This window comes from Carassius gibelio, chromosome B9, assembly GCF_023724105.1.
Source record: "Carassius gibelio isolate Cgi1373 ecotype wild population from Czech Republic chromosome B9, carGib1.2-hapl.c, whole genome shotgun sequence".
Classification (NCBI taxonomy): domain Eukaryota; kingdom Metazoa; phylum Chordata; class Actinopteri; order Cypriniformes; family Cyprinidae; genus Carassius; species Carassius gibelio.
Window position 1 is genome coordinate 18,721,630 of NC_068404.1, and position 241,246 is coordinate 18,962,875.

The following is a 241,246-nucleotide window of genomic DNA, read 5'->3' on the forward strand; positions in this document are numbered from 1 at the left end:
ACTGTATGAAGAGGATTGTTATATTGACGAGGGTCAAATTGGCAGCCAAACTGAAAGAGTATTGATTACAGCAGAAGCCTAGATTTGATTTTGCTCATAATTTAGTTGAATGTACAGAAAAGCATAAAGTGCTAGCCAGTATTTGTAAGATGTGACTCAAGATTCTAGCTGATATGGAAATAGTAACTCAAGGTATTAACACATTTCTTAGCTGTTTAAACTACACACAGTCAAAATTCTAAATGCTTAGACAGAGTTACGACAATAAGCTCAGTGGTTGAAATGAGGTAAGTGAACTATCAAGGTAATCATATTCATACTGTGTTGTGTCCGCTTGCATGTAAATCTGAGTCCAAACTAGCCATGAAGGCAACGAGCAAGAGTACAGTTACCTGGTTTCTACTTCTGCAGCACTGAGCTGTACACCCCAACTCACAGTTAAATCTTATTGGTTCAAAAACTCACTCCATGTACAGTTTATTATACATGAAATGGTCTCTACTTTCACTCTAAGTATGTATACACAAATGACTTTTACCCGAAAACTTGTTGCATAACACTTAATTAATAAACGATGGTAAGCATTAATAATTACTACAAATCATACGCTATTGTTCAAGCATCTTCTTTTCTTTTTTTCTTAATAATATTTTTATTCAGCAGGGATGCATTAAACTGATCAAAAGTGACAGTAAAAACATCTATAATGTTACAATGGCAATTTTATTTTTATAGCACTATTTACTACAACCAGAGTTGAACAATGTGCTTTACAACAGAATAACTAAAAACTGCAATAACACAATGAAAAATAAAAACAGTAAAACCAAGAACAAGGAGAGAGAAAGAAATGAAAATCATAACATCCAGCAAAAATATGAAAATATAAAGGATGAAGAGTGCTTCAACAAGAATTAAAAGCCTTATTCAACATATAGGTTTTTCATTTAGACTTAAAAATAGCCAAAGATGAAGCCATTCTAATAAAAATGGGCAGATCATTCCAGAGTCTTGGTGCAATTGTAGCAAAAGTGCGATCACCCCTGCACTTTGTCTTGGGGACAAACAAGTCTCTGGTTAGAGTACTGGAGAAATCTGATTGCATTGTGCTTAATCAGTAAATCAGAGGCTATATAATGGAGCCATAACATTTAGGGACTTACAGTATAGACAATAAGTAAAATTTTTAAATCTACTCTGGAACGCGCAGGCAGCCAGTCTTAAGACTGTAAAACCGGAGTAACATGTTTCTGTTTATGAATCCTGGTCAAAAGTCTAGCTGCCGCATTCCGAACCAATTTGGGATAAAGCTTTTTGACTAATCCCAGCATACAGTGAGTTACAGTAATTTAATCTGGAAGTAATAAAAGCATGAATCACTTTCTTAAAGTTTTTAAAAGAAAGAAAAGTCTTCGCTTTAGACAGGAGCTGCAACTGAAAAAAAGGATGATTGAACCACAGAGTTCATCTGACTTCAAACTTCAGATGTTCATCAAAAACCACATACAAATTTTTCACATATTGCTTAAAACGAGATGATAACCCACCAAGGTTCGGGTTGGGAGCAGTCAAGGAATCTGAGGGTTGAAAAACAATAATTTATATTTTTTCCTCACTGAAATAAAAAAAAATGTTTAGCAAAACCCATGCCTTTACATCTGTCAAACAGGCCCGGAGAGCATCCAGTCCATCTGAATTCCTTTTTATAGGATTAACTTGTGTATCTTCAGCATAACAATGGAATGACAGCCCATATTTTCTAAAAATTAAACCAAGTGGAATCATATATAAAGAAAAAAGGATTAGTGGCCAAAATATATCCTTGGGGAACCCCACAGGTTAATACAGCATCACTATGATCTCATATCTTAACTGAAAAAGTTACATAGGTAAGATAAGATTTAAACCACTCCAATGCATTGGCTGTAATACCAGCACTGCATTCCAATCAATTAATAATGACAGCATGATCAACATTATCAAATGTGGCAGTAAGATCTAAAAGAACAAGAACAGCGTAGTTGCCTGAGTCAAATGTTAATAGTATATCAATAAAAAACCTCCAACAATGCAGTCTCAGTAGAGTGATATTTTCTGAAACTAGACTGAAAAACCTCAAATATCAGCTAGAGAAGTTTGCAATTGTTCAAGAACTGTTTTTTGCAGAATTTTTGTAATGAACGACCAATTGGAAATGGGCATAAAATCTGCTAAAACAATAGGATCCATGCCCTGTTTTTAAGCAAAGGATGAACACTTGCATGTTGTAGCAGCTCAGGAATAGTACCAGTTTCTAAGCAGCAATTTATCCAGAGTCAAAAGATATGGACCCACAACATCCAGAACTTGTTTAAGAAAATATGGAGGAATCACATCATTTGAGATAGATAAGATGATCCACTAATTCTATAAAATTGTTTTCAGTAATAGGAGTAAAACTAGGGGGAGTTGAAGGGTCAGACTGAACAGGATTTATCCCCATTTCTAAATCGTATCTTATTAAAAAAAAAAAAAACTTTAGAAAATCATCACATGATAGCAAAGACACTTCTGAAGAAGAGCAAATGAAGGGATTGAAAGTGGAATTGATAATGTCAAAATGAGTTTTTGGCTTATGACAGCTTTGCCTTATTTATAATTTCAGTGAAATACCTTGATTTCGCCATTTTTACAGTTGTCTGGTATTGAGATAATGAGTCTCTTAGCATTTGCAATGAGACCTAGAGTCTGTCCTTTTTCCATTTTCGATCAAATCTAATACAGATTTGCCTAAGAGAGCGAGTAGTATCATCTAACCATGGCTCAGATTCAAAATATCTCTATTTAAAATGTATTATGTTTTAAAAAAAAGTAGTTTCCACAAAGCTATTATGCAGCACAACTTTTTTCAACACTGACATGAATTAGTAATGTTTCTTGTGCAACAAATCAGCATATTAGAATGATTTCTAATTGTGACACTGAAGACTTCAGCTTCCATCACATCACACTCGAATTAAAGGCCGGGCCCAAGTATATCTATGAAACAAGCAATTATAGAAACATGGGCATGGACTATTGAGACTAATCAGACTATTGTAGCAATACCTAAGTAACCATCATCTACACTACTCTGCAGTAGTAACCACACAGCGACACACTTAAAATCACTCAGAGCATCTTAGCAACTACTTGGTCATGATCAGGCAATCACCCACAGCATCCTAACATCATAAAAGCAAGTTCTGCACATGGAAGAACCTTGAAAAAAAAGGCTAAGGCCTAAGGCTAAGGCCTATAAAGCACAAAAGAAGCTAAATGTACTTAAAAGCAAAATATTCAATCATTGTGTATCTGACAAAGAAGGTGTTTATAATGTTTCAAATTCTTTTGTTTCCACTATAAGCCACATTTTATCATTTTATTTTAAATGGAGAATGAAACGGTCCTGACAAACATGAAATTTCCATTATGAGTTATTACTGCCGCTGTTTTGACCACAGTGGATTAGTAGGTAGCAGACTATTTGGGCTTTTAAGCAGAGTTTGAGGACGCTTTGATCAAAAGAAAAAGAAAAAAAACGAAGGATGGCTTACAGCAAGACTGGACCGTTATCTCAGATTATACTGATAGTCAGTGAGAGTCCACACAATAGAGACATAATACACCCATCCCACAATAAACAGAGAAATAAACTAGAGGAACAGCCAGATAAATGGACTAATGCATCATACAGTTTAATTCAGCAACTGGATGTCACATTAATTCCACACACACACACACACAAAGTTTTTGGTGCAATTTTGCTGCAATTTGTTCATGCATAATCTAAAGACAACTCTAACAGTCTTGATTCTTGGATTGACATGAGGGTGAATCATGAAAAATATATAAATATAATAATAATTTTTATTTTCTGGGTGAACTATGCCTTTAAAAGACTCAGTAGTTGGTACAGGCTGAACTGAATGTGTGTACGTTTCTTTGACCCTACAAGTTGTGATGCAGAAACATGCAGGAAAAAAAAATTGTGTGTGTGTGTGTGTGTGTGTGTGTGTGCGTGAGTGTGTAAAAGCTCTTTCATTTAATATTTTTTCGAGGAATGATCTAACAGCGTTATGACAAACTATTCTATAAATAAATGTCATCTGAGAACAGATTGTCTAGTTAAAGTGAATCCTATGAGTCTTCTACACTTATAAAAGAACCAAAAACTAAGCTGCAGCCATGACAGGCATTCATGAATGAAAGGTTATATGCAGCCCTTCACTTGCATCCTTGCTTACAAGTTCTGTAGCGCCACGCGCAGATTCCAGCAGGTTGAGAACCAACCTGTGTTTGCCTCAGTCCTACAGCATCAGCAAACACAAACCTTCATTGCAATCCAAATTTCCAAGTGCAAGACTTTGTCCCTGCCAGGAAAACATTAGCCAACACAAGGCTATCAGAAAGTGCCATCTGCTGGAACAGAAGCCGGCCATTGAAACCACTTTTTTAAACTCTGGAAAAACATTGCCTGTGACTTCTCCCCCCAAAAAAGAAGCAAGATCATCAAGGGAACATTTCATATAAGAAGGTGCTAACTGATATGACTGAGATGTTGAATACAACAGAACTAAACTACAGTGACTACACTTCATGTGGCGCCTGCTGCATGTTGTGATTCTAAAAATACAGTCTGTGTGCAGTAGACTATAACCAGCAGGCCCCGGCTGCTCTCTGCTCTCTTCATTAATGTAATGCAGCTAAGACCGTAATAGCCATGGTAAACTAATCAAAAACCTCATGCTTTGCTACTTCTAATCACTGACAGAGTAAAGAAAATTATGGTTTCATTTCATCTTTAACACGTCACCCTGGACATTACTGCTAGAGAAAGACAATCACAGCTAGCTGTGATTGAACTTCGATCCTAAACTGTATTTTGCAGTAACAGCTTTCATTTGAACAGAGATTTGCCTGATAAATTTGCTCTTTACCTATCTGTGTTACCAATAAAATTTCTGCAGGATTTAATCAAATCAATTCATGTGTGATATTTCACACATTGTTAGGTATTTTCTATCAAAAAGACAAAACATTCTCAAAAGTTGTTAGATAAAAATTAATAAACAATGCTTTTGGAATATACAATGATGTGCTATAGTATTATAATAAAAGCAATCACAGTGTCAAGAATGACAGAGCGTCCATTAAACTACAATGGAAAAATGTGTCATGTCAGCATGGGAAAACTGCTATGATCTACTACGCTGCAGTGTCAACGTCTAGGAAAGAAGGTGTCAACATCAACTTAGGACTCCCACCCGTCCCCTCACGCTCTGCACAGTTTTCCTATGTGTCCGTATTTCTCAACAGCTTTGTTCAATTAAAACTGCGCAAGTGTGCCCTACAGACCGCCTTGTTGTGATTTGTTTTTGGGGAATGTGTGTCGAAACAAACTGAACTGTATCCATCTTGCTGAGAAACAACAGGGTAGCTGTATGTATGTTTTGACTGGAATAAACTGCAAGCTAATGATCTCCTATAATGAGGAGAAAGAGACAAATGACATGAGGTCTTTGCACAGCACATAATCACGTTAGAATAAATGCTGCACACGAAAGCCAGAGAGCAGCATCACTTTAAGTGATGCAGGACTGAGAAGGATGCTGCAGCATCCCTGAAATGAACCAAAAAGCATGTTTCACACACATATGGCCCGAGTAAGACTGTTCAACCTGTCTTATCACTACATACCTGTGGGATTTAGTTGAAAAATAAAAGTTGGGTGTTAAAGCCTTCGGCTGTAATATCTATGATTGCTCTCACCACTAGTGCTCAAGTTATTCTCAGCTTGCCTGCATTCACTGACTTGCTGCACAAATTTGACTGCAGATCAGCACACATAGAGGGGAAGAAGACGCAATGGCTCTTACCACTTGGGTTCTTGTTCTTCTTAAGACTCTTGCCACAAAGACACTGCAGCATATGCGTTCCTTTGCTGAAAATGTTCCAAAGAAACCACATTGATTTGGGCGAGGAGCGATCCAACAGCTTAGACACCCTGATAAAGAACAGATCCCTGCAGTTGCATAATAATAAGAACACAATGGGATGCTCAGATTTCCAGTAGTGTCATAGAAAAATATGTATTACTATCCCAGCGTCTTCATGCAAGAGGTAAAATATTCTTTTAGACCTGGCAAAACAAAGGTATTCTTCTTAGTAATAAAGGTTGGTCGGTCATAAAAATAGATAGGCTACTCTATAAATTGCATGTGCTGCAGAGGGGGAACGTGCAGCCCGTTATAAACTAACGTGAAAGACACGGCGGATCTTTGCGTTCTCTGTTAGTTCATCACTCAAATGAAGGGTGGATGGATGTGCACGGCATCAGAAGCCTGGAGGGGATGCATCCCATTTAAAAGCAGCGATACCTCCGAGCAAAGCGCACATTTCCAGCATCAGCTCAGTGTCTCTCAGGGAAGTCTTCCTAAAACCTGCTGCTGTTGCTGTTGCTGCTTCTGCTGTTGCTGTTGCTGCTGGTCAGTAATATCCATGAGCTTTCATCAATGTGAAAGCACTGCACTGATGCTGAGGATGCGGTTGGAGTGTGGCTTGATGTTTCACCTGTGCATTACTGATCCCGTTGCCTCCCGAAAAGTATCTCTCACGTATTCCTCTTTGCCTTGGATCTGTGTTGGATATAGACGAGAAGGAGGAGGGGCTGAATTGAAAGATTGCCTTTCCATTACGTAAAACACGTGGTTTGGGCTCTGGCATATCACTGACGCTTTCGGCATTTCGGAATAGAGTAGCGTTGGGAAATCCGGTGCATTTTAGTAAATCGGTTCGTTCGAACATTTTACGCTTCATTCTGCTGCACTTGTAGCAGTTAATATTTGCCTATTACCGCTATGTTCTCGATTACTTTATATAAATGAAGTTGTAGTGGTAAGTGAATTTTAATATTTTAAAAAACATGTGTAGCCTAACAGTATGATTCCACCATAATTTAAAACCTGTATGTTTGTTACGCCATATATATTTTCTTCGTGAAAAACTGGTTAACAAATCGAAAAAAAAAATCAGACCTTAGTGTTTCATTCTCAAAAGGATTTACAAATGTTTCGTAAATGGAATCGGTTCCTTTGAACCAGACCTGTTCGTTTGAGCCACTGCTCAAAAGTAGCCTATTTTACATTTTACGTTTTATTCGTTTGCAGGCATAAACCGCTATTGTGTTTTCGATGAAGTACTTTTTTGTAGAATTTAGAAATGTTCTAGGAGGAAAACAGTTCAAGGTGTGGGTATGACGTAGTTTATTGCAGCATCTGGCGGCAAAATTGGTCTAACTATTTGTTATTATTATTAAATTTTTTTAAGTTCTAAAACGTGGTTTTCGTTGAAATGCCACAGATTAAAAATTCAGTGAACATTTCTTACGATTTTTAGTTTAAAAAAGATTTTTATAATCTGAGGAACCATTTTCCAGAACTAGCTATTTGTGCAACTCTTTTTGAGCAATTGAAATTTTTCATGGATGTTTGGATGCTTCTTATGGAACCATTGATTACAATAAAGAACATGTTTGCATGCACCAAAAATCTATTCCAATCTAGCCAACTATTAATAATTTAACATAAACCTTCTATTGGTGATAAATATAGGCATTGCAGCAACACAATGTTCCATTTTATAAAATGTGCCTATTTACCAACAAAATAACATTATAAGGAAAATATTTTTGCACAGAATAAAAATTTGTATTCTAAAGGCATTAAAACCATTTAACAAGATTCATAACCTGCTTAAATAACAGGTTCCTTGTCAATATGATAATGCTGTCTTTTACATAATGGTTTTCCTAGAACAAAACAAAAGAGCAGTGTTCAATTAACAGGATGCTCCACACTTTGATTTACTACATTAATCTACTTTAACGACCTACTTTTGTTCAGCTCGTGACTTGCCACTCTTCTGTGATGTCTAGGTCTACAGGGAAGTGGGCCCCTTTGAGGCGCAGTGTTTCTTGACTAAATTCCCCACAGAAAGTCTGACACAACCCAATCATTCCCACTACAAGACGATCACAAAACCCAAATCTATGAGTCACCGAAGCAAGGGCCATTTCCCTGATTAAAGCAACAACACATTGCTGTAAATCTTTAAAAGGTGAGCAGAGTGTGTCAGATTTAAACACCATAGTGCTCTGTCACTGTTTGAACCATGCATGTCATCTTTGTGACAAGGAGTTTGGTAACAGCACTTTATAAAGACAATATTTTGCCCTGATTTTGCAGATACGTGTCTGCAGAGACTTTAAGGGGTAATGCAGTACTGAGGTTTTCTTCGCTGCTCTTACTGCCAGACCTCGTATTGATCTGTTTCATGTAATGTAAAACATCATTGCACCCAAGGGAAGATCCTCTGACAATTTTGTCAGGCTTCATTATTATACGTCTTTTTGATTATGCAGTACATTTCTCAGGCTGGAAGATTAAGATGAGTTGTTATCAGTGCATTTTACCTTTGCATCAATAATTAAAAAATGAAAAATAAAAATCGCTTAAACTTAGTTTAAAGACTTGCAACATGCAAAAGAGTAAAAATGATTTACTACTCTGTAATACTTTATTCTGATTGGTTAATCTGGGCATATTGTGGCTCACTCTGCATAGGGCTCTTGTTTTACTCATATAATTAAACAATTTAAACTTAAATTAATGAAGCCATCTTTTTATTTATATGCTAAGTAGCCATGTATCAAAAGGGATGATATACAGTCAGCTGTTCATTATCATAAAGACATTCCTTTAAGATCCTGATCACATCGTACATTTTATGATAATGACCATTTGACTGCATTTTATCCCTTACATAATTCATAACCCCATCATTATGAGTTATGTAAGGGATATAATTTTTATACTTTTTTATTTATTTTTTTAACTCCCACAGCTTATATCAAAACTTTCCCCTTCAATGGAAAAGGCTCATGGGCAGCAAATGAAGCTTTAATATGAATTTTATTTGATGAGCACAGTGTCTGCACATCCTCTCAGCCTGTTCATTTGTGCACAACCCTCCAGTCTGTCCTTTCCACGTTTACTAATGACTAGCCACTGGATGACACCACAGTTCAATTCTCTTCAATGAATGTTGCGTATGTCGGGACCCTAGGCGACCGCACATATCGGGCCTGACCTTCCCTGCAAAAGAAACGTGACTGTGCATGTAAAAGCATTTTCATACAAATAATGAAAAAGCTGACCCAGCCATCTATGACAATAAAAAAAAAGTTTGTTGACCATGTTTACAAAATCACCTTTGCTACTAGGTGAAAATTCGATTTTAAGAGTATTTTGTTCATTTTCATACAGGCAAATAAAGTGCAAGTGCCCCCACAGTATGACTAACAGGGCAAGAGTACTGAACCTGCCAAATCCCACACACATATGAAACAGCACCTCTTCAAACAGTCACTTAGAGATGTTTTATCAGAATGACACATGGCATCAGTGCTGGCATAAGCCTGCTTTTACAGTCTTTGGTTTTGATTCTACATTCATTCCAATTTATGTCACTCATGCATGTTAAAAGTCTCTATCTGGACCAGTTCTTCAGATAATGTTTCATGTAGTGAATGAAGAAATGTAACTTAATGAAATCTAACAAGCATTTTACTATCTGATCCACAAACAGTCTAACACAAAACCTTGATTGAATTTGTCACCCATTCAAATGCTAATTCCTGTTCATTTGGCACTCCGTTTGGCCCAGATCACCTCGAAATCAAGGCTGCGTAGCATGAGAGATGAAATATTGTGGGATTATAGAAATATGTGATTTATCCAAAAGTAGCCAAGAGTGAGAGTGTAATACAAGTGAAACATAAAACGTAAAAAAAAAAAAAAAACCTGTCGTTGGTAGAGCCTGAGGCAAGTTAGACCTTTTACTGTCAGAGCTGCTTTAAAAGCAGAGTAGTGATTGAGCCGCAATGGATATGGTGGCCATATTTGTCCATCGTCCTCACCGTCTCTGCGCTGCTGATGCACTTTTTCCCTTTCCATCAGATGACTTGACATATGCAGTTCTTTGACTATGCCTATGGATATTCCCCACAGCAGTACTTTAATGATGCTGTTCTAAATAAGAACTGTTCATGCTCCATGATAATCATCTCTCAGGGAGTGTCCTAACCAGCTCAAACATGTTCCATCACTCAACGTGGAAACCATTCCATATGGACTGCTGAGGTTCGCAGTGTGTACACAGTATTTACTATGATGCATAGACATAAAAATCTATAAGTAAAATCAGTAACATATTGTTCAGATAAATAAATCTGAATTCAAAAGGACAATCTCTGCTATCAAACACACACGATCATTTGATGTCTCTGTATGCAACATGTAATATCCTTATATTATTTTAGCCTAAAATAAAATGTAAAATACTAAATTCTTATTTAATCAGCATAGTTTCAACATATTCAGTATTGTTTTATAATATTAAATATGCATTATTTATTACTTTTTTTTTTCAATTAATAATGTCCATAGCAAACAATTTCCCATTAGTTGTTTCGCATATCGCTTTTTCAATTTCTACACAAATTTGTCATACATGCAATGACATTTCACTTCACTCTAAATTTGTTCACGATAAGTGAAAATCCATAACTTATAACCTATCCATAAATAAATAAAATGTGTACCTATTTGGTTGCTACTAAGTATTCTAAAAATGTGTTCTTTTATTTATTTTCTTTTTTTTAAAGGCCTCTCCTAAGTCTTTATAATATTAAGGTCCCTATATGACTTAAACATATTAACATATATATATATATATATATATATATATATATATATATATATATATATATATATATATATATATATATATATATATATATATATATATATTAAGTTATAGAAATTAAGTTATCATTCATGGTGTCCTCTGCTGCATTATTGATGTGCATATGTTAACAGCTGGCACAGGTGACAGTTTTCAGTTGCACTGTTAATATGAGCACACTTCCTAAACATGTTTCCTCAGCAGCGAGAGATCCTGTCGAGGATGTCGAGGATGTGACCATCACTAGACGTTACCTCTCCTGGGTCTTGTTGCCTTGATCACTTTCCATCACAGTGAGAGAAAAACACAGATCTCACAGGCTCCTGAAGGAGTACGTCTGGTCCTTAATTCTCAGCAGAGACCAGTGTGCTCCCCAGCAAAACAACAGGGAACAATGAGTATTTGTATCTGGCAACGTTGTCAGTTCAAACGTCTTGAGAGTGTGCCACGCTTCCAGCTTCCATGACATTTGTAGAAAACAGACGACAATACTAACACGAAATTAGGAATAAATATCTCTAACATTCATGTACTGTACATGTCTCTTCAGTGCTGGCACAATAGTGTAACAGTACAGGGCAATTTTCTGTTTCACAGTACTGAACAAACAACTACATTGGCCATCATTAAAGGCGTATGTTCCTGCAGCCGATGTTCGTTTGCTTCTTGAAGTTCGCAGAAGGCTAGGAATAGATCATACACCACGCTTGATAATTAGACACCAACAGGTCCAATTGCGCAAGAGGGAATTTTTGCACATGGGCATCATCTTTGGGAAAAGGAGCTTACCAAAGATGCTTTCAGCTAATGATGCCTGGCTTTGCCCGCTCCCTTCTGAGTTTCCCTGGAGCTAATTTACTGGAACTTCACCACCGTTGAGACTTTTTCAGGCTTTCGGTCCCTTTGCACACAGATTCTCAAGACACTGATAAGGAAGGAAAGCAACTTATGTATGTCAAGCAGAAAGAAAAGATCATCTGAAAAGATGATTCATCCTGACTCATCTTACAACAGGCACAAATTATGAGTTTTTAATTATGGCAAGTATAATATTAATCATTAATATTACATTGGAACATTATGATAATGACAGAATGAAGAGAAAGCTTGTTTTTTAAGTCTACCAGTTTAACAGTCTGATGCTAAAAAGCCCATACACCATCCCAGAGCAAATCCAATTCCTTAAATGTCATAGCTCTTGAGATTTAAATAAGCTCTCAGTCATAAATCATTTAAGTATTAACTTAACATTGTTTCAGATTTTCTTCCTGAAATTCCCTATAAGAAACTAAAATAGACACAAATAAGTCAATTGCTGACATATAGTAAGAGTAGCGAGATAAATAATGTGGATCACATAGCTCAGATAATTTGGTACTGGAAACTGAAATCTCTGGCTTTTGATTGATGACTTTGATATCTTGGCAAATCTGAGCACAACTGAGATTTTATAGATTTTATTAAAATAAAGCAGTGGGCAGCCATTTATGTTGCGGCACCCGGGGAGCAGACTTACAAACAGAATGAGCACTATCAGAATTCTGACAGTCTCCTGAGAGTTTCACCATCTTGTAATCCTGCTCGCAGCAGTCTGGACAGCGTCATTACTCACCTAAGCTACAAATTAGACACATAACATGTTATTGCCTGTGTTTAAGTCATGATGCCATAAACTCTGACCTCAGTAGAGAATGAGTGACTAATAATAAAGGAAGTTGTCATATTGTAAAAATACAAAACTAACATGTAGTGAGGCAATTCTGCCAGACATACTTTTTCACAAAGTGTGACAGTTACAGTAGCCCTGTACTGTACACATTTATCAGATAACTAATGTCTGAACTGTGAATTTTATATCAAAACAAAAAGACTGTATTATCAAGCACACAAATAATAGGTCTATGAAACTCTACAGCACTAAAATCCATTTAAATCATTACTCATGCATCTAGACTCCTTTTCAAATGCAAGTTATATTGCGTTCTTCATGCCATCAAATCCTGTAATATAACCACTGTCAATATTATAACAGTTCATAAAACTGCACACATTTCTGAAGAAAAGGCCAAGAGATGACTCACTGCTATCTAAATCAAAAGTCAAGAGAATAATTTGCACTTCCTTAATCATTATATGAACATAATCACTGCAGCTTGAAGTGACAAATGGAGTACAGTTCATGTTTACATGAACCACACCGATACAACAGAAGCATCCAAGTAACTAAGCAACAGTTCTCAGGTGTCACAATATGCGTGTTGCGAGGAAACATAAAATACACAAAACTCTTTTAATTTCAATTATCTAAAGGGGTAAACAGGAGCACACAACACACAGGCATATGTACGCACACACACACACGTTTGTTTTTGTGAAAATTGGGGACATCCCATAGGCGTAATGGTTTTTATACTTTACAAACTGTATATTCTATCGCCCTTCACCTAAACCTAACCCTCACAGGAAACTTTGTGCAGTTTTACTTTCTCAAAAAAACTCATTCTGTATGGTTTATAAGCATTTTAAAAAATGGGGACATGGGTTATGTCTTCCTTAGTCACCCTCTCCTTGTAATACCGGTGTCATACCCATGTCATTATACAAAGTTGTGTCCTGATATGTCACAAAAACAACAGCACACACATACATAGATAAACAATCTCCGACAAACATGAACTCAAAAGACTGGGGTTTTAAACTCCTAGAAACAATTAACAAACCATGGAAGACAGAAACTGGGTCACAGGGGCAAAAACACACTTTAGTCCCTTTCACACTGCGATTCCGGAAAATACACGGGTAATGTGTTCCAGCAATTGTTCCCGGGTCGCTAGATTTTGCACTGCCAGTGATTACCCAGAATATGTACATGCGTTCACACACAACCCGTAAAGGTCCCGTAAAGACACATGACATCAGTGTGTGACATGTAATGTACGAGATAAAAAAACGCTAGGCACGTTATCTTTTTTTTCTTAAGCTGGCGAACGATTTCAGCTTCAGTGTGGAAAGTGAGGAACTAACTGATCTCTGCTTCATTGCAGTTTGCACATATTTGTTTCGTCGTGAACATTGATCTGCCTTCAAAACAACTGGTAAAAGAGTCGTGCAATAACATGCGTCATCACTACAACACACCCTTTACGGCATTAGTTCTGGCTTTTGTTCACACAGTGCTCGTTCCAGGACTGAACCCGGCAATGATACTAGGTCCCCGACCCGGGATCAATCCCAGGATCAATCCCAGGACGTGTTTGCGTTCACACAGAGGGCGACCTGGCAATGTTCCACCAATTTTCCGGGTCGAACGTGGGTTGTGAAAGGGGCTATAGACAAGACCATAGTTCTGACATAATGCCCCCTCCCGAAAGGTGCGTCCTTGCACTGTAGTAACAACAGAGGGGGGCGTGGATGGGAGATGGGGGGAAGTTCTGGTGGAGGATGGATCCATCGGAGGGGGGCGGCAGACAGAGACCACGGAGGGAGGAGCCAGGGAGGAGACAGGAGGAGCTTGGAGCAGGAAGAGCACAGCAGGACACAGGCCTCAGTCATAATGACCGCCCAAGGTGGAGCCAACGGTGGGAGGAGCCATGGAGTAATGGCCGTCGACTCCAGGGGGCCGACCAATATTGGCGGAGCAGGTGGAGGAGGAGCCTGAGGTAGAGACGGAGAGCTGAAGAGCCAGGGCGATGGGGGAGGATCCAGAGGTCCTAGCTGGAACGATGGCACCGGCAACTTATGCGGAAATGTGATTCCGTGAGGCCGCAGTGAAACCAGAGCGACAGAGGACTGAGGTGGAGCTGAGGGGATGAAGGAGCCTGATGGAGCCAGAGGAGTGGAGTAATTTTCGAGGAGCAGGCATTGGAAGGCACTTTCTATGAACATCCACATCACTCTCCCTTGTGGTGGGCACTGTAGCCGGCTCTCGCACCTGGTCTGACGGGTTGGGCAATGGCTCTCTGTCATCGGTGAGCCCAGGCATTCTCTCCGCACATCGAGGAGATAGTGGGCTGGGCTCTGGGTTCGGAGGGGACCTGGCAAGATCCTTCATGGGGCAGATGGATAAGAGGGGACCCGTTTCTTGCCAGCGTCCACTCCACGAATGTGGTGAATTCCTCCCGAGGACCATCTTCGGACGACAACGCTCTGCACTCGGCATTCAGGCTTGCGTCACAGAAAGCACAGAGCGCATCGTCAAGGTAGCTGGTGATGTGAGCTAGCAAAAGGGACTGCCTGGTATGATCTTGAGAGAACGTCCTTCCTGTTCCAGCAGGAGGAGGAGGAATTCGGGGGACAGGAGGGGATCCATAAGGGCAACACAACAGAAAGAAAAAGACTGAGAAAAAAAAACTAAATGGAGAGTAGACAAAGATTCTGTCACAATATGTGTGTTGCGAGAAAACACGGAATGTACAAAACACTTCTTTTAATTTCAATAATCTAACAGGGGACAGACACACACACACAGACACACATACACACACACACTTTGTGACACTGTCTATTCTGGTACAAATAGATCTCAGACTTCCATTACGACAGGCCATACCTCAGGGATCAGTGTTGGGTCCTCTTTTAAGTATTTATATGCTGCCTCTTGGACAGATTATTCAGAAGTATGGTCTGGGCTATCACTGCTATGCAGATGATACCCAGGTTTATATTAGTACTCAATCTGATGTTACACCCGCTTAAAACTTTATCTATCTGTTTATTTGAAATAAAGGCCTGGATAAGATAGAATATTCATAAATTAAACTATTCTAAAAGTAACATTTTATTATTTGGCACTCCAGCTTCTGTTAATAAATGCAATACAGTCAAACTGACAGTGGATGACAGCCTGATCTCCATTTCTGAGCAGGTGTGGAACTTGAGTGTTATTTTTCATGCACAGTTGAGTTTTAATACTCATTTAGCTTTTTATCATCTGGGAAACATTACACACATAAGACCGTTTCTCTCTTTGCCTGATGCTAAGAGGCTTATTCACACCTTTATAATATCTAGGATTGATTATTGCAATTCACTATTTGCAGGTCTACCGGCAAATCTGTTTAAGAGGCTGCAGCATATACATAACTCTGCTGCGTGTGTATTGATGTCATCACATGAACACATTACCCCGTACTTTTTTAACTGGTTTCCAGTACAATCATGTGTTGATTTTAAAGTTCTTGTTTTAACTTAGAAAGCAGTACATGGGCTGGCACCAGAATCTTTTTGTAGCTTGGTTACATCATCCATACCTGCTCGGTCTCTCCACTCTCTTATGTTTTTTTTTCAGCCCCATTATAAACTTAAAATTATAGGAGAAAGGTCAACTCACTGCCTCCTTTGATTAGGAATGCTCCATCTATTAACTGTTTTCAGAGATTAATTAAAAAGTATATTTTAGTGAGGTATTTAAGTTATAATTATCATTATTTTTATTTTTTTCTCTGGATTTGGAGTATTGTTTTATTCTTCTATTTTATTGTTTTGTTTTACCATGTTATAGCACGCTGAGTGTAAGAAAGGCGCACTACAAATAAAATTTATTATTATTTATAATTATTATATAAATTGAATACCAATAAATATTAAAATTAGGGCTATCAAATCGATTCACTGCATCCAAAATAGATATATGTATAATGATATATATGTCTATGCACACACACACACACACACATATATATATATATATATATATATATATAAATACATAAATGTATGTGTGTGTGTTAAGATTATATATTATGATTGTGACAAGAAATAATCTACTTACATTCACCCACATCTTTAGCTGAATGTCAAATGGCAAAGGCAGTGAAAGCTGGGACAATCTCCACTCTCACTGTCCTTGAGATAAAAAAAACAAAAAACATCACATAACATTAGCCTTGACTTGCATATGAGATCTGTGCCACCTCTTAAAAGGTTACACAAGATTAAAAGGTTGCTTAAATTCTGTTGGGATCACACAGTATATTAGACGGTTTACAGCTTTTCCAAGCATGCTCTCCTAAAACAACAGAGCCCTGCAGGACACAGAATATTCATATCGGACAAGGACACTATGTAGGCCATCTTTTAAATGGGTGAGAGTGCCCTCTCAATGGAGCTGCAGGCTTTAACTAGGAAAGAGGCAAGCAGAAGCATTTAGGAAAATAAATGTTCATCAAACTGAATGAATGGGTCCCATTTACAGTAGCTGTCTCTATGAGTATCATTTCATAAATGTAGACCAGCAAAGCTGTACTTTCTTTCTGAATGGCTGCCATGGCAACAACCACATGACTGGCTCAAAACTCAAGCTGAACTCCTATCTCTGTTCATTGTGACTTCTGGTGCAGGTGGATTCAGGCTATAGCAAAGCAAAGAAATGCAACATCAAGTTTACCAACCCATTTTGCCCTGTGTTAATAAATATCTGCAATACAGATGGGACAAAAACTGCTATGAGATGCAGGTACAACAAGGTACAATGGCAAGTGGCTGGTTTAGGATATAGTACAATAGGAATATATTTTAGATTATTCAGTGGTTGGAGTTTCATGGAGTTTCATGTTGATACCATGCTTAGCAGGAAGTGCTTAAGAGCTATACAAATCTTTGGTATGTTTGTTTGGGTTTGGGGTATAATAAAAACTACAGCATAACTACAGTTATCATATGCATAATATTTCCAGGTTAAATCCGCAAAACCAACTATCAACACAACTCCACCAAAAACCTAAAACCATTTTCTTGTCAAGCTGAAGAAACGACAGGTAGGAAAGCTGAACTACCAGCAGATGTCGACATTTCCACCGTTTAATTGTCAAAAATGGAAAGCTTGGGAAACGGATGCATATTCGTCTTCCTAGTAAACAAATTTGAGATTTCATTCTGTCATTACCAGCTTGAACAAGAGTCAAAAGAGAAGATCACATGCTTCTCGACAAAATGCCCCATATAATGCAGACCAGCAGAGAAGCTGACTGTAGAAACTACTATGTAAAGAAAATGTATAATATATACAACAATATAATATTAAATATTCAATGCCTTCTATAATATTTAAACATTTACATCGCACTTTATGGTTTCTGTTTCAGTCTTGGCTCTGAAAAAAAGACTAAAGCATCACTAAAGAGAATGTGTATCCTTCAGCGTGCATACTCTGAGTTTTTCATATTATGTGTTATTAAAGGGATCCTCTCAGCCACCAGTTTAGCAGAGAGATATGGGGAGGCAGAGAATAAGAAAACTGCAAGAAATAAGCATGTAATGTCTACTAGTATGACGGATGAGAGAAAGGAATGTGATGAAATGATAAAATCTGAACACAAAGATACATCACAAGATGACACGTATTTCATGCAAGACATGGTGTAAATCTTAAAGATAAAACCAGATAAAATGTTTTCTATATCTCTAGAAGATTATATTCTTATTTAATTAAGTGGTGCCATATGCTGTGTTACGGTTCAATGGTGAATCATAACCGCTAGTGTCACTTTACGGTTAAGCATGTACAACTCATTTAATCTTTTAGCTCCTGTTTTTCTTGTATTTTATTTTTCATTTACTGCTTTATGTTATTTTTATTTTATTCGGGTTGTATTGTAATTTCGTTTTTATTATTTCCCTCTTATAATAGCCCGTACAAGTTTAAATCTAAATAAAAGCATTAAACCAATTATGTCTGACATACAACCAGATATGACTATCTCATGTCATGTTAAATGTCAAAAATTTTATCAAATAAATATTTTAAAATGACAAGTGCACTTCATTTTATTATTTATTAATTTTATCGATTAGCTATGCCTGACTTTTCGATCATGAGAAGCGCTTTGTATCATAACACTCGTCGAACTCTCTGTGCTCGACTTAGCAGGTCTGATCATCCGAACATCACAAGGGTGGAATTAACTGAACATGTCTTTCGGTTAAATGAATTAACGATTAATGATATCTCTTAAAAACTGACAAAGACATGGTGTAAAAACGGCGCCACAGGTACGTATAACATTTATCTTACACCGTGATGATACATGTATGTTGGTATTAGTTTATCAGACAGCTAGCTTTGCTAACTTTACTGGGGCCTTTAAAGGATGAAACAGGAAATTTGACACTGTTGTCGAAAACTAACATGTGTGTTGAACATATATTTTAAGATAACCACAAGCAAAACTGAATGTGTCTAAATAATAAGCCTAGCAGATTAAATGGATGAGATACTCTCGGATAAATACAGTTTACAATTAAGCATCACTGCTTAAATGTGACATAATCCTAGTTTAGTACTTATCGTATTTGCTCTGGTGCATTCAATTATGTCTTAATATATTCGCTAATGAGCATTTTGCACTAATGTTACGGTCAAATTATTATTTATGTTAGATCTATGCACTTCACACATGATCTGTTATGAATTCGCTAAAAAAAAATAATAATATCGGCGCAGACCTCTTTTCTTCCGTGTTTGTAATAATAATTCACATGTATGGTTAACAGTCGAAAATTAGCTGAACGTGTATACGATTAAAACAAATATAATAAACCACCAGCGTAATGCGAGTTTATGAGTCCTACTATGGCGGAGGCTTGGTTCCTGGATGTTAATGACGTATCAGAATGGTTCGTGAATAGTCTTACCTGATTGGGTGAAAGGCAGACGTCTGTCGGGTGGCCAGTGAACGGAGCCTACGAAGACGAAGGGTTGGCTCATGAATATTAAGTATGTTAGTTGATTGGACGCTCTTAGCGGTAACGTCATTAAGAAGACCTTCGCCATAGTAAAGCTCTCTAGGAATCACATGACATTGAAACTCGTGTTTGTTATGTTTTCATCCCCCGGCCTTTTTTGCCATTCCTCTATCCACATCACTTGGCCACTTACAGCTAGTTAGTAAAGTGCCAGTCCTGTTTCTGAAATGAGTGAATAATAACTAATAATAAATCCTGTAGATATTGGTTATCACTTTCTCACTGACATGTCTACAAACATCTTATCAATCCTAAAAGTTAACTGATATCACAATGAGCAGAAGTTTTTTTGTTATAAAGGGAACTTCTCTTTCACAGTCTGCCTTGTGATATTGTTTTTTGTTGTTCTTCTTTTGTTTTATAATTAGCAAGTATGCCTGATCATGTCTTCATTTGTAGTGTTTTGTAGTGAGGTTCACATTATATAGCTCGCATGACTGACTTCTACATTAACTTCCTGCTTTAGTTACTGACATCAGGGTTTAAGATATTACTGAGACATTATTTATTTAAACATTATTTAGACACTAAGAGTACAAACCGAAGTTTACTTAGTACACAAATATAATCAAACATACATTATTGTATCTGGATTTGGACTGGATTGAGTCTGGTTTGGATTGTCCCTCAGGTGCAGTGACATGGCTGCTGAAGACAAGGCTTCCTCCTCGTCCTCTGCGATGGACTGGAGCTCCGAGCCGCCACTCTCTCCCACCAGTCCGTCCCATCTAACACAGTTCAAACCCCTGACCCCCGAGCAGGACGAGCCGCCCCTGCGCTCCGCCTACAGCTCCTTCGTCAGTCTGTTCCGCTTCAGCAAAGGTGAAACAGATTTTTTTTGTGTCATAATCAACTTCAACATTTGCATCTGCATCTGCATTTCCTTCTTTTTTAAAATGATGAAGTTGGTTTCAAAGGTTCACTGTTTGTTTTCTGCCATCAAACACCGATTCATGAATATCTTCTTCCATTAAACAACCTTTATGCAGTTATGTAAGTGTAGTCCATTTTAATAAGTCGATAGCATTTATTTGGAAATTGGATGCAAAGTACTTTGTATTCCTGATTGACTGTTTGGTTTAGGGCTGCACAATTAATCAAATTTCTAATTGCGATTACAATTATGGATGCCACAACTACATAATCTTTCAAAGCTGCAATTAATCGTGCATAGACAACTTATGTTATTGTGCGTGTTTAAGATGGATTTGTTCTTTCTACATTATCTTAAAGGTTTTTCACATCATTTAAATTTCATGTTTTGTATAACATTATAATACCATTCATATTTTCACTTTTTTATAATTTAAAGAAGAAAGCAATCCAATGTATAGTTGACATTTGAGGCTTAATACTATAGAGAAGCACTAAAAGTTTTTCAGTTAGATTATTTTCAGCTTGTTTATTTTGATATAAAAATAAGGCATGCAGTTGCATCTAACAATGATATAAACATCATTCCATATAAACTGAGATAATCATAATTAATAATCGCAACTACAATTTCAAGCGAATAATCAACAATTATGATTTTTGCCATAAGCCTGCAGCCATAGTTTGGTTGCACATTTAAAGCATAACTTGAATCTGATTTCTGGTAGAAAAGAACAAGGTTACATGAAGTAGCCATTCTAGTTTTAGAGAATGTGCTCTACTGAAAATTCCAGAAAGCCGGTGGTGGGAATTGTATTGAACAGTCAGAGGAGAGAAATAAACAGTCATGTGATTTTGCTCGAAATGTACCAAGAACACAGTGCCCATTCTGTATGCTTTCATGTGGTTCTTTATTTTACTCTCATAGCTTTTTTTTTTCTGTCCCTGTGTATAATACCAACAAAACATTCCCGCTGGAAGCGCTGCTGTACAAGAGTGAAAGTGGACCCTTTAATAAGAAATTATAATGAGACATAAAGCTTTAAGAAAGAATATTTAGGTGCATCCTGTCCACGTGCATAGGAGTTTTACTCAGAACTATACATAGAGCTAAAAGGAATTGATGATCTCTATTAAAGTTATAGTTGAACTGAAGAAATACTCTGACACACCACAACAGAGAAATGTCAGGAATTAAAATGTAATTTCTTTGAATATTATTGATGTATCTAGATGTTTTGATTTACAGTTAATCAGAATGATAATCCATACAATTTTCAATTCATTATAAGTATTTTTTTTATAGTGATCAACTCTCTAATGTGTCCCTTTCATTCCTTTTAGAAAAAACAGGTGCAAACATTGCACCAGCAAAAAAGATTGCTAAACTTGGTAAGTCTAGATTTTGTACAGAAATAAAAGTATAGGGAAAAAAAATTAGGGGAAAAGAAGATTAAAAGAAGAAACGGCAACCCAATGCAAATCACCACAAAATGTGAAATGTTCTACCTTTTGATGGAGACAGAGGTTTTTCTGTTGCTTTTCAATTGTTCAGAGGAAGGACGGCCTCCTTCAGTGACCGAGAAAAGTCAGTCGGCTTCATCATCACCACAGGGGCCACGGCGCAACTGGGCAAGTCCCTCCCATTCTATACATGGCTCCGAACCCCACAGGAAACATTCAGAACTTTTCAGAAGAACATCCACTGCTTCAGGTACAAAAACACAAGATTGCATATATTTGTATAATTGTACACAATTGTCTTTTTTCAGCTGTCCACAGTTTTTCGTCTAGCATTTTCCCCGTAGACAAAAGCATTGTTCTGTATTCCTCAAAGCATTCTCTTGCTAGAGTTAGAAAGGCCAGTCCTATCAGTGGTCTCTTTGATCGATGACTAGTCACGGCAGCGTGCTTCTCTCAGGGTTTATCATTGAAGATAACAGTGATTCGAAGGCTAGACTCTGCCCTCATATAATCCATACAACTCTCAGGAGGGCCACTGGACATTCACTATTACTGAAAATACAGACAACAGTTCAGTAAATCCAGGAAACAGATTTTGTTTGGCTATAAACCTGGAAAATCATGACTATAATTCAAGTGGTGAACAGGTATTGTGAACCATGACTTTTTATTTGGTTTGAAGTTGCAAGATGATTTCAAAATGACTAGAAGCTCAACATTTTGTGAGTGCTGATTGAGTTTTATGATAAAATATTGCATGTGCCGAAATCTTTTAGGCTAAAGTTGTTGTATGTTCCCTTTTTTGTTCACAGTGGACTGGGAAGGTGAGGATTCTTTATTCTATTTCATATGTATGAAGTCCTAAAATGCTTCAATTCATCAACACCGAGCTGAATCTTGTGTGTACACCGCAAAAATAATATATTTTCTTTATCAGTATCTTGTTTTGTTTTAGAAATTAAAATCCTTAAATAAGAAGAAACATTTTTTTTGAGAAACAAGAATACTAAGATTTGATTTCAGAGAATATATCTTTAATTACATTAGGTGTTTTTTCTTAACAAACTGCCAAATAGCTTTGTCTTATTTTAAACAACTCCCACCACTCCCCCCCCCCAAAAAAATTTACGAGATTAACTCGTTTCTCTGAAAACATGAATCTTACACTCATTTATATTTATTTAGTTTTAAGGATGTTTAGATATGCTTATTGGGAAAATGTACAGAAATACTGATAAAGAAAGTGAATTTTGCAGCGTATAGTTTTAATTGAACCACATTTGTTGCATGTGAAAGGATGGCTGCGTCAACGGTTTGAGCTGAACATTTCAGTTATGATCTTTAGTTGTTAGCTTTAGTAATTTCACATGCTTCTATTCATTCATAGTTTAATCGTGAGAATCATAATCCTGAAAATCCTCGCTGGCCTATGGCGGCTGACATAAACAATCATTGACAGGATAAAGAGTGCTGGTGGATATTTGACTGCAGGCTTTGGTTTTGAATGAGCATGTGTGTCATGCATTTTCACCTTCATATTGTACTTTAGAGTAAGTCTAAAAAATTGTTTTGTATTTGACTAGTGTTTTTTTTTTTTTGTTTCTTTGCATTTATAGAGGGTCGACGGAAATCAGAAGCTCCTCTGGGCAGCCACGATCCCCGAACAGCTGTCCAGTTGCGCACAGCCCTCAAGAGACTCAAGGAGATCATGGAAGGGAAAAGCCAGGTATTGATTTCCCGGGAACCAGCTGTATCTGTATTTTTGAGGTTTTTTTAAGATGAATGTCATTGAAAAAAAATTATAATTTTGAGTATTTTATGCATGTTTATAAAGATGACCCTAAGTTTATAGATGAAAAAACCTATCCACATTCTCCAGAATACACCACAGAGTAAAGCAGTGGATTGTAACTGATATTAATCATGTTCCAGGACAGTGATCTGAAACAGTACTGGATGCCGGACAGCCAGTGTAAGGAGTGTTACGACTGCAACGAGAAATTCACAACCTTTCGACGCCGTCACCATTGTCGACTCTGCGGTCAAATCTTCTGCAGCCGATGCTGCAACCAGGAAATTCCTGGCAAGTTCATGGGCTATACGGGTGAGTGTTGTTGTAGTGGTCACTGTGGGGAGCGAGGGTCTCATTCTGACTGCTGGTTTGTGGACGTAGCCTATTTGAAGAGGCGTTCGACAAGAAGATGAGCAGCTATTTGAGATTAAAGAGTAAGACTACCTCTAGCATGCTGCGTGTGTTTGCGGTGGTTTGATATTTTTGGGGTTTTGAATTAAATGGGTTGTAGAGTGGACTAACTGGTTTGATTCTGAAAAAGGTAAGAATTTGGGTCTATGCACTTTGACCTTTCAGGAGGAATCGGTGACTACCTAAAAAGCTAAAAAGAATTATTCAGTACTAATTTTGGAGATATTTTATGCTGTAAACTTATTTGAACTATTCGATCAGTTAGACTACATTCTCTGAGAAACTGTTACTTTGGTTATTCTTATATTCAGGTTGGTTTTGGAGCCCAAACATTTAGCTTTTGACCTTTTCAGGGTACACAAGTTCAAACTGATCTCTGTCAGGGATCTTGGTTGTCCAACTTCTCTAATCTTGTCTCTTCTGGCTTCCCCCCCCCCCCCCCCCCCATACTGCAGGTGATTTACGGGCTTGTACGTACTGTCGTAAGATAGCATTGAGCTACGCTCACTCAGCTGACTCGAGCTCAATCGGAGAAGATCTCAGCGCCCTTTCAGACTCGCCCTGCTCAGTGTGTGTCCTGGAGCCCACCGAACCGCGCACACCTGTGGGGGGCCGCAAAGCCAGCAGGAACATCTTCCTGGAAGAGGACCTGGCCTGGCAAAGGTAAAAACACAGAAAGAATCAGAAATTGGGCAGGACTTAAGGACATATCACTATCTCTTCCATTGTTCCCGCTCACTTTACCTTATCCCTCTGGTGTTTCTCTGCTCTGTTTTAACTCTGCTTTCTTACCATGATCATTGCGCACGCTGTTTAACTCTTTTACTTGAGAATCGTTGAAGGATTAGCCCTTACAGTTCTGATGATTTCAGATTTTTCCTCTGTTCCTCATCTAAAGCATAGAAACTAAATTTGTAGTTAACAAATCAAATGGGAGGTACAAGGAAAAGTGGACAATTTAGATGTTGTTTCTTTGAGGTTTATATCCATTAAAATAGTTTGCTGTAAATCTCATGAATCCTGTCATAAAGATTTTTGGAGTTAAATTTCACCCCCCAAAAATCATATATTTTTTTAAACAAATTGCAAAAAATAACAGAAAGTGTTAAATACTTAATGCATGAAAGTAATGTTACTGTAAAAAAAAACTTACTGTCCTAAAAAGTAATTTTTTGTTTATGCAAAATTTAATTTGGTAACAGTTTATTTTAAGGTGTCCTTGTTAATTAATGGTTAATTATTCATAATTACATGCAGGTAACCATAAGCCAAACCCTGATCCTAACCGTAACATTATACTGTAGTAAGTACATGTAGTTAATTAATTTAACTCTGTACTTAAATGGTTAATTACGCTGTAACAAGCATTTATTTATTTTATTTTTTTTTTTTTTTGAGTAAAATATGATCTGGACATGTTTTCTTGGGATTCACCTGGCTAGCGTCGTGGACTATCAGACAGTATTAAACAGGGTGGACACATATATTGTTTTTTCATATGTTGCAGTCGCATCTCCAAGATGTGTATGATTTTATTGTACTGTAGTCAGTTAACTAATTTCTGAATTATTATTGCCACCAAGCTTTTTAATCATTCTAATTCATTTTTAGCATTCAGGATGGAATTCCCCCCTTGACATACTGAATTACGTAAAACAGTCACAGGATTACTGTAATGCAACTTTAATTCTCTCCACTCAGCTAACTCCTTCTGCTCATGTGTTGTGAGTCTGTCTCAATGTTCATCCTTTCTCCTTTCTCTCTCCATGCATAGAAAAAATTCCATTGGGATGAGGAAGAAGTGAGTTTTAGTGTTACTTTTATTTTGCATGACCTCCCAGTGAAGACATGCTGCTGCTCTTTAAAGGGTTAGTTCACCCAAAAATGAAAATTATGTCATTAATGACCCTCATGTCGTTCCAAACCCGTAAGACCTCCGTTCATCTCCATTCAAAATAACCAAAATTTATTCAGACTTTATTTAGCATTGTCTTCTCTTCCGGGTCTGTTGTGAGTGAGTTCACGGCGCTGATGACGTACGACGCTGCTGACGTGTTTTCTGGTGCACCCAATAAAAAAGATAACACATCAACAGCATCGTACGTCAGCAGCGTCACTGCAGTGTCGTGAACGCACTCACAACAGGAAGAAAATACATTTTTATTTTTGGACCAAAATGTATTTTCGATGCTTCAAATTCTAACTGACACTCTGATGTCACATGGACTACCTTGATTATGTTTTTCTTACTTTCTGGACATGGACAGTATACCATACATACAGCTTCAATGGAGGGACTGAGAGCTCTCAGACTAAATCTAAAATAACTTTACCCGTGTTCCGAAGATAAACGGAGGTTCTACGGGTTTGGAAGGACATGAGGGTCATTAATGACATTATTTTCATTTTTGGGTGAACTAACCCTTTAAGTGTGACTCTGTTTCATGCATAGCTTGAGTGACATTTAATTATGTAGTATTTCAAAGGGAAATGGTTAAGCTGTTGCTGAGGTTTATTTGTGTGTATATGTGTGATTACTCTAGTCATCAGGAATCTCAAAGCAGTGCTCTCAGTTCCAGACTTACAGCAGTCCAGGAGGATATGGGCAAGTCGCCAGCCAGAAAAAGGTGTTTTATTGTTTATTTTAGTCAAAGATATTTTTGTTCATTTCAGCACTTATTTTTATAGACTATAAATACAATATTTTATTTAATGTGTTAAGGTCGGCCAGTGTGACTAACCTGTCCTTGGACCGTTCCGGCTCATCCATGGTTTCTGCTTATGAGAGTTCGGTTAGCCCACAGAACAGCCGAGCCCTATGTAAGACTGACCACAGTGAAGAGGAGAGGAAGATCCTTCTGGTAACAACTGTCTTTTGCAGGTTCCTCCTCAACTTGACTTCACTTTCGAGTTGTTATAATAACCACTGGTTATCTTGTAGGATTCCTCTCAACTTAAAGATCTGTGGAAGAAAATTTGCCATAACAGCACAGGAATGGAGTTCCAGGACCATCGGTACTGGCTGCGCACTTACCCCAACTGCATTGTGGGTAAAGAGCTGGTCAACTGGCTCTTACGAAATGGCACAATTTCAACTAGGTAAGAACCAAAAAATAACCAGTTTTATTTTCGGTTCATTACAACTTCAAGCATGGTCAGATGCTTAATTGTATGCCATTAAATAGTTTTATTTCCTCTTGGTTTTTCCGACACAGAGCTCAGGCCATAGCTATTGGACAGGCTTTGGTAGATGGCCGCTGGCTTGACTGTGTCACTCATCATGATCAGATCTTCCGTGATGAGTATGCCTTATATCGCCCCCTCCAGGTGAGAAGAAGTATTCTGTGGCAGGTTTATATTTGGACAGTTGTTTAACCCTCGATGCGCATCCTTTGGGACATTTTTGTCTTTTTCTTTTATCATTTTGTCTGTTTTACACTGCCCCAGAAAAAAAAAAACAATGCATCAGAATGAATGTTGTTGCTAATAATTGACATTTCCAAGACTAATAATCTGATTATCATTTACTAAGCATTAACTGGGTTTTAAATGGTTAAATTCCTGAAAATGAATGAATCTTTGGTAATTACATTCAGGACTGATGTTGGTAAAACATCTGAAAAAGCAAAAAAAAGAAAAAAAAGATTCTAATTTGGCTTGTGTATTTTGAAGAGAACTATACAAAACCAAACTGATTTAGATCTTATCATCATTTAGTCATCACATAATGTGTTTGTTGTATTTCAGAGCACAGAATTCTCAGAAACCCCTTCTCCAGACAGCGAGAGTGTGAATTCCTTGGAGGGACACTCCGAACCGTCATGGTTTAAAGACATCAAGTTTGACGACAGTGACAATGAGCAGCTAGCTTATGACAATGACTATGTCACACCAAGTAAGGCTCCCATGAATGTTAACATCCTATAGCAGTCAGTGCATCTTTGCCTCACCAACTTGCTGGCCCCCTCCCACAATTTTTCAGATTCGGCCAGCCCCAGCAAAAGAACATCTGTCAGCAGTTTCCACTCTGCAGTGGACAGTGATTCGGCCGCCTCCATCAACATAAACGTGGAGCAGGACAATGTCAATTTCCACATCAAGAAGCAGGCCAAGTACCCACATGTGCCTCCTTACCCAGCCGAGCAAAAAAGTATGGAGCCCCATGACCCGTTCACCCCAGAAACCGACATCCATGCACCAAGTGAGGAGAGGCGGAGAGGCCCATTGGCCATCCTGGTTTGCCTCAGTCTGCTTCAAAAGCAGCACTAACTCACTGGCTCTGTTCCAAACCCTACTGAGCTGCCTCACTCTACATAGGCAGCCACCTAGCTACCTCCAAAGAAACCTCAATGATGACTTATTAAATTATGTACAGAAGTTTACTATCCAGGGTGAAAGAGTAAATTTAAAATGTGCAACAAAAAAAAAGTCTTGATTTACAATTCAAGTTATGAACAAATTAATTGCCCATTAGGGGCCAAGAAATATAAAATAATAAATAAAAAGTTTAACTTGAACTCAGTATAACGTAAGCACAACATTAATTGTATTTATTAATAATTTTAATAAATTTAGCAGAGTCCACACTACAACTATAATGATAAAGGAACAGAGAAATTATGTCGTTGGAATCATTTTCAGAACAAATTTTTCCAGCTGATGAATGATACAAAGATTGACAGCCAATCAGAATCCATCCTTCTATAACAAGCTCGAGAATTGTGTGCTTACAATAAACAGACAATATAATTTGCTGGTGTGGATGCTAATATCGTTATTTTTATAGTTATCGTTCTTGGTGTGAACGGGGCTTAATTCAGATTTAAAAAAAACAATAAAATTAATCTGGGAGATGCATTCTGGTATTGCTTTATGCTACAACAATCCATGTGCCACTGCCTTAGACTGAAGCTAAAATGAGGCATCTTATGAGACAGCCTAACTTTACTGCTTTATATTTGTAGCAGGCTTTGCTTTAGGGCATAGTGTTGATGTCGTTAAATCTTATCTACTCTAGGTAGACAGCTCATTACGGTGTGGAACAGAACCAATGTCATGCTGATCTGAGACTCACCATTCAATACTAGTCTGACCCTCCAAACTATAATTAACAATTGAAGTAACAGCCCTAACTATGCCATATTTCCAGCATGATTGTTTCCTTCCCAGCCTCACGTGGTTTGTCTTCCCAGTACAACTTTTCATATTAATACATTTCCAGTTTGTCATACTCCCTCACAAGCATGGTTTGCTGCTACGTCATGCGTGTCTCACAGTTGCAAAGCAGTGACACTGACTTCCACTTCCTCAAAATTCCCGTTGAATGCATGTACCAGACTGTGGCATGGTTTTATAGCAGCATTTACTCAAATTAAGATTTCTTTTAATTATATGTTAAATCTATATAATTCGGTGTCCTCCAATGTCTACACAAGACTTTTCTGTCTCACATGCACTCTCTCTCTCTTCGTCAGTGGAAGTCCTGCTCTCTGAAGATGGAGGTCAGAATATATCCATCAGTGATGCCTTCATTAAAGGTAATTGTTTCTAGCATCCTTTATTGTAGTCTGATGCAATACTTCAATTCAAAAGATTGGAATTATTACGACATGTATGGTTTTGAAATGTGAAGCTTAAAGTTTAATTAGAATTGTTTTTAATAAATCAAAAACCAAAGGACAGAACGGTCAAAAGAACCTAAAGATGGTAACCAATTATAAAAGAGTATAATGAATAAATAAATCCAAATTTGATCTGTTGAGGAAACCATTTGATCAGAAGGTCTGTCAGAAATTCTCTACAAGCAAATCACACCTATGGGAAGTGCAACAGAAAGCATGGGATGGAACTTCATTCTTATTATTTTCATAAACTGACTGCTTGAGCATAAGGTCTGCAAAGTTATAATTGCTGCATTTTTCAATGAAGAAGAGTGTTAAATAGATAGTAACTTGTTATAATAAATATTTACACTTAAATAATAAATCTTTAAGTGTCTGCTAAATGCATACATGTAAATGTACTTTTTGTAAATTTAATTTGTCTTTGGTGAGTAAAAATACCAGTTTATTTAAAAAATGGTATAGTGTGCATGACCTATTGTCTCACCAATGCTAATGGGGGTTTCCTCTGTAGAGTCTCTGTTTAACCGGAGAGTTGAGGAGAAGGCTAAAGAGATGCTCTTCACACCTCTCGGCTGGCATCACAGCTCTCTGGACCAGCTGCGGGAAGAGAATGGGGAAAAGAAAGCGATGGAACGTTTACTGTAAGATATCAGAGGATTGGTCTTTTTTAAAGCAATAAGATAATGTTTCTATTAATGTACAATTAGGAGCAAAATATTTTTTAAAAGAAGGTGTGGTCGAAAAATGTAATAATGACATGGTATGATTAAAATGCTATAAATATAGTTCAGTGTCTACTTTATGGTCACACAAGCATCACATGATTAATGAGTTTAGGGACTTTTGGAAGCACACATCATGATTAATGCTTCCTCTTCAGGTCTGCTAATCACAGCCACATGATGGCGCTGCTTCAGCAGCTGCTGTACAGCGAATCACTGTCTCTCTCCTGGCGTGACATCATTGTGCCTGTGGTGAGGCAGGTTGTGCAGACGGTGCGACCAGACGTGCGCAGCTGTGATGACGACATGGATATCCGTCAGTTTGTCCACATCAAGAAGGTGAGGAACACACTGGACTCAAAATTGATGAATCTAGTTTGAAATCTAATATTTGCTTTTTCGTAGATTCCTGGAGGAAAGAAGTTTGACTCTGCCGTAGTAAACGGCTTTGTTTGCACAAAGAATATTGCGCACAAAAAGGTATGTGTTGATTGAACATTATGCCAGAGAGAAGGTGATGTAATATATGTACTAACAGTGTCAGGCCTTTCTCAACAGATGAACCCTTACATCAAAAACCCCAAGATCCTTCTCCTCAAATGCTCCATTGAGTATCTATACAGAGAAGAGACCAAGTTCACTTCCATTGACCCAATTGTGTTACAGGTAACGGTCACTAACTCCTACATGATCTCTGTAATTGTGATTTGCAAATTATCTCAGAGAATACACTACAAATATTTGTGGCCATTTGTGCCTTCCAGGAGCATGAGTTTCTTAAGAACTATGTTCAGAGGATTGCTGACGTCCGACCGAACCTGGTGCTGGTGGAGAAGACTGTGTCCCGGATCGCTCAGGACATGCTACTGGAACACGGCATCAGCCTCGTGATTAATGTCAAACCTGTTAGTACCTTCTCCAAGGCGTCTCTTTTCAAAAATATACTCAAACATAGCTGTCCGTTGATAATGCCATAATCAGAGAGGACACGGCAAACAGGCTTTTATGGCTTGTTTTGATCTGGTTTGTGAATGTATTCGTTAATATCTCTTTTTTTTTATCAACACAGCAAGTCCTGGACCGTGTGAGTCGAATGACTCAGGGAGATTTAGTCATTTCAATGGACCAGCTTCTTACAAAACCTCGTCTGGGTACCTGCCACAAGTTTTACCTGCATTCCTTCCAGCTGCCAAATAGTGAGTCTTAATTTCTGTCTTTATTTCTGATTCATGTCAGGTTTGACAACAAATGTTGTTCTTTTAGAGATGCAATTAATCAAAATTGTTTAGTTTTTGTTAATATTGGCTATTTACTTGTGCATGCTCATTTTTCTTTTAAGTTACTTTTGTCATCAACTAATACTCTAAACTGAACGTTAATTGTCGTCTGGCATATTCTTTTGTAATTAGTTTTAACTGGTAATTCTAAAAAGATCTGTAAAATTCACTAAATAATTTTTCTTTGTTTGCAGATGAAATGAAGACCCTTATGTTTTTTGATGGGTGTCCTCCTCAGCTGGGCTGCACTATCAAGCTCCGTGGTGCATCAGAGTATGAGCTGGCACGGGTGAAAGAGATCATCATTTTTATGGTGTGCGTAGCGTACCACTCACAGCTGGAGATCTCTTTCCTCATGGATGAGTTTGCTATGCCTCCTAGCCTGGCTGAGAGTTCCTCTTTCCCATGTCTCCTGGAAAGCACCACTTTGGAGGAAGAGGAAGATAATGATGGTTCCACGCTGGGGGATGACTACCTCACACTTCTTCCAGAAGGAGACTTTGAGCCAGGGCTTCAGGAGATTATCAAAGCCCACAGTAGACAGCCTTCCAACTCAGAATCTTCTCATAAAGATGGAGAAAGCCCCAGAATAAATAAAAACGGTTCAGTTGCTTCCTTCTCTGGAGGAGAGGAAGAGATTATAAAGACCTCCACACCCCTTCCATCCTTCACTTCCAGCCTTCCCCAGCCGGTGTCACCACCTTTCCTCATTTCAGACCTAAAAGAGACGTCACAGGAAGTAATTAAAGCGCCTAGTGAGGAGGAGAAGAACAAAGAGCTGGAGGAGACTCTGGTCCATCGGGACAGCACCAGCTCTGAGAACTCCCTTCCACCAACCCGGCTCTTTAGGGATCCCTTACAGGATGACACAGGCCTGTTTGTGACCGAACATGTAGCTTCTTCAGATGACCGCCTCAAATCCATCTCAGCTTTGTTTAAACAGGAACTAAAAGACATCATCCTCTGCATTTCACCCTTTATTACCTTTCGGGAGCCATACCTGCTCACGGCCACTGGACTGCGTTGTCGTAGCCGGGATTATTTCCCAGAACAGGTTTACCTCTCACCTCTCTTGAATAAGGACTCGAAAGAGCTGGACGGACGCCGCAAGAGGCAGCTGCTGAAAGAGTCTGGCCCTAGTTCTGGCAGCCTGACCAATGGTACGGTGTCGAACCAGCGGACCATTCAGATTTTATCCTGTCACAAACTCACAGGTGCCCGTATAGTAGAGCAGCTAGGCAGTAGTCAGGAGCTGGCACGCATGCTGGCTGACTATCGTGCCCAGGGGGGGCGCATTCGGCAAAGAGAAGGAATGCAGTTCCGTGAAACCCCACCCACAAAGCAGTCAATAAAGTCAGACAGTGAAGAAGATAAAGGGGCAGGACTGAATGAAATGACCTGGGCTAATAAGGTGAGGATTTCTTGTCCGCTAGTATGTTTATTCTGTTACTTTATTCTACGTTCTGATTAGTGAGCCACTTTAAAACCTTGATTTATTTAAATTACTAATTTGTTTGCATTAAACATGGGTTGCGAACATTTAGCTGCTGCTCACTGCTAACCAAATATTTCCTATAAACTGCAGAAAAAGATGATTGGTTTAAAATAGTAAATAAAAATACTTTTTACTACGATTCATTGTTTTTATGTTTCAGATGGACTGTTTAAATCCAGTCAACCATCAGAGGCTCTGTGTGCTGTTCAGTAGCTCTTCAGCACAGTCTAATAATGCCCCAAACCCCTGCGTCAGTCCATGGTAAACTCTCAGCACACTTGCATTGTCTTAATAATTTAAGATGTATTAACAATGTATGACAAAGCATGTTACTTGACTATATTCTCAATATGCAAAAAGGGAGGTCTAGCTTTTTATTGTATCTGCTATGTATTTACAGGATTGTAACAATGGAGTTTTATGGAAAGAATGACTTGACTCTTGGCGTATTTCTAGAGAGATACTGTTTTAGGTAATGTATTAAACCAAGCATCTATTTTTGTTTCTTATGTTGGTCATAGTACCAACATTTCAGTACTCAATTCAAGTGAAATTTCATGATTACTGATAGCGGTTCCGATAGTACTGCAAAAAAAAAGTATTTGCTCTTTTGCTGTTTATTCTGATTTTGTGTTATATGGGTGTGATTCAGACCCTCTTACCAGTGCCCCAGTATGTACTGTGAGACCCCCATGGTTCACCACATCCGGCGCTTTGTGCACGGTAACGGCTGTGTCCAGATTGTTCTGAAAGAGCTGGACTCGCCTGTACCCGGATATCAGCACACAATCCTCAACTACTCTTGGTGCCGTATTTGTAAACAGGTAACACAGTGAACATTTGGATATAAAATATATATATATATATATATATATATATATATATATATATATATATATATATATATATATATATATATATATATATATATATATATATATATATATGTATATGTAAAACGAATGTAAGGTATTTTGTACTATAGTATGATTCACGTGAATTGTTACCGTTCTGTTTCAGGTTACTCCTGTAGTCCCTTTGTCTAATGACTCCTGGTCCATGTCCTTCGCCAAGTATCTAGAGCTCCGATTCTATGGTCACCAGTACACCCGCCGGGCCAATGCAGAGCCTTGCGGCCACTCCATCCATAAAGATTATCACCAGTACTTCTCCTACAACCAGATGGTGGCTTCATTCAGGTGTGCATCTTCACAATATACTGTAGTTTTCTTTATATTCGAATGTGCAGAATACGAGTACCTTAGTACGTTTTTACAAACATTTAATCCAGATGTGTTCATGCTCTTCCGTCATCTGTAGCTACATCCCAGTGAGGCTATTCGAGATCTGTCTGCCTCCTCCAAAAATCATCATCAGGAACCAGGGTCCCTCTAAAGCCAACTTGCAGCAGGACCTCAAAGACTTCTCCCAGAAGTAAGATTCCCTTCTGGACGTCTCTTGCCCAGCCTCATAAACCTCCTCCAGATAACAGCTAAATTAATGAATTTCCATCGTTTGTAGGGTGGCTCAGGTGTACCTGGCCATAGATGACCGTCTCACCTCTCTAAAAACTGACACCTTCAGCAAGACTAGAGAAGAAAAAATGGAGGATATGTTCGCACAGAAAGATGTGGGTTGCTTTGCAGGACTTTCATTCAGAGTATTAACCAATGTCCAGCTGCTTTAATTAAACGTGTTTTTTTTCTTAGATGGAGGAATCAGAGCTTCGCAGCTGGATAGAGAAGCTACAAGTGCGTCTGCAGAACAGCACGATGGACTCGCCACAACAACTACAGACTGTGCTGGAGTCCGTGGTGGTCAAAAAGCAGGGTTTGTGTGAGACCCTGCAGTCCTGGAACAACAGGTGAGGACTGATAGAGACTGAAACTAAAGATCTGCCGTCACAACAGCAGAACTTTTATTTGATCTTGTCTCCAGACTTCAGGACTTGTTCCAGCAAGAAAAAGGCAGGAAACGCTTATCTGTTCCTCCCAGCCCTGGCAGACACAGACAAGCCCCATCAGATGAGACAAAGGTCAGTCATTTATAGTAGTTTGCTCAAGTAAGCCACCTCCTGGACTTTAAATAAAAGCATCTACTTCATACTTTGGATCAATATTATTTTATTTTTGATTGATAGACTAGTGCTTTGGAGTCCTCTCCTCGTAACCCATCCCCTGTGGTTCCAAATGGAGAGAAAGGTGAGTTCATTAGCCCTTTATTCATCTCGAAAAGGTTGCTCTTGATTGTTGCACACAGTCGACTCACAGTCGTTTCTCACAGAGGACCGTCATCTCAACACATTTCCCTCAAGTTCAGGGTCCTCATCATTACTACAGTTACCGTCTCCGACTGAACAAGCTTCAGACGTCATCACGAGCGGACCATCTTTTCCTGATCAGGACTCTGTCAGCATCCCAGACGGTAAACTCGCTTTAGACACTTCCTTGTGTTTGAAATCACACATAATCATCCCACCTGACTTACTCTCTCTTCATCTCTCTTCTTCTTGTACTGTTTAGACATGTTTGATGGACACTTACTTGGTTCCAGTGACAGTCAAGTAAAGGAAAAGTCCACCATGAAAACCATCCTTGCCAACTTGTTACCCGGCAATAGCTACAATCCCATCCCTTTCCCTTTGTAAGGCTGTTATGATATTATGGATACTAAAAAGCAAACTAAAGATGTTCTTTCTCAAGCTGATAAAGGTCTGTTTTTCTGGTATGTTAGCGACCCAGACAAGCACTATTTGATGTATGAGCACGAGAGAGTTCCTATAGCCGTGTGTGAGCGAGAGCCCAGCTCCATCATTGCCTTTGCACTCAGGTACAGCTCCTTTGTATAACTAAAAATTTGATCAGAAAATTATTCATTTTAATATATGTTTATTTATAGTTTTGGAACCGTCATTTCAACAAAATATAAATTTTTGCTAATTAGATTCAGTAAATCAGTCTGATTTCTGCATGTGAATCCAACTTCTCACGATTTAAATAAGACATTATTCTCATCGTCCAGCTGTAAAGAATATAAAACTGCCCTTGATGAGCTTACGAAAACAACAGCAAAGACGGGAGGTGATGACATATCTCAGACCATTAGGTACATCAAACACTCATTTCCCTCATCTGCTTTATTGTTTCTGTGTATATTTGTAAACCAGCAAGCTGATTTCCTCTTTTCTGCCATCTATAGTTCTGGAGAGAGCAGAGTAAAGAGCAGTCCAGCCAAACCTAGTGACATCAGCACGTCACAGCTGAGCCGCAGCAGCATTGATACCGACCCACTCAGTAAAACTAACCCCACTTCACCAAATACTAGCCACTTATACCATTTAGAATTTGTTCTGATATGGGATTTCTAATGAAACTTAATGTTTCTGGGATGTTTCTTTTGCAGAGGAGCCTGAAAGTGGAGACAAACAGAAGAAGCAGACAGGAAACCCACACATCGAGCTTCGTAAGTATCAGCCTCAAACAGCAGATTGAACAATTTTAGGTAGATATTATTGACCCTCTGACATTAAGTAATTGTGCGTTACAGACTAACCAGTAAGTCAGTTGTGCATCTTTTCAAAGTTTTCAAATATATTTGAAAAATAAATGAGCTATTTGATAATAACTACGACTATAAACAATACATTTGGAAATCATACTTACAATGCAGAGTTCTCTGACGCAAATGCCAAGTTCTACTGCCGAATCTACTATGCGGAAGAGTTCCATAAAATGCGGGAAGCGATTATGGAGAGCTCGGAGGATGATTTTGTGCGATCGCTCTCCCGCTGTGTCAACTGGCAAGCTCGTGGTGGGAAGTCCGGTGCTGTTTTCTATGCCACTGAAGGTACGACCGTGCAAAATCCTTTACAAAAAAAAAAATCATTTTCATTAAGGTAGTTGATTTTATTAAGTGAAGACTTCTAGGTTGTTGGATGTATTTCGCTAAACATGCTGTTTCTCTTCAGATGATCGGTTCATTCTAAAACAGATGCCGAGATTAGAGGTCCAGTCCTTCTTAGACTTTGCACCCCACTACTTTACTTACATCACAGGAGCAGTCCAGCAAAAAGTAAGGAAATACATACCTTGTAGGGCTGTCTAAGGCAGCCTTTTTGGCCCGTTTCGGGTTTTTCTCTCTAAACTGTTCTTATATCTGTTTTACAGCGCCCCACAGCACTTGCTAAGATCCTGGGAGTTTTCCGTATCGGCTACAAGAACTCCCAGAACAACACCGAAAAGAAACTGGACCTGTTGGTGATGGAAAACCTCTTCTATGGGCGAAAGATGGCACAGGTACATCTATTGAGACTTTAAATTAGCAGCTTGTTTCAGAAATACTGTTCGGTTTGAGAATTTTGATGCTACATGGACCTGTTTCTTGTGTACGTGTAGGTGTTTGACCTGAAGGGATCCCTGAGAAACAGGAACGTTAAGACTGAACTAGGAAAGGAGAGCTGTGAGGTGCTCCTGGATGAGAACCTCCTGAAACTGGTGCATGACAATCCCCTTTATATTCGCTCACACTGCAAGGCCATTCTGCGTGCCGCCATCCTCAGCGACGCCCACTTCCTGTCCAGCCACCTCATCATTGATTATTCACTGCTGGTGGGCCGTGATGATGCTACAGATGAACTAGTTGTGGGCATCATAGGTGAGAAAATCTTATCCGTTATTTCCAAATCCATATTGGACTTTTCATTTAGTGCTTGTTAAAACTCTTGTGTATTTGAAGATTATATCCGGACTTTCACATGGGATAAAAAGCTGGAGATGGTGGTCAAATCGACTGGGATTCTCGGAGGTCAAGGTACAGTTCTACCTTCCTAAAACATTCACAGCCATCCTATTCTCAGAAGCTGAAAGTCTTACCTCTTGTTTAAACCCATGTCTCATCATCTTTCCGTTCTGACAGGTAAAATGCCCACGGTGGTGTCACCAGAGCTGTATCGATCACGTTTCTGTGAGGCCATGGACAAATATTTCCTCATGGTCCCTGATCACTGGACAGGTCTTGGTCTCAACTGCTGATTTACAACAAGGGAACATAACAGCTTGAAAGGGATATGCTGCTCTCTCATGTACTTTGTAGTGATTTAATGGAAGACCCACTGTAGTGCACCCTCCATTATCTGCAGTGCTGTCTGAAGCTGGGTGAAACTGAACCCCTCTCTTATCTATGCTTCGAGCACAGATTGACCAAAACTGATGTGCCAAGACCCAGTTCCAGAAGATCCACAAAGATCCGCCGAGGAGACCGAAGTGAAATGGCTGAACTTTAAGAACCCTGTAATGCCGTAGTGTTTGTTTATAACCTGTTAACTGTGGATCATGTCAAAGTTTATAAATGTACAGAGATATGTTATTAAAGATTATTAATACTGGTAAAAGTGTCCGTTTTACGATATGTTTAAATTTAGGACATCTGCCTAGTTGCAAAAAACGAATACTAAGACATATCGTTAAGGACTGTTCTTTAGGGGCTTTTGTGAAAACTACGTACTTCTGCATTTTCCACTCATGGATAGTCACTGGGAGTTGAAATCACTGATTTTAGCCGAGCTCTCACACTCATGGTAACGTTCCCTATAGTATAATGAAACATAATACACTTGAAAAAGAATTATATATACCTAATAAACAAGTAATTTGTGATTTATCATGACTAAGACTTTCGCTGTTTAAAAAAAAAAACAGCATTTGCTGGTTATGTGCTGGCAAAGGGGACTGGGATGCTTTGGCCATATAAGCATATTGACCTATGATTGGTCATCATTTGCTTCTTTGGTATACTTTAAATATTTATATATTCACCCTTTAAACTCCAAAAAACTCTTTACCTTAAACTCCAAAAATTCTTAAAGTCGCCTGTGTTTTTTGGACCCAGAAAGACAAGTGATTTGAATTTAATTTATTAAAAGCAAAAAAAAAAAAAAGTAAATGCAAGATTAGTTTCACACAATAATTGGCCTATAATTATTTCCTTCTTATGAGTTCTGAAACAAGGAAACAGGATATTTTCTGAAACCACCTCATCTGACCTTACAGTAGCTGTTTACATTTTCTTTTTGTACATTTACAGTATCAATACGTGAGAGTCATTTAACATAGAACTTTTGATAAGGTCAGGTGGAAAACAGGCCTGCAAATTTCATTTTTGTAATAGCCTAAACTGATTTTCAAATGGATAAGAAAACGGACACAAAACTTTGTTAAAACGTTTTATATAATAGTCATACAATTTTTATAAAAGAGACTTGAGCTGACAAAGAACCTTCAACATTGGAATGAAGGAGGAAACCATAATCTAGATTGTCACACATTTCAAAGCTTTTTTTTTTCTGTTATAATACTGTTTGACTCATTCTTCTGCATCCTTTCACTCACAATCTATCCATCTAATTTATGAAAAGAAACTCACCCATGTGCTTCTGTTATTAGACAGTTGTGTGCAATGTTTGCTCTGGTAATGATGCTAATGTTCATGAGCTGATATGTACGAAGACTGTTTTCTATTGTAAATCACACATTCATAGGCACAAACATTAGGACTTGGTAAAAAAAACACATTGGCTTCCGATTGGCAGGTGTGACCCAGACTTATCTTCACATCTTCAGACTTTCATTACACTCCATACATACAAACATATACTGATGTAATCTAACAAACTCTGAAAATGCAGAACAAGGCACTGGACACGGTGGAGAAACTGGCACATCGTGGACAAAGGCAAACAGACAAATGGTAGTTTACATTTTCATTTTCAATTTGTTTTGGAAAGTTTCTGACCGGCAAGATATTAAAACACCGTCTTCGCTGAAAGCTCTTCATCTTTTGAAGCAAAATAGAAACAAGCAAAGAAACACACTTGCTAACATCCCCCCACCCCCAAAAGCATGTTTAGAAATCTGTTTAAAAAAAGGACTGATAGTCAACCAGTGCAAATTCTTAAAAGATTTTCATAAGGAAAGAAAAAAGAAGACTGGAAAAGTTCATTATAGATTCATTTTTAAATGACTAGTTCACCCCAAACTCACAATTCTGTCATTACTTACTATCTCTCACATTACTTCCTACCGCTGCTGTTGACACAAAAGGAGAAGTCCTTTGAAGCGATATAATACTTTTATGTGAGGAACAGACTAAAATTTAAGTCATTATTCACAATTCTATTCATTTCATTAACAATGATCCAGAACCAACAGCTCACTTAAGGGAAATATTATACAAAGCATTCGTATGATTTCAGAAGTCTCTGAATACAGTATGTAGCTCTTTTGGAGGTATTTCTTTGTCATTTTTAGAGCCTGACAGACACAGTATTGGTGTATGGAAAGAGCCACATCAAGATTCTTCAATAATTGTCCTTTTGTGTCCCACAAAAAACACTGACACGTGTAAACAATGGCAGAATTATAATCTACAGGGTGAACTATTCCTTTAAACACCCATTTACTCCTATACATAAGTGCATACAACTGTAGTACCGTTGTCATCTAAATGTCAATAAATATCAGTACAGGCTTGAGAACATCATAGTTCACATAACATGCTGTGCCCTTTCACTAGAATCTAAAATTCAACCTGAATAGAAGTATTATTTGAACACTGTCTTTATGTCTGAGAAGGAATCAGGTGTCAAAATTATCACTCTCCGAAAGCATCAGATGTAAGTTTAGACCATCAAGGCCTAGAAATGTTGTTATCTCAGTGGATTAAAAATGCTCTTTTTGCAATATAAATCTTAAGAGCTTTCTTTTCACAACTTGTCAAATATAATATGTAAAGTACAACTGGTGTACGATCCGGAAATGGACAACTTGCACTGGATTTTTCATCACATCACACTGGATTTCATGACTAGTCTTAAGACTGAAGTACAAACACTAAACACCTTTTCAAATCTGAAAAGATTTTTAAACGGCTAATAAATCACACACCATTAGACTTTCACGTCATTTCGAACACAACAAGCTTACACGGAAACGTAGGAGACGCATAACAAAACCTCAAGTGTGAGAAGTCAGTCAACATTTGGCAATCGATCATCAATCAACCTGTGTTAAAGTGATTCAAATGGCTTTCGAAAAAATCTCCTGTGCAAACAAGTGTGGGAGAACAAAAGCGTACCATGTGTGCTATATGTCATAATCTCTTAATACAGAGGCTGCACTCCATAATCAGAAATCTGTACAACTTCTGTAAGGTTCATGACAATATGTGCTTTGAAAACTATGTCCGGTGTATCTAGAAGGAGTCGGGGTCAAAATGTCTCTGAATCGGAATCATTTTCAGTGGTCGTGCCCTCACTGGAGGGGCCGGAGGGGTCCCTTGGACTTCGGGGGCCTTGGGGACTCTTGGCCTGGCGGGGCAGAGATTTCAGGAGGGCGCCTGGCGAAGGAGCTCCAGAGCTGCAAGGGGAGCAGAAAGGCATCATGGTAGCCAAAATGAGAGCCAGGCAGTCAGCCACTTGCCTGCTGGGAGCGCAAGCCAGAGCAGGGGTGAGACCTGCGGGGAAAGACAGCCAAAAAGAGACGAGAGAGACAGGAAAGGGGACAAGGAAAGCAGAAAGAGGTAAAAGGAGGGATGGAGCAGTGGAACAAAGGGACAATGATGGGAGAGGCGATGGACAAAAGCGGCATTCCATTAGTGTTCCGCTAGATAGGCAGCCAAACACATGGTCAGAGGCAAAAGGGGACACACATGACATCATCAAAGCTATGGAACACGGCCACTGCTTTTGGCAGACAGATACACAGAGGCACATACACTGGCAATCTATGCGTAAACCAAATAAGCTGAGATTTTAGTTTCAGGAAGACGCACCATTCTCATCTAGCACTTGAACACTGGCCCCACGAGAGAGCAGCTCTTGCACTGTCTGCTTCATCCCGCTGCGAGCGGCCAAATGCAGAGGTCTGAGGAAGTGAACGAGAAACAAGTGAGCATCAGTTGCTTCTTAAATAAGCTGGCAAAGTCAAGGTCATGGGTTTGAATCCCAGGGAATGCATGAACTGATAAAAAAAGTATTCCTTAAATGCAATGCAGTGCAATGCATGTTTGCTTTGGATGAAAGCATCTGCCAAATGCACAAATGTAAATATAATATGTACTATAATGTAATGTGGTGGGGGAACTCACGTTTGCAGCGCTGCGTTTGTAGCGACGAGGGCAGAGTCTGGAAGTTTTCCAAGAATGAGCAATGCACATTCCTCCATTCTCTGGATAGAGAGCAAGCAGAAAGAACTGGAAAATCATTTTTAGGAGACCTCAAGTCATACAGGTTCAAAATGTGGGATTTTTCTATCTGGCACAATTTTATTACTTGATAATTATATGAAGTATTAAAACCCCATGACTACAGTTACACATACAGTAGGTGTCTGCAATACTTAACAAGTGGAATTTTTTTACATTTTTCTGGTTTTGAAAAGGCCAAACTATCTTTTTTTATATATATATTTAAATGTCACTGATGTGAATATATCATTTCTGGGGGGATCAGGAAAGGTCCACATGCTGGGACTCATACTCGGGATGCCTGAAGCACAACAGCGCTATATGTCAGCGCACTGGCATTTTAACAAAATGACAAATTTTGATTATAACAAATTATAAAAATGATTATGAAAGATCACTGCCCCACTGCTGAAACTGAAATTATAGAGACTGATGGCCATGGCACGCAATGGGCTGTACTTACGTTACTGCAGGCTAGATGGAGAGCTGTATTGCCCTTCTGGTCAGTCAGATTGAGGTTCACATTGGCACTAGTGAGTAGAGCTTCTGTTTAAAACACACGCCACATTTTGCATAAGTGGATTCAGTTGAGCTCATTTTCATACTTATACAAATGAACAATGGCATAATTCAAATAAAAAAAAAAATGGGGAATACAAACCTACGACTTCGACTCTTCCTTTCTCTGCTGCCATAATCAGGGCACTGCGCCCTGATTGGTCAACCTCATCCACAGATGCACTATGGGCCAGGAGCAGCTGAACACAGTCTATGTGGCCAGCAAAAGCAGCTGCGTGGAGAGGTGTCCTGATAAAGAGGGGCAGCAGTTCTTTATTTAATAAATTGTTTTACTATTAGCTCTGATTCTAATAATGAACACAAACAACTCATTAGAAACATTTCAATTGTCAGGAATATCTAGCCAAACTAGGAAAAGTTTAAACAATTTCTTTTGAGAAATATATTGTTTAAAATTGTATCGGTGCTACTCTTTTTTGTTATTTAATGCAGTTTAAATAGCTTAAAATGTGTTTTATTTTTTTTTTTCAAAATTTGTAGTTATGAATTTATTATATTCTATTACATCTAATACGGTTTTCTCTCTTCACATATACCAAACTAACCTGCCCTTTGAGTCTTTGCAAGTTGCAATCTTTGATCCCATGGCTTCAAATAAGAGGTTGGCACAGGTCTCATGGTCATTGACCCTGCAGGAAAGAGGAATCAGAGACAGATGAAGCTAAAAGATAAGAAGAAGTGAAAAAAAAAAACGACAGAAAACAATCTCACAACAGACATACACAGCACAATGAAGCGGGGTGAAAGGGTTCCCATCAAAGTGACGAAAATCTCTTTGTTCGAGTAGGACCTCCACACAACCCTCATGACCTACGAGACACACAAGCTACGTTCAGTTTATTGATAAATAAAAGCATCTTTTTAAACTCATAATGGAGACTGTTAAAACCAACCATAGTAGCAGGCCCAGTGTAAGGGTGTGTATCCCTGGTTGTCTCGTAATGGAGGTATCGGGGATTCAGAACATGCAATATTGAGCAATTCACTCAGCCAGGACGCGTGACCCCTCGCTGCAGCCAGGTGGATGGCTGTCCGACCCCTGGAGTCTCCCTGCAGCACAGATGCCTCTAGCTCCACCAGCGACTGAACACATTCCTCCTGTCCACACAAGAGCTGAGAGACAGAAAGAGAGAGCTTTTATAAAAAAAAAAAAAATAAAAAAAAAAAAAATAAAAAAAAAAGTCCTTGTACATGAATATGTTTGACAACATCAGATATCTCACCCCCAGGTGCAGAGCAGTCAGACCATGATGATCAGCCAAGTCCACACTGGCCTCACGCTCCAATAGAAGAGACACAGCATCCACATGACCCCCCATCACTGCCAGCATTAGAGGGGTCCTGCAAACACAAACACACATAGAACAAATACCCATTAAAGCACTCTCAAGTGCAAGGATCTCCTCAACTGTGTTTAGAAAGAAAGAAAGAAAGTTATTAAATGAAATACTCACTGTCCCTGAGAGTCCGCTGTATCTACCAGATCTGCATTATCAGAGTCTTCCAGCAGGAGGCGCACGCATGACGTATGACCATTCATGACTGGAAACAAACTGAGTGTATTAAATACCGCAAAACAAATGCACAGCTGTGTAATTTCCATCACACAGAAGTGTAATACCTGCAAGGTGGATCGGTGTACGTCCCCGGAGAGTATCTTTGCTTCTCGGTGAGGCCCCGTGGTTCAGAAGCGTGAGAGCGCAGTCAGTGTGACCCCGGAGGGCAGCGAGCGCCAGTGGAGTCCGACCCACCTCATCCCCCTGATCCACCTCGCAGTGACCCTCCAGGAGCACTTCTAGAGCCTGTGCATGACCATGGTATGCCTGGAAACAAACATATGTAGACCAGCTGTCTGAAAACACATCACATGTATCATTAAGGTTAGGGCCTGTCTGTAGTAATTAAACCTTCTAAGAGTTTCCAAAAAACATCCAAGCTGTTTTCCTATGCAAAAGTTGGCTTCAGGATGGGTGGTAGCCAAGGTATTGATATATGTGACCCTGGACAAAATCATAAGGGTAAAATAAAAATACCTTCATGAAACATGATCTTTACTTTAATATCCAAATTATTTTTGGCATAAAAGAAAAACAGATACTACAATGTATTGTTGGCTATTGCTACAGATATACCCGTGCTACTTAAGACTTTAGTTTTGTGGTCCAGGGTCACATATTTTTTTGATAAGGTGATATAACGTTTTTATTACACAGCTCTGTGGAATACTTGATGCTGATTGGTCAGTCGTGACATTCCGGATTATAAGATAACTTACAAACTGGTAAAAAAAAAAAATAACTTAATTCTTTTATTGCCATGATTATTTATTTCATGAATTCACACTTGCATATAATAGCTGAAGTATGATAATGCGTATTTGGCGTGCTGTCCGGTGAAGGGCTCCGAGCTTGGGAATGGCCCGAACCTAGAGTACCCCGCCTCCCCGTATAATTGTAAAGTGAACTCGAAGTGAGGAGATGGGGTGGAGCTGGGATGCTGTTAAACCGTTAATGGATAGAGGTAAGTCAGCTGTATTTATACAATGGTGTTGATTAACTTGATTGTGCTCCACCGGTGTTGATTAGGCTAAGTATCTGACGTGCTCCTCCCGAAATTTGTAAATAAAACATCATGTGGTGAAATGTTGTGTAATAAGTGGTTTGACTGCACCGTTTCCCTTAAATGTCCATCTAGTTTGAACTTGCCTCTTGCTCGCAATTGCTGTGTTCTTGGAAGCTTTGCGTTCAAATATTTCAGCTCAAATCAATATTTCATGTCTAATTATTTACTTATGTGGCAAGTAGCCGTGTGATAAGCAGGATAATGTACATCCAGCCAGTTGTTATCTCAGAATAAACCCTGAGAGGGTGATCAGGACACCGACGCGAAGCGGAGATCTACATTATCCTTTACTTAGCATGTTGTTATGTGGCTGTTAGTGTGTGGTTGTACAGGTGTAAATTTGGACTCACGGCCAGATGCAATGGGCTTCTGGTTTGGCTGTTCTCATCATCCTGTTGGTTCTCATCTCTGTCCAAAAGCTGAAATCAGATTTCATCTGAATTACAGCTGTTCACATTAAACTCAATCAAAAGCTATTCTGAGTTAACTGGAACACATTCATTCTTTCACTATAAACATTTACACCGCACCAGCAGGTGGCATACAATAGGTTCAACAGAGTGCAGGCATCAGCAAGCATATCATTTTACAACACATGAATGAAACCACAAACTGGACTAAATTAATTTGCATGTTAGGTTGCCCATTTAAATCTAATATAGTTGTGACAGTAGAGTGCAGATGGAGGTAGTGCAATCACTGAACATATATACGTCTCCTCACCAGTTTCAGACAGTGTCTGTGGCCGTACGCTGCAGCATAATGAACAGCACTGTAGCCCTGTTTATCTTTGAGTGATGGGGCAGCACCATTCTGCAACAGGAACTCAAGACACCTGCACGCACAAAAATAAATATATATTGAAATGATGTATATGCACTACTGTGGAAGTGAAGAGAGGAAAAATACACTTAGGTTGTTCCAGACATGAAATGATGAGGTTACAGACGCACGCAGACACAAACACCCAATGTTATGGCATCAGAGCATTACACATGTGAACAGACACCGAATCGAGGCAGAGAACTCACAGAGCTGCCTCCTTCTCCTTCTCAGCTTGAACTCCGTCACTCTCTGGTTCCAGGACCACACGCCGCCTGCAGAAAACAATAAATCACACACACCTCACAAAAAATATTACAAGCAGAGGCTCTTACTCAACTCTTAACAATTAGTAAAAATTCATTGTAGTATCATTATTTGAATATTTCGGAATCAATATTATATTTTGTAATTAAGGAGTAAATATTTATATAAATCAATAGTTTATTAATAATTAATGTATTATGCAATAACTGTGGTATCCTGATATAAAAAAGATACTGTGGTTACCATCTCATTACTCATTCACAAAATTCTCTATGCTGGTGAATTCTGCAAGTGAATTTAATTAAACTAAGCACGAAGGCGTTTCCCTTTGCCATATCAAGTTGACATCAACCCCCCCTTTTCGCACATAAACAACCCCAATGACAGGAGACTTAAAAATAGCCCGTGGTTGCCATGGTAACACAGATACGTGTTGGTGTAGCTGCTAGTCGTCTCTGGAGATGGGGACCGCACTCGATTTCACCTGCTGCCTGTGTCTACCTCACATTTAATTGGGTTAGACATGCATTTACAACTGTCAATTACCTGGTGTTTGGCCATAACTAGCTCCATTTCTGTACTGGAAACTACTCATGTGGGGATTGTGGAGTTTTTTTCTCCACCGCTAAAAGTACAAACTACGATTAGGGTGAAGGATGGTTTAGATTTATGAGCTGCAGTTTTCCAGTGAAACCCCTTGTAATGTCCTGCTCCAACATAAGTCTATTAGTCTAGTAATGTTTATGTTTGCAAACTGAGCGACAAATCAACTTTCCTATTGAATCCTCTGAATGGAGGAGGAATGGCTGTTTGTGCAAATTAGGGCTTCCCTCGATTAAAGATTTTTCTGGACGACTAGTAATCATTAGTTTAAAGACTATGGTTGACTAATCACATGTTTATTAAAAAACCATTGAAATCATAATAATGAGCCTATCACTGCCTATATAGCCCAATAAGAGCTCAAGTGTACACAAAAAGCTCGCCACTGCACAAAAACAGTAAGGAGGCCGCTTTAACATTTTAATGATTTATTGATAAACTACTGCTATCTTTGTGTTTTGGCTTAAGAGATGAAGTCAGTGATACTGAATCTTCCTCTCCCCAGAAGTGATGTGCCTGTATCCATGTTTCACATGGATTAAATAATCTGTGAATATTTGTTTTCCATTTGAATTGATCATTTGAAAGTAGATTATTTCTCTCTCTATAGATATATTTTTACATCTGTAAGGCAAGTATACGTAGAGATTCGGTTCGTTTTTTTTTTAAGTTCATAAAGACTGCAGACGGCAGAAAGCGCATCCTGCTTACTTTCATTATTTTGCACGCACATAAAAAAAGATATATTTACGGATTCGAAGGATGTAATACTCTTATCTGTATGACCAAAAATGACAGAGTATTTTAAGAGCAAGTAACCGCATTGGCACCTACATCTGTCTTGCAGTAAGTGTTAATGATCTGTGCGTCACAGACTGCGTGACTTTGCCACTTCCTGTGGATTTTTATTTCTGTTACTAAGAGACTAATAAAATATTGGCTGATCAAGCCTCTTCTTGTAGACTAAAGGTTAGTCAACTATTAGGGTGCAGCCCTAGTGTAAATGTTGTATACCTCCGGTCCAGGTCAGAAGCAGCAGCGTAGTGCACAGCAGAGCGCCCCCACTGGTCAGTGGCATTAATGCAGGTACCGCAGGACACCAAAGTCTCCAGGCACTGAAAGTGTCGACTAGCTGCCGCATAGTGGAGAGGGGTCCTGTCATCACCCACAACAAAAGAGAGATGGGGGGAAAAGAATTTGACAAATAATTTAATTAGTACAGTAGGAAAGAAATTCATTTAATGTGTGCAGTGATGACAACAAAATACAAGTTTTCATGAAAGTGTATTTAATTTTTAAAGAGATATAATGAATTTATAATTAATGACAATGAATATAATTTATATTCATAAATTATTGAAATTTTCAAAAAATAAAAACACAATGAAATCTGAATATATGTTTTTTAAATGTTACTATATGGCAAAATTATGATAAAGTTATCCATTGAGCCAGCATTTTAAAAAGCTTAACAATTAAAGGGGTCATATGATGCTTTTTTAAAGATTATTATTTTGAGTATTTGGTTTAACAGAAGATGATGACATGCTTTAATGTTCAAAAAACACATAATTTTTCAAATACTGTACATTATCGTAGGTCCTCTATGCGCCGACTCTCTCAAACGCATAGTTTTCTACATAGTCCCTCCTTCTGATAAGCGCAGTCTGTTCTGATTGGCCAACTGAACCAGTGCATTGTGATTGGCCGAACACCGCAAGCACTCGTCGGAAATGTAACGCCCCTTTCCATAATTGCGAGCGTCAAGTTTCAAAATAGATGTAAAGACAGTTAATAATGTCCTTAGTTTTACCATCAGTTCAAGACCAAAAGGGGAACAGAGTCGCATGACAGACATAGTGATGAAGCTCGTATGTGTTTACAGTACACAAGCCACAGACGGTTAAGACAGCTGACTCAACTGTCTTTCTCAGTCTCTCTCGTGCACACACACGCGATGTGTAAAACTCTGCATTTGAACAGTCCATAGCAAATACTTAAAGGGTTAGTTCACTCAAAAATAAAAATGATGTCATTAATAACACACCCTCGTGTCGTTCCAATCCCGAAAGACCTCCGTTCATCTTCAGAACACAATTCAAGACATTTTAGATTTAGTCAGAGAGCTTTCTGTCCCTCATTTTTGTGTGAACCTGATCTCCCTGATAGGGCTGTTTCAACACTAACAGCATGCGGTTACTGAAACCACGCCTTTTCTTTGCGTGAACATTTGGGCGGCATTACGCATATATTTCCTCTTCCACTTGGCAGAGTCTAAACTTTGATAAAGAATATCTCTTTGGATTTGAGACTTTAGTCTTTGCAAATTTACAGATCTTCTTCATGCACCGAGAGCTTGTAACACTCCAAAGAGAAAGGAACAATTGAAACTCCATCATATGACCCCTTTAAAACATTATTTTGACTTAATGCTTAACAAATCTTTAAAAACACCAAAAAATTTCAAGAAAATTTGGGATTTTAGACAAATTCTCGCACTGCTCCTAAATGGACTGAATAGCACAGATATTTACATTATGTAGAAGTTTTAGAGAATTAGAGAATCCTCTTGTACATGTCTTGTGTTCACCAAACACTCACCTTCCATGTTTGTCCCTGCGGTTATGATCGGCTCCACTGCTGAGCAATAGCTTCACACATTCCACATTACTGACAGAGAGATTGAGAGAAAAACAACTTGCCATGAGCTGGTATGTGGACAGACAACAGGTCCGACAATACTGACATTTGTCTGAACAATGGATAAGGTAGTCATTAGGAAAGGTCCAATCACCTTACTGGTAATAACTCTACATGCATATCACTACAGTGTGTATGCGCACATGAAATGTACACTTTTTAAGTCTGATTTCAGCTAAAAAAAAATTTTTTTTTGATTTTATAGATTTTCTTGCCATTCTGAAATACATTTTTGAAAAGTAAGCAAACACCAGCACATATTTTTCATGCCATCCAACAGGCAAAATCCGAATCCCAAGACAGACAGACTCACCCGCCCGCAGCTGCAGCATGCAGACACGTCCTCCCCAGGTTGTCTGGTGTATCGATCTGGAAGCCTGCAGACAGGACCGAGTCATTACTGAGAGGGCACATTATGCTATACCTCCGTCCTGTAGAGGAATGGAAGTATTGGAAGGAAGTGCATGGAAGAGGAAAGTGCCCCCAGACGCAGACAGCCAGAGTACCAGACCGCAGGAGGGGAAAGAGTGACACGGGGGGGGTCCAAAAAATAGACAGTGCGAGAGGAAGAGAGACATAGAGAAAGGATGTTAGTTCAGGATAAACAAAGACAGTGCACGTAGGATAGATAAGACAAACACACGTCGCTAACACAAATGTGTGCAACCAAGCAGAACAATTCAAAAGTACAGATACAGCATCTACATTCTAATGCAACAAACCAACAATCAAGAGGCAGAGTTAAGAAAGCACACAGATATAAGGGCATGCCAGACCAAAGCAGAGAGACATAAGGAAAATTCATGCTCATCAATTCAGATACAAAAGATCTATAACTCAAAGTTAACCTAATTACAGAAGGAACAGCTGCAAAATATTCCTTCAACATAAACAGCAATGTATTAAATAGTCTAAGTCACATCAGCTTGAGGGATTTTTCATTGTTTAGAATTTTGTCCCCTTCTCATATCAACATAGACAATAACCAAAAATATGTGGACCATACCAAGCTTTTACTGAATATTTCATTTTAAAAACCATGGGCATCAATGGGGAGATTGTTGTAACAGCTTCCAGATTTCTGTGAAATGTTTTTCACTAGATGATGGAACATGGCTGCAGGGATTTCTCCCATTTAGACACAAGAGATTCAGTAAGGTTAGGAACTGTTGATTTACACATGTCATGTCAAAATCACCCGGTGTGGATGTGAAAGCTTTCAAAGGGAAATGGACTTGAGAGCAATAAGAGCTCAAAGTACCGGCGTGCGATTTGTGGTCAAAGAAATTAATTTGAACATTTTCCAACAAACATCATGTCTCTGGAAGTCAGAAAATAATTTAAACATACAGTACCATTAAAAAATTGGGCTCACCATGATTTTTGTATTTAATTAATACTTAATTGACAATAAATTGAGAATTCTATTTATAATATACTACGGAAAGAACTGGAAATAATGAGGAGAAGTGATGAGATCATGACACATCCAGAGACATATTCAATCTTGCATATTCTGCATGAGCGCTGTGTCAGAATGTTTTTGTATTCAGCCCAAAATGATTTGCACCAGGTTTTCAACCTGTAGCTTGATTCAGTGGTGAAGTCGGTACCTGAGGAGAGAAGCTTCCGGCAGCAGTCCGCATGAGCATTTAGAGCGGCCAGATGCAAAGGAAACATGCCGTGTACTCCTCTTCTGCAGAGAAAGAACGAGCATATCAGAAACCACAAGAAATTATGATTTACCAAGATTTTCAACAAAGATTCCAAATAAAGAGTCAAACCTAGTGCAGTCAGCTCCACTCGTGATTAGGGTGTTTATTAAAAGTTCATGGCCATATCGAGCAGCGACATGCAGAGGAGTGTTTCCATCCTTATCGACACAGTCAATCTCTCCACCTGTATCAGGAACACGCTTGTACTCTCAGTCTACATGCAAATCAGTCACAGGCTAACAGTAGGCTTCAAGCAGTCTAAAAACAGCTTTACCGTTTTGGATGAGTGTCTGGGAGCGTGTGAATCGTCCATGGACTGCCGTCAGATGAAGAGGGCTTTTACCATCACGACTCTGAGGAAACATGAGGAAATGTTTAGCAGCAGATTTGCACTGTCTGTCAAGGTTTTGTCCTAGATGGACATACTTGGACATTGACGTCAGCTCCACTGTTGACCAGGAACTCCAGACACAGGGCACCATGAGTGGACGCGGCAGCAAAGTGCAGAGGTGTGAAACCCTTGTTATTCGGCTGACTGACATTAGCACCGTAGTCGATCAGCTCACTGACTACTGCATCTTGTCCATTAAAGCAGGCCACATGCAGCGCTGTGTTCCCAAAGGCATTGGCTTCATCGATCTATGAGTAAAGCATAAGAAATAGTAAGCTCACACTAGATGTTTTTCCCATGCTCACTTCTCTATATGTATCTATTTGCATCCTGGGTACCTCTACAGCAAGGCTGAGCAGGTGTTTCACCACAGCGATCTGACCGTTGGAAGCAGCAGCATGTAGAGGGGTGTATCCTCTCTTGTCTTTGCAGCTGATCTCGGCCCCTTGACTCACCAGTAAACAAACCACTTCTAAGTGACCTGCAGGAGTATGGAGAGAAGCTCATGAAGACAGGAACACAAACAGTTCACCTCAAAATTAAAATTATGTTATCTAACTATGTTAATCTTGTCCATAAAACAAGCTCCAAAAAAATAAGTATTTTAATCTTTATATGAGCAATTTCTTTCAAATCTAATTAAATGTATGCATCATCTTTCATGTCAAATTCTTACATTTAATCAACAAATTGCATTAGAATAATAATATACTATAGGCTGTTACCATTTAAATGTAACCAGTACTAACAAAATCTATTTCTGCACTGCAGAGATGGCGTCTGATTTGGCATTTAGACATTAGTGAATCATTCATTCAAATAATTTGTTCAAGAAAGCTGATTCATTCAAAATGGCATGTGACTGTCTTTATGAATGTTTTTTGCACTTAAATTATTTGTTTAAAACACAGATTCATTCAGTAACAAAACGATAAATATCTCTCTTACTCTCAGGGTGTGTTTATGCAAAGTGACTGCCATACTTGATTATGCCGACTTGTGCATCATCATAATAACATTTACAAAATTCCAGCAGATTATACACATCGTACATCCAAATTAGCATGGACTAATTTGATTTCTGTCTTATTTGGAGCTAGACAGCCCTCAATAACTATTTTTTTGTTTTGAAATGGAAGCAGGGTGAACAACTCCTTTTCAGTTTTTCTAGGATTACTCCCTCACCCATATATGCCGCCCAGTGCAGTGCACGGCAGTCTTTCTTGTCAAAGGCATTGATATTGGCACCCTTGGCCAGGAGAAGGCTAACCATCTGAAGAGAGAAAGTGCAAAGTGAATAACAGTGATAAGAAATGGAGGAGAGAATGCTTGTACCCATCTCAATAGGCAATAAAGCTTGAGTCAATAATGCGTCAGTAATTATAGGTCTCCTGAAGCTCTTATTGTGTGCTTCGTATTTGTGTCACAGTTTATATAATGACTTAACCATTCTGCATTCAGCAAATTTCAAGCTTATGTTGACAATGCAATGCAACAAAACTAAGTCTGTTCAGTGGGCATGTGAATCTGACATGACATGGAGGCAAACATATATTTATTATAGCCACGACTTAATTTAATCTAAAGAATCAAGAATTTGTTCTCTTGTTTTATTAATTTTTTCTCTCATTTTAGTTCAACTGTGGCCAAAATGTACTATTCGCCCTCTGTTTTATTTAAAAGTTCCCTCGTTTTAGTAAATTGTGGCTTTTTTGTTCCCTTGTTTTCATAAAACCAGAGAATGAATTAGGACAATGTGCTCATGATTTATCAAAATGAAGAGGCAAATTAGTAAAACATGGCAACAATTTACTAAAACAAGAAAATGAATTTGTACTGTGTGGCTATGATTAAACTAAACACATTCATAAATATTAGAAATAATTTTTTTATGTCTGGCCACAATACATCAATTTTTCCCCCCTGTCATGTGTGGGGCTCTGTAGTATTGCTATGTGCCAAGCTAAAATTTTTGATTTTAACTTGCAGTACCTCTGTGTGCCCATTAAGGGCAGCATGGTGCAGGGCGGTGCGTCCCCCACGATCCGAAACGTTGACGCTGCTCAGAAGCGGGATGATGACCTCAGCACAGCGCAGAGCCTTGTTGGCAGCAGCGACATGCAACGGAGTCTGCCAGTTCTTATCCCGTGCGTTAACATCGGCAGAATGACGGATCAACACGCGAACAGCCTCCTAGATTTGTATAAAGCAAAAAACTTTACTGTGTACTGCAGGCCAGCTGGGATACGATTGACCAATCGGCATCCAGTGTTGGAAAAATCCCATTATAATCACACAGGAGCTGCTGCATATTATTAGCCTTGTTTTACAGGCATCCTGCTGTGTGACAACATTACGCAACATCTGTCTTACTCAAAAGTGTGTGTGTGTTTAACAACTGATCCTACCTCGCTACGTGATGCCACTGCCCTGTGTAGTGGAGTCAACCACATGTTGTCTTTGGCATTGACTCGTGCCCCTACAAAGAAAAATCAAACAATGAAAACCTCAATAAAACGTAGGACTCTATATGATGTATTTGTAAAGGATTAGTCCACCTAAAAACTAAAATTCTGCAATCATTTACTAAAACCATACTTTACATTCCATAACAGATAAAAAAAAAATGGACTGGGTTTTGAACATGCATTTATTTTGTAGGAGATGCTGTTCTATGGAAGGGAGGTGGGAAGGGAGTGGAGGGAGAGAGAAAGAAAGAAAGCAGCTCTACCTGACATAATGAGGAGCTCCGTGATTTCAGCATCTCCGAGGAAGGCTGCTGCATGAAGGGGAGCTCGCTTCTCAGTGTCCTGAGAGAGAATGAAAAAAAGACAGCTGGAGAGTCAGACACATGGACAGAGAGGATGGAAAGACTGTTCAAAATGAAATCTAATCATGTCTGTTAGCTTGGACCCATCTATATGCTAGTGCACTCAAAGAAAATGGAAATAGGCGGTAGCACTTTCAGCTTAGCTTAGCATAGATCATTGAATCTGATTAGACTATCAGCATCTCACTCAAAAATGACCAAAAGAGTTTCTATATTTTTCTGCAGCAGGCACAGTGATATTACGCAGTGCCTGTACTATTTTCAGGCGCTGTGTAATATCACTGAACCTGCAGCACCCATAATATGGCAGCAAAGTTCCTTGACTATTACGCCAGAATGAGAATATAGTTCCTAGTCATATCAGCCTAGAAAATAGCAACTTTTCAATTTTCCGTTGGTCTTAGTACATAATGTAACTACAGAAGAGTGGAGTTTTAAACAGGTAAAATATAGAAACTCTTGAGTCATTTTTATCTATGCTAACCTAAGCTAAAAGTGCTACAGTCAGACCCGGAGATTGGGTGCATGGATTCGATAATGGTAAAACTCAACTGTTTAACTCTAGGGGAGTTGGAATATTATTATTATTTTTTTTAAGTGTAGGGTTCCTTTAAAAATAAAGTTGATAGTTGATACACATTCAGAATTTAATTTATTCCTGTAATGGCAAAGCTTCAGTGTCTTTAGTGTCCCATGATCCTTTTAGAAATCATTCTAATATGCTGATTTGGTGCTTAAGAAACAGCAATGTTGAAAATTGTGTGATGCTTAATATTTTTCGGGAAACCGTGACAGCAATACATTATTTTCAAAGGATGCTTTGATAAAAGTTTAAAAGAGCAGCATTTATTTGAAATGGATATGTTTTGTAACGTTATAAATGTCTCTGCTGTAACATTTGATCATTTTAATGCATCCTTAATAAATAAAACTATTAATTTAATTCAAGTAAATTCTTACAGATGACAGAAATGGTCCATCTTGAACTTATAGGTGTAGAAACAAAATGTATCCAAAAATCAACAAAATGCTCTACAACAACATAACAAACCATATTTTGACAGCTGTGGCATAAACAAAAGGCTATTGTCTAATAAAAAAAAAAAAGATGAGCCCTTCGATAAGTCTCACCCCAACTTCCTGTTTCAACAGGAAATAGGCTACAGCAACACTAGAAATATATATGTGTCTGTTAGTCCATTTAATGTGGTCTTTAGTACATTACATTATTTTTAAACACCAAAACCTTCAAAAAATTTTCAAGTCCCACTGTGGACTGCAAAGTTTTTGCAGATAATTGGTCACTTCTGAATGCAATATGCTGTCATTGCAAGCGATCCACAACAAAGGAGCATTGAGTCGCTCTTTACAATCACTGATGTAGATGTCAGTGTGTGCTAATGTGCTCACACACTTGCGGTGGTGACATCTCAGCCTGAAATCATGACTTTGACCAGCGGCTCTATAGAAATCATTTGGACAGCAAGCTAATTCTAGCTGGAGCCATTAAGGCAGACACAGTGAGACACGTAGAATAAATAAATATTCTGGATGAAGAATGGCCCTGAAAACTGTTTTGTGTCCTGTTGCCTTTACTGAGACAAATGTATTTACATCTCTGGCTGTTGTCCAAAGGATTATCCAAAAATTGTGCTGCGAGAAACAAAGAGATGAGATATAGTCGTGTGAGTAGAAGAATAAAAGAAACTGATCCATACCAGTGCATTGACATCTTCTGATTTACATATGAGCACACGAATTTCATCGGGGTCTCCATTAAAGATGGCTTGGACGAGGGGTGGCTGTGAAAAACAAGAGATTATTTAAACATGGTTTTAAGGAATAAATGCATGAAGCATCACTGGTACTATTGCTCAAACTTAAATCAACTGTATGTAAGATACAGTCACAATCCTCTATGCACACCTTGGAAATATAATCACCATTGGCTAGTACATTTTTTAGTTTACTTTCCAGACTGATATATTATTTCACACACACACACACACACACACTACAATCAGCTTATCTTTGTAAAATGGCACAGATTCTTAAAACTTAGCTTCTTAGTCAATCAAGCATTATATAATGGTATTATGATAATTAAGAACAATTTAATGATATCACTTTAATGATTAGAACTAAAACTTGGTAACAATGTATTAATGCATATTTTTCATTTTAACTGATGGTGATTCTTAGGATATTGTTAGTCCTTCAGGGTTTCTGTAAATTTTATTTATTATTATTAATAGATAATACAAACTTTACTACCATACTAACAATATACAATGCACTATGGCTTGATGAGCTGCTCGGTTCATGAATATTAATCAAGTTGTCTGTGTTCGGTGGAACTGATTTGCTGAAATCAAAACAGAGATGGTAATAGATCAGCGCCAACCAATGAAATTGCCATTTGCACATTAGCGCCGCCCACTACCGGAGAAACAAGCATATCTTCTGCTTGTTCTAAAAAGATGAATAATTTCAAATGAACTCCATTATTTCGACTGGAGAATACAACAATGTATAAAGTTTACATGTAGCGAAGTGATTCACTCACTCTCTTTGCATGTGTGAGAAACAGTGCTATCAGCAAAGCAAAGTAGAGTCATGTGGCTTCACGCACAGCGTCAAATACAGGTGCCCTGTGCGTCCATTGAGATGAATTGAAAAAGTACAGATCGCTTGATGGAGAGCGAAACTTTGAAGCGCTCAGTCAGTATTCAGCGAGTGAAAAAAAAAAATCTAAATCTAAAATCTAAGAGTTTGTTAGCCAATGGCTGACAATAGACATCATTTAGTTGCCCAGAGTAAAATTTAGTCGCTTATGCAAGTGGTTTACTTGCAATGTAGAGGGTTGAGTTACCTTTAAATATCAGTTTCAATATCATTCTGAAGTTCTAACAAGGTGAGTGGCTTCTGTTACTTTCCCACACTCTTTCTCAAAGGTCTGTTCTGGGAGTAAATTTAGTGAGCTGATATGAAATTATGCAAAAAGGGTGGATTGCATTACAGTAGCAACAAATACTAATGTACAGCTATCGACTTTAATTAAATTAAATTTATGTAATAAAATTTTCATGGACAAAATACAGTAATTTCTATAGAAATTCTTGCAATCGGGTGCAAAAGATTTTGCAGATTTTGCGACAAGTTCCGGTTGTTAAAGTCCCTTCTGTGTGGGCTGTGCTTCATACATTGCTACACTAATGTGACTGCACCTTTAGGGTAACAGATTTGAACAAACCCCAAATGCTAGTACCCACCCAGAACACCCAATAAACCACCCATTAACACACTAGCAACCGCATAGAACACACTCAAAACCACACAGAACACTTTTGCAACCTTACAATAACATGATCCTGGCAACCACCAAAGCACTGTGGTGGAAAATTATGCAAAAGGCAAGTGCCACATTTCCATCAGAAAGTAGACAGAGCTACAAGAACCTAGATTATCCTTGTACTTATTTCATAAACTTTATGTTTTATATCTTTGGAATCATTTTGTCATTCAAATGTTCAGTTCTTGAATCAGTTTCTCAGCACAACCAGACAACTAGGCTGCAAAACCACAGTCTTCTCCATTTCCATGAAATGGCGTCATTACAGGGAGGCCAAATCGAGGCCCAAAGAGCCCCAAGGAAGCTTTTCCCCACACATTGTGGTCATTAACCAATTTTGTTGCTACAGTTAATAGTTGTCATTTTTCTTTTGTAAGTATTTTTCTAGATGTTATGACATGCAAGCAAACAACCAAAACAAAGGTGTTCACTTCCTTCCTGTAGCATGAGGCTGGAAGCATGGCGAAGGCAACCCCTCCCAAAGAAATGTAATTTTCATGTTACTAATAAGTATATATACATCTACATAATCATGAAGGTCTCTAGAATCATCCAAAAGAAACAAATCTTCCAGGAGATCTATAGTTCTTTCTATACTTAGTCAAAAGTCCAAGCCGCAACTCTATTTGCCTGTGGGCAAATGACTGTAAGTACATATCATGGGGAAATGTGGTATACTGTGTTATTAGGTTAATAAATCTAGGTTATTGTATTTGTTTAGTGCTCATTGCTTTCACAATAGCACAACTAAAACATAACTTAACCCTTTAATTGACATCTCTACTGTACAGTACACCTCAATTTAATATAAATCTTGTCAAAAGGAGATGAGACCGTGATCTTTCCACAGCCCTACTGCCCCACTTCTGTGTCTGCTTTTGTCATTGGGGGTTTGGGAATTTCCAGTTTTCAAGTGACAGCAGCAGTTTACTCACTTCAACCAGTCACACAAAGGGAAGAATGGAAAGATACAAAGATAAAACATGGGATTAATTGCTGTAGATTATCTGTTTCTCCCTTTTATGACATTAAGTATTGTAAGGGACAAAATATTGAGGCCCCTTCATCCATTTTGGATGCATTTCCTTCTAATTGGTCAAGAACATTAATTCTTTTTATGACTAGTAACTTATGATTCCATTATAATGTTGAAATTCAGACAATTAATGAGTCTATATTTACATTATTACATGAAATCACCTAATACAATCAGCCATTGAATACTAAGGGTCTAAAAAAATCAAATTTGACATTTAAGGGGTGCATAAAACATATTTGCCCACTGGCAACTATAGTTGCCGAACATTCAAATACAGTTAAAAAAAAAAAAAAACTGGGGAAAATAAATGCAGAACATGTTCACATAGGACACTATTAACATGAATATATGCATGAAACCATTCAGAAAAATGTGGGCACAAATGGGTTAAAGTCATGTTTCCTCTTGTAATGTAATTATTATCTTCAGATCTTGTTTATGCAGTAACTAAAGACTAAACTAATTTTGCCAGCTATTTTCCGAAAATCAAATGCCAAGTTTCATATATTTATATGGCAGCGCATTGAAAACCATGATAATCCGACACATGCGTAGGATTAGAGAAGCATTACAACACAGAGGTGGTTTGAGCCAAACTTGGCTGCATCTAAACTCCCAGTGTCTCTATCTGCACATCTCACTTCCTGTTGCTCTTTTTCACCTTCTCAGAAGCGACACAGAGGAAGCGTGGAAAGCATTTTCACTTCCGCTATACAACAGAACACATGCAGGCAGGCCAACATGCAAATGAACACACATGGTTCAACAGTAAGGACCGAGATTGTAAAGTGAGGGATGGATGTTTAACATTTTACCAGTATATCAGCATACTTTGTAAACCCCATCTGAATTCATAGTTGCAAAAGAGTCCCATTATAGCTTTTTTGTGAAGAAAAATTATGAATAAATTTTTCTGACATTTCAAAATATATTTCTAAGAATAGCTTCTTTCACCATGACTTTCTCTTTAAAATGCACACACACAAACAAACTCTCTGTGTAGAGACAATAGGAGATGTGTTGTTGAGATCTGCTCTATTTTCAGCTGCAGAAACAGGCCATCTCACACCCACTCACTTCAAACTCATTTCATCATCCATAAAAAACGATCTCTGCTGTGCCAATTCGCCACAAGCCATCATTCATTTTTTGTTATTCATTTAAAGTACTCAGCTCTCTAAAAGAACCAAAGGCTGAACAGTTTCATGAATTTTTCTTTTTGTGCATCTCACCATATCATCATATCATTAATCAAACATTACTATCTCAATCGTTTCTTCTATACAGCAAACTTGAAAGAAATTAAGATTATCGTGATATTTTTTTTTGGTCATAATCACCCTACTGGAAATTCATAAAATGTAGCAAATTTGTCAAGACAAATTTATAAGATAAGATTTCAGATTATGAATATGACAACAAGGGATATCAGCCAGGGATCGGCGATCAGTCTCACTTCTTTATGATTTCAAGCCGGTATATTTTGTTACCAGTGGCACAGGCAATAATGTCACGTCAGCTGCACATTTCCGCTCTCTTCTCTCCTTATTTAAAGGTGCAATAGGAGATCTTGGAAAATGCTAACATTAGCCTGATAGCACTGAAAGCAAACGTCCCACCCTCCCTGGAATCGCTGTCCAAAGCGACGCCATCCAATGCTCACAGACCAGAATACCAGAGACAATATAGTAGTACATCTACATCAGTGGTTCCCAATTCCAGTCAATGTTCCGAAGTGAAGTAAACGTATTCTGTTTGGGTGAACAGGGTCATATATATATATTAGTGTCAAAATTTGCTCGTTAACGAAGGCGATAATTTATTTTTTCAGTTTAACGTATTCAAAATATTTTATGTAGGGGCGGGGATAGCCACCCACTCACAACTGCTGCTTCTGTCACTTATTCTCATGATAAGAAGACTGAATTTATTCAGTCGCAGAATGACTGAACAGGAGACGTTTCAGACAAGCGCTCCAATTCAATTTGTGCACGCTTTCTTAGTGCGTATCCTTTCATATCAAACTGCGAAATAAACTATGTGCAAGCAGTGTCGTAATCAGTTAATTCATGGAATTACCTAAAAAGGTGATTAAAGCTGACGTAAACTGTGCATGCATGAAATATATATATATATATATATATATATTATATACAGGATATATTTATATGTATGCACATGTCTATAAAATCAGCCTAGCACTGTCTCACTCGTCTAACACATCCTATTTAACTCATCAGTTTGTGTTTATTTGAGCACTTCTATCAGTAAACGCCACCTGCAAAACACTAAAATAAATATCAAAGAAATAATGCAGTTAAACAAAAAAAATAAGAAAGGTAAATACACCCTCTCTAACGGATGCGAGCGACGCAACGCGACAAAATACTCATTATAGTCAGTGATGCTACACTGGATGCAGCACACAACACGACATGATAAATCCCCGTCCGATCTGTGAGATACTGACACAGAGTTCAAATGTCCTGTATAGACACTAGACAGACGAAACCTGTCGCAACGCGGTTGTGTTGCGTCCGGTTTACTTTTCCGCCACCAGGCAAGCTCAATAACTCCTACTCTGCACACAATCTATTTTTGAAATAGGAATCGTTGCCATATTTCATTTTACCATCTTTTATTTATCGCAGTCTCGTTTGTATTTGGCCAGTTTGGAGAAAGCCTCACCAAACCTGACAAGCCAGCGTTTGCGATCACGAGAACTTGTGCAAACGCTGATGGGAGAAATGAATGCAGATGACTCCAGATCGGTGATGTTGTATTTGCTTTCCCAACAAGATCCATCGCCCCACACTAAATTAATTTGCTGAATGCATAAACTATATTTTTCTGCGCTCAAATCTGCCAATCTAAAGGAAAAGCTGTGATTGAGGTAATTTGATAATTACCATATACTTAGAATTTGCAATTATTACAGTTATATTACACTTATATACAAAACTTTGTATTGAGTTTGTGACGTCACAGCAACCGTCACCGCCCTACTTCTACAAACTATTTTTGTCATTAAACATACCACTGCATAGTTTTTTTTTCAATTATAAAACACTAGACAGAAACTTAGACATCATAAGTGATTTATTTGCGGACTATTATTATTTTGAGCACTAGAAAAATACAATAAGAATAATTTAAGAAAAATAAGAATAAGAAAAAAAAAAGATTTAACTTTGTATGCCAATCACAGAAAATCCTGAGATTGCTAGAAATGCAGCATTTACAATGAATCACAATGCAAATAAGTGCTGATATGCTGATGACCACTTATACAGATGTTAATAACACAAATGTGCAATAGAGTAAATAATCAACTTCTCTATTCATATAGACGTGTTCACTTTGATAGCCATGATCATACAGTAATAGCGAGCTGATTTGACCTCAAACAGATTGTAATAATGCAGATACATTCAGAGACTTTCAACCAGTAGAACAAAAAATGTTTCTGAAGACAATCACCTATTGCACCTTTAAGTAATTCCCGCAGGTTTTGCGCTTACACCAAAGGCGCGTGAACCACCACTGATCTATATTAGTGGAGCGCATAAGCCACCCCGTCTCAATCAGCTAGTGAGCCACAAATACCAAAATGAGTGGCTAACTTCACTAAAACGTTCAAATACATACAAATTTATGATAAAATTCCCATCTTACAGCATCAAGTTAAACACAGTCAGTTTTGGAACGTTAAATAATTGAGAAAGTGAACGTGTGTTGTGTAACAGTCAAGCGGCAACCTCCCGCTCTCTCTCGTGAAGCCCATATGGAAGTGACTAAAACTGTAATTCATCAACTGGCCACTAGAGACTGGCTGCAAGAGGGAGTCAATCCCAAAGACTCCCCATGCTAAAATGCACGACTTTACAGCAGGAAAAAAAAAACTTTTACAGCCTGGTTCGTCAACTTAGCTCATTTTGCCCTTCATGACAACGGTGAACTTAAAATTCTGCATAATTAAGGGCACGGCCACTTGAGTGACCAGCGTCAGCAACCAGCTCCCACCTCTTTGCCCATTTTCAATTATCTGGGAGTGATGTGCGGTGATGCGCTGCCAAGATGGCAACAGCTGCCTCTGCTCCCACTTTTGGCTTCAAAAAAGCTCTTTGGAAACCTATGGGTGACATCACGGACACTACGTCCATGTTTTTATACAGTCTGTGTAGGGCTGGGCGATATATCGAATGCGATGATCACGCGCATTTAGTCAGTAAATCTGGTTCCATGATTACCGCCAAATCGCCATCACCTGCTTTCAAATGGAGCATCATTTAATAGACAGAGTCGTAGATCACTGACAAGCTATGCAATTTCGCCTTCATTATCGCAGATGGATCTCATTCAATAATGAACGCGATATTGTGTAGCTTGTCAGTGAACTACGATCTGTCTATTAAATGCAGCTCCATCTGAAAGCAGGTGATGGCGATTTATCGCTAATCAGGGAACCGGCTTTACTGACAAAATTGGGTCCATGAATAAACTCTTGAAGGGACCGCAGTCCAATATTCCTGCTGCTACATTTTATAACTTTAAGGGTAAGAATTACTTTGTTTTTAATTTTACAATGAAGACTACACAAATTAAATTTGATAAAAAAATTTACATTTGATGACCTTAGTCATTGCTGTAGTATTTCTTATCTTACCTGAAAACTTAGTTTCATAGCTCTCTTTTTTTCTATTGAATTTATTTGTGCTGTTGTTTGCAATTTATTCATTTGCCCTTATTTTATTACTGACTTTTTACTTGTGTTTGTTTTGGGTTTTTTACGTTGAAGAAATTTATATTTTTGTTTGTATGCTGTCAATTATAGCTCTTAGAAAAAAAATTGGAATCTGCAAAAATCTGTAACAGCAGATCAAACTAACAAAAAAAATCGACAATCGGAATTGGCCAGGAAAAATGGAATCGGTGCATCTCTAATGACAACAAAATTTTACCAAATTATTTTAGCATTGTGAAACAGAAGTCTTTTAGAACCGTATTCTTCAGGTGCGAACAAAGCAGCTTTCTGTTGGTCAACCGGAGAATTTGTGTGACAAACTGCCTGGATTCCCCTCGTAAAAATTACCTAACAACTGTAAATTTGGCCACACATTTACAATGTCAACGATATGTCTCAATTCACTTGTTTACTTTTATTTCTCTGAAAATATTTGAGTAGAAACAAGTTCAAGGTGAAACATCTCCTGAGCATATTTTAGGCTATTATACTGTCTTATAGGGGATATCGTATTAAAATTATTTTCAGTAATTAGTTCACCATTGATCCCCCAGGATTCCTTTTCTTGGTGACATATTTATATCAGCAGAATTCACAAAAACAACATTTAGTAGATTAATAGAAAACCAAATGTTTACATTTGCAAGGCAAATATAAAATCTCATGCACAAGATCAGGAATGTAAAATAACACAGAACTGGCACTAAACACTCTCACACGGGCACTGGGCCACTGGGCCATCCTTATCGAGCTCTTTTACGAGAGCATTGAATATATGAGGATACAATGTTGAATTCTCTCAGCTATGAGATATGGCCTCTGTCTTGATCGCATGCACAACCACACAGCTCTTCTCTCACTGGAAAGAGAACACAACAGTCTGTGTTATGGCACCACAAAGCTTGGGGACGAGATTGCTGAGCGCTGGCACAATCAAGGATCTGGACGCAGCTCATCACAAATGAGGACATTCCCCGACCTCCCAGCACGGCTCCATGCCAAAGCCAAATTCTCAAACACTGAAGCCATTGTTGACATGCAGTAGGCTACACGACCTCCTCCCCCCAACTCCCCCCGTCCCCTTGTCTATCACTATGGCCAATAGAAGTGAGCCAAACTTCCTTCTGAGCCAATGAGGGCTGGGGTTTCTTCATTTTTGACAACTGGAGCACTGCAGGCTCTTCTTCAAAACAAAGCAGACCGACTCCTTAAGAATCATGGGTCTAAGATGAGGAACTGCTGATGTCGCACAATACATTAACTGCGAAACTGAAATCTTGGTCCTTGTGACAGCATTTTCCCCCTGATGTTTAAAGTCAGCATGAAATGAAAATTTGCCCATGCATAGGTTTTAGTTTTTTAATGTTGTAAAATGTAATCGATATATAAGAGCTTGATCGTCTGGTGAAACAGCAGACTTCTTTCTGCTGACGTACAACGGACTTCTCCAAACATTTAGTCCACTTAAACATCCTCTTTCTTAAAACTAACTGCAAATTCACTTTCAGATCTCCCTCCCTCCATCCAAACAACAACTGATAGATAGAACCAAAACATTTTTTTTGTTTCTTTTTGTAAATATCCCTCACATGTCCATCACAAAATTGAAGAAAATCTCTGTGGCTAATTCTTACATCATAACTTTAGATAGACCATGCATTCTGCAAATCATCTGATTCAGGGGTTATACTGAGTTTGGTGAACAGCAAGCTCTAAAACACTGTTCTGGAGAAAATCTTAATTAAAGGAATTGAATCTTTGACTTCTGATTTCTGAACAGTTATAAATAAAATAAAATGAAAAGTGTAAAAAACTGACACTGTCATGAAGTGGATAACAGAAGTATCTTGAAATGTCTTCCGTTGACTGATGTGTAAGCCGTAAAACCCTCTATCCTCTATTTCCTCTCTATAGTTTGTGTGCACTGAACTTGTGTCATGTAACCCTCCGAGACTATGAAAAAGCATGAGAGGGGAATGTTGAGATTCAACAACTTCCTGTTCCTTTCCTCTTCGGGGCAAAGTATGGAAATCAAACTGTACACAAGACCAAAATGACCATAAACATTACTGCACTCAGAACACTTAGTGTCACACATTAACTTCTACAAAGTAAATGTCCTGGGATTAATAATGCATGTAAAACTTTTTGGGGCATGGTGTTAAAAACCAAACCAAAAATATTTTCAACTTGTGTCCTGCTTTGTAAAAACAAACAAGACATGCATTTATATTAATGCACTTTTAATGGAAGTCTAAGCGCGAAGACACTGCTTCAGGGTAAACGTTAAAACATAAACTGTTTTTATTGCCACAAGAGTTTACAACAGTATATGCTTGTGATGTTCTGCTTTTATCAAAGTGTCTGCTAAATGAATGAATGTGAAACTTAAGTTAAATATAAATATGTGAAACTTTGAAAGGTATCAAAGTACTATCCAATCTTTCAACTCCTGTCATGACAGAGAAAAATCTGCTCATCTAAATCAGTTCAGTAAATGTAAAAAAATGACTTAAATTAAATATACTTGATTAATATCTTAAGTGCATTTGTTTTCTATTAATAAATTAATTGAAGTACTCTATCAAAGATAAGCGCTGCACACTTCTTTTAAGCCCTCTGGAATCTCTTGCCCTTTCTGCAAATGCATTACTGTACACACATTTTTTGTATGTTATAACAAATTTAGGGACGAGTTGGCATTTTCTGAGGCAATCAGTTGCAACCATTTATGGAGCATCATATTCAGTATTTTGTGCATTCATTAAAAAATCACATTTAATCGTGTGCAACTCGCTCAATTTCATCCAAGCAGCATGCCATCCTTCAAATAAACTGATCATTTTGCAAACAAAAAAGCATGCGTTTAAATAACCGTATGCAATTACCTGGTCGACTAGTTTAAGAACAGCCATGTCATGTGAAACTGCACATCCAAACTCCTGAAAACACTTGGAGGTGAAAATCAATAAAATCCAGAAGTGGTTGTGTGATTTTCTTCACGGAAGAATGATGCTGCACAATGATGTGGCATCAAAAGCTTCCTGCTTTGCTCTTGATGGCACCCTCCAGGGGCCCGGGGTGATGTGACGGCCGTGGCCGGCTCTTCAGGCGCTATCTTCGGTCAGCGGGAGCTGCTGTAGCTGCTGTCTCGCCACCAGCACCCAGGCGCTCTGGGAAAGAGGAAAAGGGGAGGGAGGAAAGGATGCGAGGGCTGTTGTAAACAATCCGCATTTACAGCAGTGGCATCCACAGCGATACCGTTTTCAGATATTATATCCCTCTCGCTTATGTTCTGCGTAATGTATTCATTCGTTATAAGAAAACACAGGAAGTCAGCGTTTTTTGTATGCTTCCCCCTTGCTAATTTCGTGATCCTACTATGGCGAAGGCGTGGCTTATGAATATTAAGTAGGTACCCAACGTTTCAACTGATTGGCTGAAAGGCAGACGCTGTCAGAGTGGGCGCTGTTGTATTGACCAATGAACGATTCCTACTGCGGACTTAGATAAATTATGATATGTGACTGGATGCCTGGAGGAGATTAGGAAGGACCATCATTGCAACCTAATTATTATTCATGAAGTACTGCATCGCCATAGTAGGATTCGTAATTTCGTTTCCCCCTCTATATCTGATGCACAGGATTGTCAGTTCTTCCGAAGAGCCATCATCAGCGCCTCGCTGGTCTGACGCACGAATGAATCATTCTAATCTGTTGTGTTTAATGATTCGGTTTAGTGAACCGAACTGTAAGAGCTAACGTTAACTGATTCGCTAAAATGATTCAGTGCGCTAATCCTCTCTGAGTGATTTCTCATAGAATACAGATATCACATCTTTCATAGATTTTTTTTTACAAATGAAATAATACATTCATTATAATAATGTCAACAATTATTCTCTTTGTAGCTTGGTGAAATGTAAAGATAAATATACTGTATTGGCTGTATACTGCACAGCATGTAACACAACATAATACTTGATGAATAACGTTACTCTTATTATAAAAAAAAATGCCATTCATTAAGATTCGATTCATTTGAAATTCGATTCACTGTCAATGATTAAAACAAGTGTAAATGTCAGGTAGCATTGTACAGTTTATAACGGTCATATTTATTTGGTAAAAGTTCATGCTGAACCCTAGGGTTTACACTTGGAAGATTGCAATTTGCCACTATAATGCGTTTAGCTTTTAAAACTTTTAATTTTTGTTTATTTGTAGCGATTCTATATTTATCTCATTGTCTGTACAGTTAATACATGACAGCTCTACATTCTTAAAGAAATGGAAAACAGGAACTGGTCCACAATGTCCCTGGAAGCAAATATCAATGTTTGTTTGTCCTTTGATGGATGACATCACCTAACAGACTGTGTGTGTGTCTGATAGACACAGAAGCTATATTTAAAAAGGCATGAGAATTTGGGCTGATGGGTCAAAAGGAGACCACGGGAAGTGGCTGTTGTGTATGTACTGTTTACACGAGGACATACTATAAAGTATGTACACAGTTTAATATTTAATGCAAACTTAGAATTTCAAGTCAGTTCAAACACATTCAAGGACATGGTCCAAAACAATTTTCTAGGCAAAAAGATTTAGCTCTTGTACCAAAAAGTATTTTATTTAAACTTTAAAGCCAAGGACAAAGCAAATGTTCAAGAGACTATTTTCAAGATCAGCACAAGCACTGCAGTCCACAATAAAGCAGCCCATTGACTTCATGGAAAATAACAAATATTATCTGAAAGGGTGGATGTAAAAATGATAATGTCTAAAAGTATGGACTTACATTGTTACAGACTGAGAAACCCCAGGACCCTCATGTTTGTGCAAAATCACAAATGACAATCTGCCTTTTACATCTTCTGTTGCGTCTAAGCAAAATGCGGGAAATAAGCAAACAAAATCTCATATAATGAATGCATTTAACCCAAGAACCTTCCTTAGATTGCATTGTAATACAGGTAAAAGCCAGAAATATTCCCTGATTAAAAAGTCTTAGTTCACACTGCAGTCCAATCTGATTTGATTTTCAAATTGCCAGTCATTTTTGCAAATTCTCAAAAGACATTTGAGAGGATTTTAATACTGAAAGTAGATAGAATAAAATCAGGATTAATTTTAGTCGTGCTAAAGCGATAAAAGAAATGACAGTGGGGACCAATGACTTTTAATACACAAATGTTTATTCCGCCAAACTAAGCAACATTATAATAAGAACAGATGAGTGACTGAGCGAGAGAGAGAGAGGGAGGGCTCGACAGATCAGGATACAGGTCTCTAGTTAAAAGATTTACTGAAGATAAATCACATTCCTCAGAAACTCTGCTACTATCTTCACTGTCACTGTGCATGGTGCCACGCCGTAAAAACAGAAGTCTAATCCAAAGACCTAAAAGCATCACGTTTAACAGATTCTTTTTTCGACTTTGTCCTGTTCTTTAATGAGAAATAAGATTTTAAACCACAGAATTTGTGGTGCTGGTTGTAACATAACAAAAACCAAGTCCTATAAACCATGAATTAGACACAGATAGAGGAGAAAAGAGAGAGTGCACAAGGGTAGTTATATTCACAGAAAGTACTCCAGCTCATAGCGAACGTATGAGTTCTTCTCATCATTGTAGACAAGAGGATAATGTGCGATCAGTGCATCCTGGGAGCCGATATAGATGGAGTTGTAAATCTTCCAGTACACATCACGCACTTTGCGAGCTGGATGGAACAAACCCTATTGAGGGAGAAAAAAAAACATTGATCATGTTGACTATTAGATCATTACAAGTCAATGAAATGTAGTGTGCAGATTCCATGCTGGAAGAGTAAATTGTACCTGCAAGCAATACTGCAGCATGCGGCAGGGTCCAATTGCCACCCGCAGACCCTCAAGGGCCCCCATGACAGCTTGGATAACATGAGGGGACGTTTCAAAGACATTTGGCCAGACATAGTTGAGCAAATGATTGAGAGAATCTTCACAGCCAAAGCCATACACTCCCAGAGACATATGCTGCACCACAGCACTGGCTGTCTGTCTGTGTACAAGATCCCTGCAATGGAGAGCAAAGACAGAGTTATAGAGGCCTACAGAAAACAACCTGCATGTTTTAAGAGGTAACTCTCCTGTGAAAAGCAGTAATTCTTCTTCCAGCTTACCTGTCCATCAGAGCATCCTCCAACAAAGGTGTGACGGCATAGATGTAATCTTTGCCCATTTCACCGATGTATTCAAACAGGAAGGACAGAGACTTTAGGACGCCGTTCTGAACGTTAAGTTCAGGAACACGGTACTCGTTCATCAACGCAGGGAGCACGGTGAACGGCGAACACGTCTCGGCCACAATAGCGATGGCTACCGTTGTGCACACACGGTTTTGACGCTCCTGCACCTTCAGATTGTTAAGCAACGTGGCCAGCACATCGTGAGGACTAGAGATTTAAGAACAGAAATAAAAAAAAAATAAAAAATCAACATTTTCCAACCTGACACAGTCTGCATTGCGGAGAAGAATTTTTTGTCTTACCCAATAGCCTTGGCGATGTAGCCGAAAGTATTGACAGTAGCTCTGCGGATGGCCTTCTTGTGGGCTTTCAACAACTCTAGCAATTCAAAACAGATGCGCATCCATTCCCTGGCAGACACATACTCTGCACCCCTGTAAAGGACACGATGATGCGTTTAGAAGGCATTATCAAAATATTTCAAATGTTAATAGCTCGAATTCTGCAGGGCATTGTAGAACTGACCTGTCAGCAATTCTGCCCACTAAATCAATGCAGTTCTCCTGCACCTTCTCATGTCGGTTCTTCAAGATTGGAGTCAACCTTGGAAGTAAGTCTTTGATAGGTGGTGTCATCTTGTGCATACCTGCAAATGGGACATTTAAACAATTATACTCAAAAGAAAAAAAAAAAACATTAGAAATACTAACAGTAATGAATCACTTTGAACAACACTCACCAATAACATTGACAATAGCTTTAAGGGCTCCAAGAATGCTACCCAGCACTTCTGGGTATTCTTCTCCCAGATACTCATACAACACCACACCCAAATGGCCCATAAGCTTTTCCTACATGGAAATATAACAAGATATATATTAGTAAGCAGTATCAGTGTTTTTGTTTAACCAGGCCAAAAATGTACATAATGTGCCCCTAACCTCTTGACATGTCTTCATGACCACCGCTGTGCGAGAAATCAGGTCAGCAGCCTGTTGACGGACTTTGGCGGATTTGTTGTTGAGACGCCACAGCACTGTACCACAGATCTGAGGCAAGTATGGTTTAACTCTCTTACCCAGGGCATTTACCACCGTACCAAAGCCATTTAGCATCACAGAGTCCTGGAGATAGAGCGAGATTATGATGTAAAATGATCATATAACAGCAGCAGGATATTTAATATGCAGCAAAGTCTGTAACGCACCTCAGTGGTCTGTTCCTGGAAGGCGTACAGGATTCCATCAATAAGCTGCTCCTCCAGTTTGTGATCGATGTCAGCGGCACCAAGGTTGCCCATAATTTTCTCAATGGTCTCCATGACCATTTTCCTGTACTGCTCAGCTTCATCCTTCAAGTCATCCACGATACGGGAGATAATCTCAGCGGCCCCTACCTTATTGGCCAGCTCCACTGTAGTGTCCACTAACTGTTATAGAAGTAAAAAGAAAAGTGTGATTAATTGCATATTACTCATGGTTAACGTTACTTCTAATTATCTGATGATCTCAAATACCTGTCTGTAGTTGCGCCTATCCAACGCCATCCTGTGCTGCCAGAAATGTTTGAAGAAGGGGGGCAAAATCTCTGTTTTAATGTAATTGGCTTCCACACCATCTGTGCCACAGCACTGCTTCACCACCTGAAATGTAACAAAAAAAAAAATGTTTAGCCTAAAATGTTTTAGAAAGATTACATTTTTAACTCTTCTGAATAGTTTTTAATGCACCTTCAGGACAATCTTCTTCATTTCCTCATCAGGTGACTGGAATTCTCTAATAAGGATAAGCATCACTTCTCTGGTGTAATAGTTGGCATATTCAGCATCCATAAGAGGAATCAAGTATCCGATGGCTTTCAAGAAGGCAGCAAGACCCTGAGACACAGAAACATTGTTAAAAACAGATTTACTAAAAATCTGAAAATCTTTGGGTTGGAAATCTGAAAGCATAAAGTGCAAATGAAACGACTTTAATGACCAGACACATGCTTACCTTGCCTCGGTGTTGCCGGATACCTTTCCAAAGGGGTTTCAGCACAGAATCAAAGGACTCGATACCGTATGGTGTAGCAGCTTCAGCCAGGGCAGCGATAGCCAGAGCACTAATGGTTCGCACTTTCTGCTGCTCATCCACGAGACCTGAGAAAAAGAAAAAAAAACAACAGTTCGAGACCATCCTATAGAGCAGACAATGAAAAAATACTTTGTGTACAGCCACATATAGAAAGATGGAGACCACAATGTCATACTAACCATGCTCGATAATCTCCACCAAGCTGCGGAGATGTGGCAGGATAGCACAGCCCATGAGAATAGCGATCTGCTGTACGATCTTGATACCCGTGTGACGAGCCTGCCAGGATTTCTTGCTCTTGCAAACAGCCTTGAGGAAAGGCAGGAGAGATGGAATGCCCAGGGCAGACGCTACAACAGCGAAAGCACGAGCTGTGGTGTTTCTCACATACTCATCCATGTTGTCAATATCAGGCCTCATGGTAGAGATCATAGTGGCCAGACCAGCAGCCTGTTAATGACAAAATGCATATTTGATTAAGACCTACAAAATTTAAAGATGAATTAAACAACTGCTGGGATGCTTTTAAAGTACCAAAGATGACATCATCTACACACAACCATCTTACCTTTGCCAAGTTGGAGATGATCTCTCTACCCTCTACTCTAGCATAGTAATCTTCATCAATCAGCAAGGGCTCAATCACCACAAGAATCTTTAAGAACAAACAGGAATGTTAGAATAGATACATGAAAGGTTAATACGTTTTTCCACCCAAGTATTAAAATGAATGCTTACATGCAGTGCAGACTTACCTTGTGGACATATGGTCGAACCAAGTCATCAAGTTTGTAGAGGATACGATCAATGACTTTCACCAAGAGATGACGCTCCTGGTCCTCCAGTGTAGGAGACATCAACAACGGCAGGATCTGGTTAAAGAGGGGTCCGGCACCAAACTCTCTGGCTTTGTCTGTGATTTGACGAAGAGCAGCCTGAAAGGAGAGAGCTAGTTAGAGATCAACCTTGCAAGACAGTGTTACAGTCCATCAAGTGTGAGAGAGGATACCAACCTTCCTCATAGGAGGTGTTCCATTCTTGATCTTGAGGAGCAGCTTCATGATCTTACGCTCCTTCTGTTCTTCTGGACTGAGGGTGGACTCATCAACTTCAACCTGCAAACAAAGTTTGGATATTTGGTCAAATTGAAATCATACTTTTATAACAAATTTTATTATTATAAATAATAATTATTGTTGTTAGTTATATTTATAGAAAATACCATTAATGCTGTTACTATAATAATAATTAACATCTCAAAAACCTTCTGTACAATTTTCCTCCAGTGTTTGTCACAGATCCATGAATGAAATGAAACTAGTATAGCTCTAGATCAGAACACTATAGAGACATGAGTGTGGACTCTTTGGACTCGAGACTGCCAAGCATTCTTTAAATATCCCCCTGGCAATCTAACCATGCCCTAGCAACTATTTAGCAAGATATTGTACAGAAAATATTTTAACATTTATTCCACAAGACAAAAAAAATGCTGAAATTATTAAAATAACCCTACTCAAAAGTTTGGGAACCCTTGGTTCTTAGTACTGTGTTCTGTTACCTGATGATCCTCAACTGTCTTTCTGTTTTGTGATGGTTGTGAATGAGTCCCTTGTTTGTTCTGAACAGTTAAACTGAGCATCGTTCTTCAGAAAAATCTTTAAGGTCCTGCAGATTCTTCAGTTTTCCAGCATCTTTGCATATTTGAACCCTTTCCAGCAGTGACTTTATGATTTTGAGATACATCTTATCACACTGAGGACATTTGAGGGACTCAAACACAACTATTTAAAAAGATTCAAACATTCACTGATGCTCCAGAAGGAAACAAGATGCATTAAGAGCTGAAAACTTTTGAACACAATGAAGATGGCCAAATTTGTCTTATTTTGTTGAAAATTATTTTTTTTCCATTTAGTTCTGCCCTTCGTAAGCAACAGACGATACTTGTATGTTTCCTGGTACACAAATTAAGTACAATTCACCTTGATCTTCAAATTCCAAAAGTTTTCACCCCCCAGCTCTTAATGCATCTTGTTTCCTTCTGGAGCATCAGTGAATGTTTGAATCTTTTTAAATAGTTGTGTTTGAGTCCCTCAAATGTCCTCAGTCTGAAAAGATGCATCTCAAAATCATACAGTCACTGCTGGAAAGGGTTCAAATATGCAAAGATACTGGAAAACTGAAGAATCTGCAGGACCTTAAAGATTTTTCTGAAGAACGCTGCTCAGTTTAACTGTTCAGAACAAACAAGAGACTCATGCACAACCATCACAAAACAGAAAGACAGTCGAGGATCATCAGGTAACAGCACACAGTACTAAGAACCAAGGGTTCCCAAACTTTTGAGTGGGGTTATTTTAATAATTTCAGCATTTTTTTTGTCTTGTGGAATAAATGTTAAAATATTTTATGCACAATATCTTACTCAGGACAGTGCTAAATAAAAAATAACATGCATTTAGTATGATCTCTCTTATTTTTTGAAAATCACTCATATTTTCACAGATTCTCTTTTTTTGTCTTTATTTTGACAGGACAGTAGAGCAATAACAGGAAGTGAAGTGGGAGAGGGGGATAGGATCGGGAAAGGCCAATGAGCCGCAACACTTCTGTATGTCCGCACGCTGTCCACATCAGTGTGATCATCTGGCTTCTCTTTCGGCTCAGAGTGTCAGTAGGCTTATTCTGGCAATGGTCTAGCCATGCCCTAACAATCATTAAGAATATTTCAACAATCATTATTGTAAACTGAATGAGACATGGAGGTGAACTATTTTGACTCAGATTGCCAAGTAGTCTCTATCAACCTGGCAACTGCCTATCCAGACCCTAGCAACCGTACATCAATATATTATAAACAAGCCATATTTCAGCAGCAGAACTTTGTACAGACATGGGAGTTGGCTCTAGTAATCACACAGAAAACCCAAGAATCTGCCTAGTGCCAAGATTTGCAACAGGCAAGCACAACACATTTTCTTTATAAAATGTACAAATCTAATCATAATTAAAATTACTTATTACAAAATATTTTTATAGGCTTTATAATAATTATTAAAATTTTAAATATTTTAGTAAAAGACTCATTTTAAAAGACTAAAAATGTTCTGAAAAGCATGCAGAAAATCGGAGGTTTTCCACAACCCTGGGATTCCTGGTGAACATGGAACTTACCAGCAGTTTATCAAAGTACTGGATGTCATCTGGCTTGAGGAAGGGCAGGTTTCCAGAGGGCTGATCGTTGACTTGTTTCATTGATCTGTCCTCTGTTTGCATGTGGAAGCCAGTCATGCCTCCGATGGGGGTGGGCGTGGCAGCTAACTTACGGGCTGGGGTGCGGATGGGTACATAACCTGCTGGTGGCGGCAGTACCTAGGGAAAATGGCAGATTAAAAAAATTTAGCAATAGGAAAATATAATTAGATTAATGTTCTGACAGAAAGTAATGGTATTCTGTAGAAAACAAAGTTATGTACTTTGTATCCTTCTGGAAACATGGCATCAAGTTCCTCATCCGTCAATGGACGATTCCTCTCGTCAATCTCGCGCTCCCAGCGCCAAGCCTGCAGCTGCTCTGGAGTCATGCTCATCAGGTGACCTGCAAACATTCAAATCTTTACAGCAACTTCTACAAATCACCCAAAAACACATCATCATTTCTAACTACAATAGAAACAACCAAAACCACCAGTCCAGTACCTGGAGTGGGTGTGGCCATATTCATAGCAGGTGTGCCCAGAGGGGTTTTTCCAGGGGTGAGCAGAGGAGTTGAAGAGCCCATCTGACTGACTGGTGTTTCATCCCATCTTGACTTCCTCTTGCTTGCTCCTGGGGTGGGCGTCTCACCCACTGATTCATCTCCTCTGTCTGTACGTGGAGTCTCAGCCCAGCCACTTCCATGACCAGGTGTTTCTGAAACAAACAAAATACAATTATTTAAAATCACTGTGCATTGTTAGTGAATGCACCACAAACTGGACAAAATAGAAGACCTCTCTCTGTCTTTGGTGTCTCATCCCAGCGGTTCTTGCGCACACTGGAAGTGGCCCCTCCGTGGCCAGGAGTGGCATGTCCAGGGGTGTCTCGACCTGGCGTGGCAGCTCCAGCTGGGGTGTGGCTTGGTGTGGGTTCCCACATACGGGTGCTCGGAGTAGCTCCTGGGGTCTCGCTACCTTTGGCACGACCAGGTGTCTCATCCCAGCGACTGTTGGAAGGTGTGTGCCCTGGTGTCTGGGTAAAGAGAAGAACAGGATTAGCCATATTATATTATATATACTTAGCTATATATATATATATATATATATATATATATATATATATATATATATATATATATATATATATATATATATATATATATATATATATATATATATATATATATATATATTTATTTGTGTGTGGCTTTTTTACTTGAAGAAAAAGTAATTGAAATAATCTATTAAAATAATCAGTTGCAGCCCTAAAGCTGTTAAAGAACATTGACTCACTTCAGGACCTCCATCTGCCTGGTCCCAGCTGGAGACTTTTTTGGGTGTGGTGTTGCTGGGGGTATGGTCAGCCGTCTGGTCCCAGCGTCGTTTGCGTTTGGCCGCAGCAGCCTGGGATGCAGCAGAGCCGTTCACTGCTTTCAGCTCTCCAGATTTTGCTTTCTCTAACATCTGCAGCCTGATCTCTCTCTGGAGAAAACACATTGAACATTTTGCTCAGATAGGAACATCTCTTAACTGAACTTTTATTTTATATTTACAAATATTTTAGTTTCACTAAAAACCAAAGTTATTTACCTCCTCTTTGGACAGATGCTGCTCCTTCATAACATCCATGTATGTCCTGACCTGCATCTTGGGGTCCGGCGTTTTGCCCCCTATGCGAAAGAGCACCAACAAAATGCGAGACGGTCAGCCAAGTAAATCTCAAAACCAGCATTTTCACACAAAGCACTAGAGTCAACTGTCCCTGAATAGATGGCCTTAAATGTTTAAATTACTATCCTCTCTTAACACAAAACAACCCTAGACAATAGAAGCTAAGCACTCTTAGTATACAGTCATACATTAAGAACAGGCAGGTACAAAGAGGTTTCTGTTGCTTTTAAGAGGATGTAAGGAGAGGATATAGCCATCACTGATGCAGGGTCCTGGGCTGCGCTCTCCAGAATACGTACACTTTCAGTGCCAAGGGTCCCTCTGCAGTCAGACTTCAACCGGCAGAAAAGAAGCCTAGAAAATTTCTCTTTACCATTAGTAACACTTTGGAAAAGGGTTTGAACTCACACACATAATAGCATACCACCTGTTCTCCTCTTGTAACTCATTAAAAACACAAAAGGAAAAACGTGTTGCAGCCAGAGACACTGAACACTTTGGGGAATTCTAATAAAATCTTTAAAAAATTTATTTAAAATCAGAAACAAATTAATGAAAAAATGCACAAGTGTGCATACTTATGCATCTAATTTAATTTTTTTTTTAAATGCATCTACAATGGACTGGTATGAAAAGTTCAAATGAGAAGGGAGGACATGAAGTTGAGAAGAGAAAAGTGTCCTTGATGAGGCTTTAACAATAACATACAATTTCATAAAAAAAAAAAAAACTGTTTCGTGAAACCATGGTGGATTCCCCTGAAAGACCCTCTGGCCTCACATCAGAGCAAAACTACCAACTACGGTCTTGATTTATCTGTTAAACACGCTGCTTTTTGTTGACCATAACCTACACAGGACGAGTTGCTGCACCCTTAAGAGAGTGCAGACAGGACTGGCATAGCAGTACTGCTGTAGGAGAGAAATTAAGGACAGTTAGTATGGGCCTGTGGAATCTTGGTACACAGATTCTTCAATAGATATATCTCTATTTTATTACAATAAAATAGAAATATATTTACACAACAGTTTTGTAAAGCTTCCTCTGTCTGGGACTACATGCAAGATGTTTGGTCTCATCCAGAATCAATTCCCTCCCATAACCTGACCCCATCTGGTGCAGTTTGAGTGTGTGCAGCCTATTGCAATGTGTTCTGAAGTCCCTAAACCCCTTGCTAATTTGTACCAGTATGAGCACCCACAGGCCATAGGTTTAAAGAAACTAAAATGGCTGGGAAACATTTTATTGGAAGCTAAATTTGGCTTAACTAAGTTTTGTAACAGACTACAACCGATATGCACAGTAATTTGTAAAATATGTCCAGAAGTGGCTCAAGATTAGAGTTCCACTCTTTTTGGAAACATTACTAACTTTGACGCATGATGGGTGTCTAGCCTACATGCCATTGGGCAAATATATAGAGTATCTTATGGAACAAGAAAAAACTGGCAGTAACTGCACAACAAAGTGCACTGCAGCCTCAGGCATTATTGAACTCTATAAAAAGTGTCTGTTTGAGGTGTCTGACTATTGTATTACCTGTTTCACACAAAAAAGTACATTAACCCTTCGAACGAATGCCACCACCCAACCAAATGTCTCCCAAAAACTTTGCTGCCCAACTCATTTAAAACTCTGAATCAAAAATAACTGGTTGTCTGCAAATCTTATTAAAATATGCATGTCTTACTGAGACAGTCGAATCCAGGGAGCAAGTTGTTGGGTGGCGTTCAAAGGGTTAACCAAAAACAAAACTGGTCTGGACCGGAACTTCATGAGAAGAGTAAATACTGATCGGCATGGACAGGTAAAATAAACAGAGGAGAACAGTAGTGTAAAATTTACCATCAGCAAATGGGTCGTGGCGCTCTGGGGAGATGATCATCTTTTGTCTGCGTTTCTTGTACTCGTCCTCACGATCTGAAATCTTCTGTGGTCTGTGTTCAGCAAAGGGATCATACTGCAGGATGGGCAAAAGAATTATAATTGTATGATATTGTACAATCTTTTATCTCTTTCAACAAATGCATCCGGAAATAGTTTTTAGCTTCATTTAAAAAATGTGGAACTTGAAGACGTATTCTCTTAATTACCTGCTCATCTGACTGAGGAATGGAATTGAGTATTGCAACCGGTGCATGATATCCTGGTTTCTTCGGTCCAAGCAGACTTGTGGATGAATCTTCATCATCATCCTTGAAATAAATATAGTTCGGTTCAGAAATCCCTCCACGCAGTACTTACACATGCTGACATAGGCTCTTCTAAAACTTTTTAGAGTATTATGCTATACTTACATCTTCCTGCTCGTTGGCAGCAATTGATGTCACATATCCAGCAAAGCGGCTGTCACTGCCGCCGTAGATCTCCTGGTCATAATATCCAGTGGAATCAAGTCCAACCCCTTGCTCAGCTCCCTCCACCAGGGCAGCTTTCATCCCCTGGATTTCCAGGATCTGAGCCTCAATGTCTAAGAAAACAAAAAAACAACCAGAGATCAGAACACCAAAATACCTATAAACAGATGAACGATAATTCATTTAAGCGTCATAAATTACATTTACACACCCACATAGTGCAGTTACACATATACATGGTTTAGCATACAATTTTGATCCACTAATACAAAAAAAGTGCGAAACCACGTTTGATATAAACGAATACTTCGTTAGAGGAGCGAAAAACGGAACAATTATCAATATAAGTAAGTTTACATAAGCACGTCAAAAAAACTGACAATGTATACAATTCACTCAATTGGATTTTTTTTTACAAAGATAAACAACCTTACACGGGTAAAGATCTGGTCTGTGTTTGTCTGCATGTTTGCAGCGCCATTTTAGTTTCCATACATAATCGTTCAAGCAGCGTATTTTTAACATTCAAAATCTGTGCAATAAAAACAGATCATCTGTCTATAGACGAATACGTATTTATGCAATTAATATTACAAGTAACTCTGCTATAAACCACACGACGAATTTCCAGATAGAATATTAGTTAATTTGTCGTGTGCGCCACGGCCAGGATTTATTCAACGATCAGACACCATATTCTATTTACCACCTCAAACTGGCCTTATTCTGCCTTTTCCCGCTAATTCCACTTTTTAGGACTAGAAAAAAACGTACACACCGACTGCAATGTAGACATAAACTACAAAAACCTATATATTCCTCAATAATCGTTGATAAATGGATTTACCGTCATGTGTTTTGGCGATCTGCGCCATTTTCCTGCTGTTGTGTGAGCCTCAGTACCGGAAGGCCTTTGACTGCACATCCGACTCAGCTGCGCTCACGAGAACGTGCAGGCGCGTTACCTGGGGCACAAACAATGCGCATGCGCAGAACACAACGACTAGATGTCAACACCATAAATTAAACACAATTAAAAAACAAAAAATTGACTACATTTGAACTGGTAAGAGGAATACACATTATATGGGGTGTGCCACGTATATATTGTTGTGGAAAAAAATATATAAAAAAGAGAGTTATTGTTTCTTCAGGTCTAACAGCAACATTACTTGGTTTGTTGCCATTTGTTCTTTTATTATTATATTTCACAACAATATATAAGGGGCAGATATATGCATTTAAAACTAAATAAAGCATTTCCTCTTTTTTTCAAACTTATTAATGCTTTTTCACTGTGTCCTCAAACAAATTTAGCTGTAACCTTTACTAACTGTGCACTGTGGGTCGCGCAGCCTGGGCAACCCAATCTCGCGTCCCGTGACACTTCTGCGCACTTCTTCACACACTTACGTCAGTAGGCTACCTACATGAGGGACAGAAGAACGAACCAATCAGAGACCAAGGAATACAACCTCAGCCAATGAGATCCTACTGCAGGTCTCTGAGAAGGCTGGTCTTCGAGACGGAAAAGAGTTCTTGACGGGAGGAGGCGAGAGAAAGGCGAAGTGAAGATGGCGAGAGGCTCCCGGTGTTTGAGAAGAGCGGTAGTGGAGTGTATCAGAAACCTGCCATCCACAGCCAGTCGAGAAACACCTGGCAGGAATGGAGTGAGGTAATTAACGACGGTTTAATGTTTCGCACTGTACATATGCGCTCATGTGAAGATCGAAGTGGTTAAGTGGAGTAACGTTAACTCGCGAGCTGCTTTCTTTGGTTTGACGGTTAGTTTCGCTCTTACAAGTGGAGCGAATTAAAGTCCAACTTGACAACTTTGTGTCAATAAAGCCTTATTTATCGTCCAACAATGTATTAAAACTTATGACGTGCTCAAATAAATGTGTTTTAAAAACTACGTTAAGGAGGGGCTGTGAGGGAGTCACAGAACTGGTTGCCAGATAGCCTAATAAGTGACAGTGGAAAGTTTCATGTATCATGTAAAGCTGGTGTTTGTTCATATTTATGTTATTTATTTAAACCCAACCAATGCAACCAAATGCTTTTTAAGGGGAAATAACACAATGGTAGGACTTTTTTTTTTTTTTTTTTTTTTGAACAGCTGGTGTTTATACAGATTTATTAATTTAAGGTAACTGCAGAACAAAAGCACTCAAATTATTTTTATTAGGGAAATGCAAAAGACAAATTTCGCACCCATCATGACATTTGCATATAGTACAAATGATTTCATTAGCAATTCTTTCCAAGCACCTTTGCAGGTATGCATTTACAGGAGTCTGCAGCATGTGACATCACAAGCCGAGCTGTGACGTTTGTCACCTGTGGCCAGGGACTTGGTGTACCCCAACCATGTGCTGGGCAGCAGAATGATATAACTGCTTGGCATAAGGCCATGTCAAGTGTCTGATGGCGACTGTTATGTCAACGTTGGCTGTCACAGTTACGCCATGCTTGACAGCTCTTGGCAGCTCTTGTACCAGCAATAATGTGCATGAATTTGGCAGCCACTCTTTCCATTGATGAGATATTGTGCCATTTATAGAAAAAGACCTCATTCCCTTGTGTTTCAGATATGTGTGTGTGATTGATACGACACGCTTCAGACCCATTTTAACGGGATGGGGTGTTAATACTTCCCTTGACTTGCTTGTGGTGGTCAGTGATTATGCTCTGCTTATGATTTGTGTCTTGACAAATGGAGGGCAGGTGAACATGTCATGGGATGTCTATCTTGTATTTCCTTTAACCCTGGTCCTGCCGCATGAATGCACTGCTTCTTAAAGTTTTGCAGTTATTGATGAACTGTTTAAATGAAGAAGTACATGTTCCAGTGCACAACAGCTGGTATTGTGGATTGCTTGTGTGGTCTTAATTTGTATGGCCGGTTGCATCACAGTTGGCTTGTTTAAGCTCCTCCTTTAGCATTTCAAAAGCTTGTCATTCAGAGCTTTTGTAAATTCAATAAAACCAGAGCATAGCAAATAATACGATACAGAAAACCCTTTGTACACACTATTACATATACATTTTGCACAAAGGTGTCATATAGAGTATTATATGTAAATTCCATGCAGCTATGTCTAGGCAACACATACTTCTCATATTCTGTTTACAGTTTAGTAGTTGTAGTTTCTGTTAACTCCGCTGTTATTGACAGCCATCGTTAGCCGATTCAAATCTACAGTTGAGTGTCTCATAAGAATTATAATATAACTTATTAACGATTAGAGATGTGTGACCTGGCGATAGCGATTTTTGCTGATTTCGATATCTTTCTGAAAAATATAATTGCATATATATATATATATATATATATATATATATATATATATATATATATATATATATATATATATATATATATATATATATGCAATTATATTTTTTTAGAAAGTTATCGAAATAAATCTATTATTAAATATATAATATAAGATGCCATTGTTTGGTGAGGTCCAGTTGGGGAGTTACGGAATGGCCTGGCTCAGCAATATCATATTGCGCGCTCATTAATTGCTTATTTACTGAACTGCAACATACCACACTATTCAGTGCCAGTCCCGAAAAACGAATGTGATTGAAAATTGAAAATCGAATGCCAACCCACCAAATGAATATTCGAATAATCAAATATTCTGGTCCAGCCCTAATTGTAGTGTTTCTTATAGCATTCTGTTTTATATAATTTTCTGTTGATGTTGAAATATCATTTTACAGTTTATAACTACGGAGCCCTGCAGATGACATGCAAGAAAAATAAATAAATCGTGTACACAGTTTACTAATTTGTTCCCTCAGTGTACTAAAATGTGCACACGATTACTATTTTGTTCCCTCGATTTGTTAATTTGTTTTTTTCAATGAAGGATTTGTCAGACTGAGTCTCACTGAACTGCCTCAATAAATGGAGTAATTGCACTATATGTTTGTGTGTGGCCCACAAAGGACAAATCCAAAAAAACTTGTAAATTTTCCAGTAGTCTGTTCATTTTTTTATTCTGAAAATACATGTTATTGGCTTTATATTAAGGCCAAATAGTAATTGTCTATGATCCTCTGGATAAAAGGCTTTGTCTTGATTAAGAGTCCTAATCTTGTTAATTGCACAAATCTGTCTGTGAGGCTCATGGGTTCTCTCTGCTCATAGGAGACATCTGCTATCTTAAGACATCCAACAAGCCCACAGGGCCTAAATTATTTCAAGTACAAAAAGTCTCATACAGTTTTTTTATGCTGTTGTTGCTGAATGACATACTTTCACCCTCTTTTTTTCAACAGATATCTGTCTTCATGTGGGATTCTGATGACCCGGGTGCCTCCCCTCTTCAGGGCTGTGTCGGGTCGTGCTGTAGTGGCTCCAACAAGGAGCTTCTTCAACTTCTCGGAGACCTTTAACAAGAGAAAGGAGTACTCTGAAAGACGTATCATTGGGTATGTTTCCAACCTAGTTGGATATATGGTGCATGATCTGTTCCTATTTTTTTTTTTTTTTTTTTTTATTGAGGTCCATGATTACCTTAGCCCCAGTGTCCCTGCAAATGATGTTTATGTAATAGGGCATGGGAATAATATTTGGTGTCAGCTTTCTAGGTCTCTGGGGTTATTGGAGTGTGGATCTGTACCGTTTACACATGTCATCACAAGTTACTTAGGAACAACTTTTGAAGCCTGAAATTTTAGAGCAGAGGGCTCCGTCCAGATCAGATGTCCTGCAGAATTTAGATCCTGCAGTAATACAGCGCCTGAGCTCATACTAAATTAGATGAGCTTGTCTACAGTCTATGAAGTATGCAGGGATTACAATTTTCCATTGCTACGATGGATTTCCTTCAATTGATAGTTTTCACGTGATGTCGCACACTCAAAGGAACGCCCACCTGGAGGGCAAAACAAAGCTTTGCTCCACTGACCGCTAAATAATATTTTACGCAGTTTACATTTAGTAATGTAGTAAAATGCAGATATTTAAATGTGAAATTCAGTAAACCCCTTATTGATGATGTATATTTTATACAGGCAAGCATATGAACCCAGAATATAAACCCAATGTGCAAAGTTTCACGATAAATGGTTTCCCATAGAAAACCATTATAAGGAAAACATTGAACCATTAAGTGGATTGCGTTCATATTCCAACCTCATTTGCTTGCTTAAGTAAACTATGCATCATTAATATAGTGATTACTTAATTTGATCTCTTAATATTACAGTTTTAAATATATTAAGACACTTCAAGTGTTTTTATAATGTTTGTAGCACTGTTTAATGATTGAAATATTGCTGCGGGTGTTTAATATAGATTGGAAATGGCTAACACTTTAATTTTGTTAACATACCTTTGTTTTATTGTAACATGCAGCGCGTTGTTCTTGTTCTGCCGGCACACCAAAAATCATCCTCGCCATGGCTACACCTTCTCAGTGACAACATTGTAATGCCACTCGCATCATTCTCAGTGTGGTTATTAACAAAGAACACAGAGCAGAACTTGAATTTTGATAACTTAATAACAATTCTACTCATTAACGTAACATTTGCACATGCTTTCGAGTCTTGAGAACTCACTCGCGTGCTATCATTTTCTGTGCTCCCACAGATTGTGATGAGGAGAGCTTCAGTTTTTAATAGTTATTAAGGGAGTTTGCAAACCGTTCAATAAACAAGTGCCTGATTTTGCTCCATTTCTTCAACGAGATTAGTTCCAAATATAGTAAAAGCACAGCCGCTTCACTTCTATAAAAGCAAACACAGTTGAGTTTCATTAATTCAATGACAGTGCTTTTTTGAATGAATCTAGTAAGTCAGTGATGCATGATTACCCATTCATAAAGACAGTCACTTGCTTTATTCCTGAACGAATCAGTCATGTGAACGAATCAATTTAATCAATGATTCAGTGATTAAATCAGTGACTTGCTGCCACCTGATGGCGGATCTAGTTTAATTTTTAGCTTATTTCAGTTATTTCAATCATTTAATATTTCTGTATTAAAAGTTGTATATTTAAAACATTAATCTCCACATAAATGTATTAATTTAATTGCACTCATGCCTCATTAAACATCTGAAAATGTTTCTACAAGCCACTTTTGTGTTCTGTGCCACCTCTGTAGGACAAATAATTATTTATTAATACTAATTTCATATGATTGGTAACTTATTTGTCCTATTGTACTTCTTATGATGTTGTTTTAAAAAGAAATTTTAAAAGCTTATAAACATTTTTGAATAAGACAGGGATGAAAATTATGCCATTACAAAGGTAAAAAGAAAATACCCCTGTAAGTCACTTTAAGGAGTCAAATGTCACCTTGTATTAGGAAGGATCATTTTTGATCAGAATTTTTTATAATTGATAAAACGCAAGACGGTGCTCCTATTTTTTATTTATTTATTTATTTTTTTATCAAGAGAACAAGTGCTCCTTAAAATAATAGTAAGCATAGAGCCATGTGCCTAAATAAACCTCCTGCTGCCTTTCATTATACAGTGAAGACTGCCCAGGGCTATTTTACAGTTGAACAGATTATAGTTACACCTAATTGAAAAAATTAAAGTACTGTTAATTTAATTTTTATCTTGTTACTGTTTTTGTTTGTGCCATTGATTGTCATTAATTTACTTGTTCTTATTTCATTATTTACTATTTACTTGTCTTTTTAGTTATAAATATAAATTAAGATAAATTCAATTCTGAGTGCACGTGATTCTTGGGTGTGGAGGGTGCATGGTCCATGGGAAATAGTCCTCTCACCACAGCTGGAAAAAATCCTAGGAAACACTGCATACATTTAATAAAATTAGAAAAGTGCCATTTACTAAGACAAAAAGAAAATGCCCCTGTGAATCACTTTGAGTCAGATGTCACCTCATATTAGGAAGGCTAACTTTTGATCAGAATTTTTTATTATTGATATAGATTTTTTTTTTTTATTGAAGGTGCTCCTTAATTTTTTAGGGTTGCACGATATATATCGGCCGATGATGAATGCACATCTAGTCAGTAAAGCTGGTTATCTAATCAGCGGTAAATTCCATCAGGTGTGTGATTTCATATACTACACAGAGCCATTGTTAACTGACAAGCTGCGCAAATCCACATTCATTATCATGTTCACTATTGACCGATATATATCGTGCACCGCTAAAAAAAAATTTTAATTAGGAGGACAAGGGTCTTTAAGGGCAGGATTGCAACTAGTCATAATTTCCCTTTGTGTCCTCAACATTTACTGCTTCAAGCAAATCTCTTATTGTATTATTTAGAGATTTTGCTAAATCCACTTGTTTTAGCATCCTTGTAAACCTGGAATTGAGTCATTTCTATAAATATTTTCTTATCTGTTATCTTTAACGTGAAGGTCTTTAAAATGCTCCAGAATGAGACTTTGAAATGTAAGAGATGTCGATGTTTACCTCGTTGGACCCTGTGTACACAAAACTGACTGCAAACAAACAGTGTTTGACCTTTCGAGAGTCATTCCCACACTGATAGAGTGTGATATCTGACTGGTTCTCTGAATCAGCCATCACAAATATTTCAGTGACAGCACTAAATCCAATCTCAACTTCAGCAACAACCTTTTTTTGGGGGGGGGGGGGGGGGGGGGGGGGGGGGGGTCACACCTGTACAGTGATGAGATCTATTTTAGGCATCCAGTGAGGTTATGAGCTGCCACGACTCATAACCCTATCTCAGTTAGATCCATATTGAACTCTGCACTCTTCAGACTATGACTGCGGTCTGTGTTGTGGCATAATGACTAAAGCTTAGTGCTGGTAATCAGAAAGTTTAGGAGCTATCACTCTTGTGCTCTTGAGCATTTAACCCTGAATTACTTCTTTGTATTTAGTATACTGTAAGTCACTTTGAGTTAAAGTGTCTGCTAAATGACTACTTGCTTGCATAGGAAAATCCTATCCCCCTAAGAAGTCCACTCCCAAAACAAGAATAAGACAATTTGTTGTTAATGTCATTTGCACACAGGACACCATTGTATTATCCTGGCTAACTGTCTTTTCCTTGGCTCACAGGTACTCAATGCAAGAAATGTATGAGGTTGTGGCCAAAGTAGAAGACTACCTGCTGTTTGTGCCCTGGTGCAAACGCTCAGAAGTTGTATTCAGCCGCTCTGGATTTTGCAAGGCCAAGCTGACTGTGGGCTTCCCTCCTGTGGTAGAAAACTACACTTCGCTCATTACTACAGTTCGCCCGCATTTAGTCAAGGTATATACATCATTTTATTTTCTTAAGTGGATCTATTTTATAGATTATTTGCATACAAACACTTCATAACACTTTTGTTGGCAATACAGTGTATGAGCTTAAAAAGTCATTTTTAACTCCCTTGCTTTTTTGCATCTTCAGGCATCTTGCTCTGATGGAAAACTTTTCAGTCACTTGGAGACGGTGTGGCGCTTCAGCCCTGGTCTTCCTGGCTACCCCCGTACATGCACCCTTGACTTTGCTGTAAGTATTACAAGCACTGTCTGGTTTATCATCCTCAGGTGAAGCTGGAATGAGATGTACTATTAAACTTAAATATCAAATATTAATATTAAGTATATTTAAAGGTGCTTGCCAAGACTAATACTGTTGCTTATATTTGCAGATGTAGTTCAATCAAAAATTAAAGTTTTGTCGTCATATGCTCGCCCAAGCTAAAAGACTTTTGTTCATTTTTAAATGCAAATGATATTTTTAATGATACCTTTGAATTTTGCCCCTCCATTTAAATATGGTAAACAGAAGCTTTTCTCATGTCATGAAAGCAGATATGAACTTAAGAGGTTTGAGTTCCAGTCACTTTCTCTTGTATTTCTGAGAAGTCTTCAAGTCCTTTGATATGAGCCATAAAATTTATGTATTACCAAATTTGATTCAAAGCAGATTTTATTTATTTATTTATTTTTAATTATAATTTTACATATGGAACACTAGCTTTTTAAATCTTAAATTATCTAAATTTCTACCAACTGTTGATTCCAATCTTTTGTCCGTTCCTAGATTTCCTTTGAGTTCCGCTCGCTCCTGCATTCTCAGTTGGCCACAGTTTTCTTTGACGAGGTCGTGAAGCAGATGGTGTCTGCCTTTGAGCGGCGAGCGTCCAAGCTATACGGCCCGGAGACCCAGATCCCACGTGAACTGATGTTCCACGAGGTCCACCACACGTAGTTCATTCCACAGCTTCAGACGGATGGGGAGGGGATTGTTGTTTCAGGGAACTGGGGTTTTTATTGAAAGCGTACATTTAAGAGTATTACAAAGATAGCTGAGAGAGCGGGAGCTCTGTGTGCCTGTATATCGTCAGTGCCTGGTCCAAAAAACCAAACCAAACAGTTTAAAAAAAAAAAAAATTATGCAAAAAAAAAAAAACCTAACCAAATGTGGCTGGATATTTTCATCGATAGCCAGATTGTGCCCACTGAGCCCTGTTCCACTACCTCTGTTAACTTTTTAAAACCTATCAGGATGGCACCATGAGCCGTACATTTTAATAAGAGGACCTTGAGATGGTTTTTAAAACCGCTGCCAAAAACCATAATGGCTTCATGAATGGCACAAAAGACAAAAGGTCATGGGTTTCTTCGAGAGGATGTTATTTTGAGATATTTTATGGAAAGATTGTTATGTTACAGTTTATACGACAGGTGAGTGATGTATTTATTAGAAAGCTTTTAAGTGATCCTTTAAGATTTCAAGAAAGGGATGAGGAGACTCAACTTGAGTGTGCATTCGGCTGCAGCAACAGTCAGTCTTCTGCACGCAACGCACACAAAGTGCTATCAGGGTATCAAGGCTACACACTGGACTCCGGTCTGTTGTATTCTTGCATACCAGCACCAAAAAGGGCATGAAAAATAAACTCTAAGAGGCTCCCTTTCACCACACTGTCTTGTGTTAAACCATTTTGCACAGTTTAGTACTGGCAGTGGTGCTCCAGTTCACTCCTCCGATGATGTAAAGATTAAAGAGGTGTGCAATATGTTTGTATGATGTTTTTACCAGACTGCTCACCCATCTATGATATCCACTGCTTCTAAAAGGGCCCAAACTCTGGGAAACGGAGCTGAACGTAGCTAACCTTTCCCAGAGCTCTCATCAGATTGTAGTGAGGTATCCTTTAAAGATTCCAGTTCATACCCTGCTCGTTTCCACATGCTTACTGCCTTACAGAGAAGGTTTCATGTTATTTATCATTATCTCAAAAACATGTATACGAGTATCTTGTATTTATTTCGGTTATGGGTTAAGCACGTGTACATATCTAGTGTAAGGCCACAGACTAAACTTTAGTGTACAATTGAGCTATAAAAAACAAACAAATTGATAACCTTTTTCTTTCTTTTTTGGGATCTCTTCTTTTTGATTGTTTTAATTGAGGTGTTTTAATGAGCGTGTTGTGGGTGAATATATATCCTGCCTGCATGGTTTATAAACTATTTTTATATGTAAAACCTAGCCTTGTGTCTGTTTGTTTACCCACATCTGGTTCTGACTGGTTTCCATTTTTAAAATAGGCTGATCATGAGAGGGATAATAATAGAAGGCTTCTGAGTAACCTGTGTCTTGACCTCTAGTGGCCAGTGACAGTGATGGCCCTGAGATCCAATTACAACTCTGGCTCTGTTCCAATTAAATATTAGCATTATGCTTAATGTGCAGGAAATACAGTATGCTGCCTACTGCTTTTATTTTTTAAATAGTCAAAATATGTATGCTGCATCCTTGAAAAAATACTAATTAACTTTATTATATTATTTCAAAATTTGAATAGTAATCAACTAAGCAGATAAAAAGTTATTCTGAAAGTAAATGCTCAGAATATCTTCTTAGTTAGCAGCAGCAGATCTGTTAGATACTTTGATGGTGAACAGTCAATATTTTTGTTATTCACTGGTAATTTCAAATGTGAGTGCAGCTTGCAAATCATTGAAGGCTGAACATCTACATTAATGACTTATTAAAAGAGAGAGAGAGTTGTGGTGTTATTCACATAATTGTCAACAAGTCCAACACATAATATGAAATCAGAATGAACCTGTTTCTTAACATGTTCCTGATTCTATCAGTTCGTATGATAAAAGAACACAAGTTTGTGTTTGCAGTAGTCTAAATGTAGTTTGCCTTATTTCTAAGACAATTGCCTTTCAGACGTCACTGAAGCTATCGAGGAGAGTAGTCTGGTATGGAAAGCCCGCTTTTCACAATACAAACAATTCTCAAAAATCGAGGCTTGGCCTTAATCGTGAGTGGCATTTTATGGTGAATTAGGCTATAACACAATTTACATTACATAATTCATTTAGCTGACGCTTGTATCCAAAGCGACTTACAATTGCTATACATGTCACACCAAAGACATATGTCCAACACCACCCCCCAATGATAAGTTTAGTTTATTTATACAAAGATTTTTAATATCAAATCTTTGACAAAGAAGCCACAGATTGGCTAGGACAAAAAACAGGCTAAAACTCATTCCTTTTTGAACATTGAATTTTATTAAATAAAAAATACAGAATTAATAATGACTATATTATACAAAACATTGTTGAATGATCATGGTTGCACATTCATAGAGAATGTAGCTTTAAAAACAAACAAGTAATTCTCAATGAACGGCAGGTTTTTTTAAACACTATTCTGTACCACTACTCAAAAGTTAGATCTTTAGAATAATAATCACACTCATTTCATTTAGTATTTATCTGGGCATACACTTGCATGGCTGTTGTAAAAATGGTTTCACCCATCACTCCACTCAACTTTCCTACCATACTCCAGTCTTTACCAAAAGATGTTCAACCCCCAGATTTTGAAGGGACAGTTCACTCAAAAAGTCAACCAAGAGAGAGAAATCTCCAACATGCTGTTCAGTGCTGTTTTAGACCTCTCTGGCATTCAAAATATAATATATAGTGTTCCACAGGAAAAAAAACTAAGTCATAGAGGTTAAAACACGAAGGTGGGTAAATGAGTAAATTACAGTTTGTTTGTTTTTGGAGAACTATCTCTTTAAGAAAAGAAAACAGGAACACAGAAAAACATCCGTTTAAGCCAATATCAACATCTTTCTATTCCGTGAGAAAAACTAAAGTTACAAAAACAAGGAAAAACAAGTACTTGCTTCGTCACAGCTGTGGAATCCTCAAATGAGGGGTTTATTTTTATATGAAACAATGAACAGCATACAAAAAAAATGACCTGATCAATGAAGTGTAATTGTTTGTTTTAGATACAACTGGTCAAAGTTCCTACTACTTTCTTGTTCATGAAGACAAACTTTAACCTGAACATCAGGCTTTTAAAGCCCCTACAGATGGTCTGATTCAAAACCAGCTATACGCACAATGACATTCATACAACACAACAGCATGACAGTATGCAATGTTAAATGCACTTTCCCATTAGATGTTGCTGAGCACAATGTTATAGAACAAAGGCAGACAGACTCTTCCTGGTAACATTATCAAGAACTTGTCTTTTAAAGTGGTAGGGTGACATCTTCAGCCATGAGTAGAGAGATAAGATTGGACAGCAGTGGAAGGATGGGAGACTGTAAGGTCCATTTCTTTTGCTCCATGATCAGACCACCAGCACTCAATATCGGCAGGTTTTTTTCAAGTCGAAAGGGAGGGGCAAATCATGTCCCCTGCCCACAACCCTTTCACTAAAGTCGGTGCAGATCAGTTTAGAATCCCATGCCTCCCATACCACCCATGCCTCCCATTCCTCCCATTCCTCCAGCCGGCATCTCCTTCTCCTCCTTTGGTATTTCGGTGACAACGGCTTCAGCAGTAGACAGAAGAGATGCAACGCCTGCAGCATCTAGCAGTGCAGTCCTCACGACCTGCAGGGGGAGACAGAGACAATACACTTACTGAACATAAGGAGCGTTGTGTTTTTGATAGGGACACACCAGCCAATAGCTGATTAATTACTGATTAAACCATTTAAATGCTACAAAAGAATTTAGGTAGTACATCATCTATTAGGCATCACAACAAAATATAAAAATATACATAAGACTTTTTTTAAAAGAAATTAATGCTTTTAAGTAATAAGGTGTTGAACGTATCAAAAACTTTTAGAAATGTTGCAAATGATTTCAGTTTCAAAAAATGCTGCTCTTCTGAACTTACTATTCAAAGATATTCTAAAATATTCTTCAAAACCGATCTAAAAAAAATGTTTTAAACAGCATTGCATATAATGTAGGGAAAGTATTTTAATATACATGTCGAGATATTAATTGACAGGAACCACTCTGACATATTACCGATTTAAACTGATGAGTTTTTGAATCACAAATACACACCTTTGTGGGGTCAATAATGCCTCTTTCGACCATGTTGACATATTCTCCATTCATGGCGTCATATCCAATCTCTGGAGCGCTCTGCAAGATCTTCTCCACCACCAGAGAGCCCTCAACTCCAGCATTCTTGGCAATAGTCATTGCAGGAATACGAAGCGCTCTGCGAATTATGTCGATACCTTAAGTTAAAAAAAAAAAAGTCAGTTTGGTGAAGTTAAGAGAGGGTTATTTCTTACAGGACATCTGGAGGATGAGATCTACACTTTAGTCCTTACCGATCTTTTGATCATCATTGGCTGGCTTGATGTTGTCCAGGGCTGGGATGCAGCGCAGCAGTGCACATCCTCCTCCAAGAACTATTCCCTCCTCCACAGCAGCTCGAGTGGCGTTCAGCGCATCAGTGACACGGTCTTTCTTCTCATTCACTTCAACGTCACTTGTTCCTCCAACCTTATAAAAGAGAATGATTTTCTTTATCATGGTGATGGACACATTATACTAACAAATGACAATCCGTTCTTCCTGCTTTCATACCTTAATCACAGCCACTCCATCAGAGAGCTTGGCCAGACGCTCGTTGAGTTTCTCCTTCTCGTAGTCACTGTTGGTGCTCTCCAGCTGTTCTGCGATCTCATTCGCACGCTTCTCAATTGCTGCTGGATCACCACGGCCTTTGAGGAGCATCGTGTCATCCTTGGTCACAATGACCTCGCCGACCCTGCCGAAGTCATGTGCCTGGATGTCCTCAATGGCCAGACCCACAGCCTCATCACCAAACACCTGAAAACACAGAGATCGGGTGTGTCAACAGACTTTATCATGTTATTTATACCTCAAGAGATGATTCATGCAATAATACAATGTTAAAGCATTACATAAATGAGCTATTAATTAAGATGAAGACAAAAGCTTCAGCACATACCGTGCCTCCGGTGGAAATGGCCATATCCTGCAGCTGGTTTTTCCTGTTGTCTCCGAATCCCGGAGCCTTGACTGCAACGACCTGAAGTCCAACCTTTAACCTGTTGGTAAGTTTTAGCATTGACCTTTAACCCAGAATCTTTAAATAACATCCTTTTCTTAAACCTCTAAAGGATCATCATACCTTACAAAAAAAATGGTTTCCATTACAGTTATAACTTTGATATATCTCTTGCAAATGTACTGTAATAATAGCCTAAATAAACAAATAATATTAAGAATAAAAAAAGCCAAATACCCTGAAATCTATTTGGAGATTCCATATTTCTGGAACCAGAAGTTCTAGTTCACATTTATCCATTCCATGCATCTCTTGCAAACTTCTTGTTGTTGTGCGAAGGTGTTTTTAGAGACAAACCTGTTGAGGACCAGTGTGCTGAGTGCCTCTCCATCCACATCTTCAGCAATGATGACCAGAGGCTTGCGATGCTGGTTGGCAAGTTCCAGTGCTGGCACGATGCTCTGTACGCTGGAGATCTTCTTCTCACTCAGAAGCAGGTAAGCATCCTGGAACTCACACTTCTGGCCTGCAAACAGAGAATATATGCTGCTGTCATTCCAGCCTTAAAGGAATGGTACACCCAAAAATGACAATTTTGTCATCATTTACTCTTTTCGTTCAAAACACAAAAGAAGATATTTTGAAGAACTAAACAGTTGCTGGCCCCCATTGACCTCCACAGAAAGCAAAGAAATACTATAGAAGTCAATGGGGGCCATCAAATGTTTGATTACCAAGCTTTATTCAAAAATATCTTCTTTTATGTTCAATATAAGAAATAAACTCATATGGGTTTGTAAATGATGACAAAATGTTCATTTTTGGGTGAACCATCCAATTCATACTGGTACTAACGCATGAACTTCAATTCAAATTACACACCTTTAGCAGTGTTGATGAAGTAAGGAGAAATGTAGCCACGGTCGAACTTCATGCCCTCAATGATCTCAAGCTCATCATGTAGGGTTTTACCATCCTTTAAATAAGAATTACAGCCCAAGTGTGAGGTATTTTAAGGATCAAACCATCAATCCACCTGTACTAAATACTACTTCTACGGAAGTAGCCTACCTTCACTGTAATCACACCCTTACGGCCCACTTTCTTCATAGCATTGGAGATGATGTTACCAACTTCAATGTCTCCATTGGCAGAAATAGTGGCCACCTACACCAAAGAAAGATTGACAGAAACAAAAAGTAAAAAATAAAATAAAATAAAAAAAACGACTATATTTAGTAGCCATTTTTTAGGACACTTCTTACTTGAGCAATCTCTTCTGGTGTTGTGACCGGCTTGGAGAGTTTCTTGAGTTCACTGATGACTTCTTCCACCGCCAGCATGACTCCTCTACGGATCTCCACAGGGTTGGCACCTTTGCTGATGGTGTCAAATCCCTCCTTGGCTACGGCACGGGCCAGAACTGTGGCAGTTGTGGTGCCATCTCCAGCTTCCTCATTTGTGTTGTTGGCCACGTCCTGTACCAGCTTGGCCCCGATGTTCTTATACCTATCCTTCAAATCAATACTTTTGGCAACTGTGACACCATCTTTGGTGACTTTAGGGCTGCCCCAGCTCTGCTCAATGATAACGGTTCGACCCTGGGGTAGAGAGACAAATCTAGTTGTTCGTGCCATTAATGATTACAAATGTGACTTTAAGAGGACTAACATATCTGCTGTACCCTGGCGACTGATTAAACTCAGCATACCTTTGGTCCCATGGTGACAGCCACAGCATCAGCCAGCAGGTCAACACCCTGGAGCATGAGGGCGCGGGCATCTGCTCCAAACTTGACATCTTTGGCATATGCACGGGTCAGGTGTGGGGCCAGCGCCCTGCACACTGGCCTCATCTGTTTCATCACACTGGGTAAACGCAACATTCCTTTGATAAAGAGAGTAGAAGCAGAATGCTTTCGTTTTTTATTTGAATTATTCATGATTCAAGTGATTTTTACATCATTAGAATAAAAAATAAAGATGGTTTTAGGAAACCAATCATTTTAGACCAGGACCCCACTGTCCACAATTTTCAAGGGCTCTTTATACATTCTTATTGTGTGTGTGATTTATTGGACAAGGATTAGTAATAAGATTTTTTTTAACTCAACTTCTACTTGATAAAATATTTTAGAGCTCGGCATGACTACAAAAATTTTATATAAAGTTTTTTTTTTTCATAGTAAATAATTTAAAGACATCTTGAGGCACCCTCGGAATCCCTGGTTGAGGACTGGTTAAGCAAAACGGGTAGCCCCGCCCAAAACCCATGGCATTGGCTGATGTTGTTAGAGAACCGTTTCTGATTGGCTCACAGTGGCCGACCGAACTCTTCTGAGCTTCTTTCTTTTTCGTTTATAGACCGTTGTCACACATTCTCATCTAACGATCACAAGCGTGATTTTTCACAATATTGTATTGACATCTGTCAGGCAATAAAGACATTTAATGCAATATATTCAACCTCCTAAACTCCCATACCCCACTGAAAAAAAAAAATAAGTCTTGTGTTGAGGTCACATGAGAACATATCCGGATGCCAAAAATTTGTATTTGCCCCCAGTGGCCCCCGAAGGCATTATATGAACATTAGCCTGATTCATTTATTCACGTATCTTCATCATAAGTGTTCAAAATACCAAGGCTTTCCATTAAAGCATGCTTTAGAAAATACGAGGATATAATCTGGCATGGTTCATCTGGACAGTTACAACGTTAAAAGCCAGATCATCAAGCATAAAAAGAAGGGAAAGGGTTTTAAAAAGCAAGGATAACGGGTAATAATTACACTAAAATGAAATGTGTTAATGTTTATGTAAAGTACACGCGTCATTCAGAGCCTGCAATGGGTCTCTATGGTCTCTCGTCATTACTCCACGTGCGTTCAGGGCGTCACAAGGTCAAAATCACTCCGCGTCACGACAGAGACGGAAATTATCTCTTTCATGCCCATGCGTTCAAGTTACAAAGTTCCCGGGTTATTCCTTTTGTTTTAGCAAAACTAACCATTGTAGCCCTGACACCAATTAAATATTTAATACATAAAAGGAGTAAAATTCTTAGGCCTAAATAGTACTGAATTTCCTATAGTTAGCATGCAAGCTATAATCACCACTATATTTCAGTTAAGACTGATATTTTTTATGTTGCTAATAAAGTAGTAGTCAATAAAGCAGATATGACACTGATGCATTAGAATTACCAAGCAATGTATGAGATATGCATGATATATTGCTTGCATTTATGCCAGTTATTCTCTTGAGCACCATCAGCATCTGTCATAAAAGTATAAATGTTCTGGAATACGATGGTGTTAAATGACAGCTAATTACACAGTAAACATGCACAATGTTATTTTACAACTCGACAGCACTAACTGACAGCTCTGACATTACAAAATGATGTAACATCTTACATATCTGCTTCTTTGATCTCATTAATCTTTATATTAACGGGCCAGTAAATATCGTTATGCAGTGAAGTATGTTTATAGGTTTAAAAAACGAATATAATGCTATAACTGACTTACTGCAGAGTGATCTGGAAGTGAATGAAGGGATTCGCGTGTCCGTAAGCACAGCAGACTGAATGAAGAGCTGCTGCAGTTACAGCACTGAACTCACGTGTGTTCTTCATCCGGGTAACCTCCCCTCGCCCTGACATCTGAATAATACCAATAACCCGCAATTAACAAACAATATACACGCTTTAAACTCTTAAATACACAGACTCTTTCATTTGCTTTTTGTTTCAATGTCACCCAGCACATTTCGTTCACACTGAAGGAACATATAAATAAAATACATTAAAATAGCCCATTATATTCTTGTTATGCTCGTTCCTGGGTTTCAAATTCGAGAATTTTCGCAGATTGTATTGGAGAAAAAAAGACGTCAAAGGTCAAGATTGTGCAACAAGAAATCCTATTGCATTTTACAAATTTCTTTGATTTTGTTTAAAGTCTTAAATATTATATCATGTATTGACTTGTATAAGACAATAAATTCGTATTTTTGTTGTATAATTATTTATTTAGTATTTACACTAGGTTAATATTATTTATTATTATTTAGGTCCCTATTTACGTAGCTTTTTACTGTATTCATTTTGTTATTTGTAATCAACAATGCCTTTTAAACAGGTAAAAAAAAAAAAAAGTAAACGTCTTTGTGTAACGTTAGTCGATCGAGGAATATTCTAGATTTCGGGACGGGGGGTCAGTAAGGATTAGTGTTTGGCGCATGCGCAGTGCCCTTCCAGACATTTCTTCTTCACGTGGATCGCACTGGTTAAGTGTTCCTGTGTGACTGTCTTGTGCTGCCCTGTCGGACTCGCTTCTCATAAAGATCAACAACATGGTAAGACGCGTAAGATTACTGCTCAAGCTGCACCACTGAATGACTTGTTTATGTAGTTATTTGATTTGTGTGACTGAGATAGCGCAGTGTTTTATAACGCTCCATCAATTTCAGCTGCAAGGTCACGGTTAGGAACGAACTCGTGCTCTGAGTTAATATAATATAATATAATAACACATTGATGCGATGAGAAGCGTTACTTCGTACACAGTGTTTGGAGGAATGGTTTAAAAGGAGTGTTTGGGGATTTCACAGATAACCCGGTTTGCTATCATTAAATCTGAGCAAATCGTTGGTTTACAGACGAGTAATGTTTAAAAGTGTAGCTTAAAACATGTGGTATATTTATTTCACAACATATACTATTTTATTGTGTATGACAGTGTGTAGAATTATAATTTCTCTCCATGCGTATAAATTATTTTTCTTGCAGGTGCCGTCACATCTTGCATGTGAAAGCTCAATATATTTCCATCATCTTAATTTCTTGAATCGGGTTGTCACACTCCTCTTGCTCCAAGATCATTACAACCAATAGCGCGTCAGCACGATATGAACTTCCGGGTCATTTTGAATGGAGGCGAACACGTGCATTTTTATGTGCAGTAACTGAGATTATTTTGTTTTCAGTTCGATTCAAGCATAGAGATGAAATATTGTCTCTAGATGGGTTGACAGTTTATTTTTTCTGTATTAACCTTGTAATAAATTAACATAGCATATTATTTTAAAAATGCTCACGTTCTTAGGTATCAGACAATAACTAAAGACATTTGTGACATGAATTGCTTTTTAATGTATTATGAGGTCAGATGGGAATGCACAACTGATTAATTCTAGGAATTTTCTACATTCCGAACCGTTTGGCCTTGTGGGGTTATCGTGATGACTGTCCTTTCGTCCTTCAGCAGGATAGTAAACATTTACAAAACCTCTAAACTCCTCTCCTCCCCCACATGAATCCTCAACATTGATCCCATCTACCCTCCCTCACACATGTCCTTCTCTCAAGGTCACACACACACACACACACCTGTTCTCAGACAAGCAGCTGCTCTCATCTTTAAACTTTGTGAACAGTTATGGTCAGTGGGTTTTTTTTTAGGTATCCTTTTTATATATGCATTTAGTAGGCTAAAATGTGTACTCTGTATGGCAGATAAACTAAAGATTGAAGTCAACTGGAGTCAAGAACTCACAGTAGTGCTTTTAGGGGAGCATTACTTAAAGGTCTGCTTTTAAAAGGGAATGTAACCATAATAGTTATTGATTGATTAATATTATTTGAACAGCTCTGGGAATAGATATAGAATGTAGCAAAAATTGTAGAGGAAAAGAAAGACTTCTTTTTCTCTCTTCTAGTCTGCAATTCCTCCTAGTGGTACATTTTTGTAGTGTTGCAGAAAACATGCATAGACATAGGTTCTACACTGTACTAAGCATGTCTTTGCCCCAAAGCAGGCTTTCCGGAAATTCCTTCCCATGTTTGACCGTGTGTTGGTGGAGCGGCTAGCTGCAGAGACTGTGACAAAAGGAGGCATCATGATTCCAGAAAAGTCTCAAGCCAAAGTGCTGCAGGCTGCAGTGGTGGCAGTGGGTCCAGGATCCACCAACAAGGTAGCTTTTTTTTTATAAGCTTATATTTTATGTTCTGATCCAAGCGTTTTCTCTACAGTGTGTGAGATGCATGCTGTACCTCAGACTTTAAATGATGTCTGTCTTTTAGGATGGGAAAGTAACACCTGTCTGCGTCAAAGTTGGGGATAAAGTTCTGCTGCCGGAATACGGAGGAACAAAAGTTGTTCTTGATGATAAGGTTAGATCATTGGTCATGATTGGATTATAAGATGATTGATTTTTTTTTTTTTTCGTACGTATTTCTTATTATTAGTTCATACATATCCATGATTTAGACTATTTTAAAGATCTTGGCTTGTTATTATAGACTTTAGTTAGGTCAGACACCATAATTAATTTAAGAGATGAACACAAGGCTGTAAGGGAAAGTCTTTACAATGGCATGCACTGTATAAAGGTCCTAGATTACAACAAATTAAAAAATTTTGGAAATAACTTTTTTTAAGTTAATTTAAACACAGTAATTCTATTCTTCACACCTTTGTTTCATTCCTGTCAGAAAATTATGTTGCTATTCTAAATAAGTTCTATAAAAGAAATGTAACCAAATTATATTTATAATTTGTATAATGGTGACTTGATTATATTTGTATTTCCTTTTGTAGGACTATTTCCTGTTCCGGGATGGAGATATTCTTGGCAAATATGTAGAATGAAGTGGGCTTGTTCAAACATCTGTGTCATCCTGGAGTCCATGGAGAAAGGGGTTGTTCCATGTTTGTTTGTCATTCAATTGTAAATAAGTATGATCAAGTTTTGTTTAAAATAAAGTGATCTTGATGTTTCATCTTGCTTCTTCATGGAACTGTTTGGAAATGAACATGTGAATGTTGAAACATGAATATGCACTGTCTGAATTGTGTGTATTAGGATACACACAGAATTAATTGCAATTACTTTATATTCCATATTCATGAACTGTTTTAATGTTTGGTCAGGTATGAATTCTTGAACTCTAACTTTATAGAAGATTACAATGGAGTCTTATAGTCTTATTTTTATTGTCATTATAAATTAATTAGAGAACTAATTATAGGGTTTGAAAATTAATTTTTTACCATAAAAATGTGTATTCCATGAATCATTTCCTCTGAATTATGAATATGTGCTACAGCTGGTAATCGGAAGGAATAACTAAAATAATAATAGTACAGTGCCTTTTGAAAGTAACCAGACTCCTAGACCTTTTTATCACAGTTATATAAAAAATGTTTTTTTTTAACTGCCATGACATTTTTGTTCATTAAAAATTATTCAAAAAAATTATTTTTCTTTGGCATTATTTAGAATAATCAATAGGTACACATTTACATTATTAATGAATATATGTAAGAAAGAAAGCAAAGAAAATGTGCTACTACACTCTGAGAAGCTTGGTTCACTTGCTATTGCTTGAAGCTTGGCTATTATTTCAATATTAATGGACTCTAGGCTTTATGTTTGTACAAGAAGGTCCTTGAGTCCTTAAAGGGTTAGTTCACCCAAAAATGAAAATTCTGTCATTATTGACTCATGTCGTTCCAAACCCGTAAGACTTCTTTTCATCTTCAGGACACACAGTCATATTTTAGATTTAGCCTGAGAGCTTTCTGTCCCTCCATTGAAAATTTATGTACGGTATACTCTCCATGTTGTCATTTTTTTTATTTTTGGACCAAAATGTATTTTCGATGCTTCAACAAATTCTAACTGACCCTATGATGTCACATGGACTACTTTGATGATGTTTTTATTACCTTCCTGGACATGGACAGTATATCGTGCAGTTTCAATGGAGGGACAGAAAGCTCTTGGACTAAATCTAAAATATTTTAAACTGTGTTCAGAAGATGAGGTCTTACAAGTTTGGAACGACATGAGGGTGAGTTTTTAATGACAGAATTTTCCTTTTTGGGTGAACTAACCCTTTAAGACACATTGTGAAGTATCACATATTTAATGCAATATGCATATTTAATTAACATGTTAATGCAATAGGCCCCAGGTGAAATAACAGTTTAAAATACAGTTAAAAATAAATGTTAAAAAATATTAAACATAAAATAAATACTTTTAAGACATTGTGAAGTTGATAATTGTGAACGTGTTGTCCAGTATTTGCTGGGATCACTGTACCTGAGCTCCTCCTGTAGTAGCTTCTCGTCCAGTGGGGGGGGGGGGGGGCGTGGGGGGGGGGGGGCGCTGTCAATCAGACGGAGCTTCTCCTGTATTAGCGCTTCTCGTCCAGTGGGGGCGCGCTGTCAATCAAACTGAGCTCCTCCTGTAGTAGCGCTTCTCGTCCAGTGGGGGCGCGCTGTCAATCAAACTCTAAATCTGTCGAGATGGTCATGGCGGAGGGCACAGCTGTTCTGAGGAGGAATAGACCGGGCACCAAGGCGAAGGTAAAATCAAAAGCGAATAACACTCGAAATCATTTCACTAACTCAAATCTGTTCGTAGAGTATATTTTAATGTTATATTTAGATAAAAACGATTTGTTCTCGTGTGTATGCGGAAACCGCAGATATACTCAGGAGCTAAGCTAGCAGTTAGCCGAGAAAACGAATGATTCTCAAATGGAGGTTTTTCGTCGAATATCCTGTTCATGATAGTACTTATGTTGTTTTTAAAAGTACTTGAATGTGTACTGAAGTATTGGGCAGGAGGCGTCCGAAATGCCAGGCTTTCACGATTTAGTTGTTTTGGCAAACAGCAGTCAGCTAACGTTAGTAGCCGTCTGGAAGTACCCGGATGAACATCACTGCTGCTGATGCTCAAATACATTAAATTATTATATTTAAAACATAGTTAACATAATATACGCTTATATGTCAGAGTCATACAGCTTTCAGGTATTATACACTGCTGTGTTCAGTCACTAATATATAAAGAAATTGATATAACCAATGGGACATTTTACAATGGGAACAACGTAGAAACTGTAGTTAAGTTGCCTAAATGCTATGACGTATATGTATGTATCACACACGTACTGTCAGTAATTGCTCAACATTGGTTGAACTGTATTGAATAAACAAGTGTTGTTTCTATTAAGGTGTTTATAAAACTGGTTGTTTTATTCATTATTAGGAATTCTACAACTGGTCTGATGAGTCTTTTGAAGAGATGGACAGCACACTGGCAGTGCAACAGGTGACCGCTTTTCTCACTTCATTGAATCACTGAAGATTTTTGAGAGTTGCTCTTTTCCAGACCGAGGCCAAAGACTGTCAAGCTCCAAAAAATTTAAAAATTTAAAAATTGTCAATGTGATTTTTACACCATATTCTAATGCCCTTTAAGTAGTACAGTATCTTTATATGAGGAACAGATTGAAGTTGTGTGCTAAAGTTCATTACATTTTGAAGTCATTGTGTTCATTTCTTTTCTGTGTTTTTATATTGTGAATAAATGGTTGTTTTTGCTGTTCAGTATATTCAGCAGAACATCCGTTCAGACTGTTCCAACATCGAGAAGATTATGGAGCCTCCAGAGGGACAGGATGAGGGGGTGTGGAAATATGAACATCTCCGGTATATTATTAGTCTGAACGTCATCTCAGATTCTTCATTTCAGCTTTCACATCATCTAATGTTGTAATGACATATAGCTTATAGTTTTTGGTCAAAAGATAGGTCCCACATTATATTAAACTATAATGTCTTTAGCTACTATGTACCTGCATAAAGATTTGCGATTTGTGTTAAAGTTGTATTGCAAGATACAGGTTTGTAGCATGGTTAGGTTTTGAGTGTGACAGATAGGGTCTACAGTCTAATTATACATGTAATTACAGAATTTGATATAGTAGATGTAATTGCATGCTTCTTTAATATACAAACAACTTAAAAGCATGTGTGAACACAGTAAGGGGAATATTTATTTAAATGTTAGTACATGGTAGTTAAAGTTGGTCTTCAAAATGTTTATCAGATGGCAGATTCTCTTTGTTGCTGTGTCTTGGGAGTTTTTATTGTATTTGTGTAAATTGTAAATATTCTGTTCTGTATTTACACATAGACAGTTCTGTTTGGAGCTCAATGGCTTAGCAGTTAAACTGCAGGTAATTATCTCTCTTACACTTTATGGCACTGTTACATTACAAATAAATCTTATAGTCTGCACTGCACTATTTAAAAGTAGTAGGTCTCCTTGCCACGTACCAGGTTGTTTGAGATGTCTTTACATTTGTCTGCAGATATTTATTTAGACTGTGTGATGTCTTTGCTCCATAGAATGAGTGTCACCCTGACACGTGTACCCAGATGACTGCCACTGAGCAGTGGATCTTTCTGTGTGCTGCCCATAAGACTCCCAAAGAGGTGAGTGTCTCTGTGACCTTTTGATCCAAGTTCAAAGTTTGCATTTGAAATGAGCTTTGAAGTAAAAACGAAGTTATGCCCATGTGTGAATTTTAGGGCTGCATGATCTCTATATTATGTCTTTGATGAATCAGATAAATAAAATTAAAAAACAGATGTTATCGTTTTTTTCATGTCCAGAATGTGTTTAAATTGATCATCAAATTAGTTGATTGTTTTCATAGATTGTCATTTTAATCTTAGAAGCTAAATAATGGATGATTGTGTCTTATGGTGATTTGTTTGTTTCCGGTGGCTCACAGTGCCCTGCCATTGACTACACAAGGCACACTCTCGATGGAGCTGCGTGTCTTCTCAACAGCAACAAGTATTTTCCCAGCCGGTGAGTTATTGAACATCTGTTAAAGCAGGGGTGTTCAGTGCTCCTTCTGGAGATCTGTTTTAGTTCCAGCACTGCTTAAACACAACCAAATTTGAGTTTTTAATGGACCCCCCCAATCCATTTTTTATTCCTTGTTTAGGGGGTGGGTGATATAACCAGAATGAATAGTAAATAGGCTTTCTTTATTATTATTAATCAAAACCTTATGCAGCTCAAACCTTTCAACCCTTACAGAGTTCCATATCACCGCATGACTTAATTATTCCAGCTACTATAAATAAATACAGCTTTACCTACATATATGCTTTATATCATGAATTTGTAAGATGTTGCGTTTCTAGGATTTTCTAGCTGTAAACAGGTTACTGATGTTTACCGTAACCGCTGCTCCTCTTCGTTTTCTGTATAGCGTCAGCATTAAGGAATCATCTGTGGCCAAACTGGGCTCTGTTTGCCGTCGCATCTATAGGATCTTCTCCCATGCTTACTTTCACCACCGCCAGATTTTTGACAAGTATGAGGTGAGCAAGATCATTTATGTAATTCATAAGCACGTATATTTCATAAAACATAAATCATTTCACAATACACTATTTTACCAAATATTTGTGTGCTGTATTTTTCTGGTTAACGGAGCGGTTGTTAACAGGAATTGCAGCCCATTAAGAAAGGTTCCAATTGGTAATTAATGAGATTTCTGTGAGGGCCGTGTCTAAGTAAGCAGCTCACAGAGTGTTTGGAGTCATTACTTCAAGTGAATGTTAAGCATGATAATGAGCAGTGGTCATGACAAAGCAACTCCTGCAGTGGTCAGTAGGAGGCATCTTTGGACAGTTAGCTAAAAAAAGCACAGTCAAAGCATCAGACAGAAACATTTAATCAAAAGATCATCTCTTTCCCACAGAATGAGACTTTCTTGTGTCACCGCTTCACTCGTTTCGTGATGAAGTACAACCTTATGTCTAAGGACAACCTCATCGTGCCCATCCTGGAAGAGGAAGTCCAGAGTGCCACTGCTGGGGAGAGTGACGCCTGAGCTGTATTTGTGCATTTTGAGCCTCTAGAATCCAGACAGCAGAGGTGTACAACTTTAGTCATTTGACATACGTTACTTTTCCACTCAATAATGCTTCATTTGATCCAAATTTCATCTTTCAGCTGTAACAATCAAAACATTACATCCGCAGCTCCTTGTACATATCTCACTCCATCTCCATTGTAAATTCTGCTCAACCAATAAGAATTTCCTTTCTTTTTCCCCCTCTCCCGACTATAAACCAGTCTGGTGATATTCACCCTGTCTTTTCTCTCATTGTTAAATTATTATATGGGTGGAGGGCTCTTATCCGGCCCACTTTGACCTTTTTTTTTTTTACTAAAATGTATGGTATTTCCATTGTCTGTTGTTAATAAAAGACTTGTACCTAATTTATGCTTATGCATTTAAGCCGTGTTCGACTGCTAAGTGACAACACAAATTTCCACTTTAATACGAGGTAAATGGTAAATACCCATTTAATAAACCATTACAAAAACTGTCTGAAACACGTTCAGATACTACAGTTGGTAAATAATACTGATCAGTTCTGGTATATTAGAATATAATGTTAAATATCTTGGGCTTAGCTTCTAGGATTGAAGAAACATCTTATTCGGTTCAACATATACAGCAGCTTGAAAGACTGTTTAGCTAACAAAAATGTGCTGCTTCTATTCTACCATTCCTCAAAGAGGGATAAACATCGTCAAGGCAACGCAAGATACAATCTGATAAAATACAAAGCTTAACGTGGTTAAATTCTACAAACATTTTAAGGTAGCACAAGCAGCACCACTTCAGCTCAGTTTGAAAAATCCAGCCGTATAAGCTGAGAACTAGTCAGTTTATACCAAACAAAAGAAAGTACCTTGCCCATAGTCCCTTAGGAGTTATTAAACTGAAATGCTGCCACTTAACATGCAAATCGAAATGTTTTACCCTTTATCCTTTTAGATAGTGTGAAGAAACTCCCAGGAGATTAAGATCCAAATCCAGCTTTAGCACCACTTGAACACATGGCAGAGATCAGATAAACCAGACTACAGCGTTTAGTACTGGCTAGTTCTTGGATTCCATTCCGAAGCACTGTATGCTTATGGTGCATATGCATTTCCCTCAAACACTGGCATCCCAAACTAAATGGAGCTTTTCTGATATTTTGACTCCCAGTCCTGGAACATTTCTGCAAGAAAATGTAAACACATCGCAAATCTGCACACCAAGTAAATGTCAGAGTCCTGCAGTGGGACTGTTTGGACACTCAGTTCCTGAGTTCGTCACGTTGAACTGTTGCAGGTGTTAGAACAAACAACTGAACTGTCAGCTGGGATGAAGTAAAAAAAAGGAACAGGAAAAAGAACAGCAAAAAATGAACAGTGAGGAAGGACACTCACAGTGATGAGGAAAAAAATAGTGTAGGAGCTCCACCTTGAGACAAATGTGATGTGAACTGAACATGGTATTGTGCGAGTGCTGCAAAATACTGTTGATGTAAATAAAAGTGAATTTCAGAGTGATTTCAGTTCATGTACAATGAAGAGTAAATAAAACCAAACTCTATGATACCTTATGGCTTGTTAAAAAATAATTTACAACGTGTTAAAAGTGCTATGAGTCTGTTTCTAATACAGGGACACAAATCTCGTGGTCTGGTGATGTGGTCAATTTTATGCCACTTGCCGCTCTCAATCGTCAAAGATTTCTGACAGAACTTGAAAAAGAAATTTCATCTTTGAGTTGGTTCATCACATACAGGTGACTTCTGCAGCCCCATCGTCTGGCTCAAATCCTCCCTCATCTAAATGGGACAGGGCACTGGGATACCCCCCTCCAAACACGGGGAAACCGCCGATTCCCCCGGAACATGGAGACGACAGCTCTGTGTGCGGTTCATCCACACCTCGACTCACAGAGTGACTGCACACCTCTCGTCGTGTAGATCCCTTCAAGAACCAAAATAAAACAACATGCCATAAAATCTCTCAATATTGCAATTTTTTGAAAACTTTAGAGAACAAATGATTCATGTCCTTAATGATTTTGTATTTTTATTCGTATAAAAAAAAAAGTGACTTAGTTAACCAAAAAAAAAAAACACAAAAAAAAAAAAACGTACATTTTTAATAAAGCTAAAATAAAATATAAATATTAGAAACAATCTAAACAAAAAAATAGAAATGTTGCAGCATTATTTCAGTATGGTTTATAAACTAATATAGCTGTTAATGTTTAAATTACATTTTTATATTTTCTGTTTTCGCTTTTAATTTAGACTTTTTATATATATATTTTTTAAGTTTAAAGTTACATTTTAATTAGTTGGTAATTTTAATTAATTTTAATTCATTTTAGTAATTCAAGGTCAACTAAATAAGGAGTATAATATGCAAATTACAATACACTCAAATTGAAACTAATTCAACATACTAATAAATGCAAGAATTGTATATATAATATCAAAATAATACTTTGTGAGTGGTTGTTCAAAATCATTTTAAAATGTTATTAATGCTTTTGTTGAAAAATTTTGTTGAACTATCACTTTAAAAGTTAGTCTTCCTCACAAAAACAATTAAATCCTTTAAAAATGTATTCGACTAAATAAGAAAAGCAACAGATTCACAAATGTAATACTGTAGTTTAAAATGACATTAGCAAACAGCTACCTGACTGTGCTGTGGTACCGTTTGACCCTTGACGGGTCTTTGCAGGAAAACAACCTGCTTGGTGGCGAGATTCCCTTCACTGCAGAAAAAGAAAAGCAGTCAGCTTGGGACACGGTGATGGGGTGTAAATAAACATGATTATATGGCTTGTACTGTGAGGGTCACACCTGTCATGGCGAATAATTGGGGTGGGCAACACACAGGTGAGCAGCCAGCCGAATTCTGCTAGAGTGTGGAGCAGAGGACCATAGTCGGTCTTTACATTTGAACCCTGGGACCCAAACAGGAAATCACAAGACAACTCAAAATTGCACACACTTAACATCCTTCATGTGATAATGTGACACCTTTCAGATATTTCATGCATGCAGTCACACCTCTATAACGGTCCACTGCTCCACTACAATGGTGTCGTTGGCAGGTGGCGCTGTGCTTCTCTCCTCATAGACAAACAGTCCCTCTAGAGACCTGGGCACTGGCTCACCTGTAAAAACACCATTATACTGTAGAAGCAAGTCAATTACAATTCACAGCTAGATTTGTTTTTCTAGATGTGTACATGTGTGTCTGAATGTTAACGTATTCATTCAAATGCATCTTTTATCATTAATACTCTGATCTGAATGTTAAACGTGACTGTTTATAGTACAGGAGACAATTTTAATCCGATTTTTTCTGTATTTTCACCCACTGAACCATAGAGACATCATTTGTAGGTCTCATTTATTCAGTGCTGGAAGTGTGTCAATGACCTACTAAAGATAATGAAACTGAACTACTTGTATGACAGCAAGATACATTAATGAGAGGAAGATTATAGAGCAAACACTGGGAACATTACAGGTCTTTTTGTTTTTTTTTGCAATTAAATTATACATCCTTTATAATATATTCCAGGTAGACAACATACACGTACTATTGTTCAAAAGTTTGGGGTTAGTAAGATTTACAAATAACAATAATACTTCTATTCAGCAAGGATGCATCAAATTGATCAAAAGTGACAGTAAATATATTTGTAGCATTTCTAGTTAAAAAAGAAATTAACTTAATTTATTCTTTTATTTAAAATCTTATGTAATTTTAAATGACCACCAAATAACATAAACAGTATACATATTAAATATACTATATAAGGAAATATATTACATGGGAAGAAAGTGAGTGAGATTATAGGGCTACTTTGTAAACTGTTTTTCATGGTCAAAATGACTAGCTCCAGATGTCTCAAACACACACACACACACACACACACACACACACACACATCTGATTTAGCTCCTATTAGTCTGGTGCGAAACAGGAAGCACGGTCGTGAGGTTAGGGACGTGAGCTCTAAATTTAGTTCTGGTGGGAGACAGGAGAAGGGAAACGTGGCTTTGGTTAAAGACAGAGATATGTGAAGGATGCATAAAAATGAGGATTATAAAGAAGACTTCTGAAAATAAAAAGCTATACTTGGAGGAAAAAAACAACAACAAGATGACAGGGGTTCTGGTTTGTTAAAAAACAATCAGTTAATTCCTTATATTAAAAAAATCATAAATCTTCCTTATGAAGAGCTAAAGAGGGATGTTGACATCTTCCTTTCACAAACAAACATTTCAGCGGAAAAAACAACCAGCTCAGGGAATCAAATTGTGACAATCAAAAATAAGTCCAAGATCTACCTTTAGGTGTGTCCCAGTATACAAAGGAGTCGACCAATGACCAGCCCTTGCGGTAGTAAGCTGCGGTCAATTCCAGCCAATCAGCTTCCAGGGCACTGACGACTTGACCCTTCCTGGACACGCGCATGGACAGCGCACCCTGGTGGTAACAGCAAGCCAGCGAATCCAGCGGGGCACATCCCGGAGCCCAGGAGTGAAACAGCACCAACAACCTCAGGTCTGAAAACGATAGCGAGTCTCACACACGTTTTGTATGACCAATGCAACCTCAATCTTTAGCATTTTTTATTAAAGTCAGACATGCAATGATCATTGCTTCAGACACCATTTTTAATAGGTCAAACTATCAGTCCATCTACAATAACTGATAAGTGTAATTAGTGTAACAAATATTATTAAAAATTACACCGGTCTAGTAATTATTTTACTAATGCATCTCTTTGTAAAACCTTGAGTGGTGTATCGAATTTAAAACTATTAAAATGGTTTAAATTGTTAGACTGCAGACGGTCCATAATGCAATTAGAGGAGCATCTCACCTGGGCTGTAGCTACGGCCCTCTAGATCTGTATCTCCGGGTGGGGTATGAGGCGGGGTGCGAGGTGGGGTGCGGGGCGGGGAACGGCAGCCCCTCCTGGGACTGGGCACCCTACCATTACATCCCCCTCCTCCAGCCTGCTGGAGCACCGACCCCACAAACTGCACGCCACCCCTGGAATAACTGTTCACCTGAGGACAGACACACACACACACACGCACACAACACACCTGGTTAGTGATCTTAAAGCATATTTAAACATTCCATCACAAGGAATAGAAATTAAGGTGGATTTTTAGAGGAGAAAGTCCTCATGAAAACTGGGCATTATACACTAAAAGACTGAGGATCACACACACACACTTGATTTTATATTAAATCCGTCAACTCAAATCTGCAGCAACTAGTGTCAACTTCTCTGTAAATTGGTGGAGTATGCCAGCCTTTACCTAAATTTTCTTTTTGTGAAGCAAATTTATAAACTTAAACATTTAATAAAAAAAAAAAAATCTAAATATAAAAATGCTTGACTCTTAAAAAGGCATGTGGTGGGGACATGAAATTTTGGCAAGACTCCTAAAAACCTGATCTAACAACTAGTGTTCGACCAATATATATAGGATATTTGCCCATTTGAAATCTCGCCATTGGTCGATATGTTTTTCTGTTCGGTCGTTGTGTTTGAGGCGGGACATTTATTTTGACAGTGCTGAGAATGGCAGCACCTACACGCACATCACTCGCATTCTCCCACTTGCTATTTAACAGTTCTGTCTAATACGGATGGAAGTCTGTCAAATAATCAGAACGGTTCAAAAAAAAAAAAAAAAAAAAAAGGCATACAAAAAACTATAATGATTGTTTTTATATTAATATAGTAATAGACTTTTATTTTACATTCAGAATGCCGACGGTAAACGAGTGTTACCTTGGCTTTATTTTGAAAAATAAAATAAAAAATAGGATTCAGGTTACAGTGTTTACTTTATTAATATTTATAATATATTTAAATATTTATTTGTGAAATTTTTTTTCTTAAATATTAAAGTACATAATTATATTGGCTTCATATCAGCCACTCTACGAAGATATCGTCATCAGCTGTAAAAAACAATATTGTCTAACACTACTAACACCACAAGAGATCTGGCAAAAATAATTTAACTTCTTGAACACTGTAAATCAGGGGTGCTCAACCCTGCTCCTGGCGATCGACTGTCCTACAAAGTTTAGCTCCAATCCTAATCAAACACACCTGAAGCAACTAATTAAGGTCTTCAGGCTCACTTGGACAAAATGGACAACAGACAAAAGCATTTGAAATGAAGACACAGACCCGGTCTATGAGCAGTCTCACTGTGTCACTGGTCAGAGATTCTCCGGGCAGTGGCCACTCCTCCACCCGCAACACTGGCAAGCTGTCAATCATTGGCACTGCAGGATTACTGCAACCACACAACACAAACAAACAAATACAGATCGATTAGGAAATGCATTTTAAACTCGCTGCAGGAAAACATTATGCATATTTTATTATTGCTGACATTTGCAATTCTTGACATGTCCTTCATTAGTAGATTATAAAAATGGTGACACGTTTAACCATAAACCAGCATCAATGAAAACTGGTTTCAAACAACACATTTAATGATTTACAATTCATTCAAGTGAGCTTCAGAGATCACGGGACACAAAGATACTTCTATGCTGCCTTCAAGAAATTACCAGATAGAGGCATTTTAGTAGACAGGAAGTCAAGCAAACAATGTGGATATGCCTGGATGCCACTGCCTGAGAGAATTTTTTTTTGAGGTTTCAAAGCCATTGTCTCTGCTTAAAAGGGCATTCAAGCTAATTCTCACTAGAATCAGACATCAATCAGAGTTTTCATAGGAACTGGCACTACACAGCTCAATGTTTTTTTACACTACAACACTATTAACATATTACAACTGTCCCAGACGTTACTTTGAATAATTTACACCTTCATAGACTAGCTTGTCCTGTTCCTCCACTGCTTCTTTGCAGGTTCTCATTGGCTGCTGAAAAACCACACTGTTGTCAGGGGCTTCTTTCAACTTCAATTTAACCCACATCTGTACCCCAGTATGACTTCACACAAGCCCCGCCCACTCCAGCTAGACTGTCTGACCTCCAACTATGATCCATTAAATATTCATGCGGACTCATTAAAAGTTAATTATTTACTTGGAAGGAGCTGGGGTTGGGTTTTTTGGGGTGCAATGGTGAGGTATGGAGTCTTTTTCATGGAGAACATTACCTGGATCGTGGCCGGACCAGAATGGCCCGGTAAAGCAGGCTGCAGGGCAGAGAGCGGGTCCTGCCCACAGAGAGGATGATGGGATGCAGGGCGGCCAGTACATAGCCCTGGGTGTAGTAGGACTGCAGGGCATGAGGCAGCTCGCACAGCGATGACAAATACTGCACCGTAGGCCGACTACCTGTGGAACACAGCACAAATAAAACTCACAATACACTCAGAGGAAACCACCATATTAGCTAAGCTAATATACTTTATACCTTATGAAAATATTCTGAAGCTACAGGTTGTCTTGTAAAACCGTCATTTTGATTGTTTGCAAGACAATAGTGTTTTGGGAACTGAAAATGCATATTTTTGAAAATGGGTTTCAAAGTGCAAGTTTTTGAAAACGCCACCGTTATCATTTCCGTGTAAACACCCAATACAGGAATCTTAGAAAACGGTGATGTCATTCGCGTGCATAGTACATGTTAGGTACGCGCAGGACGTGTTGATTTTAAAGGCAAGCGTTAACAAACATACACAATGGCAGAATACATGGTACTGCTGTTACTGCTCAAGAGTTTGCTAACGCTTCTTCAGTAGGGATGGGAGTAGAGATACATCAATACTAATGTGAGTATTGAAAGTATTAATACTCAAAAATATTGATACTAAAGGTGTTTTTTTAACCATTGATTTTTGTTTAGCAAAATATTAAGGAGTATAAAATGCATTGAATTGGGCGAATAACCTATGTTAGCAAATAATTGTGTAGGATAGAACTATTTTCCTGCACATCTGAACACTCAAATGATACGAGACAGAATCAATAAATCACAGAGATCGTTCACTCACCTCTGACAGTGCATTCAAGCAGGGCTGACATACACAAAAGTATCGGAAGAAAGCAATGATGCTTTTGGGAACAGCAGCCCAGAATAATGCTTATCAGAGGACAGAAAAACATTATATGTTTGAGTATTTTCACAAACTAATTGAAATTGTAGCCTATAGTTTGTGCAATTACATTTAGGTAAATTGAATATTAAAAAGTTCATATTGATCTTGTTCTATTCTGCAATGTTGATATAAAAATCACACACAGTCTGAATAAAAAGGTTGCATTTTATGATCTTAAATCACTGGCAGTCCCTTATGAACATGAAACATGACTTTACTAAAGGGACCGTAGTTCAACATATATATATATATATATATATATATTTAAAGATTTCCCTGGTTACCACTACAGTAAAGAGATTTTAACCATGTGTAAACAACAATGTAACCTAATAAGCTGCAATTAAAAGCATGTTGAATGTTAAAATGCGTTTCAAATAAAAAGTGGATAACATTAACCATTTTACTCTTAGTAATTTAATTAAATTTAATAATTTATCATATTTAGAAGTATTATATCGATATTGACAATACTGAACTTTAAAAGTATTGGCATGTTAAAGCTCATCCCTATTCTTCAGAAAAAGGGTGTATTTATAATAATAATAATAATAATTCTTTACATTTATATAGCGCTTTTCTAGACACTCAAAGCGCTTTACATAGACAGGGGGTATCTCCTCATCCACCACCAGTGTGCAGCATCCACCTGGATGATGCGACGGCAGCCATAGTGCGACAGAACGCCCACCACACACCAGCTTACTGGTGGAGAGGAGACAGAGTGATGAAGCCAATCAGTAGATATGGGGATTGTTAGGAGGCCATGATGGTCAGAGACCAATGGGCGAATTTAGCCAGAATGCCGAGGTCACACCTCTAGTCTTTCCGAAAGACATCCTGGGATTTTTAATGACCACAGAGAGTCAGGACCTCGGTTTAACATCTCATCCGAAGGACGGTGCTTGTTGACAGTATAGTGTCCCCATCACTACACTGGGGCGCTAGGACCCACACAGACCACAGGGTGAGCACCCCCTGCTGGCCTCACTAGCACCTCTTCCAGCAGCAACCTAGTTTTCTCAGGAGGTCTCCCATCCAGGTACTGACCAGGCTCAGCCCTGCTTAGCTTCAGTGGGCAACCGGTCTTGGGCTCCAGGGTGATATGGCTGCCAGCCACAGACTGATCGACTCCATGCCACGCCGCGGAAAAAGGAGCCCCAACTAAGTATTGAGTACTCACAGTAGCTCACTTACCGTAACCTTGACAACTGGTGGCAATGCAAAATTGTTAGTCTGAGTTTATGTGTATGAATGTGTATATGTGGGTTATTGTATATAGGTGGGTTCATTTAGTTGTTTTGTAAATTGTTTTGCTCCAATATAGAATCTAATAGTATGAAGCCAAAGAAATATGATCTCTAACATGTTACATAAACTACCAAAGAAAGGTCTTAAACTTGCCCATATTAATATATGCAGTCTTAGAAATAAAGTGAGTGATTTAACAAATACTACAACCAAATAATGTGCATGTATTGGCAGTATCTGAAACGCATGTAGACTCTACATTCGATGATGCAACTTTAATGATTGATGGATATAGCATTTTTAGGAATGATAGGAATACATATGGAGGAGGAGTTGCTATCTATATTCAACATCATATACCGGTCCAAATGATGCCAGATTTAATGTATTCTGGTATTGAAATAATTTGGTTAAAAGTTAGTCTGAAACATCTTAAGCCATTACTCATAGGATGTGGTTATAAACTTCCTAATGCTAATAGTGAATATTTAGACAAAATATGTGATATGTTAAATCATGCTAATAGTATGAATCTGGAAACTTACTTAATGGGTGACTTCAACATAGATTGGAATTCTTCTGACTGTTCTAATAAAATCTAATTAATGAGCACAGCAATAGCATGTGGATCATCACAGGTAATTAATAAACCGACTAGAATATGTTTGAAAAAGGATGGTACTCGGTCTGTTTCCTGTATTGACCACATGTTTATAAATGGACTTCAAGTTTGCTCAAATTGTGTATCAGTGGCAGTTGGTTTTAGCAACCACAATCTTATTGCAATTGTAAGGAAAACAAAAGTTCCTAAATCGGGTCCAAAAGTAATAATGACTCAGGGAAGTTGTCTTGGGCCGCTTCTCTACACAATCTTTACCAGTGATCTTCCAACTGTTTTAGATAAAGCAAGAATTTCAATGTTTGCTGATGATCACACGGTATATTTAGCAGGAACTGATATTGGTGATTTAAATGCAAAACTACAAAGAGAACTACAGTAAGTGGTGACCTGGATAAGGAATAACAAATTGATTCTCAGTTTATCTAAAACTACTTGTTTTGTGGTTGGAACTCCTTTTTCTTTACTTGCCAAACCGAAGCCTGAACTTAGCATAGAGCAAAATTCAGTTGAGCAAAAAGAAGAGGCTAAATTATTGGGAGTGATGATTGATAGTAGATTGTGTTGGGACAAACATGTTCAGAAACTGTTAACTAAAATGGGCAACACTTTGGCTGTTATTAAAAGATGTGTAAAATATATTACACCACAGATTGTTAAACAAGTACTTTATGCATTGTTTTTTTCACACCTTGATTACTGCTCTGTGGTTTGGTCCAATACTTCAACTAATATAAAAAAAAACTACATGTCTGGCTCTCTCATGAAGGTGTAGATCAAATGTTGACAAAATTCATGAAAGCCTCTCATGGTTTAAAGTAAAAAATATATTGGGGTATTCACTAATGGTATTTTTGTATAATGTTATAACCAACAAAACACCTTTTAAGTAATATTCCAATTTTCTGAGAAACTGAATTTGGGATTTTCCTTAGTTGTCAGCTATAATCATCAAAATTAAAAGAAATAAACAGTTGAAATATAGCAGTCTGTGTGTAATGAATGAATATAACATACAAGTTTCACTTTTTGAATGGAATTAGTGAAATAAGTCAACTTTCTGATGATTTTTTTTTTGTACAGCCATATACAGTCCATTCCACTTAGGATGCAGTCTATGTAGGCAGCAAACAGCAAGGCCGCCCACTAGGTGTTGGAACAGAGCCTATGTTAAGGTTTCTCTAAGCGGCTCTCCGATAGCGTGCTACCGTTTAGTTGACTTCTTTCTCATGTCTGCAGCCTCTGACAGAAGATCACCCTAACGTCTCCCTCCTCTCCCCCAACCCCCAACCCACTTCCTGTGTCCACAAAGAGCTGCTGTTCACAGGGAGGGCTGGCCCCACGCCACACACACTCAGCCTCACAAACACAACATTCCACCACACATACAACACAAACATACTCACACAAACATTCAGTCCTTCGGTTCCCACACTGGGGCAGACCAGTAAACAGAATTTTAGTCTGAGAAAACACACCAATATATTCTCCCTGTAAACGCATTCTCAAATTGTAACAGCTATAAAGGAAAATGAGTTTTCGACTCATCCAAAAAGGAATTGGGAGCTACCTGAAAGTTTCACCATCCCAGCAGTGTCTGTGGCTTTGACAGGCACATATGCATGCCCACCCCATACATCTGAGCTTCAGACAAGCGTCAAAAACACAATAGTCCTCAGAGAAGAGTGGTGGATCTTTCACAGATATGGACCCTGGAAAGCCCTGCAATTTGTCCCAAACCCTTGAACCCCCCCCCCCCCCCCCCCGTTAACTCACACACAGAGGCCTCTGTTCTCCAGAGATACAGAGACTGTATGTGTGTGTGTGTGTGTGTGATGCGGTTTAGGAAAGGAGAACCAAGAATAGATGAATTAAAAGTCTGAAGGTGAAGGCTTCATAGGGAAAATGAGAAACTGACAGACTGGGCTATAATAAAGGGAGAAAAATTTGGTAAAGGAATTTATGGGACATTTTAATGCGAGAGAGAGAGAGAGAGAGCGGGAGTGAGAGCGAGAGAGATGACGCTTATAAAAGATGACATATACATCTTGCTAGTATCTACTGTACAGAATTGTGCGGACTTTAAAGGGATCGATAATGCATCTATGACAGAGGACTGCCCCATCAACTGTTGAATAAAATCATTGTTTTTTTTGCACACAAAAAGTAGTAGAAACCTTGCCATCCATGCAGGTTCAAAAAGCTCGGATTAAAAAAAAAATAATAATATATATATATATATATATATATATATATATATATATATATATAAAATATGAATTCTAAAGATGATCAAAGGTCTTACAAGTTTTTGAACAACATGAGGGTGAAGTAGTCTTTGACAGTATTTTAATTTCTGAGTGAACGAACCCTTAAATAAAAAAAGTGCTTAACTTCCACCAAAAAAATGCAACGCAATAAATTTATGGTCCTAAAAACAGGATTTATTTTCATCATGCAAAATATTGTTCCTTCTCTTTTTTTGTGTGTGCATTTCTGTGAAACAGGAATTTTTTCAAGCTGCAAAATACTGCAAGGTCATAGCAGTTCATTTCAGTCACAAGCAATGAGACAACCTGATGTTGATGATTAGGATGACTGGATTGAGTTCTCGGAGATAAATGCACGTTCATGGGTTGGTTTAAAAGGGGCTATGTATAGATACTAGAAACCATGAGCTGCAGTATATTAACTGGCTGGCAGCAAGATGGCTGGACTTTAAGGAAATGTAGATAAAACTACATAATGTTATAATAGACAACTGAAATGTAAATGTGCACGGTTTTTATTTGATTTAAAAAATTTTACCTGATTCCCAATTATTTAGATTTGTGATTTATAATATTTGTATAGTCTTTACATTTATATTTTAAAATGTAATTAGCGACGAGTTTAATTTTGACATGACAGCATTGATGAAAGTTTCTTAAGGGTCAAGATCATGTTATCTGCATCTCCTGCGCTCCAAGTCCTTTTCATAATAGCGGTCACCACTCAAATTAATGAACGAGACTCAACTTTATTTGTATAGCATGTTTAAAAGACGTATACAGTTATGAAATAATAATTTTATGACAAATATTTCAGTGAGTAAAAGACACTGGCTGTGTCTAGTATGATATTATGGACTACACAACATTATTATATTATCTTTAAAATGAATTTAACAATTATTATTTTAAATAATTGTCCCTGGATCAGTAGGATACTCCAATTGAAGTAGCGGTGGTAGCAGACAGATTCTAAGGATCAGTTCTGGTTAAAAAGATGTGATCTAGCCCTGTTTACATGAAATAAGCCTGCTCCCAAGCAGATTTAAGCTTATGTACCTGTTGCCATGACAGCAACTCTGAGCTTCCAAGAACCAAATGATCCAAGATCACGATAAATCAAAATCAGTCAATTATAGTTGTATTTGTTTTTTTACATTTTAATTTAACATGCTACATATATTAGGAAAATCATTTAGTACTCAAATCCCCTAGCATGCCAGTATGAGATTAACCAAAAAGGAGATTACACCAATATACCACCGCATTGAGCAAGTGGATTTGGTTTTTTTCAGTAGATGAGTATCAGATTGAACTGAATCAAATATTTATAATTCAATGCTCTGACTGTAATGTTGAAGACTAACATTTAAAATAGTTTACCCCCCCCCCCCCCCAAAAAAAAATTTGTCATCCTATACTCGTTTTCATTTCATGTAATGAGTGAGAATAATGATTTTGTTTAAAATAAAAAGTTGATAAAAATGTTGATACGACTTTAGAGATGAAGTCAACATTCTCTCATCAAAACACATACGGACTACCCAAGAGAGCCACACATATGGAGCACACACACACCCCAAACTTTAGACATTCCCAGTACCCAAGTCATGAACCTCATTTACAATCTTGAAAAAGATCCTTTACATGTAGCTTTGCAAAACCTCTTATACAACAATCAAGACAAAAAGACAAAACAGCCCAACCATAAACCTAGAAGGAAAACACATTACAGCACTCTTTAGTGCCATACTTGAGTCCGTGAAGAACCTTTAACATTAATGGAAACTTTCCATTGCCTTTTGGAACCTGTCTTGGCCTGCAACTCAAGTCAAGACACGCTGAAGAGTGAAAAGTACACGCATGAAGTATGCAAAATACAACAACTGTGGTATTTTTACGAGCGACACAAAGTCTGTATCAACTTCATGATCAGCCCTGCCATAATTTTAGGTAGAAGTGTGTACATGCGTGCCAAGCTGAGGTTCTCACACATGTCAGCAAAGAAGAACTCCAAAAAAACTATTTCACAGACAAACACAGCAGAGGTGATCGGTGTCTGTAACTCACAGGTTACACCTAATATGCAGCCAGAGCGACACAAAGGAGCCTGGAAACTGTCTAAATAATGGGAGCGCTCCAGTAAGCAGTGTCAAACACCGTCGCTTCAGGCATCTGTACACCAGGTGTTCTCAGGAATGAAAGGCTGGAACAAGGGATGAACTGACATGCCAGTTGACTCACTCCCACAGCCATGTTTATGTTCAGATGAAAAGGTACAATATCTGAAGATGTGTTGCCTTACCATATGATTAAATGCTCGAATATTATTGAGGCTTTTGATGAAAGTTGATTTTTGAGACCAGGTGCCAACACGTCCAGGGGAATGAGATTTAGGTTTTGGGTAGTAATTGGTTTTCCTCTTAATATTCTAAAGTGATGGATTTGAGGCTTGGGTAGGTGGAGCCCCCGTGACCGGTGAAACCGCTTCACATCCCAAGCAGTATCTGGATACCCAACACGTACTACATGACAAAACAAAGATTTCAAAGAAGTGGGTGTGTGCGAGACCATCAAGATGTACGGTCAACATTTCAATTCAACATCTCACATTAGATTACAGTTTATTCACTATAGTTTAGAAAATTGTAATAAAATAGCACAAGAACTCAAGAGGAGTTAAACGGTGTCCGAAATTAATCTTGATGTCAAACTTTGATAGAAAGGCATGTAATAGAATACAATCGACCACAAATCATTCAGCTGGTAAATTTAAGTATACAGTTAGATAATACTAATTTAGGTTAACCAATTACCAAGAACTGCTTAATTTTGATCAGTCTATGGTGTAAAAAGGTTGCATTAGCAATTAAAAAAAAAAAAAAAAAAAAAAACACTTGGTCAGGTCAAAGTGTTCAAATATTTTTTGATCCCAAATTTAACTGGAACTTCAATGTGTGAAGAATTGTTGGTTATCCTCCCTTACACTTATGAACTATAAAGTCATGGCCAAAAGTTTTGACTGACAAATTTTGTGTTTTTTTTTTTTTTTTTTTACAAAGACAGAGATTCGACTGCATTGAAGAAGATTTCAGGATGTCCCAGAGTGTCCAGCATGCACCAGGACGGTCTCCTCCTGAGGAGTCAGCTACAGAATCGTGTCACCAGCAGTGGAGATCTTGCTCAGGAATGGCAGCAGGTCGTGTGAGAGCATCTGCATTCACAGTGAGGCCAAGAATTTTGGACGATGACCTGGTGTCAGGAAGGGCAGCAAAAAGCCCCTTCTCTCAAAGAAAAACGTCAAGGACAGACTGAAATTCTGCAGGAAGTACAAGTATTGGACAGCAGAAGACTGGTGCAAAGTAGTTTTCTCTGATGAAGCTCTCTTTCAACTGTTTGGGACATCTGAAAAACCGATTGTTCTGAGAAGATGAACGCTACCAACAGTGAAGCATCATGAGACATTCATGTGTGGAGCTGATTTTCAACCAAGGGAGTGGGCTCCCAAAACACTGCCATGAATAAAGAATGGTATCAAAACGCCATGCAAAAGCGATGTCTTCCAATGATCCATGAGCAATTTGGTGAGGATTCCTGCATTCTCCAGCATGATGGAGCACCATGTCACAAAGCAAGAGTGAAAAAAAAGTGGCTCAAAGATCATCACATTGGAATTTTGGATCTGTGGCCAGGCAGCTCCCTGGATCTCAATCCCATAGAGAACCTGTGGCCAGTCCTCAAAAGGCAAGTGGACAAGCAGAAGCCGATAAATAGTGATCAACTCCAAGAACTAATAGGTCAATAATGGATCACCATCAGTCAGGATTTGGCCCAGAAGCTTATATCCAGCATGCCAAAGCGAATTGCAGAGGTTAAGAAGAAAACATTGTAAATATGGACTCATTTTTTGCCAATAAAAGCCTTTAAAACTTACGATATGCTTATTGTTTTTTAGTATACCACAGAAACATGTGGAAAGATAATCTTTGCGAAACAAAATTGATGTCACTGCCAAAATATTTGTCCTGCACCCACTAGTAAAAAAAAAAAATATCACTAATCATATCTGGTGTCTGAATAATTTTTGGTTTCAATGTATATCATTCTGACTAAATTTTTCTGTAAGCTACAATATTTCTATTATATCCGGTTGCCGTTAAAAGTGCACCAACCCTTCTCAGATCTGAAACCTAGCCTACTCAAAATGATTGTCAAAAACAAGTGGATCTGAACGGAATGAGTAAAAGAATGCTTGTATAATAAGTATATTTTCTTTTAATGAATTAAATTAATGCATTTAGCATACGCTTTTATCCAAAGCGACTTACAGTGAATTCAGGCTATCAACTGTTGGAAACAAATCATTTCAAGCTTTGCAGGATGCGACACTCGATACTTAGATATACTTTGTTTTACTTTGTTGATACCTTAGAAAAATGTATGTCTGTTAAAACAAATATTGGCCAGTTAAGTCTGCATATTTTTCAGTTTCAACGCACATACTAAAATATGGTCTGGGCCTTAAAGAGTGTAGTGGAGCGACTGATGATGATGATGATGATGATGATGTTTCCTTCTGCACTACGGGTTTTTCCCCATTTCCCTCTCAAGGCTGTTTGGCGACAAAAACCCGCAACAACTTGGAAAACAATCCCTTCCTCCTTCAGGCAAAATTACACATCACTACGATTTATACTCCTACTGCATTAATTCTAAATACGATGAATGTGGGCAGGACGAAATAGATGCGCATGGTCCCTTCAATCCAAGAATGAGGCTCTAATGAGAAATTCAGACGGAAACTGTTGCACAGAGGGAGCGAGTATGAATGTCATCTTGTGGAACAGAAGCGGGTGTGCTTCCGTCTGTCTGTGCGCCTCAGACGCCGTTAATAGAGAGAAAAAACCCTCCTGACCTATTTCCACATGATAAAGCTCCAGCGCTGTTGCAGTTCGGTAAAACTGGCAAGATATTCACAGATTCGACTTTTCCGGATCAATAACTCGCGAGCAAAACGTTTTTGGTACACGATTAATGCCTCTTTTTACTCGTAGTGATGTAGTAAACGAGCTACAAGCGAGTTTGCCTGAAAACAAGCTTTCCTCCGCTCTGTACAAAATACGTTGATCTCAATGCGCTGGCGTCTGAGAGACAAGTCCTAAGGGACCGTCTGCAAAGTGCGAAACGCGAAAAAGGTTACTAATAAAATACTCAATAACTTCACAGTAACACACTGTAGTGTCACCAAATTCAGTTCACACATCACTGCTCTCGTGCTGCTTATACTACAATGTTGATTTTAAAAATAGTTGCTTTTGCAAAAATTTTATGATTTTTTTTATTATGAAAACATTAATAACGTTACTGTAACACACTGTACTTTCACCAAATTCAGTTCACACATCACTGCTCTCCTACTGGTTATACTACAACACTTATATTGAAAATAGTTGCTTTTGCACAATTTTTATGATTTTTTTGTTATGAAAAACAGTTAATAACTTTACTGTAACACACTGTACTTTCACCAAATTCAGTTCACACATCACTGCTCTCCTGCTGGTTATTCTACAACAATAATTTTGAAATTAAATGATGTTGCACATTTTGTATTATGAAAAATAGTTAATAACTTCACCGTTATAGAACATAATAGTTAATAACTTTAATTTAACACACTGTACTTTCACCAAATTCAGTTCAAACATCACTGCTCTCCTGCTGGTTATAGTACAACTTTAATTTTGAAAGTAATTGCTTTGGCACATTTGTTTTGAATTTTTATTATGAAAAATAGTTAATGAATTCACCATTATTGGACATAATAGTTAATAACTTTAATGTAACACACTGTACATTCATCAAATTCAGTTCACACATCACTGCTCTCCTGCTGGATATTCTACAACTTTGATTTTGAAAGTAATTGCGTTGGCTCATTTGTTATGATTTTTTTTATTAAGAAAAATAGGTAATAAATCACAATTATTGAACATAATAGTTAATAACTTTAATATAACACACGGTACTTCCACCAAATGCAGTTCACAAATCACTGCTTTCCTGCTGGTTATACTACAACTTTCATTTTGAATGTAATTGCTTTGGCAAATTTTTTATGATTTTTTTATTATTAAAAATAGTTAAAAACTTCACCATTATTGAACATAATAGTTAATAACTTTACTGTAAAAGAGTGTACTTCCACCAAATTCAGTTCACACATCACTGCTCTACTGCTGGTCATACTACAACTTTGATTTTAAAAGTAATTGCTTTGTCTCATTTGTTATGATTTGTTTATTAAGAAAAATTGCTAATAACTTTACTGTAACACACTGTTTTTCAACCAAATTCAGTTCACACATCACTGCTCTCCTGCTGGTTTTACTACAACACTCATATTGAAAATAATTGCTTCGGCACATTTTTTATTATTTTTTATTATGAAAAATAGTTAATAACTGTACTGTTACAAACTGTACTTTCACCAAATTCAGTTCACACATCACTGCTCTCCTGCTGGTTATACTACAACTTTCATTTTGAAAGTAATTGCTTTGGCAAATGTTTAGAATTTTTATTATGGAAAATAGTTAATGAATTCACCATCATTGGACATAATAGTTAATAACTTTACTGTAACACACTGTACTTTCACCAAATTCAGTTCACACATCACTACTCTCCTGCTGGTTATACTACAACTTTCCTTTTGAAAGTAATTGCTTTGGCACAGTTTTTATATTTTTTTATTTTGAAAAATAGTTAATGAATTCACCATTATTGAACATAACAGTTAATAACTTTACTGTAACACACTGTACTTTCACCAAATTCAGTTCATACATCACTGCTCTCCTGCTGGTTATACTACAACTTTCATTTTGAAAGTAATTGCTTTGGCACATTTATTTGAATTTTTATTATGAAAAATAGTTAATGAATTCACCATTATTTGACATAATAGGTAATAACTTTAATGTAACACACTGTACATTCATCAAATTCAGTTCACACATCACTGCTCTCCTGCTTGTTATTCTACAACACTCATTTTGAAATTAATTGATGTTGCACATTTTTTATTACGAAATAAGTTAATAACTTAAGTTAATAAGTTAATAACCGTTATAGAACATAATAGTTAATAAGTTTACTGTAACACACTGTAAATGTATCAAATTCAGTTCACACATCTCTGCTCTCCTGCTGGTTATACTACAACTTTCATTTTGTAAGTAATTGCTTTGGCACATTTTTGTTTATTTTTATTAATAAAAAGAGTTAATAAATTAATCATTATTGGACATAATATTTAATAACTTTACTGTAACACACTGTACTTTCACCAAATTCAGTTCACACATCACTGCTCTCCTGCTGGTTATACTACAACTTTCATTTTGAAAGAAATTGCTTTGGCACATTTTTTTAGAATTTTTATTATGAAAAATAGTTAATGAATTCACTATTATTGGACATAATAGCTAATAACTTTACTGTAACACACTGTACATTCATCGAATTCAGTTCACACATCACTGCTCTCCTGCTGCTTATACTACAATGTTGGTTTTAAAAATAATTGCTTTTGCACAATTTTTATGATTTTTTTTATTATGAAAACGTTAATAACGTTACTGTAACACACTTTACTTTCACCAAATTCAGTTCACACATCAATGCTCTCCTACTGGTTATACTACAACACTTTTATTGAAAATAGTTGCTTTTGCACAATTTTTATGTTTTTTTGTTATGAAAAACAGTTAATAACTTTACTGTAACACACTGTACTTTCACCAAATTCAGTTCACACATCACTGCTCTCCTGCTGGTTTTACTACAACACTCATATTGAAAATAATTGCTTTGGCACATTTTTTATTATTTTTTTATTATGAAAAATAGTTAATAACTTTTCTGTTACAAACTGTACTTTCATCAAATTCAGTTCACACATCACTGCTCTCCTGCTGGTTATACTACAACTTTGATTTTGAAAGTAATTGCGTTGACTCATTTGTTATGATTTTTTATTAAGAAAAATTGCTAATAACTTTACTGTAACACACGTTTGTTCAACCAAATTCAGTTCACACATCACTGCTCTCCTGCTGGTTTTACTACAACACTCAAATTGAAAATAATTGCTTCGGCACATTTTTTATTATTTTTTATTATGAAAAATAGTTAATAACTGTACTGTTACAAACTGTACTTTCACCAAATTCAGTTCACACAACACTGCTCTCCTGCTGGTTATACTACAACTTTCATTTTGAAAGTAATTGCTTTGGCAAATGTTTAGAATTTTTATTATGGAAAATAGTTAATGAATTCACCATTATTGGACATAATAGTTAATAACTTTAATGTAACACACTGTACATTCATCAAATTCAGTTCACACATCACTGCTCTCCTGCTGGTTATACTACAACTTTCATTTTGAATGTAATTGCTTTGGCTCATTTGTTATGATTTTTTATTAAGATAAATTTCTAATAACTTTAGTGTAACATACTGTACTTTAACCAAATTCAGTTCACACATCACTGCTCTCTTGCTGGTTATACTACAACACTCATTTTGAAATTAATTGCTTTTGCACATTCTTTATGATTTTTATTATGAAAAATAGTTAAGAACGTCACCGTTATTGAACATATTAGTTAATAATTTTACTGTAACACACTGTATTTCAACCAAATTCAGTTCACACATCACTGCTCTCCTGCTGGTTATACTACAACTTTCATTTTGAAAGTAATTGCTTTGGCAAATGTTTAGAATTTTTATTATGGAAAATAGTTAATGAATTCACCATCATTGGACATAATAGTTAATAACTTTACTGTAACACACTGTACTTTCACCAAATTCAGTTCACACATCACTACTCTCCTGCTGGTTATACTACAACTTTCCTTTTGAAAGTAATTGCTTTGGCACAGTTTTTATATTTTTTTATTTTGAAAAATAGTTAATGAATTCACCATTATTGAACATAACAGTTAATAACTTTACTGTAACACACTGTACTTTCACCAAATTCAGTTCATACATCACTGCTCTCCTGCTGGTTATACTACAACTTTCATTTTGAAAGTAATTGCTTTGGCACATTTATTTGAATTTTTATTATGAAAAATAGTTAATGAATTCACCATTATTTGACATAATAGGTAATAACTTTAATGTAACACACTGTACATTCATCAAATTCAGTTCACACATCACTGCTCTCCTGCTTGTTATTCTACAACACTCATTTTGAAATTAATTGATGTTGCACATTTTTTATTACGAAATAAGTTAATAACTTAAGTTAATAAGTTAATAACCGTTATAGAACATAATAGTTAATAAGTTTACTGTAACACACTGTAAATGTATCAAATTCAGTTCACACATCTCTGCTCTCCTGCTGGTTATACTACAACTTTCATTTTGTAAGTAATTGCTTTGGCACATTTTTGTTTATTTTTATTAATAAAAAGAGTTAATAAATTAATCATTATTGGACATAATATTTAATAACTTTACTGTAACACACTGTACTTTCACCAAATTCAGTTCACACATCACTGCTCTCCTGCTGGTTATACTACAACTTTCATTTTGAAAGAAATTGCTTTGGCACATTTTTTTAGAATTTTTATTATGAAAAATAGTTAATGAATTCACTATTATTGGACATAATAGCTAATAACTTTACTGTAACACACTGTACATTCATCGAATTCAGTTCACACATCACTGCTCTCCTGCTGCTTATACTACAATGTTGGTTTTAAAAATAATTGCTTTTGCACAATTTTTATGATTTTTTTTATTATGAAAACGTTAATAACGTTACTGTAACACACTTTACTTTCACCAAATTCAGTTCACACATCAATGCTCTCCTACTGGTTATACTACAACACTTTTATTGAAAATAGTTGCTTTTGCACAATTTTTATGTTTTTTTGTTATGAAAAACAGTTAATAACTTTACTGTAACACACTGTACTTTCACCAAATTCAGTTCACACATCACTGCTCTCCTGCTGGTTTTACTACAACACTCATATTGAAAATAATTGCTTTGGCACATTTTTTATTATTTTTTTATTATGAAAAATAGTTAATAACTTTTCTGTTACAAACTGTACTTTCATCAAATTCAGTTCACACATCACTGCTCTCCTGCTGGTTATACTACAACTTTGATTTTGAAAGTAATTGCGTTGACTCATTTGTTATGATTTTTTATTAAGAAAAATTGCTAATAACTTTACTGTAACACACGTTTGTTCAACCAAATTCAGTTCACACATCACTGCTCTCCTGCTGGTTTTACTACAACACTCAAATTGAAAATAATTGCTTCGGCACATTTTTTATTATTTTTTATTATGAAAAATAGTTAATAACTGTACTGTTACAAACTGTACTTTCACCAAATTCAGTTCACACAACACTGCTCTCCTGCTGGTTATACTACAACTTTCATTTTGAAAGTAATTGCTTTGGCAAATGTTTAGAATTTTTATTATGGAAAATAGTTAATGAATTCACCATTATTGGACATAATAGTTAATAACTTTAATGTAACACACTGTACATTCATCAAATTCAGTTCACACATCACTGCTCTCCTGCTGGTTATACTACAACTTTCATTTTGAATGTAATTGCTTTGGCTCATTTGTTATGATTTTTTATTAAGATAAATTTCTAATAACTTTAGTGTAACATACTGTACTTTAACCAAATTCAGTTCACACATCACTGCTCTCTTGCTGGTTATACTACAACACTCATTTTGAAATTAATTGCTTTTGCACATTCTTTATGATTTTTATTATGAAAAATAGTTAAGAACGTCACCGTTATTGAACATATTAGTTAATAATTTTACTGTAACACACTGTATTTCAACCAAATTCAGTTCACACATCACTGCTCTCCTGCTGGTTATACTACAACTTTCATTTTGTAAGAAATTGCTTTTGCAAATATGTTATGATTTTTTATTATTAAAAATAGTTAATAACATCACCATTATTGAACATAATAGTTAATAACTTTACTGTAACAGACTGTACTTCCCACAAATTCAGTTCACACATCACTGCTCTACTGCTGGTTATACTACAACTTTCATTTTAAAAGTAATTGCTTTGGCACAATTTTTATGATGTTTTATTTTGAACAATAGTTAATAACTTTACTGTAACACACTGTACTTCCACCAAATTCAGTTCACACATCACTGCTCTCTTGCTGGTTATACTACAACTTTCATTTTGAATGTAATTGCTTTGGCACATTTATTATGATTTTTTATTATAAAAAATAGTTAAATTCACCATTATTGTACATAATAGTTAATAACTTTACTGTAATGCACTGTACTTTCACCAAATTCAGTTCACACATCACTGCTCTCCAGCTGGTTATACTACAACTTTCATTTTGAATGTAATTGCTTTGGCACATTTGTTATGATTTTTTATTTTGAAAAATAGTTAATAACTTTACTGTAACACACTGTACTTTCACCAAATTCAGTTCACACATCACCGCTCTCCTGCTGGTTATACTACAACACTTATATTGAAAATAGTTGCTTTTGCACAATTTTTATGTTTTTTTTTTGTTATGAAAAACAGTTAATAACTTTACTGTGACACACTGTACTTTCACCAAATTCAGTTCACATATCACTGCTCTCCTGCTGGTTTTACTACAACTTTCATTTTGAATGTAATTGCTTTGGCACATTTGTTATGATTTTTTATTAAGAAAAATTGCTAATAACTTTACTGTAACACACGTTTTTTCAACCAAATTCAGTTCACACATCACTGCTCTCCTGCTGGTTTTACTACAACACTCATATTGAAAATAATTGCTTCGGCACATTTTTTATTATTTTTTATTATGAAAAATAGTTAATAACTTTACTGTAACACACTGTACTTCCATCAAATTCAGTTCAAACATCACTGCTCTCCTGCTGGTTATACTACAACTTTCATTTTGAAAGTAATTGCTTTGGCACATTTATTTGAATTTTTATTATGAAAAAATAGTTAACAACATCACCATTATTGAACATAATAGTTAATAACTGTAATGTAACACACTGTACTTCCACAAAATTCAGTTCACAAATCACTGCTTTCCTGCTGGTTATACTACAACTTTCATTTTGAATGTAATTGCTTTGGCTCATTTGTTATGATTTTTTATTAAGAAAAATTTCTAATAACTTTAGTGTAATATACTGTACTTTAACCAAATTCAGTTCACACATCACTGCTCTCTTGCTGGTTATACTACAACTTTCATTTTAAAAGTAATTGCTTTGGCACAATTTTTATGATGTTTTATTTTGAACAATAGTTAATTACTTTACTGTAACACACTGTACTTCCACCAAATTCAGTTCACACATCACTGCTCTCTTGCTGGTTATACTACAACTTTCATTTTGAATGTAATTGCTTTGGCACATTTATTATGATTTTTTATTATAAAAAATAGTTAAATTCACCATTATTGTACATAATAGTTAATAACTTTACTGTAATGCACTGTACTTTCACCAAATTCAGTTCACACATCACTGCTCTCCAGCTGGTTATACTACAACATTCATTTTGAATGTAATTGCTTTGGCACATTTTTTATTATTTTTTTATTAAGAAAAATTGCTAATAACTTTACTGTAACACACGTTTGTTCAACCAAATTCTGTTCACACATCAGTGCTCACCTGCTGGTTATACTACAACCCTCATATTGAAATAAAAAAATTTTTGCACATTTTTTATGATTTTTTTTATAATGAAAAACAGTTAATAACTTTACTGTAACAGACTGCACTTTCACCAAATTCAGTTCACACATCACTGCTCTTCTGCTGGTTATACTACAACTTTCATTTTGCAAGTAATTCCTTTGGCACATTATTTACCTTTTTTATCATGAAAAATTGTTAATTACTTCACAGTTATTGGAAATTATAGTAATAACTTTACTGTAACACACTGTACTTCCACCAAATTCAGTTCACACATCACTGCTCTCCTGCTGTTTATACTTCAACATTTATTTTGAAAATAATTGCTTTTGCATATTTCTTTTTTATGATTGTTTATTATGGAAAATAGGTAATAACTTTGTAACTACATAACTTCACGATGTAATAAAATTACTTAATTTATGGACTTTGTTTCTGCACAATACAAACATGTATCTCAACTCAGATACCTAATGCAGTTTACTTTTTAGTTAACTGTAGAATTTAATAGCACATAATGAAAATAAGAATACTTCACACAAATTATGTTGTTACCCACCTAACATACTAGATACTCTCACAGTGTCATTAAGTTTACAGTAACTTATTTTAATAAGAAGAAATATAATAAGAAATATCATAAAATATGTGCCGGCACAAATATTTTCAATATGAGTGTTGTAGTAAAACCAGCAGGAGAGCAGTGATGTGCGAACTTAATTTAATGAAAGTACAGTGTGTAACAGAAAAGTAATTAACTATTTTTCTTAATATATAATCATAACAAATGTACCAAAGCAATTACATTCAAAATGAACATTGTAGTATAACCAGCATGAGAGCAGTGATGTGTGAACTGAATTTGGTGAAAGTACAGTCTCTTACAGTAAAGTTATTAACTATTATGTTCAATAACGGTGACGTTATTAACTATTTTTCATAATAAAAAAATCCAAAAAAATATGCAAAAGCAATTAATTTCAAAATGAGTGTTGTAGGATAACCAGCAAGACAGCAGTGATGTGTGAACTGATTTTGGTGAAAGTACAGTGCATTACAGTAAAGTTATTAAATATTGTTCATAATAAAAAATCATACAAAATGTGCCAAAGCAATAATTTTCAATATGAGTATTGTAGTAAAACCATAAGGAGAGCAGTGATGTGTGAACTGAATTTGGTGAAAGTACAGTCTCTTACAGTAAAGTTATTAACTATTATGTTCAATAACGGTGACGTTATTAACTATTTTTCATAATAAAAAAATCCAAAAAAATATGCAAAAGCAATTAATTTCAAAATGAGTGTTGTAGGATAACCAGCAAGACAGCAGTGATGTGTGAACTGATTTTGGTGAAAGTACAGTGCATTACAGTAAAGTTATGAAATATTGTTCATAATAAAAAATCATACAAAATGTGCCAAAGCAATAATTTTCAATATGAGTATTGTAGTAAAACCATAAGGAGAGCAGTGATGTGTGAACTGATTTTGATGAAAGTTCAGTGTGTTAAAGTAAAGTTATTAACTATTTTTCATAATAAAAAATGTGCCGAAGCAATTATTTTCAATATGAGTGTTGTAGTAAAACCAGCAGGAGAGCAGTGATGTGTGAACTGAATTTGGTTGAAAAAACGTGTGTTACAGTAAAGTTATTAGCAATTTTTCTTAATAAAAAATCATAACAAATGAGTCAACGCAATTACTTTCAAAATCAAAGTTGTAGTACAACCAGCAGGAGAGCAGTGATGTGTGAACTGAATTTGATGAATGTACAGTGTGTTACAGTAAACTTATTAACTATTATGTTCTATAATGGTGAATTCATTAACTTTTTTCATAATAAAAAATGTGCAACATCAATTAATTTAAAAATGAGTGTTGTAGAATAACAACCAGGAGAGCAGTGATGTGTGAACTGAATTTGATGAATGTACAGTGTGTTACAGTAAAGTTATTAGCTATTATGTCAAATAATGATGAATTCATTAACTATTTTTCATAATAAAAATTCTAAAAAATGTGCCAAAGCAATTACTTTCAAAATCAAAGTTGTAGTATAACCAGCAGAAGAGGAGTGATGTATGAACTGAATTTGGTGAAAGTACAGTGTGTTACAGTAAAGTTATTAACTATTATGTTCAATAATTGTGATTTATTACCTATTTTTCTTAATTAAAAAATCATAACAAATGAGCCAACGCAATTACTTTCAAAAGGTAAGTTGTAGTATAACCAGCAGGAGAGCAGTGATGTGTGAACTGAATTTGGTGAAAGTACAGTGTGTTACAGTAAAGTTATTAGCAATTTTTCTTAATAAACAAATCATAACAAATGAGCCAAAGCGATTACTTTTAAAATCAAAGTTGTAGTATAACCAGCAGTAGAGCAGTGATGTGTGAACTGAATTTGGTGGAAGTACACTCTTTTACAGTAAAGTTATTAACTATTATGTTCAATAATGGTGAAGTTTTTAACTATTTTTAATAATAAAAAAATCATAAAAAATTTGCAAAAGCAATTACATTCAAAATGAAAGTTGTAGTATAACCAGCAGGAAAGCAGTGATTTGTGAACTGCATTTGGTGGAAGTACCGTGTGTTATATTAAAGTTATTAACTATTATGTTCAATAATTGGGATTTATTACCTATTTTTCTTAATTAAAAAATCATAACAAATGAGCCAACGCAATTACTTTCAAAATCAAAGTTGTAGTACAACCAGCAGGAGAGCAGTGATGTGTGAACTGAATTTGATGAATGTACAGTGTGTTACATTAAAGTTATTAACTATTATGTCCAATAATGGTGAATTCATTAACTATTTTTCATAATAAAAATTCTAAACATTTGCCAAAGCAATTACTTTCAAAATGATTGTTGTAGAATAACCAGCAGGAGAGCAGTGATGTGTGAACTGAATTTGGTGAAAGTACAGTGTGTTACAGTAAAGTTATTAACTGTTTTCCATAACAAAAAAACATAAAAATTGTGCAAAAGCAACTATTTTCAATATAAGTGTTGTAGTATAACCAGTAGGAGAGCAGTGATGTGTGAACTGAATTTGGTGAAAGTAAAGTGTGTTACAGTAACGTTATTAACGTTTTCATAATAAAAAAAAATCATAGAAAATTGTGCAAAAGCAATTATTTTTAAAACCAACATTGTAGAATAACCAGCAGGAGAGCAGTGATGTGTGAACTGAATTTGGTGAAAGTACAGTGTGTTACAGTAAAGTTATTAAATATTATGTCCAATAATGATTAATTTATTAACTATTTTTATTAATAAAAATAAAAAATAAAATGTGCCAAAGCAATTACTTACAAAATGAAAGTTGTACTATAACCAGCAGAAGAGCAGAGATGTGTGAACTGAATTTGATGAATGTACAGTGTGTTACAGTAAACTTATTAACTATTATGTTCTATAACGGTGAAGTTATTAACTTTTTTCATAATAAAAAATGTGCAACATCAATTACTTTCAAAATCAAAGTTGTAGTATAACCAGCAGAAGAGGAGTGATGTATGAACTGAATTTGGTGAAAGTACAGTGTGTTACACTAAAGTTATTAACTGTTAGGTTCAATAATGGTGAAGTTATTAACTATTTTTCAAAACAAAAAAAAATATAAAAACTGTGCCAAAGCAATTACTTTCAAAAGGTAAGTTGTAGTATAACCAGCAGGAGAGCAGTGATGTGTGAACTGAATTTGGTGAAAGTACAGTGTGTTACAGTAAAGTTATTAGCAATTTTTCTTAATAAACATATCAAAACAAATGAGCCAAAGCGATTACTTTTAAAATCAAAGTTGTAGTATAACCAGCAGTAGAGCAGTGATGTGTGAACTGAATTTGGTGGAAGTACACTCTTTTACAGTAAAGTTATTAACTATTATTTTCAATAATGGTGAAGTTTTTAACTATTTTTAATAATAAAAAAATCATAAAAAATTTGCAAAAGCAGTTACATTCAAAATGAAAGTTGTAGTATAACCAGCAGGAAAGCAGTGATTTGTGAACTGCATTTGGTGGAAGTACCGTGTGTTATATTAAAGTTATTAACTATTATGTTCAATAATTGTGATTTATTACCTATTTTTCTTAATTAAAAAATCATAACAAATGAGCCAACGCAATTACTTTCAAAATCAAAGTTGTAGTACAACCAGCAGGAGAGCAGTGATGTGTGAACTGAATTTGATGAATGTACAGTGTGTTACATTAAAGTTATTAACTATTATGTCCAATAATGGTGAATTCATTAACTATTTTTCATAATAAAAATTCTAAACATTTGCCAAAGCAATTACTTTCAAAATGAAAGTTGTAGTATAACCAGCAGGAGAGCAGTGATGTGTGAACTGAATTTGGTGAAAGTACAGTTTGTAACAGTAAAGTTATTAACTATTTTTCATAATAAAAAATAATAAAAAATGTGCCAAAGCAATTATTTTCAATATGAGTGTTGTAGTTAAACCAGCAGGAGAGCAGTGATGTGTGAACTGAATTTGGTGAAAGTAAAGTGTGTGAAAGTAAAGTTATGAACTATTATGTTCAATAAAGGTGATGTTATTAACTATTTTTCATAATAAAAATTCAAAACAAATGTGCCAAAGCAATTACTTTCAAAATGAAAGTTGTACTATAACCAGCAGGAGAGCAGTGATGTTTGAACTGAATTTGGTGAAAGTACAGTGTGTTAAATTAAAGTTATTAACTATTATGTTCTATAACGGTGAAGTTATTAACTATTTTTCATAATACAAAATGTGCAACATCATTTAATTTCAAAATGATTGTTGCAGAATAACCAGCAGGAGAGCAGTGATGTGTGAACTGAATTTGGTGAAAGTACAGTGTGTTACAGTAAAGTTATTAACTGTTTTTCATAACAAAAAAAATCATAAAAATTGTGCAAAAGCAACTATTTTCAATATAAGTGTTGTAGTATAACCAGTAGGAGAGCAGTGATGTGTGAACTGAATTTGGTGTGTACAGTGTGTTACAGTAACGTTATTAACGTTTTAATAATAAAAAAAAATCATAAAAATTGTGCAAAAGCAACTATTTTTAAAACCAACATTGTAGTATAAGCAGCACGAGAGCAGTGATGTGTGAACTGAATTTGGTGACAGTACAGTGTGTTACTGTGAAGTTATTGAGTATTTTATTAGTAACCTTTTTCGCGTTTCGCACTTTGCAGACGGTCCCTTAGGACTTGTCTCTCAGACGCCAGCGCATTGAGATCAACGTATTTTGTACAGAGCGGAGGAAAGCTTGTTTTCAGGCAAACTCGCTTGTAGCTCGTTTACTACATCACTACGAGTAAAAAGAGGCATAATTCGTGTACCAAAAACGTTTTGCTCGCGAGTTATTGATCCGGAAAAGTCGAATCTGTGAATATCTTGCCAGTTTTACCGAACTCGCTGTTGCTGGGTGAAACGCTGTAATCTCTCACACACTCCAAGACGCACATGCCAAGATTCATCATGCCACAAGTTTGAAAGTGAAGACATGGCATTGACTCGAATCATAGTGAGCTGCCTACCCAGACAACATGTTTGTGCATCACTGGCACATGCCACTGATGTCTAGCAAGGACGCTTGCTCAATTTATAGACCCCCAACTAGGCTACTGGAGCGCTTACATCCTTGCAAAATGAAAACGGAAAACGTGCCATGCGAAGTTCGTTTCTGCAAATAAATAAACAATATATATAGTTATTTGGAATACTCTAAACAGCTTTCAGAACGGTTGACAGTTTGTTTACCGTTTCTCTTTTAAGGGTAATTTAAGTCAATTTATATGAAACTATAGTTACCAGGGCAATGTTTTTGTAAGCGAACATCACATAATAATCTTTGTTTACTTCACCGATCTGTACCTTCCAGACTGAAGTCCAGCAGCACATACTCGTACACGGAGTCTGTTTTAGTCTCGACCTGTGGTCTCTTTAAAGTGGAATAGATTTTCCCCGGGCTGCTGTCCTCGGGGTCCTCCAATTTTCGTAGTCCACATCCCATATTACCGGGATCTCCAGCACACGTAAGGCCGGACACGGGACGACCCACTCGGCCACGCACTCAGAGGACTCCCGCTCCCGTGTTTGCTCAGTGGGTTTGCTCCATATTCTAACTTAATCCTTTGGGAGTGGCACTGAACCGAGGATGACGTGTGTCCGAAGAAAACGGCTCAAGTCAAGCAAAGATCACCAAATCCTGCTACGAGGTCTTTATGAGACTAAAAGAATAAAATACTTTCTGAAGTTGTGCAGTAAAGATATCCAGACTGTTTTCATTAAAACATCTAGCAAAAAACATCACATTCAGTCTCCCTAAATGGCCGCGAAATAATAAAGCAAAAGTTGTAGAGGGCTGGAAGCGTGTTGAAATTAATGAGGGGGCGTGGTAAAGGAAGAACGGGACTGTTGAATATTTAAGTAGGTCGGGGCTGCATATTAAACAGGATGCGGGCGTGTGTAAATCCTAACCTTTTTTACAAGGCACACAGAAAACTTTGTTAACTGACTCTTAACATTTTTTAAACAGATTTCGAATGGCAATAACAAATTAGTATTTTGAGACATGGAAATTAATAAAGAAAGAAAAAAAAGAGGATGATAACTTCTATTAAAATGCCTTCTCATTACACTTGATAACAGTTAGGCTAAATGTATATAAATGGACCCTCAGTATTTGTCCTCAACTTGTTTTCTTGGCATTATTATGTTATTTTTATTCTATAATTATTTTAAAAACAAACAAAAATGTTTGATTAAAAACGTGACGTATAGTCATTTTCCCTGGTGCAAAAATTCCTACCAAAACCAGCAATTTAGTAAATAACTGCACTAGAAAAATCTGTTCAAATAAGCGGTAAGCTAAATTTGTTGGCCATATAAAACCTGAGGAGCTGAGTAGAAAATTATATGTATGAGCAAAAGTGTATTTTTTTAAAGATGTCTAAAATATCTAATTTACTAAACAATTGGCCATTCGTGTAACCCATTCTATTCATTTGAGAGCCGTCATGCTATGACTTTCTTAAACCGGCAACACAGCCAGTGATCAGATGTGTTTCTTTTAAGATTTATTATATGATTATGACTTTCATAATTTCAGTTACCTATTTGAAGACCTGTGGAAGTGACATGCTTTATCACATGGGTCTTACTGTAAGAAGGCAGCTGTAATGTTGGCCTAATGTTGAGGGAGGTTTTTAGAGGCCATCTGGATCTTGTTTGTGCATTTTAGAAGCAGCACATGGCTAAAGCACAAACAGACATGCGCCACTGTTGCTGAAAAACAGTAGGCTAACTTTTCTCTTACAAAAGAAAATAAGAGAATTTTGGTAATACAACATAACAAAAGAGAGAGAGGGAAGGAAGGAGAACTTGAAATGGGGGGAATCATTGTGTGTGTGTATTATGTGGCTCTATTTTTACACAGTTGTGTGTGAGTCAGACTTCACCCAGACTAAAGCGGAACAAAAAAACAAAACATGAAACTACAAAAGTAGCTTGCTACTGTACCACCTGTCAAACTTACAGCTGAAAACAATGCCCACCTGCTGGCCGTAAGCACCATGCTGAACAACAGTCTCATTAACCAGCCCCAAAGCGGCATATTTTTGAAAGCAGTTGATTTTAGTGGCTTTGTGTGGCACTTTATTGTTTTGGCTCTTACCGTTCTGAACACAATAGTTATGATTAGGGATTAGTTTCCATAGTTTTCAAAACCGATTCTTTGAAAACATCTTTGTGTCCAATTTCCTGTCATTCTTTTTTGATTATGTGGCCTTGGGTTGCCCTGTAAGACAACAGACATCTGATGCATTTATGGATTTTAAGAGGATTCTAAATCTACTTATTAGCTTTTTCAAGCCAACTTCAAAGTTTGTCTTGACAAACCTTTTTATCTATAGGTGTATATCATGCCAGTCTCAGTTTCAGTCTCAACAGTAGGCCACACATCTGTGTGCCTCTTGGTCAAGTGTTCAGAAATAACACTGGAAACCAAGTCTGGGTCCTAGACCGGAAACCACTGTCAGTCTAAACCACACCCGAGGACACTGGGAAGGAAACCCATGCCTTCTTTAAACAGCAAGCATAGGAAGGAAACAGTAGATAGTTAAACTGACACAAAACTGTATGCAAATGTAAAACTCAAATTATTTATTTTTAAACTAGTATTTCCAAAAATTACACTAACTATTCATTTCTCATCTGTCTCCACATTGTAATCCCAAAATATAGAATCCCTCCACAATATAATCCCACCTCGGTTCCTGTGAGATTAAACTGGCCTACATCAGTCACTCTGACACATAATCCTGACTCTACGCAACCTATTCATCTGTTCCTGAGCTCCAGTGAGATCATTCCTGGTGAGAACCAAATGTAACTTTTTACAATCATTTTTAATGTTAGAGCAACAATGTCACCAATGGTAAGCAATGTCACCTCTCAGAAAGAAGACCCAGACAGAAGGCATATGACAAGTGGTTTGGAAACTGATGGATGGATTGATGTCAGCATTTTTTAAAACTGGCATTTCTTTGTACCTGATTTAGTGATTGAATGGTATCTTATTCCATCTTATGAGGAAATTACTTCCATAATATAGGGGAGACTGAGTAGTGTTGTTACAAGATGCTAGTGGAAACCAATCAGAAATTAGATAGAGGGATAAAATGACTATATCAAACATGGCAACCACCCTATTCAGGTGGTTGTAGAAGCTGTCTTTTTTAAAATACTTTGAAACAATACAAGTATTAAGTTTGCTTAGATATTATTTATCATTCAGAAAATACAAATTAAAACTGGACTTCTTATGGTACATAAAGGCTATTTAAACTGCCTCATGAATGAGCGAATTCAGGTTTGCAAATGATCGCCACACGTCTCTTCTCCAATACATGTAACACAGCGCCACCTAGTGTTCAACACATTTAATAACTCTGTATTGAATCGTGATTTAAAAAATGTTTAGCATTATAAATTAAAATTCCAATTTAATTTCATGTCACCAATGTAGATTCAATATAAAAAAAGTAACAATCATGTCTGATAGAATTTTCACTCATCTCATTGTGTAATAGATTTTGTTGTGGATCTTTTGCCACTCAGATGCAAAATTTAACCAGAGAGTGGGCCTCTCTGACTGTGATACAGAATTAAGCTAAATATCCATGAATATCTGAATATCGATATTATAAAATGTATTAAAATATACTGTGTAAAATCCAGAAATCCTGATGTTGTCATTTGCTGTTGGACCTCACCAAAACTTTCTGTCTTATAAACATGACTGACTGAATAGTACAGGTAAAATATTATGCAAATTATGTTTTCTTTCAGTTTTTGCATATTCCCTCTTGTGAAAATGTTTTCATAACTTAACATTTTATTTCATTTTTATTCTTTAATTATATATAAAAAAATCTGTAATATTTAATAATTGCTTTATCAGAGAGTGTGATGTAATAGTCATTTTTTTCTTCTTAAACCATCATTAATATAAATAATTATATTATTTATTTTTGAAAATGTAAAGCAGGGATGTAAATTCTATAAAGTGCCTTAAATCCGGTTTAAATGAAGAATGTAGCCCTTGAAACATCTATTCAATTAAATTGGTAGGCCTAAGCTAAATTTGTTCTCCATACAAAACTAGAGAAAATGTATAAGTTAAACATGACTGTTATGACTGAATATTTTGAGAGCTAAAATATAATGCAAATTCTGGTTTCTTTAACATCTTCCAGCTAAAAGTAACCAGCTGCTCTTATTCTTTTCATTCTTTTCCATGAGGCACTTGAGACGTTTGATCCAATATGAAGAAAGCGATTCAGTTTTGAATGTGAGGAGATGTAAAGTGCAGATAGAAATGACTTTTTTGACATTTTGAATTGCAATTGAAACAATAAAGGAGTTGAGGCTGCACCTGCAATTGCTGTTATCTCGTTCCACACCGAACAGAGAGCAAAGAAGTAGATCTGAGGAGTGAAGGACACAGAGATAAGAGCAACACGACCCTGACACACATCTGTCACCTCTCACACTCGCGCGCGCTCTCCAGAAATAACAAGCGTGTAGAAACACTGAAATATTTAAACCAAGTTTACAAGACAAGGCTACCAGGTAAACGATTTATGTAGGGATCCTACAACACAAAAGCATACAAGATGTGCCATATTTTCAAAGTAAACTGTGTATTTTTATTTATTTATTTATTTATATGATTCTGGCTGTAATGTTAATCTTAAATCGTAGTAATTTACGATATACACCAGAGGGCGTTATACACATGGTAGCCTAGTTCTTAGTGAAAAACTATCTATCATCACACACTTCCGTGAATACTGCTAATAGTTCAAGATACGTGTGCACATACATTTTCGTTATTTATCGACTCAAGTCTAACCTTAATCATATAATGTTGCTGTGTTAGGTGTTAACCTGGTTCTATAATCTAAACAAATAACAGAAAAACTGTGTAGCTAATAGTGAGAGATTATTATTATTATTATTATTAATAACAGAAATACCCCACATACTGTTTAATAATTAATCTTAGTGGACACTAACACATTTTCTAAGAAGTAACACACAGATATGATGTGGTGAATATTCAGTTGGGTGTGTACTTTGCTATGAGAAGATAGTTTTCAGACCTCTTTGCCTCATACACTGTTACCTCAGACACACACACACACGCACACACACACGCACGCACACACACACACACCTTACACCAACTGTCTACTTTTGGCTGAACAGGGTGACTAAAACAAGCCCCATTCTTTCCTAAAGTTCCCATTTCATAACCCTCCTTTGCTACCCAGTGTGCTAAACATTTAAGGTGTGCCAATGTAAAGTAGGATGTTAAAACACTAATCAGTCTTAAAGTGCATTTTAAAGCTATGTTTAATGGAACTCTTTCTCACAGAGAGGGGTTAGTTTTACAAAGACAAGAGGAAAGCTGCAGAAAGGTGTTAGAGTGCTTTTCACAGAGGACTTGGATCTCGAACAAGCCCTGTTCACTTGGCTCATCGCAAGGTTTTCACAATGTTTTTTTATTCTGTTTTATGAACCATATTCTCATGCCCTTGTCATGTGTTCTACACACACATCAGATAGAGGACGGTCCATGTCATTTATGATTACATTCATCAGTGAAGTGTTAAAGGCCTCATGTCAGTGTGGTCCTGCTGTCTGTCTTCAACAAATAGGCAACATCTAATAGTGGAGAATCATAACAAAACCTGCTATAGCTGCTATGAAGGTCTTTGAAAGACACTTATTTTGTCAGGTACGCCTACTGTGACTGATAAATGATAAACAAAAATACAAGACAGACGCAGGAACGGACGATATACGTGATTTTCTTGGATAATGATTATTAGCATGACCAAATTTATCCTGGAAATAATTATTTATACATAAGCTAAGCTATTTTTATGGTTATTTTTTTTTGGTCAATATTTATGAAGAATAAACTTGTCATAAACATTTTTTTTAAAGTTATTTATTTTATTTAATTAAACGTTTGTTTTTGTTTTATTTAAAGTAATGCATGTTTTTATGGTTTAAGTTAAATAATAACCCAGAGGTTTAGTCTAATTTATATCTTAATGTATTGTTTGTGATAGAAAAATAGTAAGATAGATTCTTTGATACACAACACCAAATCGTCAATATTTCATCCCCAAAATAGCTGCTTCGGAAAAGTGATACCCCAACCTTCTTTTCTCCCAAACATCTGGTAAACTCAAATGAGTAACATTCCTGAGGATCATACGCACTGGCTCCTCCTCTTTGAAAGATGAGCGATTAGCGTTTATGAAAATTGGGACTGTCTGATTGGTCAGGACATCCGTCAATCTCGCGCTTACGGACGCGAGGGGCGGCTTTAGCGGATCTAAGAGGTTGTGCCAGTGTCGGTGGCGTTCCTCATTCTTCACTATCCAAACAACACACAGTGAGATGAGGCGAACAACATCCTCAACCATACTCCGGCGTTTCTTTTCCATCATGGTGACACAGAACGCGCACATTTGGGGTTGTTTTGATGCTTGATATCATTCGGTGACACGCAATCCCTCCGTTCTCCTGCATCTCTGTGAACAGATGTGCATTTTTTTTGCACGTGTTAGGTACAGATTGTTTGACGCGCACCGGATCAGTGAGAGAAGTTAGGAACCGGCGGTGCTTTTTAACTTGTTGCGCGGTGATGCAAGTGTCCTCTTGCGCAAGAGAATGATTCATGAGCCAGTTATTATACATATCATTTGTTCTTCGAGCTGTGTGACTGGCAAAAGTTGTTTAAGGATGGGCTCAAGGAACGAGATCCATTCTTTAGCTGCTGTACAGCCTGCGCAATTAAGTTAAATTGGACTACCGGAGCTACCCACAGACCCACATCATCAAGAGTTGGGTGTGGATGTTCTTTTGTCCAAATACAGAGTAAAATAATACTAATTTCCTGACTAACTAATCCTGGAGATGTCGGAGTCTTACGATGACGGGGTGTGCGGGGATGGAGCTCCGGACTTCATCCCACCGAGAGCGGTTCGATCAGGCCGGCGGAGTGGACTCGGCGTGTCGCTGGTGGAGCGCGATGAAGCGGCTCTCCTAGAGTCGATGAAAGCGGCGCCGAGGAGGAGCAGCATCATTAAGGTATTAGCAGAAACACACCTGTGAGTTGTTAAGAGTATGGTAATGTAAATTACTCGAGCTTGTCTTTTCAAACGAAAGTATAACAGTAATTCAGATCGTGGAATATAGTGCGTTAGGCACCTCACCAAGTAAACAACAGCCAGTGTCCTTGCAGTTCTTCCAGGTTATGACACATTCAGTTCTCTCGGACATGCCTGAGGGTTTGTAACGTGATCAAGGTCATAGTTGTGGTTCATTATGGATCCATGTAAGGTTTTACCTACAAACGTTTTAGTTACCAGCCTAGATTACAGGATGCATCAGGGTGTAAACAGCCCTTCCACTGGTTTTGCTTTAGGACCCAGGTCAGATGTGGCCACCTAACAAGGTACTATAAGTGTCTATAGTAAAATTAACGAATTTTCCTCAAGTAAAACTTTTAAACATTTTTATATTGTCTTAAGAGATTGAGGGAAGCTGCCCATATTGACATCTGGGCAGATTCTGGTAAACACAAAGCAAAAGTTCGGTTTTAACATACTGGATTTGTTAGACTATCAAAATTTTCTTGTTTCTCTTATGAAGAACTGTGAATAATATGATTATTCAGATTTTATTATTTGCTTTTTGCATTGTTTTCAGACCTGTGTCCCATTTAGGGTTTAGAACTTCTGCAGCCTGGTTTGGAACCCTTGAGGTAACCATCACTTCAGGATTCTGTAATTCACATTCCTTGTGAATAGATATTATATTCAGGACATCATATACATAAATAAGCACAACTCTGAGCCCACTGGTCAGCATTATATATCTTTTTGTTGTACCTTGAATCCTTGAGATAACTTGCTGGATTCACACATCCTCACCTGAGAAATCTGCTGACAGTAGATCTTTAATCACAAGAAAAGCTTTTGTGCCTTTAGTGAAATTGTGATCTTGCCATAAGTTGATGTTCTTATGGACCTTCATAATTATTAATGCTGTTTTCTTGTCTGTCATCCACATAGGGTCAAAAACATAGTGGTTTTTCAGTTCAGGTATGGTTTTGTATGTCACTAAACTAGTCATTAAGTAACATAACCATAGACTTTTGGACTGCTTTTCGAGGATGGAAGCATTTTAGTTCACTTTAACAGAAAATTCAGTGAAATGAATAGAGCCAGAGGTCATTTTCCAGAGAATGGTTGTTACAGTATGTAAACAGCAAGGCCATTGTGACCTAAAGGTTGACCTGAAACAATTCCATTTTACAAGAATAAAGCCTAGACAATGACTTCAAAGAGATGAATGAAATACCCATATTTACAAAGTAAGAACTTTCTCAGCACTTATAAGGATTACTAAAGAAAAGGACATGTTAAGAGGTCAGATTAATAGCCAGACATGTTCGAAACATACAAATGCCCTTAGGGTCTTGGGTTTACTAATGCTTTAGATAATCATTGATCTAGTGTTACAGAGTAATGCAGCAATGAGTCTACATCAGTGGTCTGCATTGAAGGTCAGCCAATGAGCTTCAGCTTTATTAGGTAGAAGGATTAAGGAGCAAGCCAGCGACTACAAGGGGTGTCTAGCTATTAGACACCACACATGTAGAGTTTCTGTAAAGCACAACACTTGCTAGTCAGTGGCTATTGTTGCAATGTAATTCAAAATGTTGATTGTGCTCATTGTGTTTGCATACCATAATTAAAACATTTGGGTCTTTTGATGTTCTCTTATTTACAGTTCAAATTCTTCTTTTTTTAGACATTAGATTTTGCAATTACGACAGTGAAGCTCCAGAGAAACTGGTGCTGTTACTCTGTACATGAGACTGTAAGACGTATTTGGGTGCTGCCCATAACCAAGTTCAGTACTTTCAGTGCTCGAATAGGCTGTCTTAGTTCAGTGAGCAGGAAGTGGCATAGGGTAATTGGCAGATGGCAAAGAAGCTGATGATGATAGAGTGGAGAGAGGAGGCAGTGCTCATGTGACTCATCCCAGCCCGGGTTCTTGGTTCTGTTTGTTTGAGATCCAGAATGTGAGTAATGTTTCCTGTCCTCAGTCAAAGTGTGCCATCATTGTTTTTAAATGAATGCAGGTATATAGCTTATACATATTTAACACAGCCTGTTATCTACAGAACTCCCTCTGTGCAGTAAAGCATGCACAAGGGCACTGGACATCAGTGTAATAATCAAATGGAGTTGTGTTCTCATGGCTGAATAAAATAAATTGTAGGCCTACATACATTTAATTGTATGTGGACAGTGGAAAATGTGTTTATTAGGAATATGAGTGTAGGAATATGTCAGTTTTACTCTATAAAGGTCAGAGTATCCAGTCAAAAACATACTCGAGTGAATACAAAATGTATAATTTATTTGTAATTAATTATTTAAAACAAATATTTTTTTGCTAGCTTTAGAAATCAAAGATTTTCCAGAACTTCTAGAGTGTATATTTCATTTTTGATGTAAGTTTAATGAGCAATTATATTATATTGTTTTATTTTATTTTGAAAAGTAACCTTTTATTAATTGGATTAGATTATTTCAGTAAAATAGAAAAACATATATTAAAGTCATGTAAACCTGTGAATTTAGTTTAATTGTACCTTGAAGATAATGACATTATGAGAGAAATTGGAGAGTACAGTTTGATATTCACATTCTGTAATGAAAAAAATAACAGAACTATATCTTAGATATAGCAAAGAAGTATAGTTAATCAAGTAGTTTGTATGTATGTTGTGTTTTGACATGATTTTCATGAGGAAATAGGAAACCACCCAAATTTTGTGAGCATTGACAGTGAGCTTTAGGTTGAGCAGAAAAACAAACTTGGGGAAGCCCGTGCACTGAGCCCTGGGGAACACCTTGCTTGTTTTTCAGCATCATGAACACTTTCCATTTAATCAGTGCTGTCTGACTACAGCTTAGTATAGTGTATCGATTACAATGTTCCACACAATCTCTACCTCACTTTTTACCATATTTGCTGTAATTCAAGATACCATTCCTTTCCAAAATATATTTGCTGTAATTCAAGATACCATTCCTTTTCTTTCTACTTTGCCATCCTCTGTCAGTCTCTGTCCCACTTTTTGCTTCCTTTCCCACTTAGGTCTCTTTAGCTGTCCCTCTCCCCTCAGTGTTCAAATGCAAACAAAACAATATTTAATATTGCTCATTAAAGATTAGTTTATTAAAAAATGAAAACCGTCATCACTTCCCCTCATGTTGTTCCAAACTATGACTTTCTTCTAGAACACAAAATGAGAGGTTTTGAAGAATGCACTAGTCATTATTTTCAATGTAATCAAAATGAATGAGGAGATGATTGAAGCTTTCACATTTCAGTTAGAGTAAATTCAGATTTTTTTCTCAAAGCAAAACTGAATCAAAATCAAAATTCGTTTATTTATGATATTGAACCCTTTTCCTGAAGAAACCCCCAGGCCCTTTTAGAGGAACCATTATTCTTTTTGTTTACCAGTTTGATAATATGACATGCTTTTGATCACACTAAACTTCGTTCTGTAGCGTTGCACTCTGTTCTGGACCGTGATTGTTTAGAATGCGTCACTGGCTGCTGGTCAAGAGAAATAACAATGTAGCTGCTTTGACACTGTGTGACTGGCTTTGTGATTAAGTGGGCCTGTGTACGAGTGTTTGTCGGTGTCCTGAAGGCAAATTGGGACCTCTGTCCTCTAGTGTCACTCAGCTACTGGTGCCACAATCCTCCGATTGCCGTTATCCTTCCTATCTGACACAAGCGCTCATCAAAGCCTCTGGGGCCTCATTTGTGATCAGAAGCCCAGTGTGTGTCTGTATGAAGTTGGTTTATGATCTAAATCTGCTTGGAAAACTAGATGGGTACAGCGACCACTAAAGTTGTTTTATGACTGTCTGTGTGTCAGTGGGGAAGTATACACATTCTTTTATCAGAGGATGCAAATTCTGACATTTTCATAACCCTTTTCCTGTGCTTATTTCATAGAATTTGGCTCTGTTTCTTAGCAGTACCTCCGGTGACTGCATCTTGGAGACATTTGCCTCATTAACATTGTTTTTTCTTAACATTTACTTGCTTTTCAGTTTCAGGTGAAAGCTGGACAGCAATTTTGCTGTGACGCTTGTGAGGAAAGGGCAAACTAATTTTCTTTTTAGACAAATTGCCAAAAGCTGAAGACATTTATAAGGTTCAGAAATCTTTTTTCTAAACTTTTAATCTAGCTGCCCCTTGGTTGTTGTGTCAGCCTTTAAATAGAATTTTACGGTTATCATCACCTGTTGGTGCGGAGACCACCGGAATACAAAGAAGTCGGGAGAGATACAGAAAGTGTGAGTGAGAGAATTTCTGAGGTAAAGGAGTGCGATAGCTGAAGAAACTGTCTGCGTATAGCTTCCTGTTTAGTAACACCCAACCCACAGCTGATGTTGTTCTTGTGTGGTGCATGGTTCTACTTCAGAAGAACATCTGATATTGGCATTGTAGTGTATGTGCCCATTATGGTGACAACGGTATTCAAAAAAGGGACTTCAGGCGATGGAGGAAAGGCAGAGGCACTACAGATGTCAGAGCGTGACTCTGAAAAAGCACTGACAAGGGAAAGTCATGCGTGCTTAGGCGTAGACAGGAAGTACAGTACAAAAGATAATATGATAGCATGAACATATAAGCAAGTTAAATGAGAGGGAGCAGTGTTGTAACTGGTTGGTAATTTCATCACTAGAGTACTTATTATTTTAGTGTGGAGCTCAGCATGTGGCCGCTCAACTGAGAGGAGCCAAGTTAGAACTGCTCCCTTGGTAGACCACAGCCCAGAGGGAAGTGATCTCTGAGTTTCTCTTTGGGGAGGGTGGGGGGTAGCTAACACACCTAGGCATGCTCACAAACACACCGTCTTTGGTGATGCATGGCAAATAAATGAGGGATGATATGACTCGAAAAGGATAAGTATCTGCACAGGTTCTTTGTGTTGTTGTGTATGTTCATCTTGGGTGAAGTTCTCACCCTGTCAGGGTGAAATTTACTCTGTTATTCCAGTCTGCAGTTTGTCATAGAGGTTTCCCAGTCCTCCCCGGGCCTGGCACACAAGGCACAGGCAAGAATCTTGGAAGACTGAGAGACAAATGTTCTTAGAACACTGGATGACATGCTCATCAAATGTTAAGTGTTTGGGGTCTTTGAAGCATTACAGAGATTTGACAAACAAGAATTCAGCAAAAATTACTGTTGCTTTTTGTAATGCTGTATGATAACCACTGTTCTTATTAAGGCTAGAGTTTAAAGGTGTAAATTATAAAGGTGTTTACTTGTTTATTTTATTAAAATACAGTAAACACTGTAATTTTGTGAAATATCATTACAATTGAGTATACACACACACACACACACACACACACACACACACACTGGGTTTGGACAATGAAACTTAAACACTGGCCAGTATAGTGTTGGATATTTCATGGCTATATTTGTGCAGCCTGGTGGCCAAGCTTCCACCAGGAAGAACAGAGTGTGAAGGTTGAATTAGCAGAGCAATAGCACAGTTTTACGTAAACTATTGCAATGCACACAACATAATGGGACACATATCAGAGTTCAAAAGAGGACAAATTGTAGCTGGCACATCTGTGACAAGGACAACAAGTCTTTTATGGGACTGGGTTATGTCAGCATACAACCATGAAGGACAAACCACATCCAACAGGAGTAACCGTCGACACAAGAGGAAGCTGTCTGAAAGGGATGTCCGGGTGCTAACCCGGATTGTATCCAAAAAACATAAAACCACAGCTGCCCAACCATTACACCAGTCTTTAGTGTCACATGATCCTTCAGAAATCATTCTAATTCTAATATGCTGATTTGTTTTAATTGTTATTTCTTATTGCTGCTTATTCAATTTTTCTTCAGAAATCTTTGAAGAATAGAAAATTCTAAAGAACTTAATTTTTTTTTTAAAGAAAAATTCTTATTATATTATATCATATTATATTATCTCCATGTATATGTCATTTAAAAGTGGCAGGTTTTCTAGGCTTTACATAGTTTTGAATGGAAAATTGGATGCATTAGTCTCAATTCTATAATTCACAGTTCTGCTATACCTATTTCACATTTGTAATTTTTACATGTGAAACTTTATTTATTTTCTGAACACTTGTGCAATGTCGTGCTTATTGACTTCTATTACAAATGCTTTACAGTACAATCCATTTTTGCTCATCTTTTGCCTTTAATTTCTGACTTGAATAACGAAATACATATTTTGTATTTTAACAAAACAATGTATGAAGTTGATGCTGTTTCTTTATTTACCAATTTAAACTGATTGTTGTGTCTAGAGCAGGCATTGTTCAGTCTTTCAGCCAGATAAGCTGTTCAAGTCCAAGAAAATAAAGGGCAGGCAAGCAAGAATGGGATCTTGGATTCTGAATTGCCATGATTTCACTCCAACTCACCATGGAAAACACTGGCACGCAGTTGAGCTACCATGGCAACCGATGGGCCTGACACAATCCACCTCAGTGTTCATTGACATGCAGAAAGCGGTTTTGTAGTCTGGGGTGTGGTCACTACTCTGTCAGCTGAGGTCTACCCTACATGCACTCATGTTCTTGTTCTCCTCTTTTAAGCACGGCCTGGCGTGTGTCTCTCGCAAATGTCTGTGAGAATGTGATCTTTCACTTTGGAAGAATTACAAGAAACACTTAAGGGTTCCGCCGAGTTTGACCCATCTGCACTCCATCAAAAGAGCTGTCCTGTGAATAAGAACAGACGTGCACCAATTTCCTACTGTAAATTCTTGCTTTCATTCCTCCTTCCGCAGATAAAAACAGCGTTTGGTCCTTTGACAGTTGTGTGTTTAGGTTTTTAGTGTGAAAGAGGCATGCGAGAGGTGATTCCTAAATGCAGTTTCTATAACAGGACTACATTTCTAATTGCTTCTCTGGGAAGCAGTGAGAGGGGAAATGAGAGGAAACAAAAGTGGACAACTGGAGGCAGACAATAGAGCATTTGAAAAATGTCTGGCTAAATACAATTGAAATCTTTTCGACAGGATCTTTGACATACTGTGGGTTTGTAAAAATATGCTAACATTGTCTGTACAGTAATGAACTTACAACTGCATGAGGCAAAGAAAAAAACACAGATCACCCCTTTTGACGAAAACGAAACGAGATGCAACATAAATGTTGGTCATGTGATGATGACTATAATTTAATGCAATTCTGTTGACTAATAAAAACGAGTCTAAATGTTGTTTACAAAAATAAAAACTGTTAAATTGTCTCTTTTCGTTGACCAAAACAAGACGAAAAAAAATTAATTAATAACGTTATTTTGACTCATATAGTCACGTCCTTATTATTATTTTGCAGTATTTCTGTTTCTTGTGTCTCACTTCAGGGGCTGCATCAGGTCACACTGTGCATTTTTATCCTCAAGCCCCACTTGCGGCATTATTTAGAGGACGACAACAAACAAAAGTTAAGTCTGACACAGAAAAAGGGACCTATGTGTGTACTTCTAACATGTTTGGTTGGTAAAATAAATGTTGTAAATTCAAATCAGAGCATCTTCCGTGTCTGGAATAGGTGTATTCTTGAGTCTATAAGGTAACAATAATAAAATAATATAACCTTATTTGAAATGTGTTCGGCTAAAAGAAAATTTTGGTTTCGTCTATAGTGCTAGGTACTTTTATACTATATTGACTGGGTTAAATAGAATTGCATTACGACAAAGAGACTTAAATACAATACACTAAATGTCATTAGTTTTTGTAGACTAAAACTAGAGGCAAATAGTCATGGATAATTCTGACTAAAATGCTCAGATTTTAAGTGGACTGAAACTTGACTAGACTAAAAAGAGTATGAACATGACTAAAACTTCAATGACAGCTTCACACGAAGACTAGACTAAAACTAAAATTAAAACAGGCCACCAAATACAACACTAACCTTGATAATGATGTGATATCAATATTTCACCACATGATTACCGTGAAGAATAGAATTCATGATATTATTGCGCTTTATGGAAAATTGGAAAATATGAAACTCTGTCAAATATCCTCACAACCTTTTTTTTTTTTTTTTGGTCAAAAAAGTGTTTTAAGCTAATTTTGTATCACATAACATTTCAGTGTGAACAGAAATGCACAAAAACTCAAATACAAATGTATGTGCTTAGGCTAGATAGAGTTACTGTATTTGTGCACGAATCAAAATGCACATTATTGTGATGGATCATTTTCCCCACAAACCTTTCCTCGTTTTCCTTGTTTTTTTCTACCTACACAATTCTGTGCAGTTTTTTTTTAGCTTTATCTTATATATTTTGAATGAATCTCTGACAATGTTGTTTTGAGGATAACCCTTCATTTGAGGGTCTTTTGGATGTCGACCATTAAATTCAACTTAACTTTGAACTTTTCATGCTCAAATCCAGATTATATCACTAACTTAGTATAATGTTGGGTTAAGGCCTCTAATTTTGGGTTAAGCTATGTTTTCACACTTACAATTTAGTTATAATTGCTTTTAATCTTGGAGTATGAAGCCGTCTCATTGTTGCCAAAGGTATAGAGCATTGTCAGATACTTTGTCAGAACTTATTTTTTTATATGAGCCTAATTTTGTTAAATAAAGCATTATTTTACTGAAAATGTTAATCTAAGTGCTTTAACAAAAGCATGAGCTGCGCATTTCTCTTTTGAACCCACCTGGTCTGTTTGCCCATTTTCCATTATAAGAGCATTACTGTAAACCAGTTTTCTGTTTATTTAAACACAGAAGGGTGAGTTGAAATTATTTTATTTGGTAATCAAGAGCAGGCCTCAGAATAGTTGCATTTTATCCTGAAATATTCCTTTTAAGGTGAGCAGATGGAAGGAACAGTTTGTTGTTAAATGAGTTATGAGTAAATTTTTGTTTGAATTTAAAACTAGCCATTGTCTTTAAAGCCATGGGAACTGGCAATATCAATAAATGACAGTAAAACAGATGGAACATTTGGGTAGACAAAAGTACAACCACTTATGCTTGAATTCTGAAAGTGTGTTGTTTTTGGTTCTTTAATTTTTTCCATGTCTTTCCAGACTCCTTCAGTTCGAAGCCTCAAACCGAACCCTGTTACAAATCAGTGTATCCAAAACAAAACTTTGTTGACTATTATATCTGATTACCCATAATGCCACTACCCACATGCATGTCTGATTTTGGCATAATCCTTTTAATTGGCAGTTTTTAGTCTTCAGGCAGTTGTTCTACCCTTATTTTTCCATTATTTGTTCTTTTATTGTTTTGGCTGAAAGAAATGTGTTCGCTTTCACATTTCTCCATCTCTATCCCTGATGCTTGGCAGTCACGGAGTAGGCACTTCTTCTTCCGCACCAGGAATGACCGTGCCAGTGACCCTGTGATCTTTGAATCTCAAAAGATGCAGGTTGGGCGGTTTCCATAGTAATAAATGGGAAATATCGGCTTTTCAACTTCATCTGTCTCCCCCTTGAAGTGTTTTTGTCTCTGTTGCCTTATCTCTGTCTTTGCACACTCCCTGTTGTCCAAGAACACTCCTATGAGAACCGCAGTTCGACACGTTACAAATCGCTGCTGCCAAGAACACAGGCTTATCTCTTTTCATCTCTCTCTTTTGGCCTCCACTTCTCCATCCCTCGATCTGAATTTCTGTCTTTTATCTGATCCCTATAGCTTTCTTTCCTTTTTTTTTTTTTAGGGGGACATAGACAAACAGGATGAGACCAAAACAGACATGACAGAGAGGATCAGGCCTGCAGACAGGCAGAGATTTATCAGATAAACTAGAGAGAGAGAGATGGAGAAAGACAGATGATGGAGGCAGACAGTTTTGCCAGGAAGGACATCATTAAAAATCAATTTTGAAACATTTTATAAATAACTATGAATAACAACTATTGGATATAGATGCATTTATTTTATTCAGATACCCAGCTGCCTCTCTCTAAGTCTGGCACATTGACGACTTTTCTGAGTGACTGATTGATATTTTGTTTTATTGTGGTTTTCAGAGGATATGATATGGGTGTTATAAATGAAACTGAAAAAAGTCTCAAGGGTTTTTTTTTTTTTTTTTTTTTTTTTTTCTGACCCTTGGATAGAGTGTGAATTACAGATGTAATTATGAACAATGTGAAAGTATGAAAGCCCAAGAATAGGTACATTGTAACAGGATTATTACATAAACCTACAGCTTCTGCTTCAGCTTTTTTGCACAGTATATAAATGACTGTAAGAGACTCTGAGTTGTAGGCCAAACACACATACACAAAAATAGCACCATACACATGCCTATACACCATAAACATGCAGCTAAACAAAACAACTCTGGGCCTGCATTCAGATACAAACAGGGGCTATTAAACTAATTAGTGTTTTAGTAGTGTAAAGAGATCTCTGAAGAGAAGTCAATTTGGTGCTGTGGTTTTGCTGCTGTGGCTTGCTTTTTTTCTTTGCCCTCAGGCTTCATAGCTTTGTTGCAGTGAGAAGACTATTGCGCTCATGGGGATAAAGGTTCACTTCCGGCCTGCTTTAATACCTCTTTCCTTCTCTGTAATGTTTTTTTTATATATATATTGATATAAAATTAGATCCCCCTCCCACCACCATCAGATTTCTTTGTTTTGTGAAACCCCTCATTGTCCTGCTTTAATCTGTACAGATGTCGTGGTTTACCAAAACATACAAAGCTGTGGTATACTGTACATTTTTCTTGTAGCTAGACTTTTGAGCATGAAGCTATAGCGATGGCAAGGTAGTTTCTTAGGAACCATTCAAACTGATAAAATGTATACTGTACCTTGAATACACTGTAAATTGCTTTGGATAAATTGTCTACCAGATGATATATTATAAATGCATACATTAACATAAAATAAATATTTATTTTAAAATGGCCTTTTAGTGTAGATTCTGTCTGCAAATTACCTCCATCAGAGGAATGTAAATGCTTGATTTTTTTTTTCTTCAAGTGAAATCAGGATTTCCATGAATCATGTATTTCCGCTAAACAAAACATTTCACATTGAATAATTCAGCAGATGCTTTTAACCAAAGTCACTTAGAGATTAGGAATGCTCAAGTGATTCTAACACAAAAATGTACAAAGTTAAAAAACAACAAATCTGGCCAGAAGAGAAAAGGAAAACCCCATTAACGTAGCGTAGTACTGTAGATTAATCCTGAGCTAATGACAGAATTCTAATCTCATTATTCATAATCCAACCAAAGCACTACAACAAAGAGAGATTAACACCAGCATTAGAGCAAAATGCAGAACAGAGCGGAGTTCTAGTTTGAAAATTGCTGTGTTGTATACAGTTATAGTATATACATATTACACAACAATATAAAGTGTAAGTTTATTTTTTTAAGTCTTTATTTGAGTTTGTGTGTTTATTTATTTAGGCTATTTATACACCCATGCATGAATACATATAATTGAATTATTTGTTTCCAAAAGCCTAACAGATTTATATTTAATTTACATTTGTGTATATTTATAAACATGCATGTTTATGTATTTATTTGTGTTGCACATTACACACCAAATGTTTGGTCAAACTTGACTGAAGTTGTGGTTGCACTTTATTTTACAGTATGTGCACTTACGTGTACCTAGAGTGTACTTACCCAAGAAAGTACTGGATAATATAAATTTACTTCAAGTGTTAGGTTTTGGGGAAGATTCAGGGTTAGTTTAACCTAATCATTACCCAGTTATTTCAACATCAACACTGAATTAAACTGACATTGAATCGACTCGAGCTGAATAATGACATTGCTGCCTTTTGTAGAACTGCTTATTGCTGATTGATGAACGTCACACTCTTATTGATCTGGACTAAACCAACACTGAACTGACTTGAGAGAATAATTACACTATTGTCTTCTTAGAGCTACTTTACAGCAGAATCTATTGCTGAGTTTCCATGATTGATTCTGCTATTTTTTAGAAGATGTCTGTATTGTATAAAACACTAAAGAAATAAAGGTGGCTTGATGGAATTTGTTTATTTAAATTTATGAACATGCATCATTTGCATCCCAATTTTTCCATTATAACCTTGAAAGAAATCTTGAACTCAAGCAAGAAAGATGTAACCATCATCATCATCATCATCATCCCATTTTTCAGTCATGTCACAGTAGATGGAAAATGAGCTGGAAGTGGCTTTGAGTCAAAGCCAGTCAGCTGACCTGTTAATAAACACAGCGTGCCTCACCTTTCACCTGCCCTCCACTGATCTCAAATCAGATTAACGTTAAAGCCTTCCATTGACTTCCTAACGCATCCACTGCAGTAATCTTTCGGCCTAGTTCACATGCCAAGTTGTGCAAATGAGAAGACCTCCCAGAGAGAGAGGGGAAAAAAAGCCGAAACAGACTTGCACTTACATTTTATGAACATTTTCAAAATGTTGTTTGCTTGTACAAAACTGTAGCCATGATATATGGTGTTTTGACTGTTGCCATGTGATTAATAAGGTATTCTGAGTGGCCTCTTACTGGCCCAAGTCTTAAGAGCTACTCAAAATGCCTCTATGATATTCAGGTCTTTAGCTCTGAATTCCTTCTTTAATATGTATGTATTTGCATAGGACCCCCTACCCACACATTTCTGTGTTTCTATAGTTACCCAGAATGTCAGTCAAAGTCCCGTACACTGTCGCTGAAAGAGTATCCTCTCTGTATCTATGGTTACCCCAGCTGTCAGTCACTCTCTCACTGTGAGTCTCCACACAGGGGTAGAATTGCCGGAAGAGCTCAGGGTAAAAAGTAGGGCAGGTGGTGATCTCGGCTCTTCCTGATGGATCTTGGTGTGGAGTTTCAGGTTCAGACAGGAGCCTTCTGGAAAGCGTAATCAACCATATGTTGCTTCTTATAATTATAAAGTACCTGCGGCCAAGTCTATTATTTGACTCTGTGCGCTTGGTATAATTAAAACGGCATTAATTTGATTGTTCTAACAAATGTTTGCATGATATTCGTTTACAGTAATTCAACAATGACAGTCTCAGTAGCAAAGATCAAGAATATTGCAAACTGGTACATTTGCACAAGAAAATAGCATTAGTAATTGTATGTATCTGTAGTTACTTTACTGTAGCTTTTAATTCAATTTAATGTTAAATGGATGAGATGGTAAATGTGAAGTATCTAGGATACTGGGACACATAGGAACTATAAATTCAATAAATGTTTAGCATTTTTGGGTAACTAATTAATTGTCATATTTATATTTGTGTTTTGATGACTTTATAGTTATTCTGAAGTGTTAAAAAGGGTAATAAATGATTAGGTGGTTAATAAATAAACCTTATATATATATATATATATATATAGGACCAATTATTCATTGATTGTGACACTCAAGATTTGTGTAATGGCTGCTGAAAATTTTTTGCCATCACAGAAATAAAATGTATAATAGGAAGTTGTTATTTTAAATTGTAGTAATATTACAAAATATTACAAGTCTTGTTTTGCTTGATTTTTTTTCTTATTTAATAATTGCAGCCTTGGTTGATAATTGGTGCGCAAGGGAGTTACCAAAAACCATCTTACCAACTTTTTAATGGTGTACAGTATATAAAATATTTTTTTTTAATAGAAAATTTTAATTTATCACTAGTGCATTTCTTTTCTTTTTTTTATATGCTATTTCATGCTTGTGTTTTATACAATTTCTCAGTGAATTATATTATATAGCTCCTGAATATTGACATATATTGTATAAAATTACATTTTTATCCCTTCTGCCATAGTTAGATGACTTTATCACTGGCTCACGCTCTCTTCCGTGACGTCGGTATATCGTAAACATTTCAGTCATGCTTAGTCACAGTGCAGGCTGATTTATTACATATTTCTGTGTGTCCGCCTGCTCTCTAATCATCCCTCTCCATCTTAGTTTCTGCCCTTTCACTATCTTATTTAATGTGTCTGCACACTCTCCGTCTCTCTTCTTCCCCTGTCTGTCCTTCCGTCCTCCTCCTTGCCTCGTCTTACTGCCTGGCTGTTGTGTTTTCCACTCTTGATTTGTGCCTGTGTCCACATGTCCACTCCATCTTCCAGATCTCCTTCAAAATCTGTCCCCTCATTTTCATTGAAAACGTTTTGTCACACTTAACTTGTGTGTCTTCGATCCTCGAGTGAGTCTGTGTGTTCTCCTGTCATCTGTCTCTCTTTCTCTTACACTTTCCCTTGTCACCGCGTCCCATCTGCCATTCCCATTTTTCGGTGTCCTCTTTGATGTGTCCTTCCTCCTCCTCCTCTTCCTGCTTGCTTCGTTTCATTGAGCTGTCTCCCACCTGTCCATCTGTCTCCCTCTTTCACTCTCGCTCTCATTTTCTCTCACTTTCTCTCTCTCTTTCTCACCCACTCCCACCATTCCTTCCCTCCTTGGCCTCATTTCTTTTCACAGTTTCATCACTCAGTCATTAATCCTGCTGGCCCCTCCATTAGCGAAATCTGAGAAATTCTCCTCACAAGCCTTTTCAATCTTATCTTATAGTTACACAATAGAATAAAACAAAGGTGAATTGTACAATTTTTTTGTGGCATTAAAAATAATATTTCAGTCATCATTTACTTGACCTCATTTCATTTCAAACCTATGACTTTCTTTTTTTCTGTGAAGCACAAAAGCAGAAATTATAAAGACTGGGCTCTTTTGTCTAGAGTCCTGCCCATACAGTTACAATGAATGTTGACTGAAGCTTTCAAGATTATTAAAGGTCTACATAAAAGTACAATAAATACACCATGAAAGTAGTCTAAACAACTTCACTATTGTAAATATTGAACACAAAATGTATTTCATTTAAATATTTATCTCTGTTAAATAGGTTTAATTGGTTAGACAACTTTTGTATTTACATTTTTTTTGCATTTTGTATATATATACATATTTAATGTCAGACATTAATAAAATACAATACAAAATAACAAATATTAAATGCTCACAAAGAACTTGGTCAATACTAATCTTATATACAAGCACTGGACTAAAAATACATTCATCAGTCATTGCTCCCAAAATGAATTCAACGGGTCATCTTGTTCATGCTATAAATTAATTTCAGCAATAAAATGAAATGTCATCAAGAAAAAGAACATGAACAACATCACATCAGACCACAGAAATTCCTAAATGACATTTCCCTTACATTCAGCTTCCAAAAGTGCATTCATCTTTGCCATGTTACATTCATTTAGTTGACTAGTGCTATGTGTGGTATTAACAAAAACATAAATGGGATTAATAAAAGCACTAACATGGACAAGCTACTCAATATCGCATTCATAATCAAATGAAAAGTATGTGATGGAGATTTACCAGTATTATTAATAACAGAACTGACTTTACTGAAGAGATGCGCATAACAATCACATGCGATTTATCCTGCAGACCTTGTTTGTTGATCACAAAGTACAAAATACAGTAGATGAGAAAAACTAGGATGCTGGATGTATTCAGAATGCAGCCATTACTGTTTAGAGTGCGTGGAATGGTGCGCTGTGATTGGTTGAGAGGATATATCACATTCTGCAAAAAAGGGAGACTGGCGCTTGTCGTGGTATACATACATACATACATACATATATATAAATATATACACACATACATACATACATACATACACACATACATATATATATATGTGTATGTATATGTATATACATATGTATGTATATAAATGCATATGTTGCTAAATGTATAGTGTACAAGTTGTTATAGATAATAAAGAACAACTTTACACTGTAAATCTAGCACCATATTTATTTGTTTACTTGCTGTTAAATATAATTAGTGTTTGTTTAATTACTATTTCATTTTTTTATATATATTTTTTATTTATATAGTCTAGATAACTTGTAAACTATAATTGTATTTAACACAATATATTGCATTTATTTATTTATTTATGTTAAATATAAATAGGGTTGCTAAGACTACTTCTATATTTATACATTTCATTTCTATATACAGACAGACAGACAGATCGATACAGTTACCATCAAAAAAAAGTCAAAAATCTCAGGTGCCTCGTTAAAAGTCACTTTCAGAGCCAGCTTTCCATCCACAGTATTGGTTGATATTATATTCATATATCTCCTTTAACAACATTAATCATAATGCCAAATGATAACCTCTATATATCTGGTCACAGTTAGTGTTGATGAAGAAGTACTTGAGTCTTAATGATATGGCTGTGGTGGAATGCAAGACAAAAATACGGTATTTGTAATTATTCAGAAGAATGAAAAAATAGAAATGAATAAAATCTCTCTCTTTCTCCTCCAATGTTTTGTCCCAGCTTTGCCCTTGCTCCTTCCTCTGGTCCTCATGCTCTGACTGTGTCTAGACTTCTTATTAATGTCAACTGGACTGTGCAGCCCACTGTACTAAAAGAGCCTGGAGCATCGGCCAAGAGTAGGTCATCATTTGTTCTTGGAAGTTCTGTAGAAGTACATTGCTTTTGTTATTGTGTACTGTACACATGCACAGATTAAGTGTACATTCATGTAAGTTCAGGTTAGCTTGTCTTGAATGCAGCCAGCTGAAACCATGAGGTTACAACATGCAGATTCTCATTTGTTTATTTCTATTTGAAAGCATTGTATAAATGCAAAATCAGCATTAGAGTAACACATTCATGCAGATTGAACTGTGCCCCGTCACAACTTTAGTTTGCCATCTGAACCCCTATGATCCTCTGTTTTTCCACTCACATATGCTTTGGAAAAAGAAGTTCAGTGTCACACTTGTGGCCCTTGTTTACATTTGTGAGAAGATTGTTTTATATGCAGTAGCTTTGGTTCAGTTATTGCAGGGACTGCCTTCCTGGAGCTTCAGCCTTCAGTTGTGTGCCTTTCCCATACGCAAGGTCAATGGTGAGAGAGGATATCTGTAATTCCTAGGTTAATAGATCATCCTATTTATAACATTCAGATTTCAGTTTTTCACCATGCTACATGCTCCAAGATATAAGGGGCAGCATTGATTTCAAAACTTGCCCAGGAATCACTCTAAAACGTTTCTTATCATGGACAAAAAGACACTGTAATTTCTCTTTCTATTTCCCTCTAGGTCATCATATTTTCTATTTCAGATGTCATTCTTTTTTCTCAAATAGGGTCCTATCATGTCAGCATGTCCTAAAGCAATCATTCCTTTTCTTCCAATTTTCTGTCCTTCTAGTTCTCTTCCATCCTTTCTCAATTATCTGCTGTTTTCAGCCATTGAAGTGTCTCATTGGCTCTCTTCCGAACCCTAGGGAGCTGCCTTCCTAGACAGGATTTTAAGTATCAAGCTCTTCCAAACACGATTGGCAGCAAAATGATGCTCCCCATTTCTGCCAAAAATGATAGCAGCATCTCGTGTATTTTTCAAAGATAAGGCAATCCCAGAATGCATTGTGATGAGCTCAGGGAAATTCAATCCAAGGTGGTAAGAAGAACAAATAAAACTGTTTTTACAGTCTAATTACAAGTGAACTCGCATGTATGTTCATGAGTAATTATCTACTTACAGAATGCTAAAATCAGACTGACCAAAGGTCTGAATATTTTGCAAATATCATTAAAATGGTTGGGGTCGGATATATATATATATATATATATATATATATATATATATATATATATATATATATATATATATATATATATATATATATTTTTTTTTTTTTATGAATTTTATGCTCACTAAAGCTGCATTTATCTGATCAAAAATACTGTAAAAACATTAATAATGTAAAATACTATTATAATTTAGAACAGCTGTTTTCTATTTTAATTTATTTTGAGATGTAATTTATTCTTGTGATGGCAAAGCAGCCATTGCTCCCCTCATAAAAATGTCTATGAGTTTCTCAAGAAACCAGTCAATATCGAAAACTATATCAATATATATATATATATATATAGAGTAAACTGCATAATATTTTTGTAAATCTGTTTAAACAGCGTTTATTTAAAATATAAATATTTTGCCACATTATAAGTGTCTTAACCGTCATTTAACATAATTTATTTTGTTTGTTCTTTATAAATAAAAGTATTAAACAGTTCCTTCTTAATTTTTGAGGGGCTGTTCACATGGTTGTTCTTGCATTTACTTTTTATTTTATTAATTGTTTAAACATGCACTAGATTGATAGCTTTGATGTTTTTTTTCAGCATCTCAATGTTCAATTATGTTTCATTCCCTTTTTAAAAGCAAGAATGTCCCCTGTTTGAACTGTAGCTGCATATTTGGACTCTAAATACGCCTCTCTTGGGGTTTGGAACAGAGCTCTCATTTTCAATCGTCCTGTTGAGCTTGTTTCCTGAGATGATCTAGCACGTTCTCGCCATTTTCACACCCTGACTGAGAACCTTATTTTCTCTGTATGTCAGACCGCGAGCTGACCTTCACACCTGAGCGGGCTGCTCGAGGGACTTTTAGAGAGAGAGGCAGTATGGGACTATTTTTAAGAGAAGCTCGTTGTTCCACCGCCTCCACCGTCGTTTTCTGCCATCATACAAAAATGCTCACTGACAGCAGGTGCGTGTAATAATTCGAATGCGATATTTGGCTGGATGTAAGAATTACATCAGTTTATAGCACATGCCATCCTTGCAGGCCACCGCAGGTCATCTGTTCACCGGGAGGGTCTTTGTTATAAGTTGATAAGCATTCGAAATGGAATAAATTTGCGCTTTGTATTTCATTTAGGCCGACCGGAGCATCTGTGCACCCATGTGCCGTGGCCCCCATTGCCATGGTAACCATTACCCAGCAGCACTGATGAAAGGACGTCTCCTGCAGACGCCTCTGTAGGTCCTCATTACCTCACCATGTGTGTCTGCCACCGACAGAGAGAGTGTGAGTGAGCATGTCTATGTGCGTAAGAGAGAACGAGGTGAAGTGAGAGAGAGAAGAAAAAAAAGGAATATTTATTGTGTTAAGAAGAGCAGAAGGGGGAAAGAGGGATTTGATTATGGAGCATTATGCCTCCTAAACCTGAGTGCAGGCGTATTTTTTTTCCCTTTTCTGTCTTGCTTATTATTTCTCTTTAAGCTATGTGTACATTGTGTACCGATGTAATTACTCAGCTGTCAGTCATTTGATCTTATTTAGCTAAGCTTCATGATCTGTATCAAATTGTTCTGGCCAGAGAAGTATGTTGGAACCTGAGCAAAAAATGGACAGGAACAGGAAGGAGGAGGATGCAAAGCATTCCTTTTCTCTCTCCCGGTTTGTCTTTAATCATTTCTCTCAAATGACCTCATTAATTGCCTCGGACGTCACGCTGACAGACCACCCATGGAAAGCCCATGTAGCGCCTGTTGCATCTTGCACTATAAGATTGCAAAAACATTTTCGTATTGGAAAGCTCCAGTCTGACTGAATGACTAAATGCAGTTTGTGGGATTCAGGGTTCAAGGGTTTTCTTAAGTGTGCAATGTCAAGTTTTTCAAGTTCCTGGTTATTGGTTTGCAGGGTTAGTAGTTAGCCACAGTTCACGCAAATAAATCTAACTCTAAGTACAGTATAAACCCTGTGGTTTGTATGCAAGCAAAGAAAACAGAATTACCATCAGAAAGCTTTTACAGAGGATTATTGTGGGATATTTATGATTGCTCTTGCCTCATGTGGCTTTTTGTACAGTTTGAGCCATGTGGCAGAGAGACAAGAGTTGATAACACCTGTCAGATTAGCACCTATGTGTGTTTGGTGCGTACTGGCCCAACACTTCTTGTATAACTGTGAAGACGTCTGCATTGGAAATTATTGCAAAACAAAAAGCATCAGGAGATACTGACATTATGTGGAGTTTTAAAATTCATTACAGTGACAAACAATCTCTTTAGCTAACCCCTAAAACCCAACGGACCCAACAAAATAAACTCAATTTTGCGTCCTCTCAGCTCATCCATTGGCCTTTGTGCTCAGTACTTTGTTTTGATACTTGTTTCACCGGCACTGCAGAGATAATGGCTCGTTAGCCAATCATACATCCCACAGTCGATAAGGTGATGACCTCACACTGTGACCATTAATCGACAGGACAAACAAGAGACGATTGGACGTTACTATAAACTCACTGAACAAGAAGCCCTTCAGACTGAACAGTTATTATAAACCCGTCCGATTTGATGTGATTGCACTGGTCTCTGAGGACAGGCGAGTTTATGTCTGCATGTGTGTGTCTGTTTCTTGAATGGTTTCGCTGATCTGGCTGATTGGTCCTGTGGGTGTACTAGCAGGAAACGGTGCGGGAAAACTCCATGCCAGCTGTGTGAACTGCATTCACTGAGATCATGCTTGGTTGGAGCAGTGAGATCATGTGAAAGAACATAAGAGAGGGAATTGCAGACACTGAGATGTCTGTGCTCAAGATGGGGCTTAGTGCGCTGTGGGTTAAATAGGGATTTTGGGGAACTCTAAAATCTTGTAGGGATTCTAAGTTTCACCAGAAAAACATGATTACCAGTATTGAAACCTGTCTGGGAAAGTACTATTGCAAGGAAAAAATGAAGAAAGAGGAATCAAAAATTAAACTTTTCAACGTTTAAATATAAAATGCCAAAAAAAAAAGAAACACCATTGAAGATAAAAAAAAAGCGATACACTGTAAAAAAATTTTCAAAGTTGTAAATAAAAAATTATTTGAGTAGGCTTTACAATTTTTAATAAATAAATAAAAATATGTAATAAATTGTATTTTTGCTTTAGAATCTTATGTTTAATTCACTGTTTTATTTACCATTTCTTTGTAATTTCTTGTGAAATGTAGGGGCATTTACATGACACCATTTTTAACAAAACAAAAAAAACTGAAAACTTTTTTTTTTAATGATTTCTTTGGCTGTTCATTTACCCTGAAAACTGTGTTTTGACAGCCTGAAAACGTCAACTTTTGAAAACTGGTTTCACAGTGCAAGAAACTGTGACCATGCTGACATCATTTCTTTGAAATGCTCCTGACTTGGCTTTCAGAATAAATAATTTTTAGTTATTTTCACAGATCCATGTGAAAGGGGACAATTTTGACAACTGTTGTCTGTATGCAAAACTTTTCCAAGGTTCTGTTTTTAGTACTTTGTACCCTTACCATAAATTTGTGTCCTTAACATAAACATTTTTGTGTACACACACACAACACACACACACACACAAAAATAGTGTTGTCAAAAGATTAATTGTGATTAATCATATCCAAAACAAGTTTTTGTTTATATAATGTGTTTGCACTGTGCAAAAACACGAAAAACCCTTTTCAATAAAGGTCTAGAAAGCTGATGATTTTTTCTTTGAATTGAAGGTGCCAGGACGTGATGCCCAGTTTAACCCCGTCCTTGACCCATGATAATGGACGTGATGTTGACTTGTATGGGGCTTGTACAGTCTGCCCTGAAGCACATGGTGTGTGCGGGTTTGTAGAGCTGTCCGAATTACCGTAGTTTATTTGACACAGTGTGGGAACTCGATGCAGTGTGTCTCCCTCTGCCCTGTTCCCACGTCGATCTCTGAGCACTGCTCCCATAAACACACACACACACTCTGTAGATACACATCTGGCTTTGGCCCTCTGCTAAGCAATGGGCTTTAAATGTGTGTGTGAAAAAGAGTTAGAGGATTTCAGTGCATCCACAGCATGTAGGCTTGAAAAGGCATATTCATATTTTGATAGCATTACCCCTGATTTATTAAAATATGTCATTTTAGCAGACAGCACAGTGTTTAATAAATCAACATGGGCTTACTGTATGTGTTTACTGTATGTGCATTTACTGTGGAGGTTTGTTTGAGGATTCACCTTTTACAACACATTAAAAAAACGCCATGGTAGTTTTTCATAATGTTAATAAAAAATGGGGTTGGGGAACAGTACATATACACTGAATTGCTTTTTAATGTCTTACATGAACCATCCAAAATGATTCACTATTTTAAAATGTACTTTCCATTGCTACAGAGAGCACCAATTAGGATGAACTGATTCACTTGAATGAATCAAGCGACTCAAATGAGCAAATTGTTTTTTACAAATATGTTCATTTACATGACTCGTTATGGGTCCATGGGGGGCCTGTATAGAACACTTTTACATGTTTGTGTATTAAACCACTGTGTTTACATGTGAGTTTGACTACGTGATAGCTGGTGTGTGAGAATAGAATAGTTTATCAGCGTCTGTATATGTTTGTGTCTGACGGCCCCCCAGAGCTCTTCTGTCGTTTATTTGTTTATGTGTATCTGTGAGGTTGTGTGAATGACGTGTGCAGAGGAGGTCATCTCTCAGAGGAGTGTGAGGCAGAGAGAACAGGAGCGGAGGACGGGGAAGGATGCTGTGGCTCTCGTATGTTGCATAAGCAGATTATATTATGTAAGAGCTTTTTTTTCTCCCAAAGGGGGACAGACAAATGCTTTTGCTTTCGTTTGTATGTTGGCTCCTTCCACCATCCTGACTTTCTGCCCCAGTGCCCCCACACACCCTCCAGTTCCCAGAATACATCTGTATAGTGGTGGGGAGTAGCTAACTAAAAGTAGCAATGATGCTAACTTCACTACATGTTTCAGTAGCTTGTCATTAGCTCAGCTGCTAAAAATAGTTTAGCTTTTACAAAAGGGAGCTACTTTTGACAAAGTAGCATTGTGGCATGACAAATGCTACATCACTGTTGAGTTATTTCAGCTGACTGAGCAGAGTCAGTAATTGAATGTCCCGAACTGACCTCTCTTAAATTTAACTTTGGGAAGTCCAATTCATTTTTTGAATCTGTTCCTTTGGACATAAAAAAAAACAAAATCCATAAAGAGCTCTCTGAAAGGTATTTCAAATGCTGTTTTCACCATGTTTTAGGCTTTTTTTCTTGAGGTTTATGTTTATTTGGTTAGATACTATTTTCTTTTACCATAATTAAATAATAATTTTACCTTGTAAATACATTACTGTTTAAAGAGCCAGTAAGATGAAAATTCTAAGCTTCCTATCACTGTTTGTAAGTCCTGTACAATAGGTTTAAATCCATCCAAGGTTAAAAAACATTGTCATTTTGTCAAAATTTTTGTCAAAAAAACACTTTAAAATTACCTCAATTCTCAGAGATCCCCAAACAGTTCGTGCGAAGCTGTTCAAAAGATTCAGTTTCCTTAAACCCCACCTTTCGGTAGCATACTGTGTTCTGATTGGTCAACTGACATAGTCAGTTTTGATTGGTTGTTCCACACACAACTTCATGGTAAACAATGCATAAGCATCTTTTTGGGGTGAATTATGTCTTATTCCTCTCATTGCAAAGCAAACAGTAAAATAAAAAACTTGAACAGTCTCACTGCTTTTTCTTCTGTGTGGGTGTATTCAAGCCGCGCGCTTCAGTTTGAATCTGAATAGCGCATTCAGCGTGGGGGCATGGTCACATCAGATATAATGAAGGGAGACGTGAAAAACGAACTTCACGTTGTTTTCATATGGATTACTTTTATCACAGAATATCTGTTAGCAGCACTTGTTACACTTCATTTTAATGACGTGTTTGTAAATGAAGATCAGCGCAGACAGGCTGCAGACAGCACACATACTGATAAGACGCTCGGGAGAAAACAGACACATAACTTCATAATCATACTTCGCATTGTGATTCAGAGATGCTCGTTGGTCTAAATAAAGTTGGTAATGAACCCTCTTTTATGGCCAAACGCTTTGAAAATCCCGCCTTGTACTCACCTAGATTAGAAAAGCAGTCATCAGTGAAATGTTATGAACTCAACAAAAGGGATTTGTTGTACTGCTCTGGTATTGTGGTAAAAATGAATTTTAGCCATTGGTTCTTCTGATCTTCATTCTTTGGCAGTGAAAATAAAACAAACTTGCCTTTACAATTAAAAACACACGGTCTCCTAGACATGATACTATCACACCAACCAGAGCGTCTGTGTGGGGGGTGGGGCAGGACAGAGTTCCGTTTCTCCCAAGACGGTAGGCGGAGATTATTATGCAAAGTGTTCCTAGTGACGTACATAGAGATGGGCAAAAGATTTGAAATCTATAACGACTCGTTTCAGCGATTCAGAGTCGACTGCTTACTTTAGAAGCCAATAACTTTATAAATCGTGTACTTTTTGGTTTAATTACTTTGGACATTGTTTACACTGATGGACAGCTACATCATACACTGTAATACAAGTAATTTTTGATTTCCCATCTGTGTGGCTCTTTAATTAAAAAAAAAAATGTTTTATTGGAGTATTTCATGCTCAAACAGACTAAAATGACAGTAAAACAGTAATATTGTGAAATATTCTTACAATATAAAATAACTGTTTTCAAATAATGTATTTTATTCCAACATTGACAAAGCTTTTCAGCAGTCATTACTCCAGTCTTCAGTGCCACGTGGCCCTTCAGAATTCATTCTCATATGCTGATTTGGTGCTCAACATTTATTATCATTATCAATGTCGAAAACATTTGTGCTGCTTAATATTTCCAAGGTAGCAAGGCTACCACTACCTTGTGACTGGGGATTCTAGGCTATCATTTCAGTAGCCTTCCCAAAGTTGGTGTTTTTGCTGTCTGTGTGTGCGAGGTTATATCTGAATACATCTTTATGCTGTAAGAAAGCATAGATTTGAGTTTCACAGCTGGGTACCATTGCTCTCTGCTGCTCTTCTTGTCTTCAATCATACGTTGCAGGAATGCTGTTCAACATCCACCTGCATGTGTGTGCTGTATTGAGCATGCAGCAGAGATATCTGCTTCCATCCCACTCACACACTCCTCTATACATAGCCATGGATATTCCACCCTCATGTTCTTCAGTACTCATCCACAGAGTTCCCCTCACCTTTCACTTGCTTTGTTCCCACTGATCGACAGAATAAATGCAGTGTGCTTCATAAAACATCAACGACATAACCCATTTTAGTACTGACTGCTTTCAAGAGTTGCAATTAGATGAATATACAGTGAAGTATGGTAAACTTTTATTAGGAATCTTCACACCAACACACTCTAAGCTGCACTATGTGTCTTAAAAGGTTTTATGATATTTTTTAAATGCATGTGTTTTCTAGTAACTTAATATTATTTAAATAGTGCACTGTGCTATTTCAGCTCTCTCAAAGCTCTTCCTCTGTTTTATCTTCTGTAGAAGATTAGGTCGATTGCTCAGCTACATGGTTGATTAACTTGTTTTTGCATTGAAGCTCATTTGTTGTAGATCAATAAGTCAAAGCAGAGACCAGTGGACTCGGTTATTCAAGATGAAAATTGGCAGTCTCTTTTAACCTTGGCCACTTTTGTGTCCCAAGTTTTGGGTTGGTAAGTTTTTTTTATTTTTTTTTTATGCTCAACAATGCTGCATTTATTCAAAAGCACAGTCAAATACTAGCGCTGTGAAATATTATTAACTGTTCTTAATTTGAATATATTTTAAAAGTAATTTATTCTTGTAATGGCTGCTGAAAATTTAGCTGTGTCTTCAGTGTCCCATGATCCTTCAGAAATCATTCTCATATGCTGATTTGGTGTTCAAGAAACACTTTTTATTATTGTCAATGTTGAAAATGGTTAATGTTTTTGTAGAAACCATGATCTTGTACTTGTGGATCTTGATTGGTGATGAATAGAATATTCAAAATATCAGTATTTTTTTTCTTTTCTTTACTGTCACTTTTGAATAGAACATTAATAAAAGTATAAATTTCTTTAAAAGAGAAAAAAGCACTGACCACAAACTTTTGAACAGTAGTATATATCAACTGATAGTAGACAAATGAATCTAGTGAGTATGTGAAACGTGTGTTTCTAAGTTTGTTTTATAAACCCTTACAGGAACGAAAGAGCTCATAGTCCCAGCTGTGAATTGCACGTATGTTCTGAATTCGTATCAGTCTGATGAAATCACTGGTGTGTATGAGCGTATAGTGCATATTTTGGCACACTGCCCTGTCCTTTTGCATTGCCCTGATGATGATTGTTTCTCTGAACCATGCATGCTCTGCTGACCTCTTCCCTTTGGCAATCTTTCTGCCCTCAATTTTCATCTTGATGCTCGCCAAAGCTGGAAAATAATGACATCAGTCATAATCTCGGCCCTTCCCCTCCCTGCTCCACTTCTTTTTTTGTTATGTTTATGCCTTTGTATATCTGCTTATCAATCATAACAGGGCAACTCCCCTTTCTCTCTTTTGTCCCTTCTCTTGATCTTTTATACCCAAAGTCCTTTTTATAAAGAGCCAGTGCACTCAATGGCCATCTTGGTAACACCCCCAGGCGGTGGTTTCCAGTTATGCTAGTAAAGCTATCGACTTAATCCAAATATAAACACATGACAACTCATCAGTAATTATCTTTTTTTTTGTTTTTACTAACCTTCATGCCCCCTAATGGAAACAAAGAAGTTAAAAACGTTCCACAACACATCTTTTGTTTTCCACTGAGGAAATTAAAGGGATGGTTTACCAAAAACGAAAAAAATTCTGTCAATAATTACTCCAACTCATGTCGTTCCAAACCTGTGAGACTTTTGTTCATCATCTGAACTCAAATTAAGATATTTTTGATGAAATCCGTGAGCTTGGACAGCAATACAACTGAAATGTTCCTAGGCCCAGAAACATAGAAAGGACATCGGTAAAATAGTCCATGTGACATCAGTGGTTCAACCTAATTTTACTAAGCTACTATTTGTGCACTAATAAAACACAAATATCATCTTTAATGTTGTGGTACTCTCGATAATGGAGTTGGATAGTGACGCAGAAGAGAAGTCATTTTTTTGTTTTATTTGCACATACAGTTACGATTGAACCATGGTTACGGACATCACATGGACTATTTTAATGATGTCCTTACTCCTCCTTTGCCTGGGAACATGTCAGTTGCATTGCTGTCAATGAAGGGTCAGAGCACTCAGATTTTCCATTTGTGTTCCTAAGGTCTTACATGTTTGGAATGACATGAGGGTGAGTAATTAATCATAACATATTTTGTTTTTGGGTGAACTGTCCCTTTAATTCCATTTTCTTGTAGTGATCCTGGGTCTTTATAGTCAAACTTGGCTCCACTGGAAGGCAGCACAGTTTACCATCCTGGCCCTCTCCATATTCATCTTGTTAGCATTTAACCCTTTCAGACGTCAACCTTCTCAGTGGCCCAGCTCAGCTGAGCCCCACGGTGGTCTTTAGGTGCCCTCCCTCTGGGCTGCCCATGCTGGCACCCGGCCAATCACACACAGCTGCCAGTGGCCAGACGTTTCCAAACAGAAAGAAATACACAGTGTGTGCCCAGCTAAAGTACACGTTGACTTTGACTCACACCCAGAGCTGTGATAGCACAATGTTTTGATGCACAGTATGTATATAACTGTATATATACAATGCATCTGTTCGCTGTTGCATAATACTTTTAATACACTTCTGTCTGTAGCTCTGACCTCCCACTGGGTTTCATGTCTTGCTCCTTTTCAAAGGCCAACTTCTCTTTTTCTTTTGGCAAGGTTTGCTCTCCAGACCTCTTGCTTTTCCTCTCTGCATCTCTTTCATGTTGCTTGAGTCTTTTCTTTGTGATTGAGCAATAAACAGTCCAGGGGGAAGAGGGCAGTGTTATTTTTTCCCCTTTGTTTACGAATAAGCAAAAGATCAATTATGATGCCTGAGAGCTTTTTGTCCCACAGGAGATACTGTGCTCATTGGGGACCATCCTACTTCATTGAATGACCTTTCTGTGTGGCTTTCAAGTTGAGGCTTTCAAATTTGATCTAATTCTCTCTCTTTTATCTGTTTGTCTCTGGTGGTTTTTCCTGTTTATACTTTAACTTTTGGTTGACTTAAGGATTAATATGAGATTTTTAAGCTTTAAAGGGTTAGTTCACCCAAAAATTTAAATTATGTCATTAATAACTCACCCTTATGCTGTTCCAAACATGTAAGACCACCTTTTATCTTCGGAACACAGTTTAAGATATTTTAGATTTAGTCTGAGAGCTCTCAGTCCCTCCATTGAAGCTGTGTGTATGGTATACTGTCCATGTCCAGAAAGGTTAGAAAAACATCATCGAAGTAGTCCATGTGACATCAGAGGGTCAGTTAGAATTTTTTGAAGCATCGAAAATACATTTTGGTCCAAAAATAGCAAAAACGACTACTTGACAGTCTGGATATCCGGTTCGCAAACGAATCATTCAGTTCACCAAATCGAATTGAAACGTTTTAAACGATTCGCATCTCTAATACGCATTAATCCACAAATGACTTAAGATGTTATCTTTTTTAATGTGGCTGACACTCCCTCTGAGTTCAAACAAACCAATATCCCGGAGTAATTCTATGTACAATACATTGACTGAACTGCTTTGAAGAGAGAACTGAAGATGAACACCGAGCCGAGCCAGATAACGAACAAAACATTGTCTCGTTCACGAGTCAAGAACCGTTTCTGTCAGACGCGTCCGATTCGTGAACCGAGGAGCTGATGATACTGCGCATGTGTGATTCAGCGTGAAGCAGGCCGACACACAGAGCGTCTGAACTGAACTGATTCTTTTGGTGATTGATTCTGAACTGATTCTGTGCTAGTGTTATGAGTGCGGGAAAACCGAAGGCTTGAATCAAGGGCAATCATTGCAAATGACGCCATTACTTCGAGCGCAAAAGAACTGGTGAACCGTTTTCTTCAACCGGTTTATTGAATCGAACTGTCCGGAAGAACTACTGGTGATCCGAACACCCATGCAACCGGTTCTTCACTCGTGAACGAGTCAGTCTATTGTTTATTATCTGGCTCGGCTCGGTGTTCATCTTCACAGCAGTTCAGTCAGTGAACTGTTTGAGTACATGCATTACTCCGGGATATTGGTTTGTTTGAACTCAGAGGGAGTGTCAGCCACATTAAAAAAAGTTAACATCTTAAGTCATTTGTGGATTAATGCGTATTAGAGATGCAAACCGTTTAAAACGATTCAGTTCGATTTGGTGAACTGAATGATTTGTTCGCGAACCGGATATCCAGACTGCTTTGATTTGAACTCTCTCTCACAACAGACACGGAAGAGAAAACAATGCTGAATAAAGTCATAGTTTTTTGCTTTTTTTGGACCAAAATGTATTTTCGATGCTTCAAAAAATTCTAACTGACCCTCTGATGTCACATGGACTACTTTGATGATGTTTTTTTTTACCTTTCTGGACATGGACAGTATACCGTACACACAGCTTCAATGGAGGGACTGAGAGCTCTCGGACGAAATCTAAAATATCTTAAACTGTGTTCCGAAGATAAAAGGAGGTCTTACATGTTTAGAACAGCATAAGGGTGAGTTATTAATGACATAATTTTCATTTTTGGGCGAACTAACCCTTTAATATCATGACTTTATTCTAATTTAACGTTTTTAACACTAATTTAACTTGATTAATGTATTTTATTTGTATTGTATTTATTTTTTTGTACATGCATGAGGTATAAAAATATGAATGATTGTTTTTGATTCATGGCCCAAAAATAAATGACATTTTACATCGTTACCAAAAAAAGATTTTTCAACAAATGCAGTTCTTTTGAACTTTTCAAGTCAACCAGAAATGCTTAGAAATGTACTGTATCATCGATTCTTCACAAAATTATGAAGCAGCACGACATTTATCAACATTAATATTAATAAGAAATGCTATTTGAGCATGAAATTTGGATATTAGAATGATTTTTGAAAGAATCTTATGTCACTGTAGACTGGAGTCTACAAAATATGTCAAAACAAAGTCATTTTAAAATGTAATAGTATTTCACAAAAGTACTGTTTTTGCTGTGTGTGTATTTGTATTGTATTTGAATTTCTCAAATTGCAAACCTTAGCTAAAAACATTAAATGCACACTAAAACTAAACAAACGAAATGCAAACGTTGACATTTAATATTGCAGTATTTCAATAATTAGCCTTAGAGACTGTAAAAAGACTGTAAAATGAATAGACAAACTCTTTTTTTTTCTAACAGACAAAAAAAATGTAATACTGGCATTGAGTCCTCACTGTTTGCATAAGCATTTCTTACAAATTATAGGGCTTTGCTCATGGGTGATATTTCAGATATTTTTGTGACATCTAGGATTTGTGGTTTTCATGGATTATGGAAGTTTTATTTTGATTGTCGTACTATATCCATTCCTGCTTCTTTTTTATTTTTTTTAGCTTTGCATGAGTCTGTGGTGAAGTCCACTTGAGGTGTCCATTGGTTTGTCTGAACTGTATTCAAAGGTCAGAGGTAAAGAGATATACTGCAACAAACAAAAGAAGGTATGGCCTTGAGGGACAACACCAGTGTACCTGGTTAAATTGCTTTACACCTCCACAAGTTCATACAGGCCATTTTATAGATCGCTGCTTCTGTTTGTTTTGTGTTATCTTGTTTTCTCTCCAGCAGTGTGGGTGGCTTTCCAAAAAAGACAAAAAGAACAGACCAGCTGAAAATAAATGGAGGCTGACCCAAAATAGAGATACTCAAGAAGTGGGAAAATCTCAAAAGTTTTGAAGAAATTTAGCAAGAACCGAGAAGAATGAGAGAAAATATTCTAGAGATGAAAGTTATGGAGTAAGAGGGACAATAAATTAAGTTATTTGCTAAACACAATGAAAAAAAAGTTAAGGTGCCAAAACAGTAATAAGCTACAATGTAAGAGACGCATGGTGATTTTATTTAATTTTTTATTTTTCTATTTTTAAGTTTAAGATAAACTGAAGTAAGAGTGAAGGTTAAAGATGCTGAAGAACATTTAGATTTTTGTGAAAAAAAAGTCTTCCTCCATACTTCATCTCCTCTTCTGCCTCTCTCACACCCCCTTCTATATCTTTAACTACACGTCACACTCATAGTCATGATGTGCAGCTAAATTCATAGATCCAAGCGTGTGTTACTTATGCAAGAGTAAGTGCCAGCCAGACAGTTAATTCTCTCCTCCCTCCTCTTTCATTCTCAGCCCCTGGCTTCTATTTTGCACTTGCTTTGCTGCCTTGTTTGGCATGCTGCGATGGCCCGGATCCGCTCACTTCACTTTCAGCAGACATAAGATTGCTTCCAGCCAAGCGTTTCATTTTGTGCACGTTTGGGGGGGGGGGGGGGGGACAAAACAAATGAAACAGGAAATAGGTGTTGCCACATTTGTGTGCAAGTTGATTAAAAACAGTCACAGAGTCAAACGGATCTCAAAGTATTCTGGATAATTCTTATTTAAAATGACGCTTTCCCTTTTTTATAAGTATGGTAAAATGGTACCTTTTCATTCACTTTAGGACTTATTTTCATTAGTGCAGCCAATCAAGAAATAAGTAGTTATAAAATGACATTACATGGGATGTTTATTGATTGCATAAATGTATACAGTATTTTGTGTCTGTATATAAAAATATACAGTATGAGCATTTACATTTATATTTAAATGCATTGATATACAACTTAGAATTATGCAAAATAACATGAATGCATATAAAAAATAATTGTGTGCATTTATTTTTTTAGTTCATTCCTTCCTATTTTATGGGTGACAAGATACAGAATTGGAAGAAATTAAATGTAAATAGAATTTGAGATTTGAAGATTGATTTGGAAGACAAACAAACAAACAAACAATAACTCGGTTGCACTTAATTTTACAGTACGTGTACTTACATGTACTTATAGTATACTTACAGTGTATTTATTTAAGAAAGTTCTGGTAATACTAGGTTACTACATGTAGGGTTAGGTTTAGGGGTAGGTTCAGGGTTAGTACCTAGTTATTGCATAGTTATTGTAATTACTATAATAAGTACATAGTATGTACATGAGGAACAGGACTGTAAAATAAAATGCTACCAATAACTCGATTGTCATTTCTACTTCACCAGTTTGCAGTTTTTCCGCTAAACATAACTGGAACTGAATGACAGCAGAGTTAAGAATGGCTGTACCCGCTCTTACATTAAAAATCAGGTGAATAACTAAACAAGTGTAAATCCATAGGTTGATCTGTTCTCCAGACATGGCCTAACCTCTTCCAGCATGTCTGCTGTAATTAACACGAGGGATTGGGACAAGCTTGGCTAATTAACAGCCGGGAACAGCTCCTCAGGGTTCGAGACACTCAGCAATGCTTCTTATCCACTGAACCACATCTTTACAAGAAATCTAACAGTCCTTGGGCTGTTCGGGACGCTAAAATGCAGTTGCTTCATAAAACCTTGCTAAGGCTTGTGTCTTTAAACTTGAATAAACAATGTCAGCCCAGGTGATTGTGAATTTATCCTGGCAGACATTTTCTACCAAGGTTATGCAGCGGAAGATGCTGTCATTATTTATGTATTATACAGTTGCATGTCCTTCACCTTGAGTTGCTAGGCAGCAGAGATATAGTCTAATAGCTATTCTTTTTGTACCGCTAAACTTTTTATGTCACTGTAACTGTCTTGCTTTTAATTGTTTAACTGTTTTGTGGCTGAGGAGTCTTTCTGTGATGGGCACTTTCATTTTTGCCATACATTCAATTATTAAAATGTCCTAGTTCTCTGTCTAAATTCATGGGGGTGAAGTAAAAGATGCATAAACTTGTTTGTACTTTTCCGTCACTCGTGTTGTGTTTTTCCGGCGGTTATCCTCTCTTGTTTTACTGGATGGAAAGCCATTCAGGTGTTCAGGAATTCACTGAGCGTGGATGTTGTGGCAGACTCCTTTGCCAGCTTGGAATGGAGCAGCAGTTGTTAATAAGGAATGACAGCACTTTTATGCTTTTATAATTCTGCTTTCAGCCTGCCCTTGCTCTGGGTAAAGACTCAGGAGGGTCTAGGCTTGTCTTTGAGGCTCTTTGAAGAAGGGTAGCAAGGGGATACAGCAAGTTCAATGGTGTGAAGGGTGAACAAATTCTATCAAAGGTACATACACAAACTGGATGAGGACGTTCAAAAGAAACACAATGTCCTTTCCAACGTTTTTTTTTGGATAGTTAGGATAGTATTTATATATTATGTTTTTCAGACGTTAGTTAGTTGGTTACACTTTTAAAAATAAAGGTGCTTAAAAGGTTCTTCACAGTGTTGCCATACAAGAACCATTTTTGGTTCCACAAAGAACCATCAAGTCAAAAGTTCTTTGAGTTTTGCCTTTGTCACCATATATGTTTGAAAACCTGGAAGTGCAGTTCCTTGCGGAATTATATGACATGCGTGGGTTGTGGTCTAGCGAGGATGAATCTGTTTTGAGGTGAATGTGTAGCTATCAGTCACCGCACTGGTGTGGATATTCATTATACTTAGTAATCACAGATTCTAGCCTACGTCTTGGAATATATGACCCAAAAAACAATTTTTACTATATATTGTCATCTGAGCAAGTAACAAGTCTTTTCCTAAGTTGGTCAGACCAAAGAGTGGCAAAGCATTACATTAAATCGTGCTACCAATGGTGCTTACAAATTATTAATAATTGTTATACTTCATTCTAAAATTATTAATGTTAACAACATCAGGATTGCGTGACTGTGAGTATAGTGTATATTAGCATGTCGATTTCAATTTCTGTACAGTCTAATCTCTAATTGTCACATCATTCGAATTTCATATTAAGAAATTATTTTAACACAAAAAGAAAAAACTATGCTCCCATCAAACTGGTTGTCTTTAAAATTCACATCTTGTGTAAAACCGTAATCAGGAGCACATTTAAAACTGGAATCTAATTTATTTTAATTCACATGCGCTTCATATAATCTTTCTTGATTACAATCCGCAATCAAAATGATTTTTTGACATTTGATTATTCCAGCTTCTGTGGGAATAGGCTATAATTAAACGATCCGCCACCTGCAGGATCATAACACGCGATAGCCGAGTAGTCGGGACAACTTCTTTGTTTACAAACGTGACGTAATGATGCAGCGCCATGCTAGAATTTCCTGTGAAAACCTATCCGTACCCGTTTTTGATGATATTCTAACTATATGACCAGCCCCTGTAAATTAGTATTTATTTACACAAATATCATTTTTGTAACTGACTATTTTGTTAATGCATAAACATCAGCAGAAGTGTGGTTTACCAGCAGAGCAGATGGAAAAGACACTGGGCCAAATATTGTATTAGTATTAGCCATTTTACTAAGCGACAGATGAATGCACTAATATACTGTAGTTTGATTGGATGCACAACCTCTGATGTCATCATTAAAAAATAAAAAAATTCTCTTTTTTTCTTTGTGAAAAAGTTATATTTATTTTACCTGTTAGTTAATTAGAACAATGTAACTGTTCACATCTAAATATAAAAATCTGTTAAATGTGTCATCACAGTCTTGTGAAAAGGGTCCATTATTTGCATTTAGCACATCCCTGTGGCTGTGACTCTGTTTGACAGTTGAGAAGCTATGGCTTAACTAAACAGCTTCAGTCTAAGAAAGTTAGTGCTGAGGAGGCTTTTTAGGAAACAAATGACCAGAAAATCACTCTTGGCAGACATTTGAGTAAGTGGTGTCTGAGGTTTTCCCTGCTCATTCGGGGCAGCTTTGAAGACTGCCTGAGGACTGATTGTTTTCAGAATGCAACCTGTAAAGCAGCGTAGGCTGATGACTCTGTAGGCTATGTAGGCCGTAAAAAACTGTGATAAAAGGAGCTTGATTGTGGAAATGGCTGGCAATTATTTCAAGTGCTTTACTCTTGATCATGAGAGACCAGCCGTGCTATGGAATCCTGCCCATCGTCGTGAGCTGCTTTTCTCTACTTCCAGAGTTTCTGGTTGGCTAGCAGAAAACTCTAATGCTAGATGGATAATAAAATAAAACAATTTGGATAATAAAACCTGGAAATAACTCTATCGGAACTAAATGTCTCTAAGTAGATATCACAAGGCCAGTGGAGATCATCAAAGTATTGAGAAGTCAATATTAAATTCAGTTTGCGTCAAATAGTCAAAATGGTTTAACATTTCTACAAACTTTTACAAGAAGATATTGTACTTTCACACCACCACATAACATAGATTAGATTAAGGCAATGATACATCTGTGAAGGAAGTACTCTGATAAACCTGTTTTTTAATTCCAGGACAGACAGGTATAACAGAAGGTTTAGTGAGTGTAATCATATTAAAGTGCTGTTTAAGTTTTACAACACACATTTAATTATAAAGCAATTTCCAAGTGATGAATTGGAGCATTGAAATCTCCATAGCTGCCAGCTGTTATTAGGCAGGAGTTATTCATATTGTACTGGAACATTTTTTTTCACACTCTGCTGTACTTTATTACATTATTTCTAAATATTGCTTAGAAATGTGAAGGGTTACTACAAGATTAATTTAATTTGATCCTCAATGTACCATCAGGCTTTATACACCGACTTCTCTATCCACCTCTATATTTGTCTGTGTTTTGCTCCTGGGAAGAACAGGTGTTTGGTAATCTCTCTTTGCTGTATTCATATTTGCTTCAACGACACATTTCATCCTTCAAGCTGTTTATAGACAAGCTCAATATCAGGAGATCAGCTCTGCCTCACATTTCTGCTTGACGTAATTCTATTTTGACCCACACATCAGCATTTTCAATTAGTTGGGTGGTAGGATTGACGGCCAGCTAAACTTATTGTCAGTTAATCCATGGGCGTTCCCCTCTAACCCTGCTAAATCACTGTCTCTCCATCCGGCACGGATTACCCGGCAGGTCTCTCGGGGTGGGAGCGGTGCGGCGGCACTAATCTACTGCTTTCTCAGAGCTGGATCATTAGCTGGATTGCAGTGCTTTTCCGTGGCTTGCCTGGAGCTGGAGTAGATTACGGGCAGCACCAGGTGTTGTTCCAGCTGATGAAGTCAGTGGTACGATGTGGTATTTTGGGATGGGGTTAGTGGGCTCTGTTGTGATTGGGTTGTGAGCTGATGGACAGAAATGCTGTGTGCTTAAATGGATAGTTCACCTAAAAAATGTAACGATTACTCATCCTGACTTCATTCCAAACATGTATGACTTTCTTTATTTGTTCTGTTAAACATTAAAAAATAAGGTTGAAGAACTGCTTTGAACCCCAGTTACTTTTATTTAATTTTTTCCACCAGTAAAAATTAAATTTTGGGGTGAATTTTCCCTTTAACCAATCAACTCTGTCTTTCATAAAGTTACGGAGAACATCATAATGACAGTTTTAGTTTCTGCAGTGCAGGATGGCTATGTTTGTTTGTTTTTGAAAAAATAATAATGAGCTATTAATTTGTCAGTGTACAATTACACTACACTAATACTGTTACTTGGTGATCTCATAGAAACTTTTCTTTTTCCTTCATGGTAGTCTCAGCAGAATTTCCTCAACAGACTGCCATGTGATCAGCTCTTTGTTTGCTTGCCAAGTATTGCTCAAAGCTAATGTCTCACAGCTAATGTTTCAAATAAACACTGTATTTGCAGGCTCTGTTATCCTATACTATTTTAACACGACCATTTCAGCTTAACAATTTGCTTAGCCTACTAAAACTAGGCATTTGCAAAGCTAAATTTTCTTCAATTTCGCTGCCAAAGACGTCCCTGAATGTGTTTAGCTTTAGATATGTTTTTTTAAAAGCGGGTGAATGTAAATGCACAGCTTTTACGGTGTAAACAAAACTGTCTATCTGTCTTGTATGTTCACAAATTGCAAAACACACCATTTTACAAATGAGGACATCCTCAAAGGGAGTTTTTTGGTCATTTTGTCAGGTTTTGCTCACTTCTGGGTGGCAATTTCTGCCCAAAATATAGTGAAGTATGTACTTTACTAAATTAGCAAAATCTCATGATCTATTTAAAACCTACAAAAGAATATTGGCTAACTGGACAGCAAATGCTAAGACTTTCCGCTTTTCGAACTAACAAAAACATTAGCCTTTATAGACAGTGTTTCTCGAGTAAAGAAACCACTGTACTTATTCAAGCATCGGTTCTTTATTTACCCTTGCATAGCGAAGAAGTTAAACGTCTGTTGTCAAACTGAGCGTCACGGCACTTCATTCTTCTGAATAGAAGAGAGGTGGAGTTATGAGGTTTGACTGACAATTTTAAGATCCAATGGCATTAAGAGGTTTAGTCATAAGCTCTTTTGAATACTTTTTTACTGGTTAAGTACTTGTTAAACCCACAAACAGACCTAATGACGACCAATATCACGGATTTAAAATAATAATAACAAAATATATTAGAGATAGGAAGTTTTTGATCATTTTCCACAGGACACCCGACAACCTGTCGCTGCACACAAGTTGGTAGCACAAAGGTGTAACTATGCACAAAATCTAGACCTTGCTAGTTGAGTAAGTGTTACTCAAACATACTGTGGCGAGTGGGGCGGGGCCAAGAGGCGTGGGAACGAGGAGTGAGGCCAGGTGTAGTGATTGAAGATGAGCTGCACCTGCGCCCCACCGCCAGTATCGAGTCCCACGTAGGAGATGGAAGGATATAAAACTGGAGCGACGACCGTGAAGGACGAGAGAGGACCAGGCCTGGGACATTATTTTATGTTTGCTTTTAATTTTGCATGCACCAGTCGTCCGCGAGGGGCTGGTGCGCTGTTTTGTGTTTATTTTAAATATTAAAATTATGTTTTGATTGTGCGCCGGTTCCCGCCTCCTTCTTCCCGATGTATATGGAGTTTCAATATCGTTACACATACATAGATACAGGTTCTTGCATTTGTCAATAATATATGTGAATAAAATATTCTTTCACAGCCTTTGATTTGTGAATTTGTTGTCTTCCTTTCAGTCTAGATTGTTTGTATTGGCTGTAAGCGGATGACAGTATTAAACACTCTGCTGTGTGAAAGAGTTTAGCCCCGGGCAGCATTGGAAAGGTTCAGTAAGGACTCAATAGTAGAGCAGACTGATGACATTGTGGGTTTTAGCTGCCAAATCACTGATGAGCTTGAAATTGCCCCTTAAAGGGCAGGGACTTGACTGTTATTAAAACCAATCAGCTCTGGTAGGAATAGACCAAGGGTTATTCCCTCAGTCTGAACTGTCACCAGTGCCCATACTGATGCATTTTAGTTCTTCTTATATTTTCCCTAGTCACTCTTCATTTTCTCCTCCTTGTCCTCAGTTTCTTCATCCAACCCACCTCCAGTTATTATCTCCTCCTTTCCAGTGCCTGTGCTCCCCTTCCATTTCCTCCTCTTTCCCTTAATTAAGTGGAGATGGGAGCACATCTAAATTTAACCACACTTCATCTCCCAGCTCCCCTCTTGCTGTTTTTGATACTTCTGTTATCCCTCTCAGACTGATGGTGGAAAATTGCTTATGATGTCTGTGTAATCTTATATTATGGAAGAAAGATGGCCTCGTTTTACCTACCTTCTAGGTTTTCCAGCAGTGTGTGTTTTGTTACACTCATCCCTCCATCTCATTAACTCTGTTTTTCTGCAACCCTTGCTATATTTCACACCCTTTTTTTCATATTCCTTAGCTAACACTCTCTTACATTCCATTGCTTTCCTTTCCTTACGGGTGGACCCTTCATTCTTTGTTGGAAAAACACACAAAGAACAAAAAAACACAAAAAACAATCTGTGTTTCAAAAAACAAAGCAAACTGAAGTGCACTTAGGGGGATTAAGTCTGATAGATGCACTTTTAGGCAAGAACGATACATTAAAAGCTTTGCAGGCTTGTCATCATGGTATCCTGGAGAGCTCAGATTGGTAGGTGGCCTAGATGGATGGATGAACAGCCTGCTTTTTTGCCTCTTTCTTATTGTGCCCTTGGGTGTCTAACCACTAAAGCTGCATTTTAGCCTTGCGAGGCCATGCCTGTTAAACTGTGCACGGTGCTGCATGGCTCATTGTGATTGCTTCAGCTCCGCTATCACCCAGTCTGCTCAAACACCTGCTGACCTGGATTCACAGCGGCAGGCTGTCGACTCGTCAGGCAGGTTCTGATCCAGAAGCACGGCAGCTTTGAGGAACGGAGTCTGCCAGCTGCATGAAAACAGACAAACGAAGACAAATGAACATGTCAGAGTGCTCAGTGGCTGCACACTGTACTCTCTGACCTGACCTCATCCACTGCTTCTCTGGTCTGAATGTCAACTGGGTTTTGCTTGGCTGAGGAATTCCAGAATTGTGGTGTTTTGTGAAAGCTCCAAGTAGTGCTTATTTCTTCCTTGACTTAAAAAGGATGATAATTGTGATGATAAAGTAGCAGAATGTGAATGTGAAAAAAAAAAACAATAAAAGAAAGTTACTGTATATCCTGACAAAATTACTGTACCAGTATTTTATTTTATTTTTCGTGGACATTTCCTTTAACCCTAAAACCCAACACAATGCATTGTGTATTTCACACTTCAGGTAGAACAACTGACAAATCAATAAAGAACAATTTTCTGATTCTGACATGGTAAATTGGGCTATATTTAGATTTTAATTTTTTTTCTTGCCTATGACATGATGCCGTGTGTTTCAGATTTTTTTGGGGGGTGAATTCAAGAGTGTTGCTAGTTGGTTCTTAGGATGTTGGGGTTAGTTTCTAGGTTGCCACCCAAGTTTATATATGATATTCTGGTTCCTGGACAGATATGGATATGGAGTTTGTTTTTTCTTTTTTTTCTGCTTATTTATAAATATCATGTCTGATTGATTTGATGTGTGCTAGTTATGGAACATGCAGAGAAACCAAAGACTTTCTAATGGGATTATTCATGTCTTGATTGTATAAAGTCCATATTTGATATTTGGTATGTCTGACATTAATTAGCTTCTGTGTGCATACTCTCTGCGTTTCTGTAATGAAAATCAGTTTGATTAGTGCCAAATGGCTTGGGGTGGAAATCCCAGATTACACATTCAAACTACTGCAATGACATAATGTGTTTCCTTTAGGAGGCTTTGTTGTGGATTCATTTTTAGGTATTATGACATGCACATATTTTAAAACCAGCAGCCCCAGCAAACATAAACCTTTTATGTCCTTTCCTTTCAGTGTGTCGGGCAAGGTGACAGTTAGCTCAGCCATCATTTAGTTTTCGCATTTTTCGGTTGCTCCAAAATGAATTTCATTATCATTTCATCATTCTGTATCCCTGGAGTGAAATGCTTGAAAACATTTTTAAAATGCTAATATGCATGGCTAAATTGCTACATAATCAAATAAAAAAAAAAATCTAATCAAAAAGGTTTTCCGCATAATGTAAAGAATCATCTTATTTGGGAAATCGGTTAAATCTGAATATTTCTAAAGGATTATTTTTTTTAGGTTTTGCTAGGTAAAATTAACTTGTCACCAATAATTTTAAATGACAAACACAGAATTAAGAATAGCAAAGAAATAACAGGTATATTTTAGCAGCTCTTACAATAGCAATACACAATCCAGTGCTGCTGGTCTGTGATGCAATGTAGGATGTGGTTAGTTAATTCTGAATAGGCCAGAGGAAGGACACCATAGTTCATTTCCCTTGGATGACTTGATCATTTATGTCTAAAATGTGCCTGAATGGTTATGTGCAAAAAGTTGTTTCAGGTTGAAACATGTTCTGTTTGGACATAAACCTACAGACATGCTTAAACACAAAGAGCTTTTGGTGATGGATGAGAGAATTTCCATCTTGCTTTGTTGCTTAGATGCTTAGTTAGAACAGCACTGTGTAAAATTACATGGAAGTTTTCTTTCTTTGTGGTTCACATAGGGTTTAATTATTTCTTCTTTTTTTTTTCTCCAAGGATCCTTCAGTGGCCAAGGTCAGTGGAGGGAGAAAGAAAACGGTTTCCTTCAGCAGTATGCCATCAGAAAAGAAGGTGAGCAGTGCTGCAGATTGCCTTGCCTTCATGCAGGGTGGCTGCGAGCTAAAGAAGGTACGACCCAACTCGCGCATCTACTCGAGATTCTACACTCTAGATCCTGAGCTGGCTTGCCTCCGTTGGGAACCCTCCAAGAAAGATGGTGATCGAGCTCGTCTTGACATCTCGGCTATTCGTGAGGTCCGCACAGGGAAAAGCACAGAGACCTTTCTCCACAATGGCCCATCGGATCACCTTGGTGAAGAAGCAGCCTTCTCCATCATTCACGGTGATGAGTATCAGTCCCTGGACCTGGTTGCTCTCTCTGCCGATGTGGCCAACATCTGGGTGACCGGGTTGCGGTACCTGTTGTCTCACCCTGGTTCCATTGCTGGAGGGAGTGGAGGAGATGGAGGGGTGGGAGAAGGCAGTACTGGGAGCAAGATGAGGCAGAACTGGTTGGCGACAGAGTTTGCTCTCGTTGATGAAGATGGACACGGAATTGTGTCTGAGGACACAGCAGTGGCCACCATCTGTAAACTCTGCCCTGGCATTAGGGAAGCAAAGGTAAGACATTCTTTTATAATTCAATTTATTTACCACAAAATCTTGCATTTCATGAGTAAATGGGTTTAGAAAAAGCCAAGCAATACTGAATGTCTGACTTCCCAAATTGAAAGCAATCAGGAATACATATACTGTGGCAGTTTTTATGTAGGACGCATAAAATAAGAATCATACTAGTTGTGCTAGAGCAGTAAAACAAACATTGAAAGAGCCATAAATATGAACAGGCAATATGATTGTTGTTCCAGAGCTCATCTTTCTGTATCATTACTTAGCTTGACTTGATAACCAGCCTTGCTGAGGCACACAGCAATTGTTTGCTTTTCAATTTGGCAGCTGTGACAGTAGTTTCATCCATGTGTGTTTGTGTGTGGACTGGACAGCTGGGGACAGGAGGAGGCCAGACAGAAACCACAGGGCCAAGTTTCCAAGTCTTTGTGACAGCGGGTGTGAGGCATCTGCTTCATGTGTCTAGAGAGACATGTAAAGGCAAAAAGGGCAAGCACTGAGGAACCGACTGTATAGGCATGACTCACTTTGCTCCTGGCTGTATCCTAATCTTGAAAAATGCAGGACACAATCTAGGCCCAGTGAAGCGCTGCTGTCCCTGACAGCATATGACTTGAGACATTTTGTCTCTCAAGATTCAAATCACTGTCTGCCGCAAGCTGCTTATTTGATTTGCCTCTGGTTTGTGTAACAGTTTTGTTCTGTGATTGCTCATTAAATTTCAAAGCAAAATAGAATATCACCCCCAGCATTTCTTATTTAAGAAGTGAAACCTAAAAAACTGATGAGACAGGCTTACATTATAAGCAGATGGTAATTACAGTAGACTCAAGGCCTTGGTCATCAATAACCAACTGTCACCTGAAAGTAGTTCTTATTTTCTTTTTTTTATCATTTAGTAGATACTTTAATTTCCAAAGCAAGGCATTCCCCCTGGAGCAAGTGCCTTGGGCAATGGTAAATGATAATAGTTTGTTAGTATTTGTTAGTTTGGGTTTCTAGCATAATCTGTTATCCATATAAGTGCTGCCAACATAAATATGTGTACTAAAATGTTATTACAACTCTTTCTTTTTATTTTTATCAGGTGCGATTGCGCTTTAAGGAGATTCAGCGGAGCAAAGAGAAGCTAACTTCTCATGTTACACTGGAAGAATTCCAGCAGGCCTTCTGCGAGTTGTGTACACGACCAGATGTCTATTTCTTGCTAGTGCAACTCTCAAAAGACCAAGAGTGCCTTGACGCCCAAGACCTGCGTCTTTTCCTAGAGACTGAGCAAGGTCTATCATTGGCCACCACTGAGGGCTGCTTGGAACTTCTTCGCCGCTTTGAACCCTCTACAGCTGGGCGTGAACGAGGTCTACTGGGCTTGGACGGCTTTACCCGCTACCTACAGTCAGCTGAGTGTCAGTTATTAGACCCTGAGCACCAGAATGTGTGCCAGGACATGAAGATGCCCCTATCTCATTATTTCATCAGTGCCTCCTACCGCTCCTACCTGCTGGACGACCAAGTTCATGGCCGAGCTGATCTTGGGGGTCTCATTCGAGCCCTGCAGGTTGGCTGTCGGTGTCTGGAGCTTGGGGTTACTGATGGGCCAGAAGGGGAGCCATTATTAGGTGTAGAACATGGTACAGATGGAAAGCATCATCATCACCATCACCACCATCATCATCATGGTTCTGTTACTCTGCGCAGTGCCCTGGAAGTAGTCAACAAGTATGCTTTTCTCACTTCCCAGTATCCTCTGCTGCTGTATCTATGCCAGCGTTGCGTACCTTCCCAGCAACGTACTCTTGCACAACACCTAAAAAAAGTTTTTGGACCCAAGCTCTATACCCCTGAAACTCTGCCTGTCAGTCTGGGAGGTCGTGCAACCACTTTGCCCTCTCCAGAGCAGCTGAAGGGAAAGGTGCTTCTTGTTGGAAAGAAGCTGCCCCCCGAAGAAGAAGGTTCTGAAGGAGAGGTATCTGAGGAGGATGAGGAGATTGGTGGTGGTGGTCCTCTGGCTGGCAGAAGGATGACTATCCCTGGGGAAGAGGAACTGGGGGTGGTCCTCGTTGTTCCCCCGCCCCCACAGCCAAGGCGCCTCCGCTTACGGCGTGAATTGTCTGATCTCGTCGCAGTTGCTCGTACTGGAAGTCGCAGCTTTTATGCTCATCGGACGAGTGCACAGCCATCCCAACAGCATTCCCCTCCCTCCACTCCATCTACACCAGGTACACCTATGACCCTTGACCCCCCTTACTGGACCCTGTGCTCTCTTGGGGAGGGAGAGGCAGGACGGCTGGCCAGTGAGAGCCCAGAGGAGCTGGTGAACTTTACCAAGCGCAATCTAACTCGTGTGAGGCCCAGCTCTGTAAGGCTAGACTCTAGCAACCCAAACCCTCAAGGCTACTGGAAAGGAGGTGTGCAACTGGTGGCACTCAACCAGCAGACACCAGGTGCCATGCTAGACTTGACCCGTGGCCGTTTTATGCAGAACGGTGGGTGTGGGTATGTTCTTCGTCCAGCAGTCATGCGAGAGGAGGTTTCCTACTTCACTGCCCAGTCACAAGGCTGCGTGCCTGGTGTACCACCACAAACACTCAGGGTGAAGGTCATTAGTGCTCATAGTCTACCCAAGCCACAAGGCTCTGGTGCCAAAGGTGAGGTCATTGATCCATATGTGGTGCTGGAGCTGCACGGAGTGCCTGCAGACTGCACCGAGCAGAGAACTCGCACTGCTGCCCAGAATCAGGATGACCCACTGTTTGACGAGACCTTCGAGTTCCAGGTGAGAGAGTGAGAACATCATGAATATAAATCTAATTTATTTCATACGAGATGCGGAACACTTTACTAAAACTTAAGCCCACTTAAAATCACTGTTTTGGATATAATTATTCATAACTGCCCATATTAAGGAAATGTTTTTGTGTATGACAACTGACCCTTCGCAAAGACCCTCCCTTCTTAGTTACTGTTGCTATCTCTGACAAACAATGCCACTCTCACACTACACATCATGTCCTCATACAGTAAAAAGTACATTGCAGAGTAATGCGAAAACTGACAACACAGTGATAGAGAAGACAGAGCAAGTTACGTCTGGAACTATTAAGGTCTCAATACTCTCAGCTTTCAAATCTTGTAATTTTTAAAGAAGTTTTATCAATAACCAATCATCTTTACATATGTACTTAAAGCACAAAATGAAGATGAATGAAAATCAGAAAGTATTTTATTTCAACTGTGGAACACACCATTTTTCACCAGAATCAACCAAGTTAATCTACTATCCTGTCTAATTTAAAGGGATATACTGTAGGTACGGCAACATGGGCATGCGCACATAAGTATAATGTAATTTGTGCCACACTGTACACGTGGCCATTTGAAAATTAGTGAGGTCTGGGGTGGAGTTAAGAATTGTGCTATAATAACCCCACATACAACTCATTATATAGGCCTACACTAAACACTTTAAAAGAGAAAGATATGTTGATGTTTATGGTTTTGGAAGAATAGGTATTGTTAAATTATATCATATTGCACCTTTACTTTAGGTTAGGGGTATATAATTTTATCAGTTGTTTATTATTCATTCAACAATACATAGGCCTATTACTGTTATATTTTTCATTAATAACCATTGCTATATAGATGATGTTGTTGGCATGATTTTGTGAACATTTATCTACAATACTTAATGAATGGCATAGATGTACTTGTTTACAGATTTTTGCATGAGGGTTATGATACTATGATACTGCGTTTGCCTTACTGAATTTGTTATCCTGTCAGCAATAACGTGTGGGGGCTCTTTTGATTACTGTCAGTTAAAGTTCTGGTTATCATTGCAGTGTTGCCAGATATTGGTATGAAATCAAATGAAAAATCAAGAAAACAAAAAACAAAAATAAAAACCAGAAATAACTTAAATTTTTTTGTAAATAAGGTAAGATAAAGATATTGCTAACCCTATACTGGAACTTCGCACTCTATTGACTTTCTTAATTGTCAAATTAAGAAGAAAAGACAAGTACAACAATGCTTACTATAACTGGATCTGGCAACATGAGTGGATGCTGCACTTGCGCTCTCACTCACAGTTCTCTCAGTCCTTGTTCTCCAAAGCCACTAGAAGGTAAGCCTGCAAAATTTAGCCAAAAAAGCATAATGGCTAATGCTAACGCTCCTGTTTTGGCAGTATGTGGGAAAGGAGACCAGAGGCATTTTTTTATGTATGTCAGTGAAGGAGAGGCTATCCTGAATAAACAGCTTTTTAGAGGAAACAGATTATCATTTAATTAATTGACAGCCTATCAGCTAATCTCCAACATGTTTTATAAAAGAAAAAACTTTTGGATTAAACTATTGTTTAGTTTACACTGGAAAAAAATGCAGTTTTATAGTAGAAGTAGCTGACTTTTTGCAACATCAGCTTATGGCATTTCTCACTCATTCCTAAAGTATCCTAACGGCGACTGAGAGGTATACAAATATGATCAGAACACAGCTCCCATACTGGAAATGATTGATTTCTGGTCTGTAGTTTAATATTTTTCTGAGATAGAAAAATACTGTATGAAACTTTGAGACATGAGACATTTTACATGGCACCTTGCCTGTGGGTTTTTGACCTTGTATTCTCTGGTGTGGCCAGTGACGTGCAAGGTTATTCTGAGCTTCTCTGTGTGTATCAGTCTTGAGGGCAGTGTCCATTCTCATGTGTCTTAATCAGAATGCTGCAGTCCATGAAGCAGCAACTGAGCCATGTCTCACACTGATTACCTGCTGCATGCAATATTAACACCGTTCTGACTGAGCTCAGTCATAAAACACATACTCATTGACCTCACTTAGAAGATTGCAATGATAACAAGGTGATTCCAATCTAACATTTTATACATTCTAACATCTAATATTTTTCAGGATTGTTATATTCTGAGAGAATTGTTTTTCTGTAAGAAGATTTCAGAGGACAGCAAAATGGCTGAAAGCTAATTCTGCTCTTAGCTCTGATTCAAGACAGAATCTGAGATTTGTTTTGTTAGTTTGATTGTTTTTTTTGTTTTTTGTTTTTTGAAGACATGCTTATTTTCTCTCAATGTAGTTAGACAAAAACATATTCTGTTCTAATGCAGGGAGTTTATATAAGGTTAGCTCTCACTGGTTGCTCCGTTTCTTTCATTTCTTAGCATGTGTTAACCTGAGCTGGAAACTATAACAGAAATGTCACATACATAAATAACATGAATGTATAGAGTACTGACCTGTGAACCATAACCAGAATGAGGTTAATGGTTGCAGTCTGTCCTCATGGATGCAGTGGGATGACGCAAGAGTGTGCAACTCAACACAACTCTTCTTAGATCTGTAATTAGGGAAGATCTACATCAAAACTTAATGGCCTGCTTACACTAATGCTCTTGCCCTGGATTGTAGTTCAGACCTACAGTCTAGATACCTCATTACACTGCTCAATAAGTGGATGCCAGTTTCTTCCAACATTTTTTATTTTTTTTAATGATGTGACCTTTCTTTTAGCAGGGCCTAATTACAGTTGCATGCCAAATTCAGACAGCTTTAATTACGAGATGCAAATTAAGAGTTTCTTGGTGCAGGTGAGGGTTTGTTTTACCTGTGATTTCCAATGCAATGAAGTGGACACAAACATGCAACACTCTGGATGTGTAGTAAGACTCCTGAAACCAAGCAGCCAACATTTTTACAAGTTTCATTTAAAGAGTGTTAGTGTATATTTGAGGGAATTTTGTTATTAGAAATTTTTGAAGGCTAAAAATGTTTTTGTCAAGAATACTAGTTTCTGTCAACAAGCAGAGAGATGTTCAAGCACTCAGTAAACACTATTGTCGTTTTTCATTGAACCAGAATCCATTAGTAGTGCTATTATTCATATAAAAGCTATGAAATCTCCTTGCTTCTGTTTGCCTGTTGTTCCTTTTTGGCTATATTAAAAATCCTTGTTGAAGCTACACACAGCAAACCAGAACTGTTCGTATTGTAAGTTGTACTTTCAATACTAAAACTTACTTTAATACTGTTCGTATACATATTGTTTACCACAAAAAATAACTTTTCAAGGTTAGATTATAACAAAGCTCCATATCCCTTGCATTTCATGCTGAAACGAGGAAATTAGAGGCTTTAAAAAAGTAGTGAACAATATGACTATTTTTGAAGAAATATTGTTGTATCGTGATACAGCGCACATTCTGTCAACTGCAGTTTTGATGCCTCCATCTTAATATGCTATACAATGTGATGTGACATTCACTTCAGTGTTAACTCAGTGGTAGATTAACACTCACACAACACTGTATTGTGCACTTATTCACAGTCACAAAAGTAAATTATTTGCATGTGCTTTAAAGCTTTGCCGGTTAAACGTTTAATTCATCTGCTGTTCTGACTTGAGCTTTTTCTGAAGCACACGCACTAAAGAGTTTTCCCAAACCTGTATTAATTTCTCTCTTGTGCTGAGAACAAAAGAAGATATTCTGAAGAATGTGGGTAACCAAACAGTTGCTGGTCCACATCTTTTCACTATCAGGCCGCACGGTTCTGGGCTACGTTTCCCAAAACGATCTTTACGTGACGTTGTTCGTAAGTTATACCTTAAGTTTTAACATTACGTTAATACGTGTTTCCTGAAATGTTCTTAGTCTAATATATCTTCTGTAAGTCATTCGTTAGTAAGGTTAGTCTGGACCACTCTTAGCTAAACCTTATCGCTGTTCACAGTTCACTCCGCTAGTGGCACCACTGTGCAAAAACATTCTTCACATTTCAGTCGATACGATTGTAATTCTGTGTCAAGAAATTATGCATAACCTAATAAATATTCCATTCTAAAATTGTAATACACCCAGTGTTTAATTAATTGAAGTGTTTTAATGCAAAGAATGCAATTCCGGTCCTTGTGCCGCACTGCTCTGCACTTTTTGTATGTTTCTCTTATTGCTTTAGACATTTGTTCTATTCGAACATAAGTGCCCTGCGAAGTGGGAGCAGTAAACACTGTGTAGAGACCATGTCAATTGGAACACAGTTCATGCACGGAGCTCACTTCTAATGAGCTGATTATATGAATCAGGTGTGTTAACAAAGAGAGACACACAATATGTGCAGAGCAGTGGGGCCGGGGGACTGGTATTGAGAACCGCTGCATTATACTGATGGTATTTAGTTTTTCCATTATAATATACAAAGGCACATCAGCTGGCAAACCATTAGGAAGCACGTAGTTAGGATTCTATTTAAAGAGAATGAATGTGATGGGGAGTTTGGTCAAACTGTGGCAGCGAGACAGTGAATGGTTGTCCTAAATCATAGTTAGTGTGCACTTTTTCATAATAGTGTCAAAATAGCTACTATGTCAAAAGTTTTGCCTGCCATGGGAGCAAATTCAGCAGCTTTTACATCTTGCTGGTCCAACATTGTCAAAACAAACTTGACAGAGCTACCCCTAAATTCAGCTGCTGGCTATGCTGTGGGGAGTTTTTTGGAGGTGGATATGGGTGAATATGGGTTAAGTAAGACCTCGGTTTGCGTTCACTCAATTACAAACATCCAGCTCTGTCTTGCCACTGATTACTTAGCCTACACCTTTCGCCAGACAAAAAGTAATGAAGGCACATCAATGCTTCTATGCCATTGTGGGTGTCCTGTGAGTGAGTGGCCTTGTGGAAGTGACACTTATCCCAATTGCCAACCCATCAGTGCTCAACCAGGCCTTCATAATATGTATAAACATGATCATATAAATGAACCTTTCAAAAGCTATATATATATATATGTAGCTATATAAGCAGGTGCAGTCAACAGAGTGGCGATGCCACGCATACGCACTCTAACAGCACGGCTAAGCACGGTTGTCCAACCTTGCAGAGAATTCCAGGCTGAGAATGGTTAGTAATCGTGCCATGCCATAACAGGCTCAAGTGGAAATACAACTGGAACCATAATGTAGCTGACTGTTCTTAGAACCGTTCGGCACTGCACTTCCATGTTTAATATAAATGTAGATATTTGCCTTTTGGATGGGTTTCTACATCATACACATTATATTTAAAATAGACTGTGATAAAAATTGTGGGTGAGACTTAGCGCTTATAAATTTAAATCCCTGCTATTGTGATTTAAACCAAAGACTGTGCCATATGGTTATTTGAAGAGGAGGTTTTGAGAAGGATCCAGTGAAATCTCAAATATATCTCTCATGCACACACTTATTCTGTCCTGGGGGATTGTGCCTCTTGTTGTTTGCATTTGTTTGTCTCTTGTTGCTTGGAGCTCAAGGACGTCATACATTTATAAGTCTTGGGAGTGGTACACCTATCAGAGTCCCGCTAACAAATGAACACGTACACACACACACACAGAGAGAGGAGCAAATGCGCATCCCCTGGTGGGATCTGATAGAATGCTTTTACATCTCTTCCTGTGGCCTTTTTCACTAAAGAGATAAGTAACTGAGAGCTCTGTACCCCTAATGATGCCAGTCACAATGTCAAGTCAAATCATACTTATCTGTGTATCACTTTTCACAATTCATATTGCTACAAAGCAGCTTTACAGAAAATCATGATGCTTTTTGATGACATTTTAATAACTTCTTGCCCAACAGTTGCATTTAACAGATTAGAGTTGGGTGATGATAATATATGAATACTCTTGCATTTTGCAAAGATGCTAGCAATACAGCAGTTGAGATTTGCTATATAACTCTTTATATAATGTCTCTTTAGAGTATACATGTATTTGTCATACCTAGATGTGTGCACCTTTCTGCTCTGTAATAATTTATGTACCATTGTATTACAATACTTATTTGGTACTCTTATTACAGCATCATACATCCATGGTCTTAACATGGTATTACCATGCCCAAAAACATGGTAATATCATAGAATATAGTTTTGTCTGTAGAGTTCATAAAATTTGTCCATGTATAGAAGCATGAAGCACGTTCTCTGAGATGCTGCATACCTGTCTTGAACTATTTCTCTTGCATGAGTTGTGTCCAGGCGTCTGTGTGGGTGTCTGCTGCCAGCTGAGGCATTTTATCTTTGTTGTCTGTGTTTTCCTGCCAGATTTTCTCTGTTTTTCCTTTTCTTAGTATGAATATGCATATCGAGTGTGACATAACTCTTTTGTGTCTTGTTTTGTGTTTGTGAGTGTTAGTACATGCTGTGTATGCATACATCTACATATCATGAATACGGTTACACACACACTCACACACACACACACACACACACCTCTTGATAATGATATGTTTTCTTTTGGAGATGCACAAATAAGTAATTTCAGTGATATTACTCTCTGGTACCATTGTTCCTGATTTTCTGGCACAAAGGAAACAGTGAAATACAGACTTACTGTTATTTTCAATGTATTTGTTACTATGCAAGTATGCTTATTGGTTACGTGAACCTCTAACAATAGTTACACAGTCATTTTTGTGTAAGTTGTATCAGCCTGTAACAGTCCCGAAGTTATTCATATTTTTTTATAAAGTGTGTCCTTCCTTATTTATTAATGTGTGTGTTTGTCCTACATAGCCACATGACCAGGTGATATGCTAAACATTTCCATATTTAAATAGATGAGACTGTGGGAATGCACTTTATGCAAATGATCTTTTATCCACCATATTCTGCAGTGTTACAGTGGCACGTTTGGCTCGGTCGTCTGCACTAAATTTAGTATGCTTCATATTTCATAACGTCTGCTCATGTGTTAAGTGTCTGTTTACACACCCTAGATATTTAATTCTCCTTACAGCTGCATCTGTATAATGTTGCACACCTGAAGAGGCCATAAATTACATTCACTGCTTTCTGTTTTCAGGTGAACATGCCTGAACTAGCGCTGCTGCGTTTCGTAGTTCTGGATGATGATTATATAGGTGATGACTTCATTGGCCAGTACACCATCGCTTTTGAGTGTCTACAGCCTGGATACCGCAATGTGCCCCTGCTGGGCCTCTCTGGAGACCCTTTGCCCCATGCCAGCCTGTTTGTCCACATCGCCATCACTAACCGCAGAGGTGGTGGAAAAGCCCAGAGACGTGGTCTGTCCGTCAGGAGAGGAGCACGGCGTGGACGAGAGTATGTCACTCTGCGTAACACAGGAATCAAAGTGCTGGATGACACTTTCCGCCCAGCCAGTGGACCCTTGCGAGAAGCTACAGACCTGCGAGAGGATGCACTGGTAAGGGAGGTTGTGCATGTTCAGACAACAGTAATACTGGCAATTTGACTTCTTCTCTACTTAGCAGCCACACCTTGCTGACAAAACCAGGTTACACATGTAGGAATTTCCATTCTGGTTCATGTTTATGTAGATTAGTGTGGTTTGGTGCTGGTCAGCCAGCATGCTTTTTCCATGTGATTAGACTCATCCAAAGATCCAGAAAGGTCATAAAGGCATTGTAAAATGAATCAATAAGATTCAAGCGGTTTAGGTTTTGTGTAGACATACAATAGCTTCATAAAATGAACATATTCAGATTAGGCTTGCATGCCTGTACTTTCAGAGGAGAGACAGAAACTTCTCATGTTTCATAAAAACAATATTAACTTCTGTTTTATGGTATTGGAATGACATGAGGTTGAGTAAATTAAGAATTTTATTTTTTTTCAGGGGGTGAGCTACAGTATAGACCTTAATCAGTTTAGACACTGTTGAATTTAACACAATCAAAACAACACTGTGAGGGATAGACTTACAGTCTTTGCAAAATCACACACTGTATAAAGGTCCTCACAACTTTCAAAACTGTTTTATGAAGTTATTATTCTGTTGAAAGTTATTTAGAAAGTTGTTTCATCAGCTGAACTCTATCGGTATGTTGTTTAATAACAGACAGCCCGTTGGAATTACTGCACTTCTATCCGTCACGGCCTTGTTTTCATTCCCGTCAGAAATAAGTAAGGTTTATCCCTTTATGCTTGGGGCTGTGCTGGGGGATAGCATCCTGATACGGTTTTAAAATGTTATCAGTTCACAGCATAGAAACCTATAATTTAAAAGCTAAATACCAGTAGTAAATAATTTGTATTTTTATTTTATTGGAATAATTTCTTAACATTTTAGAATTCAGTAATTTATTGTATTTCTAAATATTTTATATTATTTCTATCATATTCAATGGGTGCACCTTTTACTAAAACATTTCATTTTAAATGGGTGTATTTTGTGAATGGATGTATTTTGTGATTGGATGAGGCCACATTAGTGTCTGCAAACATTGGTCCATCTAGATGGACGGCTGGCTCTCCCAGTCAGAGCGGCCTAAATGTTATGGTTTGGAAATAGCGAACAGAAATATGAAGTAGATTTTGTCAGTGCAAATAGTGCTGTTCGGTGTTTGTAAATGTGTCACTCACTAATAACATGGCCATGTCAGACACTGAAAACAGATATAGGGTAGAGTATCTGTGGGGTCAGGTGACAGGGACGGGATCAGTTGCCACCGCAGTGTGTTTAGGAAGAGGAGTTACTCCACATCCAAAATTACTGTGTTCACAAAACCTGCTGCTGATCTCAGAGATAAACACACAGTTAGACAGCAGCTCCGAAAACTACTTATTTGAATCTTGTATTTGCAATTACTGTTATCTGTCTGATCCAATGGTCCTTTTTCAGTATGATTATGAATCTTTTACCTCACACACCACTGGTAATAGACTTGTTTGTTTGAGGATTTTAGCCAAGTGGTGTTCTTATCATTTTTTTTTTAAATAAAAGCCACTTGGTTGGATTTTTATTTATTTATTTTTTAATACCTTTCCATTGTCTACTTCATGGGGTCACTGTACACCCTGACCCCTATTTTGCTGTATAATATATATATATATATATGAGCCACAACGATGTCCACTTTATTCACAGCATATCCTGTGGACTTCTTTCTCATACAAATAAGATATACAGACCAAATCGCCCACATGAAGCCCCCTTAACACACACGTACATCTCCAAATGGCTTTGTTAATCACGGTTGTGGGTGGGTGATTCTGTCAGGTGGAAAATAGAAACGGGCTCTCTATCTGCCACATTGTAATGAAGGGAAATGTATGATAAAAAGCTGAAATATGATTAGCTTAGGCCTTTGTCATAACAGACACAGAAAGCTGTTAAATTGCACAGGTTTGTCCGTCTGTATAAAGGAAAGAAGTCATTTTTTTGGATCTGACTCGAGAGTAGCTTTACATAATAAAGTCAGTGTCAAACAATATAAATGTCACCATTTATTTCAGGTTTTTAATTATTTTTTTTACAAGATCTTGCAGTTGTGATTGTATACTTTTAGAGTACTCTGTACTATGGTATTTAAAAGTTTGGGGTCCTTTTTTATTTTTAAAAGAATATTATAAGAAATTAATTCATTTAGCAAGGCAACATAAAATTTATCAAAAGTGTATAATGTACTGTATGAAGTTATTAAAGATTACTATTTTGAACAAATGCTGTTCTTTTAAACTTTCTTGTCTTTTAAAGAAAAGGAAAAAAATATTCCACAAAAATATTATCAGTGGTGAAAGCCGTGCTGCTTAATAAGAAATATTTCTTGTGCGTGAAATTAGCACAATAGAAGTATCATGTGACACTGAAGATAGGAGTGATGGTTGCTGGAAATTCAGCTTTTCCATCACGGGAATAAGTTATATTTAAAAACAATTGTAATAATATTTCGCAATATTTGTTTTACTGTGTTTTTTATCAAATAAGAGCATTAGAGACGTCTCAAGAACATGCTACCCCAATCCCAAAATTATGCACATTTTTATGTTTTTTTTTTTTTGTTTTTGTTTGTTAACATGACATTTTTGTGCTTATCTTATTGTCATGTTATGTTCTTTTATCTCTTTCTCTTGGACTTGCTGAACTATTTGTGTTAACCAGGTGTGTGCCTGTGTGTTCATGTTTTCTCTTTCTTTAGAGCGCCACAGTGGCTTTTAAAGAGCAGTGTGGGCTCCCCCCGATGGCCACACTGAAGCAGTGCATCCAGAGCTTAGCCACGAGGCTGCAGAGTCCAGAAGGGACCCCAAGTGCCACACTCACTCTGAAGGAAGGTTACCCTTGCCTGGAACCGGTGGGAAACTTGACTGATGCCACGCGTAAACTGCTAAATGGTTATGACACAGTAAGAGGATGGTGAATTTAATGTCATGCATCATTGCCACTTTTTTTTTTTTTTTGGGCTGTCTGTGGTTCCGTTTCATAGATTATAATAGACCAACTTTATGCTTATGCTAAATTTCCCAGGCAATCACTAATGTGCAGATAAAACCATTTCCTAAATGTTAGGCTATTACCTGCATTACCTGCCATTACAATGGCATTTGTCTTTTTATCCATCCCACGTGTGTGTGTGTGTGGGAGTAAGAAGAGGCACATCGGAGTGAGTAAGACATTTCAGGCTTTAGTAACCATCCTCCTCCTCTCCTTTTGTAAGTTCCCTCATTCTCTGTTTCTCCCTGTGGGTTGACTCTGGGTTCTGGTGTGTGTTTGAGACCCGGGGAGTCAGACAGCACTGACTGGCAGGACTGCATTTTATAAATATCTGCACTGTGAGAGAGGGCAGCAAGGGTCTTCTCAGAATTTTATTGCTTAAAGATCTCTTTTCCATAGTTCATAATAGAGTTCTCAGATGTGTAATGTTTGAGTAATGTTTTTGTCAGCTCAGAAATGAGACCGTAGTTTGTATAGAGTAAAAGTATAGACCTATGAAATGAATGAATGAATAATGTAATATTTAGCTTGGATGAGTCATTAAGAATTTCATGCAAAATTATGAGCAGTTTCTCATTCTTTTGGGAGACTTGAGATCAGCAAGGTTATTTTTTGAGGAAATTAGTCCTTTGGGTTCACATTTTTTTCAGGCATACTCATAAAATTTGTGTATGTGTACAATATTGTTGAATACTTTGGAGATTGATTAAATGTTTTCATGTTTTTGAAAGAAGGCTTAATTTATGTTTTAATGCAGTAATGTTATGAAGTATTATTACATTTTAAAATAACTGCTTATTTCTTTTTATATATCTTAAAATGTAATTTATTCTTGTAAAGACAATTCTCAGCAGCCATTACTCCAGTCAAATGATCCTTCAGAAATCATTATAATATGCTGATTTGGTGCTCAAGAAACATTTATTATTATCAGTGTTGAAACCTGTTGTTCTGCTAATGCATTTTTTCCAGATTCTAGCACTTTTTTTTGTTTTGTTTTTATGATGAATAGAAAATTCAAAAGAACATCATATATTTGAAATAAGCATCTTTTGTAACATTGTAAATGTCTTTGCTGTCGCTTTTGATCTATGCAGTGTGTCTTTGCTGAATGGAAGTATTAATTTCTTTATGAAAATATATGAGCAGATCATAAAATATTTCCTGTCTGCATCCTTCAGATGATCTCTGCCAGCAAACAGCTAATAGAGAATGCAGATGGAGTGCATGAGAGAATCGCACAAGTGCAGAAGGAAGGTGAGTAGAGGTGTGGGAGAGAAGATGAGTAGGGATGAATCATCTTTGTATTTTCTTTCCACCGAATGATGTTTCAGTCAGGCCCCAGAGGATGTGTGAAAATCTTGAAACAATTCATAGATTTTTCAAATTTGCATTCAGAGTAGATCCTATTATCTACAACACACACACAGTCCCCTATCAACACTTTGAAACACTGCCTTTTATCTTGAAAAGTGCTGAAAATACCTTCACGAAGTTGTTTTGAAATGATGTAAGTCTACACATTATCCAGTGTTGATGAGGTACGTATACTAGTGATGCTCTAGTAGTGTGACAGCAGGACTGGTACTGTTTATCTCGTGGGGCCCCCCTTTGGCAAAATCGCAGTTGGTCCCCCACCACTGGGGGTCCCTTGAAATGTCACACACTTTTCATCCCACATGCAGTGGCTCTTTTTTTGTAGCTTTTCCAGTAACAAGCCACAAACTTTTCTCCAAAGCATATCTGTTTTTGTAGCATGACAAACCACAACACTGCTGTTATGTGAAATTTTACTGGACGCGCAGCTTTATAACCAAGTTAGTCGACGCAATATTCAAAGAATGTAGCTTTGGGAAGTCTGATTCATTTTTTGTTTTTTGTTTTTTTTGTGTGTGACTCTTTTCATTCTGGCGGTGTCATGTAAATAAACAATTCACCATTTAAATAAATTATTCACAGTCCCTGCATGGAGCATTCTGCCTTTCTTTTTATATTTAATGTAGAAAATTGTGCTTTTTTCAATGTGTTTTCAACCCAGTTTTTTAAATGTGGGTGTTTATAAAATGTTTAATATGTTTAAATACTATATGATCTTTCACCCTATAATTGAGATACATTAATTAAACCCCTCAATGTTTTATGCTAAAAATGATCAATTAACTATTAATGAATGAAAATTATGTAATAATAGTAATGGTAAGAATTCATAAAACACTTTATTTGAAAATTTATATTGTTACTATATTTTTTGTAGCTTGTAATACCGCCACAGTAACTACTTTTTCAAAAGAGTAGCTTGACTGTTGTTGAAGTACTGTAAATTATGATAGATGGACAAATTACAGTTTTACCATGGTAACTACCAAAATACTGCAGTTAGACAGCTACTACTGTCAAATCTTAAGGAAAGGAAATGACAAGATCATTAAATGCTTTCTACCAGTATAAGAATATCATCACTGTCTGTTTGTAGCCTCATTATCTCTCACACAAATATTTTTTTTTACCCCCAGTTACACATATACGAGGCACTTAGGTCAAAATACTGTGTTTTTATTTCCTTAAGAGGGTATACTGATGAAATAAGAGCGAGTGAGTGAAACAGCACAGCAGATTAGGAATGAACGTGCAGCTTACGGAGGCCATGCCAAGATTCATCACGGGAAGCACAATATTATCTAACCAGAGGATGAATGAGTACATATCATCCATTATTTGGCAGCTCAGTTCCTGCAGAAGCATGTTTGCACCATAAATGGCATTTAGAAAATCTCAAGCCAGAGAAAAAAAAAAAAAACAAGTTAAAATGATACATGTTATGTATTTGTTTTGTTATATGTCCTCTTAGGAATGGTGTTTCATGAAGACCTGCCCAGGTTGGGAGAAAAGGAAAATCTAAAAGGCCGTAAACAAAGTAAAGCTTTGGAAAGCTTCACTTGGAACATCACTGTGCTGAAGGTAAATAGCGTGAGCTTCTCTTTCCCTCCCTCAAATAGCCTTGAATTTTTGGATAATGTTTTCACTCTGCTTTTAGACGAGAGGGAGAAAGGCTTCTGTTGTTTTGAAATTCTATCTTGCAAACGTTAGGTGTTTGACCTTATAAATATAGCGTGTGTGCAGTGGACTTTTGAAATGAGCAGGTCCTAGTAGGTTTTAGTTGATTGGAAATTCATGTTTCAGTTCCATTTGATGTTTATACAGTTTATGGGTTAAACGATTATGCAACAGCTTTTACCTCACACTTGGGACTATAAACAAGAGACATTGCCATAAAAGCTCTGTAAAACCAAGTCTCTTCAAAGTCTTGTTGTTTGGCTATTATTAATAGTCGCTGTATTTTTAGAGCTTTGGTCAATAAATCTTCCATGTCCTTTAAAGAGGACATACATTTTTAATTATTTTGTTTTTCCCACTGAGGTCCACTAAAAATAAATAAATAAATGTTTTGTTTAAAACATCGTTTAGTATTCATTGTCATTTCCCTACAGGATAATTTTTGCTGTTGTGACTTGTATATGAAATACTTTGCACATCCAAGTGACAAAACACAAATGAATTGTTCGCAGTAAAATGAAAATAAGATTCATGAAATAGATGGAGTGGTTAATTGACATTATCCTCATGCAACAGTGGTTTTAAATAAATCAGTTTGATTGAATTATTTAATGATTCAATGATTCACTCAAAAAGACAGCCACTTGTCGCCACCTACTGGTGTAAATATGTAACCTGCTTAAAAGGTCATTGAAAAATCCCACTGCTAATGCACAGACTGTGAACCTAATCAAATTCATGCACCAGAGCTCACTGATGTATGTAGCTAACTGATGCTAACTGAACCTCATAACCAACCCGGTTTATTTAATTCATGTGTCTCTCTTTTTAGGGTCAGTGTGACCTCCTGCGCGGTGCTAAGCTAGATGCTTTGGATTCGTTGAGGCAGCTGGCTTTGGCCTGTGAGGCGTCCGGCCTGATCTTGAACTCTGACGGTCACTACGCCCCTCACGGTCTGTCCTCCAGACGTGGCAGTAACCATGGCAATGGTCGCATCTGAGCCCCAGAGACGCGCATAGGCATTGAGAGAGCGTTTGTTCATAGTTGAATGAATGGATGATTGTTGAACAGACAGAAAGACAGAGTGTCTCAGATGGACAGATGCTAGTCAGGAACATTTGTCCTTTATTGAAATGGTTGCTTGTTCTAGCTCAGCATTGACCAGATGTTATTTGAGGACAAATTAAGGAATGTTCTTATCAAGACACACTGAATGAAGGACGTAAAAGGAATTAAAACGAATTCCTCAGCGATATTAAATGACTGATGTCAACAATGTAGATTTTGCTGGATTGAGAAACGTCCCCGCAATATTTAAGAGGACTTTAGTGTTGAACTCCTTGCAGTTCACAGACTAGAAATGTTATTTCGAGCATAAAGAACAAACTAATTATAGATCTAAAACTGCAACTTATGTTGAATACAGAAGACTCATTAGTCTTTCCCCTTGTTCACGACATGACCACCAAAGCGTGAGGTTTGTTTACTCAGGTTAGCACATCTCAGAAATGCTTTTAGAAGGTCTGACATTAGTCTGCATCATCTTCAGGGCTGTATCTTCATCTGTGCTATCACTCAAATAGATTGACATGTGATGCCCAATAGCAGGACAGCACCATTTCTGCCCCCAAGCCCTATCCAGTCCAAAGTGTAGGGTATATAACTGGTGCCTCTCTGTTAAAGGCAACCATATCCTCATCTTCCAGTGACACAGATCGTCTTCAGATCATTAACAATGCAGAATGAGCTCAAGAAGGCTTTGTTAAAATACTGCATAGTGCTCCCTAACGGTGTTAACTGAGCCGGTTACTCAATGGGACGACAAGTACCGATTACACCACATATCCATGTAACGTGTATGGAGTTCAGCACCCCCATCGGATTGGAACAGTGTTACAAAATAATGAACTACGGTTTGGTTGAAAAGTGACTTTATTTCTAACACACATTCCTTGGCTTGATTGGATGAAGGCTTCCAATGAGTCTGCTGGCATGGTCACCGTCGCTTTTTTTTGTCATAACAAAGACAAAAATGCTACTAAACATGGCAAGAATTGGTGCCGTTGTTTGATTAAAAAATAACTAATGATTATAAACAGCTTTAAGCACTGAGAGGACTTAAGTAGATAAAAATCTAAAGTATAAACTGTTTTACAAGTTCATTGTGTAACATTTGACCGTGTTGTGATAGACAAGGAAAACATTGGCAGTGTTTTGTCTACTGCCGTCAAAGACACTTACAACAGACTAGTTTTTCAAGTTTGCACCTTTTCTTTTCATTTTAACAGAGCAACAGAAATTAGATCTGTGAGATTGGAAAAGTAGATATATATATTATTTTTCTTATGGTAGACAAGTAGAAGTGTTGATACGTTGTGTGTGTGTATGTGAACGTAACTGTGCGAGAGCGGTGCTAATGTAAATGTGTGTGAGAATGTGACCAGTCTGTTGCCTGATTGATTTGGGCAGTTGTTTTTAAAGGAAACCCTTACTGTTGGTTGATGTCAGACATTTTATTTTATAGGACCCAGTGAGCATGTTCACAACAGTGAATATGAAGATATTGATAATGAATGGAATGAGAAAAGGCATGTAATGTCCACATGAGCAGACGTCCTGTTTTGTGTCTTTTACTCTCCTTTTCAACACTTTTACTCTACTTTGTACTGTTCCTTAATGCTTTTTATGTATTTACTTTTCTCCTCCTTTGTCTGTGCCCTTGTTCTTTTCCTATTCTCTGTTTTTGACTGAAGGGCGAACAGTTCATGCCTGTTCTGTGACAAGTTTTTGTGCACGTTCACGTCTGACCTGAATGTGTACTGATTCCTAAAGTGTTCCTTAAAAACAAATTGTTCACTTAAGCGTGAACATAAATGTTTTGTTAATTATATAAGAGAATTGTAGATATAATATATTTAATTGTCCCATTTGTAATCCATCCATGCGTTTGTAACGCGTAACCCTTGTTCCTCTGGCCCCTAGACCTGTAACCTGTAGATCTGGGTACCTGTATAGGGGCCAAAATCTAAATAATGAATACCCAGTCACAGTATTAGCTTTCTGTTCCAGTTACGATGACTCTTGAGACCAATCAGACATGTGAAGTTAATGTCTCACTTTAGATGGGTACAATTACTCTTATGAGGAAACCGATACAAATATAATGTGTCGATGACGAGCAAAATGAACCCCCATTGAGGTGCACTTTAAACTAAACCGAGCAATCCATCTTGATTCCTGCAGTATTAGGTAGTGGTCAACATCTCAGACAGTGCAATATTACTCTACTGTTTGACGTTAAACATAATGACTAGTTTAGTGAGGAGCATTAATCCAGCTGTCCCTAATTTGTCGTTTCTGCTTTTCCCCCCGATGTGTGGTAACTGTGCATTTGTCGTGTCTCCCTTTCCTCTGACTCTTAAAAATTAAATATATTCTTTAAAATATTGTTTGGTTGCATTTTTGTTAGCAGTCGTTGTCCTTGTATAAATGGAGAGTATTTATTAAAGGTGACAAGCGTGCGTTAAACAAAGTAAACTTCAAAGCGATGTTGCTTTTATTTTGAAATGATGCTTTGTATTTTATAACATTAACAAGTTGATGTAACACAGATGTGCCCCAGACTAAATAAAGTTATCTTTTACTGACTGCTGTCTCTTCTGTTAACCGTCACGGTTCTGTCCTATCAATACTGCTGGAGCACTTTAGCCATTTAATGACATGTATTTGGATATGTTGGTTAACAGGACGCTTGTCCAATCTACTTAACATTATTTTGTGGGGAAACAGTAGCGATCAATAACGATCATGGGAAAATATTCAAAGTAACCAGCAGATGGAGGTGTTTCCAGTCTTTAAAATCTGGTTAATTGCAGGCCTGTTGCTATACAGAAGATATCTCATGCCTGTGAAGCCTATTTTAATTATTTATTCAAATATTTCTTATGTGTACCTGAAACTTATTTTGACTTAACTGCATTATAGCATGTAATCAAGAATTGAAAGTATTTTAAGTGCTTTATTAATGTACTAAAGCACTTAACTCAAATTTCAAAACTTGCACACAATTACATTTTCAAGAAACAAAAATATCATTATTTTTTACTTATTGTGATATAATTTTAATCTCCCAAGATCAAATTATACATTTTCTTAGATCTTCATGGCTTAAATATGTTCTTTTTTGTCTGTCATACTGAACAAACAAGCCAATTAAAATTTAATTCCACAAATTTATGTCTGTATCTTATGAAATCCATTTCAATGTAAATTCTAACTGACCGCAGATTTCTCATTTGTCACTGCAACATGCAAGTTGACCTAAGGCCTTATAACTGGTAACATGCATGTCCAATTCGACTCGAGTAGTGTGAATATGTTTATGTTACACTTCTTTAAGCAACTAATGTAAAACAACTATAGAATCAGCTGCTTCTGAATGTAAAGTTATGACTCTTTCAGGATTTTGGTTTCAAAATCATACTCACAAACCACCTCTAAAACTAATCAGTTAATCAGTAAAAAAGTAAGATTTAAAGCTTTTTAAGTAAAAACACATTTTACATTTTTTTTCCATACTTTTTCTCAGGTATTGGCTGGATAATTTTAACAGTGATATATGGACACTGAAACTTTACCTTATGTAAGTTATGATGCATGAACGAAGATTAAAATAAACTGATGAACAGATACAGTCTAGTTTTGCCTTAAAGCAGTGCACTTAAGTATTTCCCCATCATCATCAATATAATCTTTCTCATATAGGTTGGCTGCTATCAACAGTGAAACACCTTTTGGTCTATATGACCAACTGTAACCTGTTGTTAGCAAAAGTACCTCTTGGTGGAGACAGTGACATAGAATTAAAGTGAGAAATGAATATCCACACCGTTGTCTAGTAGTCTACTTATTTGAAAAGGCAGAAAACAAATTCAAAATTGAGATAAATATATTCATAAAATATTCATTTTATTATTGTTGTTCATTTATTTTTCGTTAATGTTTTCCTCGAGTTTATCCAATCAGTGATGTTTTATTTATATTTGTCTTTGTCACAATTAAAAACGTATATATATTTTTTTAACAAGTAATATTTTTTTAACAATTTTAACAAGTAACAAAAATTCTAACTTTAAGTGCTCTGATTGTGACCCTAAGCATGGCTGTGGAGTTCTCTGCCCATTGCACATGGCACTGTGTTTTATAGACGCGCGCCCCACTGGAGCAGATGTAAGATTTGACATTGTGCCAAGCGGACAGGTGAAATGACAGGCTGACAGCCTTTAATTCAGCAAACATCTGCCTGCTTTCTCACGAGAGTCAGAGTGCAGCTACGAAGACATTTTTCACTTTTAAAACACTTTTAAGACCGTCTGACGCTCTATAATGGCCAGAGCGTGGTCAATTAGTTTTTTTCTAAACATCCATTTTAGATGTTTGCCATAAACCTTAGGTCTTCAGAGAAGTTATTTGTGTTTTATGATGTCTCCGAACTATTTTTGAGGGGTTTAAATGTGTTTGTATTGATGTACAGTATCTTAAGCGGCACAGTTCATTTAGACCTCGAAGAAAAGTTTAAGAATAATTGGATTTCTTCTGGTGACTTTTACTTAACAGCGGTGAGAGCAATCAAATTCTTGACACAGCTAGTGTTAAAACAGCTAGCCATTAGCAGCTGGAGCTCTTCGTGTTTTTGTCACTTCGCGGGGACGTTTCTTTTGCCAGAGGCGCTCACCAGCGATGACGCTGTGCTTCCCAACACTAATAGAGCCCTGTTAATTTTAGCCTGGCGTGCGCCTCGGAGGAGAGCCACTTTGAGTTTAATTACAGTCTTCCCGAGGCAGCAATTTCACTATGATTTTGGTGGAGAAGAGGAAAAAAAGCGCGAGAAATGATCACCTCTTAAAAGTGTCTAAATTGCATCTTATTTTTCCCCTCTTTTTAACCACAACAAAAGGGATGGGCACAATAGCGCGGCATGTTTCCTCCCAATCTAGCGCGCTGTGACCAATTACCAGCGCCATTATCTGAGCTGTATTAAAGATGGCACAGGAGGACTGATGAGGCGTGATTGAAAAGTTTGTCAATGTAAAGTTCGCTTCCAAGCATGTTGCGCTTCCTCTCTGAGCTACAGCACATTATTAGCTGCCTAGCTTTCCTCCATATAAACTGTTCTTTCAATATACTTTTAAACTGTGTCAAGTATGACTGTTTTGAATGTAAAAATGCACTCTTGACTTCACTTCATGATGTGTTTCAGGTTTGGACTTTTGGAAATGTCCTGGACTTTCAAACACATTGCAATCTGGGTGTGACAGAATCTTAATTAGAACCTCAGAAATTAACCAGGGATCAGGATCAACATGCACAATTTATATTATATTATATTTATTATTTATTATATTTTATTCTTGATCTAAACTTGGCATTTAAATTTAGACACTTTAATTACATTAGATTATTTGCATTGAATTAAATTGTTATAAATTGATTCAGGGGCATATGATGTAATGATGATAACTGAAAATAACTGATGCTATAAGTTAGGCTATAGATAATCTTTACCATGGGACTGGATTGAATCAGTGAGTTGAATTTAAGAACCGAATGAGGAATCTTTCAGACCAGTTTTGTAAAACAAGTCACCTGAATCATTGAAAAGATTTGTCTCAAAAGAATGATTTTTTTTTCTTCAAAAAATCGGACATTGCCATGCCCTGAATAAGTGAAGGACTACATCAGGATCCATTTCATTTTCAGCATCTATAATGTACGGTATGTGTTTAGAAAACTTGCAAAAATGGAGTACAATTAATATGGCTAATTTGAGCTTTTTCCATGCATCTATAAGCTTGAAAGCTTCAGAATTTCTTATTTTTTGATTCACAGAAGTCGTGAAGGTTTGGAACAACATGAGGGTGAGTAATGACAGAATTTTACCCCTTTAATAGATGTTTATTTTTTTATTAAACTACACTGCCTTTACACTATACAAAAAAGATATCTATATATATTACAAACATTATATATTATGAAAAAAATGTAAGAAATAATGTAATATATGGCGAATTTAGTCCTAACAGGCATCTAGCAACATCCTGTATGACTTTATATGAAGTTGAGAGCAGACTGATGGGTCATGCATTGGCCTCTATAAAACAGCAGTCAGATTTAAATAGCTACATTTCCTCCTTCAGCTTTTGAAGCAGAAAGATGATGCCTGATGGTCTGAAATCATTGTCTATTGTTTAAGCGTAAGGCAGAGTTGAGTTGTTTGGTATGTGTAATTGTCTCTCAGTATCATACTGCATGTGTGAGAGTGAGCCCCGTGGACTGAGCACCACCCCCCACTGATGAGAGGATACCTGTGCAATCAGACGACACACCGAGAGCCATTGTATCATAATCACTCTCATTCACACACTTCAGCTTTCATCCTCATGATTCATTATCCTTCTGTCAAAGTCATTTACCCTTTCTTCTCTTCTGGCCCTTCACTTCTGTTACTTCTCATGAGTCTCAGTTACTCTGTCGTTGTTTCTGACTCTTCTCTTCTCTTCTCTTCTCTTCTCTTCTCTTCTCTTCTCTTCTCTTCTCTTCTCTTCTCTTCTCTTCTCACCATTGTTCTCATATTGTTTCTTAACTCTCCTGTTCTCTATACTTTTCCTTATCCTTCTTTCCTCTGTGTAGTACCATCTTTTCTCTCTCTCTCTCTCTCTTTTGCATCTGAGCATCACTTGCTGGGATAAAGAAGAGGCCTGTGTGATTAGCACACAATGTCTTTCTGCCATTTATCTTTCATCATTATGGTGACTCCTCTTGGTTCTTTCTTCCCCGCTTTCTGTCTCTTATAGTGCAGGAGTTGTTAATGGCCCGCGTTGCTTCAATTGGTTTCTAAATGCTTATGAGCGAGGGTCCAACTGTGCGCTTAATGAACAGGTATGACTGGGTAATTACAGCAATCTCAGCCCCCTCCCAAACACACACACATGCTAGCCTGGACCACACAAAGCCCAACGGGACTGAGGAAACCAGGCCCTGCAGGAGTCTGCAGAGGCGGAAAGAAAGGGCAGGAATATAGAGAGAAACTGAACAGAAAAACAAAGGAGACTGAACAGAGAGATTTAAATGTAGTAACTGGCTATTATCGGTCATTTAGATAAATGCTCGAGACGCTGGAGAGCGTAAATGCTGGAGATGCATTTGGTACACAAGTGTGTTGATGCTAGAGAAAAAAAACATGGATGCTTCACTAAAATGTTTGAATTCTACAGATTCTGAGCACTTTAGATTATTTTTTTTTTCAGATAAAACTTTTTGTATATGTTCTTGCATTACAGGAGTGATATGAGCCATATAGAAAAATGAAAATAGCAGACAGTTTTTTGATGGATGAACTAACAAACAACCACCTTGCAAAGCTGTATCAACCTAGGCTGGCATCATGGAGGTGAGTTTTGAATATCCCAGCGCCACTCATATTTTCTTCAGAGAATGTAAAATCTAGACTAAAGAGTGACCTAAATGTTTTCCAAAGTTTATGCAACTGCTTTAAAAATAAAAACTTCACTCTGAAACATCTCTCAGAGTCCCTTCCGTTCTCTCTCAATCTGTTTGCTCCTGTCTTTCTTCAGGCAATGGGTGAAGTTCTGCTCCCTATGGCCGTCTGTCATAACCACAGCATCCACTGCGCACACACACCCCAACCAGGGATATTTTATCATAGATTTTTATGGAGGGAAGCCAAGTGAGTTACTGAAGGAAGGGGTAGAGATCACATCAGTGTGGCAAAGTCCACTAAGAAAGAAGGCGAGAGGAGAGAGGAAGAGGGTGGGCACGGAGAACACCTTAAAATTAGTGCAAATAACAGAGCCTGTCCTGGGACTCCCACTGCTTGTATACATTTGTTTAAACATTGTGCCAGTTTCTGAAAAATGGAGGCACACGCACAGGCAAACAGAAAGAGGGAGAGTCAGAAAACTGTGGTAGTTATGGGGCTAAAGAGTGGGTCGACACTTTGCCAGATGCCTTCTTCTAAATGAACGCAAATCCTCGAAGGGGCGTTGGGCATCTTGTTTTGCCGGTCCCTGAGGACGCAATCACGGTGCGCTACTGTCTGCAAGGAGAGCAAGGAGAGGTAAAGGGGCTCGACGCAGGGTGTCTGTTCTGTATGAGCCCCTGGTTTGACACGGCCAGGCAGCTGGTTAATTCATTAAACCAAGGCTCTAATATAAACAGCCATTCATTTCACTCTCTGACAGTTTGCCGTCTGGACAATGTGAAGCACCCAAATATAACTGCCATACTGTGTTTATGTGTGTGTATGTGTTCGGGGGGAAATATGAATGTTTATGTGTACATGATGTTGTATCTGAGCAGTCAGCGAATACGTGGGAGAGGGGCCAGCCAGCGCTTTTCATTCTAAACACAGGACGTTTTGAGAGACGCATGGAGAGGTTTGGCTAATTGGCAGTACTTACTACATTGCTATGGCATTTCTCTGTACAATGCAACCGCAGATATGTATGTAGGTATGAGCACTTTGACATGTTTCTACAATGCAGACAGACATTTTTGACAAAAAATGAGGCCATTTAGCATTTTTTAATCCGCATTTGTATAAATAAATGTTAATTTGCAGAGTAGCTAAAGAGTAATAAATGTATAATTATTTAACATTTAAATTCACTATCTATAATTTAAAATGTGTAATGTAAACAATTACACATTTGTAAAAAAAAAAAAAAAAAAAAAAATCTAAATTTATAATTAAAAAAATAATCATTATTACTTATGGTTTATTTATCATAAGGAAACTGAATGGCCAAATACTGGTATAAAATATAAAATAAAATACTGTTTAAATACTGTATAAAATACTGGTATGCTAGTATACTACTGAACATAGCCATAGTGATGTCCTTCATACAACTGCAGTTACAGTTAATGTAACTTTTTTTTCCTTCTTTTCTTTTGAGTAGTGTGACAAAATTCAACACTGGTTCAGGAAAAATGTTTTAGTTTAATTCTGTATATTTATATAAATAGAGGTAATTTGCTGATTATTACTTTTTAAAGGCCCATTTATTGATTTGTACAGAGGCATTTGAAACACATACACCGGCACAGCAGAGTGAATGACAGAGGCCTCCTGCTGCGCCTGCACTGTGTTGAATTGTTTAGTAGATCACTCTCCTTCTGAAGCTTTTAGCTCCATGTCTCCATTTCACCTTACAAAGACTGAGAGAGGGAGAAAAAATCATGAAAAGAGGCTCTCTTATGTGTTCTTAAGGTAAAATGAAAGTCATTTCAAAAATGGGAGGACAAACTAGTGCTTTGAAAAAAAAAAAACTGGAAAACTGCACAATTCTCAGCTGTTTTCATCTCGGCATGTTTCACAATCTTTAAATTGGCAACTGCATATTCATTACAGATTGTCTGTAAATCATTTTCGAGGACTCGCATAGGAAAGAATTGTTTTCCTCGACTGTTTCTCTCAGACTGAAAGTATATTAAAGGAAGAACAAATGGAGTCTTAAGTATCCTACTTAGCTTCCTTTACATATGTCTCCTCAAGAGTCACAGAAGAAATGTTACTCATTGAATATTCAGAATAATTTTATGGTACAAACTTTTATGGTTCTTAATTTATGTCAATGATCCTCTCCTACAGCATAACTAGGAACTCAGAAATCGCGTTTGTTTTGAAAGCAGCTGTAAGGTTATTAGTAAAGCAACTTGTTGTCGGAGCACATACAAACATACACACTCAGGTGTGAGTGTAACCTCGGACTGACTGGTTTGGGTTGCGAGCAGACGGAGTGTCTGGTGTTAAGGAGCACTGCCTTGTGCGGTTAGCCTGCTAAACACTGGCTTTTCATGGCCTTGTCATTACCTCTCCACCACCGTTCCTCTCTCCATCTTCGTCCCCTCAGACGTGGCTGCATTCTCCCTCTCTCCCTCTGAATGCAGCACGGCCCTGCATTCCACGGCACCAAGGGCAAAATAAGTGGCGGGTTGAACAAACACAACACCAACAATTAATGGTTGCAGTCAACAGTCTTTACAGAGACGAACGACTGGGCCAGACCCAGTCCGTGTCCCTTTGACCTGCTCCCAACATTTAGTGTTTTCTTGTCTTTGAGTCGGAATCTTTTATTTTACCCATTCTTGTCTCTTAAAAGGAATAGTCTGGGTTAAATACAGTGTGGATTGCCACAAAAAAAGTGATCATGCATGAATTTTATTAATTTGATTTGAATGTTTGCTTTCAAATTTGCCATGTTCCCAAGGGCTATGCATGGAAAAAAAAAGAAAACTAGCAATTTTTAAAGAAATTTGTTTTCACCTCTTTCTCTGATATAAAAAAAACTTTAAGAATATATCTATCCATCTGTCCGTCTGTCTAAACAGCATACTCCTCACTAAGTATTAATTGTAAAAAAAAACATCATCAATTAATTATGAATTTTGGTTTTGTGCTGTTATGATTTGACTCGCTCTAAACCATTCCATCCTCTAAAATAAATTAAATAGAATACAGCTATTATAAATAAAAAAAAATATCACATGAAATTTAAATTGACAAGTACGTAAGCCAACTCTGCATCCCTCACATTAAGGAATATTAACAAACTTTAACTAATTATTTACTATTAATTGTTTTGTCCTGTTGTCTAAATAATCCACTTATAATTAATACATAAAAATGTCAAATTTAAATGATGGTTACATTATTAAATTGCAACACAAGTAACGTATATTAATTGTTTACAAGTTCTGAAGGTTCTGCATAACAAGAATGATGCATGAAATGCACACAAAATGCAAGAAAGTCAACCAATGTTTGCAACGTTGGCTCCCATTGTAAATGCACAGCCGTCGATAGTGCTCAAAATGTATTTAACCTGAAAAAAGGCATAATAGTGCATGGATTCCCTGTCCAGGCTGTTTTGATTATAAATCATGTTGTTTATCTGTTTAGATTTCCCATTTAATCTCCATGTGTGTTGTTTGGCTGAGACGGACACCTTTCCTAGCATATTCCTGACAACAGTTTGACCACCAACAGCGCTGGGCTCTGGTCTTAATGGAAAACCAGTCAGCCCAGTCAGCAGCTATACGGGGGCCTATGAGCAGCGTGTGTGCACCGCATGTATCCAGATGTGAGCCACTGCTTGTGGGGTCGCCGGGTCATCGCACACCATCACCCTGATAGCTTCTGACACGGGCCTCCTAGCTCCCTTCTGCAGACCCAAATAGAGGATGAAAGCTCTGCCCTTTCTCCTTTGCCCCCTCCCTCTCCTCCCTCGCTTCTGTCTCCTATATGTTTATCTTATCATCAGAGCTCTTTATTGGTAAATAAGGGTAGGCTTCCCGGCTGGTCTCTCCCGATGTTAACCGCTGCTGATGTGCCTGTGTAACCATAGTGCCCAGTGTTTAGGCTATTAGAGCTGCCTATTTACAATCTGGAGTTTCCTATTGATTATGTCTGCCTTGAATTCTGTTTACCCGGGAAATAAATAACACATGTGTCTCTTCCTCTCTCTCTTTTTCTGTCTCTCTATCTTTCTCCCTTTACCAGTGTTCCCTTATATCATTTGTCTCTACCTTCCCCGTATTGTGTCCTCTTCATCTACCCCAAGCTTTTGTGCTTTGATTTTTTTTTTCTTTCTATTCCAACAATGATTCTATTTATTCATTTATTGTCATCAATCTGAATCTTAAAGGAATATTTTGGGTTCAGTAAGTGAATAATCAACAGCATTTATGGCATAATCGTAAAAAAAATGCTCACCAAGGCACCAATATATTTGATTAAAAATACAGTAATGTTTTGCAGTAATTTATTCCTATAATGGCAAAGCTGAATTTTCTGAAGCCATTAATCTAGTATTCAATGTCACAAGATCCTACAGAAATCATTTTAATATGCAGATTTGCTGGAGAAAGTTGTGCTTAATGTTTTAGTGCAAACCATCACACATTTTCTTTTGGGATTCTTTGAGTAAACAGAAAGATCAAATTTATTTGTAAGGCATTTATTTTAAATGGAATGTTTTATTAAGTTTAAATGTCTTTTACTGTCACCTTTGATCAATTCATAGCATCCTTGCTGAATAGAAGTATTGATTTCTTTAAAAAATTTCTGTGTAAAGTTATTCAATTTTTCAAACAGTTTTTTTCTGCTTTGACAACACAAAGCCATAAACACTAAAACAACTGTAAAAATTATTTATACAGATTTATGTCTAAAAATTAAACATGTTTTAATAGAATAATTAATGTGAGTGCTTTTTTAAAAATAACTTTTAAAGCACTTTGATTTTTGATTCTTCATTGAAACCTTCAATTTAGCTTTTTTTTTTTTTTTTAAGGAAATGAGGGAAGAGTCTAAACTCGTTTTAGTACAAATCATGCTTCATATGCTGTCGACTTAGCTTAAATTGTATTAAACCTGAAATATTCCCAGGTAGACATGAAGAAAATGTCACCGCTGGGGAGAGAATACATAAATCCCAAACAAGTTTAGACTCACTCACATTCCCTTTAATGCACTTGTATTGCTGTATTCATGTGCTGTATGCTTTTAAACAGATGCACACACATACCGGCTACCACTCAGTCTGCTTTGCTGTCCCTTCTTTCATTGGTAACAGAACCCTGTGTTAGAGAGGTGAAGGCCTATGGATGTGTCATTCGTTCCATCCCTCTCTCTCCCTCTTCCCTGATCACACAGATAGAGATGCAGATAAGGAAGCAGTTCATGTTCATATGTTTGTGTAGCACTGCACGCCACACTGCTTGCACCAGTGTCTCATTCAGAAAGACTGCATTAACCTACTCTGTGCTACCCAATCCCATGTGCCTTAATCAAGCGCTTGGAGTTAACCCTTTTTGCGCCACAGCAGAATTTTCCAGTCCTGAACTTAGACTACAATGTTATACTGGGACCTGCAATAAAGGGACGGAATTCAACCTCCTTCTAACTGCAAGACTGGGACATCTTTCTTAGATCTGATCCTCACAGATTCTCATTTAGAAAGCGCATTAACACTTACTGTCCGCTCAGCCTCAGAGTGTTCCTCCGAACACTGACACAGGCCTCTAATGAAAAGGCTATGTGAGCGGCTGACTGAAAGCAGCTTATGTTTGTTCTGCCTTTGACCATTATTTGGAGCTATTTAGAGTGACCTCACCCGTCTGGCAATGCCGTCATGCTAATAAAGCTTTTCTTGATTTGAATCAGACTGACATTGGAGAAAAGGAGTGGACCGCAAGACCAAAAAAAAAAAAACCTGCATCAGGCACTGGCGAGATCTGTCATAATACAAACACAAATAGTGTGTTCATGTGTATACAGTTTGGTTACTGTGTATGTTCCGTTGTTAGTGCTTATTGCTTAAGCCATCATGGGATTCCACAAGGCTCTGTATGAGGACCTGCTGTTTTTTTGTTCTGGAGTGCATGGCTGCACCGTGCTCTCTGCTTATGTATGACTACACACTCAAATATTTGGATAACAGCACTTTGCTATTACTTTTGTATAGCAGAATGTCTTGAAGTGATTAATATCACCACTGGATCCTGTCTTCTTTTGATCCTCGTCTTTGCCACCCTGTTGGAAGTCTTTCATTTATGTGCTGCACACTTCAGAGAAGGCCTGCCTGTTTACAAGTTCAAGGCTCTAGTTTATCTTAACCAAGAAAGACAATAGTAATTATATGTGTGAAGTGAATTGTGTGTTTGTATTGGTCCGCTGGTGGGTGGATGGGGAGCGCTGTAATCTTAGCAAACTGAGTACACAACAGCATAAACAGCAAACAGATGAGATCTCATTTGGTTTATCAAAGCCTCACATCCAAGCCTTAGAGGTATAAGTTATGTGGCCTGGATCAGTCAGTGGTCTGTATTATGGCTGTTTTGTTTGTAACCTCTAGAGGGAGCTAGAGACTTACCTAAAGGTTCCTTAACACAACGTTAAAAACTCCGGTACTGCTTAGTTGAGTATTTAAACCTAAAATGCACCCATTTATAGATTAAAATGTACTGGTTTAAATTGGATTATAAAATAGTTGCTATATGAAATATTTGGATTAAATTAAATTAGATCTTTTTAATATACATTTTCAAATTTCTCTTTTTATTCGTGTTTGTATACAGTAGAATTTATGTTTAATTATTAAAAAGTGATATTCATAATGTTTATATACGATTTCATTTTATCATAATTGTTAATTATTAATATATTTATGTTTTTACTAATGTAAAAGTATTACTTTTTATGTATATTTTACATTTGGATTATTCTCATATGTTGATCATATAATTTGTGAAGGGAAAAAAAAGACTAAGTGGTCTAGCATTTTGTTCCCCACTGTATATATTCAAGCAGTTTGGGTTTGAGTTGAGTGTTTATGAATTTGTCCCTGGTTTGGACACTGACCCAACATGGACATGAAGATGTAGAGGTGCATGCAAATTTGTGTGGGTTACAGACTGTGTGTGTGTTCGTGTGTATGAGTCTGCGGCTATTTTTACTGGCAGAGCGGGAGGTGTTGTACTGTGAAGGATCCATCAGCAGTGCCGAGCACCGCTCAGGAAACCAGCCTTGACAGACACACACCACTGACGGAGCCGCATATGTGTGTGTGTGTGTGTGTGTGTTTAATACAGAGAAAGAAAAGGGGTGAAACTGAGTCTGAAATTACTCTCTCTTCCACCTGCTTTGAGTGTCTGCTGCTTTCTTAAAAATGGACGATAAAAGCTTGTTTCTGCTGACTTCATCAATGAAAATTGTGCTATTATAAAATATTACAGATAAAAGCTTTTGAATGGTAGCCTTCGTTGGTGTGAATTTGTTAGTTTTATTTCAGTGTAATGAACAGGAAATCACACGTTTCGATAAATGCAATTTTCTTCAGAGGGGTTCATATTTAAGTAAAGTTACAATGAGAGAAACCCAGTGTGGGTCCTGTTGTTTTCTACTATCTTTCAGCCCTGTCACAACCACGCAAGAACAGCAACCCATCAAATTATAGACTAATCAAAATACACTCTGTATCCATGTAAAATAGCAGCAGTAATTGCTATCTTAAGTATAGGGGAACCTTTTGGAATGCATTTTTATGAGTACACAAATGTGTTGTGAAAGTGTTTCAGCAGTGTGTGTGTGTGTGTGTGTGTGTGTTTGGGTCGGTCTGCATGTGTGGCTCGTGAGAGAAAGTGGGAAAGGCATCGAAGGTGACACTTTGCGACCATAATCAGAACACCACAAAAACCACGGATGCGCCACACTAAAGCAAACCCGAACCTGTTACACTGACCCTAGGCCAGTTTGGTCACACTGGTTACAACAACCAAGAATAATGCAGATCATGCAGAGAGCTGATCTGGAGTCTGTGGTTAAGCACAGGGAGTGTGCAGTCGCCGTAATCATGCACTTCCCTTAAAAAAAACCCTCCAGCCTCTCAAAATCCGGCCTAGCTTTTCCAGTTCCACTCCATTACAGAGTTGAGCGAACATCCCGCACGCTCATCCAAGAGCTTCTGCCTCCATGTAAACAACACAATCCCCATGATTACAGCAGGGATGAGGAGAAGGGAAGAGAAGACAGTAAAAAAAAATCAAATCATTGGCCGCACGTAATTGGACAGGCCAACCATTTCACGCAAATTTGACAAAAAATCATTACCTTTTGTTCAACTAGAAATAGTCTGGGATCAAGAGAAGTTGTGAAGAAATGATGGCGGTGAGCTGTTTTTCCTCAGGCATGTGCCCCCTTGGCCTGTGCGGTCTACACGCCCTGGTGACAACGACCAGTGGCCCCTGATTGTCTGGTCTCAGAGGGGCAGGGCAGGAGCTGTGGGCCGTAGTGACCACACCGAGTTCACGCTGGCCCCACACAGGCGCCTGGTCTCTGTGCCAGCTGAGGTCATAAAGAGTGGACAGAGCAGGGCTCATGAAGGACACAAGACACAGAATGGATCTTTCTGACCACATGAAGAGTAGGCATGATTTGCTCAGTGCCCACAGGGAAAACACATTCCCACGGACGATCGTGTTTGCTTATGACGATTGGTTTGATAGTTAATATATTAATAATGCTATTTTTGAAAGAAGTCTTTTATGCTCACCAGGACTACATTTATTTGATTAAAAATATGGTAATATATAATATATAATTTAATATATTATAAAAGAAGGATCATATGAAATCCAGCTTTGCAATCACAAGAATAATTCGATTTTGTAATATATTTTATAGAAAAATAGTATTAACAGCATAAAACACTTATTTCAATAAATAAATAAATAAATAATCCAATTGGTAGTGTCTATGTATATTTTACATTTGTGACATTTATTTTGCTGGACACAATATTTTAACGAGATTCAAAATTCTAAAATTCTCAAATAATTTAGTCGTTTTGTAGAATGTATCAATGTCCATTCAATGAAATTTGGTCCCATGTTGTTTTGGACCTCAATGGCTTTCATTATTAAGCAAAAAAAATTAATAAACAAAAAACAGTTAGAAAAAAAAAACAGACAGGTTTGGAATGACATGATGATGAGTAAATGATGACAGAATATTCAGTTTGGGTAAACTATAGTTTAAGTCTAAACATACTGTTTCAATGTGAAGTGTGAGTGCTGAGTTTTAGTGAAGGGCAAGAGTGACAGCACTACTGTATATCATTCATTAATTATTGCAAGCATGACAGAGATGCTTGTGTGGCTCTAAATCTTTTTAAGCAGTCATAGTTCACTTCCAGCTGCAAAATTCTTGTTTGAGAGAGGATGCATGTATTGTGTCTTAATCTAAATGTGCCACTTTTTCAAGACCATCTTAGGCACCTGTCTGTATAATCATAATGTAAAAGGTGAGCGAAACAGGTGATCCGGCATGTTTTCATGGATACAATGACTCCACCCTAGTGCCACCACAAGAAACTTGATTGTAAATTTTGCATTAGAGAAGTTTTGAGATCTATGTTTGTAAGCTTGTGCAAGCTCGTTGTTGTGTCTAAGAGAGAAAGAGAGGAAAATGCATGTGTGGTACAGGAAAATCTCATGCGCTGCAAAAGTTTATGAAAAATGATTGCCTCGACTCAATGCTTAACTTAATTTAGCTGTGTATCTTATACTATGGGCCTTGTGTTTCGAGTAAACAAGGCAAAAATAAATTAACTCTTGCGTCTTGAACGGGCCAAGGTAAAGTGGTTTCCATAAACAATTCAAGTAAACTCAACAAATGGAAAGTGTGTGTGCATGTAAAATGCTGGTGAAGAGGGGGAGGTCTTATGGGAGTTTTATGATGTCATAAATACTTGTTCTGATCCTTGCAGATAAGCTATTGTAGGAGGATGATGAGGAACAGAGCGATGAAGATAACCACAGCCATTAATGATGGCCTTTGCACTAGGTCTCTGAGAAAACAGCAAATGTCTAAAGCTGTGAGCAGCTGCTAAATGGGTGAATGCTTCTGGTTTTATGTGGTCTGATGGCCTATCTCTCCTATCTGCTCGCTATTTCACTTTATCTCTCTGCTCATCCATTCATCGGCTCACCTGCTCGCCTGTCTTTAGCCGTTTGTACGACTCATTCTCGCATGAATATCAGTGGCTTTTAATTTGCCTTTTTATAATTGAAATGGCTATGAATAACTTAATAGCAATTAATACATTCCTTATGAATTGAGCTTTTGATGCTGGTGATTTATTTATGGGAATTTTAATATGTTGCTATTTGCGTTGGCTGATTTATTCCTTTTGAGTATGAGACCAATCAATCACTAAATCGTTGACGTAAGTGACCAATTAATAAATGCAGTTATCATATTTGACAGTAAACATTGCTAAATAATTCTGTGTCTTCAAGTCAGACCCACAGGCCAATAAATCCAATCCTTAATTGATATTTAATTTCCATCCTCGCTTTGAAGATCAGGTCGGTTGTGAAACGTGGTTTGATGGTGGGTTTATTTGAGAGGCTCTAATGATAAAGGCATTAATTGGGAAGGTTATTTCGATCACATATCACAGTAACTGTCCCCGTTTGAGCTCTGTCATCAGTCCCACTGTTTTATGACCATCAGACCCAAGGCCATGGCAGGTGAGGACAGAGGTTGGGCGTTAATGTTTGTTAAGTCCTGTATACGGTGGGGGTGGATTAAATGCTGTTTCTCATCAGGCAGCATAGCATGTCCTTGATCACTTTAAGAGGTCGTTAAAATCATTAAAAGCACAACTCATCAGCACTTTTTGACAGCCCTAGCGTGAGAATAAGCTTTCTTACCCCATCATCTCAAAAATGACATCCATAAAATATTCAGTTCACCTTTAGCATTATCTCTTTTCAGGGTCTGTTTAAAAACAATAATGCCGTAAAGCGATCGTTAGGTTTACAGTCGCCGTAAAAAAGACTGGGATGGCTCTCCGTCTTAATGAGAGCATTGCTTTATTGAGATGAGACATATGACTGTCATCAATAGATGGGGCAGATAACGCACACGATACTCTCCCACACATTACAGCTTTAATAGAGTATTAAACAACATGCAGGTAGCGCAACAGGCCAACAGGCACCGCACTGCGAAGCCATCGATTTTCATTGCCTCGTTCCCTCATTGACTTTCATGCTAAAACAAATGGCTAATTGAGGACTATGAGGGAGGTCTGGTCATTGTTTATTCAATTATATATGACTTGTATAATAACAGGTGATGCGGTTTGTCTTAATAATGCACTTAACGATTATGATACCTCATTGCCTGCTTCTATATGAGGACTGGTGTAGTTACATTACGTAGAAACATTTTTAATTGAATGCTAACGATGTTAGCGGAAGTAGATTTGTATAATGATTTGCCTATTCCAAAGACACAGCATCTGACCACAACTTGATCATTATGGTGGCACCTGATGAAGACGGACATCCAAAAGACGTTTTTTGTTTTTTACAGCCTGACCATAATAATTTACACTTTATGAAATTGCAGGCCCTAAAAATACGATATCCCGGTAATCATTCATCAATCTTAGCATTCCATGATCCCACACTGTAATGGAGACTCGACAAATGTTTGCAGTAGACATATGAAGTACACACAAGATGTGGAATCAGTGTTGTAAAAATACATAAAATACATTTATTATGTTGTCTACGTGCACAAGGAAGTGATTTAATGATGGTGCATTAAATCTAGGCAGCCACGCACCTAAAACACATTGATGAGAGCAGTGTATTTGTTATATCGATTTGACAAAGTGTATTTGTTTATTGAGTGAAGGTCATCAAGCATTTGACAAAAATAATTTTAATGGATGATGACATCATAGAGTATTTGCTGGAATTGTTTTGATGCTGTTATCATTTGATGACAGAGGTCAAAATGGCAGTCACAGACACTGCCCATAAAACAGGATGTTTATTAAGTGAGACGTACTTCATTACGTTGCTCCATATGGTAATAAAACCAAACATGCACTAACCGGCCACTTATTACATACAGGTAAACTTTGAACACCCAATAAACATTGAGGAGCTACAAATGCTATCAGCATTTTTTAAACACGATTTTACGTCCATATGCCTAATAAAAATCCTTTTCCAAAGTCATACTTTGTTCTCATTAACTTAAGCTATAGGTGCACCTTTTAAAAGACCGACCTTTGATTGCACTTGGGGAGATAGTTAAGACATTGTCCATCACAGTCCTATTAAAATAAATTGACATTATGCATTTCTGTGTATTATGCAGTTTGAATCCCATGAATTGATTTTTTTTTTTGCATAGATTGAGGTGATTAATACATAGCCGCTGCATTTATTATTTAGACAAATGGTACTTTGCCCTTCTGAATCAATTCTAATTGAATATTTCTGTGGTTATATGGTGCAACAGGTTTTTAGTCAAACCACAGGGTGTTCAGGCTCTGTGGAACATGGGCACTATGTTATTGCTCACTGTATTACTGATGGGAAAACCATTTCCACCAGTGGTGAGGACTGTGGCTAACTGTACATGTATCCCAGTGGCATGTGGTACTGGGTGTCTCTGGCTTCACTCGTTCACCCAAAGTGGAAAGCCAATGGATGTTTTCAGTCGACCTTTGCCAGCTGTACTGTGTTACTATAGCAACATCCAATCAATGACAAGAAATTCTTAGTTTAGTGATCACTCAAATCTTTTTTAATGGTTACTGACCAATCCCACCTTCATCTCTGTTGTCATCCGACATTTTCTGACAAGTTTTATTTTTCAAAGCTGATCCGTGTGTTTGAGTGGTTTTCAACAAGATTTTACAGAAATAATCTACAATTTTAATCTAACATTGTTTGAGAGGAAACTAGTGCTAATTTTCCACATTCCAGATCCAGAATGCTATAGATTAAACTGTCGTCCTTATTCTATATAAAATATTTATATTTGTTCCAGTGTAATTTTAAGGTGACTAACTCATCATTTACATATTGATTCCGATCATGTTACTGTCACTCAGTGATCTCTTAATGTTAACATTTGTAATAATCTCTCATTGTTGCTTTTTTTCAACACTGTCTTTATTGATTTTAGAAAATTTAACATGTAAAAAGGGGGGGGGGGGTGAAAATGAAAAAAATATATAAATACATGCACATACAATGCAACGGTGTCAAAACAATAGTACATTAATATTAGCTGATGCATATGTCAAGTTACACAGAAAATAGATTTGGATCAGCTTCTTTCAAAAATCCTATAAAGGTGTGCCATACTTTTAATAACTTTTTAGGTTTACTGTGATAAATGTTACTGTGGAACATTGTTTCCACCATGGTATAACAAAATAAATAAATAAAATGGTAATTTATTTCTCACAATTTTGACTTTGTCTTCTTCTCAGAACTGTAAGGTGTAAACCCTTTTCTTGCAATTCCGAGTCTGTATTTATATCTCACAATTACTACTTTTTCCCAGCTCAGAATTCTGAGTTCACATCTTGCAATTCAATTTATTAAGTTTAAGTTTAAGTTTTTTTTCTGCCATAAAATAACAAATAAAAAATGTCTTTCTTCTCAAAATTGCGAGATTATATGTGACAATTCTGACTTCCTCAGGAAGAAAAACTCAAGGCTTTGGAAATAAAAAGTCACAATTCCTATTCAAACTAATTCCTATGAAGATTTTTGCATGGCTTGTCTGAACAACAGTGACCATAGAGGGAAGAGCTCAGTGAAGGCATTAGAGGTCATTTAATATACTATATCTTCAAAACATTTTGTACTCTTGTGTAGTGGGTTAAACCCAATGTGACCAGTAAGATAAATATCCCCTTATGGAACCCTTGTGTGGTTTGGAGGTTTGTTTTAGACAAAAAAACACACAATGACTGAGTTCACCCTTCATAAGTAGCTGGTATTTAAGTATAGGCAGACATGCACATACAAAAATACATAACAAATCACTATATTGCCCTGCCAGTATTGTGGTCATCTGCACACAAGGTTATGTTCAGACATGATTCTGATGGCATTTCTGACCAACTCACAAGATTAGTCCTTTTCAGTGCTTCATTTTAAACCTATCGACATCTGTTGCATGCTTCCATTTACTGTTTCTAAAATCCTAAATATATCATTGACACCACTCTGAAACAGCACACCCTCATTAAAATGCTTGGTAATTAATGACTACAGCTACTATACAGCTACTCATCACAGGCACTCTAAATTAATGGGGTACAATCAGTAGGCTTTCCACAACGAGTACAATAAAAAACAACATTAAAACCACAAAGACTATGAGTCCAAATGTATTAAAATGAACAAAAACCAATCACACCCTTTTGCATGATGGGAAATCACATTTAAAGGATGCTGTTTTAACTTCTCTCTGTGGCAAACCATACCTATGGTATGTTTAATCCAGCAAATATCACAGTAAATCGGAGGATATTAAACATAGAGCCACACAAAATGTGTAGAAAATAGCTTTGCTGCTCAGAAGTGCCTGCTAGTTGCTCCACACAAGACTTTCATCAGCTTAAAGATGTAAAACGAAGATTAACCTCAATTGATTCTGGTTTTATGTTGATTAAACCTGGACTATATTATGTCCATAGATAAATCAAGATAATTCAGCCAGCTCTACTTTATACAAAATGCACTGTTCCCGAAGGGAAAAAAGGTCTGCTGGGAATTTGAGCCCTAATTCTCGTCTGCTGTGTACATACTCATGCAGTTGTAATGCAAGTGCACGTACCATTGCTAATTGAATGAGCTTTAAACTAGTATCAAAAGTCAACCAAGCAAAAGGAAATGGGAACAATTAGGAAGCAATAAGCAGATATAAAGACACGGCCATCACCTTCCGTTAGGTGTGGCCCCTATGGTCCCAGCAGTGGGAGGTGTCCGTGCTGATTGTCTGAGCGGTTTAATTAAGAGCCCAGTAAATGTGGCGCCCCCACACCATTGAGTCACGTGATGGAATGTGTGATGGGAACAGATGTTGAACTAATGACATCCTGGTGACACCCAACCGCATCCTACCGCCTTCTCAAACTGTCTGTGGGCCAGACCCCCCACAACTTTAAGATTCTGTGTATGTGAGTCTGTTCTTCTATCTGCTGATGGTGTATAATGGTGGGAAGGACGGTGACTGGGATGACGGGTTGAATGCACATTTATGGTTGAGACAGGAACAATCCTGTCCCTTCTGTATCTAAACTGTAAACCTCTGTGGAACACTGGTTCACCATAGAAAAATACAAAGCAGAGGAAATATATGTTTTGATGATGGGGGAAGGGAGAGAACTGGTCTTCAGTGATGGATCTCTTTGAGAGGTTGAGATGAACTAACCTCTTTGAGTTTCTGTTACCTTGTTGTTCTCTCTTGGTCCTGGTTCATGATGCCACAGCTTGCAAACAGATGTGCTATCCTGTGCCCTGATGCCCTGTGCCAGTCGTTCACTCTCCCACCATTCCTAGCTCTCAAAAAGGCACATTCAAGCCTAATCATCCAGCTTTATCTGTTATTTTGGACACAATATCTGCTGCTTGTTTCCTATTTTGAAGATAATCTATCTGTTTGGGTCACTAAATAAGCATGTCTGAAAGTCTTTCAGTGCATTAAAATCTCACATATTGTGCATTAAAATCTCTACAGATTTGGGTAGGATTACAGTGGTGAATTATGACAGAATGGGGAGCATATAGGAAACTTTACTCATCAATTTAATTTATTAAATTGGCTCTCTGAATTGCTGGATCTCTGACTTGTGTGCAGGCCTTCGGTATCCAATAAACACAAATATGGGTTTGGCTATTTGACCTAAAGCACAATTTGAGATACTATCATGCGGCAATAATAATATGTTTTATGATGGGCATAAAACTATTAAAACAATGTATGGGCAGACTAGAGCAGGGCTGCCCGAGTCACTCAAACACAGTCACAGTACAACACTGCTTTTTGATATACTACAAAACACTAGGCTGAGTTAAAGCTGATGTGTGTAATTTTCTCAGTTAAAATACTTTCTTCAATCTTAGGTGAATATTCATAAACATCTTCCGAAAAAACAAAAAGCATGATGTCTATAGCACTTAAAAAAAAAATTGCCCAGTTTGTTTTAATAACTTGACTTGTCAATTTCTGCCTCAACCAATAGTGTGACTTTGGGGGTGGGGCTACCGGTTTGTCTGAATAATGTTCAGGAAGTGTTTGAGAAAGCTGCAAATCTTTTAAAGGGATAGTTTACCCCAAATTTTTTATTCTGTCATTAATTACTCACCCTTAAGTTGTTCCAAACCTGTAAACCCTTTGTTCATTTCAGAACACAAATTAGGATTATCACGAGCATGCACTGTGAATGATTATCACAAATTATCACGAGCATGCATCATGAAACTCTTTCTGTGGCGGCGCACTGCTGCAGACGGAACGAAGAGGAGAAGAATTGTTGAATAAAGTCATTATTTTTGTTTCAACAAAAAATATTCTTGTAGCTTCATAAAATTACGGTTGAACATTGCAGTTGTGTTGCTGTCTATGGAGGGTTTGAGAGCTCTCAGATATCATGAAAAATATCTTAAAAAGGTCTTACGGGTTTAGAACGACATGAGGGTGAGTAATTAATGACAGAATTTTTGGGTGAACTATCCCTTTAAGTTCCATTTGGAAAAAAGTAGTAGGTGCTTGGGTAAGTGTAAAAAGGCACAAAAAAATAAAAAATTTAGATTTTTTAAAAAAAATTTTTATTTTACATTTTATTAAAACCCCCAAAAGTGTTGTTGGATATATAGTTTCAAGCTTAACTGCTTATAAAGAATAAAGCAAGTGAATTTAGTGTTGTATCTGTGCAGTCCTGATGACCTGTAACCAACTGGATAACGGAAAATCTGGAACATGTTTTTTGTTCCCCCCATATAAATTCATTGTTTGCCTCTGATTTTCTATTATTTAGTCAGAAAATGTACTGTTGCCTAATCCTTTTTTATACAGCAAGAAATGGAGTGTAGTCTCACAGATAATCGATGACATGCATGTGTCCGTTTTATCCTCAGTGTAATGCTGCATGTTTACCCTAGTGGGGCTGAAATGTGTAACTTTGATTCTCGTGTTGAGTGACTGAAGGCTTCCTGATTGATGAGACACAGACTTACAGAGAGACAAACAAACATATGGCAGGCAAGAGGCACATACATACACACGTATCCTTTCACAAAAGCCCGTGGGTAGATTGAAGTAACTACTCACTGATACTGAGAAAAATACAGCAAGAGCCCTTGACACATTTTTATCTAACCTTAAGTGATCTGTGCTGTTCAGTCTCATTTGGCAGCCACTTTTTAATGGAACAGCCTTTATTTGTGGCTGTCAGGCCAGCTACGAGGGACATACTTGACGTTTGGCAGCTTGTCGCCTTGCTTGGCCCTGATCAGTCTCTCAGGGTCTGCTAGCAGAGTGCAAAATCATGTTGCCTAACACCGTGCTGTTTACTGCCCAGCCCACCAGCAGCCCTGCTAACACGCTGAACATCTAATAAATAATACAGCGCAACAGACGGGTGGGGGAGGCCACCAGTGTTTGTGAGTAAATAAAGAAGTAGGAATGGGTTTGGTAGAGAAGAGTGTCTATTTATTTGCGAAAATGCAAAATTCAACCCTAATGGTGTTCATGTGGCTGTCATTTTGAATTTATGACTAAATAAGCAAAAATGTTGTTTGGTCAGTGAGCAAGATCCTGCTCTACTGGAAACTATACCATCTTCTAACACAATGATTCACTCTGGTGTACTTGGAAAGACTTTGCTTTGTTAAACCTGTGAAACAGAAATGTTTTTTTAAGGTGTATGTAATGAGTGCAAAATGTATTGATTTGTTTAAATGGTATATATTTGTTTTTAATGATACAAATATGAGAGTACGCCTATGAGGTAATATAAATAAATGTCTGTTTTACCAAAAAAAGAAAAAAGAAAAGAAAAAAAGGTTTCTTGAGTCATAGCATGTAATAATTTGTAAAGGATGATCAAATCTTAAAGGGATAGTTCACCCAAAAATGATGGGTGTTTATCTGCTTATCCCCGGGAATCCTAGATGTTGGTGACTTTGTTTCTTCAGCAGAACACAAACTACGATTTTTAACTGAAACCATTGCAGTCTGTCAGTCATATAATGTAAATTGAATGGGAATCACGGCTTTGAGAGGCAAAAGAACATACACAAACAAAACCAAATTAAACCCTGCGGCTCGTGACGATACACTGATGTGTAAAGACATGAAACAATCAGTCTGTGCAAGAAACTGAACAGTATTTAATGGTTTTCTTTTTCTTTTTTTACCTATGATTCACCGCAATGTACAAATGAAAAAATAAACACAATGTGATAAAATGATAAAGATTGTACCTGCCATTATCACTTATTTTTAGCATTTAAACATGATGAATTGCAATGAGATGTTTAAGAAACAACGTAGTGCAATTTGATTGTTTAAAAAAATTATTCAATTGGAAAAATTAAAGTAGTTGCTTTTTTAAAAAATATTTAAATTATTATTTACTGAAAGTATAAATTAATTGACAGCTATGTATTATTTTCCCTTTTCTTTGCTTAATATCTTTCACGGTTTCTTTGTTAAGAGGCTTCACACATGATTGTCATTGACTAAGTGTCATATTCCTAACACACATTTCTGCACCAGTGCTCCATAATATTCAGCACCTGCACAGAGCTAAAATACATTCAGCATTGCCATTCATGCTCAAACTAAATCAACTAGCATGTTTTATAACAGTTTCTTACATGTTAAAGATGTGGAAAATAAAAAATGACTGCATGTCATATAAAAGAGAAATATAGATTCCCTACAGAGAGGGGTAAGAGTTAACTAAATCAAGCCATTAGGGACTGAGTGGGGAAAAGCGAATGAAAAAACTAGCTACGGTCTCTTTTATTGTTGGGTTTAATTAAATTTTCAGCTCTAATTACAATTAAGCCACTTAGTATGTATAATAATGTTTGCATCACAGAGCAGCACAGATGCAGTCCATCAGCGCAATTAAATATTAAACCGGTGGAGGCTGCACTATTAGTGGCACAGCGAGAAGCCGTCCTGTCTGCGTGCCAACCGATGCAACCGAGACTCCCTGTACGGTCGCACAGAGACCCGCAGAGCATCGTCGCCATTCCCTGCCGCTGAGCTGTTTAGTTGTGCGGAGGTATTTTTGGCCTTCTTTCAGTTCGTAATGCTTTTACACCAAACACTCCTCGAGGTGAATATATAGGTCACTTTGAGGTGCATCCAATTGAAAACGCATTACTAACTGGGAATAAGGCGGAAAAAATACAGACACATGGGTAAACAGCCCTGGAGGGTTGGCGAGAGTGTTTCTAAGCTGTGAATCGGTGGTCTAATGCAAAATTAGTGTTGTGTTGCCAAATTATTCATGAGCCAGGAAAGAGTGCATTTTAAGCCCAAATGATAAATTTCTTGACTCATCTCTCTCTGCTTCTTTTCGTGTGTGTGCTAATGTCCTATCCTCTATTTCCAGCTATAAAGCCTCTCTCATCAAGGTGCATTGCATTATTTAGGATATGGTGACCGCCAACAACACTAAACAAGGGTTTATTTGGTTCTGCTTTGTCAAGTGCTTTGACAGCACGTATGTTTCCTTTCAAGCATTTAACAATAAAGAGGAAACTTGGTTTGGGTCACACAGGTGTTCTTTACAGTGATGGACATTCTGCCATGACCCAAGTTGTATTAATAATACCTTTCATCCACAATATTTATTTAAATTTCATCTGCAACCATTTAAAATGAGCAGCAGCTGATCAAACAGTATTGTTTGTGATCCAAATCAGTTGTTTTAGCTCGGTTTGTACAGTCCTCTGCGTCGCGCTGATTGTTGGAGTCAGTGCATCCTTTGGCAAGCTCGAGCCCTTCATTATGGGCAGAGAGGAATGTGTAAGGGTGCAGGATCTTTGAACTGTAAAGTCAGGCTTTTGGCTCGGCCGACATCAAGGCATGCCTGGATAAATTTAGCAGCCATAGAATAAACCTAAATAGAAGGCTCCTCTTGGGGTAATAATTGGGTGTTGCTGCCCTACATTACAAACACTGTCAATTCCAGCTAAATATTTCTGCACTGAGACACACAAACAAAGCATAAACACAAAATATAGCAGAGAGCGAAAAAGACGGACATGATCAACCAGTGGCGGCTTGGGAGTGTGTGAAGGTTGTTATAGTTTAAAGAATTTTGAGTTTCAATTTTACAATAGTTTTAGTTTATTTTAAAAGTGTTTGACTTTTTGTGAAAATGACTAAATTTGGTTATTATTTAGTTTTATAGCTTTACATTTCAACATTACATCACATCACAATTTGTTCCATCTGCCCCTGATGACACATGTTACACTAGGGCTGGCTCCACAGGGCTTGGCCCACCTAATCATGAACTTGGCAGACCCTGGAGACCCCCAAACCTCCCACAACCACAACTGTCTGGCCTACCTTATGTTAGAGGTCTCCTCGGACAGGATACGCTGATAATTCGAAGTCGGGCTCAGTAGACTTATACTTAATCAGACCAATCAGCATAGACTAAAAATGTGAATTTCAAAAAAAAAGTTATTTACATTTTATTTAGTTTTCTTTTTGAAGAAAATTAATGCTTCTTTTGAATTTTCATCAAAAAATCCTAAAATCCTAAAAAATTGTATCAATGGTCTGGACAAAAATATTAAAGCTGTGGTAGGTAACTTTTGACGCTCTAGCGGTTAATAAACAGAACTGCTTGCGTCTTGCGGAAGAACATCGTAGCCGGAACTACTTCTCTCTGTTTATGTCTATGAAGAATCACAAAGGTACTGGGTTACTCCGCCGCGGTACCCCCGAAGCAATCTAAAATAGTCCGAATATAAACACTTATTATAGGTGCACCCTAGTGATTCAGGACAAGCTAAAAACACGGTTTGGAAAATGGATTCATGGTGTACTCGCTTATTATATACATTTTTCTACATTTTGAACACAAACAAAGTTACGGACCGCAGCTCTGATTGGTTGTTTCTTAACGGGAGCGCATGACTTTCTGCAAATGGCAATAGGACCACTGGGAGGAGCCAGAGGAGCTTGATTTTTTTCACAGATTATCTGTTTCATATTCTACTGTCAGGACATAATGACAGGTTTAACAAATATGTAAAAAATATATTTTTACAAAAGTTACCTACTGCAGCTTTAAGCAGCACAAGATTTATTAAAATGATTACTGAAATGTTTCTTGAGGATGAACAGATTTCTAAAGGATCATGTGACAGTGAAGACTTCTGCTTCTTCACATGAATTATTTACATTTTAAAATACAGAAAACAGTCATTTAAAATTTTATGACTTTTATGATTTTGCTTTTGTATTTCTGATAAAATACATGCAGCTTTTTGATTATAAGAGACCTATACGAGACCTGACCTCAAACTTTGGACAGTAGTGTACTACGGATATGAGTGGATATTTCCGTATGCGCTTTTAAATGTTGGAATAGAACTATGTGCATGAGATGAAAAACTTAATGTTTTCATCAAAGATTTGAAATGTTTAGGTTACAGAGTCAATCTAGGGGTAGCTATTACACACAAACACACACCCTTCACAACAGCTAAATAACATGTGGTACCTTCTGACAGACAGAGCGTGGCACACACAAACATATTCATAGAGCTCTGCTGTCCCATGAAACACTATACCTGGATGTCAGACCCGTTCTGCACAACTTCCTTTGACTCATTACACTCTTAAAAATAAAGGTGCTTCACGATGCCTTTAACATCTGAAGAAACTTACCGTTTCACAAAAGGTTCTTTGTGGTGAAATACTGTTCTTCAGATTATAAAAACGTAAGTAAGAGATGCTTTAAAAAAAAAAAGATCTTCGACTGAATGGTTCTTTGAGGAACCAAAAATCATTCTTCTATGGCATCGCTGTGAAGAACCTTTGAAGCACCTTTATTTTTAAGAGTGTCCCGCAAACAGCAAGCTCATGGGTGAATATCTGTCAGTAAATTATGATATCCCCTTGTTTTTGTGTGGTTTTCACGTGATTGGCCTAAAATGTCTTGTATTTATTCAAATATGAAGCTTAGGTTGCATTTATCACAACAATCAGCATCTTTTATCGGTGTGATAAGCTGCTGTTTATTGATCCCTTTAAAAGTGTTATCTATCTTGCAATCTATCTGTGTGTGTGTGCATGTGTGTCGGTGGGTGTGGGCTAGATGGAGATGTTTATGATGAGGGATTATCCAGCAGTCCAAAGGGCACACGACTGTCTTTGAGTTTCATCACCCTGCAAAGCCAGACTAAAACCTTTCATAAGATGAGCAGCAGGGGTCATCAGTTAGAACAACACTCAAAAGTTGTTTAGTAGATCTGTTTCTATAGCAGTGATATAGCATACCTTTAAGATTATTAAAACTAGACATGTGTGTTTTCTAAGTAAAATAAAAAAGGTAAAGCCTGAAAAATTATGTGTCCTGTCTCTATAATTGCAAAAGTTAATTTACAGTCATTGAGACTCAAATCTATTGTGATGCAGGTAATTCATAAATGTAAATATGTAAAGCCCTACTTGTTTTGATCTTAGCTGAAATGGTCATACATGGAACTGGCACATGCATAAAGTAATTCACAATATAAACAATATTAATTTGATGATGCAAATACACAACTTTTCTCTCATTTGATGTAAACACATATGTGGTGTTTTAGCAAGTAATGCAAAACTGTCAATCATGATACAACCAGCACAATTATAATAACATGAAACCAGAAAAGCTCTGTTTTGGATTTAAGGATTTAAGAAGGGCTCCTCTGCAGTTTTCTTAATAACCTCTAGGGGCAGTACACACACAACGGCAAATCTGTTTTATTACCATTAAAGGCTTTGTGTTCATTGCGTGACTTTCCCTCAACTCATAATTTTTAATGCTCTCTTTGATTTTATGCTTGTAAATCTCTTTAATATTTTGTAAATGAAATGGTCCTGACAGAATTTGGCATTGTGGTATGGATAAAATTAACAGACTTATTGTTTAGTTTCAGTCTAATAAAATAAGGCTTACTGGATGAAACTTTATATAAATAATAGTATGATTTTTGTAAACATGACACAGGAGCCAAGTAAATGCATAAATAAATCAAATAAATGCACCCTGAGTGTGCAAGATACTTTTTTCAAGTTTCAGATCATTATAATTAGGCCTAATGGATCAAAAGTAATATATAATTTGGCCGAGATATTATGACTTTTGTAAACATTACAAAGTAACCATTTTACTGCCTTATGATTAACAAGCATAAAACACCTGTGATGAAACTTTGATGGTTTGCATAGATCCTGTCCCTTTATAAGACCTATGATTAATTAAAGGTCAGTAACTCACATGTGTTCCTTTGGAAACCACAGCCAAAAAAACAAAAAAACAAAACCTTAGCCTACCGCTTTTAAATTTGACCTTTTTTGACCCCAAATAATTATTTGATGTGTACATTACCTTTTGTTAATTGATACAAAATACGTATTCTCTTTAAATAAGCACACAGCAATCTAGACAAACAAATGTAAACCCTGTTTTAAATGCCCAACAATCTTCAGTGAAATACCGCTGTAGTTTCTCATCCATACATTAATATTAACACTTAAAGCACATGGTGATGGGGTTGTTTGCAGTGTTGCTTGTTTTAAGACATTCATTCATACATTCATACTGACAAAAATAATGCACTATTTTATATTTGTAAGAATTGCACTGTTTAAAATGATCTATAACTTGATTTACTGTAAGTAAAATTATGACCTTAAAACTGTGTCACTGTGAGCGCATTGTGAACTAAGTTAATACCAATGTTACATTTATTGAGCGTTGCAATTATCCCTGCTCCTGGCAAGATGCTGGTAGATTGAGAGGTAGTTAATGAATGTTGGAACTACAGATTATAGTCACTCTGGCGCTTGCTCTGTACAGACTGCTTGTTAGTGGCTTGGTGTGGCCATCATGTCATGTCATCATCTTCAACCTCCAAGGTCACAGCGTCTCAGTTCTCACCATCAATGGCCACATTTTTCTTCCCCATATGATGTTCCCTCCCCTCTCTCTCTTTCTCTTTCTCCCTGTCTCTCCCTCTCTCTCTCCAGTCTCCATCTTGCCTGCTTTCCTCGCGCTCTCATTGTGCTGTATTATAATTTGCCTAACTGAAAGCAGGTGGGAAAATCATTTGACGGTGAGTGGGCCAGATGTGCTGCTCCCAAGATGTTGTCAGATTTGAAACTATTTTTCTCAGCGCTATTCAGACTTTACCAACTGACATGGCTCCGTCCCATATGCTGTTACACACACACATCTCTTCAGCTGCATGGCCCAACAGTGATTACGAGGCAGCTGTGAGTGGAGAGGACGATGTGAAGCAGTTTACACACACACAATTGCTATTAATGTCCAAGACTCGAGGGACTCCTTTATTTATTTATCTCCCACAATGGCATTGTGTGGATGTGAAGCGCGACTGATTGGGTGCTGTTGTGTGCAGCAGGAGCCACCAAACCGTGAGGGACACACCTGTTAGTGTACACATCTCATCAAGAGCTGCTCCACATTCATTCCTGGATCTATCTATCTATCTATCTATCTTTCTATCTATCTATCTATCTATCTATCTATCTATCTATCTATCTATCTATCTATCTATCTATCTATCCATCCATCCATCCATCCATTCAATCATTCATCAGTCTGTCTAGACGGTGCAGTTTATCCATGGTTAATGGGTTTTAAGAATAAGTGCCTTCAGCATTTCAGAAACTTCACAGTTGGTTTTTGGTTTGAATCCTGATCTTTAGTCTGTGGATACTTTCAGACAATGATCTGTTCTGAGTTAGTTTTTAATGGTTTGATGGTGACAGACAGTAATATCAACCAAAAGGCCCTCTAGACAAATAATGGGGAAAGAATCCCTCTATCTTTCTCTTTCTTTTCTCACTCCTTGTCTACTCTCTTGTTTAACCTCTTTAGTTCCCCCCCGCACTGTGGACCAGATGCCAGTGTTGGCCAGGAGTCTCCGGAGGCTTCCAGTAACATATTGGTTTATAATTAATGAAATTAGCGCTGTTATCTGTTGTGAAGATCCCAGCTCTGGAATTAGACACTCTGCAGAAAGCGAGAGGGAGAAAAGGCAGGAGAAGGGGTGGTGGTCGAGGATGTGGGATACCAAAATGAACAGAATGCCACTAATGAGGAAAAGGAATAGAGGAAAAGTGGAGTTGACACAACAAATGATTCTCCATCATAGCAAGAAGGACAAAAACAAGGCAACAGGGACGATCAGGAGGACAAAGCCATCTTTAGCAGAGGAGACATTTTTTAGATCATACTTGAAACGTAAATATGCATTATGTATGTTAACACAGCGGTCAAAAACTCAACCAGTCTCTCAAATCTTTCAGATGCTTCAGAAATTTCCCTGTACTTTTTTATACATTCCAGACCACATTGACTATTAATTATAGAACATCTTAAATATGTCTATGGGCTTTGAATAGCTCCAAAAATGATTTTATTTAATTTAGATAAGTATGTGTTAATTTCACTGAAAGACAGGGTTGCATAATTATTCAGCAGTTGGTCTTTTGGAAGTGGAATAAAACACTAATGACTTTCTGCTGTTCTGAAACTTCAATCATTTGTATATAGACTTATCATATATATATATATATATATATATATATATATATATATATATATATATATATATATATATATATATATATATATATCACAGAGTCATATATACAGTAGATGGTTCTTAATATCAGAGCTGCTGTTTTACTAGTCTACATCAATGAATTGAATTGAAAATTACTTCTTTGGGTCAAGTTGGAAAAGTCTTTCTAGTTTTCTTTTTATATAGTATTATTTTTTATCATTATTTTACAAATAATACAAATTTGTTGGTAACACATTACAATAAGGTTAGGGTTACTTGTTAATATTAGTATTATTAATACAGCATTTAATATTTTTTTTTTAATAAATATACTGTTGTTCATTGTTAATTCATGTTAATTTTTGCTATTGAAAATGTTACGAATGTTTTTTTAATAGATTTAAATGAACATGAACCTACATAAGGTCAACAAATTAAACCTTAGTGTAAAAAAAAATCAAAAAATCTGCATTATAAAAATTGCATTGTAAATCAATTAATCTTAGTTTGTCAAAAAATTCAGATTTACATGAATACAGGGACCAAAGCATTAAGGGGAGGCTGCATTTTTTCACATAATCTATTAGTCCTGGTTTGGGTGGACAGTGTTTGGTCCTGGAGGAGTTGCGGTAATGACAGGGAACAGCACACGCTCGGCACTGAATGAGACACGGCCGCGTCTGCAGACACGTCGGCCCACAGGCAGCCCTCCAACATTCAACCTCAACTGCTCCTTAGGGTCACTTTAGCCAGAGTGCGTGGTTCCTGTTCCGCCCTGTGCCGATCACTGTTCACACATACACAAACACACGCACACATGCCAACGAAGCATTGTTCTGCCTCACAGGCACATAAACGGACAGTCGCTGTGTTTTTAGGGTAATGTGATTAGTATATATTTATAGGGAGGAAATAATCATGGGACAGCACAGGAACAATTGCCACATGTATTGTTGCGCGTACATGTATGTACGCACACACACACACAAGCGCACACACACACACACACACACAATAGAGGTTTGTTTAGACAGAGTGGGTAAATTGTTTCTGTTTGGAGGATATTTATCATGCACGGCATGGCCCTGTGGTCCAGTGGCTTCTGTAATGGCTCTGATTAATGGAGTCTTATTAACAAAAGGTGGTTTGTTCAGACCCCGCAGGCGCCATGTAATGCTGCCACTCAACACTGCTGTAATGGGCTGTTTGAGGAACACTGTGATTAAACACCATTACACGCTTACTAAACTCTTTAACTACACTCAACAGAACTGAGTTAGCAAACAATGACGCTTCAAGATACAACGAAGGATGGACGGATCAATCGACTGATATACAGATGGCTAGGAAAGTGAATAAATGGATAGATATGTTGGTATGTACTGACTGGAACAGATAAGCGATAAATAACAGTAGTAAATAACACACTTTAAATGCATTCGACTATAATCTAATATTCGTATTTGCGGTAGGAGGAGTCATTGATGCATGTTGGCACATTTCCAAACGTTCTCTCTGGACAGACTCCTAATTACGGCTGCCCGAGCGTGTGCTGCCGCTAACCTCATTCCGCACTATCTAGTCCTCGCCGTTAACTAATCCAATCAGAGCTCATTTCAAACTTCACACTGGAGCACTAATAGAATAATGCCATCATATCAGCTCTGCACTGAAGGGGGAAGCACGTTCGACGACCTCTCGCACACACACACACACACAGATCAGTCACATTTCTGGTCCTCCCCCCCTCCACATCCTCTGGCACCACAGGGCTGGCAATAATAATTATTATGTAAATAAATACGCCAGCAGTAATCACATTCGTGCCACTGATCCAATTAGAGCGCTGATACTCATGGGCTCTGTGCAGACCGTTGCCTGATAGGTAGAGTCTATATGTCTGTCTGGGCCCCTAATGCTGGAGCCAAACTTCTGAGCTCACCTGCTTCATAAACATCCATCTACCTACTGAACACAACAATCAGTATCGTCAGTAGTATCTGGATTATATTCCCTCCAAGACTGGGTTTTATAATGAAAGGCTAACATATGAATTAAGCGTTTTTTGTCTTGTCTTTCTTTCTCTATTGTTTTTGTTTGTTAGCATGTTCTTGTTGTTTTGATTAGGATGTTGCTTTACTGCAGGGATCTCAAATTACTGGCCAGCAGGCCAAATTCTGAGAATAAATGATTTCCACTTTAAAAAGTCCTGTGAAAATATAAGACCCTTCAATTGATAATGTATTATTGAATCTGTCCCAAAAAAAAAAAAAAAAAAAAATTATTATTGAAATAATTTGAAATAATATATTTTTTTAAAGTAATGATAAAAAATATTAAATCGTAGTATAAAATAATGATATGAAAAATGTATGAATAACAATAAAACTGACAAAGACTGGATTATTTGCTCACCAGAATAAATTGCATTTTAAAATATATTTAAATATATAATTTTTTAATAATATTTGAAATTTTTTTTTACAAAAACTGCACATAAATATTTTATTTGTATATTATTTGTATTTTCATCAAATAAATGCACCCCTAAGCAATCTTAATGAGTCCAAACTTTTAAACAATACACGATTTTTATAATATAGTATATGTATTTTTTTTTTTTACACTTTTATATATAATATAACAAGCCTCTTGTACATAATTGCAGATTATGCAGTACAGTTTATGAGTTTGGCATTTGAGTTTTAGATTCCTGCTTTATTGTATACACTGCTGTAAAAACAGATAGATGCTGTTATTATAATATTATTCTATCAGCATTGCTACAACATGTCAGTCTTATTTTTTTAAGAAGCTCAACGCTGAAGGTACAGTACTTGCTTTTGCCATCACATCTGCTTATAATTTTTGCGATTTTTAGTTATGTTTATAGTGACTCTGAAATGTGCCATTGGATGTGTTTCATGTATACGAGGAAACTGCTGTATTGAGTTACTCACAGAGAAGTCCTGCAGTTAAGGAGGCCGAGCGTAGATGCAAAGGTATTGCTTATGGCAAATCACTAGTAGGTGGCAAAGTCACTAATCAGCACAACAATTCACAAGTAAACAAGAAACAGCACAAGCACCTTCGTTCCTCCAGAATGAATATGAAGTAATGGGAAAGGCCTATTAGTTTAAGCGATCCCTGTTTAGTGTGCACAATGCCACTGGTCCTGCTGAGAACACTATGGTTAATGCATCATTCTAACGAATGGCTCCCAGAGCCGAGTCCCTGCCTTTTACATCACAATCAGGTCATTCCTGTTTATTTATGTATTGTACAGCAGGAGGGGGTGGGGATGAGCCCAAAAGAATATAATACATTTTTTTTCTCTATATTTAGCAAAAAGCTTTTACAATGACTGTGTGCATCCCTACGGATCCAAGGTTTGAAATTCCAACTCGATCTCACGGCAATTCGTAAAATTTTTCAAGAGGTGGCTTATTCGTACGAATTCGTACGACCAAAATCATACAAATTCATACGATTTTTGCCAAATCGTACGTATTTTACAAGTTGCACAATTCGTATGAATTCGTACGAATGACCTACACCTAACCCCGCCCCTAAACCTAACCGTCACTGGGGCTTAGACAAATCATATAAAATCGTACTGAGTGAGGTCGTACAAATTCGTACGAATAAGCCACCTCGTAAAATACGAACGAATTGGTGGTGAGATAGCGTTGGAAATTCCCCATGCCCTCAGACAAAGAAAAAATGCACACATATACGAAAAAGAGAGGGCAGAGGGGTTAAACAGATAAAAGAAATCTTATATACAGATGTGGAAAATGTCTGCATGTATTTTCCCCATATGTATTCTTTATATCTACCCTTTCTCGCTCTCTCTCTCTCTCTCTGCCTCTCTTTTTTCTCTTATATCCTTCTTTTTCCCAGTTGGTCGCACGCTATTAAACAAACACTCTTAATATTTGGGCTGGCTGGCAGTTTGAATTTCATCTCATGGACGCATCTTGTTTCTTTCAAACCTTGACTGTTTTGACATTCGCTTCAATTAAGATATAAACAAGCAGGCCTCTTGATGGTGATGGCGGAGCCACTAATTTGCCTAATTGTTTGCAGTTGTCTGGGAAGCAGGGGCCTGATCGGCTGAACCAGAGAAGGGGAGACGAAGAAGGAGAGAAGGAGAGAGAGAGAGAGAAGAAGGAGGAGGAGGAGGAGGAGGGGAGACGTAAGAGAGAAAGAGAGAGAGAGAGAGAGAGAGAGAGAGAGAGAGAGAGAGAGAGAGGGAGGGAGGGACTGAGTGATTAAGGCTCTAAAGACTTCCTTCGCCTGTTTATGTGCTAGATCGGCTTCAAACATGGCCATTAGACCACAATTACAGATTTGGACAACGCAAGAGGGGCTCTGGGGAGGCAGTGGAGTGAGGATGTGGCCCTGGAGGGTGGGCATCACAGACCCAAGGGACTAAAAGAGCCATCCAGATAAGCACCTCCAGTAAAGTGCTGATAAGAATTTATCAGCTGCTTAAACAGGCGAAAGAGTCGAATGACAGAACTGGCTCTGAGACCATAAGTGTGCTCTGATTTTGGATTTTAAAAACACTGTTTAACACTGTTGACACAATCTTTATTGTATAAAGCACTATATAAATATAAATATATTCTATCTTTTCACGCAAAGAACAACTAAATATGCAACATATTTTCATGTACACAGACGAACGTATATCGTGTGGAGAAAATAGTGATATTGTAAAGACACCATGATTACAAGATTAAATTATTAACTTCTATTTGGCATTGTACTATATTCAAAATAAATGATTGAAATATTATCTGGAAAACATTTACTTTGTGTGAAGTTAACACTGCATCTTTATTTGCACCCAGTATTAGAACATAAGAGAAATGTTTTTAAGTTTGTAACAGAACTTTTCACAATACATTTCATTCTCAAACAGGTTTAGCGAATTTTTTTTCATTCAACTAGTGACTAGATTGATAGTAAAAGGAAAGCTTCCTAAAAAGTTACAGCACAAATATAAACTGCTAGAAAAACATACTATATGTGCCATAAAATAGAGATGAACATATGCTAGTAACAATTATTTTGCCCTAGAAGTAAGCACTCCTAAAATTTCCCTGTAGTTAAATGTCTTGTTGTCAATAGTAGCTCATATGGATTTTTTTTTTTTTTGCATTGTCTAAACCAACATCTTTCCAGTTACCAGCCTTAAGCTTTGACTACTGTGCCACACCACCTAACAATTAAAGATGCAAGTGTAATGTGTCGACTTGACCATATGATGCAGAACAGAAGTCAATCATGAGAGACAGTGGTGACCTTTGGCTGAATTTGTCACCTCTTCCCTGGTGAAAGTGTCCTTAATGAATAAACCAATGATTCATTCACAGATAATGATGTGTGTTGGGTGAGTGATGACTGTTTAGGTGGTCATCTATTAGGGAGAAGGTCGTTGCCCTTCAAAAGCCATCCAGTGCCACTCAAGTGTGGAATCAGCTTCATCATTAACACACACACTTGAGCTGTAAGTGAGAAGAATCATTACCCTGAACTGTTGATAATGCAAGTTACCTTCCTGGCCTATTTACTACACTGTAACATGTTTAGTATGCGCTGTAAATAAAGCAAAGAGTTGTGAAATATGTATAGTGTTTCTACTTTCATGATTTCAAGTTTAATAGAATGTGTTACATGCTGTTTCTTTCCGATTATTTATATTTAATAGAAACGTTTTATTTAAATTGATTCAATGTAAATCCCGTTTTTATTCATTGTACCAGAAAAGGCAGGAAAAAGAAATAAGTAATCCCAAATGAGGATTATGGCTCAAAGTACTGTATCTAAATACTAATACAGACTAGGCTTCAGTGCCAACAATATTTATATAGACAATTTAATATTGTTAATATT

At 37.4% G+C, this 241,246-nt stretch overlaps 9 protein-coding genes across 22 annotated transcripts in view; 4 read left to right on the forward strand and 5 right to left on the reverse strand.

Annotated features, from left to right (window-relative positions):
- LOC127965201 (fibroblast growth factor 14) overlaps nucleotides 1-6,700 on the reverse strand; it is a 116,716-nt gene extending 110,016 nt beyond the window's left edge. The window contains exon 1 of the mRNA XM_052565866.1: nucleotides 5,898-6,700. Coding sequence (XP_052421826.1) covers nucleotides 5,898-5,988 — 91 coding nt within the window. The 5' untranslated portion in view covers nucleotides 5,989-6,700. The remainder of the gene's footprint in view (nucleotides 1-5,897) is intronic.
- An 11,958-nt stretch (nucleotides 6,701-18,658) lies between these two features.
- Nucleotides 18,659-38,613, forward strand: LOC127965603 (1-phosphatidylinositol 3-phosphate 5-kinase). 7 transcript variants are annotated; one of them, XM_052566463.1, is made up of 43 exons: nucleotides 18,678-18,813; nucleotides 20,198-20,388; nucleotides 21,784-21,831; nucleotides 21,995-22,153; nucleotides 23,520-23,629; nucleotides 23,836-24,007; nucleotides 24,562-24,769; nucleotides 25,881-25,907; nucleotides 26,650-26,733; nucleotides 26,829-26,967; nucleotides 27,048-27,205; nucleotides 27,322-27,433; nucleotides 27,854-28,001; nucleotides 28,089-28,307; nucleotides 29,581-29,643; nucleotides 30,242-30,371; nucleotides 30,611-30,791; nucleotides 30,858-30,932; nucleotides 31,011-31,118; nucleotides 31,217-31,357; nucleotides 31,522-31,648; nucleotides 31,924-33,140; nucleotides 33,385-33,485; nucleotides 33,625-33,696; nucleotides 33,877-34,048; nucleotides 34,245-34,423; nucleotides 34,545-34,658; nucleotides 34,746-34,854; nucleotides 34,934-35,088; nucleotides 35,163-35,259; nucleotides 35,365-35,425; nucleotides 35,508-35,648; nucleotides 35,747-35,867; nucleotides 35,958-36,053; nucleotides 36,246-36,329; nucleotides 36,423-36,517; nucleotides 36,627-36,686; nucleotides 36,894-37,070; nucleotides 37,192-37,295; nucleotides 37,391-37,519; nucleotides 37,619-37,877; nucleotides 37,959-38,033; nucleotides 38,139-38,613. In XM_052566463.1, the coding sequence occupies exons 2-43, from the start codon at nucleotides 20,208-20,210 to the stop codon at nucleotides 38,252-38,254; spliced, it is 6,324 nt and encodes a 2,107-aa protein (XP_052422423.1). In that variant the 5' UTR covers nucleotides 18,678-18,813; nucleotides 20,198-20,207; the 3' UTR covers nucleotides 38,255-38,613. The 7 variants fall into 7 exon arrangements, with proteins under 7 accessions (XP_052422424.1, XP_052422426.1, XP_052422423.1 ...); XM_052566465.1 differs by having other exon boundaries at nucleotides 28,089-28,256; XM_052566464.1 differs by lacking the exon at nucleotides 25,881-25,907 and having other exon boundaries at nucleotides 18,659-18,813.
- Nucleotides 38,614-39,431: 818 nt separating this feature from the next.
- LOC127965604 (serine/threonine-protein phosphatase 6 regulatory ankyrin repeat subunit B) lies at nucleotides 39,432-67,493 on the reverse strand. Of its 2 annotated transcripts, none has more exons than XM_052566471.1 (28): nucleotides 67,017-67,493; nucleotides 56,712-56,795; nucleotides 54,895-54,973; nucleotides 54,572-54,642; nucleotides 54,156-54,356; nucleotides 53,349-53,436; nucleotides 52,502-52,644; nucleotides 52,199-52,411; nucleotides 52,047-52,125; nucleotides 51,842-51,956; nucleotides 51,671-51,753; nucleotides 50,371-50,434; nucleotides 49,959-50,027; nucleotides 48,372-48,512; nucleotides 46,697-46,762; nucleotides 46,389-46,500; nucleotides 46,016-46,084; nucleotides 44,665-44,866; nucleotides 44,498-44,585; nucleotides 44,267-44,384; nucleotides 43,937-44,156; nucleotides 43,766-43,853; nucleotides 43,589-43,672; nucleotides 43,126-43,271; nucleotides 42,928-43,010; nucleotides 42,366-42,445; nucleotides 42,051-42,142; nucleotides 39,432-41,635 (listed from the first exon to the last, which is right to left on the reverse strand). In XM_052566471.1, the coding sequence occupies exons 1-28, from the start codon at nucleotides 67,041-67,043 to the stop codon at nucleotides 41,604-41,606; spliced, it is 2,937 nt and encodes a 978-aa protein (XP_052422431.1). In that variant the 5' UTR covers nucleotides 67,044-67,493; the 3' UTR covers nucleotides 39,432-41,603. The 2 variants fall into 2 exon arrangements, with proteins under 2 accessions (XP_052422431.1, XP_052422430.1); XM_052566470.1 differs by having other exon boundaries at nucleotides 39,432-41,732; nucleotides 67,017-67,488.
- A 1,810-nt stretch (nucleotides 67,494-69,303) lies between these two features.
- On the reverse strand, nucleotides 69,304-80,629 carry LOC127965440 (splicing factor 3B subunit 1). 2 transcript variants are annotated; one of them, XM_052566255.1, is made up of 25 exons: nucleotides 80,512-80,629; nucleotides 79,605-79,777; nucleotides 79,401-79,502; nucleotides 79,153-79,267; nucleotides 77,227-77,306; nucleotides 76,930-77,118; nucleotides 76,432-76,669; nucleotides 76,139-76,351; nucleotides 75,916-76,037; nucleotides 75,614-75,811; nucleotides 73,450-73,551; nucleotides 73,192-73,371; nucleotides 73,005-73,091; nucleotides 72,616-72,886; nucleotides 72,356-72,501; nucleotides 72,091-72,237; nucleotides 71,878-72,003; nucleotides 71,569-71,790; nucleotides 71,303-71,485; nucleotides 71,101-71,212; nucleotides 70,887-71,007; nucleotides 70,664-70,795; nucleotides 70,296-70,568; nucleotides 69,973-70,189; nucleotides 69,304-69,870 (listed from the first exon to the last, which is right to left on the reverse strand). In XM_052566255.1, exons 1-25 carry the CDS (start codon nucleotides 80,537-80,539, stop codon nucleotides 69,712-69,714), a joined length of 3,936 nt encoding a protein of 1,311 aa, XP_052422215.1. In that variant the 5' UTR covers nucleotides 80,540-80,629; the 3' UTR covers nucleotides 69,304-69,711. The 2 variants fall into 2 exon arrangements, with proteins under 2 accessions (XP_052422215.1, XP_052422216.1); XM_052566256.1 differs by lacking the exons at nucleotides 79,401-79,502; nucleotides 79,605-79,777; nucleotides 80,512-80,629 and adding an exon at nucleotides 77,607-77,661 and having other exon boundaries at nucleotides 79,153-79,169.
- A 542-nt stretch (nucleotides 80,630-81,171) lies between these two features.
- LOC127965443 (coenzyme Q-binding protein COQ10 homolog B, mitochondrial) lies at nucleotides 81,172-90,140 on the forward strand. The gene is made up of 5 exons (XM_052566258.1): nucleotides 81,172-81,339; nucleotides 83,961-84,113; nucleotides 87,717-87,909; nucleotides 88,051-88,152; nucleotides 88,690-90,140. The coding sequence occupies exons 1-5, from the start codon at nucleotides 81,239-81,241 to the stop codon at nucleotides 88,855-88,857; spliced, it is 717 nt and encodes a 238-aa protein (XP_052422218.1). The 5' UTR covers nucleotides 81,172-81,238; the 3' UTR covers nucleotides 88,858-90,140.
- Nucleotides 90,141-91,164: 1,024 nt separating this feature from the next.
- Nucleotides 91,165-97,664, reverse strand: LOC127965442 (60 kDa heat shock protein, mitochondrial). The gene is made up of 11 exons (XM_052566257.1): nucleotides 97,518-97,664; nucleotides 95,698-95,873; nucleotides 95,252-95,587; nucleotides 95,058-95,153; nucleotides 94,869-94,962; nucleotides 94,344-94,512; nucleotides 93,927-94,026; nucleotides 93,539-93,784; nucleotides 93,280-93,454; nucleotides 93,005-93,183; nucleotides 91,165-92,536 (listed from the first exon to the last, which is right to left on the reverse strand). Exons 2-11 carry the CDS (start codon nucleotides 95,869-95,871, stop codon nucleotides 92,378-92,380), a joined length of 1,728 nt encoding a protein of 575 aa, XP_052422217.1. The 5' UTR covers nucleotides 95,872-95,873; nucleotides 97,518-97,664; the 3' UTR covers nucleotides 91,165-92,377.
- A 530-nt stretch (nucleotides 97,665-98,194) lies between these two features.
- Nucleotides 98,195-106,095, forward strand: LOC127965081 (MOB-like protein phocein). Of its 5 annotated transcripts, XM_052565640.1 has the most exons (9): nucleotides 98,195-98,346; nucleotides 99,805-99,963; nucleotides 103,054-103,116; nucleotides 103,396-103,496; nucleotides 103,984-104,026; nucleotides 104,199-104,285; nucleotides 104,588-104,667; nucleotides 105,077-105,188; nucleotides 105,572-106,095. In XM_052565640.1, the coding sequence occupies exons 1-9, from the start codon at nucleotides 98,344-98,346 to the stop codon at nucleotides 105,701-105,703; spliced, it is 780 nt and encodes a 259-aa protein (XP_052421600.1). In that variant the 5' UTR covers nucleotides 98,195-98,343; the 3' UTR covers nucleotides 105,704-106,095. The 5 variants fall into 5 exon arrangements, with proteins under 5 accessions (XP_052421600.1, XP_052421597.1, XP_052421598.1 ...); XM_052565636.1 differs by lacking the exons at nucleotides 98,195-98,346; nucleotides 99,805-99,963 and adding an exon at nucleotides 102,228-102,365; XM_052565637.1 differs by lacking the exons at nucleotides 103,054-103,116; nucleotides 103,396-103,496; nucleotides 103,984-104,026; ... (2 more) ...; nucleotides 105,077-105,188; nucleotides 105,572-106,095 and adding exons at nucleotides 100,073-100,162; nucleotides 100,590-100,769.
- Nucleotides 105,529-137,163, reverse strand: LOC127965080 (raftlin-2). The gene is made up of 9 exons (XM_052565635.1): nucleotides 136,639-137,163; nucleotides 112,862-113,042; nucleotides 111,917-112,025; nucleotides 110,582-110,771; nucleotides 110,043-110,261; nucleotides 108,750-108,856; nucleotides 108,540-108,643; nucleotides 108,373-108,451; nucleotides 105,529-107,649 (listed from the first exon to the last, which is right to left on the reverse strand). Exons 1-9 carry the CDS (start codon nucleotides 136,775-136,777, stop codon nucleotides 107,452-107,454), a joined length of 1,326 nt encoding a protein of 441 aa, XP_052421595.1. The 5' UTR covers nucleotides 136,778-137,163; the 3' UTR covers nucleotides 105,529-107,451.
- A 5,532-nt stretch (nucleotides 137,164-142,695) lies between these two features.
- Nucleotides 142,696-204,735, forward strand: LOC127964866 (inactive phospholipase C-like protein 1). Of its 2 annotated transcripts, none has more exons than XM_052565285.1 (8): nucleotides 142,696-143,436; nucleotides 184,151-184,774; nucleotides 185,871-187,559; nucleotides 194,645-195,007; nucleotides 197,742-197,945; nucleotides 199,216-199,291; nucleotides 200,883-200,992; nucleotides 201,921-204,735. In XM_052565285.1, exons 1-8 carry the CDS (start codon nucleotides 143,263-143,265, stop codon nucleotides 202,086-202,088), a joined length of 3,408 nt encoding a protein of 1,135 aa, XP_052421245.1. In that variant the 5' UTR covers nucleotides 142,696-143,262; the 3' UTR covers nucleotides 202,089-204,735. The 2 variants fall into 2 exon arrangements, with proteins under 2 accessions (XP_052421245.1, XP_052421246.1); XM_052565286.1 differs by lacking the exon at nucleotides 142,696-143,436 and adding an exon at nucleotides 144,058-145,438.
- The last annotated feature ends 36,511 nt before the right edge of the window (nucleotides 204,736-241,246 follow it).

Excerpts from the sequence above, each read along its gene's own strand:
- LOC127965443 (XM_052566258.1), top strand. The coding sequence starts at position 81,239 with ATGGCGAGAGGCTCCCGGTGTTTGAGAAGAGCGGTAGTGGAGTGTATC. Across the intron at positions 84,114-87,716 it reads TCTGAAAGACGTATCATTGG|GTACTCAATGCAAGAAATGT; the intron begins GTATGTTTCCAA and ends CTTGGCTCACAG. Across the intron at positions 88,153-88,689 it reads CATGCACCCTTGACTTTGCT|ATTTCCTTTGAGTTCCGCTC; the intron begins GTAAGTATTACA and ends GTCCGTTCCTAG.
- LOC127965603 (XM_052566463.1), top strand. The coding sequence starts at position 20,208 with ATGGCTGCTGAAGACAAGGCTTCCTCCTCGTCCTCTGCGATGGACTGG. Across the intron at positions 31,358-31,521 it reads TCGTGATTAATGTCAAACCT|CAAGTCCTGGACCGTGTGAG; the intron begins GTTAGTACCTTC and ends TTATCAACACAG. Across the intron at positions 37,071-37,191 it reads TGTTTTCTATGCCACTGAAG|ATGATCGGTTCATTCTAAAA; the intron begins GTACGACCGTGC and ends GTTTCTCTTCAG.
- LOC127965080 (XM_052565635.1), bottom strand. The coding sequence starts at position 136,777 with ATGGGATGTGGACTACGAAAATTGGAGGACCCCGAGGACAGCAGCCCG. Across the intron at positions 113,043-136,638 it reads GCTGGACTTCAGTCTGGAAG|GTAGTCGGCCTACGGTGCAG; the intron begins GTACAGATCGGT and ends TGTGTTCCACAG. Across the intron at positions 110,772-111,916 it reads TGAGACTGCTCATAGACCGG|GTGAACAGTTATTCCAGGGG; the intron begins GTCTGTGTCTTC and ends GTCTGTCCTCAG.
- LOC127965604 (XM_052566470.1), bottom strand. The coding sequence starts at position 67,043 with ATGGCTGTTCTTAAACTAGTCGACCAG. Across the intron at positions 43,272-43,588 it reads TGCAAAGACTCAAAGGGCAG|GACACCTCTCCACGCAGCTG; the intron begins GTTAGTTTGGTA and ends CCTCTTTATCAG. Across the intron at positions 43,011-43,125 it reads AGGAAGAGTCGAAGTCGTAG|AAGCTCTACTCACTAGTGCC; the intron begins GTTTGTATTCCC and ends TGTTTTAAACAG.
- LOC127964866 (XM_052565285.1), top strand. The coding sequence starts at position 143,263 with ATGTCGGAGTCTTACGATGACGGGGTGTGCGGGGATGGAGCTCCGGAC. Across the intron at positions 197,946-199,215 it reads TGCTAAATGGTTATGACACA|ATGATCTCTGCCAGCAAACA; the intron begins GTAAGAGGATGG and ends TGCATCCTTCAG. Across the intron at positions 199,292-200,882 it reads CGCACAAGTGCAGAAGGAAG|GAATGGTGTTTCATGAAGAC; the intron begins GTGAGTAGAGGT and ends ATGTCCTCTTAG.
- LOC127965442 (XM_052566257.1), bottom strand. The coding sequence starts at position 95,871 with ATGTTGCGTTTACCCAGTGTGATGAAACAGATGAGGCCAGTGTGCAGG. Across the intron at positions 95,154-95,251 it reads CACCAGAAGAGATTGCTCAA|GTGGCCACTATTTCTGCCAA; the intron begins GTAAGAAGTGTC and ends TCTTTGGTGTAG. Across the intron at positions 94,963-95,057 it reads AGGGTGTGATTACAGTGAAG|GATGGTAAAACCCTACATGA; the intron begins GTAGGCTACTTC and ends TCTTATTTAAAG.
- LOC127965440 (XM_052566255.1), bottom strand. The coding sequence starts at position 80,539 with ATGGCGCAGATCGCCAAAACACATGACG. Across the intron at positions 72,502-72,615 it reads GGTGGAGATTATCGAGCATG|GTCTCGTGGATGAGCAGCAG; the intron begins GTTAGTATGACA and ends TCTTTTTCTCAG. Across the intron at positions 72,238-72,355 it reads TCCGGCAACACCGAGGCAAG|GGTCTTGCTGCCTTCTTGAA; the intron begins GTAAGCATGTGT and ends TCTGTGTCTCAG.
- LOC127965081 (XM_052565640.1), top strand. Across the intron at positions 104,668-105,076 it reads AACAAGTATTTTCCCAGCCG|CGTCAGCATTAAGGAATCAT; the intron begins GTGAGTTATTGA and ends TTTTCTGTATAG. Across the intron at positions 105,189-105,571 it reads AGATTTTTGACAAGTATGAG|AATGAGACTTTCTTGTGTCA; the intron begins GTGAGCAAGATC and ends TCTTTCCCACAG.